We start from the raw sequence: 262,120 nt of genomic DNA, 5'->3' as shown, positions 1-262,120 counted from the left end.
GTGTGTAAATGTTTTTTGTCATATTGCAAGCCATTGGCAGCAATGGGAGGTAAATTATAGAGGACCCTGTCGGCATTGGATATATCACAGCCTGAAAATTCAGAACATGCCAACTTCAGAGATAGGATTGTCCTACGAGTTGGTCAAAGCGGATTAGCAAGATGACCAATCAAACACAGTATCACCTATCTCCTTAAACATGGAATGAGAAAAGGTGGGGTCAATATAATTAACAGATGACTTGAAAGCACATACACACAGAAGAGTTTAAATGTCTATGCTTCTGTGAAGAGCCTCAAATTATAAGTGATAACTTCCAAGAAGACAAGAGGGCTTAAACAGGACTTTTTCATTACCAATAATTAACTATTCAGTTCTCAAGACAGAAGACGTAACTCTGATCTAAAAGATAAAAACAGCAACATGACAAATGTACATGCCAAAAAATATTTTCCCATATCTATACCCGCATCACTGAAATAAAAACTGTTATACTGGTTGCTGTGCTTATTTTACCAGTTTCATGGGTTTCCAAAAGAGCCATATGGAATTTGGTTTTTCACTTCTTCACAAAAGTGTTGATCACATTGACAGTTATGGAGTCTGTCATTTTCGCATAACGTATAACCGTCGAAAATGTCATAGTTTTATCTAAGCTTTTCAAAGGAGAGAGGGCTTGAAAGCATAAAAGTCTCTATAAATTTGGCCTCTTCTAATTGTGTTTACTCTCTGTAGGGTTGAGTCCCGCTTACCTCATCTATTTTAATTAGTACAATGTGGCTGCTTAGAGCAGTTTCAACAGAACAGTGCCCTATTTTGCATGGTCATTGAGTTTCATCAAGGCTCTAGCTCTTGGATTTTAATCACATACATTGATTCCATATGATCTTCCTTTGTGATGTTCACTTTTGACTTTTTGCTTCTCTAACAAACATGCCAAGAAGCTCCATCTAATGCCAATATTTAATAGGAAGCCTCAACCTTTATTTTCTTTGCTTATTAAATTATATCCCTTCATCTGGGCTTCCCCTCAGCTCATATGGAAAGAACATAACTGTCTTCTTTATTGTTTGCTTTTCCTGAATATTGATCCTAGTAAAAACAGCAAATCATTTATTTTTCATGTTAACTGTTCATTTACTACACTGCAAAGTAATCATGACTGGAGTATCCTCTGCACTATTTTTTTAGTTGTTTCCATGGAAACAAAATTCTCTTGTTGATAGCTAAATGTGACTATACATTATCCCACTGAAGTCTATGGCTGGCATAGTTGCTGTGCAGAGATATATAGGATTGCTTTCACATCTAGGAGAGATGTGGTCTTTTCTATTACTTCTGTCAGGACTTCTGTGTAATGTTCACCTCTTCCAGTAGCCTATTTCTACATGTGTGACTAATGTTACTTAATCAGCGGGAATGAATTTAACAATTGTATCTGTTGTGTTACGCCCACTCATTCCATGGATCATTAGTTTCTTTGCTTGCTGGTTGTTACTTCTTTTCAAAAGGCAACCACAATAGGGTTTTTTCCCGTTGTAGTACTAGATAAAATGCTTGAGTACACAGTGTTCCCTCTTTGGAAACAAATTCTGGTTTTGTGTATATTGATATCACTGGAACAACCCAATGGATGTCATTATGTACGTCAGCTTGGATCCTTTCATTTCCATAAACAAATAGCAACACAACACCAGGTAGGAAATACCCGCATCCCTATAAAAAACTTCAGTTTGCCAAAAATCAGTGAAGGAGTATGTTGAATGTTTCCAATACTTGTTCTCCACAAAGTTCCTTAGCAGCGTTTTGGCTTAATACTCTACCATATATGTGTAAATCTGTTAGAACTTCATTGCACTTTATTAAGGGACCAAGCCAATACTGCAGAATAGCATTTTCATCAATGCTAGCTTTGTGGATGCAGAGGAATGGTCCAGAGATGTTTACAATTTGGTGTCCAATTTAATGATATATAATTATTGGAAAACATTTCAAGAAACTGCTAACAAATGTTTATATTATGATGAAATAAAATTTCAAGTCAACTGTTGGAGCTGAAATGCTTGAGGCATGGTCAAAAACAGGTTGCTGCATGTATGGAACATCTTTGGTTTGGTCTGTTTAGAAATAGGTTCACAGGAACTTAAAGGTACAGGTTTCCCCTGATGTTAAGTCCAGTCGTGACCGACTCTGGGGGTTGGTGCTCATCTCCGTTTCTAAGCCGAAGAGCCGGCGTTGTCCATAGACATCTCCAGGTCATGTGGCCAGCATGACTGCATGGAGCGCCGTTACCTTCCCACTGGGGTGGTACCTATTGATCTACTCACATTTGCATGTTTTCGAACTGCTAGGTTGGCAGGAGCTGGGGCTAATAGCGGGCGCTCATTTTGCTCCCGGGATTTGAACCTGGGACCTTTTGGTCCTCAAGTTTAGCAGCTCAGCGCTTTAACACACTGTGCCACCAGGGACTTAGTCAATTGAATAATTTCATGCACATGATTCTGAGAATATCATAGAAATTGACATGGGGCCTATGAGGAGTTTCTCTCTGAAGGTCTTTGCATCCAAACATCTGCCCCCAGGATGTGCCATGGAGCACATTAGGATGGAAAATCTGGAATTGAACAGTGGAGGGGGGCTTGGGGAGAGGTTTGGGAAGACCCCAGTCAGTGTAAATATTGCCTGTCCTGGAAGTGTCCCAGAACAGAAATGGGGGCGGGGGATCTGTGCGAGGGTATTGGGAGGACTTCTTGAGGACTAAAAAACTTGTTTGAATGCGATGGGATCCCATCTGCCCCAATGTCACGACCCAGGCTGCAGAGCACCAATAACCATACACAGAGGCCAGAATCTATCTAATATCTTTATTAAGGAAATAAGTAAAGGCAATAAAAATAAGTGTAGAATATAGTTCAGAAGAAGACCTTTCAGGAAAGGTCAATTATAGTCCAGGAAAACAATGTCCAATATAAAATATTAAGGTCCAAAGTTGTAATCCAGTAACCGAAACACTCACTTTGCCAAGCAAAGTGAGGGGAGATGACAAGGTTCTTAGTCCAAGGAACTTGATGTAAGGCTAGGAAGTAAACTTGATTCTTGGAACACAAGGCTTGATACAAGGCAACAAGGAACGAGGAACAGGGACAAGATCCGTGGTAAATACTTGGAAAGGTCCGGGAAGCAAGGCAAGGTCCTGGAAAGCAAGGCTGAGTCCTAGGAAGCAAGGCAAGGTCCGTGAAGCAAAACAAGGCTGGAAACGGGAACGAAGGCTTGGAAACGGGAGTAGCGCTGTCCACACACAACCTACTCCAGTAGCTGACGAATTGACTCCGCAAGATTCCTACAGGGCAAAGAACCTAAATAGGGTCTCGTTTTCCCACCAAAGAACACTTCTCTGGGGAACCAGAACCGAAAGTCAATCTCTGTGTCCAGATGCATGACTCCCTAAAGTTTCTCATGAAAGCAGTCTTAATCAGCTGAATGCCTGGCTGCGATTCTCAGGCTTCTGCGATTAGCCTGTTGAACTCCTTTTTGTTGTTGATAATAATTACGGCGAGAAAATGGGGGAGATTTTGACTCAGGGCTTGTTTGGCAGATTTCTGGAAGACAAACCTCCTGCAGGTGCAAAGGCTCCAATTCAGGCTGGGAAAGTTCCAATTCTGGCTGAAACGGTGGAAAACCCAAGTTTTCCTCTTCATCTGTCACAACAGCGCTAGGAACGGGACTACATGGCCCATGAGTCATCACACCCAAGCATTTCTGTGCAGTTTTAAGATTATACTGCCCAAAAACAACAATAGTTTGAACTTTAAACATAAATAATACAGTTTCCATATATGCAGAAGGCAATACACACTAACTTGGCTGGATCTAATTACATTTTTGCCATGGAACCTGGTTCCATTTGTATACAGTTAAAATGCCACTGGCACATCTAAATAAACCAAAACTATCTACCTGACACTCTTCTGAACAAGAACATCGGCACAAATGGAATATAAATCATGAAAAGTGACGTGCATCAGGTTCTAATCTTTTATTGTGTTTCAAAAATGGCCACCGCCTTTTAGACTTCTATAAGTTTGTTCTGTCGTAGAGGAAATGTATAATTCCTTATATTGGCTACCAATCTGATTCTAGGCAACTTTAAAGAGCATGTTATGGCACATAAAACCCCATGTGGCTTTAATCCAGCCCGTAGCTTCGTGTACTACTGAGATCCTTCCTAAATTGAAATTCAGCTCTCATTTTTAATGTTTCCCATTCCAGCCCTAAAATGTACTCTGCATCATTATTTGGGGTGAATGAATTAATGCTATCGATTGCACAACTTTGTCCCTTATTACGACAATTTGAGAGGTGTGATCATGAACCATTCCAAATGAAATGCTCCAAAGTACTGATTGCAGTCAGTGAGACACTTCAGCACATGCATACAACCTCTTCTAAATCAATGGAATACAAAGATGCAAAGCATTGGTGTGTGTGTTTTAAATGTAGATCTTGGTTACATAATTTAATGTACATTAGTCTCGCGTATCCAACCTTTGCTTATCCAACATTCTGGATTATCCAATGCAGTCTGCCTTCCACCCGGATCCATAGATATTTCTCTAGGCAGCAAGGGCCAAACTTTTTGCGGATTTAACTTCCGACCATGTTGTTACTGTAAGTTCATTTTATGCAATTTTATCTTTATTTGTAGTCAATTTTTTAGTAGTCAATGTTTTTGTAGTCAATGTTTTTAATACATTGCGATGTTTTGGTGCTAAATTCGTAAATACAGTAATTACTACATAACGTTGATGTGTATTGAACTGCTTTATATGTCGATTTGTTGTAAAACATGATGTTTTGGTACTTAATTGGTAAAATGATAACATAATTTGACATTTAATAGGCTTTTCCTTAATCCCTCCTTATTATCCAAAATTTTCACTTATCCAACATTCTGCCAGCCCATTTATGTTGGATAAGCGAGACTCTACTGTACTAGCTTATGATAATTGTACATCAGTCCTAAATACACATGCCAGTATATCTCCCCTTGTACCAGAGAATAACCTTAAAGAACAACACTCAGAAAACAGGGGAATTCCAGACAGGAAACAATCAGGGCCAGCTGACACCTCCTAACAAAAGATTCTCCCAGACAAGAAGTCGCCAGGCTTTGAAGCTGCAAGGCCATTCAATGCTAATTAAGCTGGCCAAGTGCAACATTCACACTTGCCTCAAACAGAGGAGGGTTTTTTCTCCCACCCTGGACCTTCCACAGATAAACCTCCTGAGGAGGACTGAGGTGACAGGGATGGAATCCTTTTCTATCCTACCGCTGCCACCAATTGAAGAGAGCCCAATTTGTGGTACTCAACTCAGGCAGGGGGAAATCTTTGTCTAAATCCCACTACTGCCTCCAATTGAGGAGATGTGCGCGCGTGTGAGAGGGAGGGATGGAGGATGTGTGAATGTATGACAGGGATGATTTGGTGAATAAGGAAGGATAACAGAACTGATTGGGTTTAAATGAGTAAAGATGGTAACTTATATAGGAAAGTACGGTAACTTATATAGATAGGTACGGTAACTGCCACCAACGTGAGGTAACAGGCTTACAGAGAGGCAAGGAGACTTATCTTTATGAACAATAACAAAATTCAAGTTTATTTTTGGTACATAAGCGTATGGTTTCAATCAGTAAACGTTCCGGATCTTAAGTTACAATGTAGTCTTTCTTGAATGGATATTTCTTAAATAACTTCTCTTCAACACAGTATACTAAACTCCCCCGGTCAATTTATATTCCCAGCCTTTCCCCTGAGTGACCATAAGCTGCCGTCCTTAGCTGATTTCTCCAGCTCCTAATCTTTCCAAAACCTAACCGCAACTGTCCTTTTTTAAACCCTCACAACAACTGAACTTTTAAAGGGGAATATGCTCCAACTGTCATCTTAGCCACGCCCCATTTCTCTGAAGGGAAGCTGTGTTACCATGGCAACCTACCAAATGCTGCTTCCAGCTAGTTTCCATGTTAGGCTTTTCCTTGCTAATATATAACCCTTTTTTTTCTTTTAACAAACAAATAAATAAAATCATATCAATAATCTCTGTTTAACACACAACTTCTCTACACCTCCCCCCTTAGAAAGATTATTTTTGCCTTTTCTATGCCTAGAATGGCAAAAATAATTAGTACATACATATATACATATATAACAGTATTCCTGAAATAAAACACAAAGTTAGATACAATACATAAATCATAAAATACAAACCTTCATCATTCAAGTTACCCTAGATAGTGCATCCGCTACCACGTTCTTTTTACCTGTAATATGTTTAATGTCGTAAACAAAATCCTGTAAGGTTAGACTCCATCTTAATAATTTATTGTTAGTTCCTTTGACATTATCTAACCACTTTAATGGTGCATGGTCAGTCTGCAAAATAAATTTCCTACCCCACAAATAAGGTTTAAGTTTCTTGATAGACCAAATAATAGAAAAACATTCTTTTTCAATTGTGGACATGCTGTATTCATGCGTATGCCACTTTTTACTTAAAAACAATATAGGTCTGTCTTCCCCTTCTGGATCTTTCTGACTCAAGACAGCACCTAAACCCGCATCAGACGCATCACATGTTAAAATAAAAGGAATCTCGAAGTCTGGGGCCTTTAAAACTGAATCTGAGGTGATGGCTTTCTTCAATTTATCCATAGCAGATTGGCAATTTGGAGTCCAAATTATCTGGTTGGGGTTCTTCTTTTTTGTTAAGTCCGAAAGAGGGGCCGCCAAATCACTAAAGGAGGGGATAAATTTGCGATAGTACCCAGCCAATCCAAGGAAAGATCTTACTTGTTTTTTAGTTTTAGGAATTGGCCAATTATGAATCGCTTCTACTTTAGTAGGGTCTGATCTAATACAACCACCTCCTACTAAATGTCCCAAATATTTAGTGGTGTTATTCCCTAATTTGCATTTAGAAGCCTTGATGGTTAGGCCTGCTCCTTTCAATCGCTTTAACACCAAATCCAAATGTTTCAGGTGGTCTTCCCATGAATTACTAAAGATACCTATATCGTCTGTATAGGCTACACAAAAACTTCCTAGGCCGCTTAAAACTTTATCAACCAACCTTTGAAAGGTGGCGGGGCTGTTTTTGAGTCCAAAAGGAAGGACTGTGAATTCATGGAGTCCCCCTTGGGTTCTGAAAGCCGTTTTCTGCTGGTCCTGTGGTGCCATGGGCACTTGCCAAAACCCTTTAGTAAGGTCAATACTACTAATAAATTTAGAGTTTCCAATTCTTTCTAAAAGATCATCCAATCTGGGCATTGGGTAAGTGTCTGTTTGGGTCACCTTGTTTAGCAATCTATAGTCAACACAAAACCTAATAGTCTTGTCGGGCTTTTGAACTAAGACAACTGGCGAAGCCCAGGGACTACTGGAAGGTACTATAATACCTAAATCCAGCATCTCCCTTACCTCCCTATCGATACACTCATTGAATCTCCCAGTTACCCTATAAGGAGGGGATGCTATGGGAGTTGCATCACCAGTGTTAATTTGATGCTCCACTCCTCGGACTCTTCCCGGTAAATCAGAAAACATATCTTTGTATTTATTCAAAACTCCTATTAGTTCTTTCTGTTGAGATTGGGCCAAATGAGAATTAATCTCCACCTGATCTAAATTTTTACATAAGGTGCGATCACCTTCCCAAAAAGAAAAAGGAACAGATTCTTCTGAAATCATAAAACATACATTAGCTGATCTTCCAATATAGGATTTCAACATATTTACATGGACCCTTTTCCCAATATTTAACTGTTCATCTAGGATGTCATAGTTCACTTGATTAAGTCTCTTTGTGACTTTCCAAGGTCCCGTCCAATCCATCTGGAGCTTATTAGTTTTGGTGGGTGATAAAAACAAAACTTCATCTCCAACACTGAAAAATCTTGGCTTGGCTGAAATGTCGTAGTAGCTTTTCTGTCTCTGCTGGGCTACGGCTAGATGTTCGTGCGCGATGTCTCTCGCCACTCTCATGGTTGACTGAAGATCGGTCAAATATTCGGCCACTGGAACTGCATCAGCTGCTGGTCTCGCCTCCCAGTACTCCTTAACTAGATCCAATGGACCTCGAGCTTTCCGGCCATATAAAAGTTCAAAAGGACTATAGCCCATGCTGTCTTGTGGGACAGATCTGTAAGCAAATAGCAGTTGTTGTAGCTTGATGTCCCAATCATGTGGTCTCTCTTGGCTGTATGATTTTATCATTTTTACTAGAGTCTTATTCAGATTTTCCACCAACCCATTTGTTTGCGGGTGGTAAGCCGTAGAGGTAATATGTCTAATACCACATAACTCAAGCAGTTTTTTCATGAGTCTTGAGGTAAACTGTGTCCCTAAATCCGATATTAATTCTTTAGGATATCCAGTTCTTCCCCAAATGGATAGTAACGCATTGGCAATGGTGGTAGTCTCTATATTGGTGAGAGCTACTGCCTCTGGATATCTCGTAGCATAGTCAATCATGGTTAAAATGTATCTATAACCACGTCTACTTGGTCCTTTAAAGAGGTCCTTTAATGTCTATTCCCACTCGATAGAATGGTTCCTCTATCACTGGCATTGGAATCAGAGGCGCTTTCACCTTGTCTCTACCAGAGCTCAATCTTTGGCAGGTATTGCATGATTGACAGAACTTTTTTATACTCTGGAACATGCCTGGCCAATAAAAGTTTCTTGAAATCCTCTTTGTAGTTTTTCTGGTTCCCAAATGTCCACCATGAGGGTTATCGTGTGCCACCCCCATAATCTGATTTCTAAACTTCTCTGGCACTACAATCTGGTTATGTACTCCTGACCTTTCTTCTGATTTCACACTTTTGCTTTCCCTATAAAGCACACCATCTTTTGTAACAAATTTATTGGGTAGTTCTTCTGCTTAATCTGGTAAACTTTCAGCTTGCTTAAACAAAGGCTTCAGGGATTCATCTTCCTCCTGAGCTTGTTTAATTTCTTGCGCTCCCCCTGTTTTACTAACAATTTCGATAATGGCGGAACTGGATTCTGGACCCTGTTCAGATTCTGGCTGAATAGGTAAGCACACTGCTTCCTGAATAGGGCTTCTGTTGTAATTTTCCTTCTCCTCACACAACTTTTTCCAGTTCTTAACTTGTCTAGCTAGGTCATTGCCGATTAAACATTCATGAGGGATATCTGAACTAATTGCAAAGTCCCAGATCCCTTTCCATCCATTGTATTCAATTGGGAGAGATACTACCTCAGCTGGTACAGCTGGTCCCAAACCCTTTAGATTTATCTCAGAGGTGGGCTTTTGATATTTCTGAGGTACCGATTTTGGGTGGATAACACACACCTGGGATCCTGTATCCCCCCAACCTTGTTTTTGTTGGTTCACAATAGTGATAGGCTGAAAATAATCTTCAGAAAAATCATCGGATAAAATAAATTGTCAGGACCCAGGCTGCAGAACACCAATAACCTTACACAGAGGCCAAAATCTATCTAATATCTTTATTATAGAAATATATAAAGTAAATAAAAACAAGTGAAGAATAAAGTTCAGAAGCAGACCTTCCAGATGAGGTCAAATATAGTCCAGAAATGTATTGTCCAATATAAGATATTAGAGTCCAAAGTTATAATCCACTTGACCGAAACACACACTTTGCCGAGCAATAGTGTGGGGAATGACAGAGTCTTTAAGGTCCAATGTAACTTGACAACTAGGCTAGAAAATAACTTGATTCTTGGCTAGATCAAAGGCTTGGAACGAGGCAAACACGATACATGAATAGAGTCCAAGGAAGTCCGTGAAAACAAGGCAAGGCTGGAAACTTGATCCGGGAAACAAGGAATTGGGGTTACGAAGTCCACACACGATCTCTCTCCTCAAGCTGAACAATTGACTCCGCAAAGTTCCCCTTGCGAGCAGCACCTATATTGGGTCTCGTTTTCCCGCCGACAGAACACTTTCCCTAGAGAACGAGAAGCGAAACCCAACTCTGTCCAGATGCATGACTCCTTAGAATTTCCCAAGGGAAGCAGACCTAATCAGCTAATTGTTTGGCAGCGATTCTCAGGCTCCGGCGATTTGCCTCCCTGGCTCCCCTATCTCTATTATAATTGTCCCTCCGGGAAAACGGGGGGGAATTCTGCCCAAGGCCTGTTTGGCTACATTCTTGAGGACAAACATCCTCCAGGTGGAGAGGCTCCGATTCTGGCTGAAACGGCGGAAATCCCATGTTTTCCTCTTCGTCTGCCACAATAGTACTAGGAACAGGACTACAAGGCCCATGAGTCATCACATAAATAAACATTGTTTCTCCTTAGGGACAGTCTCAGTACTGCTCAGCAACTTAGGATCACTCTTAGTAGTGTTTTCTTTAGGTTCTTTATTCATGAAGAAGGATGTTTTATCTCTTCTCAAAAGAGGACATTGATATTTCAGATGATCAACCTTCCCACATTGATAGCACCTTGCTTTTACCTCAGGTTTGGTCTGATTAATTTCCTCAGGCCTCCTGTAGGCGGTGTTTTCTACTGCAGGCGTCTTTTTGTATTGTGTGTGTGTTTGATAATTGTAAAATGGCGGTTTATTCTGCCTTCTCTCGCTTAGTCCCTCATCCTTCCTAAATCCTTCCCTCAGAGTGTTTAATTGGTCTGTCATTGAAGCCGCTTCATCGGCAGTTGATGGCTTTCTGTCTTGAACTAACCACCGATAATCTGAGGGCACTAATTGAAACAGTTGTTCCAACTTAATTAATTCCCTCAGCTGTTGAAAATTTTCCACTTCTGAGGTTCTGAGCCAACTATCAAATAATTGAGCTTGTTTTGAGGCTACTTATGCGAAGCTTTGGTGCTTTTCTTTCCTCAGAGATCTGAATTTTAAACGATAAAACTCAGGTGTGAGTTGCAATTTCTGTTGTACCTGCTTTTTAAAGAAATTATAATCTCGGTGTGACTCTTCAGGTACATCACCATATATTTCTAACAATTTCCCACAAATCTGGGGTCTTAAATAAAGCATCCATTTTCCCTCATCAATTTCAAAATCTCTGCAGCACCTCTCAAAAGAAATCAAAAACTTTTCCACATCATCATCTTTATTAAACTTTGGGAATCTCTTCAGAAGTAGATCAGACGCTTCAGTCCTACCATTCCCTTCTTGGTTAATAATGTGTGGTTGAGACAGTGCCAATTTCTCTTTTTCCAATTCCAATCGTCTCAGTTCTATTTCCATATCCTTCTCTAGCTGCATTATTTTCAATTCCTTCTCTTGTTCCCATCGTTTTTCCTCCCATTCTCTCTCTCTTTGCTTATCCTCCCTTTCTCTTTGTGTATCCTCCAATTCTAATTTTCTCAATTCAATTTTATATTTAAGGGTTTCCCTTGTCTCAGGGGTTTGCTCAGAGTCCGAACTATCTCCTTGGTATTCACTAGCCTCTCCTGCTAACTTCTTCTGTAGTCTAGTAGCCATTTTCCTTAAATTTTACCTCACGATTTCTTACTATGCGGTCTCAAGGCACTTAGCTTGAGATGTTAAACGTATCCCACCGCTTGGCACCAATTGAGGAGGACTGAGGTGACAGGGATGGAATCCTTTTCTATCCTACCGCTGCCACCAATTGAAGAGAGCCCAATTTGTGGTACTCAACTCAGGCAGGGGGAAATCTTTGTCTAAATCCCACTACTGCCTCCAATTGAGGAGATGTGCGCGCGTGTGAGAGGGAGGGATGGAGGATGTGTGAATGTATGACAGGGATGATTTAGTGGATAAGGAAGGATAACAGAACTGATTGGGTTTAAATGCTTCCTGCTTCTTAGCGGGGGGTTGGACTAGATGGCCCTTGAGGTCTCTTCCAACTCTACTATTCTATGATTCTATGATTCTATGAGTAAAGATGGTAACTTATATAGGAAAGTACGGTAACTTATATAGATAGGTACGGTAACTGCCACCAACGTGAGGTAACAGGCTTACAGAGAGGCAAGGAGACTTATCTTTATGAACAATAACAAAATTCAAGTTTATTTTTGGTACATAAGCGTATGGTTTCAATCAGTAAACGTTCCGGATCTTAAGTTACAATGTAGTCTTTCTTGAATGGATATTTCTTAAATAACTTCTCTTCAACACAGTATACTAAACTCCCCCGGTCAACTTATATTCCCAGCCTTTCCCCTGAGTGACCATAAGCTGCCGTCCTTAGCTGATTTCTCCAGCTCCTAATCTTTCCAAAACCTAACCGCAACTGTCCTTTTTTAAACCCTCACAGCAACTGAACTTTTAAAAGGGAATATGCTCCAACTGTCATCTTAGCCACACCCCTTTTCTCCCAAGGGAAGCTGCGTTACCATGGCAACCTACCAAATGCTGCTTCCAGCTAGTTTCCATGTTAGGCTTTTCCTTGCTAATATATAACCCTTTTTTTTCTTTTAACAAACAAATAAATAAAATCATATCAATAATCTCTGTTTAACACACAACTTCTCTACACCTCCCTTGCTTAGTTTTCCAATATACCTCACAACCTCTGAGGATGCCTGCCTTAGATGTGGGTGAAACATCAGCTTCAGGAACATGGACATATAACCTAGAAACCTCACAGCAACCCAAGGTTATAACCTGTTGCATCTTGCTGGAAAATCAGCTGGCCATCCCAAGCATCTATTTGTTCTAAACTTGATCATAAAGCTATGGTCCATCAGTGTTCCCACCATTCGCCTTGGAACATATACAGAGAAATGATTAAAGTGTGAATTGCTGCCATCCAGTGGCGGTATTGTTATAACAGAGGTTCCATCTTCTGGAGAATACAAAATCATGGTTTAAGTACCCTGTTTCCCCTAAAATAAGACATCCCCAGAAAATAAGACCTAGTAGAGGTTTTGCTGAATTGCTAAATATAAGGCCTCCCCCAAAAGTAAGACCTAGCAAAGTTTTTGTTTGGAAGCATGCCCATTGAACAGAACACCAGAGCATGCAGGATCGGTAAATGTATGTACCATAGAGTGTTGTACATGGAAATAATGGTACAGTAGAGTCTCGCTTATCCAACATAAACGGGCCGGCAGAAGGTTGGATAAGCGAATATGTTGGATAATAAGGAGGGATTAAGGAAAAGCCTATTAAACATCAAATTAGGTTATGATTTTACAAATTAAGCACCAAAACATCATGTTATACAACAAATTTGACAGAAAAGGTAGTTCAATACGCAGTAATGCTATGTAGTAATTACTGTATTTACGAATTTAGCACCAAAATATCACGATATATTGAAAACATTGACTACAAAAATGCATTGGATAATCCAGAATGTTGGATAAGTGAGTGTTGGATAAGTGAGACTCTACTGTAGTAACAAGAAATTCTTGATATGATTCACAGTTTGGTTATGCTGGTTTGTGATGACAACTACTGTACAGTATACAATAAATGTCTTTTTTTTTGTTCAACAATAAATGTGAATTCTTCTTCATGGAAAAATAAGACATCCCCTGAAAATAAGACCTAAAGCATCTTTGGGAGCAAAAATTAATATAAGACACTGTCTTATTTTTGGGGAAACACGGTAAGTACCACACAAGAATAAGGAAGCCCTGGGTCTCTCCATAGCCCTCTCTTAGATTTCACTAAGCCAAAATATTTCTCCATCAATAATGCATCCAATTTTGACTTTGACCGATCCAACTACAAGTGACATTGGCTCACTGACAGTTTTAGATTATATGTTTTGCTAATTATGTTGTTTTAGATTTTATTGTATGAAAGCTAATGAACCCTCATTTCATAATTAGGATGATTTCATCCTTGGATAAATTATTGTTGTCTCACAGTCTCTCCCTTCTTCTCTTTTGCTGTTATATTCAGCGGGTGGTTCTCTTTTCTTCCCACACGTCCAATTCCAAGTCACAATAGCACCCATATTTGTAGTGAGTTGATTTGTAAATTGAATCTGACATGTTCATAATTCCTGACATAGATCCAGCTAATATTTCAACATTTTTCATAATGTTGGATGTCTGCCCCTAAGGGGATGGAATAATGAATAAATGCATTGTGGCACATATTCATGCATGAATGATGGGAATTCCCGATCCTCTTTGCAATAAGTGGAACACAGTGTTTCACAAGGGGTTAACATACATTGCTTCCTTTCAAATGAGACAGCAAAGTGGTATATATAACATAAATCATAGATAATTATTTCTTTCCTGTTTCTTCAATGCCCTAAACACAGGAAAGCTTTACTTCACAGTAATTATTCATACTTATTAATAATAAGAGTGTGCTTTGTCTGGTGGGATTCACAGTTACATAAAAACAGGGATGTGGGCTATTATTAACAGATTTAGTCATAAAAACATGTATAGTTCATATACTGATACCACAGAGTTTTTTAAAACTGAAAAAGAAAAAAAAATTCTGTCTCCTGAGATCAAAGAGAGATCCATATCAGATTATTTCATAGTTTGCTATTTATTTTTCCCATGTGGCTGCCTCTGAATTTTGCTGAAGGAACAAACAACGAAGCTGACAGTAGTTAACAGTAAATCACTACCATCCTCTGTAGTCAGCCTTTTGGGCAGGACTTTGAATGTACAAGAAGATAGGTTCTAGAAAGAGCTTTGCCCTAGGCATTCTCTCTTTACATGATCAGTCTGAAGTAAAATTAGATTTATTCCATTTTCTCAGAAGTTTTAAATTATGCCAAATATTTTAAGAGTGCATTTACAGGTTCCACAATGATTTTAGGATCCCACAGATCATATGCCCCCCAGAATTATTGATTTGACCATAGACACCTGTGAAAAAGTGATGTTTCAAGACTTGGAGGACATGGAGGTACCAAATGCAGCTCTGTGACAAAACATGAACAACCAGGAACCAGTCACTCTTAAGGAATTTTTCTTCTGACCCCTCTATGGTGATAAAGAAATTAGGTGTCTTAGTTATTCAAGATACAGACTTCATCAGGGGCGTCAAACTCACTTTCATCAAAGGTTGCCTTCAAAGAATCCATGGACGAAGAATCTGTGGATACAGAGGACCAACTATAAATTTTACATAGTGGTAGGTGCTCTTTAGCTTTTACTCGATTTGGATCCCCAGATGTTATTGGACAACAACCCCTATCACTTTTGATTATCCACCATGCAAACTGGGAATGGAAATTGCAACCCAACAGCACTTGTGGCTCAGAGGTTGAGGATGTTCAAAATAACAACCTTCTTCAAGCCTCCACTAGTTATTTGTTATATATATATTTCAAATTTCTTATTGTATTGTATATGTGTGTATTGGTATACAGTTTTCCTTAACTATGTTGTGGGGGGCGGGGAGCTTTAGACTATGTGATCAGATCTGGGCTTGTTCAGGACTCAGACTCCATTTTAGAAATTATGCTTTCAGACACCAGTAGAAATAGTATGCTTAGAGACTTCAGTAGAAACAGATGTATGCTTTCAGATGCCAGTATAGATTCCCTTGGACTTTTAGACTAGACAGAGACTCTATTCCACTCTCAGACCAGAGAGATGCTTTAAACTATAGACTGATGATTATAAGAAAGATACCCTGTGTTACCTACACAGAGGAACAACTTCAAATCCTATTTGTAACTGGATTGATATACAAAGTGCCCGTATGCTAAATACACGAAGTTTGTGAGTAAATCAACTATGTTACTTTTAAAGATGTCTGCTTATTTTTCTCCCTTGAGAGCATGATTTAAAGGCAATTATATTTTAAGACAGAGTAGATGTTTTGGGACAACTGAAATAACACTTCTGAAACTCTGCTATATATATCTATATATACATGTATGTTTTTGTGCACTGGCATATATTTGTCCCTAACAGTTCAAAGAAATATATAGGTACATCAGTTTAATAGCTGAGAAACCTAATTGCCTTGTATGAATGCCATTTTCCCAAAAGGTTATGGCATCATTTCCTCAAAAAGTTATGACTTCTAACACGGTCATACCTTTCTAAAGATCATAAAATCTTTATTTCAAAACGTGTCAATAATTAGGAATCTCAAAACATTTACAGATTGGAATAGAGAACTTTCGAAATTTATATGGAAAGGGAAAAAGCCCAAAATCAAATATGTAATTATGACAGACTCTAAAAGTAGAGGAGGTTTTGGATTAAGACTTTAAGACTTTACTTTGAAGCATGTGCTTTGTTATGGTTAAAAGATTGGGCAATACTGAATACGGATATCTTGAGTTTGAAAGGTTTCCATTTAAGGTGTGGGTGGCACGCATACCTCTAGTACAGGGGTCCCCAAACTTTTTAAGCAGAGGGCCGGTCCACAATCCTTCAGACTGTTGAGGGGCCGAATTATCATTTGAAGAAAAACAAACAAACAAACAAACAAATACCTATGCATACTGCACATGTCTAATTTGTAGTGCAACAACAACAATGAAAGAACAATACAATATTTAAAAATGAAAACAATTTTAACCAGCATAAACCAATTAGAATTTCAATGGAAAGTGAGAGCCTGCTACTGGCCAATGAGATAGTCAAGTTAATTAGGATTGTTGTTGTTGTTGTTGTGTGCCTTCAAGTCATGTCAGACTTTGGCTGAGCCTAAGTCTAAAATTAATTATTTATTTACTGCATTTATTTACTACATTTATATCCCACCCTTCTCACCCCAAAGGGGACTCAGAGCAGCTGTATGTACATACAATATATTATGTTATTAGCATAACACAATATTAGCATTATACATTACTATATTGAACTATACCACTATACTATTATATAATATGTAATATATAACATAATTAATATTATTATATGGTATTACTATTAGTATTATATTGTATAACATAAGATTATTATCAATATTATATGTATATACAATATATTATATTATTCAAACTAATATAAAAATATTATATTATAAAACTGAGGGCGGGGGCCAGGTAAATGACCTTGGAGGGCCGCATCCAGCCCCTGGGCCTTAGTTTGGGGACCCCTGATATAAATGCTGTAAATAAATAAATAGTAGGTGCCTTCATGCTCCCCGCATTTCCAACATTTGTTGGAGGTTTTTTTTGTAGAGCACATTCTAAGGATTATTTCTGCATTTGATTTATTAAAATAGTCCCATCCACACCGAAGTAACGAAGGTGGAGGCATTACTTTTCATTCAACCCTCATATCTAGAGGACACCAGATTGCTAATAGTCATGCTAATAGTCATAATAGTCATACAATATATTATATTATTAAAACTAATATAAAAATATTATATTATAAAACTGAGGGCGGGGGCCAGGTAAATGACCTTGGAGGGCCGCATCCGGCCCCCGGGCCTTAGTTTGGGGACCCCTGCTCTAGTACAATAAAAAAAAGTGGAAAAGAATTTCGGGAAACGCTTCATCAGGTCTTCATTAATCAGAATTTGGGAACAATACAAAAAAATCTATATCAAAACCCCAATGTGGATATCACCACTGGAGACCAATCAGAGGAAACTCCTAGGATGGCACAGGTAGCCCAAATATAAGGAGCTATTGATTAAAAAGGATGGAAGTTTTCATTTCAGAAGTCAAGAAGAAATAAACAGAAATATCGAAACCTCTCTTGGTTTCAATATGCACAAATCAAAGAACGGTTTGCCACGGATAATCAAACAGGATTCAATTAAATTGATGATTTCTGGGATAAAATGTTAAAGACTGAGAAGACGGGGATAACAAACATTTACAACAAATTACTCGAATGGTCTACAGAAACAGAAGACATAAAGAACTGCATAGTAAAATGGGCAAAAAATATTGGTAGACCAATAAAACTGACAGAATAGGAACAAATTTGGAATAAAAAGATAAAATATACCTATGCATCAGATTTAAAGGAGACTTGGCTTAAAATGTTCCACCGCTGGTACATAACACCAAAGAAATTAGGTATAATGTATAAAAACTCCCAAAATAAATGCTGGAAATGTAAAACCCAAGAAGGTTCTTATTATCACACATGGTGGACTTGTATAAAAACAATGGAATATTGGAAACACATACATGAGGAAGCCCAAAAAATACTAAATAAAAAATTCTCAATGAAACTGGAATACCATTTATTAGGAATAACTGACACGGAAACAGAGTTCAATTTAAATAATGATATTTTATTTATATGCATAACCACGGCTGCAAGGATAGTCTTTGCAAAACATTGGAAACCAGAATAAACACCTACAATAGAGCAATGGTTGGAAAAAATGGAAGAAATATATGACATGGATAGACTAACCTTCCTTTCGAAAGAAATACAGTAGAGTCTCACTTATCCAACACTCGCTTATCCAACGTTCTGGATTATCCAACGCATTTTTGTAGTCAATGTTTTCAATATATCATGATATTTTGGTGTGAAATTCGTAAATACAGTAATTACTATGTAGCATTGCTGTGTATTGAACGACTTTTTCTGCCAGATTTGTTGTATAATATGATGTTTTGGTGCTTAATTTGTAATATCATAACTTAATTTGATGTTTAATAGGCTTCTCCTTAATCTCTCCTTATTATCCAACATATTCGCTTATCCAACGTTCTGCCGGCCCATTTATGTTGGATAAGTGAGACTCTACTGTAGAGGAAAACAGACTAGAGTTACAGATTGGAAACAATTTGAGGCGCATAGAAAAACTGGTTGAAGAACAATAAAGGAGGGAGCCTGAATTGCAGAAAGTAAGAGACCAGGAAAGAAATAAAAAGATTAGAATACGAACTTAGCCACACGGAACACTCTTGATATACCTTAATAGAAATTATTATGGAAAAAAATATCATAAAATCTCCAAAAGGTTATGGAGATTTCCATTTTCCAAAAGAGGAAAGGTTAAAAAACGTTTTGAAGTCAGACATATCCACAAGTATTGTACCTAAATTTTCAAACCCCACTATCCTGACCAAACTGAAAAAACAGCAGCCTTCCAGATGTTACTGTATCACAACTCCCATTAGCTCTAGTCATGATGTCTAATGATGACAAATACAGGAGTTGTAGTCTAGCATCTGGAAGGCTACATACAAAAACATGGCAGGCAGGATTTGGCCTATAGACCTTGAGTTTGACATATGTGGACTGCATCATCATGCATGGCATGTTCTAAAACTCACATTCTGGAAAAAAAATAGTATGATTCTGAATGAGCACTATGTTGGGATTATGTCACAAGTACTGAATATAGGTTTTTATTGAGAGCATATTCACACCAGAATTATAGAGATTTTATTCCATTTTAACTGCGAGGGTTCCATCTTATGGAGGGGTTTAAGGAGAAGTATTTAGAAGTTTCAGTTTATGTATTTATGTAATTTATATGCTGCCTTTCTCCCAGAACAGGACCCAAGACAGCTTACAAACAACAGGATGTCACAGCATGAAAACATGACAGTTAAAGTTTAATAATAGCCATGAATGCCTGCAGCCCTAAGGTTATTTGGGGTGCTAATTCAGAAAATTGCATTGGATAGACCACATCAGCTCTAGATGATCAAATATGGTTTTCTGTGGGTGAGCAGTTGGCGACTACTGGATGGCATATGTTCTGTATCAGAAACTAGAGCTGATGTGGTTATCCAGTGCAGTTTTCTGAATCAGCACCCCAAATAACCAAACCAAATCTAAAGTTGACCAAAAACTGATTTGTAACCCTTTTGGTACTAATGTTGGAGAGTGGTCCCTGGTCAAAAAAAGGTTGGGAACCACTGCACTAGACAGTTACCTGCCTCATCACACTAGAGCACAGATCCAGATTAAATCCGGCTTCTGCCTCCTGCATAACTCTGGGGTTTGTAGGGTTGCTGTAAGTCTTTCGGGCTGTATGGCCATGTTCCAGAAGCTTTCTCTCCTGATGTTTCGCCTGCATCTGTGGCAAGCATCCTCAGAGGTTGTGAGGTATGTTGGGAACTAGGCAAGGGAGGTTTATATATCTGTGTAAGGACCAGGGTGGGAGAAAGAACTCTTGTCTGTTGGAGGCAGGTGTGGATGTTGCAATTAATCACCTTAATTAGCTTTGATGGCCGTGTGGCCTCAAGGCCTGGCTTCTTCCTGTCTGGGAGAATCCTTTGTTGGGAGGTGTTAGCTGGCCCTGATAGTTTCATGTCTGGAATTTTCTGAGAGTTGTTCTTTATTTACTGTCCTGATTTTAGAGTTCCTGGGTGGGGGGAAGAACTCTTGTCTGTTGGAGGGCAGTATGAATGTTGTAATTAATCACCTTTGTTAGCCTTAAATGGCCTTCCCAGCCTCGCATCCAGGCCTGGGGGGAATCCTTTGTTCAGAGTCGTTAGCTGCCCCTGATTGATTCCTGTCTGGAATTCCTCGGTTTACAGAGTGCTGCTCCTTATTTACAGTTCTGATTTTGGAGTTTTTTAATACTGGTAGCCAGATTTTATTCATTTTCATGGTTTCCTCCTTTTCTGTTGAAATTGTCCACATGCCTGTGGATTTCAATGGCTTCTCTGTATAGTCTGACATAGTGGTTGTTAAAGTGGTCCCGCATTACTGTATTCTCAAATAATATCCTGTGTCCAGGTTGGTTCTGTTGTGGTTTGTAAAGACACCATGATGGATAAGCTAACTGGAAAAGTACATGTAATAAGCTGATTGACTGAGCATGGGAACAGCTGGGAATCTGATTGGTCAATTTCTCTGCCATGCTAATGAGGAACTGGTTTGAGCGGGTTTTACCCTCAGATTGAGAGAGTGTACGCTGACTGGAAACAGCTAGGAGAGAAGATGGGTGCTGGGTCTCAGTGGCCCTGTTATTTCTAAGGCACTGAAGCAATTTTATGGACTTTAAAAAGACTATTTATTCCTACTGTTCTCTGTAAACAATCAGAGAAACTATTGTACATATTATTGTTCTGTTTGAACATTTTGAAGTCAGTAAAGTTTCTGTTAATTGTTCTACAAAGCTAAGTGGCACATCATTACCCTGCAGGGTGACTTTGGTTCACAGGTGGATGTAAGAGCTTGTATTTAATATAATCTACAATGTATTACAGGCTCATCAAGTGCTTTGCTATGGCTGAATTCTCTGGTTGGATTAGTCTGCAGTGCCTTTCATGTTCCTTGTTTCATGTTAGTAGTTCTGGGGTTTGTAGTTTGTGAGGCCCAGGACCTGCCTAGCTGAGCAGTTTAAAGGAGTTTACCGTATATCATGCAGCTGTGGGCAAGTCTACATAGGGAACCACCAAACGCAGCATTGCCCAAACACAAATCAAGGAACATGAATGGCACTGCAGACTAACTCAACGAGATAAGTCAGCCATAGCAGATGAACCAACCTGGACACAGTATATTATTTGAGAACACTGAAATGCTGGATCATTCTAGCAACTATCATGACTACACATTGAAATCCACAAAAATGTGGACAATTTCAACAGAAAGGAGGAAACCATGAAAATGAACAAAATCTGTCCCCAAGCTACGAACAAGATAGGTTCTGTTCTTAAGTTGAATGTGTATGCACTGGAGCCACCACAAAGTAACGACGTCACTCTCATTCCTGCTTCAACGGACTACAAACCCCAGGAGGCCAAGCGCTGAAACCAGTCCAGGAATAGCGCAGAAGACGTACGTCGCGCGAGCTCCAAGGCGGCATGACGTCATGCTCGCGCTCTCTGACGGTCCCTGCAGGCGAGGCGCGTGCCGGTGGCCTTCCCCGCCGCGAGGGGGCCAACTCGGCTATCCTTGCGTGTGACGCCAGCGGAAAAGCCTCCCGGCGCCGTCTCGTTGGCGGCGAGGCCAACGCGGTGACGTCTTTCCTGCCGGAGCGCGAGGCGATTGGGCAGCAACAGCAGCAGAAGCAGCGGCGCCGCGCGGCCTTCCTTCTGTGGCAGGAGGCGGGGGAAGGGGGCGTGGCCTTGCCCTCACCGACTACCGTTGCCGCGAAGGGACATGTGACGCGAGCGGGCGGGCGCGCGCTCGGGCTCAGGAGGAGAGCGGCCTGCTGTTGCCTTTCAGGCCTTCGAAGCCTGCGGAGTCTCCCTGACGAAGGAAGGCGGTAAGGCGGCGGCGGCGCCTGTGAGGGGAACAAAGGGGGAAGCGCGGGCACCTCGAGGGAGGGGCTGTCCGGCGGCCTCCTCTCTCTCTCGGCGAGGCCCACCAGGCGGGCCCAGCCAGGAGTGGGCGCATCACGCAGCCAGGGTCAAAGTCTCAGCTCCCGCGCTGACGTTGAAAAAGGCCGTGGAAGTTTCCCTCCTCGGAGTCTGGCGCAGAAGTTACCAAACGAGAAGGCCTTCGCAACCCGGCTTGGCCTCTTGCTAACCCCGGAGAGCTTAGCTCTTCCTGTGGGCCCCTTGTTTCTACTCTCCTTTGTTTGCTGAGCTCTTACACTGAGACAGATCTGACTTGTCAAAAACCCTGTTTATCCATATCGCTGCTGGCTTGTGTGTGTGTTTTGTTTTTGTTTTACATCGCTGGCCTATGTTTGCCTTCTGGATGCAGATTCGGTTCAGAAAATAAACGCACATGGCTGAAGTCATACTTATGAGCTTGGTGTGAGAGGGACTGTGACCCCTTCCACACAGCTGAATAAAATCCCACAGTATCTACTTTGAACTGGACTCAGAGCCCTTCCACACAGCCATATAACCCAGAATTTCAAGGCAGAAAATCCCACACGATCTGCTTTGAACTGGGGGCCCTTCCACACAGCTCTATATCCCAGAAAATCAAGGCAGAAAATCCCACATTATCTGAGTGGTGACTCAGATAACCCAGTTCAAAGCAGATATTGTGGGATTTTCTGCCTTGATATTCTGGGTTATATGGTCGTGGAAGGGCCCAATGTTTGTTGTTTTATAAACTAGGGACTTGGCCTCTTTATTTGTGAAAGTGTCATTTGCTTCTTAAACTTTTCCCACTCTTGACTCTTTTTTGCCCAAGAAATCATACCTTTGCTGATACTGTATTAGCATTTGCAAGACTTGCTAAACGGGCTGATTTTTTTTTTATGGAATGCAGTCAAAGCATTTTCTACAGAGTGCGCTGTAAACACTACATGCTAACCAATTCATGTAATTGTTTAGGTGGCATTCAGAAACCTTTTCCTGTTGTCAAATTTTCTGTGACCACATCATTAAGCTAAGGGGACCCTATTTGGGGTTGGAACCCACAGTTTAAGAGCCCTTCTACACTGTCCTTTATCCCAGGATCTTATTCCAGATTATCTGCTTTAAACTGAAATATATAATAATAATAATAATAATATAATAGTAATACTTTATTTGTACCCCACCCTATCTCCCCAAGGAGACTCATATTATTCCACCATTACATATTTAGTTTAAGGTCAAAATGTATTATCTCAGTTCACCTAACCTTCCCCAAGTTACCACCCTATTTCTGTTTGCAAATGCTAGTTAGGGTTACTGTCCTCATATTCATGTGGTTTTATTTTTACTGTTGCATTCAATTTTTTGTTATTTATTGTTGAACTGTTATATATTGATGGTTTTGCTGGGGCAACAATGACGACATAACTTTTAAAGAAAATGTACGAGTCCCCACTGCCAAATAATCTGGGATAAACAGATAATTTGTGATCAGATCCTGGAATATAGGGGCAGTGTGGAAGGGGCCTATATCCCAGGATCTGATCCCAGGTTTTCTGCTTTAAATTGGATTATATGAGTCCCCACTGCCAGATAATATGGGATAAACAGAAAACCTGGGATCAGATCCTGGGATATGGGGCCTGTCTGGAAGGGCCCTTTGAAGCAGCAATCTGAATCACTGTAAGGCTGGCTTCCCCCCCCCCCCCCCCCCCCCCCATGTCAGGAGTGAATTGAGAAACTGTAAAACGCTTCTAATGTGAGAGAATTGGCTGTCTGCAAGGATGTTACCCAGGGGATGCCCAGATATTTTTATGTTTTACCATTTTGTGGAAGGTTTCTCCCATGTCCCCGCATGGGGAGCTAGAGCTGACAGATGGGAGCTCACCCCACTCTCCAGATTCGAACCACCAACCTTTCAATCAGCAGTCATGTAGGCATAAGGGTTAAACCCATTGCACCACTGGGGGCTCCAGGCTAGCTGATTTCAGGTTATATACTTGTTAGATCATCTAGAACACTGCTTCTTTAAATGTGGTTCTGGACCCCAAATGGGATCACTTTAGCTCAATGTTGGAGTCATGAAACATTGGGCAAGAAAAAGGTTTCTGAACACTACTCATTCACACAAATCTGTTAGCAACAATGTTGAGTGTTTCCAGAGTACTGTAGCCATTTCTTCAGTGTACCCCACAAAAAAGAAAACCAGCCTGTTTAGCTAGCCTTGTAAATGCTGATTTATTAACAGTAAATGCTTTTATACCTATTTTATATATCTATATACCTGTGTTCGTATAAAAATGTCTTGAGTGGAAAGGGATTGCAAGTGGAAAAGTTTAAAAAGCCTTGCTCTAGATAACTGTAAGGCTATCTGAACATCAGGCATTTTGAAAGTACAGTATATAACAGGTTGTGCATATTTTATTTGAAGTGCTTGGGACCTTTTCTCATTTTGTAATACTTGTATTTGCATATGTATGTAATGAGATATCTTGGAGATAGAGTAGAGTCTCACTTATCCAAGCTAAACGGGCCGGCAGAAGCTTGGATAAGCGAATATCTTGGATAATAAGGAGGGATTAAGGAAAAGCCTATTAAACATCAAAATAGGTTATGATTTTACAAATTAAGCACCAAAACATCATGTTATACAACAAATTTGACAGAAAAAGTAGTTCAATATGCAGTAATGTTATGTTGTAATTACTGTATTTATGACTTTAGCACCAAAATATCATGATATATTGAAAACATTGACTAGAAAAATGGCTTGGATTATCCAGAGGCTTGGATAAGTGAGACTCTACTGTAGTTCTAAACGCAAAGTTAATTTATATTTCATAGACTTCATACAAATGTAGCCTAAAGGGATTGTTATACAAAATGTTGGATGCGCAACTTTTTAGGCCAAGAGGAAGTAAAAAGACAGGAGAGATTGCTATCCTTATTTGTTCTTTCTTGTCTAACGTGGTATGTAGTAAATGTAACCGGAAATTTTCACTTTCACTTTCCAGCCATTGCAGTCTTGTGAGTGTTATTCAAATGGTTGAAATTAATTCAAAGCCATACACCAGGGTGCATTAAGATCACCAAAACCTGGACATAGATTCAGTGACATCTGATGATATCAGTTAACATTCTATGTGGGGCTTTTTTGCAGTTAACTTGATTAAGCACGCAGCAGTATTTATGTGTATGTATGCCTTCAATTCTTAGAATGCCCCCCATGAATTTATTAGGTTTTTTTAAGACAAGAAATTACTCAGAAGTGGATTTGCCTCTGAAATACAGCCTACCACACCTAGTATTTATTGGTGATCTGTCCAAGTGCTAACCAGGCCTGTGTGAGATAATTTTGTATCAATAGCTGAATAGAGTGCAGTGCAAACAGTGCTATATAGTAGGAAACAGGAGAAAAAATATGTAGGATGGTCTGGTAAGGTTAAAATGGCAGGTAATACATATCTGATAAAAGAGTAGACAGACAAGATAAATTTACCTAACTTTAATGGAGGAGTCCCAAATGTTGGTTTTTATGTCTCTGTGTAAGGCAGCTTGAGACAGAGAGAGGACTCATGGTGTGCTCTTCTCAAACAAAGGGTAATAAAACACACTAAAGACTTCAGGGAGGAAGGGGGAAATAACCGCTACATGCAGGCAAAACGCAAAACACCTTGAGCTGCATAGATCTAGGGAACAGGTGAAAACATGACAGCAGGCATGCACCCTTTGTCCGTAATTGCTTTACATGAAAGTGTTGATGCTTCTTCATTTCTAGCAGTTTGACCCTGCTTAGCTTCCAAGATCAAACAGGATCTGGTGTATTTGGACTGTTAGTTATTATATGCTGTTGTTTATGATAATTGAGGGAAGTCATGGAACTCCTACTTTTGTCAGACCTCACCTGGAAGAGTGTTTTCAATTCTGGGCACCACAATTCAAAAGAGATATTGACAAGCTGGAAGTTGTCCAGAGGAGGGAAACTAAAATGATCAAATGTCTGAAGACCATGCCGTATGAGGAGCGTCTTAAAGAGCTGGGTATGTTTAGCCTTCAGAAGAGAAGGTTGAAGAAGACATGATAGCGATGTATAATTATGTGGAAGAATTTCATGAGGAGGAGGAAACAAGTTTGTTTTCTGCTGCTCTAGAGACTAGGACTTGAAGCAGTGGGTTTAAATTACAGGAAAGGAGATCCCACCTGAACATTAGGAATAACATTTGGAAGATCTGTGGAACTCTGCTTCAGAGTATAGTGGAGGCTACTTCTTTTGAGACTGTTAAACAGAGGCTGGATGGTACTTTGAATGTGCTTTTCCTGCATGGCAGGGGATTGGACTAGATGACCTGTGCAGTCTCTTCCAACTTTGATTCTGTGATAATCGATAGCTATCAAATGAGATGGATTGTGTGTGCATACACACATAAGTTAGTAATCTGCCCTGAAAGGCATTGCAATCAATTGAGTTTTATACTAGAAGTATTTAATTATGTTCATTGTTCAGTTCAAACATTACTATTGTAGTGACAGTCATCTTCCTTGTCAGGATCCATCCTCATTTGCCATCCAACTAGTTTTTATAACATCTTCTGGAGATGTACATAACGATAAAGGCAGCTGTCTTAAGATTTTTAAATAAATAGGTTCTCAGTTATTTTAAATTCCTCTAATTCTCATAATTACACAGAGAAAACCTTCAGCATCAAAATGTGGAAATGAGTACCTGAGATTTGCACACATTTATCTGTCCAGATTTGGTTACATCATAAATACATAGAAAAGAGGAGGGAATAAATCGCTTTTCCAATAGAAATGTAGCTGATTAAACAGCTAGTGAGGAAGATTGGTTACTTGATGATTTGCAGCCCCTCCCCCCCCAAAATAATAATAATAATAATAATAATAATAATAATAATAATAATAATATTAAGTGTATCTACTTAAGGCAAGGATAGATTTCTGTATCTGCTTAAGGAAGGTATAGACAATAGGGAAAGAAAAGTATTTGAATTTAGAAAATTTATGTATTGTTAAATTAATGATTTATGATAAGGTATCAGTAATTTATTAAGCTTGATAAAGCTCGACCAATGTCCAAGGCCATGTCTGTTTTACTCTAGAGAATATTTTTTTAGGGAAGGTATTCAATTTTATGAATAAGTATTTGGTCTGTGTTTTGTAACATTCCTTAAAAGAACTTAAATGGTGCAGTCTGGTTTTCTCTTTATGACACTGTTGTGCAGACTTTGTTTGGTACTAGTGTTCTGGCTCTTTATTCACAGGAAAGATAGAACTTTTCCTTTTTGGACAGTGTTGATGTTCTCAATATTTTTCCCAGCTTGCTGACAAGGTAACTGGTTTGATAGTGGTCTGGCAGGCCTAGCTCTCAATATACTGATTAATCAGATGAATTAAGCCAAAAGTATATTTTTATATTTGGTTAACACTCTTTTAATAAAAGTGTTCCCTCACTGTGAGTGGGAGTGTTTCTTACAGTTAATGATAGCTTGCTTCATTTTATATCAAGTGGGAAACATATATCTCTCCAAATCATGTTGAACTGAAGTTCTCATTAGCCCTAGCCAGTAATACTAATGATGAGGATAGTTTGAAGTTGCACTTTAACAACATCTTGAAAGCGAGAGGTCCCCATTTGTTTTCTATGTGTAGTGTGGAACAACCTAATTTATTGAGATGTGTGACCCCTGAGCATTTATAAAGTGTTTGTTCACTTTGTAGTATTTGTATCTTGTATTGGTTTAGTATGTTGGTTGCCTTGAGTCTTATTCTAAGGAGTAAGGTAGAATACAAATCAATAAAGTAATACTAATATTAATGAAAAGTAATGGTAAAGATCTACCTAGAAGCTTGATGTGCTACTTTCTGTGTTCACCAATCATAAATTCTGACATCCAGTTGGATTTATTGATTTTTTTTAAACCCATGACCAAAGTTAATCTCCAGCTTTGCTAATACAAAAACTCCTCAGTTTCTCTTCACTTTTTGTTTCTATCAGGATGCCCTTATGTTTCAGCTAGAGATATCTGGATTAAATTTTTCAAAAACAGGAATTCTGTCCTGCTTTTGTTGCAGGAATCTTTATTGTAACCTGAAGCCAGCATGACACTTAATGGAGTCTAAGACATTTAAATCTGTATGGCCTCTTCCTCCACTCAATCTTAAAAGTCTAACCATGTGAATGTTATGACTGTTTTGTGCTCTCCTTGTACTTATTGTAAGATTACCTGCAGATCTGAAAATCTTGCTTGCAATCGTGTGCATATTTGCTTGATCCCAGAGTGTGAGCGGTTACAATATACTAAATACAAATATGTTGTAACAAATATTTGAGATAGAGAGAATCTAAAAAGCCAAGAAGAAGCTGCTGGATATATGAGTTGCTTGTGTTTTTGTATATTTATTTACATACTTATTGGAATTCGTAGAATTTATTTATGAATATTACAGTAATTTACTTTCTGCAAGTGATTTTTGAAAACTTTTTAACAGCTGCATTACCTCCCCCCCCCCCCCCCCAAAAAAAACAAAAACACTTGGGTGAGAAGTCTTTGGGTGCAGCTGACACAAGACTCCCTTTTAAAAATATAATCCAATTTATATGTTTATCTGTTGTTCTCCAATTTATAAATATATTCAGAGTGGCCTTTGGCATCACAAATTTAGACTACTGTGATAATAAATCATGGAAGCTGTTTGGTTAAGGCGTTCACAAATGGAACAGGGGAAGTACTTTTGTGCCAGTTATTCTTGAGGAACCCTCACATTACCTACAAGTTTTTTAAGGCTGCAGTTAGAAATGTAACTTTTCAGAAAATCTGGAGATGAGAAATTATAAGGAAAGTTTAAATACAGTAGGGTCTCACTTATCCAACACTCGCTTATCCGACATTCTGGATTATCCAACACATTTTTGTAGTCAATGTTTTTAATACATTGTGATATTTTGGTGCTAAATTTGTAAATACAGTAATTACTACATAGTATTACTGCGTATTGAACTACTTTTTCTGTAACATTTGTTGTATAACATGATGTTTTGGTGCTTAATTTGTGAAATCCTAATCTAATTTGATTTTTAATAGACTTTTCCTTAATCCCTCCTTATTATCCAACATATTCGCTTATCCAACGTTCTGCCAGCCCATTTATGTTGGATAAGTGAGACTCTACTGTATATGCAACTGGAAGTTCTCCTATATCTAAACTTACACTTTTTTTATCTTATTCATGAATTTTGCAGAATTCAGTGCATGTTTGCTTACTCATTTATGTGTTGACTTCATGTACAAGGCAAGGGCAGGTTTCAGGACCATAATTCCGGCTCTTGGTGTGACCCGGTGGATAAGTCAAGGATTGTTCTGTAGAGTGGGTGAAGCATCAATGCCACCTCAGGGGATCTACAGACCCTAGCCACTGTTGTCCTTTCACTACCCCAGGCATTCAAGAACATCCAGTCAAGGTGTCACAACAAAGAGTCAGTGCTTGTTTTAGTTTCTGCAGGGACAGCCTAACTTGTGCATTTCACCACTCTATTCAGAAATGTTGTGAGCAGGTATTCCCAGGCAAGGGTACATAGGATTTTAACCTTAAGAGATACATACTTGTAGTACAATTTCATGGCTGCTCTAAAATATGCCCTATTGAACGACAACCTAGATAATGTCTGTAGGATTTCAGATTCGATTCATATAAGCTGTATTAATACTACGGAGAGAGTTGCAAACTGCTTTTTCTGTGATCTAAGCTAACGTATTAATTTAACCATTAATTAGGTGAGGAAGTTGATTTTGAATAGGTAAAGTAAATCTAGAACCGTGGCTTCAAATTAAAATATATATATTATTGCTGCTTTAGGTGAATGTGGTGTTAAGGAAAATTAGTAGGGCATGTTATTTTCTCCTATGTTGATCTGGATCCAGCTCTAACTTGTCTTCTTCAAGTAGAAATATCCTTTGTTATTTTTCTCTCTTGAATTCCTTGTATGATACATATAAAATACGTGAAGTGGTATTATAACCTTGTCTGATGTGTTGTAACATTGTAGAAAAATAGAAGAAAGGATAATATTGTTTGAATATGTTTTAGGTTGTGGAGAATTGTGTGCAATTTATATTCATCAAAATAGTTCAAAACATATTACTCTTATATTTTAAATACATGGGATTGCTGTTTTAACGTGTCTTAGACATTTGCTGCCAAATATCTTTATACTCTGGTATTACACTGGCCTTTCAGAAGTTAATATTTGAGGATACTTATCTGATTTATTATATTAATGTAAGCATTGATGATAATATTTTGCAGGTTGTGTTTCTTAAGCAAAAATGAAGAATAAAAACCAGTGTCTGCAGAATGGTGAAGATGAGAAACATGAAGGCAAAGAAGGTACCTGATATGAATAATAAAGCCCGAAGTAGAGCTAATAAAAATATATGTAGATCCAAACGTGTAGAAGTATGCTTCATTTGACAAAGGAATTATCCTGTGAGACATCTGGTTTTAGCAGAATGAGCACACATATCCCTGTGTGCCCTCTTTAGGGCAATTTCCATTTCAGAGATATTGAACCATAACTTAAAAGATTTGTCCATATTACTTGTTTTATTCTTGGGGTATTGATTAATTTAGGTGCTTTTATTTCTGATTTCTGTATAACTCCTGACTAAAACTTACTTTGCTTCAATTCTTCAAGGAAGTGATTATGTAGTCATCATGTTAGCATTATTTCTGGTACACAAAATGATCTAGAATTGTAGAGTTCTTCAAATGATGGTGTGGAGGGATATTTCTGAAATGTCCAAAACAGTGTTATCAACCTGTGGGTTCCCAGGTGTTTGGCCTACAATTCCCAGAAATCCCAGCCAGTTTATCAGCTGTTAGGATTTCTGAGAGTTGAAAGCGAAAACATTTGTGGACTCACAGGTTGAGAACCACTGGTCCAGAAAGAGGTGCAATGTCATCTTATGGTAACACTAAATGAATGGAATTTACATTCCATTTATTCAGTAGATCTGCTCAAGTTGAGACTAAGAATGAGTTTGAGACTGAATTTTTTGTTTTATTGATTGGACTATTACTCAAATGGTGGTAGTGATAGTGATGATTGTGGGGGTGATAACGATGATGAGCTATTTGGAAAGGTAAAATACTATTAAATAAAATCATATCTTATAATAAATAAAACAAAGATTAACATTGATACAAGATGACATCACAATATTTGTATTTAATTGTGGCTCTCATTGAAATGTATGTGGTAGTGGTTATTGCCCTAATAGTTTTTTGAACAAGGATTCAGTAACTTCATTGTGAATATGTGTGTTTTTACCTACTATCAGTTGTAAATCAAAATAGATTTCATCTGACTGCCAAATACTGAAACCATACAGGTTGCCTAGTTTATGTATCAGGACAGAATCTTGGATGGGTGCTTTCTGTCTTTTGGTGACCTTTCTATTTTGTATGTTAACTTAGCCTTGAAATGTCATTGCCTTTAAGGCCCTCATTTTTTTTGTCTTCAGTAGCACTTAATGGACCTTAGCTAAAAAGTGGATTACAAACCATATACAGAATAGGGTATCTTAGAATCCTAGCCTATTTCACAGAATTTGGGATTTCCTTTTTAGATTTGAAATTTGGAACAAAATTGTCAACTATCATTAAATGGAGGTTTGCTGCTTCAATTATCTATGGTTTCTACAATTTACAACAGGTAAAGAGAATGAAGAGGATTGTTCCTGTTCCTCAAGCACTTTACCTGACGAAGGTGACAGATGTCCCATCTGTCTAAATTGTCTGACAGAGCAGGAAGTTGGTTTTCCTGAAAATTGCAGTCACATTTTCTGTCTGACCTGCATCCTTAAATGGGCTGAAGTAAGTCCAGCTGTTTTTCTGCAATATCTTAATAATTATTATAGTGTGTGTTTCCTATTGATGATGGCATATAAAGAGTGATATGGTTAGGGCTTACACAACTCTGCAAGCTTTGGGCTATTCTTTCTTAATATTCTATAGCAAAACCCTTTTACAAACTGAGATGAATTTTAAAAGCAGTTTGCAATATGGCAGAGTGCTAAAAGTACTTTGAAAAAAATATTTAACTATGCATCTCTCTCACTGGACATACCCCAAACAAGTCTTTTTTGTCCTGACCTCAGTGTAAATATTTCAGATTTTATCAAGGCTGTCACATTGCAATTTTAGATATGTAGTAGAATGTGCCCCATCCCCATTAAGGTAGCTTTTATCCATTATGCTGCCATTTCTGTTTCTATATTTTTTAAATAAGGTACTACATTACATTTGTTCTTGATTTCCTGCTTCTGCTTTTTGAGGAAATCTGTTACACAATGGCACTGTCTGCAACTTTGGAACATTATATTTCATTATTGCACCTGCAGTAGAGGACTTATTTTATAAAAGTACCATATGTACTCAATGATATGTTGACCTCATGTATATAAGTTGGGAGAATGTTTGGAGGCCAAAACTATGAATTTTGATGTGTCCCATAGATAAGTCGAGAGTTATTCTGCAGAAAAGGGAAAGTGCTAGCAGTGCTTCAGGGGGTCACCTTTCCTTGGCTGCTGCTATCATTTCTCTGCCAATACATTTTAAATAGGCAGAAGTAGCACATGGTAGAGAGGCTCATTGCTTCTTTTGGGTTCTCCTTAGGGTGGCCTAAGCTCTTGTCTTCCATCACTCTATTTCAAAAAAGGGGGTCATTCTTTTTATGATAAGAGTTAAGATACAGTAAGATATAGTACCCTGGCCTGTGAATAAGTCAACCCAGGTTTTCTAGACTTATGTACATGAGTATGTAGGGTAATTATTGCTTATATACTCATATATAGGTTGGGATATAAAGTAATTGTAGGTTGTGTTACAGTTCTAGAAAACCTAATGGACACGTGTAATGATAAATGATATCCTGAGAGGTGCTTATTCGGTGTCTTGTATCTCTGGTATAAATATTAGGTTGCATGGGCATGACTTAGGTTCCCTCCACTCCTGCAAGTTGATTCCATTTCTTTCTTGTCATCATCTGATCAACAATTAATAGTTGCCTCTGTTCATTGTATCAAAGTGTGGAAAGATTGTTATTCTGATTTTCTATTATCATGCTACTATCTTAGCTCCTTTTCTTTTAATGGTGCATATGAATGGGCCCTAAGGACAGAAAATGATACATTAAAACATTCCCCCGGTCTGACAGCAGTTACTTCAACCATAAATATCTGCAGGTTGCCATTGGTGTGAGCAGACTGCCTAGATGCAATGTGATTGAGCCTGGGAAGAAAGAAATGGTCTGTGCTATGGTGGAGAGATATGGTCAAAGAACTGTACATGAATATATACTGTAAGGCTATTCTGCCACCCTTAATAACTATACCTGATATATGCAGTGCTTGTGAAAATGGAAGTACCGTAAGAGAAAAGTTTTGTGGAGCTGATTAATTGGTTTGTTCTTTATTGATTTACTGAGTTAAGCAATAATCATCTGGATTCCTTATTTATCTCCCAGTTTCAGATCCCAGAGAAATGTGCAAGAGGCTTATTTTGAACTTTATGATCCATAAAATAAGTTGATGACATTCTAATTGAAAGCACAGATTATAATATTTCTTACGAGATAAAGGCTAAACATAATCTTCTTTCAGACTAGGGCCTCATGTCCTGTTGACCGCAAACAGTTCCAAGCTGTATATAAATTAAATGCTTTGAAAGACTGTATAAAGGTAAGTTTCAAGTTTTTTTTTTTCATTTTTATTGAATTTGTATTGCCTCTTATAGTATTGATGTTCAGTTATGGTAAAAGGTTTACCTTTACAAATAGTGTGAGGTAAGATCTTGCCCCTTTTGCCTTGTTCATCTAGTATCTTGTCCACATATATTTGTTGAAAAGCATATTTGTTGGGAACAGATAATCATATTGGTTCACATATTGAGTGATCATGTTCTTGAAAGCGATATATAACTAACAGAAGCAATTATAACTAAAGTGATTAAAAAACCAATGGGCTAAATCAGTGGTTTAAAATAAAGATTTTCCAATTTAGTGCATCCTAAATGTTTTGAACTTTATTTTCATCAGCCCTAGCTACCTTTGTGAGTGGTGTGACATCATGGGATCTAGAATATAAATCCACAACAGATGTCTAGCTAGTGAGCCCAAGGCTAAATTTGATGTCTCCAGTTGATGCATTATTAAAAAGCATAAAGAATATCTATGTAATTCAGGAATTTAAATGTAAAGGCTCCAAATATTGCCAAAACTGCAGTACAAGGTATATCATTTGGTTAAATATGTGGGTCAGATCCACTTATGAATTCCGTTGGGTGCATACAGCTGTCTTGCAAGTGGATGGCAGGATCGAGTGTTAGATACAAATGGGTAGCAGCTGAGCAAATTCTTCTTGTTTCTCCATTATTTATCTTTATTTATCTGAAGTGTAACATGATATACTAAGAAAGCATTAAGCGCTCAGTAGTAAACAATGTGCCATTTTCATTTGGTGAATAAATCCTTCATCATTTGTATAGTATCTTAACTGTGAAGTTGCTCAAAAGGAAAATCAAAGCTTAAATCCCTTTCAGAGAACAGCCAGCTTGCTTTCTTAAGCTTTTGTGTGGTACTTTGGCTGTTTGCTTTGGCATCAAATTCCTTTAGAATAACATGCTATGAATCTGCACTGGTATTTGTGTATCAGGTATTAGAACATGTTGTAAATTCAATTACTCTACTGATCTAGACTATCAATGCTTTGGAAACTTTAGTACTAATAAAAATATTTCTTGCAGGTTCAGATAAAGCAACAAGTAAGCAAAAAAGATGACTTACTTTGCTGTAAAGAGGGCAAGTATTGCCCAATGAATATGAAAAACTGCACAAGGTTAGCAACATGTTTATAATATACTAAAGAATTGACTTGCAATTCTGAAATATTTTTTAAAGTTTTATTTCCGTTTTTGTACCTTGGTCTGAAGGACAAAAGATTTCCTTTTGCCACTATTATACATACATTTTGTTAACATATGTTTAGTACATTGCTTAACATTTCATAGAAAGAATATGTATACAGTGTTCCCTCACTTATCGCTGGGGTTAGGTTTCAGGACCACCCGCAATAAGTGAAAATCCGCGAAGTAGGGACACTATATTTATTTTAATATTTATACATTATTTTAGTAGTTATACACTTGATCAATCATGTGTTGATAAATCACCTCCTCTTCTTGTTGCCGCTTAGGCTCCTTTTCTCTCCCTTTGGCTTCACCTTCTTTCCTTCCTTAGGCTGTAAATTTTAATTTTTTATGATTTATAATAGTCTTTTAGAGTTTATTGAAAAACCGCAAAACAGCGAATCCACGAAAAGTGAACCGCGAAGTAGTGAGGGAACACTGTAGTAGAGTCTCGCTTATCCAACATAAACTGGCCGGTAGAACATTGGATAAGCAAAAACGTTGGATAATAAGGAGGGATTCAGGAAAAGCCTATTAAACGTCAAATTATGTTATGATTTTACAAATTAAGCACCAAAACATGTTTTACAACAAGTTTGCCACTTGTTTGGTAGCTTGGCTGCACTTGTGTTGTTGTTGGGCATGTTGGCCTGCTGCAAGTTGCTGCCTAGAGAAACAGCTGTGGATCCGGGTAGAAGGCAGACTGTTGGATAATACAGAGCGAAGGTTGGATAAGCAACGTTACCAGTCTGAGGATTCAAAAGCCTTTGGGTGATGAAAACTGCTGTGGAGAACTCTGGAGAGCAAAGTAGCTTTATTTTATTTTTTAAAAGAAGGAACAATCATTGGGTAATATAGAATGAACAAAATGCATGTAGTGTATATATAAAATTATTTCATTCTAACTGGCTTCTCTTCGCAGAAAACAAGAAAATGCAGAGAAAAGAAATTTATCAGCAGTCTCCGGTAAAGCCTTGAACCAAAAACACAGTAAGTTTACAATTTATGTTATTCTCTTTGTTTTCCTTTAAAATGCTTCAAATATTCATTGTTAATGGTGTGGATGTATTCAGCCTTTGCAAAACTGACAATTTTTGAGTTGATTTCCACAAAGCAAGAAGTTTTGAAGTATCTGTTACTGGCAATTATAAATCTATATATAAATGTGATTCATGGAAACACGCAGGAGTTCTGATGCTTCCAGAGGTGTGCCATGTACATGTTTGCACTATTGACCAATATTTTAGCTTTGGGGTACATCTGCATGCATACAGATAATCCTTACTCTTGATATAAATAGGCAATTTTTTGAACAGTTTCTATTCATGGATGCACAGAGAGATAGTGAATAAAGTTTGTATTTGAACTTCATAACATTAGTTAAATTATGTTTGGATTCAAATAATCTCTTGGAGCGCAAGTATTTTTGTTCTTGAATTGCAGAGGGCCTTTTCAGAAACCTTCTGTATGCCGGAGGGTCACATGGATCCTGACAAAAACCTATCTTGGCATGTTGTCCTTAACTTTTCTGCAAGCAGCACAAACAGTCATTATTCTTTGTTGATAGCTTCCAATTGTCATTCCCTCCAATGGTTAAGATAAGATAATGCACAGATGTGCATCTTGTGACAAATAATGTACATAACTTGGTAAAAGCAGAGTTATGTAGCACCACAAAAACTAAGTATGTCACTCAAATATTAGAATTATTAATATCAGAGTCATCAAAATTGTTTTCAAATTTAGGTATTAATGAAATAATTAAAATATTTTCTGCTTCTTTCATATTTGAATATTTATCATGTACTGAAGGAGAATAGATTGAGTTTAGGGGCACATTAACATAAAAACTTTTTGTATAGAATTGAATTCACTATAGCAAGTTGTAAGGTAAATAGAGTTCTGGAAAATTGGGTTACCAGTGGGTAGTGGTCATGAATGATGATTGCATGATGTTTTCAGTATCAGCAGCAATGTGTTTGCTGAGGAATATGAGTGGATGGGTGCTATTCCGAAATATATATTCCTTTTTAGATGTTATGAGGAGATGAAAATAATTTGGAATGTACAGAACACAACTTGGTTGTAGCTGTATGAATTGCAGCCTGTGTTATCAGTTCATTAAGAGCAACAAAGAAAGAAGTGTCCTATATCTCCCTGTGGTTGAATTTCATACACAGTTAGTCCTCCATATTTGCAGGTTTGACTTTTGTAGATTTGATTTTTCACACATTTGATTAAGATGTTCTCTCTAGGAATCTCCTGATCCTCCAGTGTGACTCTTGTGTTAATCTTCTGCTGGAGTTTGACTATAGAATTGCACCGAAGAGCCTGGAGATTTCTAGAGATATGTTCTCAGGGTTTTTTTAAAAAGGCATTTTTTAAAAATTCACTGTCCACTTTTGCGGAGGTCCCTGCATCCCTAATGATAGCAGATGTGGAGAGCTCACTATATACTAATTAATTCCAGAGTAAGTGTTTTTCTTCCAAAGTGTATAGAATATTTTGAAGTAGTTTGTTTCTAATGTATTTCAAACTGGTAACTATTGCCTTAATGCTCAGAAACAATGCATAAAAGTGTTTTTGTTTTGTTTTTGTTTTTAATAAAGATTTTTCTAAGGAGGGAGAAGCTAAACATTCTGTGAAGAAAAATAAGGTTTGTTTGAATATTTCACCTTTAGAAATAGTAATTCCCAGTAAACGCCTTTTATAATTTTACAGTCTTAGTGTGTATTGATTGTTTAAACATATTTCCTTTCATTTACAGTACTTGCAATATTGTTTTACTCAATTTTAAACTTGCCTATAGAAATATAAAGCTTTTCCTGAGATTTTGTTGCCAAACTTCTATAATTAGTTGTAAATTCTGGAATATCCTAAAGAAGACCTTTGATAATTGGATCGGTCAGTTCTAATTGATACAGTACTAATCAAATCTAAAATCAATGCTGAAATTATTTTCAGCTAGGGACAGTTCATGTTTTGCTCACAGTTCTTCAAGTGTGTTAAAATTACCCTGTTTTCCTGAAAATAAGACATCCCCTGAAAATAAGACCCAGTAGAGGTTTTGCTGAATTGCTAAAGATAAGGCCTCCCCTGAAAGTAAGACCTAGCAAAGTTTTTGTTTAGAAGCATGCCTGCCAAACAGAACACCAGAGCATGCAGGATTGGTCAATGTACGTACCATAGATTGTTGTACATTGAAATAATGGTAGTAATAAGACATTCTTGATAGGATTCACAGTTTGTCTGGTTATGCTAGTTTGTGATGACAACCACTGTACAGTATATAATAAATGTTCATTTTTTTGTTCAACGATAAATGTAAATTCTTCTTCATGGAAAAATTAGACATCCCCTGAAAATAGGACCTAGTGCATCTTTGGGAGCAAAAATTATTATAAGACACTGTCTTATTTTCGGGGAAACACGGTAGTATTGCCTTGTGCTGTTGGTTTCTTTTTTTAAAATACTCTTATGCGCTAATCCTAAACATGCTTGTAAGCTTTATTGATGCCAGCGTGTCTGAAAAAACATCTGTAGGATTGTGCTGTTGATCTCTAAATGATGTAAGCATAGCATGTGCTTGGCTTAAAAATTGCCATGGCTTAAAAATTGAAAAGCTACCTAGTGCAACAATTTTCAAGTCAAAGTTTGAAAGAGTTTAAGATATGGTGTTTAAGGCACACTAAGTTCTGTATATACTCATGTATATGTGTCGAACTTACGTATAAGTCAAGAACAGGTTTGGGAGCCAAAATTATGGATGTTGATATGACCCATGAATAAATTGAAGGTTATTCTACAAAGATGAGAGCACCAGTGCCACCTCAGGGGGAAACCCTTGGCTGCTGCCATTTCCCCATCCAAGCATTCAAAAAGGCTAGAGGCAGCAGCACAGAGGAGAGTAGAGTGGTTCAATGCTTCTTTAAAGTTCTCCTGGGACAGACTAAGTTCTTTCCTTTTGAAAGGGATTATTCCTTTTTTGATATGAGTAGGTAAGTCGACCCAGGGATTTTTTTTGGCCATTTTTTTTACTAACATTTCTAGACTTATACATGAATATATAGGGTACGCTCAATTACACTTCTTTCTTTTAATAAGATATTTCAGTTCAGTTGCTTTGGGACGGAGAAAACATACATTTATACTGTACAGAAAATTAATGTGACATAGTTTTTACATTCTGTTTATTATGCATAAGCCACAGATGCTAAATCACATCCATCAGTTTAGAGCATTAGAAAAATATGATGATGCCAACATTTCTGTAAAACCCTTATAATTATAAACGTAATTGCACTAAAAGTAGGACCATTAATAATGAAGGGATTGGTGTGTCTTTTATTTTTAAGTAGTTGAGTGAACAAGAGGGATGCTCTTCCCTATTTGACTACAAAAAAATCAATCAGGAGGTCTTTAATCAATGGTCAGCATTGAGTTGCTTTCTGGTAATTATAGCTGTACGTTTCCATCATTATTTTATACAATTATTTTAATAATGCCAGCTTTTACAAATGATATTAATTCTGTACATGTCTGTTCAGAGACATCAGTCAGATTTCCTCTTAGGTGTTTGTTTTCTTGTTATGTGTCTAAAACTGGGTTTTAGTTGTTAGAAAGTCGGTAAGAATATAAAACAGTTTACATCTATTCCACTATTGTGCATACTGTATCTGCTTTGAGGACTCTTTCTCATCGTTTTAACTGGAAGATGAAGTGGGCACATTTTGTGTAGAAAACATGCACTGTATCACTGAGCAGTGGCCCTTTCCTGACAGCTTTCTTAGTTTGTAGGTCTAATGGTGAAAACAAGACCAAAGAAGTGTTGCATGAAAGTAAAGGTCACAGTACAGAGTCTTATGTGACTTCTATGACATGGATTTAAACAAGACATCTTTACATATAATGTGATTTCTATTTTGCTTTGTGAATGTTAAATGTAGAGGTGGTTGCAGAGTTGTAAATTTATTCTTTCTATTTTTATAGCCCAGAAGACAGACTTGCTTAAACAGATTAATCAGAGGTAGCTTCCATGATAGATTTTCTTCTAATAGTAGTTTCCCTGGAGAATCTCCTAACTATGAACATGAGCGGTTAGTATTAATTTATTGTCTATTGTAGTTGTAGATTGTACTATTATAAATTCTCTAGTGACTTTCTGGGAAAATGGTAATCTAGATTTGTTGTCTATTCTTTCTGGAAATGACCATGTGTCATGTAGTATTCCAGCAAAAGGGGAGCTTTGCAGTTGGACCCTAATCTTCAAGTATATTCTTCAGAAATAAGCTAGAGCAGTAGTTCTCAACCTGTGGGTCCCCAGATGTTTTGGCCTTCAACTCCAAAAATCCTAACAGCTGGTAAACTAGCTGGGGTTTCTTGGAGTTGTAGTCCCCAGGTGTAGGCTAAAGCACCTGGGGACCCACAGGTTGAGAACCACTATTCTAGAGCAAGTGTGAAATTATGCTATTTTTCTGATGTTCTGGGCTGCTGCTCTCCGTATTTCTTATTATTGGTTATGTTGCTAGGGCTGCTAGAAGTTGTAGTCCAACAATATCTGGAAAGCTGCACGAGATTCATCACTACTCTAGACTTTTATGACTTTAGAAGGCAGTGCAATATTTAGATAGCTTTATAAAAACTCATGTGAGCTGGGTGTCCCAGTCTGTTGCTTTACAATATATACTTGTAACTTATTCTTTGTGATGTAATTTAACAGCTTATTGATGCTTGGTCTGAGAGACAGGGATTGTTTTGTTCAGATTTCACCTGTGGCATAAACATTTTCAGTAGCCAGTAAATCATTGTGTAAGATAAATGTTTAGTGTTACAAAAATGAGCCTCAGGGTAATGGGTTGGAAGCTCATATGTAACTACACCTGGCCTATTCGTTTGCATGTGAACAACCTGTGATACACCACAAGAGAAAATAAATTGGACATACTAAAAATTTGAGGCTAACCTCAAATCTGGGGGCTGCACCTGCTCCCTGCTAGACCATGTACCATATATACTTGAGTATAAGCGGGCATGAATATAAGCCAAGGCATCTAATTTTACCACAAAAAAACTGGGAAAATGTATTGACTCGAGTATAAGACGAGAGTGGGAAATGCAAGCAGATGCTGGTAAATTTCAAAAATTAAAATAGATGCTAATAACATTACATTAATTGAGTCATCAGTAGGTTAATTTTTTTGAATATTTACAAAAACTGTAACTTCAGATAATAATAAGACTTTAATAAGATAAGACTGTCCAACTCTGATTACCTATGCACTCGAGTATAAGCCGACCTGAATATAAGACGGCCAGGACACTCACTCGAGTATAAGTGGGGGGGGGGGGGCTTTTTCAGTCCTAAAAAAGGGCCAAAAAACTCAAGTATATACGGTAATAGTTTTTGTTAGAACTCAAGATTTCTTCAGCCAGAAGTGTACAACCTTAAATGTTTTAAATTGATCCTATTTGTGGTGAAGAAGAAGTGGGGCCATAAGGCTTGCTTCTTGTAACACTGAATTATAATTCAACATTAGAATAGAGCCAGTACATACGCTTCAACCTGTGCATTGATTGTTTGAGGATAATACTGGCTCATTTTAGAATTCTGTTGGGTATTACTGAGAATGTAATTTAAAATTATCTTAATGCTGTTTTGTCCTGTAAGTGTGCCCTAGTGAGGTTTTTAAAAAATATGTACATTAAATTAAGGTCTTTAAATGATTTCCTAATGTACATTGTAAAATATATTAAATTTGCATTTCAGTATAGAGATCAGCAAAATTGACACAGTTATTGGGCACAAGAGAAGAGAACTGGACCTGTCATGTTCCATGCTAGCTAGAATGGCAAGGTAAAACAACTGAACAACAACCTTATAGAACCTTCTGAAATGAAGAAAAGTGTAATCTAATCACAATATGTAAAACATGAAGTGTAAGAATGTCATATTAACCTTTCCTACAATACTTTATGACTCCTAAATAACTTATAAAAATAAAACAGTAGGATGTATTTTGTTGTACAATAATATATATTTTGGTCATGTTTGCATTTCTTAGCAAACTGGAGAGATCAAACAGTCTTCCTAAGATATTGAACAATACTTTCCATCATTGTTAGCCAGTATAACCAGTGGTGAAGAATAAATGGTGTCCAATATATGGAAGCCTGCATGAATCCCACCTTTGTAGTAAACTAAACATCAGTGAGAAGGAAAGGGCTACAGCAAGTGTTAGGCTAGTATGTTTCCCCTTCTCATTTTGTCTTCCTGCTCCGCTAGGAAGAGATGTTTGGACGCTTTTGATTTTAGTTAAATGTGTGGAGTTTTGAATTTAGGATAGCAAACTTTGGTTAGACTAACTGAAGTTCAAATAAATCAACTTTGAATTCTGGTTTCTGGAGTTGATGTTTCGAAACTAATTGTAGTTACTGGTAACCACAATTCCAAGCCCAGATCACCTGGCAATAGGAGGTAAAACAAATGTTTCCTAGACTGCTCTTTTGTCAGATGGAATGAAAGGCATATGTGCATTTGACATGTGGTCATCATAAATAATATTGTTTAAAGGGTCTATTTTAGAGATAACTTTACAAAATATTGAGGGGAGTCATTATTGTAAGAAGAAAGGATGAGTAAAAAGCAAGTGATTTTTGTCCTTTGCATTAAGAAAAATACATCCTCTAATCTGTTTCAGAGGTTTTTAGAGATGCCAAAGTCCTCTGAAGCAATCCTAATTTGCCCAAAAGAATAAAACATTACATGCATTAAGCCAGTCTCTGTTGCCAGCTCAAAGCTCTTCATTATTACTTACTAAATGAATATCATGTTTTTATGTAGGGCACATATTGTATAATATTTCTTTATAGAGCTCTTTGTATAGTTCTTATTTTTATGTGGGTTGAATTTTACAGAATTCCTTCCTTATGCTGTGATGCAGAAATGGCAGCCTGTCTTCTGGTTTCCACTGTCATTATGGGAACTGGCTTTTCAATAAGTACCACGCCTCTGGAAAACTTTGGTAATTTTTTTTTGTAAGTTTTGTTTATAGATTATATAAAGCAATTTTTATGATCAAATACTCATTCTTTTTCCAATAAAAGGAAATAATTACACAGTCCAACAAACAAAATTATTGGTATCTGGGTTTTTAGACCTGTTTCTGTTGTTTTTTTTTGGGGGGGGGGCACTGATTTAGAACATTGTATTGGATAGGCCGCATCAATTCTAGTTTCTTAGATAAGGTTATCATGATGTTCTGTGGGAGAGCAGATGGCATATGTTCTGTATCTCAAAAATTAGAGTTGGTAGGGGGAAACCAGTGCTATTTTTGGAATCAGCAGGTCAGATATGCCCAAAAACAGGGCTAACATTTGAGACACCAAAGTGTGTGCTGGCTATTAAAATTTTTTATCAGGCTATAGCATATTTCCTATTGACAAATATATTATAATAATTTGTTTGGGCTTCATTGCAAAACACTTCAATCTGAAGTGTCTCTAAAGAGTATTTAGATGTGAAATATATGTTAGCTAAAATTTAAAGTGCAGGATTGGGAGTTTGAAAATGATGACTAAAATGTTGACCAGCACTGTTTTGTTCAACCACTGGGTTGCCTATTTTCTTGCAAAAATGGGCAACGTGTCTCTCTTGGAAGACACCAATAGTCGTGATTTACCTTTTAATTAAGTTGCAGTTCACCCCCAGTTTTTTGGGTTTGAGTTTTTCATTTTTTGACAGTCTTATGTGTTTACTGGAGGTTCCTGGGGATAGAAATTGGTCCACTCATTCACTGACCTTCATCTCAGGATGAGGACACAGAATAATTTTGGTACAGGATATTTAGAATATCACATATTGAGTGTAGTATCTCCATGCATATAGGCTAGGACTCAAGAAGTCCTAAACTAATATTGTGAACATGCCTATCCTATGTAAGCTTAGTATAGAAGTTGTCCAACTGTATAAGTCATTGCCTGCAGGCCAGGGAAACCTGTAAAGAAGTAGTTGTGAACCATGTGACAGGCACATCATGTTATTTTGAGTGGAATTATTTTCATTGCTATTCACTGGCTATGATGCAGGCCTCGTTCTAGATGTCTGCACATTGGCATGATTTCTCTACAGTGTACATTTGGGAACATGTTGTTCACACATAGACATCTGCGCAATCACTGCAGGCAGTCCATTGATGGGCAATGATACAGAGAGGTGATGGGCCTGTCCTCCAAGTTAATCATTCAATTCACATGTGAAGGGGGCTCAAGGTGTAGCAGTTAGTGAGACCTTTGGTCTGTACTGATTTAATTACAAAACAAATGCAAACCATATGTTAGCTAATACATACACTTGAGAGCTAGTTTTGGTATGAAAGCATCTGCACTCAGTGAATATATGAACAGTTTCTAAAATAGTATTTGTGTTCACCACAATGCAATACATTGCTTTTCTTTTTTTAAATGTTAGGGTCATCAGAAAGGGGACATGTTGTTACATATGTCCAGGAAGGAGAGGAGAAAAAACAAACTTCTGGCACAGCTGGCACAAGAGGCTCAAGGAGGAAGGTTTCAGATACTACTCCTAGAAGAAGATCTGCTCGAAATGTTAAAACGGAAACTTTGAATCAGTCTCAGAGTTCACCAAAATCAAGCAATTCTGGATGCGAGGCCAGTGGTGATGGTGACTCCTTTGTGAATGCTTCTAGTGAAGAGTCTGAGAAATTACCTCCAAAACGGAAGTCTAAAAGGGGAGTTAAACAGCAGGAACCTTTAGTTAAAAAGAATCTCAGAAGCTCTGGACGCTACCGGAAAACATCTAGTGATGAAGTAGAAGTTGAAGAATCTGATGGGACTAAGATAACTCAGCTACTAGATAAAGACAGTTTATTGGAGAGTGCAAATAGTACCTCTGACTTTGGTCAGAAAAGTGATGCAGAAACCCAGTCTGCTAATGGCTTAGAAAACTCCAAAGACTGTGTAGAATATAAAGAAGAGCCCCCAAAAGACCCTGATGAAGGACAGGATAACTTAGATATCGTAGACACTGATTCATGTTCCCAAGATCCTCCTTTGCTCACTTTAGAGGGGGAAATTTCTTCCTATTCACAAGATCCTCCTGTGCTTACCTTAGAGGGAGACAGTAAAAAATGTGAAACAAAAGATAATGTATATGGTGATACTTCATGCTATGCGAGTACTGTTGATCATGTAGACCAGCCTTTACCAAATGTTTCTAGTGATGAATTATGTGGTGACACTGTAACATTTACTCATCAGTCCAAGGAATTAGAGAGTCCTAAAAATGAATTGCCTATGCATGAACTGGAACCTGCAGTGATAACAAGTTCCAGTTCACCCACTTTGGATAGTCCAGGGGGTGATTTATTAGAAAAATCAGTTTGTGTTCTAGTAGCAGGTGATATATTCACTGCTCCTGGAAATGATGTTCCGGGGGGAGCAGAATTTATGGCAATAACAGACAGTTCATTGTCTGACACTGGAAACAAATCCCCAGAAGAACAGGGATCCATGGAGGTACCTGATGAACCACTGACTTGTTTTAGGAATGAATTGTTGAGGGAAACGGAACCATTAGCAACAGAAGAGATGTTTGAGAGACCTGGGAGTGAAATCTCAGAGAGGACATTGTCTGCCCATTCTGAAAATACATTGTCAGATGGAAAAGACTTTGAGATGGTAGTTGAGGAACCATTAGATAGCTCTACAAGCAAATTAAAGGAACTTCCAATGTCATTAGAAAATGAAGATGCTAAAGCTGGAGAAGAAGAAACAACAGCAGCAGAAAATCGAGATTTGGACCAAGAAAATCTACAGGGAACTGATATATTATTAAATATTTCTGTAGAGGAAGAACATGAGAAACCTGTAGAAAAGATTAATGAAGACTCTAGACCTGATACATCATCCAGTGTGTGTACTCAAGAAATAAAACATTTTAGTGAAGACAACACTGAGATAGTGGCTATGGAATGTGACTCATTTGGCAGTGACCAGAATGACTCCCAGATAGACCAGCCATTGATGTGTGAGAGTCTACAGGAAGAGGCAAGCTCCTTAATTCATGACACCGAACACTCGGCATCATTAGCAGTTCTTTCAGACAAAAAAGAAGAAACAGAAAGCCCCACAGAAATTAAAAAAGATAAAAAGCCTCGAATTAGAAGGTCACGATTTCATTCTCCATCAACAACCTGGTCTCCCTCCAAAGGGGAGCGGAAAAGATCTCAATCTCCATCTCCCAAAAGAGAAATAATATCTGAAAGCAGAATGTCTCGATCTCCCAGAAGAGACGGTTGCAAAGAAGGGCAGCAGTCTCTATTGCAATCTCCAGCAAGAGATACTGTTATAGAAGAGGTGAGATCGCTGCCGGGTTCTCCAAAAAGAGAATTGGCAGATAGAGGATCTCCATCCACTTCTCCAAAAAGAGATCTGCTGGAAGAGAAGAGGTCACCGCCAAGTTCTCCAAAAAGAGATGCTGTAAGAGAAGAGAGGAGGTCTCCATCTGGTTCTCCAAAAAGGGATCCACGCAGAGAAGGAAGGAGGTCTTCCTGGATACAAGGGAAGGACTCTTCTCCAAGGCACAAATGTAGATCTCAGAGTAAGGATAGAGAGAGTGATAAAGATGGGCTAAGAAGAGATCATGAAAGAGAGAGGAGTAGAAGGAGATGGTCACAGTCACGTTCCCGATCCCGGTCTCGATCCCGATCCCGGACAAGAAGCAAAGCTCCATCATTCCCTAGAAATGAGAGGGATAGCTATTCACCTCCCAGATGGAAGGAACGGTGGGGAAATGATAGCTGGAGAAGTCCCAGAGGAAATGATAGATATAAAAGAAATGAACAAGAGAAACATGCTGAGAGTATGAAAAGAGAGAGGGACAACATTAACAAAGATGGTGACAAGCAGAGTTCTTCTGAACAGTATAGAAAAGACTATCCAGATTGGATCATGGAAAAGATAAATTCAGTTCCAGAACCAAGGAACAGAGAAACATTTAAAAATGAACCATGGGAAGAAAACAGGCATAATAATTCAGGACCTCAATGGAATAGAAGCTTTGGATCAGGTTGGAATTCAAATCGTGGCAGAGGTGCCCGTAGTAGGGGTGGCCGTGGTAGGGGTGGCTTTCCGTATGGAGAACAGACTGAGAACCGCTGGCAAACTAGGAAGCCCCACTCAGGGAATGCAGATAATTCTGGAAATGAAAGCTCAAGATTCACAGAGCACCAACCATACAAACGCAAACCAGAACAAGATTTCTCCTTTGATACACCTGCCGATAGGTCTGGGTGGACATCTGCATCAAGCTGGGCTGTGAGAAAGACTTTGCCAGCTGATGTACAGAATTATTATTCCAAAAGAGGAAGAAATCCTTCAAGCCCACAGTCATCATGGACAAAACAAGAAGAAGTCGCTTCTGAACAAGGTACATCCCCCTACCCCATGCACACACAAAACACACATTTGGGTTAAAGTAAAAGCTGAAATTTTACATTTGTTTTAATTTTTTGAGTTCTCTGACTAATTGACATTCTATGCAAAACCTTCAATGTGATTTTTAAGACATTCACAGTAATTAAAATATTCTTTTATCCTGCATGATTATTGTTTCACATTCAGTGTTGACTAAATACAGTAGATTACATTGCTATTTACACCACAGTGTATAATGGGTTTGTCTCAATCCCCGACAAGACTGATTCTAACAGATTTGTAATCTGTGTGAAGCCAAGTAAGGGTCATCTATGTCCTTTTCAAACTAATTATTCCTAACAAAACTTAACAAATCCTAGTATTAAATGCCCAAACTATGAAGGATTTTCTTACAACTTCTACACTGCATGAAATATATTAAGTTTTATCCTTTTAAGAAGGGCTAGCATTGCATTGAAATACATTTAAATTCTATCAAGCTATTTCCCGAATGATATTCAATGAAGAGGCACAAAGCTTTAGATTTCTCAGTGCAAGGTTCAGCTCTGGGTCCAAATCAAATTGAGAAGGCTCTGAAGTGGTTGGAACTGAATTAGTCTGCTTTCAGGACCACTGGTGTGAGTATGAACCAGGACTTGTGGTTTCTGCATACTCCTAGATTAAAATTTAATGCAACTGACATGAATAAATAGAAATATTTTGATGGGAGAGGACACTAATGTAAAAGAAAACGACTAGTATTTTTGAGAAGATAGTGTGCTGTGCTGCTTATAACTGTTTAGCAATTTAACTCATGGATTGGAGCCTATGATCTCATGAGTAGAATTCCACTCAGAAAGGACACAACTAGTACCTGCTCACAGATTTTGACTGATCACCTTAGGCCTCCTAAAAACTGTGTGACAAGAAAATTAGCAAATTGTCTTCATTCCATTAGTGAGAATTCCCATGGATCCCTAGCCTTTCCATTCAAGGAATCCTTTCTTGCACATTAGGACAACCCATCTATCTTTCATTAATTGAATACACAACCCAAGAATATTAGATATCAGCCATCAGTTGGAGACAAACCCATGATTGAAAAAATAGAATTCATTTGTGTACTTCCTTTTGCGCAGCTGCTCTTTTGACTGATTAATAGGCTATAAGATGTGTTCTGTTGTAAATATTGAAATTTTGTATATTTAAGCAAAGCATTCTGTCAACTTTGTGACAACTTTTTAATTAGCCCAGCTGACAAACCTGTTAAGGCTTCTGTAAAATGTTATAGGACTTCCTCTTTTTTATAATTAGCTGGTGATTTAAATACTATTTTAATTTTTTTAAATTGTGTGGCTTTCTAAAATGATAACAAATTCCATGGTTGGACAAAGTAGCATCATTTGGGGGGCAAAGCTTTATAAAATCACATTTTAAGATTTTTTTATCTTGATAGATCCAAATTTCAAAGACCAAGGCAACCAACAAAACGATAATTCTCAACTACCAATAAATGTGCTGCAACCTCAGATGAATGTAATGACACCAGTGAATACACAACATCAACCAATGAATCTCTTCCCGTATCCAATGGCTGTTCCTACTCCTATTATGAACATTCAGCACAATCCGTTTAGTCTTCCTCCACCGGTTCCCCTGCATCTTCATTCAGGAGTGCCTCTCGTCCAAGTAGCAGCTTCAGCCAGTGTCTCTCAGGGACCGCCGCCACCTCCTCCACCACCACCACCATCCCAGCAGATTAACTATGTTACTTCCCAGCCAGATGGAAAGCAGTTACAGGTATATCTTTCTGGAAGAAATGTAGTGTTGAGGCCTTGTTTTAAAAGTAGGCATTAGGTAATCCTGTTTTAATTTTGAGATTATGCCTTGGACTGGAGATTGTATTAAATGCCCGGTTATATCGATGTCGAGGTCCAAGTGAACTATATTGTCTAATCCTAGTACACTAAAGTCTCACTTATCCAATATAAATGGGCCAGCAGAACGTTAGATAAGTGAAAATGTTGGATAATAAGGAGGGATTAAGGAAAAGCCTATTAAACATCAAATTATGTTATGATTTTACAAATTAAGCACCAAAAACATCATGTTTTACAACAAATTGACAGAAAAAGCAGTTCAATATATGGTAACGTTATGTAGTAATTACTGTATTTATGAATTTAGCACCAAAACATCACAATGTATTGAAAACATTGAGTAAAAACATTGGCTACTAACAAATTGACTACAAATAAAGATAGAATTGCATATAATGAACTTATAGTAACAACATTGTTGGAAGTTAAATCCGTAAAAGTTCAGTCCTTTCTGCCTAGAGAAATAACTGTGGATTCGGGTGGGAGGCAGACTGCATTAGATAATCCAGAACGTTGGATAAGCAAAGGTTGGATAAGCGAGACTCAACTATATTCCACCAGCGTCTGTATCTCGAGGAGATATGGAAGTGATAACCTTGTTCCATTCAAGAACATAGTTCTACCATTCCTGTTGGCTTAATTCTATTTTCCTTACAAAAGGAACAGTGAATTTCCATAAATACTTTTAAAAAATTTGTGATGATCAATTTGACATGTTTTTCACAGGAACCACATAATGGACCTGATCACATTAACTATGGAATTCACCACGCATCGTGGCGAATCCAGTGGGGCCTGGTCGGGGGGGACTTGGGGAACCCACTGCCGGTCAAGCCCACTCCGGATGGGCCTGGTGTTTTCGTTTCAAAGACCTCCCAGAGAAAAAGAGAGGTTTCAGGCTGGATGATTCTGTCATCGCCCTTCAGTAGCCTATTATTTATACTGCCACTGTGTTAGCTGCTTGTGAAACATGTGCTGGACCTGTTACAAGCCCCTTCTTTTTCTTCCATCTGTTTCTTCAGTAATGATGTCTGCTTTGAACCAGGGCAGGGGTTTCAGTCACTGCTACTGAAGAAACGTGGCTCAGGTGGCTTCCCTTATCTCTTGTCTTTGTTCCACATCAAAGGAGACCAGCACTGATGTCTTTTACAAGAGCTGCCTGAACATTTTTTGAAAACTAGGTTATCTTCCTTCTGTTACAAGCTGGAATGAAATGTCATTGATCACACCTTTTCAACAAAACTCACACCAAGTGGCTAACATTAAGAAAATCAAGCTAGAATGTTAACTTTAAAATAATTTGTTTTTAATTATGTGTGCTTGGGTTTTTAGTACTTTCTAAAGAAAGAGGTAGGACAGAAATGTAATACCTAGTTGTTAAATCATTTACTACGTTTATTTGTAATGAAATAAAATGACAGTCAGTTATAATCCCTTTCAGCAATAAGCCCATTTAAATGTCAAAGGTTTTCTCAATGAAAACATTGTGGCAGACAGTTCCAGAGCCTAGGATTGACCTCAAAGAGATTGTCTGGTGGCCACACCAAACATAACTTCAATCTGATAGAATGGAGAACCAGATGTATATGAAATCACCTTTTTTTAAAGGAGGACTGGAGTGGCCATAAAATTGGTTCCAGCTCACATCCCAGACAAATAGTCCAGGTTAATACCTTGATTGAAGATACTATAAACAGCCAAAACGTCCCATAGAACCTTTCATAGTGCAAATGTTTTTTATATCTTCATTACCTGTGTTAATACTGCTGAGTCTGCCATGTTCATACAAGTGAATGCCCCCTTCCCTGCAATCCTTGTGGTGGCTTTCTAGAACCTTATTTAAAAGGAGGTTTTTAAGATCAAGTCAAGGGGTAATGTGGTTTTAGCTATGAATAGGGTTTTAATTTGTTCTAAGGCGTTTAACTTTATTTTTAAACCCTGTTCACATTTAATTCCATTTTAATGTTTGTATATTTTTAGGTTTTAATTGTATTGTAGTTGGTTTGGTTGTGAGCCACTTTGAGTCTCTTTTTGGAGAGAAAAAGTAGGATATAAATCATAATATAGTGGGCTACAGAATCGAAATACAGTAGAGTCTCGCTTATCCAATCTTTGCTTATCTGATGTTCTGTATTTATCCAATGCAGTCTGCCTTTTAGAAGTCAATATTTTTGTAGTCAATATTTGCAATACATTGTGATGTTTTGGTGCTAAATTCGTAAATACAGTGATTACTACATAATGTTACTGTGTATTGAACTGCTTTTTCTGTCAATATGTTGTAAAACATGATCTTTTGGTGCTTCATTTGTAAAATCATAACATAATTTGACATTTAATAGGCTTTTCCTTAATCCCTCCTTATCCAACATTTTCGCTTATCCAATGTTCTGCTGGCCCATTTATGTTGGATAAGCGAGACTCTACTGTACAAATGAAGTCACAGAAGCGGCAGAAATATACAATGCCAGAAAACTACACAGTTATGAAATGCTATCCATTATCAGAACCTCAAGATCGAACTGCAAAGGCTCTGGCATAAACCAGTACAGGTGGTCCTAGTGGTAATCGGCACACTGGGTGCCGTGCCAAAAGATCTCAGCCAGCATTTGAAAACAATAAACATTGACAAAATTACGATCTGTCAACTGCAAAAGGCCACCTTACTGGGATCTACACGCATCCAAAAATATATTACACAGTCCTAAACACTTGGGAAGTGTTCGACTTGTGATTTTGTAATACGAAATCCAGCGTATATATCTTGTTTGCTGTGTGATACTATGTCTTTGTGTCAATAATAATAATAATAAGATTATTAAGATAAACTAAGATGACCGAAGTGAGGAAAGAGGAAAATGTGTCAAGGCCTGATATATAGGAATGATTCACCACTGTATTTAGTCCTACTGAGAAGAACTTTTCATAGAAATGCTGCTTACCAACTCCCCTCTGCTAACCAACAGGATAGCAATTATACATTGTTAAGAATTTTGACAAAGTTTGTGTCACCCTTTAGCTTAATTTTTTAGTTTATATACAGACTTCAAAGCATTTTTCAATTTTGCTCAGTTACTGAAAGCAATCTTGCATATAACTGGCCACGTACTAATTTTTGGTACCTTTTTGACACAGGCTATTCCTAGTACTTCCCACATTGCCAACAACATGAGTACGTCACTCTTGCCTGCCTCGGCAGCAACTCTGGGAAGTGTGGAAACAGTGCAGGGGCCAAGTTCTGGTAATGCCACATCGTCAAGTAACACCAAAACTTCTAATGCTGCTATAAAATTGGCTGAAAGCAAAGTAAGTGTAACAGTGGAAGCCAGCGCAGATAGCTCGAAGAAAGACCAGGCAAGTTCAAAGCCAAGAGCGACATGCATACTTCTGCATGCTAAAATGGGAGAGAAATAGTTATTTGTCCTAAGCCTAGAGGGAATGTTGGTATCCATTGTCCTCCCTACATATCCTCATTAAGTCTTCTAAGTGATTATCGAATTGGGAAGAGATTATTGTGTCAACATAAGAAAATTTCTAATCTGTTACAAACAATTGATAATTTTAGACCTAGCTTGTAAGTGAATCTGAGAGCTACTGGTCCATCTTCCCATCCATACCTGTGGTGGCAAAAGAAGGACCAAATTGTACTATAAACATTTCTGGTTTCTTGGAGATGACTGTTTGACACAGGCAACCATGTAACTTTACTTCAGGCCTGCTTTAAACAGCTTGCGCTTTTCTCTGCAAGTCAAGTCTCTTATCTAGTAATTCCTAACAAAATGTTGCATTGACATAAAATTCACCGCTCAATAGTTTTCTATTGGCTTGTTTATGCTTATGGTGTATCACCTATTCCTTAATGACATACATTTTCTGTTTGTCTAGAAGTTGCTAATTCAGGAAAAAGCTGCGCAGGAAGTGAAACTGGCTATTAAGCCTTTCTATCAAAATAAAGACATTACTAAAGAAGAATATAAAGAGATTGTAAGAAAAGCAGTAGATAAAGTAAGTAACATTCTATTAATACCTGTCTGTATTCTGTTGAAACTGCAGCCTGTTGAAAACAGAAACGAATACAGTACCAAGCGGCAGCTTTGCAATTCTGTAGAATATTTTAAATAGGATATTTTTCTGTTTAAACTGTGAAAAATGTAACTGTTGCTATTTCAGCTACTTAAAAGAATTCTTACCTAAAATAGTGTTAGGAGCGTTTGTATGGACAGATTCAAGCAGATTTCCTGTTGAAGCCTGATCCCTGTTCTGGCAGTAATTGTTTTTCACCAGCCATCATGCTGAAATGCTGGGCCTGAATGTATTGGCTGGCGAATTCTGGAAATCATCCTCAAAAGTAGCTTTTCCTATCTTTGGCACCTGCTTCCATTGTATTAAAGATTTATTTTGCTGCCTGATGAGCGTTTGTTAATGGAAATGACAGTACTGCATTACAGTGAATCTAAGGTGCCATCAAATATAGGGTTCACCATGATTTTGAAGCTTCAGTTTAAGGGGGAAAATAATTTGAATAGTTTTTAGAATGTCCTTTGCATGCACAATACCATTGTTTTTGTTTAAGTGCAGCTTTCTAGTGCAGTCTTTCCTGTGGGGTGAAGAGGGAGAGTGAAGAAACCTGGAAATCATATTGTCTTTTTTACTAAGTCTATTGGAGAGGCAGCAGAATCAGGAAGTGGGGCCTAACTAAGATAGTAAACAGCTGTCTGGCTGAGGCTAAGACAAAATGTTGGGAGCTTGACAAAGCTGTTGTTGCTGGAGCCCTTCCTTCTCCTCTTCATCCTCCTCCTCTCTTGGAGGTGAGACAATTTTAAAAACAGCCAAAAATCCAGCAAATATAAGGTGCACCTTGTTTTTGAAGCCCCTTAAACAGGAAAAATGTGTGCCTTAGATCTGATGAGAAATGGCATTTGCTGTTTTCCCTTAGAGCCTTGAAAAGTGTGGTAAAACTTATTTTTCATGATACTACTTACAGTACTCTTTCCTGAATTGGGTACAACTTATTGCATGTTGTAAACATAATAAAGTGGGCTAGCTGGTCTTGATCTACTAATATTTCAGTGGTTGCCCTTTCCATTTCATTTAGGTTTGCCATAGCAAGAGTGGGGAAGTGAATTCTGCAAAAGTGGCAAATTTGGTCAAAGCTTATGTGGACAAATACAAACACTCACGGAAGAAAAATCCAGACGAGGCTGTTTCTGTGGAAAGGAAATGAGCGTAGACTGAACAATGCCATCGAAATGTCTGCAAAGTGCAATTTTGTCATGGACTTGAACCTAAAAATAGTGGTTGAAATCTGATTTTGATAAAATTATTTTTCAATATAGTATATAATGTTTTGTTATAAATAAAATATAGATTAATGCAATGTCTTTATCCTTTTGCAAAAGGATATGTAAAGAGAAACTAAAAGGAATAAAGGAGAGTGCCCCTCTTATTAGTAATATACAGTTGTGTTGAATGCCACATGTACAGCATTTTGATTCAGACTGTAGTATGTAGACACAAATGTTTGTCAGAATACAGTGATTTGGACAGAGATAATGTACAGTATATGTAAATCAGTCAGGGAAAAAAAATCATGGCAGATTTTTCTTTGGTCGTGTTGGCTCTCCTCTCCTTCCCTTCTCCTTTTCCTGTACTAGCAAAATTAAGTGTTTTTCTTTCAGTTTCAAGGCTCAACGTGTGTCTTGGAATGCACACTGTGCCTGAACAGAAAAACAACATTCTGCAAACATAAATTTTGTTACTTGGAGTCGTGAGCATAGTTTTTCTATTGGGAAAACCAAATAAAGGCTATGCTGCTGCTGCTGCTTTTTGTGGCTGTTGAGTTCTTGTTTTGACTTCTGAAACTCAGTTTAGTTCAAAAAGGCATGGTGCAGGCAACCAAAATTAGTATGTTACTCTCAACTGACCTTTGGAGTAATCCTGTGAGTCTGAAAGCTGTCCTTGGTTTTTCTGTTGGGGCATTAATTGCCCGACCTCTGTCTGGTGTCGTTTAAATACAGTATGCTTTGTTTATTATCTTGTGACAATTCAGCAAATTTCTCCCCTCAGTATAAAGGAGAGACTGTCAGCAATAGCTATTGTAATATTTACCTGTAATGTAGCATTCTAAGTTCTGGTCCAGTGTAAGCAGCTGTCCGTATTAGGCATGTAAAAGCAGGATTTTCTGTAACACAATGAAAGCAGCATAGTAAATTGCTGAGCTCTCATTTCATTATGACTGAAATTTAGAATAATGCATGAGGCCATGTCTTATCCAAAATCTTATATTTGAGTTAATTGGAAGTATTATACAGTGGATAACAGTGGCACTAGCGTGGTTGCTTCATAGCAAAGCATTGAGTATACTGGAGTTTTACTTGCAATGTCTTGGTTGGACTTGTACTGATTTTACCAGACCATGAAGCTCCTTTTAGAGTAAAGAAACAAAGGGGCCTTGGTTTATTTTCCTTTGAAACAAAGTGCTATTACAGTGCAATTAATCTCCTCGTGTTTAATTGCGGCAACTAGGGTGTGTGTCATGCTTTGTGCGCATTTAGCTAGATGTGAAGCAGATCAGACAAATCGTTCGGCCCTGTGTTCCTGGCGGCACTTCCTGGTGGCAGGATCCACGAGGGCCCAAAGCCAAGGATAAATCAACAAATATGGAACCACATGAATGACAAAAATGGTTAATTCACTTAATTGTTTTGCAGGCAGTAAATTGATTGGCTGTGTTTTGTGTGTAACTAAAGATAATATTTATCTTACGGAGTCTTAGTGTGGATGCTGATTTTCTGTTCTTTTTTACAATCAAATGTTATGTTTTAGACTTCTCTTGAGAGAGTTTGTGTTAGGCTAGTGGATATTCGAATGATCTTTCAACCCATTTTGGCACTTCTTGAAAAGAAACTAGAAAATTACATTTGCCAATTTTGTTTAATTGCACCATATGTATTTATATTGAGTAGATTCTCTCCACTATTGAAGTCCGATTCGTAGGGGAGGAGGAAGCTCTTTGCTATATAGTTTTTTTGGTGCAGATGTACTATTTGTTGATCTTTACGGAATTTAGAATGTGTCAAATGCAAGGCCTGCAGTCTGAATCCGGCCCACAATGTCTTTTTATGTAGCCTGCAAGGCTTTCAGCGCCAGGGCAACATAGTTACATTTGTAGAGTCTTATAATTACAAATGGCCCTTTGAAAACAACCATAAGGCTGATGAGACTCTTGGCAAAAATGAATACTAACCCATCTCCTTTTCTCCACCTCTATCAGATCTCACACATGTTTTTCACTGCAAATAATGGCCATGTCTGTATCACAAGCACACATCATGGATAATGTACATCTGCACCATGTTGTAACAGTTATTGCTGAAAATGAAAAGTAGGGAACTCAGACAGGAGAGGATGCTTTCTGCACTGAACCATAGATGAGTCTTCATTGTAGTGCTTCTCTGAGGAATGTTTTTTCCCTGAGTAATCCTATGGCATGAAGGATTTACATCCTCCTTCTGTGTATTTAGGAAATGTGTTGCCATGTTCCTTAAGTCTAGAAGTGAGTTGTACAGGAAATCTTCATTGTCTTTCCAATGCTAATGAAGGCTTGGTTTTCATGACTACTTCAAACTCAACGTATAGCGCCCTTAAAACAGTGAGTTTTGAAGTGCATTGCCTCGGCATCCTGATCACACCAGGTTCACTCAGGTCCTGTTGGTAGGCACTGGATGTACGGGTTCGTGCTGTTTGGTTTTAGGGTGAAATCATTGTGGGATTAGAAACTGCGCCCTTAACTCTGATCGGAATGTTGTGAATCTTGAGGTTGGTTGCTTATTGGTGAACCTGTAGTAGAATGGCAGTCTTCCTTTGCTGAGCACACTTTTGAGAAGTATGTGCACAGCCTGCTGTCTTTCTGAAAAAAATCAAGACTTCCTTTTTAGCTGAGGGATGTTGCATTCTATATTCCTGTGGCAGTTCATTTAAAACTGGGTGATCTCGTGGTGTCGTCATTTCCCAACAGTTTCAGTAATGCAGGAGTAAACCCACCTGATCTAATTCTCTGTGAGAAAATTTTATTAATTGGGGAGTTCTATCAATTGTATTTGGGGGTGAAATGTTGGTGCACTGAGCACTCTTTCCAGTCTTTCAGTGTGCATGTGGCTTAATATGTCATAATTTTAAAAATACAAAAAAAATAATCAGGAGAACAGTGGCTAATCTAACTCCAGGCTGTAGTGTCTGTAGCGTAAGGCTGGAATAAAGTCTACTGAAACAATATTCTAAAGAGTTTTATGTAGTTCAGAATATTTTCTAATAAATCTTTTTGACTAAGCTGGAGGGAGTCTGTCTCTTTTTAACTTGTACTGGGTCAAAAAAGTACAAACACATTTCTTTTTCTTTCTTTTTTGGTCTGTTTGTCCTGTTTGACAGGTGGCGGTCTATCCACCATCATTCCCCATTCTTTGCCTCTAGAACAGTGGTTCTCAACCTGGGGTCTCCATATGTTTTTGGCCTACAACTCCCAGAAATCCCAGCCAGTATACCAGTTGTTAGGATTTCTGGGAGTTGAAGGTCCAAAGCATCTGGGGACCCCAGGTTGAGAACCACTGCTCTAGAAGAATTCGGAAGGATGGCTTTTCAGAAACATCTTGTGTGTTTTTGCAGATTGAATAGCTTGTTTTCCTCCATTGCCCTGTTTTGTAACCTACACCAGAGGTCTTCACACTCTTTGTAACATACACTTTTAATGTTATTCTTCCAGTAGCTTATAAATGTGACAGAAGGTAGAGGAAAAACCTCTTACTCAACAAACATAACATACTTTGAAAATGAAATTATTTGTGGAGGTGGTTCCAAAAGATACCAAATCCCCCCCCCCCCATTGAAATATGATGTATAGGTGGCAGCACATTGTTTGCTAGGAGTAGAATATTGTGTACAGATCAAAATATATCAAATCACTTTGGTACAGGGCTGGGGAAATTGCATTTTGTACCAAAACAATCCATATCCTCAGCAGATTTTCTCAATTTCTGTAAAAAATTATTCAGGTGAATTTGGTACTTTTGAGAAACAAACCCCACATTTGCACTTAAATACTTGAATTGGGTGGCAACTTAGGTGTTACTAACTTTTCTCAGTGAGGTTTAGATGGAGCTCTAAGGTATTGTATTTTGGCCTCTGCCATTTTCCTCACCACACTGAATGTTTACAGTTACCAGTATATCCATTGTTTGGTTGTTTAGAAGTGGGATTTTTTTTGTGGCTCATGTTAGAATGCAAGTTGAAGAACAAGGTATGGAAAAAAGGACCCAATGTTTAACACTCGTGTACTTATAGCTTTATGGGGTTGATATTTTTGGATCCTTGGTGAGATTCACACCCCAAGAGAAGGATCACAGCTGACTTCCAAATCTGTCTTGCTATGCAACTCATTCTCCTTGCATTTTGTCCATATGTACCCTTTTCTATAAATGTGAACAATGGCAAGTGAGGAGATGGAGAAGAGCCCTCACTTATCTTGGATTATTCTGGGCATTTGTTTAAATTCTTTATGAACAGGGAAGAACAAGTAGTAAGGGTGGTGAGGACCAGTTAGAGCTACTGGGAACACCTTGACCAAACCCCAAAATCTAAAGCCAGTACTGAAAGAACACATCTAGTTTGTTTTACTAATTAGACACAACTTTTGTAATTTCACTGTTGAAAATGCAATCCAAAGCTGTAGGAAAACATTTTAGTATGTATACCAAATGATATTTAAAAACAAAATGGAGTGTCACTGTAGAATTGACAGTATTGAACTAGATAAATGACAGCTTCCTGTGTCTCAATAAGTGCTTTAACTTTCCTCACTTCATCCTTATATTGCCTTAGATGTATGGTTTTCCCGGTACAAAACTTAGATTGAAGAAATGGGTCGGGGTACTACATTATGCTGGCATACATAGTGGATATCTCCCTTTACAAAGTCCAAAAAATTACTACAGTGACCAAGAGGATGCCAGCCATGGTTGGCGAAATTTAAAACTTCCTAGGAGTAATTTATAATTATGCATATATCAATAAAATGTTTCAGCTATTGCTTTGCCTAGTATTCAACAACACTTTGAATCTCTCTTAAAATTTACATCGTATTTTAAAGTACAGGGTAATTTATTGAATACAGGTAGATCCCAAGTTACAAACAAGATAGATTCTGTAAGTTTGTTCTTATGTAAGTTAGAACAAGGATGTTTTTTAAGTGTGACTCCAACCATTTTTTAAATAAAAAAAATTTATAGCATTGGGAAAGGTTAACACCCCTGTGGTGTTTCTTTTGCTGTCTGTGCCCTTTCAGAAAAGTTCATCTCACTTCTGTCACTGACAATTGGATTTTGAACATTTTGGTTTGTTTTGAAAACAAGGATTGGTAATAAAGCTTCAGTGTAGAAACCCTTTCCCCATGATAATACTTTCAGGAGTGAATTTATCTTCCTAGGGGTAGATTTCCTCTCACTTCCTTTTGTCTTACCCCCATTTGTAACCAGGAGTTATGTGCAAGTCGGATGTTTGTAACTTGGGGACTGCCTGTATCCTGCCCAAGATTCAATGTTTTAATTGTGATAACAATGACTTCAGACGAAATGATCTATAGGTTTTCCACTGCCAAATAATAAGTTTGATAAATACGATAGCATCTAAAATAAGTTATTCAGTTAGATATATGAAAACAATAATTGAAAAATACGAAAAAAAAATCTTTGCAGTCGATATTATTCCCATCCTTTTTTATATCCTACACACATCTACCTAAAACTATGAATTAAATAGAGCATCTGTAATATAAAAAAACTTGCCATACACTGTTGTTTAGAAAATACCTTAATGTATGACACGCTGTTTCCTATATTTAAAACTATATATACCCTATTCAGGTGGAAGTTTGAGACTGCCTTCAAACAGATACAAAAGGAAGTTTATTATCAGACTCATTAAAATGTGGTTGAAAAAAATGGGGAGATATCTCCAGATACTTTGCTAAAAGGGCAGTTTTCTTTCCATTTTGAAAGCATGTTGTGTAATAATTCCCATTCTTGTCCCACCTGAAATATTTGGCTGAGCAATACTGACCTGTATATTGAATTGCCTATATGAAAACTGATTGTGTGTTTGGAGTTTGTGTGCTCCAGCAATACTTAATAAACTCTGTCACACTGCTTTCTTCTAGATTTTGCTTCTTGTTTCTTCTTGGACACCAGATGAGTGCCTGTTAGATTCCTATTTGCATTTGCCCTTTCTTCATAGGGCTGTTATCTCAATATAAGCAAGCTTATCTGCCTCCGTTTATTGTACAATGTATATTGTTATCTGTCTTTGTTGTTGGGGTGGCAGCAGTTTTACTTTTTTGATCTTTCATGTTAGAAAAACAAAATGTCTTTGTCCATGTTTTGCTTTTTCATGTAATCTTGCCACCATGTGTTGGCCCAGTATAAGTACCTAATCAGAAAAAGAAGCAGCTTGGAAGATTTTCTACTTTCCTTTGACTGCCTGTTATTTATTTTCCTGCCTTTCCCACTATATTATGAAAATAACTGCTTCTGATATTGGTTATAGGCTTCTTTCAGTTCTTTGTTCAGAGTGTATGGTATCTCTTCTGCTTCCCTTTGCTATACTGTCATTCACAGGTTTAACCTGTGCTGGATATTTATTTATTTATTTACAGTATTTATATTCTGTAAATACTGCATCATCCGAAAATACATCACACAGTCCTAAACGCTTGGGAAGTGTTTGATTTGTGATTTTGTGCTACGAAATCCAGCATATACGTCTCGTTTGCTCTGTCATACTGTGTCTTTGTGTCAATAATAATAACAACAACAACAACAACAACAACAATAATAATTATTATTATTATTATTATTATTATTATTATTATTATTATTATTATTATTATTATTATTGCAGTGATTCCACTGTCAGTAATTCTACAGAAAACAAATCTGGGCTACCAAACGGCAAGAAAATCACCAAAAATTTCCTACTTGCTGTACATGGATGATCTAAAGCTTTATGGAAAATCAGAAACTGAAATCCAGTCACTGACCAACACAGTCAGAATCTTCAGCACTGACATCAGTATGGAGTTTGGCCTAGATAAATGCACCACAGTGGCATTAAAGAAAGAGGAAATTACAGCGAGGGCCTAGAGATGCCAAATGGACAAACCATAAAGTGCAATCAGCCTGAAGTCTATAAATATCCGGGCATACTACAGCTGGACAATATCAAGCATGGACATGTGAAAAATGTGGTCAGCAAAGAATATGTCCAAAGGGTCAGAAAAATTTTGAAGAGCAAATTAAATGCAGAAATACTATCAAGGCTAGCAACACATGGGCCATCACCATCATCATACACTGCTGGAATTGTGAACTGGATGCAAGCAGAGCTGATGATTTGGACAGAGAAACAAGGAAACTAATGACAATCCACTATTCATTACACCCACATAGTGATGTTGACAGACTTTACCTGCCCAGAAAATCAGGAGGCAGAGGGTTTCTGCAAGTGAAACTAACGGTAGAAGAAGAGAAACATGCCCTGGCAGATTATGTGAAAGACAGTCAGGAACCAGCATTGATGGAAGTCAATAGTAGAAAACTGCTTAACGTGCAAAAGACAAAGAGTGAGTACCATAAAAATACAATGCAGAGCAGAAGAGAAAACTGGCAAAAGAAGGCTCTCCATGAACAGTTCCTGGAGAAAATTGAGAGCAAAATTGACAAGGAAAAAACATGGATGTGGCTCATAATTTTGAAAAAGGAGACTGAGGGCCTGATTCTTGCAGCCCAAGAACAAGCAATTGGAACAAATGCCATCAAAGCCAGAATTGAAAAGTTGACTACAGAGTCCAAGTGTAGACTCTGCAAGGAAGCTGACGAAATGATGGATCACATCCTCAGCTGCTGCAAGAAGATCGCACAGACGGACTACAAGCAGAGGTATAATACTGTTGCTCAGATGATCCATTGGACCTTGTGCCACAAATACCATCTGCCTGTGACAAAGAACTGGTGGAATCGCATGCCAGAAAAGGTTACAGAAAATGAACATGTCAAACTACCCTGGGACTTCCGAATTCAGACTGAGAGTGTTTTGGAGCACAATACTCCTGACCTCACAATTGTGTTAAAAAACAAAGCATGGATTGTTGATGTTGCAATCCCAGGTGACAGCAGAATCAATGAGAAGCAACTGGAAAAGCTTAGACAATACAGGATTTAAAGATCAAACTGCAAAGACTCTGGCACAAGACAGTAAAAGTGGTCCCAGTGGTGATCGGCACACTGGGTGCAGTGCCTAAAGACTTCGGCCAGCACTTTAAAACAATCGGCGCTGGCAAAATTACCATCTGTCAGCTGCAAAAAACCACCCTATTCGGATCTGCCTCTATTATTTGTCGATACATTACATAGTCCTAAACACTTGGGAAGTGTCCAACGTGTGATCCAATACAACATAGAGATCTTGTTTGCTGTGTACTAATCTTGTTGTGTATCAAGCAACAACAACAACAACAATAATAATAATAATAATAATAATAATAATAATAATAATAATTCTTTAAATAATATTACGCCCTATCTCCCCAAGGAGATTCAGGGCAGATGCCAGCACACAAAAAAGGCAAACATTCAATGCCTCAATACCACAACAAATACAAACATAATAGTCCAAAATGACCCAACATAATAAAACAACTTATAACATGACATCTATAGATTAAATAAAATGTCGTCGTCTTCATTTGGTCAGTTTCCGACTTCGTGACCTCATGGACCAGTCCATGCCAGAGTTCCCTGTCGGCCATCGCTGCCCCCAGTCCCTTCAAGTTCATGCCAGTCACTTCAAGGATGCCATCCATCCATCTTGCCCTTGGTTGGCCTCTCTTCCTTTTTCCTTCCATTTTCCCCAGCATCATCATCTTTTCCAAGCTTTCCTGTCTTCTCATGATGTGGCCAAAATACTTCAACTTTGCCTCCAATATCCTTCCCTCCAGTGAGCAGCTGGGCATTATTTCCTGGAAGATGAACTGGTTGGATCTTCTTGCGGTCCAAGACACTCTCAGGATTTTCCTCTAGCATCAAAGTTCAAAAGCATCTATCTTCCTTTGCTCAGCCTCCCTATGGTCCAGCTCTCGCATCCATAGGTTACTGTGGGGAATACCATTGCTTTCACTATGCGGACCTTCGTTGCCAGTGTGATGTCTCTGCTCTTCACTATTTTGTCAAGGTTGGCCATTGCTCTCCTCCCAAGAAGTAAACGTCTTCTGATTTCCTGGCTACAGTCTGCATCTGCAGTGATCTTTGCGCCTAGAAATATAAAGTCTGTCACTGCCTCCACGTTTTCTCCCTCTATTTGCCAGTTATCAATCAGTCTGGTTACCATAATCTTGGTTTTCTTGATGTTTAACTGCAACCCGGCTTTTGCACTTTCTTCTTTCACGTTGGTGATAAGGCTCCTCAGCTCCTCCTCACTATCAGCCATCAGAGTGGTATCATCTGCATACCTAAGGTTGTTAATGTTTCTTCCAGCAATTTTAACTCCGGCCTTGGATTTGTCAAGCCGCGCGCTTCGCATGTGTTCTGCGTACAAGTTGAATAGGTAGGGTGAACGTATACATCCCTGTCATACTCCTTTCCCAATCATGAACCAGTTTGTTGTTCCGTGGTCTGTTCTTACTGTGGCTACTTGGTCTTTATACAGATTTGACTTGGCATCCCCATACCACCAAGAACATGCCATAGTTTATTATGATCCACACAGTCAAAGGCTTTAGAATAGTCAATAAAGCAGAAATAGATGTTTTTCTGAAACTCCCTGGCTTCCTTCATTATCCAGTGGATATTAGCAATTTGGTCTCTTGTTCCTCTGTCTTTTCTAAACCCAGCTTGTACTTCTGGCAACTCTCGCTCCATGTATTGCTGGAGTCTGCCTTGCAGGATCTTGAGCATTACCTTACTGGCATGGGAAATAAGTGCCACTGTAAGGAAGTTGGAGCATTCTTTGGCATTTCCCTTTTTGGGTATGGGGATATAAATTGATAAAATGTAACCTATCAAAAATTATACCTAACATAAAACTTAAACATAAAACTTCAGCATTAATTTACAGGAGCCAACAAAGGTTCACTGAAATATGTGTGTTGATTATGTGGGCAGTGATGTTAACTGAACTAACAAGGTCTAATAAAGCCGAAATACAATAACAGTTTTCAGTCAGAGATCTAGTAGCGGTATATCATCATGTAATCCTCCTCTCTGTATGCTAATGAGCAAAGGTAAGTTTTCAGTTGTTTTTTGAAGGAGAGAAGTAAGTGGCCATTTTTATTTCTTTAGGGAGGGAGTTCCAGAGGTGGAAGGTGATCACGGAGAAGGCCCTCTCTCTCTCATTCCCACCAGCTGTACTTGAGATGGGGGTGGGACTGAGAGCAGGGCCTTCTCCGCTGACCTCAGAGTCCAGGTTTGTTTATATGAGGAGATGTGATTAGTCAAATAGCCTGAACCTGAGCCGTTTAGGGCTCTAAAGTTAATGGCCAGCACTTTGTATATATTCCGGAAACAGACCAGCAGTCAGTGGAGCTGCCACAATATGAGAGTTAATTTCTCCTTGTAGGGAGCTCTAGTTAATAATCTGGCCGCCAATCTCTGAACCAGTTGAAGCTTCTGAACTATCTCCAAAAGCAGCCCCATGTAGAGAGTGTTGCAGTAGTCTAGGTGGGATGTGACTAAGGCGTGGACTACCATGGCCAGATCTGTTGTTGCTATCCAAATTGCAAGACTTTAATCTGTGATTTTTAAATTGTCCATCTTGTTTTCTGCTGCCCTGGAGACTAGGACGTGGAATAATGGCTTCAAACTACAGGAAAGGAGATTCCGCCTGAACATCAGGAAGAACTTCCTCACTGTGAGGGCTGTTCGACAGTGGAACTCTCTCCCCCTGGGCTGTGGTGGAGGCTCCTTCCTTGGAGGCTTTTAAGCAGAGGCTGGATGGCCATCTGTCAGGGGTGCTTTGAATGCGATTTCCTGCTTCTTGGCAGGGGGTTGGACTGGATGGCCCATGAGGTCTCTTCCAACTCTACTATTCTATGATTCTATTATTGTCTTTTGCTCGTTTTCCCCTTAGCTATAATATGTTCATTGTTATTCTTTCAATTACTTTATCGGAATGTTCTCATTCATGGATAGATGGATGAAGTGGTGCCTGTTACTTTTTTACTTTCCCATCTCAAAAATCATCTCTGGCTCAGAGATGTAATTAAAATACATAGATATGCGTATTTAAATGAATGCATGCTATTTCAAGTAGTATTAAGACCCATCCTTTTTCTTAACAATCTTTAGGGATGGAGGTTGGGAAAACGCCAAACATGGGTTGGACCCTTATTCTGTGCCACCTTCCTGTGAAAAATTCCTTTCCCGTTTGTGTCAATGTTATTTTTATTTTAACCAAATCATATTTTTATGCATATTTTAGCAGAAGCCCTACCTTGTGTAAGAGTAGCCATATTTCGCTGTCCTTAGATATCAGTGAGGAGAACCAGGAAAGGATAGGAAGCAATTGGGAAATACAATACTCTTTTATGAACCACTGAGTATCCTACCTGGAAAGAAAACCACTTCTTGTAGGGGGTGTAGCACGGATGTGTTCCTGCCCAATTGACAGACAATAGGACACCCAAGTCTCTGTTAGAAGAAATGATTGGCTATTGTCTGAATGTACAACGATCCATGGGATCATGACCTGCGGTTCCATCTATCCACATCCAAGAAACCCATTTCAGTGGCGCAATGGATTAAACGTGCTGGCAGGATTGCTGACCAACAGGTCAGTGGTTCAAATCCAGGGAGAGCAGATGAGCTCCCTCTGTCAGCTCCAGCTCCATGCGGGGACATGAGAGAAGTCACCCATAAGGGTAGTAAAACATCAAACATCCCCTAGGCAACATCCTTGCAGATGGCCATTTCTCTCACACCAGAAGTGACTTGCAGTTTCTCAAGCTGCTCCTGACACGAAAAAAAAAACCCCAAAAATATTTCTAGCAATTGTCTGAGTCCTCCATGCAATTTTATGATACTAGTATCATAAGTACTGTACTGTACATTTTTCATATCCTGTTCGATTAAAAAAATGTTTTTTAAAAGACATGGAAAGGTGGTTTTCTGTTCCCTCTGGCCAGCCCTGAATTTTTTCAAAAGGCAGATGTGCAAGTTTATGTCCCTGTGTGAAATTATTGTAGTTGTATCAAAAGTACAAAATTCATTCTAGTTGGGTTTGATACTTAATATTAGTTTATCTCTGGGATGCCTCTGCTAAAGTACAGGCATATCATAGAAGTCTATGCATTTATCCTTGCTTTTTTTAGTGTCGCCTCCATCAAGTAGTTTCCCCAGAAAAAAATGGTGTCCATAACTCCTATTTCTGTTATTGTGCTAATTTGTCTGTGTTTGGAAGAATAAACCACTTCAAAGAATATAGGCTTTTCCAGAAGGTACTTCTGTTCTTTTCTGGGCACCAAGGAGAGCATACAGAGCAATTGGGACAATGAAAAAAAGAATAAGGTATTTGATAACTGGGATTGTATTTTGCTTTCGGTAACTTTGTCTACAGGAAAGAACGGGAGCCCTGCTCCGTAGCAAAATGTAATTTGAGTCTTGTAGTTTAGCCCTAAGCTAACCTACATCCATGTAAAAAGTGAAGATGGAAAACATATTGGGCATATAAAATTTTAAATATAGTTCATAAACTGTACGATTACATTCCAAGATTAGAAAAGCAGTGAAAAAAATAGAGTCCTGTGAAATATGTCATCTGTTGTTACCATAACAGTTAGGCTTAATAGTTAAAAGTACACACCAGTGAAACACATGCAGCAGATTAAGGCTTTGCCAAGGAAAATCAAATATATCAGTATAGGAAAGTCCTGGGCATGCCTATAACAAGAACACATTACTGTTTGCAGAATGTGGAAATAATAAAGGCAATTTGGCTTGTCACATTTGCCCATAAAAGAGAGGATAAAAAAAATTCAAACTCACAATACATCAATGTCTTTCAATAGTTCTGTAGGAAATAATATGTTTTGGATGCAGAAGGTCCGTTTCCAGTATTGGGGCAAAGAGCCCTATTTCAAACTTTGGAGACCTGCGATTGATCACTATGAACAATGCTGAGCTTCTGCCAAACCTACTGACTTCTTTGCACTGTGGCTCTCCATCTAGAACAGGTCTGCACAACTTGGTAGTAGGAAAGTGCCAAAATTAAATAGGCTAAGTCTCTTGGGGCCACAAACAGATTTTTAGCACCTTACTTTCCAAGGAAAGTACAGTAGAGTCTCACTTATCCAACATTCTGGATTATCCAACGCATTTTTGTAGTCAATGTTTTCAATGCATTGTGATATTTTGGTGCTAAATTCGTAAATACAGTAATTACTACATAGCATTAATGTGTAATGAACTACTTTTTCTGTCAAATTTGTTGTATAACATGTTTTGGTGCTTAATTTGTAAAATCATAACCTATTTTGATGTTTAATAGGCTTTTTTTTAATCTCTCCTTATTATCCAACATATTCGCTTGTCCAACGTTCTGCCGGCACATTTATGTTGGATAAGTGAGACTCTACTGTAATTACTGGCAATCATCTTCGAGAGTTCTTGGAGAACAGGAGAAGTCCCAGCAGATTGGAGGAGGGCGAATGTGGTCCCTATCTTCAAGAAGGGAAAAAAGAACGACCCAAACAATTACCGTCCGGTCAGCCTCACATCAATACCAGGCAAGATTCTGGAAAAGATCATTAAGGAAGTGGTCTGCAAACACTTAGAAACAAATGCGGTCATTGCTAATAGTCAACACGGATTTACCAAAAACAAGTCATGCCAGACTAATCTGATCTCTTTTTTCGATAGAGTTACGAGTTGGGTCGATACAGGGAATGCCGTGGATGTAGCATATCTAGATTTCAGTAAGGCCTTCGACAAAGTCCCCCACGACCTTCTGGCAAACAAACTAGTAAAATGTGGGCTAGACAAAACTACGGTTAGGTGGATCTGTAATTGGCTAAGCGAACGAACCCAAAGGGTGCTCACCAATGCGTCGTCTTCATCATGGAAAGAAGTGACAAGTGGAGTGCCGCAGGGCTCCGTCCTGGGCCCGGTTCTGTTCAACATCTTTATTAACGACTTAGACGAAGGGTTAGAAGGCACGATCATCAAGTTTGCAGATGACACCAAACTCGGAGGGATAGCTAACACTCCAGAAGACAGGAGCAGAATTCAAAACGATCTTGACAGACTAGAGAGATGGGCCGAAACTAACAAAATGAAGTTCAACAGGGACAAATGCAAAATACTTCACTTCGGCAGAAAAAATGGAAATCAAAGATACAGAATGGGGGACGCCTGGCTTGACAGCAGTGTGTGCGAAAAAGATCTTGGAGTCCTCGTGGACAACAAGTTAAACATGAGCCTACAATGTGATGCGGCAGTTAAAAAAGCCAATGGGATTTTGGCCTGCATCAATAGGGGAATAACGTCTAGATCCAGGGAAGTCATGCTCCCCCTCTATTCTGCCTTGGTCAGACCACACCTGGAATACTGTGTCCAGTTTTGGGCACCGCAGATGAAGGGAGATGCTGACAAGCTGGAAAGCGTCCAGAGGAGGGCAACTAAAATGATTAAGGGTCTGGAGAACAAGCCCTATGAGGAGAGGCTTAAAGAGCTGGGCATGTTTAGCCTGCAGAAGAGAAGGCTGAGAGGAGACATGATAGCCATGTACAAATATGTGAGGGGAAGTCATAGGGAGGAGGGAGCAAGCTTATTTTCTGCTGCCCTGCAGACTAGGACACGGAACAATGGCTTCAAACTACAGGAAAGGAGATTCCACCTGAACATCAGGAAGAACTTCCTCACTGTGAGGGCTGTTCGGCAGTGGAACTCTCTCCCCCGGAATGTGGTGGAGGCACCTTCTTTGGAGGCTTTTAAGCAGAGGCTGGATGGCCATCTGTCGGGGGTGCTTTGAATGCGATTTCCTGCTTCTTGGCGGGGGGTTGGACTGGATGGCCCTTGAGGTCTCTTCCAACTCTGCTATTCTATGATTCTATGATTCTATGATTCTACTGATGAATTAGGAATGTTGCTGTTGTATGCCTTCAAGTCATTTCAGAGTTAGGCCGACCAGATCACTGAGGTTTCCTGTCAAGATCTATTCAAAGGGAATTTGACTGTTTTCCTCTGAGGCTGAGAGTGTGTTTCCTAAAGTCACCCAGTGGGTTTAAAGCCATCGTCACCATTCAAACCGCTACACCACGCTTTCAAAATTCCTTCCCTCTCTTTTTCCTCTTTTATCACTCCCCTTCCTCTTTTCTCTCCGTTTCTCCTTCCCCTTTTTCTATCTTTCCTTTTCGCCCTCCAACCTTCCCTTTCCTTCTTTCTCCCTCCCTTCTTTCCTCCCTTTCCTACTCTGTCTACCACGCTCCCCTTCTTCCTCTTTTGCCTCCTTTCTTTCCTCCCTCCCTTCTTTTATCCTTTCTTTCACCCCCTTTTCTTCTTTTCCTGCCTTCCTCCCTCCTACCTAACTCCTTTTCTGTTGGAAATAGCAACCTCCCAAGCCTTTCACTATTTATTTGTTAATGTATATACAGTAGAGTCTCACTTATCCAATATAAATGGGCCGACAGAACGTTGGATAAGAGAATATCTTGGATAATAAGGAGAGATTAAGGAGAAGCCTATTAAACATCAAATTAGGTCACAATTTTACAAATTAAGCACCTTTTTTGACTACAAAAAAGTGTTGGATAATCGAATGTTGGATAGGTGAGACTCTACTGTATTTGCTAACCTGTATTCTATGTGTGTGATTAGCCAGTTTGACTGTACCTCTTTGGTGCGGGAGGGACTACAGACATGTGATTGTACTGAGCATGTTCAGACTCAGGACTCCATTTTGTATTCACTTTTGCATCATACCTCAGTAGAGGTGGATGCATGTATCTGCTTAGACTTCAATGAATGCATGTATGCTTATGGACTTCAGTGGCTACAATTATACGAAAGACTATGGACTATTGATTAATGATATCTCGTGTACTCAACACAGAGAAGCTATAGCCTATCTATAACTCAACTTTAATTAGAAATGTGCCTGTAGAATGAATACAAGATGTTTGTGAGTAAACAAGATAAGTTATTATTCAAAGAAGACTTTATTTTTATCTCTGAGTGCATATCTTAAAACAAAAACCAGCTACTGGTTTTAAAGGGAGTGTATATATTTTGGGCATATGTAACTACAATTACAACAGCAAAGAAGGACAGGTTGCTTACCTGTAACCATGTTTCTTCGAGTGTACTCTGTGAATTCACACTAATGGAGAGGCTGCGCCTGCGCAGGTTCCAACGGAAACTCTTCCCAAGCTGAAGTTCAAATTTTGGCGGTAGCCACGCCCCTCCGTCCCCGGAGGGCATATAAGGCAGCCCTCGGCGCCTGCTCTCCAGTTCCTACGCCGCTAAGGCAACGAGGAAGGAAGAGGGTTTGCCAGAGGGGGAGGAAGGGCGGGCTTGTGTGAATTCACAGAGTACACTCGAAGAAACATGGTTACAGGTAAGCAACCTGTCCTTTTTCTTCGTGTACTCTGTGAATGCACACTAATGGAGACTAGCACGCTTAGGTCTCGGAGGCGGGCCAAAGCAAACCCTGACCACGAGATAATGTCCAAACATATGTTTATTAAACACCAATAACATAGCCCGAATGGCCCATTGAAGTATCGCATAAGCACGCACATAACACCGAGAGCAACTCGGTGAGACACGATATAAACAATTTAAGAAACCATGTGCAAGTATGGTGCATCATTCCCCAAAAGAGGAAGGCAATAGCAAATAAGGCACAATTGTCCAAGAGAACAGTGCAAACGTGAACTGAGCAGGAGACCACAAGATGGTCGCATGAAAAACATCCATAGAGGGGGAGTACATGAAGAAGAGACTTTCAGGACAAACAGGATGATAAAACTGACCTAGCAAAGGCGGAGTCCTTTAAGGTCTTCTGGTCTACCCTGTAGTGAGACACAAACGTAAGGGGGTTGGACCAGATCGCTGCCCTACAAATAGAGTCTAGGGGGATGCCCCTTAGAAAGGCAGTCGACGTGGAGAGGCCTCTCGTCGAACGCGGGCGAACTGACGGAGGGGGTGGACGCTTGGCCAGTTCGTAGGCCAGTTCAATAGCCTGAGCAATCCAATGAGACAGTCTTTGTGAAGAAACAGGATTGCCCAGTTTATCTGGAGCGTGGGCCACAAAAAGTTTTGGAGTCTTTCGAATGTCTTTAGTACGGTCCCGATAGAAGAGGAGTGCCCTACGCACGTCGAGGAGGTGCAGTCTCCGTTCGAGGGGAGACGAGGGGTTTGGAAAAAAGGCGGGCAGGACAATGTCCTGGTTAAGGTGAAAGGCTGAGACCACCTTGGGGAGGAAGGTGATGTCCGGGCGGAGAACGGCACGGTCATGATGAAAGCGGAGGTAAGGTTCATCAACCCTAAGGGCCGCCAGTTCGGAAGGTCTGCGCGCCGAAGTTATGGCCACCAGGAAGGCAACTTTCCACGAAAGTAGACGTAGGTCGGTCGAAGCCAAAGGTTCGAAAGGGGAGGCAGTGAGCTGGGAAAGCACGAGTTCGAGGTTCCATCCCGGCGTAGGAGGCTGAGACGGTGGGCAGATATTATTGTAACCCTTTAAGAAGGTTTTGACAAGGTGATCAGAGAATAGAGATGGTCTACCATGTTGCTGGAAACAGCAGGATAGAGCGGCCAAGTAAGATTTCATAGAAGCAAGAGAAAGCTTTTGGTCTGCAAGAGACATAAGAAAGTCCAGCACTATCGGTATCGAGGTTGGGAAGGCAGCAATTCCACGGGAACGAAGAAAAGAGCGGAAGCGAGAGACTTTATAAGTGTATGATCTGGTTGTAGCCGGCTTGTGAGCTGCGCGGAGGACCTCCTGCAGGTTCTGCGGGAGGGAGGTCAGGCGAGAATCCTCCAAGCAGTGAGATGTAGAGAGGGGAGATCCGGGTGCAGGATCTGGCCGTTCTCTCTGGACAAGAGGTGTGGCAGGAGAGGCAGAGTGAAGAAGGTCGCTCTGGAGAGATGAAGAAGAGCCGGGAACCAAGGTTGGCGAGGCCAGGCTGGGGCTATCAGGATCGCCGACATCGGTATCGACCGGAGTTTCTGCAGAACCTTTGGAATGAGAGGAAAGGGCGGAAAGAGGTAGATCGGTTCCGATGACCAGTCCAGAAGGAAGGCGTCTCCCAGGCAGCCTGGAAAGGAGGACGGGGGAAGTCTTGCCCCGTACCGAGGCAACTGTGCGTTCTGGGGAGAAGCGAAGAGGTCCAGAGTGGGAAAACCCCATTTGTGAAAGAGAGAAAGAAGAGTCTCGGGATCGAGCATCCACTCGTGGGAGGAGGTCGTCATCCTGCTGAGGGCATCTGCTAAATTGTTTTGGATCCCGGGAAGGTGAATCGCCGAGACTTGGATGTTGCGGGCTATGCACCAGTACCACAGCTGGGAGGAGAGAAGCATCAGCTTCCTTGAACCCGTGCCGCCCTGCTTGTTGATGTAGAAGACTGCTACTGTGTTGTCTGATTGGACGAGAACAGACTTTTGGGAGATCAGGCGGGAGAAGGCTTTCAGAGCCTTGAAGATGGCAAGGAGTTCCAGAAAGTTTATGTGATTGGCCTTCTCGGAAGGAGACCAGAGGCCTTGAACAGTGAGACCGCTCATGTGGGCTCCCCAGCCGAAATTGGATGAGTCCGTGGTTATGGTGGTCGAGGGAGGAATCGGGTGGAACGGAAGACCCTTGCAGACGTTGGAGAGGGACTTCCACCAATGAAGCGACCGACGAACGTGGAGCGGGACGGAGAGAAACCTCGAGTTGAGGTGGCGAAATGGCTTGAAAACGTCTATAAACCATCTCTGCAGAGTCCGGAGATGGAGCCTGGCAAACGGGGTCGTGAGGACTGTGGAGGCCATGTGGCCCAGTAATACTTGGATGGACCGAGCCCGAACCCTCCGATGGGTCTCGCAAAAAGAAATTTGTTGGCGAAGGGCTAGAAACCTGTCGAGCGGGAGAGAGACAGTCTGAGAGATTGAGTCGAACAGGGCGCCGATGAAGCGGATTTTGTTCGACGGAGTGAGGTGAGATTTGTCGGGGTTTAGCTGGAGACCAAGAGATTCTAGAAGAGAGAGGGTGTAGTCGACGTGACGTCGGAGGAGGGCAGGGTCGGATTCGACCAGAAGCCAGTCGTCTAGATAAGGGAAGACTGTGATCCCCTGGAGCCGGAGGTGGGCAGCCACGACAGCGACGACCTTGGTAAAGACCCTTGGGGCCGTAACGAGGCCAAAGGGTAAAACGGTGAACTGGTAGGTTTGGTTGAGAACTTTGAAACAGAGGAAGCGCCTGTGGGTTTCTCGAATCGCTACGTGGAAATAAGCGTCTCGTAGGTCTATAGACACGAAGTAGTCCCCGCGTTGAAGCATCGGGAGGATGGAGGCGATGGACACCATCCTGAACTTGGTCGGACGTATGAAGGTATTGAGCAAACGTAAGTCCAGAATGGGGCGGAGGCCCCCGCCCCTCTTCGGGACCGTGAAGTATCTGGAGAAGCAGCTTTGAGGGTCCTGTACCGATGGAGAAGGCCGAATAGCCCCTTTGGCGAGGAGGGTGTCGATTTCGGCAAGAATTTCCCGAGAAGGGTTGGAGAGAAGAACCTGTCCCGTGGGCGGGAGCTCCTCGAACTCTAAGGCATAGCCTTCTTGGACAATTTTGAGAACCCAGGCATCTGAAGTGATAGATTTCCACCGGTGAAAGAAGGGAGCCAGGCGGTCTAAAAAGAGACCGTGAGGTTGATTTGGTAGAGGAGAGGGGTGCAGAGGAGTGAGAACTGCATCGATACCGTAGAAAGAGTCCCGGGAGAGAGAGATGGCGTCAGGTACGCCGATGAGGCTGACCAGTGGTGGGGGTGGTTCGGCCGCGTTGTCTTTGCGGCTGAGCAGAGCGGCGAGGTTGTTGGCGGTTCTGGTTGTTCGATACCGAGGGACGCCTGAAGGATTGATGGCGGTAAGAAGGAGGCGGGAAACGGCGAAAACGCTGAGGAAACCACTTGGTGCGGTGTGTTTGGGGCTGGTCACCACACTTAGTGGCCAGAACTTTAAAATCATGGTTGGTTTTAAGCTTGTCGTCAGTGCCGGAATTAAAGAGACCCACGGCGTCGAAGGGGAGGTCCTCGATGACTTGTCTGGAGGAGGAAGACAAACCGGACGACCTCAGCCAGGCGTGGCGACGAATAGCAATGGCGTGGGCGATCATCTTGCCGGCCGTGTCGCCTGTATGCTTAGCCATCTGAATTTGATGATGTGCTAATGAGTCAGCTTCTTGCTGGAGGGTGGACATAACTGACCGGTCCTCGTCAGACAACTTAGAGAAGAAGGGCTGTGCTTTTTCCCAAAGGATCTGCTGGTATGCACCCATACAGGCCCCATAGTTCGCCATTCTACAAAGTAGAAGGGCCCCGGAATAGAGCTTCCGACCGACCGCATCAAATCTCTTGCCCTCTCTATCTGCAGGGGTAGTGGATTCACGACCGGAAGTTTGAGAAGCTTTAACGACCATGGAATTTGGGTCGGGATGGTGTTTAAGCCATTCTAAGGTGTCGTCATCCGTACGATACCATGATTCGATTCTCTTTGAGGTAGGAGGAATCGAGGAAGGAGTCTTCCAGGATGATTGGATAACATCCAGAAGGTAAGGCAAAAACGGTAACAGCGTGGCTGGAGGGGCTTGGGCTTGGACCCGTTTGAAAACCGGGTCAGACACCGCCTTGGAAGTTTGCTTGATTTCTAGTCCCAGGGCATCAGCCATTCTAATCATCTTTTCGGAAAAAGCCCGAATGTTGTCGGTAGGCGAGGGAGGGTCCACCTCATATGCATCATGAGGAGGAGAGAGATCAAGGCCTAGAGATACCACCGAGGCCGAGAGAGCGGAATCGGGGCGATCGATATCAATCTCATCGTCCTCAGCCCCTTGGGGGGACTGAGGGGGAGATGACAACACAGTCTCTGGTGGTGGCAAAGCCTCAAGAGCAGGAGCAATCTGTGGCCGAGTTTCTTTGGAGGCCGAGGCCTGGGCCGCTCGAGCCAGGCGGGTGGTTTGTCTACCCCGCTCCGGTGTCGAGGTCGGGGGAAAAAGCTGTTGTCGAGACGGACGATGTGAGGCAGCAGGTCGAGGAGATGGCACCCTGACCACTGTCTGGGTGGAGTGGTGGGGTGAGTCCTGCAACTCGCCATCAGAAAGTTGCCGAGGAGAAGGTTGACGAGGCCGCTGAGCGGGAGCGATCGGAGAGGATTTTCTAGAAGAAGTCGCCGAAGAAGGGGCGTCTATCTTGGAGGAAGCAGAGGAGGAAGAACGTTGGGTCGCCCTCTTCTTTGCAAGCGGTTGTTTAGATGGAACCCTCAGGGATTTTCCCGGCGTCGGAGGGACCATTGCTGAGTCGGATTGGGTCCGACGAGCTTCTTCATGAGCCCTCTTAAAGGCGATCTTCATCGCAGAGGTCGACGGAGGGGACCCGAGATGAGATCGAACCGAGGACACGGAGGCCACCGAGCTCGACGTCGAGGAGGGACCGACCCGACCGGAACGTGTCGACATGGTGGCCGTGGTGAGTGTGCACGGCGGTTTGGCGGGCTTAGCTGTTTTGGAAGCCCTGGACGCCCTGGACGAGACCGAGGGAGCTTTAGCTGCCGGAGCCAACATCGATCTCGGGTTGAGCGACGGCTTCGCGCCCGATGTCGACGGAGCGGACTCAGGGGCAAGCGATTTTTCGTAGAGCGCCGCTCTAAGCCTCGCGGCTCTATTCTTCCTAGCCTGAGCCGTCAGGGCTAGGCAGAAACGGCAGGTACCGACGACATGTGCCTCCCCGAGGCAGAAGAGGCACTTGGTGTGGCCGTCGGAATCAGGAATCTTAGCGGCACACTGAGTGCAGCGTTTGAAGCGAGTCGTAGACATGAGAATCCGAGGTGAACCTTGCGGCGGAAAAAAAGGAACTGGAGAGCAGGCGCCGAGGGCTGCCTTATATGCCCTCCGGGGACGGAGGGGCGTGGCTACCGCCAAAATTTGAACTTCAGCTTGGGAAGAGTTTCCGTTGGAACCTGCGCAGGCGCAGCCTCTCCATTAGTGTGCATTCACAGAGTACACGAAGAAAAAACAACCATTCTCTGCTAGCCAAATGTATTTTTGCAGTGGCATGTCTTTGTCCTATTATTATTATTATTATTATTATTATTATTATTTATATCCCACTTTATCTCTCCTGAAGGAGACTTAAAGCGGCTTACAATTAAAAGTATGACCACATAATTCAAAATATACAAATATGCAAACGTTAAAACAATTGAATATAGCAGTATTCAAATTCACAGTTAAAATCCACTAAAACATATTCAAAGCTAAAAATCATAGCACCCCTTGACTTGCTCTTAAAACCTTCCCCTTTAAAAGGTTGTCGGAATAAAGATTTAGCCTGCTGCTGGAAGGAAAGCAGGGAGGGAGCTATTTTGGTTTCCCTGAGCAGGGAGTTCTAGGGATAAGGGGCAGCCATTGAGAAGGAAGGCCCACTCTCGCATTTTCCCACCAACTGAACTTGAGATGGAGGAGGGACAGAGAGAAGGGCCTCTCTTGAAGATCTCAGGGCACGGGCAGGTTTCTACAAGGGGATTTAGTCAGCCAAATAGGCAGTTCAAAGACATGGTTCTTCAGTTTAACAGCTGAGTTACCTGTGTGCCATTATGAGAATGCTTGTGAATATCACTTGTTCAGAGTTGACTTCTAACAAGGTCATGCTTTCTTGACTAGTGGCTTTCAAAAGGCCAAGAGTGCTTGGATTACAATTCAGAGAAGTATCAAATGAAGACGCCAGAAAATGTTCGGTCTTTTATTTAAAAACTATAAACAGTCACCAAAGTAAATAAAGCCATTCTATAACATAAACTGTTAGGTCTATATTTTTTTTTACTGCACATCCTACGGACACAGCAGAAATGGTGGTCAGGAGGTCTTCCACATTTTTGGATGCTAATAGAACAGGCAATAGGCAGTTATAAATGGATACACTTCACGCTGGGAAAGAAAGACAAGGAAGTGAGCAGTTTCTGAGCAGGAATGTGGTACAGTATTAAGAATGGAAGAATAATACAATAAAATTCCACACTATATTAAGATAGAAAAAGTAGTGAAGAAAATATCATACCTGCACATAATGCAAATATAACACAGGAGAAAACCTGTATAAAATTCCATGTATTTAAACCAATTTACAAATACAAAAAATTCTGTACAAGCTCTGAGCCTGCACCATGACAAACGTTTACAGTGGATATATGTTAGGGCAAAACAAAAATACCTTCAAATAGTTTTTCTTCTACAAAAATGACATGAGATATATTATTCCATACTCTTTCAGCCAGCAAAACGAGTTCTACAAGGTGTATAATACAAAAAGGAAAAAAAAATCACAGTTCCACAAAACTGTTTTTTTTTACTTTACAGCATCGGTACCTTTGCAGAATTATTTACACAGATTTAAAGAACATTCATCCACTGCTTAGAATATATCACAAGTACTTACAATTGGACAGGAAAGTCTAGAAAACTTTAGCGCCTACCGATAATGCTTCTAGGACACCACAGAATGTATTTCCAGTGGCTGCAGTGGCATGAAAGATGTCCTATTCACAAGTATGTACAAGATTTATTCAGACTGGTAAATTTTTTTATGATAATAAATAAGTGAAAATATATTGGCTCAAGTAAGAAAACCAAGCTACTGATTTCTAAACAAAACACGCAAAATCCATCGCTAGATACGGGTGGCACCCTCCAAGACCAGGGGGTTACAGGTGTGCTGAAACGTTTTTATTATTATTATTATTATTCTTCAAACCAGCTTAAACGGTTCTGTAAATATAAAAATGTGCTCCTTTTTTGGATATAGATAAAAATATTTAATGCTTCTATTTTATCTGCTCGTGTAGGTTTTACAATATTCCATGTATATTTCCAATGTGGATGGTACTGAACTCTGATCACACCAGTTTTCCATCAGGGACGTCCTGCAGAGAGCTGGCTGAAAATCCCGTGGCAGTTTGCTTTCCTTCTTTTCTAATTCGAGGACAAAGGGATTCATTCGGTGATCAGGATGCAAAAGCGTCCTCTCCGCATCTTGGGAGGAGATCAAATCATTCAAATCTATAGTCTCTGTCCCATTAAGACTTGGTGCTTTCTTCCGCAACAGTATTTGAAATGTATTTGACTATCTCTGTCCCTATGTACAAGGGGGGCATTGCTTACTGCAGAATGTCCAAGTCTTTGCCTTGTTCTTTACTCTGGACTGTGAAATTGAGTTCGTAAAGGCATTTGGCAAGAGTGGAGGACGCTTCCATGTTACTGATGGCGAGCACCGATAGATGGTTTTCATGTCTCTTTAGTAACCTAGAAGCACAACCAAAACTTTGGTCAGATTCTGACAGCACTCTTTGACAAGAATAGCCTATACCAAGGGTCCCCAAACTAAGGCCCGGGGGCCGGATGCGGCCCTCCAAGGTCATTTACTTGCCCCCCGCCCTCATTTATAATATAATATTTTAATATCAGTTTTAATGATATAATATATTGTATAGACATATGATATTGATAATAATATTATCATTTTATACAGTATAATACTAATAATAATACCATATCATAATATTAATTATATGTTATATATTACATATACCCTGTTTCCCCTAAAATAAGACATCCCCAGAAAATAAGACCTAGTAGAGGTTTTGCTGAATTGCTAAATATAAGGCCTCCCCCAAAAGTAAGACCTAGCAAAGTTTTTGTTTGGAAGCATGCCCACCGAACAGAACACCAGAGCACGCAGGATTGGTAAATTTATGTACCATAAAGTGTTGTACATGGAAATATTGGTAGTAACAAGAAATTCTTGATAGGTTTCGCAGTTTGTCTGGTTATGCTGGTTTATGATGACAACTACTGTACAGTATACAATAAATGTTCTTTTTTTGTTCAACAATAAATGTGAATTCTTCTTCATGGAAAAATAAGACATCCCCTGAAAATAAGACCTAGAGCATCTTTGGGAGCAAAAAATAATATAAGACACTGTCTTATTTTCAGGGAAACACGGTAATATTACAGTATACTGGTATAGTTCAATATAGTAATATATAATGCTAATATTGTGCTATGCTAATAATATAATATATTGTATGTACATACAGCTGCTCTGAGTTCCCTTCGGGGTGAGAAGGGTGAGATATAAATATAGTAAATAAATGTAGTAAATGAATAAATAAATAATTTTGGACTTAGGCTCGCCCAAAGTCTGAAATGACTTGAAGACACACAACAACAACAACAACAATCCTAATTAACCTGACTATCTCATTGGCCAGAAGCAGGCCGACAATTCCCATTGAAATCCTGATACGTTTGTGTTGGTTAAAATTATTTTCATTTTTAAATATTGTATTGGTCTTTCATTGTTATTGTTGTTGTTTTGAGCTACAAATAAGATATGTGCAGTGTGCATAGGAATTTGTTCGGGGTTTTTTTTCAAATGATAATTCGGCCCCTCAACAGTCTGAAGGATTGTGGACTGGCCCTCTGCTTTAAAAGTTTGAGGACCCCTGGCCTATACGAAAGACAACATTTCATTCCAAGAAGAACATTATCTAAAAATACTGCAATTTAAATACTACAAAAAGATACGTACTACTCAGAATTGCACAAAGGAAATAGGTTTAAACTAGATAAACCACCAGATGCTAGAAAGAGAGGAAAATGCAAGATCAGAAAAAAGAAGGGAGGAAGGCAAAGGGGCAGACATTTCTGGTGAAGGAAAAAGAAACAATACCTATTATTTCCTTTCCCAATAGTTTCATCTCTGCAAATCTTATGAGATTCTGATTTCATTCATGAAACCGAACCAAAAAAAAAATAAAAACACCCAAAAAACCAATGAGTAATACAGTAGGCCCTTGGTATCCCCTGGGATTTGATTCCAGGACTCCTTGTGGATACCAAAATCTGTGGATGCTCAGGTCTCATTATATATAAAAGTGTAGTAAAAATTGTGTCCCTTATATAAAATGGCAAAAATCAAGTTTTTCTTTTTGGATTTTTTTAAAAAATTCAGGCTATAGATGGTTGAATGGTGGCTATGGAAGGCCGACTGTAATTAGAATTTTTTTGTAGAAAATCTTTGGACTTCCTTGACTAAAATGCAGTTGTGGGATATTTTAAGAAATATTCCATTTATTTTTACTTAAAGTAAAAGGAGATTGTGGTGAAGTAACACATTCAAAATATAAGTCAGTCTATAGGAAGGTGTCTTTGCTTGGAAGTCAATAGCTGTATTTCTTCAGTTCTAAAGATGCACTTTTACCCCATATAGATATCTCTAAAAATGGGGTGCATCTTAAAATTGAGGGTGCTTTATTCTCTCTCTCTCTGTAGGGAGAGAGAGAGACAGAGAGAGAGAGACAGACAGAGAGAGAGAGAGAACATTTTTTTTCTGTTGGTGGTACTGAAATCAGTGTGCCGTTACAATCGATATCATCTTAGAATCAAAGAAATATGGAGGAAAGGCAAGGTATAAATAAAGCTAATAGACAGATAGATAGACAGAAAAACATACCTAGGAAGGTCAAATGCTAACATCTGCCTGAAAGAAGCATTTAAAACAAAGCCTCCTCTCTAAAAACTATTGTGAATTAACTGAACTACCTGGCACAATAATCTTAAATAGCTGCATTCAGTTTATTTATTTCAAACATTTTTTACTTTGAGCATAAGAACTCAGGCATGATTAGAAGCAGTGACAAAAAAGGTATTTCTATATTTAAAAAAACAATTTTTAAGAAACAGTTTGCTTACCTGCGACCACATTCTGAATATTTACCAATATTTTTTAATATTAAGGCAGCTGTTAATCGGATGTGTTTAGTAATTGGTCCCTCTTTTTCATCCTTAAACAGAGGAGAAAATAACATTAGGGCAAGGGTGACAAGTTTGCCTCCTTTCTATGCAATGCAGGGTTGCCTTCACTTACTGTGAAATCTCTGAAAACAAGGTTCCTTGATCCCCTCCTCAATGCCATAAGAGCGGCACTGGGATGATTGACAATGGCCTTCTGTGCTCTGGGAGTGGAAGAAGCACCCCCGACATTTGGTGGTCTAAAAGAGTAAAAAGGCAAGGAAAAGGGTTACACGAGTGTGTCACAACACAACAAGTCTTTCCTCCTGGTAGATGAGACAAGTGCTCAACACTGAGAAGGAACCATTATCCTATATACTCATGTTTAGGTCTAGAAATGTTATTTAAAAAGCCAACCAACCCCCAAAAACTTAAGTTATAAATGAATTATTATATTAAAAAAGGAAATGGTGACGGTGGTGTCCAAAGGCACCACCTCAATGCAGAGTGGCCCTCAACTTCTCCACTGGTCACATCCAAGCCCATTACTTTGGCCCCAAAACCTGTCACTCAAGTTATACCTGAGGTTTTTTGTTTCTTTTTTTTCGTGTCAGGAGTGACTTGAGAAACTGCAGGTCACTTCTGGTGTGAGAGAATTGGCCGTCTGCAAAGACGTTGCCCAGGGGGTGCCTGGATGTTTGCTGTTTTACCATCCAGTGGGAGGCTTTTCTCATGTCAATTGGGAAGTTTATGCATGCGCCCATCTTCACTTGGTCACTAGAGAACTTGTACTATAAACCGTTTTCACAATAACATTAAAAGGTATAAAGGGAGGCCATGGTAATACATGTCACCAAACAAAATTGATACAACATAAAGGGACAGTACCACACAACTTTTATGGTTCATACACCAGCTTCTCGTAGTGTGCAAACACATTTGTGGATCTGTGCTAAGGGTGATAGGGGATTAACAATGCTCTGCCATAGGGATTACTCTATAAGATCATTTAAAATGAAACAATGCTACTCCAAATGTCCAGTGGTGCTTGTCAGCTGCTAGATCACCAATCCTGTACTGAACAAGAGTGACTTCAGTTGGCACTGGAACTGTATGGGGAATTAGATTTCTGTTGTCTGCATAATTTGATAAATATAAAACATGTCAGGGAAAAATGATGAGATCAGTAGATTTCGCTGTAGTCTAAGGCATTTGGCATTCTATAAAAATAGGGAAAAATAGTGCTTCACATCTGTACAAGGGCACAGATCTTGTACATAAGGCATGCTTGATTAAAATATACAGAATGGAAAGCAAGAGGTTACCAAAAAGGAGGAGCTCAGTTGGCTCTGGCAATTCAGATCATGGCTTCAATAGCCTGCTGACTCTGACTTTTACCTTGCCTGGACTGCAAAATTTCACTGATTTCATCTGATAAGCTTCACCCTGTAATCCTATACATAATTACTTCTCAGTAAGTATGCAGTGGATTCTGATTGTAGACAACTAGTGAGGGTCATGCCCCTTACTTTGTGGAAGATTTTGAACTTCCCGCTTGTCCGTGTTCTTCTTGCTTTAGTCCTGCTAGGAGAGCATCCTTTGAACAGTGTTTATCCTGTTTGAGGGGGTAAAAATATTATTACTACACAAGATAGGACCGGCAGAGAAAAAAAGAATACAGAGATGCAGTGCACAGCTATCATAGCCCTGGGTGGAATATAAATTGGTGCTCATTCTTGCAAATTCACAGGTGATGGTCCACACCTACAGGACATTTGTCCCTAAAAAGTTGCTGGATGCCAAGTCCCAGCCAGCATGGCCAATGGTGAAGAATGCTGGGAACTGCAGTCCAGTTGCAGGAGAGCTGCATGATTTCCCTCCCTGCTATGGACATTTCTTAAGGACAGGTTGCTTATAAGTATTTTGTTATGCAGCTCTACTACCTGAGGACTTATGCATAGTCAGCTTTAGCAAACTCCAATGCTATAGGCAGGGAATTGGAGTTTGCACTTTCCTCCTAAAGGTGAAGTCATCTCTACGTCTAGATTCTATAGGCTCATCCCAACCAAAGAAACCACACTGATGCAATGGTTCTACACAGAGGTAAATAATGGGATCCTCTAGGATGCGTATACTATTATTTAAAGGAGCAAATACTTCCTTAATTGTTCTATTCTTTCTTTTTACTGACAGCATTTTTAAGAAAGCTGCAGGGTGCCAGCAGTGGGAAGTGAAAGGTGGACTGATTATATAGAAAGCTACTAGATGGATTTCCATTGTATCCAAGTCACCTGCCCTTCTGTGCAGTCACACTAATGGAAAGCTATAGCAAGCAACAGTTTCATGGAAGGATGCATGAGTCCTGCTATAAAGAGGCACTGAGATTCTAAAGATGAAAGCACCCAGTTTGGAAGAAGCATCCGATAACAACAACATCAAAAACAACAACTTCTTTATTCTTATACCCCACCACCATCTCCCCGAAGGGACTCAGGGCAGCTTACATATAGGGCAAAATGCCCACAAAACACTAAAAAAAATACAAGCAATCCATTAAAGCAAAAACAGTATTAAAATAATGACAATCTAGATAAAACACAATTAGATAAAACAGCAGAATATAAAACAGCAGCAAAAGCTCATTCAAAACAATACTCAACAAACCTATTGCCAGCAGTACAACAGGCGTGATCAGACTATAAAAAGATGCTCTATAAAGAGAGGCACCATGATGTTGCTCTAGAGCTTCCTGATAGAAAAATCCCAAGCGTGCTCTATGTAGGTCTGCCTTGAACAACTATTTGGAAAACAGTTATACTAGATGCAACCAGTGCATTGCTTGGCCTAATTTGGTATTGGTACTGGAGCTTTTAATCCTAAATAGTTCAGATTCAAGCTTAATGGACTACTTTACTCTATATTGGCCTGTTTATATTAAACTCTACTTGCTTGCCTGTCTGTGGAACAAATTAGGAGGTCACACATACAGTAAATCCTTTTTGTTACTGGTTTGATATTCTCCAATCACAAAAACCCATCAGATGGAAACTAAAGATCACTTTTTATCTTGATTTTATCAGATGATATTACATATATGGAATTAAACGTTAATATTGTTTTGATATCTGCTATTTTTGTTGTATTGGCTTTATCACTGCTTTCTTATTTTTGTAACCAATTTTGGTTGCATTTACTGTTTGCTACGCAGATATATTTTGTTGAAAGACACTCTGCAAATATCAAAATAAATGATTGAATTTCTGTTGACCTGGCATGGCTTTGAAGTATTAAGGGGGGTGGGGGATTCCTTTTTCTATTGCTGCTTTGTTTTGTGATCAATGTCATCTGGCATCACGCAGGGTAAAAAGACCCTCCATGTGCTGATGGTTTGGTTTTAACTGCCTTCAATATTATTGTTAAATTTTAAAAGATGTAAAAGTTAGTTGGTTCTGCTTCAACTATTATAAGCTCACTTGAGTCCCAGATTGGTAAAAGAGGTGGGATATAAATAGCAGTAATAAGAATAATTAACAACAGTGGTACCTGTAAGTGGGTGATGAAGGAAAACCTTTGCCGTTGGAAAGGTTCACAGCCCTCCCATAAACACTGCCCAGGATAAACATCTTTTCCTCCATGCTCAGTTGCTGCATGATAGAAAACCTGGGCTGGCGTTTGAAACCACCTAGTAAATAAATGTAAGATGTTTTAGCATCAGTGAAAAGTAATATTTTGCTAACACTTCAGTCCTGAAAAATAAAAAGGAATCATTCAATAAGTCATAAAAATAAATTGATAATAAATTCTACATAACACTGTCAGAAGCTTTGCACACAGTCTGTCTCTGTGAAAGATGAAGGTACAATACACTAACAATGAATTCATATATTTTGGAAGCTTTTAAAGACTTCCCAAAGATGCTGTTATAAGTTCACAAAACTGCCCCTTGTGCAAGCAAAGATCTGAATGAAGAGTCTATTCAACCTGTGACATCAAAGTGAAGGTGCATATTAGTCATAGGGAAGTATCTCCCTCTTCAGAGGACTCTGAGAAAGACCACTGAGGAAACAAGATATAAGAGTTATCACATGGTATCTAGTATAGAAAATGCGGATAGAAATCTATTTTTGTCAAAACAGAGGACAATGTGTTGCTCAGTGAAATTGATTAGCTGTAGATTTGGGGCAGGTGGAAGGAAGTGCTTTCAATTTATAAAAGTGTGAGATGCCCATTGCCTCAGGTAGCTTTAATAAGATATTTAAGTTGCTACCCTCACGTCAATAAGGGATTGATGTCATTTTTTCCTTTCCCTTTTTTTGAATTTCTTAGGGACATTGGGATGCTGAACTGTATGTGGGCCCTTGATATGATTCAAACTTGAGCAAGACTCTGCATGTATATACTGAAAGGAACAGCACAAACAACAATCCCTTACAGAGGAGACAATGAGTGTTGAGTGTTGACTCAGAAAACAAGTTCCATTCTCCTCTAAAATAAAAATTATGAATATACTGTAATGAATAAAGCATGACTTTCTTCAGATGAAGTTCTGTGAACCATCACAAGCAAACCCTTTTCTTAACCCAACTGATGGTAATCTACTTTATCTTCCACCTTCGTCTAGAGACTGTCAGGATTTCTTAAGTTAGAAAAAGAGTTATGGATGGAAGACTTTAGGCTTTATAGCAGTGGTTCTCAACCTGAGGTCCCTAGATGTTTTTGGCCTACAACTCCTAGAAATCCCAGCCAGTTTGTCAGCTGTTAGGATTTCTGGGAGTTGAAGGCCAAAAACACCTGGGGACCCACAGGTTGAGAACAACTGCTTTATAGTGTAAAGCAGGCCTGCACAATCTGTAGCCCTCCAGGTGTTTTGGTCTTCAGCTCCTAGGATTCCTGACCACTGGACAAGCTGGTTAGGGCTTTTGGTAGTTGGGAGTTCCAAACACCTTGTTGTGCAGGCCTGGTGTAAAGACTTACTGCATAACAGGCAGATAGATAGACAGCTCTTGACAGAGCTTTGACCTTCCTGCCACCTGGTCAACTTGTCAAACCTCTTAGATAATGAATAACCTATCAACCCATCTACACCTAGGTGTGATTTACAGAGTGTCAATACAATAAACTATTTTACAATTCTCTGATGATATGATTATCAAGGTTTTTTTTGGAGGGTAGGATGTCCATAATCTAGAAAAGTGTGAAAAAACCCCATCATGTAAATAATACATTGTCAGCCCTATAAAGGACTTTCAAAGTGATCCAAACAACAATTATGTATATCATATTAAAATAACACTTAGACAGAGCTTATGGAAACACAGGGCTTATGGAAAAATGCTTACTTTTTACATGATTGCCAAAGACACATGAAATTCTGTCCAGGTTTTTTCGCGTGTTCCACATGAGGACTTGGTACAGCATACACAGAAGGAGGCAAACTGACAGGTGGGCCTTGGACTTGCATTGTTGGTACCGGTGTGACAGGTGTGCTCTGTGGAAAAAAGTTTAAAACAATAGGAGTGAAATTTCACTTTGGTTTGCTTTGCTATTTAGTGAACAGAGCAGCATTAGGAGCAACCTTCCAGGGGTAACAAGTATAAGTAAGTATGTATTTTGTTACTGATACCCCTGAACCCATTTAACTTGAAATAGTGAAAGAAAACAAGGGCTGGGGAAATGTTGAGCTACACAGTATACAGATTTTTCCAGCATTCTATAACTTCCCTATTTTTATTTTCTAGGTTCAACACAGAATAAGATACAGCTTTTAGAGAACTTTACAGACAGAAATCTTTATTTATCAAAATACAGCAAAAGTCCTGTTTAAAAAAAACACACGGTGACTTCGGCAACAATTTTTTTAGAGTGAATACTTAAAAACTTCTATAACACCACCATATATTTTTAGCTTTTTTTTTCAATACTTAAACAGAATGATAAACAAAGCTAAAATTAATAGTTAAACGACTGTATCTACATTTTCACTGTGGATATGCCACACATATGCGTAACATGAGAGGCAAATGAGGCTGTATAAAACTTTAACCTCAAATCTCATCCTGAGCAGTGAGACAGACTGGATATCTGCTTCAGATTTCCCATACCACTTCAAAATGAAGAAAAGAAGCCACATTTGAGAGCTGTCTTGCAGATATAACTTCAGCAAGTAAAATACTAGCATGTCAAAGGATTACTAAGGCAGAATCCATTTCTTTGATATCTGTGTTGGTTTCCACTGTGTATTTTGCTGTTGTTGTCACAGTTCCTTTTCTTCTTAATGCGATACATTTCAAACATGGTCGGAAAAGACACCATACACTACTTGGTGAAAGTATCATCTGTATCTTTTTCAAGGTGACAACTGAGACTTACAGCCTTTCTAAAATATTGACAATGAGGTCATGTTGCCCATACATTAGATTGTGTTAGCTTTGGGACTTGTAACGGAGCTGACAAAAATGGATTTTCAACTTCCATCTCATGGCAGCCTCTCTATCCTTCCCCAAAGATGATATATAGAAAGCCCAGGGAAATAGGGTAGGGCATGAATATCTCAATAGAGCAAAGGTACCATCCTAGAGGAGACTGCCATTCATGAACAGTTAGGAATGTTAATTTTTGACAGTTCTGTCCTTACAAGTGGGGACAATTTCTAGTTTTTTCCCTTGCTGCAAAAAACAAAGCAAAACATATACTTCTGCGCGTATTTACACATCCTAAAGTGGTTTGTGAAACTATTCTACACAGTAATACACAGGAGACTAGTGAAGTTATGCAAAAAACACTCTTTAGGGCAGACATGTGTTTGTGTGTAAGATTGCTGATCTGCTTGCTTTTTAAAATACAAAATCCACCATCTTGCACAACAAAAAAACCCTTTAAATTTAAAACAGCAGTCTTACATAACAAAACTCATTGGCTTTCATTATGGACCACTGCTATTTTCAATATGTAAAACAGCCATCTTGCACAAGAAACAAATATGGCTTTTTGCAAATAGTGGGCTTTAAAAAAAAAATAATCTTCATTAATTTTCTACAGATTAAAACATTGACAGTATTCAGAATAGATAAAAAAAGGTTCAGAGATCTCGGAAAGAAAGTAGAGAGTGTGATGTAAGATGACGGGGTATAGCGAGAAGTAATGAAGAGAAAGAAGGAAAAGAAAAAAAGAGATAAAAAAGATAAAAAGAGTAAAATAAAATAAAGTCACGCATAAAAAAGAGGTGACTTTCTGGCATCTTCTTCAAAGTGTTCACCTTTTCTTTCTTCTCTCAGTCTAATCTTTTCTTTCTTGTTTATCTCTTCTTTTCATATTTTCCTTCTGGTGGGTGGTATTTTTCTTGCCTCATGTCCTATCTTAATTTTTTTTCCCCTTCCTTCCCCCCCTTTTTTTCTCCCTCTTCAATTTGTTTTAAATATTCTACAGTGGGTTTTGACACCAAATTCTATTATTATCACAAACAAACATGTGTACTGCTGTGCCTAATAATTTTACAAAATATTACAGGATAAGGCAGTATTAGGTAAAAACTGCACAACATTCTCAGCATTATTCTCAATATTATACGCCTACTGTGTTCATTTATGAGGGTTGCCTTCATCTTCTGTGCAGCACACTGTATGGAAGCTGCTATGAAGAGGGCGACTCATTTCAACCAGAGCCCAACATTCAAACTCTCCATTTGTGAGCATGAGGACTATCTGTTTAGAAATATCCCAGGGACAGCTTCAGATGATATCATTCAGATGATATGAATCCCAGGGACAGCTTCAGATGATATCATTAAGCATGATTCATTTACCATATATCTGATGCTCAAATAAAACTCTTTAAGAAATAAAAAAACCCCTTCTGGTTGGAAAGTTTTTCTTCTCCACTCTGGACTGAAGAATCTAATCCATGTATCTGTATGCATCCAGTTGCTTCTGGTGTGAGAGAATTGGCCATCTGCAAGGATATTGCCCAGGGAATGCCCAGATGTTTTGATGTTTTTACCATCTTTATGGGAGGCTTCTCTTATGTCCCCGCATGGAGAGCTGGAGTTGATCCCTAGGTTGGATTCGAACCGGCAACCTTAAGATCAGCAACCCAACCTTCAAATAATAAATTCTGCCGGCACAAGGGTTTAACCCACTGCGCCTTTTAATATACTAATAATCTAACACATCCTCAGGCATGGTTTCAATGTTTTCTTGGCAAAGAAGACACAGAAACTAAAAAAGAAGCAGGATTGTGAATGTAGTAAGGAGTAGAAGTTGAAGGAACAAGAGGAAGACAAAGAGAGAAATGGAAAGAAGTCAGATGAAGATGCAAGAGGGATAACAGGATTTTGCAAAAAGGATGATTAATACAAGTAGGACATTTTAATGGGAGAAAGGAACAAGGGTAATGAAAGGATAGAAATTTTATTCCACCTTGATGATCAGAAACAACTGAATGGCAGGGATGTGGGACAACACATTGTTTTGCATCCATAGAACAGCAGAACTAGTTGTATGAAGACCTTTCCTTGGCTCTGATCAGTCTTTGTCATATAGCAATTCATGCATTTATAGCAATTTGTACATCTCCTAACAAATAAACATAACATATAGAATCCAGGCATGTCAACCCTCAGAAATAAAAAGAACACATAAATTAAAAGTGACAGAAATGAATTTTAAGCAGATATTTTTTTTAAAAACATGTTAGATTCTTTTAAAACAACTTTCTTATATCAGTGTAACCATAACATTTTGATTATTCCATATCACAGAACACTAGTTTGACACCAAAACTACCAAATCAATTATAAAGTGCAGTACATTCCTCTTAGAAAGAGGGAAGCCAAACATATATAAAACATTATTCAGAAACTAATGTAAACACATGGAGAAAAAATGAAATACATGCACATAGTGCAGAGATGATTAGGACTCTGAAAATTGGACTGGCTGCTTAACATCACATTTTTTTGTTGAACTGACAATAGTATATTAAAGTTCTGATTCTCAATATGGCTTTGCTCTTCAAAAGCTATCAGCGACTAAATAGCAAGCTTCATCATGTAATCTGTGGACTTTAATAGCTCCATACACAACAATGCATAATACCCACAGAAGCTATGCACCTATTTTCTAGCAAATAACTGAGCCAAATCAAGATGAGGCAGCAGCCTGAAACCTTTATTCATTTACTTTTCTACAGAAATCTAGTTAAACAAAATTGTGTTTAAGAAGAGAGAAACAGAAATGAAGTTATATTGTTAGATTCAAATCTTGAATCCTCAGTTCTGGAAAAATTTACTCAATATCTGATCACGTTTATAGGGAGAATGGAAACATAGCAAGACGCTACAGATACATTGTGGGAATGTTGGCCAAAATCCAATTGTCAATCCCAAACACAATACACAAACTGAATCAATGGTAACTTGTTAAATCAACATGTATGCATGTTGCATTGATTCAATGAACCCATTCTAGCATGGATGGACAATGAGATTTAGATCTAGGTTATGTTTTAAAGAGGCTTAGTAGAGTAATACAGTACTGAGTTCTTCCTTTTCTCCCCAAAGAACTACATAAAAGGAGTACCTTTAAGAAAATACATATAAGGAATAATGTAAGGTCTTTTGAATAAAGGAGTTGTTCAGATGAAGTGTTTAAGGATCCTTCCAGACAGGCCCTATATCCCAGGTTTTCTGTTTATCCCAGATTATCTTGCAGTGCGGACTGATATAATCCAGTTTAAAGAAGAAAAACTGAGATCAGATCCTGGGATACAGGACCTGTCTGGAAAGGGCCTAAGACAAAGTTTCACAATGTGTTTGTACCACATAATCTTGTTTCAAACATCAAACAATGTGTTCTTTTACTTTCCCAAATTCCTACTGGATTTAAACTAGTCACTTATTGTATTAATGAAACTGTGTAACGTTTATTTAATACTCTTCCAGAGTCAAGTTAAGAAGAGAAAATAAACTTATAGAAAACCTACTGTGAGGTTTTCTTGGCAAAATGTATTCACAGTGGACTTGAAACCTGGTCTCCAAAGTCCAACACTCAAACTACTACACCCCACTGGCTGCACAATAGAATTACTGTCAATGGAAAAAGAAAAATACAGCAACGGTTCATTGGATAGTCATTATCACAGTCTGCTTAGCTTCTTTTACTTTAGTATCAATAATCCATATCTATAAATCAAATCGACTTAAATGACTTGAATGTTATCAAATAATTCACAAATACTTTTCCTGCATGGCAGGAGGTTGGACTAGATGGCTCATGTGGTCTCTTCCAACTCTGTTATTCTATGATTCTATGAAATATGTTAATGAGTGGAAGAAAGTTTTACTAATCTCATAATATTTAATAGACATTTTAATTAAATACAGCTAAGTTTAATCCATTTCACAGAAAGACATACAGATTTGTCGGTATTTTGAACTAAATCTGTGACTGGTCTCAAAACAAAATTGTAGCATTTGGGTCTTTGGTTAATCTGAGAAATGGCCCACAGCCCCACATGAGTTGCCCATCCACAACTCACAATCTAAGGACTGGGTGAGTATGCTATTTTTATCACTGAGCAGAAAAAAACTGAACAGGGAAAAAAACTCAACAAAACTTTCGTGGTAAGGAAAGAAGCTGCCACCCAAGTAAAATTTACATTAGGTTATGATAATACATACTTTATTCTGAGTATAAAAAAAAACCCACAGAGATTCTATTTAAAAGAAATCACTATTTGGTCATTTCTGTTGGAGAACTATCCAATGTTCCACAGCTTTCCATTGCACCCCATCAATGAGAATACTCGTATCATGCTGAGAACTACATCTAGGTTTTCTAACGTAACCTTTTGTGAAAACCAGATGTTTTTTGGTGGTGAACGGACTCAATAAAATGATGAGAAGGACACAACAAATGCAGTTCATGCTTGTAAAACTGGCTAATCAAGAGACCATTACTGTTCTTTGACAGTTTTGAGTTGGAGCACTAAGGTCATACACAGGCCAACCACACTGCTCCAACCTCTTTCAGTTCTAAAATCAAGATGGAGTAATAATATAAAAATAATATATTATTATGATGACCTATGGAAAATGGCAGGGCATATTCCCATCTCTGTTAGGAGATTAATAACTTTAGTATTTAATAGCTGCAGTTTATACTTGCCATCGTTTGCATACTACTATGAAAAGGCATGTTCATCTGAGTAGTAAATTTAAAGCAGTTGTGAGTAACTGTGTCAATTCTGGGAATCAACTTTCTGCCTCTGGGATCTTTGGGAAGCTGTGCAAACTGGCCAAAAAACGACAAGGGAGAAGAAAGAAACCATAGCTGCCTCTGTAGTGAGATTCCAGAGGGCATAGGGCTGTGAGTTACCATATCAAAATAAGAGTAAACTGTCTGTTTTAACAGCTTCTATGCACAAAAGGATATGGGATGTCATCCTGTTATTTGCCTCAGGCAATAAAATGCCATGGACCAACTTTGCATAAGGATGCAATATATATACAGTAGAGTCTCACTTATCCAACATAAATGGGCCAGCAGAACGTTGGATAAGTGAAAATGTTGGATAATAAGGAGGGATTAAGAAAAAGCCTATTAAATGTCAAAATACGCTATGATTTTACAAATTAAGCACCAAAACATCATGTTTTACAACAAATGGACAGAAAAAGCAGGTCAATACATGATAACATTATGTAGTAATTACTGTATTTATGAATTTAGCACCAAAACTTCGCAATGTATTGAAAAATTGACTACAAAAACATTGACCACTAAAAGGCAAACTGCGTTGGATAATACAGAACGCTAGATGTGAAGGTTGGATAAGCGAGACTCTACTGTGTGTGTGTGTATGATCAAAATTTCTGAATAAGAACATGTTCCTAAATCCCTATGAAAGTAAATATACAACAAACTAGGCATTTTGTAAATATGGAATGTTAAAATATAGGTTTAAAATGCTCTATTTACCATATATTGTAATAGTATGACAGGCTTTTCTTTTGAAGTTAGGGTTGAAATCAATGCATTTCTACCAAATTTCCAATCCCCTAAAATTGCTGCCAACTCTGACCATGACTCCATAGCCTAAGTCAACACAGTAGATACAGTTTCAACCTTCCACTTTGCTATGAAGCTCACTAGTCATACTGAATGAGTCACTCTCTCATAATGTCAGGAGAGAATGCTTCTGGAACATGGCACAACAACCCTGTGATTCTGGCCATGAAAGCCTTCGACAATATATGTAATCAAAATTAGATTGAGTATGCCTAATTATCTTTTTAAAAGGAAGGTGTCATTTTCTCCAGCTCTTTCTTTTTACTATCTAGTGCTGAGCTGAGGACCTAGCAAAAAAAGGCTAGGATAGGTCCAGAAGTGGTGCCTTGCTAGGACCTAGCAATGTAGATATCTAGAAATGAGTTGGCAATTAAATTATAGCTATGATGCAATTTGCATGGGAGTATGGAAGCACTAAATCAAGAAAGCTCTTCACCTTTTTAGGTACTGATACATGCATGTTAATTGTAGCATGAGATTACCCTGCCTTTTCAGTAAACTGATTTTGTTTGGTTTAGTAAGACATGTTACACAGAAATGTAGCCTTTTAAAAACATTACTGAGTACAATTCAAAGATATATACATTATTCAAAAAGAAATAATTGTGTAATAATCGTAAATGTACACACACACACACACACACACACACACACACACATATATATATATATTAAAACAGATTTTGTGACCTATTTTATAGTAGCATTAATTATGTTCCTGGTTAAATTTGAGTTGGGAGGGAATAGATACTATTTCCAACACACGATTTGTATGGTTAACAATATTAACACTAGCAATAAATAAGAATGCTCTTTCTTCCCACCTTAAAGGAGTAAAACATTTTTTTCTGTTTTCCATTTATTAATTTGTAAACGTTTCAAATATAGTGAAGTTAATTGGAATTATTACCGGAACCTTTTAGAAAAGCTAGAAACAGAACCAAGGAACAAATCTTTTTTTTAAAAAAAAATTAGATTCTACATTTTAAGAAATTCTGTATTTTAATCTTTGGATTTAGAAGATATGCAAATATAGCAAAAACAAAGAGTCCAATATGGAGTTTTAAAAATTTAAAGAGTACATTGTGAATCTAATGGATCATTACTCCTAGTTGTAACTAATATCAAATGCTACCTGAAACCTTTTGTTTTCCATTGATCAAGACTGGGTTTTGTACATCAAAATAAATCATCCTTAGAATCAGAAAACAAACAAAACGAGTGATAATATATCTCCTGTAAATATATACATATATGTGGCTGCTCAGAAGAAAATACTGATTACTAGATGTGTATAATAAAATTTTAGGTATTGTTTCCACTAGGTTAGTGTTGAACAAGTGAACAAACCCTCTGAAAGACATTGACTCTCTTCTGGATATCATTGCTGTGATGCTTGATGACACTATATGCCCAACAATACTCCCAGGCTGACATCTAATTGTAAATTTGAATGGGACACAGGGATCACATATTGGTACTGGGATTCCATTCTTGAAGTCCAATAAACAATAGAAGTATTCCCCTTGAGATTCAGCAGCATTAATGGTGCATGCAGCATCACGTTTCAAGCAGTATATGCCATACAGAAATGAAAGCCCAAAGAGAGCTATTGGTGTCAAGGTCACAGTAAAAATTTACAAAAATATTACAAGTTGATATTCTGTTAGTTAGTTCCAACTAGAGTAGACCTATTTAATTGATGGTTGAGTGGTGAGTCAGCGCACAGGTAAATTCCATTGAATTTATGGGCATACCGTGGTCAAGACTAACAAGAGAATTTAGGTCACAGGATAAAAGGTGTAATTGACATTATTTTCTTCAACTTTAACAGTAAAATTATAAACCAAAGTCAAAATGAATACTTTTCCTGTATTCATTATTGCCAAAGGTCTTATACGTCATAATGATCACATAATAACTTTAAGTGAAAACAGGGCTTAAGCAAACTAACAGCAAAAATATCATGTCCCAGTTTCTTAAACATAAACCAAATGCAAATGTATAATCCTCTTGGCTATGGGAGCCTTAGGTTGCACAGGTATGAATGTTCAACTGTAGTCTGGTCAAAGTTTATTTTAATATCATCATGCTTGGCCTGATCGCACGTTTAGTTCTATCCTTTACTCCTGAAGTAAAGTAATGAAGTCAATCTGTTGCAGAAATTTGCTATACATTAAAAACAAAGGGGCTTTCATGAGAGCACTTTGGATTACAAGTTCTCAGAGACATAATAACAATCTATATTTTTCTGAATGTCAGAGAATCCTGTTGGTGCTCTCTGCTAGTGGTTGTATTTTTCACAGGATTATGATGTTTGGCAAAAGTAGATCCGCCAAAAAACCCCTACCAGCTCTCATCAGAACTTCTTCAACACCTCACTTCTATTAGAGTTGCTACATCCATTATCTTTTTCCTCTTGCCACAACCTCTACTGGGATATGAATGCCACTGTAGTGCACCCATAGGATTCTGTCTTGAATTTATCATTTTCTAAATAGATGTTATAAAGTGTATGAAAGGAAGATCATTGTTTGTCCTTAATGAAACAGTAAACTACTTTCCGCCAATCACTTATTTTAGATGTCAAGATTTTGGGACAATTTGGGTGGCACAATAAGCCAAAAACTGTAGCTTACAAGTTATGAGCCACACGGCAGTGCATAGTGATCAATCACTCCTATTAATAATGAGGATGGCCATAGTTTCTATGTCTAACTTGTTTAGTGTGTTATGTGTATGTCATTTCCGCTCTGGCTTATTTCTCTCTCAGCAAATTGTTTTAGAAATTCATTTTCTCTCTGGTTAGTTGGAAAATAAACAAATTGTTGCACATTTGAACAGCACAGTAAGAACCTAGAGAGATTTAGTTTGTTTAGCTGCTTTGTACTGGACATCATGCCCCAGAATGCTGTCATTCACAAACCAGATCCCTGGTTTCCTATGTTGCTTGACTGAATCTAAAATATCCCTAGAATCCAGTTGTGAAGGTTAAGAAAGATTTTTCAAACATCATCATCTTTGTTGTCCCAGTTTAAGTCAAGATTAAGCCCTTAACCTCTCACTTTAAAAAATTAGGGTGAAGGGGAAAAGAGAATAACAAAAACTTCACTCAGAGACCTTGAAGACAGCTAGAGTTATATCTGCATTGTCTTAAGTAATGAAGTACAAAGGCATACACTAACAGACCTCAAGGAAAGGACCCATGTTATCATTTAGATAAAAAACCAAGAGTGTCAATAATATATTCTGAGCAATGGGAGAACAATAAAATTATTATAACTCAGTGTAGTGGGAACTGTCATTGTTATCAGAGAACTTAGATGACAAAACTATATGTCCATTTTTTTTTTTACAAAAGCAATCCTAATATTCTATACTCAAGATGGAAAAACAATTATTCGGCTTGCTTAATATTCTGGAAGTAGTGCAGCAAACCAAACCAACCAATATTCTCAGGAGGGAAATAGTTAGCGTAATCAACAGGGACTTCAAATAGAACAGTAAAAAACACAGATCAATACTTGATGGGTGTTTCTGACACTACAGGTAAACAAGACAGTTTATAATGTGAAGAAAAAGGAATAGGTTAGGAATGGAAATGTATATTTCTTATATACTATTACTGTTTCTGTGCTTCATTGACCTAGTTTGTTTGTATGTCTCAACAGTTATGCTTCTGGAAAAGAGAACAACTTGAAAGAGCCCAGCATTAAATCATTATAGAAATAATAATGAAAAATTATCTATATCTTTCTCATACTAAAACATTGAGTCCATTTTACTACACATACAAAGAATTGAACATTTTCCTCCTTCATAACAACATAAGAACATAGAACACAATGCACAGAGTTATAACTATTAGTTATTTCCACAAAAATAATAATTTCAATGAAAGCAACTGCTGTTAAAGTAATAAAAGGTATTCTCTATTGATCTGCTAACCTTGGAACTCATTTTGAATCAAACAAGCAAAATTAAACTATTTAATTTGATAGCAAATTTTAAAAAAAAACTTAACCAGGAACATAATTAGAGGAACAAGGATTGTTACCATATGCGATCTGTCAATAGATTAGAGGAACAATAATTGTTATTGTAGTTTTTACAGTTAGGAAAATGCATCATACAGTTGTCTAGAAATATCAGTTCTGGGACATACTGACATTTGTTCACTATTGGTTGATGCAATTATGACATCACAACTCTTATTCACCTGCTGAGCTCCCTGCTATTGTGATGGACTACTGCCGGCTTCCATGATTACTCTGCTGGCTGCAAAATCTTGTCCTGACAGTCTGTTTTTAGGGATAAGTTGGCAATTCTTGTATAGAAGATGAGGAACACAAAGATAAACCTGTCAGTTGAAGATTCTTTTAAATTCTTCTAAGAACATTTCACTCTCTGCAACTGCATGAGAGCTAAGGAAAGAGAAGCGCAGCTGTTTATAGTTTAGTTTTATCACTAGACTAGTTCTATGCATGGTATTGAACGTTTTAATATTTTTAAGCACATTGCCTCAAGTCACTGATTGGTGAAGTGCTTTACACACACACCCCAGATCCCCGTAACTTGTCTTAGTGGAGGAAAGTATAAAATGTGGCTGGGTTCAGCCCAAGAGTCACAGAACATGTCCAGTATCAATTAAGAATAATAATATAATAATAAAACTTCATTTGTAACCCGCCCTATCTCCCCAAAGGGACTGAACTATATATAGATCACTGAACTATTACAGCCTGTTGAATACACTTGATTATCCACTCACCCTCACAGTTACACAAAGCTATGATTCCACAGCACTGCTTCTTTTCATTCAGTGCCTTTGTAGATATACTCCCCTACCATTTGTTTCTCTATTGCTAAGGGATTGTGACTCTAGAAAAGTAGGAATGTTCCTCCAGATACACCATTTCTCATGCGCTTGATGACTGGAATTTTCTAACCTTTAAAACTTGAGATTTATAAAATAACAAGAGACAAATTCAATGGTGTAAGCCTAGCTTGTGGAAGGGCATGGGGAAAGGTCTTTTCCATTGCAGGACCTCAGTTATGGAATAACCTGCCTTTAGAGGCTTGACTGGTGTCATTCCAGCGATAAGTAAAAACATGTTTGAAGCTTCAGGAGCCTAAGCAATTTTGGTAAAAATCTCTGGTTATATGATTTTGAATTATTCTAAACTATTTTAAACTGTCTTCTTTTAACTTTAAATTCACTTTTAAGATAAATTTTATTGTTTAAAATTGGTGACAGTTATTTTATTGTATGCTGCCATGAGAACTTTGGATACAGGGCAGTGTTTAAATATTTTAATAATATAATCATAACTAAGGAAACCATGTGGTGATGTCATAATATCATCCAACAGAACAATGTTTACAGTCTCTCTCCAGGATTACAGTATGATTATCTATAATTTTCACAAAAACTACCATTATACTGGCAACTCTTATTCATGTTTCTCTATTTACTACTGATCACATGATTGAGATTTAAATCAAAGATGCATGAAAATTCTTATATACCATATAAACTCATGTATAAATCTAGGCATTTTTTTAAAAAGCAAAACAAAAAACCTGGGATGACTTATCCACAGGTCAATGTGATTTTTTTTAAAAAAATAAATCATTTCCTTCTCTGAATAGCAAAAGATAAGGCAACAGTATGTCTGGGGAGAATAAAAAAAAAGTACTAACCCCCTCTACGCTCTCCACCATGGTGCTGCTTCTGGTATTTGTTTTTTTTTTTTTAAATGTTCGGGAGAGGAAATAGCAGAGGCTGCTGGAGTATCTGGCTATCTGAGGCAGCACTGATTTCTCCTCTTTGAACCTCAACTTATCCACAGGCCACAACAAAATCCATAATGTTGACCTCAAAACCTTCCCTCAAATTATATATGAAGCTTGACTTATACATGAGTGTATACAGTAAATAGAAACTTTATTTCAAGATTTTCCACACCTCCGTCTTTATCCCACAAATACAGAAATGAAAATGCAAGCATTCTTGGGACAGGGACTTCAGCAAGATAAACCACTACAGTCATGTATATGGCGCTTGACTCCAATTCTTCCATCCAATGGTGCTTTTATTTTCAACAGGTGATCAGAGTTGTTAGGAGCAACAGCACTTCTTAGATATTCAGCAGGTGAATTCTGTCCGTTGCGGCGCCTTCATCTTTTACTGATGTCCTGTTTAAGTAATTTTGAAACCTTCTACATTCAGAGGCATTCAACACTGAGTTGCCTCCATGTCTGCCAAATGCCTCCTCACATAGACCGTGTGCACCCATCATTTTATGTGATCCAAAAAAGCACAAATATACCACATTATTATCCTGAGGCACACATCGTAGCAGGGGCAACCTTTCATTCAGGACAATTAGATTAACTGAAAACAACGCAATTTAAATAACTGGTTATGACCTCAGTCATTAAATAATTATTTACATCAAGGCAGAGAACGAGACTGTGTGTATATTTCCGTTCTGCAATTGACAGCTTTCCAGAATAAACAGGCATACTAACTGCACACTATCAATTAAAACTCAATGATTTTTAACTATATGGTCAGTTCATAGGAGAATATACTCCTATGAACCTAGAAGTATATTCTAAAATCTCCAGTCATGTCTCCCCCCATGCACTGCATAAGTATATCTGCTTAAAGACAGAAGGTATTTGGATTTTTCATTAGTTACTTTACACAAAAAGTAACTACTTTACACAAAAAGTAACTAAGGCAAAAACTGAAATTCTGTGCATGCTGATTGAGGTGTTTCTTAATATGAATGAAAATTGCTCACAGGGAAATATGTATAGGCTTTAGCTGTAAATTTCAGAATAACTTTCCATAAGCAAGATTGCAAGTATCTATCTGTTTGTACATTACAAATCTCAACTTTGTGAAGGTGAAATATTTTTCTTACAACCTGTAAACACGGGAATGTAAATAATATAATTTTAAATAGTACATAGTACACAATTTTGCATACAGAAACCGAGAAAGTACACATTATGTATGATTGTATAATAAAATACAAATACACTACCAAAATAAGGTTATAATTTGCCAAAGGTTACCGCATTTTCACTGAAATAAATTGCATTCAAAATTAAGAATGTTCTTAAATATCTAACTGAAAATAATGGAATATTTAAACTAAACTTTGGCTAGTTTAAGTCCTTCAAGAGTATCAATTTCATTTACATATGTTTGTAAAAAAAAATCCTCTACACAGGAATGTGTACACTATAAACCAATGAACAGACAGGCCATCTGTTGAGAAAAAAGAGCTGGTTTTATCCACTTTAGGGACAAATGTCTAGCTTTTTTCAATAAAGAGCTGGTTTCGAAAGAACAGTCATGCATAAAGTTGTATTAAATTTGGTTACATGTTTCCATTTTTCTTTTACACTATTGCACAAGGCATATGCAAAGTATACATGCTGCATAAATAAGACATCAACTGCAAACTGAGGTATTAAGATGCAAAACACAGCCTTCAATGCTACATATGTGGGGATCCAAATCATTTATGAACTACAAAATACAAGTAAGCTGCAAATTTTTAGAATAAGCAAGCACTTAAAAGAAAATGAACACAATGGTCACACCTCTACATAACCAAATTATATCTGGATTTACCAATATTCAATTCAATAGATTGAAGCAACAATCCTATTGCTCAATAAGACAGACACCACCATCAGTATATGAATGTACAAAACAGTTTTTGTAACATTTTGGACCCAATTTGTAAAATAATGACATGACTGAACTGTTACATTTGTATACACATACATACACATACTTAAAATCACGTTTTTGTTCTTGTGTTTAGTAGCTAAAATAAAGTAAGTCAGCACTGAACCTACCTGTGTGACCATACTTTGCATGTATGGTGCTGGATGTTGCTGCTGCTGCTGCTGTTTTTGCTGAACAGCACTTTCTATTGCTACTTTTGCTACAGTACTTGGATCTGTTCCAGCTGGCACAGCAACCATAGTTGCGCTGCAGCCAGCCTTGTTAGGGTCACTGATTGTAACAATTCTAACTCCTACTTTATTTGGGATTCCTGGAACAGTTTCCCTATCATTATCCTCTGCGGGCCTCTTTACAGTTTTGCATTCTGTTGTGCCATTAGTTGACCGAACGTCAGATGACAAGGGAGCCGGGGTCCCGCGAGGGGCTGAGTGTGGAACGGCTATGATTTGATGCCCCTGTATAACAGAGGCTGTTGACTGTGGCGAGACAACTACACTTGGGCGTTGCTGAGGCACATCTGAATTCAAACTTGAAGCTAGAGGTCCATTGGGTACCTCAACATTGGTACCACTAAGTTGATGGGTCAACAGTTTTGAAGCCTCTTGCGTACTGCTTACAACAGACATATTACTCACACCTAATACAGGCCCATTGGAAAATCGTTCCCCTTGATCACCTTTGGCAGCATCTTGTTGTGTGGCATCCAAATTCCCTTGTTCTACTGGAGAAATCTCACCATTTCCTACATGATTGGAAGTTTTGTGATTTGGAATGTTTTTGCTTAAATGGGAACCATCGCCTTTCTCAAAGTCACAGATTCCATTAACAAGGGGCTTCCTCAAATCACTTTTTATTTCCTGAACATCTGGTTGTTCAAAGTTCTGTTTTCCAAGAGCTCCATTCTCACCCAAGTCTAATGAGGGTCCATTAGGGACCTGCGAGAACTGATTGGCCTCATTTTGAGTTTTCCCTGAGTTAGCTGGAGGTAGACTGGAGTCATGTTTTCTTCCGTTTAGAAGACTTCCCACCTGTGTTTCAGTTTCCTTTGTATCTCCATTGCTGGTGTTTGCAGTTCCTCGTCGGCAAGAAGGGTTCTCCATGACCTCAATTTTACGCTCGTGAACATGTAAACCTGTTGCCTCCTTTGCTTCTTCTTCCTTTTGGCAAATGATTTTGTCTCCTTTGAATGGGGGCGCAGTAGCAGAACCTGTGGATTGTCCAGCTAGAGGTGCCTGGGTTGGTGGAAGTGCTTGCACCTGAAGCCCAACTCCGGCCTGTGTTCCACTCATTGTAATTCCAGCTGGAGCAATGATCTGAGGTGCATTTCCCTGACTTACAGTTGCTGTAGCAAAACTAGTATTTGGCACAACTGTTATGGTAACCTGATTGCCAGAAGTCCCTTGGAAAATGGTTGCTGGGCTATTGGAGATCAATTGGCCTGGCAATATTTGCAAATTAGAAATGGGAACAGTTTGAACTGTTCCTGGGGGTTGGATTGCACTCTGGACCAATTGCACATTTTGCTGTCCAACCAGCATGGGCTGAGCTGAAGACTGCCCTTGGACTCCAAAATTTGTTCCTTGGTTGTTAGACATCTGATAAACCACCTGAGGGCTAGGAGCTCTTGCATTGTTTGGAGGTGGGATCTGTGGAGCCGGGAGAATAAGTTTACCACCAGGGGTGGAAGGGCCTCGTTTAGGAAGCAATAACTGTTTTATCAGACTGGATTCACTAGGTGGTGGCTGGCCCACCCCAGGGTTACTGGGCTGTTGCTGAACTTGCAACGGCACCGGCTGCTGCTGTTGCTGGACTTGCATCTGGGGCTGGGATGGTGCTGGTGAATGTTGCTGCTGTTGCTGCCTCTTCACAGAAAGCATCTGACTGACAGTGGGAGGGGGGCCTTGTGTCTGAGGAGTGAGAGGTGAAGATGATATTACTGTAGGAACTTGGTTGTTTGCAATTGGTCCAGGAGATGGCGAGGATGTTGGAGTTAGGTTTGGCTGTCCACCCAACTGGACAGTTTGGCCAGCTGGGATTGGTGCTGGATTTGTAAGAACAATTTGGTGAATGGCTGGTGCATATGTTGGACCTTGCTGAGTGGGTTGGCTTACGATCACTACACTTTGCTGAGGTGCTGGAGATGCAGACGGCTGTGACTGCTGCAAGGGCTGCTGTACCACTGTCCCAGGGACTTGCTGAGAAGGCAAAGGCTTTGGTGCAATGTTCTGAAACCCCACCCTAGATGTTGGTGGGTTTTGGACACCAGCAATTGTAACCACCTGCCCAGTTGCAACTTGGAAATTCTGGACCGTAGTAGCAGAAACCATGTTGGAGGCTGAGGTTGTGACATACTGTTGGGGTGCGATGATGACTGTGTCTTGCTGCTGGTTACCAGCTGTGGACTGTGGAGATGATGTTTGTACTGGCTGTGACGATGTGGTAATAAGCTGCTGACCCTGGGAAACTGCTGAAGTGCATGCTGGTATGTTCTGTACTCTGCCAAATATATGGCTTTGAGGTACAGTTTGTTGAATGACTGTAACAGGAGTGCCTGAGGGTATCTGTCCAGGTACTACTGCATGTAAAGGGGACTGCTGAATTACAGGTTGGTGAAGCAAACTCTGAGAGCTGACAACAGTAACGGATGATTGTGGTCCGGCACTGCTGAGATTTTGATTTGAAGTCTGTACCCCACCTCCTACAGCAATAGTAACCGGAACTGCTGACTGGGGGACAGTGTTTTGTATTACTGTGGCCTTCACTACTTCACAAGTCACTGGAGTTTTATTCTGTATCACAGTCACAGGAGCATATTGTTGTTGGTGACCGTGAAGCAAAGGGTTTTGTGATATCCTGGAAACAGTTTGTACAACTGTATGTGCACCCTGAATGGGGAAAGACATCTGTGTTGCAGTTAGAGTTGAAGACTGATTGTTGGCAGGAATCCTCTGAAAATGGTTTCCTGTACTTGGTGGTCCGAGTGGGAGTCCTGCTGGCCAAAACAAAGAAAGAAGTGAGTCTGACCTGAGGACCCTAAAATTAATGGTAAATAACATTTTAAAATAACAATTATTATTGTCTAATTAAACTTTTAATTGTTGAATTAACTACGGAGCCAGCATTGATTCCAGATTTTCTTCATGGCAGATAGAGATTCTGGGCAAAATATTTACTCACCCTGAAACTGCACTCCATTCCCACTTCCCGTAACTATTGCTATGGACCATCACAGTTGTACAGACATTCAGCTGATTGAGTTACTCACCATCAAAGTTTTCCTATCATAATTGGTATACTAGGCATTTAAATTGTTCAATGCTAAGATGCATTAACAACCAGATCCATCAAAACTAATTGCAATGCTTGTGAATACTTTTTATAGCCATCTGGCTAGGACTAGCAACCAGAGGTCAAGTCACACCTTAACCCACTATGTTAGAAGGAAAGTGCGTAACTGTCACCGTCACTGTCCAATAGGGTTACCTGGAGGCTGGACTCTGCATTTCAGGAAGAATATTATGACAAGGGAAAGACTACCCAAGCTTTATCTACCAGCCAATGAAAGGCAAAACTACAGGGAACGTGCCTCTCTTTCTACCCGCCTTGAAAGAACTCCAAGGCTTGTTTTTTCCCCCTCTTCCTTCTGTAAAATATCTATTGGTCTGTAAGGAGGCAGGAATTACTGTCTTGTCTTAGTATCTATGCAACACCTAGAATATATAGGGTGTGGTATAAAGATCTTCCACACTTTGAAGGGGTATAAAAATGAATGAAGCTATCTAGAAAAAAAGGAATATATTTCTGAAAAGTACATAAAACAGTTTTGTTTTAATGGGTTTTAAAAAATCATATCAGACAAATAATTTGCTAAGGATACAGTTTTAGATCAGCATGCAGAAGGCATGCAGAATCCTTCTCAAACTCTGACTTGATATCCCCAGAACCATGGCATGGCCTTGGTGATAGCTGAGTAGATGCTCTTACTGCATCCACATTTTCTGGCCTTCTAACAGTACTAGGCCTACCAAGTGATTTTCTTTTCAGTGTGGATCCAGCTGTCCGAAGATTTGAAATCCATTGTAAAATGATTTTCGACTCTGGTACAGATGCATTTCAACTGAGTGCGAAGCATGCATGGAACACACCCTGCGTCATTATCACAGAACAGTTATTCTCATAATTGCTTGAACAACAAAAAGCCACAATGCTCACTGGTCCAACTCATGATGGATACTGAAAACAGCAGAGCCTAACCTACCTAATTAGACCTACCCCACCTCTCTACCCCATGATAGTCATGTGCTCCCTCAAAATGTGCAAGATATTTATGCACTAATCTGTAGTAACAGAAAGAACAGTACACTCTATGCACTGCAAAATTTATAAGTTGTCTCTTCCCTGCCGTTTGTGATACAAACTCCCTCCTTGCAACACACATTTCAAATTTATTGCTTACAATATTTGCTGTTTATCCTATATCAGTATATGCTCACATGATCAGCCTGCCTTGAAAGTTTAGCTACATTTCGCTCTTCAGAACAATATGGAAGGCAATGAATATGAATTTGAGACTTGCTATCATGCCACAAAGTATGTTGGGCTGTATTCTATAAGACATTATTTCAACAAGCTCAAACAAGTTTGAATAAATGTTAAGATGTCACCATACAGCGTTCACAATATATGAATACCTGCTGGTGAAGTAGATGGCAATACATCAGGAACAGAATCAACCCGGACAACTGGGGCTGAAGAAGGTTGCTGCTGATAGTACATCTGTATAGGGAGTGGGATAGCTCTCCTTTTCACTCCTACCACATGAATATGTGCCTGCCCATTGTTATTGGGATCCTCTACTCTCTTCACTGAGTGATTTGGAAAGACAGTTCTGTCAAACACAAGCAAACACAGATATATTACTGCCAGTTATAATACAACACTTCATTTTTCTTCCATTGATTTCTTAACATATAAAAGTTTCCTTGTATAGAAGTGCATTTCCTAAACATTGCAGTAACCTACATCAGCCAGCAGCTCCTGCCAAAAGTGGGCATTATGAAAGCCAACCTTACTGTCAACACAGCTCCCTTCATTTTGTGGTTCATGTTTCTGCACCAAGAAAGTAACCACTGGCAAAAGTGGTACAAGGATAAGGGAGCACAGGGAAAAGAGAAAACAGAGCAATGGAGAAAAGTGACAAAAACAAAATTATTATTAATTCTTTTAAATTATCTCTGAAATAAAGCAAGGAAGTAATTGTCTCCTAAGCTTCAGAAGTCTCCAAAAGGCAATACAGTATATATGGATTAGACTATAATTGTTGCCATTTAACGGTGAAGATATTGAAGGTAGGGCACTTCAAGCTGCTGCAACCTGTTCTAGATTTTTCTCAGAAGACATGATGCTTACATCCTAGAGCTTTCTCAAAAGAAATATTCCCAGCTTTTGCTAGAAGTGAAGAGTTTTAGTTTTCAAAAAGTAAAGAAAAATAAAATGGAAGTTCAAACTCTCCTTTTCTATCAACTTTCTTATTTTCAAACAACATATGATTTTTAACAGGTCATATCCAAAGTACACTTTACCATCATAGTTGGCAATCAACATTTCTAAGAAAGTGTAAACTTACCGGAGACATTTATAAAATCCAGTTGATGTTAGGATTCCACCTCGTGCTAGTTTACTGCAGGTGGAGAGATATTCGGAGTACATTTCAGCTCTGGAGACTGAGCCATCTGAATTCACCTCAAAATGGGCATTCAACCTAAAAACAGAAATGGGGACAGAAATGGAATAAACACATGGAAAATGTCAATGTCTTCCCTGTTAAAGTTACTCTAATTTTAAAATGATTAAACTCAAGAGGCATACTCTAAACTCTAACTGACATAAAACCTCTCTGTCTACATTACTCCTTGTACTATCTCATGACTTGATTGCAGAGTTTATTAACAAGGTGATGAGGGAAGAGCGTGCTCTGTACCACAGGTTGTAATATTCAGGATTTCTTCAAAAGGTAGCTACGAACAAATACATGAATTTATTTAAAGAACTAGATAAGTATAATGTCAAATTGTTGTTTGGAAAAGTTTAAAATGATAACTACTTTTTAAAAAAGTATTATTTTTGTTATTATTTTTGTTTTATTTATTCCCTACTTTTCTTCGAGAATTGGGACCCAAAGCAGCTAACTTTAAAAGCAATACAACACAACTTTCCAGGCTCTCATTTTATTATGATTATGGTCTATCTTCAAAATTAACTATAAAATAGCTCAGAGCAGTTTTGTATTGGACTAACACAAAACAACAAAGTTATGATATTATGTATAAATTTACAAAAGTTTTTAAAACCCTGCCACCAAAAAGTTGGTTGAATATTTTACTGTCTTGGGACTTGTCAAAATAAGCATGTTAACCCATCTTCTCTTAATAGAAGTTAAACATCAACATTAAGGTAAAGGTAAAGGTTTCCCCTGATGTTAAGTCCAGTCACGTCTGACTCTGGGGATTGGTACTCATCTCCATTTCTAAGCCGAAGAGCCGGCGTTGTCCATGGACACCTCCAAGGTCATGTGGCCGGCATGACTGCATGGAGCGCCGTTACCTTCCCGCCGGAGCGGTACCTATTGATCTACTCACATTGGCATGTTTTCGAACTGCTAGGTTGGCAGAAGCTGGAGCTAATAGCGGGCTCTCACTCCGCTCCCGGGATTTGAACCGCAGACCGTTCGGTCTGCAAGTTCAGCAGCTCAGTGCTTTAACACACTTCGCCACCGAGGCACCTCCAACATTAAATTGTGTAAAAATACATTTCACACCAAATGGTAGAAAAGGCATTAATAACAATATTCAAACATGGAACACGTCATACCAGGAAAATGGAACAAAATATTTAGCAATCACCTTAACACACAATCAAAATCAAACACTGCAAATTATTCCCACTGATTACAGAGGTTGCTAACTGGTAAGTAGAATTTGGGGAAACCTTCATGGTCCCTATGTATACACTATGCTACGGAATACATAGGGAATGGTCATGTGTTTATAACTGCCTAACAGGATTCCAGCCAAAAAATCTAATATTCTCAACTTTGCATACACTGCTTACTAACTCTAAACTTCTGAAGAATGATTATAGAGAAGCAAAAACATTGTATAAGAAATCTTCTATTATACAGCTCACATTCAAACAAATCAATAATTTCTTTTAAATCTAAGATTGCAAAAAAATTGCTTTATGTTTTTAGTAATAACAATAACAACATAAACCTCTAAAATGAATAAAACAAACTAGAACATTTAATAGGGTTGACCTTAAAAGTTTTTACAGATTTATATACTCACCACTGGCATGCAAATTTTTCACTGTCTATTTCTACTATTCCTGGCGGTGGGGCGATATGCTGTGGCGTTCTTGATGCTATGGAAAAGACACGAGAGTCAATAATTTAAATAATTGTCCTTCAACAAATTATTTCTGTTTCATTTTCATCCTCCCATATCTGCAGTATCAGTATGTATGGTTTCACTAACATATATCCCCAAAAATGTTTTCTCCAGGCATTTTCTAGCGCAATTTTATTTCCCACAAATGTGGGGGATCATACTTTATATGAAACCTCATAACTTCATTCCTAAAGATCATGGAAATCAACTAATTGTTAATTCTGTTAATCAGTATCCACTTGGAACTAGTTGGAAGTGGCCTGCATACATTAAATCTGCTTCAGTTGTTATTAAAATTAGCTCTATATAAGACACTAGCTGTGCCCGGCCACGCGTTGCTGTGGCGAAGTATGGTGGTATGGGAAATAAAGTATTGAGGAATTGGTGGTAGTTAAGGTCAAGGGTAAAGGTTTTCCCCAGACATTAAGTCCAGTCGTGTCTTACTCTGGAGGTTGGTGCTCATCTCCATTTCTAAGCCGAAGAGCCGGCGTTGTCCGTAGACTCCTCCAAGGTCATGTGGGATGACTACATGGAGCGGCGTTACCTTCCCGCCGGAGCAGTACCTATTGATGCACTCACATTTGCATGTTTTTGAACTTCTGGGTTGGCAGAAGCTGGAGCTAACAGTGGGGGCTCTCTCCGCTCCCCCAATTCAAACCTGCGGCCTTTCAGTCCAGAAGTTCAGCAGCTCAGCGCTTTTAACACGCTGCGCCTTCAGGGGATATTATTTCCTAAAGGTTGTGAATATACAATATTTCTGATTGGTTTTTTTTGTTTGTTGGAGGCAAGTATGAATGCTGCAATTAGGAAAAATGATTAGGATGTAATGGCCTTGCAGCTTTAAAGCCTGGCTGTTTCCTCCCTGAGTGAATTTTTTGTTGGGGGGTGTTAGCTGGCCCTGATTGTTTCCTGTCTGGAATTCCCTTGTTTTCAGAGTGGTGTTGTTTGCGATATTTTATGTGCTTCTACTGTCTGTGGCCCTGAGAAAACAGAGGATTTTCCAGACTTTGATGATGGGAATACTTTGTTGGGAGGTGTTAGCTGGCCCTGATTGTTTCCTGTTTGGAATTCCCCTGTTTATTTACTGTCCTGGTTTTAGAGATTATATTGTTCTGCATTATTCTATCCCAGTAATTATTTCATATTAAAGAAGAATCTCACTTATCCAACATTTGCTTATACAATGTTCTGGATTATCCAACGCAGTCTGCCTTTTCATAATCAATGTTTTTGTAGTCAGTGTTTTAAATTCATTATGATATTTTAGTGGTAAATTTGTAAATACAGTACAGTAGAGTCTCACTTATCCAACATAAACGGGCCGGCAGAACGTTGGATAAGCGAATATGTTGGATAATGAGGAATTAAGGATAACCCTATTAAACATCAAATTAAGTTATGATTTTACAAATTAAGCACCAAAACATCATGTTAGACAACAAATTTGTCAGAAAAAGTAGTTCAGTACACAGTAATGCTATATAGTAATTACTGTATTTATGAATTTAGCACCAAAATATCACGATATATTGAAAGCATTGACTACAAAAATGCGTTGGATAATCCAGAACATTGGATAAGCGAGTGTTGGATAAGTGAGACTCTACTGTAAATACTACATAGCATTACTGTGCATGGAACTACTTTTTCTGTCAAATTTGTTGTATAATATGATGTTTTGGTGCTTAATTTGTATAACGATTACCTAATTTGATGTTTAATAGGCTTTTCCTGAATCCCTTCTTATTATCCAACATATTCACTTATCCTGCCGGCCTGTTTACGTTGGATAAGTGAGACTCTACTGTATATTTCTAATCTTATATTATCTGCTCAGAACTGGATTATATGAGGCTCCTTCTTCACAGCTGTATAAAATGCACACTGAAGTGGATTATATGGCAGTGTGGAGTCAAGATAATCCAGTGCAAAGCAGATAATATAAGATTATAAATGGGTTATATAGCTGTGTGGAAGGGCCTTGAGTCTACACTGCCATATAATCCAGTGCAAATTAGATAATCTGTGGAAGAAGACTCAGTGAGGCCTAAATCTGCCTGTCCCCTAACTGAAACCTGGCTGTCCCTTGGTTGCTAGGCAACCAAGTGGGCAGAGATTAGCCCTCTAAACTGGCAGCAATTGGATAAAAAAATTATTGCTCTCCCTCTAATTAGGACTTTATTTTTCTTTTCTTTTTGTTGTATCAACCTTGAGGCGTGGATGATGGGTTGTGTTGTCAAATTTTGAGGTTGGGGGGCCTGTACTTTTGTTGTTTTGTGAATCGCCGTGATGCCATCACTCTTTTATATATATAGATGGAAATACCAGAGACAGTAAATTGTCATTGTCCTTTTTAAAATAAAAATGATAATTCATCTTCTCACCAAGAGGTCAGCACAAGCTTTCAAATCACAGGCCATAACTAAGATAGGTAATATATGCCTTTCCTCTCCCACACATCCAGCCCTCTCTTGTTCAAGCCAAACTTTAATTCTCATGACCAACAAAGAGGGAATAGGCACATAATTTTCTATACTTTATTTACTACATGGAGACACTATACTTTATTTACTACATGAAGACACTATCTTAAGTTCTATCAGTGTGTGTGTGTGTGTGTATGCAGTGTTTTCTAGTTGCCTGTTGACTTATGTGACACCCTTAATTTAGTAAGGATTTCATAATCAAGGAATATGCAGAGATGGTTTTGCCAGTGACACCCTCTGAAATATGGCTTAAAATAGCTGACATTTGTTGTTGGTCTCCCATCCAAGTACTAACTAGGGCTGACCTCGCTTATCTTCCAAGATCAGACAGGATCTGATAAAACACAGTAATAACATTAACATTAAAGGCAGCAAAACACCATAAAATATACTCTATATAAATATTTTGTGCAAGAGAAATACTAACCTGAGACAGGAGGTGCATGTGCTTGTGATGAACCTTGCTCCACTGTCTGTGGCCTAATTTCAGATAAAATCTGGTGGTTGGTACTTTGATGTTCAACAAGTTTTACTGCACTCAGTGCATCAGGTCCAAGCATCTGAATGTCCATTGAGACTAGGCATACTAATGTATCTGAAATGTAAATAATAATAACAATAAACAACCTTATTTATACTCTGCCACCATCTCCCCAAAGGGATTTGGGGTGGCTCACAAAAGCACTCCAGAGTGCTAAACATAAAATAAACAATACATAAGCATAAAACAATACCAACATAAAATTATAACAGCAAAGACAACAAACACACATAACATCACAGAATATTTTTTTTAGGTTGTTGTATTTTTCCCGGGCTGTATGGCCACATTCCAGAAGTATTCTCTCCTGACGTTTCGCACACATCTATGGCAGGCATCCTCAGAGGTTGAGAGGTATGGAGAATTTATAAAACTAGACAACAAACGCACAGAACATCACAGAATATTTTTTTAATTTATAAAACATAGTAGTGTCTGCAAATAAAACTGCTGTCTTCAATTAATGAGCTAAAATGCTGAATGAACTATCAGTCCTCACAGAATGAACTATCAGTCCACTGAAATCTACTCAAGATCAAGATCAAAGGCCCGTTTAAAAAGCCATGTTTTTAGGGTAGACCGAAAGGTTTGAAGAGTGGAGGCTAATGTAATTTCTCTGGGGAGGACATTCCAGAGCCAGGGGGCCACCACCGAGAAGGCCCTCTCTCTCGTCCCTATCAACCATACTTGGGACGGTGGTGGGACCGAGAGAAGGACCTCCCTGGCAGATCTCAGAGCCCGTGCTGGTTCATAGAAGGAGATGCGGTCTTGAAGATATGTAAATATCAATCAGTACAATTATGTTCCCAACACTCAAGGACAAAAAATGAAGTTTCTATGTATAGTTGATAGAAATTTTGAGGAAACACAAATAGAGGGCGAATGGGAGAGATGTGCCAAGAGGAAGGTGTGTCAAGCAAACCCTTGTCGTGACCGCCTTCCATTTGAAAACCTATGTCCTCACTGTGACAGATCATGTGGATCCAGAATAGGTGTTTACAGTCACTTCTGGACTGACCGTCAAGACTAGAATCATAGAATCATAGCATTGGAAGAAACCACATGGGCCATCTAGTCCAACTCCCTGCTATGCAGAAAAAGCATAAAGTACCCCTGATAGATGGCCATCCAGCCTCTGTTTAAAAGACTCCAAGGAAGGGGCTTCCTCCACACTATCCTGGCAAGACAATCATACTCTGCTATGAGTGCCTGCCTATAATACAGATAATAATAAAATTGCTTTATGCTTTTTCTCTGACTATTTATATTGCCTTGGGGAAAGGAAACTCGGTTTAGGTTTACAACTGAAGAATACTGATTTTGGATTACTCCCCCCAAAAGAGGAAATTTGTTTAGGTAAAGAGACTCTACCAAGAGAAAGAAATGTGTCTCATGAATATTCCAAAATACTACTGCAAACAGAATAGCATGCATAAAGATTTATATATAAAACATGGCTAGCATATTTAGTTTGAACAAAGTCACTCAATGGGTTTCCATGGTTGAGCAGGGATTTCAACCCTGGTTTCCAGAGTCATAGCCATTGTTCTCAATTATGTCACAAAACATTTATTAAGTGGGTTATACTTAATAGTACTTTAAAAAAAGATTTACTCACCTATACTTTTGTCAACTTTAGCTATCTTTGTGCAAGCTACTTCACCCATTTCAGTGAGCATATAGAGCACCTCCAGAGCGGATATAACAAGTAATACATCAGGCAACGTGAGATGACAGATTATTTCTTTATAGGACTCTTGATCTACATATTCACAAATTAAGACCCCATTGTCCTCAGCTTTACAAAGGTTAGCAAGTATTTCCATGCCTAAAACAGACAGACAGACATATTTTAGAGGCAAAAATTGTTTTCTACTCATCTAGATTACATGGTGTAACTGTTTAAGAGCTTACCCCTCATTTTTAAGAATCTATCTCTTGACATTAAGCATTTTGTAACAGTATGAAACATTAGATGAGTTGTTTTGAAATCAACAGGGTCCAACAGAAGCTGAAGAAAAAAGAAACATAATTTAGCATTAATTATCACAGCAGGAATTATTCAGATATTATTTATAATAAACAAAAAAACAAAAAAAATCAATACAAATTTTTTCCACAGGTCACTAATTGAGTGCAATACAGTTTGACTACTATTAATGTATATGTATTTGTAATTTAATTTCCACCATTATATAAGTGCTGGATTCACCTTGACCCGTAAATCTTCTTTAAATGGAATTAAAAGTCCAAACTTAAGTTATCTGTTTCTCCAAATAAATTCCACTAAAATAAGAGGGATTTATTTTGACGGAGACAGATAAACAAATCTGTAAATAATCCAGTATTAATTTAACTGGTATAACTGATTTTGGTGGGATTCATCAACAACTAATATGTGATAGGACTACAGCCTGAAAAACTGCATGTACTTTTCCAAGGCTAAGTCCTACTCAACACAGTAGAACTTGGTTCTGATTCTCAATCAAAGCTGGGATTCTGATGATGCTCTTATTAATTTCCAGTTCCCTTCAGCTTGGCCAATGAGAGAAGCAGTAGTTTGTCAACATCTGGAAAATTCAAGTATCTTTTATCTTGCTCTATTTGGCCAGTGGCAGGGAAGGTATGGGCCATAGGATCTATGCTGCTCCAAACTCTTTTTTCTGGACCCTGAAATTTGTAAGATAGTGGTGACAAGACCACAGAACCTTGAGTTCTGTTTTGTAAACTCTGACCGTCTTTTGGATCAAAAAATTAGATCTGTTGTTAAAACGCTACATGATTTCTGGTTTAGGTTTTGAATATGATGAACCTACAGAAATAGTTCTTTTCCCCCAGACTTCATTCCTGGTAAACTCTTAATTTTCTTCTGAACAATGAAATCTGTCTATTAAATACAGTATACAGTACTGGGGGTAATAAATATTTTTTATTTAGAGGTAATTCCTCCTAAGAACAACAGAAATTAATCCCAGGAAACTATGTAGATGTATAAGGCCTTCCCAGAATAAAAACTTATTACTTTATCTTCTTGAGGGAACATTAGCTAACTGTAATACTTTATTTTTCAAATTAGGATCTCCTTGTGACAAAGTATTTGAGCACTTTAATTCCATGTCAGATTTTTTTTTTGTTTTTATTGTAATTTCTGACATTTTAACAACTGTGGTTATTATATTTGTAAATTGCCCTGAAGATATTGTCAATTGAGCAGCATAGACAGATACATACATACATACATAAAACAAATGAAACACCGTGTTTTTCAAATGAACTACAAAGCATGAAGCAAACTCAATTTCCACTGTGATCAAGTACACATCAAATATATTACTTCTTTGAGGCATTAATTCTCAAAGGTGTTTAAAAACTCCTGTTACCAACAATCTGTGGCTTTTATTTTAATAGCAGAGATAGGTTTTTAATATTGGAAAATATTGTCTAAGAATTATTTTTTTCCACTGGAAGATTTGCTGATAACTATAATCACATGCTGATGTGGCAGGGGAAAATCTAATGTTTTAATCTCACCCATGCAAACAACACAATACTTTTTTATTTGAAAACTTCATTCCCATCATAAAATGCATTAATTTCCTCATATACAGAAAAAATATCCTGAAAAAATAACAGATTGTACAGAGAAAGTAAAATCTCTAAAAATGCTTTTTTAAGATCAAGTCTTCAGTCATAACCATGGAATCCCACTGGCTTCGTCAGATCTACTTTAGGTATGACAGTCTAATTTGATAGAAAACATTTGAAAATCTTATATGAAAGAGATTGAAAAACTTTTAAAAGCATCAATACCCCTTTTTTAATATAGCAATCCTAAATACTTTTACTCTATCAACTTTTTGATTTAATCCATTTCATTTATAAGTATCACCGTCTTTATATGTTTCTTACCTCTGCGGCAATGTTTCCTAATGTGTCAAGCCCCAACTGTCTTAAAGAAATAAAATGACTGTGAGCAGAGAGTAACAAGAAACGAAGACAGGTACGATTAGCTGCCAAGAGCTTAACATTTCCCTCCTCAAAGGAAAGATTTCGTAAAATCACTGCAATTTGGAGAACCCGCTGTCCTTCAATATCATTAATGCCCAACTTGCGTGGTGGATGAAGTAAAGACTCCCATATCCAATCTTCTGATGTTGAATCTATAAGAGATAAGATATTCATTTTAATGGCTTCTGCTCTAGATAACAGCAGATATGGTCTAATGTTTACTTTATGTTACTCACCTTGAGATTTGTTTCTGTCAGAAATGAGGTCACGTACTTCATTATCTTCAACAATATCCTTCCAAAACTGAACAAAAAAAACCCCCACAAATGTTTTAGTATTAAGTTTCTTTTAATACAATAATTGCTCTGAAAAGAATGGAACAAAAAGACACCAATGCATACGGTGAATACATAATATATACTGTATATATATTTTAAATAAGGAGGCAATTACATTGCATTTTGATATAGGTTCATAGGCTTCTAATCCCAAAATGCTACTTTGCCTTCAACAGCTAAATGACTATCAAGATGACCAATATGTATGCAGTGACATAATTGTGTGCTTTAAAGATTGCATCCTCCTATGCTTTTCTTTAATATATATTCTTTAATATATTTTCAAGGTCAGATGATGGCATCCTTAGTTTAATGTGCCCAATCTATCTTCTTTAAAACCTCATGGCCAATGCTGTAATATTATTTTAGTCTCGTTATACGTTATATGCTGAAATCATCTGTCATTTTCCATTGTTCCAAGATGCTTTTGTTTAACACAATCTATCTTTTTTTCTTCTGTTGTAAAAACTGCTTGGTCAAGAAACCTTTATTTGTTTTCACTGTAGGAATGATGGCAAGAAAAAAAATATGCTGATTTACTTTGGGTTGAGGGGGAGGAAGAGAAAGGTGGGAAAAGAACAAAAATCCTAATATGAATGTTGAGGAAGAAAACAAAATGAAAGATATACAACCAAACAATTGTAAAACTATCAGTTTTCCAAGAAAAACCTATTTTATATAAAATGTAAACTAAAAATAATACTTCAAAATTGTATATATAGACAGTCCCCAAGTTACAAAAAATATAGGTACTGTAGGTCTGTTCTTAAGTTAAATTTATTTGTAAATTGGAACAGGTACATTTTTAAGTATAACTCCAGCTCCCTCTCTCCCCCTCTCTCCCTCCCTCTCTCTATCTATATATATAGAGAGAGGGGGGGGGGGAGAGAGAGAGGGAGAGATCTAACTCTGGATAGCTTAGGGAAGGGTGAACTCCATGTGGTGTTTGTTTTGCTATCTGTGTCCCTGTTCAGAAGATTTCACCTCACTTTCTGTCCCTGTGATAATGGATTTTGAAAAATTTGGCTTGTTGTGGAAACAAGGATTGGTAATAAAGCTTCAGTTGAGACACCTTTTCCCCATGATAACTTTTTCAGGAGTAAATTTCCCTTCCTAGGGACAGATTTCTCTCACTTCCTGTTGTCTCATCCCCACTCTTAACTAGGAGTCATTTGTAAGTTGGATGTTTGTAACTCGGGGACTGTATGCACTGTACTCTTGTTTAAAGGGAGAGCTATTTATATCACTAAGTGAGCTGCACCATTTAAAGTTAAAGACAAGGAAAATCAGGATTTCCAACAGAGATATTTTTAGAAGCAGAGTTAGTAAATGGCATCCTTGAAGTAGCTTAATTTTGTAAATGTGCTGTGGTACTATATACAGTGTTTCTTATAAATAGATTCTGGAATACAGCCAAGCGGTTTACTTTCAAAAAAGGAAAGGAAAACGAAAACACCCACAACATACTGTAGCCATACTGCTTCTGCTAACACCGAATGGTGAGATATTCTTGGAAGCATCTTTTCTTAGACACAATTATTTCAACTGATGGGAGCTGGTCAGAATCATTATACAGTTTATTGTGGTTCCATACACACCCAGTGATATATAACAAATTGTGACCTTCTTTAATAGAGTATAACTACCAACAATTATGTTGGACACAATATATATTGTAGGGGCATGTTTTTTTTCTCTACCAACATGATATACTCGATCATGCATACAGGACTCAGAAGTCCAACTCCATTGTGGGAGAACCATGCACATGTCCTACACTTCTGCCAAATCCATTGCCGCCAAATTCGCATTTAAATGAACATATGGGGGACAAACAAAGGAAGAGGACAAGCCATACTGCCTCCTTAGTGCTTGCTATTATCTATGTTGTGCATACCCTCAGTTTTAAGTGATAATAATAATAATAATTTTACATCTTACCTGCCTCTCTTCATGGCTCAAGGTGGATTACAAAACAATTAAAAAACATAAACACAGCAAGTACACTACTGTCCTAGCAATGGTCAGGACAGACCAATAGAATACAATGAGCCCAGGTGGGCTCACCACCTGGTGATACTCCATATTGGCCCTGTCAGAAATCTGCTTCCTTGTCTAGGATGTATTGTTTCCCCAGTAAATAGTGGCTGAAGGACTTTTGAGTGGAAGCCTGGGAGGCAGTGGATCTGCACATCCATTTTTCATTGGGAGATGAGCTGATACTCTTAACTCTGGTCTTTGGTAGTTGCTGATCATGCCAGAATATGCAAGATGTCTGCTCACTGGAAATCATACATGAGCACATAATAGGCACCTATTCAGAAGTTTCTCTCCTCTAAAACATCATCATTGGATGGAAAGGGAGGTGAGTGACCGGCAGAAGAAGGAAACCCAGTGTGCCCTGTGTGATCTGACCAGGAAATACAAAAGAACATATGGTGGCAGATGATATCAAGGGTAGTGATGAATTCATGGGCATTTGGCTGGCTGTGGCCCATGTGGCCCACTCTACTATACCTAATTAGAAAAATAACACACACTATTCAAAATAATGCTTATTTAGAAGTTAATTGATGGCCCACAAAATCTAGTAGATTATTGCAAATGCTCAACACAAATAAAAAAACAAAAAACAAAGAATGACTTTCATTTCATAGATACTGTGGTCCATTTTGTGGTAGTTGATTTCTGCAATGACATTAAATTTCATGAATGTATGCAAGCAGCCTACATTTTATTTTATTTTTTTCAGGCTGTTTTAGTTGTAATTACTAAAGCTTATTTACAAACGATTTGTTTAATTCTGCATTATTTCCACAAAAATATCACAATGTTTTATTCAATCAAGCAGTGCTATTAGTCCGCCCTGATCTATTTATTGTAAAACATTAACTAATGAATAGTTATTGCAGTCACACAAAATAAATTTTATACTGTAAGTTTTCTTGCTGGTCTATTAAAAGAATAGGCCATGTCCTCTAGTGGGCAAACCACTGGGGGCTCTAAATAAAGCTGAGTTAATACATCCACGTTGTGCATAAAATGCCAGTGTTTAAGTTTGGGTATAATATTGCTCAGGGCACCAGAATGACCTAAACTATTTATTGCTCCACTGATTAAAATGTTGCATACAGTTCAGTGATTCACCTAAATGTAAAGTATGTTCTCAAGAAAAAAGTGCATACAAATGACATATTGTGAACAACAACAACAACAACAACAACAACAACAACAATCATGACAAAATAGCCATGTGGCATTCAATTCAAAAATGTGTATGTGTATATACATTCACATATATGGGTGTATATCTATCCATTTCTAAATGATATCTAGATCTGACTGAATAGTGCTTCTCATACTCTTATTCTCATGCTATAATTCCCTCCACCACCTATTTTACTTTAAAAAAATCATATTCCTTAATACATGATGGTTGTGTAAGCTATATGATGAAGTTTTAGTATGGCTTTCTCATAAAAATATTTTAGATGAGTTGCTTTTAAGTTTTAAATATTTAAAAAATTACCTTAACAAAATCTCTATCCGTTTTCTCCTTCCATTCTTCACCAAACACAGTAGAAAATGAACCTAAAGCTACAAATTAATAAAGCATTAAGGTTACAATCAATTTCCCCCCACAAACAGCCTTTGTAATATTGTAGGTAATTTGAAAATGTTAAGAGTTATCATGTGGCATTGTAGCAAGTCAATCTAATTCAATTGAAATATATACCACTAATGTAGTATTAATTGAAAATGGCATGCAATTTGTACATTGTCTTGAACAATGCTTTATTCTAACTGAATTGAGGAGATCACAGATTACAGCAAGGATAGAAGACAGCTTTCTTTTCGGAAGACAAGAATTCATAATTTCAGAAAAAATCAAAGACCATACATATTGAGTTGATGTTAACTGGAACAATACAATTTTCCTTTTCAATGCTGAAAAATAAAACTATACATACGCCATATTTATACCAGAGGTCAAGGTAATAAGTAAAAACAAAACAAACACCTAAGCCAAAATCTATGCTGAAGAAACTAATTTTAGAGTTATGAAAATGTGTTTTGTTCAAAACACATAATGCAAACAACATTCAAAGTAGATGTTTATTCTATTTGTTTTAATTTGAGTCATAAAAAAGGTAAAGGTTTCCCCTGACGTTAAGTCCAGTCATGTCTGACTCTGGGGGTTGGTGCTCACCTCCATTTCTAAGGTAAAGAGCCGGCGTTGTCCGTAGACACCTCCAAGGTCATGTGGCTGGCATGACTGCATGGAGCGCCATTACCTTCCCGCCGGAGCGGTACCTATTGATCTACTCACATTGGCATGTTTTCGAACTGCTAGGTTGGCAGAAGCTGGGGCTAACAGCAGGAGCTCACACCGCTCCCGGGATTTGAACCTGGGACCTTTCGGTCTGCAAGTTCAGCAGCTCAGTGCTGTAATACACTTTGCCACTGGGGCTGAGTCATATATTTGAATTTTTCAAGAAAGTGAAACTTTTTTGGAAAGAACTATTGTGAAAAATGGAAATACATGTGGAAGTCACAGTCAGCAAAATGATATAATTTTAAAGTTCTAAGTGAAAATATAGCACAAATGCATCATTTATATAAATTGACACAGACACATAGTAGTAGCTTTCATCACACTCCGATGCACCTGAAAACTTTCAACTTTACTTGTCAAGTTTAAATATGTGATTTTTAGGAATAAGACAGTAAGATTTTTTAAAATACAATTATTATCAAAATTATTTTTGATACCTATTCTAATCAAAGTATGGAGCTGCATAGAATTCTTTTCCAAAAATTTGGTCTCTAGAATATTTGTCTGAATGATTAAGCTGTAATATGAAGTTGAATTTTTATGTAAGTTGGAACAGGTACATTTTCTAAATGTAACTCCAGCCATATCTTTGGAAAGCATAGGGCAGGGTGAACACTCCTGTCGTGTTTGTTTTGCTGCTTGTGCCCCAGTTCAGAAGATTCCACCTTACGTTTTGTCCCTATGATAATTGGAGTTTGAAAAATTTGGCTTGTGTGGAAACAAGGATTGATGATAAAGCTTCAGTTGAGATAACTCTTTCAGAAGTGAACTTCTCTTTCTAGGGGCAGATTTCTCTCACTGCCTGTTGTCTCACCCCTGTTCTTAACTATGAATCATTAGTAAGTCAGATGTTTGTAACTTGGGGATTGCCTGTGCATTTTTAGGCATGTATGAAAACTGTATCTTCTGGAATATAATTTAGACATGTATGATAAAACTTATCTATTTTCTGGATAAAAAGGTAATGCTGAACAACTATTCTCAAGCAGAAACTTCATATTATACCAACATTAGGCAGAAGGTGTTTGGTTTTGACTTCACCTAGAAACTTGATAACTGAACAAACTGAGATTTCATCTTAACAAGCCTTCACGGAAAGAATCAAACCAAAAATGTACAGCAGTTACTGTATTCGGACATAATGGACTAATGGAGCACATCTCTTCAGCAATGGTTTCCAAGCACTCTGGCTATAAAGTTAATTCCACTAGTTTGTTAAAACAGAAACATCTCAAGGCTGGCCAATATCTTGGCAAATATTTGTCTATACTGCCTGCTGTGAAAGCCACACATGCTTTATTTCTAGGAAGTACAACAGATGCTAAAATATTCAAATTAGTATGAAATTTAAAGGAGCATTAAAATAAAATAAAAAAGCAAATGTCTGTTTAAAATGGCATTCTGAAGATGCAATATAATTTTACATTTCCTAGCTAGACAGTGACAAACAAAAGATCAAACATGGGTGAGGATACTGAGATCACAGAATACTGTTAATTTCATCTTTTAACTTTACATATTAAAGAAAGGATATGCTCCCATCTCCACACAAGATGAAGTTTGCAGATGAAGTTCTTACATTTGAAATACTGGTATCAGAAACATCAGACTATATGTAACCATCTTCTGTTGTGTGCCTTCTTTCTCATAAATATAGTAAATATAGTAATTATTTGAAGAAGTTATTTCACAAGGGAAAGATAATTCCATGCTTTAGATCAGTGGTTCCCAACCTGTGGGTCCCCAGATGTTTTGGCCTTCAACTCTCAGAACCCATAACATCTGGTAAACTGGCTGAGATTTCTGGGAGTTGTAGGCCAAAACACCTGGGAACCCACAAGTTGAGAACCATTGCTTTAGATGATTAGGAAGGAGATTGAAAACAAAACCCACTCTACAATAACATTCTTATTTAAAATCAATCATACACTTACATCTATGGTTTTCATAACTGCATCGCAAAAAGAACTTTGTACAGGTGGGAAAGTACATGAAAGGCCAAAAAAAGTTATCCATTTGCTCTATAACTAACAGTTTGAAAGTTTGGTGCCATTTAGTTTGGAAAGTGCTAAAAAGGAGTATGACAGAACTGATAAAATTATACCAGGACAGAAAATGCTTCTCACTTGTGCTAAAACCAATTGTCAGTGGATTAACATCAGATAATAGATACATATTAATATATAAAATTTACTGTCACAATATGTGGTGATGGCAATACCACAACAGTGTAATGCTATGCACATTTGCTCAAAAAATAAAACTGATAAGAGTTCAATATGGATTAGAGCCAGAATTTGACATAGCCTGCAGCCTAAATGGCTTTAAAATAAGACGGCTACATTTATGGAGGATTGGTCTGTTAATGCAATAAATCGTAACAGCTTATTGCCCAAATTAAGACAAAGCATTCTTCTGAACACTAGTAGCCAAGACGACATATATCAATGGACGACTGCTGTTTTCATGCTATACCAGTGGTTCTCAACCTGGAGCCCTCAGATGTTTTTGGCCTTCAACTCCCAGAAATCCTAACAGCTGGTAAACTGGCTGGGATTTCTGGGAGTTGTGGGCCAAAAACATCTGGGACCCCAAGCTGAGAACCACTGTGCTATACTGTAACCTTTCCAGAAGCATCTGGATGGCCAATGGCTGCAAACATGGTGCTGGACTAGATAAATGTCTGCTCTGATGACGCATAATATGGCGAATAATCAGAGCATGCAGGAAATAAGAGGAAAAAAACAAGAGAGTTCTACTAAATATAGCAGTATAATGACACTTTAAAGAGTTATTCAAATTATTAACTTACTGTCATCGAATACACCGGCATTAGCAAGTAATAAAGTGATGATTTTGGGGTCCTTTTCAAGCTGCATAACATGTTTGCTTTCATTTGACAGAAGAGTGCAGACATTAATTGCAAAGTCCACTTCATTTGGGAGTCCCGATAACAAAGAGAGCACCAATTTATTATAATCATTTGGCGAATTAAAGTCCATAGATAGCCCATAACTTTGTCGAAGGAAATCTATGTAAAAAGGCAGAAATACACAGTTAGGTTAGCAATGCACCTGTCAACTCTTGGGAAATTCTTCCCATAGGCATCAACAACAAATAAAACTGTTATTAATACATTTTTTAAAAAAAAAAAAATTACCTGATATGTTGTGTTGCTGGTAATTATAGGAAGATGGAATTGCACCTATAGGAAGTTGTGGCTTTGGATTGCCTGGTTGTACCTCATCATCATCCTCACCAAAGTGATGCACTTTCTCATACTTTTCTAGATAACTGAAATAAAGAGCAAGGACTTTTCACTATGAGTAACATCATAATATATAGTTACAATGCTAAAGTAATTATAAAATTGTAATTTTAAAGCGTATTGAGACATATTTTAATTCAAAACTTTTAGTCAATTACACTCAATTAACATAATCTTCTAGACTAGAAGATTTGGATTTTAAAACAATGGAAGATGAAGAAAAATAAAATCTTCAACAGCACTATCCATAATTATATTAAACATTACATTCGATTTCCACAGTCCTGCAGATCATTCTAATTGTAAAGCTCCTTCCATTTCACACCTCCAGGTCCTTAGAAACATTTTAACATTTAGACCCTTTCACAAAATACACTTAGTCAGTACAAAATGAAGGTTGAGTTTTTAAGATCATCCAAGCCATTTATTAGTGGCTCAAATACATAAAACACTGTTTTGCCCACTAATCAGAGTCGTCATTATATTTAAAATGGGCAACTACAGAAATGTCTGTAAACCCAATTGAAATCATGGATTCAGATCAGAAGCTGCTGTTTATTAGTTGTTATAATCTTATCCTGTTTAGACAGAACAGCAGTTAGGGGTTAAATAAAAGACAAAAATAAGTTATCCTTCGAAGTGCAATAGTATAGATAGTGATGCCCAAAGTGGTGACCCATGGGACCAGCACCAGTTCATGAGCCATCAGCTGCCTAAAGTGTTTCCAGCAAAGAAACAAACCGTTGTACTCAATAGTTCAAATACAGTACAGTCACACTGGAGGCGGCGGCGGCCGGGGGGGGGGAGGGGGGCTAGGAGAGTTAGGTATTGGTTCTGAGAATCAGGAATAAAATGACTAATCAGGCTTCCTGTGATTAAGGAAGAAACAAAAGCCTTTTCTGTATCAATAATAAAAATAAAATGTTAGACTGAAATTGCATGTTCTTCACAGAAGAGTAAGTCCTATAGGATCTTTAAGTAAAACATTTGGCATGTGTAACTGAAGCTAGGTCTGCTTTCTCCAGATAGGTTGATTCTTCATATGCAACACTATGCTGGTAAAAAACATTCCTCATCACAACTTTACAGATATAATCATGACCAATTAATAGCTTAAAATGTCAGCACAAGGAAGTCCTCTTCCAACCTGACTGTAGGCTGCCATCTATTAAGCTTTAGATTTCTCTCATCAATCCCTTAACTGCATCCAGTTTAAGATTTTTACAGCCCCCCTGGGATAAGCCTGAGAAAAAGAAGTACAGTAGAGTCTCACTAATCCAAGCCTCACTTATCCAAGCCTCTGGATAATCCAAGCCATTTTTGTAGTCAATGTTTCCAATATATCGTGATATTTTGGTGCTAAATTCATAAATACAGTAATTACAACATAACATTACTGCGTATTGAACTACTTTTTCTGTCAAATTTGTTGTATAACATGAAGTTTTGGTGCTTAATTTGTAAAATCATAACCTGATTTGATGTTTAATAGGCTTTTCCTTGATCAGTCCTTATAATCCAAGATACTCGCTTATCCAAGCTTCTGCCGGCCCATTTAGCTTGGATTAGTGAGACTCTACTGTATGTGTTTATGTACCATCCACATGCTGAAAACTCTTTATCCCACACTTTTGGATGATAATTTTAAAGTATTCCTTTATGTACTATGTAATTAAAAATATAGAATTCTTTGCCACGAAATTGTTTGACTTTATAAGGGAGTTAGACGGGATGATGGAGAATGAAGCTATGAATGGTTGTTAGTCATAATAGCTATTGTTGTCACCAATGCCCAGGCAGTCCAAGGAAACCAAGAGAGTTCCCCTTATCCTATTCCCAGTACATGTCATCTTGATCAACCAGGGTTCTGTCCATAAATCTGACAAAAGACACTAGAACTGAAGCAGGTAATAAGCATTATTCAAGAAATGAAGATTCCACCTTTTTCACTACCTTGCACAAAAATATAAATTAAATAAGTGAAATTGTCAAAAGTAGTGCAACTATGATCTTCTTTCAGTCAATACAGGCATAATCTCCTTCGTAATCCAGTTCCAGCTGATTTCAGTAACAAGTGAGTAACAGTAGCAAGGCTAGGCTTCAACCTTTCTTCTTCATAGTCTCCTGCTGTTCATAACAACAAAACCAGATGGCATCCTGGCCATAACAATCTCGGACACTGTAACAACTACGACATTCAAATTAGAATGGACACAAGGAATTGTATTTTTAAAATACAATCTAAATTGTTCACAGTAGAATTTAACGGATTTTACCACTTGATCATCTATCTATCTGCTCGTGAAGGAGAGTTCATGTGGCTAGCAGAAATACTGGTGATAAATCAAGCTTTACACACACAAAAAACCTGTGGTGGAAAATGTGAGGCTTAAATGCAAGCGCTTGTCCCAAGAAATAGGCCCACTGAATCAGCTGCTGAATCAACTCTAGTGTAAATTCAATTCACTCTATAGGCCTAATTAAGTTGGGACTACCAGCTGAATTTAGGTTTAAATATTATGCACGCTTGCAAGATATTTTTTAGCAGAATATCTGTTCTGTATACACACACCCCAGTCAAATTGAAAAGGAAAATATATGAGCTTATAGTGTGGCTTGGGCTCTTGGACTCTTGTATTAAATTGCCAATAACAATATTAAAGGAATCTAGTAAAAAAAAACCAACACTTTGATATATTTTAAATTAAATTGAGTGGGACAAATATGAATTAAAGAACACTTTCAACTAGCAATAATTCAAAGATCATAGCTGGCTTTCAAAAACATTATCTTTACAATACTATAGTATCCTGAGTCTCCCCACTAACCTTCAACACTAGGCGACTAGGGCAATAGACACAATTGCTCCGGAACGTCCCCTCTCGAGTACCCGAGCTAAACCATCTCCTTGGTTCACTGAGGAGCTGGCAGCGATGAAGCGAAAGAAGAGGGAACTAGAGGGCGTGTGGCGCTCTGAGCCGAGCAAGTCAAACCAAACACAGCTATGTTCCTATCTTAGGACATATGCCGCGGCAATAGATGCTGCAAAGAATTCTTTCTTTGCAGCTAATATTGCGTCCGCAAAGAACCGTCCGGCGGAGCTGTTCCGAGTTGTCAGAGGTTTGTTATATCCCGTCTCCCAAGATGGGATCCCTGACAACTCGGCAGCCTGCTGTGAAGCATTTGCTCGGTTCTTTACGGACAAAGTTGCTTTGATCCACTCTGGCTTTGACACCATATTAACGGCAGCTTCCGAGGATGTAACACGAGCACCTGCTTGTCCCATTTTGATGGATTCTTTTCAATTGGTTGAGCTCGAGGATGTGGACAAGGTGCTTGGAGAGGTGAGGGCTACCACATGCATCCTAGACCCCTGCCCATCCTGGCTAGTGAGAGAAGCCAGAGGGGGATTGGCCGAGTGGGTGAAGGTGGTGGTGAATGCCTCCCTTCGGGAAGGCATTTTTCCAGCGAGCCTCAAATTGGCTGTGATCAAACCGCTGTTGAAGAAGCCATCACTGGACCCCACTCAATTGGAGAACTTTCGGCCTATTTCCAATCTCCCCTTTTTGGGCAAGGTCGTGGAACGTGTGGTGGCCGCACAACTCCAGGCATTCTTGGTTGAAACTGATTTTCTAGATCCGGCGCAGTCTGGTTTCAGGCCGGGGCATGGTACCGAGACAGCCTTGGTCGCCTTAGTCGATGATCTACGCCGGGAACTGGACAGGGGGAGTGTGTCCCTGCTGGTTCTGCTGGACCTCTCAGCGGCCTTCGATACCGTCGATCACGGTATCCTTCTGGGGCGCCTTGCCGGGATGGGTCTCAGAGGTACTGTTTTGCAGTGGCTCCGGTCCTTCCTGGAGGGTCGTTCCCAGATGGTGTCATTGGGGGACACCTGCTCGACCCCACAACCATTGTCTTGTGGGGTCCCACAGGGGTCAGTACTGTCCCCCATGTTGTTCAACATATACATGAAGCCGCTGGGAGAGATCATCTGGAGTTTCGGGGTGAGGTGTCATCTGTACGCAGATGATGTCCAGCTCTGTCACTCCTTCCCACCTGTCACTAAGGAGGCTGTTCAGGTCCTGAACCGGTGTCTGGCCGCTGTGTCGGACTGGATGAGGGCCAACAAATTGAAATTGAATCCAGACAAGACAGAGGTCCTCCTGGTCAGTCGTAAGGCTGAACAGGGAATAGGGTTACAGCCTGTGCTGGATGGGGTCGCACTCCTCCTGAAGACACAGGTTCGCAGTCTGGGGGTCCTCCTGGGCTCATCGCTGAGCCTGGAGCCCCAGGTCTCGGCGGTGGCCAGGGGAGCCTTCGCACAACTAAGACTTGTGCGCCAGCTGCGCCCGTTCCTTGGGAGGTCTGACTTGGCCACGGTGGTCCATGCTCTGGTTAGAGCTCGTTTGGATTACTGCAACGCTCTCTACGTGGGGTTGCCTTTGAAGACGGCCCGGAAGCTCCAACTAGTACAACGGGTGGCAGCCAGATTAATAACTGGGGCGGCATACAGGGAGCGTACCACCCCCCTGCTAAGCCAGCTCCACTGGCTGCCGATATGCTACCGAGCCCAATTCAAAGTGCTGGTCTTGAACTATAAAGCCCTAAACGGTTCTGGCCCAATTTACTTATCTGAACGTATCTCCTCATATGAGCCAGCTAGATCCCTAAGATCATCTGAAGAGGCCCTGCTCTCGGTCCCACCTGCCTCGCAGGCGCGGCTGGTGGGAACGAGGGACAGGGCCTTCTCGGTGGTGGCTCCCCGGTTGTGGAACACCCTCCCCACAAATATCCGACAAGCCCCAACTCTTCTGGGTTTCAGAAAGGCTGTGAAAACATGGCTGTGTGCACAAGCTTTTAACGAGTAATATGATAACGTCGACATGGTCTGATTGAAGGCTGAAGCATGAGGTTTTTAGACAAATGGAGCTAATTTACATATGTTTTAATTTTTATAATGTATTTTAATGATGTATTTTTATAGTTTTAATTCATTGTGTGTACTGTTTTTGTTTTATTGTTGTGTTCTTGGCATTGAATGTTGCCAACTGTGTAAGCCGCCCTGAGTCCCCCCGGGTGAGAAGGGCGGGGTATAAATTCTGGAAATAAATAAATAAATAAATAAATAAACATGATTACATTGAACATAATGATGATGATGATAACAATAACAACTTCATTTGTACCCTGCCCTATCTCCCCTTCAGCAACAACTTCAATAGAGCTTTAATCTACACACACAAAATGAATGTGATGACTCACAAATACTAAAATTCTATAAAATCAACACCATAACCAAGAACCATAATCCAGATTGGGGAATATACAGTTTACCAGGGGCTTGGGAACCATGATGGTTCAGCAAAGGCTGTAACTACTGCTATGATGAAAAAAAATAAAAAAAATTGTAGATTGCACCTGAGAATATTTGAAGAACCTTATTTTCTTGTATACATATATCTACTTTAAAATGCTGTGAGATTTGTTGGAGCCAATCAGAAGCAGTGTTAGAACAATTTCAAGCAACATTCTCTCTACCCTAGGCCTTTTGGGCCCAGCCTAGTGAAAATGCATTCTTTAAAACAAGTGAGCAAATGAGAGTGTGCACAAGACTAAGACATACTTATTTTCCCCAGTTTAACTTGCATTATCTTATCAGGAACTGTAAGTCCCACAGTTCATTGGACATAGGTAAGGAGAAAATGAAGCATCATAAGACAATTGGAATAAATGCTCTTGCTTCATCTGGTAGGATTTCCAGGCTCCAAAGTAAATATCTAACTGTCACAATTTTAAAGCAATTTTGGATAATGTAATCTGTGCATGAGATCACACATCTTCAAAGCAATCAATAAAATATGTGTTATATTTCATTCACTTCTAAAGCATATGAAATCAGAGCCAGGGAAATCAGAAACTTCTCAATGCTTTTAATGAATATCCCACAGATCTTTCTGAGAATCTTCATAGTAAAAAGTTATACAGGATAAAAATATTTGAATCTACTTTTTAAGATATATGAATTAAACCCATTTATGCTATAAAATGAAATTTACAAGAAGCAGTTATAGTTGTTGTAATAACTACTATTCAGTGAGCTGTCATAGTATTATGGAGTTTCTGCACCTTGCCAATGATAATGGCAAAAATAAAATAGGAATCATCAACCCTACAATGGGGCAAGAAAGGAAAAATTATGTAGTCTCCCTGCTTGTTGAGTTTAAACTTATAAAATAAGTTGATTTGAGGAGCTAATTTGAGAATTAATTGATTGCTTGCAGGCCAAGAAAGGTCAGGAAAAAAGCTGATTGCCTAACATTTATAGCATAAAATAAGATCAGGACACGGAAAGGAATACCCTTTGGTGAAATACAAAAACTTAAAAACCTATTATCAAACTTTTAAATAGTAGACTCTTGAACTGAGTATTATTAACCCCAGGGACCAAAACTGATCATTTCTCAAAAAATGTAGATTATGTACCAATAATTTCAGCATTAAAACAAACACTTTGATGTTTTATGGAATGAGGCATTATCAGTGTGAGAAGTGGCTAAGCATTACAAGTCTGTATCATTCCATCCCACCCTATTGTTTTTGGTCTGCTACAATGGCAGCACCCAGTCCTAAGTTCAGTTTCACCACCAGCCATTTTACATCCATCAAATAAAGTTTCATTAGTCTAAGCTGCAATCTAGGCTGACAACTTGCCTTCACAAACTGGGTGCTACTAACAGAAAAGATCTTGTTAGATGGTAATTCTCCTAATCTCAAGAGAGTGGAAATACTCTCTCCCTTCTCCCACTTCTTAAAGCACAAATAAAAGCTCACAGGGAAAAGATAGTTACCGTAGGCCAAAATTGTCAAGGATATTAAAGGTTGTAACCAACTTTTTAAATTAGGAGCAAACTATGACGAAGTTGAGTACCACTGTTATTTGCTTTTTCCAAAGATTTTCAAGCACTCTTCCTACTGCAGTGTAAAAGCAATGAAGTGTTAACTGAAGTGTCTAAACAATATGGAAAAGTCTGCTACAGTAGCCTAATTTTTTTATCATGGTTACTACTGGTTACTGCTGACAAATTTCTATTAATTATCCTGAAATCAGCTCTTACAACCTGTAAAATGGGGAACGGTATAATTCTCACATCTGTTCTGCAGATGACACAGACATATATCACTTTCTTTCCTGAGTTAGAGAGGTGGCATAAGACTGCCCCATGCCTCCACAGTGTCTGAAGGGCATTGCAGAATGACAGCAGAGATGATCTGGAATTTTTTCCCAGCTCCGACGTCAAAAAAAGGTGGAATTAATTTTTTTCAAAACACTTTGTGTTTAGACATAACACGTTACCAATATCAGTGTCATCTGGAAACCAAATGATACCAATTTACACCAGAGAAGAGAATACACGGGTTGTTCCAGTCCAATTTTAATACTATGAATGTGGTTAAGAGTGTTTTGTTTTTATATCTGGACATTATGACATACGCAAATAGAGCAATTTAGCTCAAACATATTCAATGATTTAGCTATAGTGGTAAATGATGTCATAGAATAAAGAAAGTCTTATAAAATAATAATAAAGAATTTGCTATAACTCTTTCATTTTTCTCCTTCCAAAAACAATATAAAGGATGTGTGTTTAATACTCAGATATAAGGCTCCGAAATGCTCCTTGCTTATAAAACAAAACTAGATTAGATTACAGTGGAAGTAGTTACCTATTTATGATGTGTCATTAAAGACACTATTTTACTATCTCTGGGTTCACTTCACTAACTTATATCTCTGCATATTTATTTTCTTGTGGAACTAGAAGTATAATATTGTTGAACAGCTGATTGCAGCAACTGTGGATTTCACATTTACCACTAATACTATAATACAAGTACAGTGTTCCCCCGCTACTTCGTGGTTCACTTATCGCGGACTCGCAGTTTCACAGGATTTTATTTATTTATTTTATTTGCCCACCCCATTGCTGCTTTTAACAGTTAAGTGGCCTTTCTCCCACTTGCAAGCCCCCGGGGGAAAAGGCCACTTAACTATTAAAATAATGTTTAGATATTAAAATAAAAAGAATGCCGCTACTTCACAGATTTTCACTTATTGCGGGGTGGTCCTAGAACGTAACCACCGCGATAAGTGAGGGAACACTGTATAACAAAATTTTCTTACATTAAGAGCTGTCAACTAATTATAAAACACTAGTTTATTATTGGATTCTTAACTAATTAAAGTTAAATACATTTTCATATTGCAAAAAATTCAAGTAGAGGCCTTTTGAAATAATAAAAATAAATAAATAGATTCCTTGTTTATAAAATTGCAAGTTGATATTTTGCTATGAGAAGAAAATACCATTTTAATACTTTATTTTGATTTCTTATTACAGTGGAACAGAATGAAAACATTCTCTTAAACAAATAAATTGTGACTTCCCCACTAATAGCCCCACTAATCGTGACTGGGTTGCACCAAACACTATTTAGTTTATTAACTTATATATTAAATGTCTAGACTTATCTTGTATTATAAACAAGACTAGCAGGTAAGGAAGAAACACTGTCTAATGTTTAGATGTCACAACGCAGTATCAATATTTTTGAGACTTTTGTATTTTTTCTTGGGCTAGTAGTGATTGGGCTTTATTAGTTTTCTATTGGTCCTGGGGGCAAATGAGAAACAAATACAAAAAGGAGTAGCTAAAGTAGACAATTTAAAAGAAGAGTATTTATTGACAAGAAAAGAGAGAATATTAGATACGACCAATATATAAGGAGAGGGAATGGGAAAATATGAGGAATTAAAGAGTATTAACTATTATAAAAAGATTTGACTACAATGAATCCACAGAAGTGATATTAAATTTACAACAGATAAAGATTATCTATCATTTATATAGACTTTCAATAAAGTTTATTCTAAAATTCTGAACAGCTTTGCTTTTGAACCTAAAGGAAAATAATAAAACTGAACAATTATACTATTGGCTTCTGGGAAAACACAGACTTTACCACACACGGAAATGTAAAGGACATTTCAGTTATCTCTTATGTTTAGAGAAATATCTTTTGGACAATTCTGTGTAATACAAAAATTTACCTTTGAGACTGCACAAAAATAAATTGTAATATTTTGGCACAATTTTTTTTTAATGACCTTTTCTTGCAGGAGAAATAACTCACAGGCAATATAGTTTATTATATGGAAGGATGGTCTGCATGCAACTATAAGCAATGCAGATACTCTACAGCTGGAAAAATTTGACAGAAAAAACAGTTCAATACGCAGTAATATTATTTTGTAATTACTGTATTTATGAATTTAGCACTAAAATATCATGATATATTGAAAACATTTACTACAAAAATGGCTTGGATAATCCAGAAACTTGGATAAGCGAGGCTTGGATAAGTGAGACTCTACTGTATTTATTTTGAAGTGGAACATACGCAACCATATGGGACAAAGCAATGTGTGACCTCTGCTCACTCTGCAGTACCTATAAAATGGCAGCAGTACTTTAAAATACTTTATAGTTTAACACTAAAGAAGGAAAGATTCTTTGAGAAACACAAAACAGCACAATGCAGAATTCTAGAATATTAAGATTATAGAAATGTTTCTCATTTAACAAAAGTACCATTACTAATTTTCCTAAATTGTAGAATGAAGTTTTTCTACACCTCTAACATGTTAATTTAGCACTGCAATAAAGACTAAATATTTATTTATTTATTTATTTATTTACAATATTTTTACCCGCCTTTCTCACCCGTAGGGACTCAAGGCGGCTTACAGGGCTCAATAAAATCAAACAGCACAATTACGTCAATTAAATACTTAATAAAAACATTATACAAAATTTAAAACACATAGATAATTCAGTCCATTCATACAAATACCTCTTACCTAAACCTTAATTCGGGCCATGTCAGATCATAATACTTATTCGTTAAATGTTTGCACACAGAGCCATGTCTTTACATTTTTCCTAAAGCTCAAATATACGCACAAAGGGTTTTTTAAAAGAGTGAATGTACACTAGCAATACTATTTTCTGTCCAATGCAAACATAACAAATCAAAATAATACTGCACCTACTTAATGTAATGTTTTAAAGTATGACAGCCAAAAGAAATATACAGAAATACTACTAGATCGAGTGCTGAGATGGAGAAATATCTTGGCTCAAACCAAGACTGTTGGGAGAAATGTTGCAATTAGCATATGGAAGAGCAGAAGTGACTACTCTACAATTAATCACAGAGCTGTCTTCACTATGCTCTCAACATTGTTTTGCTTGAAATACTATGAATCAGAACTACTACCAAACATCTTGAGGAACCAGAGTCTGGCTGCTATTTGAAAGTAAATTTTGATATACCTTCTATCAAAGTTTCTGCAGTCAATTTGTTAGTATCAGTACAAATACAACTTGGACTCAAGATAACATTAGAATTGTTTACTTATAACATGAACTAAAAGACTGAAACTACATAGGTTCTACATAGGTTCTAGAAATCAGCAATGTGCAGCACTCAACCCCAACCTGAAAAGCACAATATAAATGCTGAAATATGTTTTCTGTGTCTAGTAAAATTAGGTTTCAGATCAGACTGTGAGGTAATAAATTACAAATAGGTTATTTATCCACATGGAGATGTTGGCTCTATCACAATTGGGCTTCATCCACTATGATGGAGTTGGGCTTAGGATGATGTGACAGCTAGGGGAGGTGAAAATCATCAACACAGTACCAAGTATCTATCTGGAAGGCAGACCAGGGAATAGGGATTCAACCTGTGCTGGATGGGGTTACACTCCCTCTGAAGACACAGGTTCACAGTCGGGTGTTCTCTTGGACTCGGCATTGAACCTGGAGGCCTAGATATCGGCAGTGGTCGGGAGGACCTTTGCATGATTAAAACTTGTGTGTCAACGACACCCGTTCTTTGAGAAGCTACTTCCAAAACTTTGCTGCTTAGTGATTTTAGAATGGTCCTAACAGTGCTCTGAATCAATTCTGTGATTCACAGAGAGCACAAAGAAGAAAAAGCAGGTTATTTGTAATTCTCTTTCTAAATAATAAAGGTATAACTAACTTGCACTGTATCTATAATGTGACATGGGAAAATACTGCTTCTTTTTGAGGCAAAACTGTAATTTCAGATAAGATAAGGGTGCATTCTTTAAGTCCCGCAATTACTAGTGGGGAAAAGAATTTGCTGTTTCTATTGTTTATTCACTATTGCTGAAAGGTTTGTTTTTAAAGAAACAAACACATTTTAAAACTGATGATCCTTCTTTAGAAAGAGAACTTCTGATATAAGAGCAACTCACTGGTTCTGTGGCAGAAGCATTTCTAAAGCCCATTTTAATATTAGTAGAAGTGGTTCCTCTTCCTCTTCCACTTTTTTTTTTTAAATCTACACTGCTTTTGGGTAATATTACCAGAGGGGTAATTTGTCTGGACACATTATTATTCTACATTCTCAGTAATCTCTTTATTAATCCCACAGTTTTTCTTAACTAGTATGTATGCAAGTTTATTCTTACTGTTGCCTTAGGTTATGTAGGTGTGTTTTGTAACACAGGTCAACACATTGTAACATTCACATGATTTTAAATATGAAACCATTTTAGTTACATTTTAAAAAGTGTAAACTAATTAGCTACTGAGAATTGCCTGTTATTAGACTGGCGGGTTTTAAAGTAACTATGCTTTGAGAGCTAATTTTCCAAGTTATTTAATGACTTACACATACAACAAAGTGAAAATAAAACAAAAAAACACACAGTGTGACACAAACACTGTCTGACAAAATGAAATAGGGTACAGCTGGTCTTTCATACTCACAGATTCAAGCATTCATAGCTGGAAAATACTTTTAAATGATTTTGCCATTACATATAAGGATCATTTTACTACATAATTGTATACAATAGGACTTGAACATCTACAGATTTTGTTATCCTCAAGGGTCCTGGGATCAAAGCTTAGAGCAGGGGTCCTCAAACTTTTAAAGCAGAGTTTTAAAAACAATCCTTCAGACTGTTGAGGGGCCGAATTATCATTTGGGGAAAAAAACCAAACAAATTCCTATGCACACTGCACATATCTTATTTGTAGTGCAAAACAACAACAATAACAATGAAAGAACAATACAATATTTAAAAATGAAAATAATTTTAACCAACATAAACCTATCAGGATTTCAACAGGAAGTGTGGGCCTGCTTCTGGCCAATGAGATAGTCAGGTTAATTAGGATTGTTGTTGTTCTTGTTGTGTGTCTTCAAGTCATTTCAGACTTTGGGCGAGCCTAAGTCCAAAATTATTTATTTATTCATTTACTACATTTATATCCCACCCTTCTCACCCCGAAGGGAACTCAGAGCAGCTGTATGTACATACAATGTATTATATTATTAGCATAGCACAATATTAGCATTATACTATATTGAACTATACTGTACTGTAATATTATACTGTAATATTATATGTAATATATAACATATAATTAATATTATTATATGATATTATTGTTAGTACTGTATTGTATAAAATGATATTATTATCATATTATATGTATATACAATATATTATATTATTAAAATGGATATAAAAATATTATATTATAAATGAGAGCGAGGGCCAGGTAAATTACCTTGGAGGGCCGCATCCGGCCCCCGGGCCTTAGTTTGGGGACCCCTGGCTTAGAGGATACCAAGGAGCCATTGTATTATTGGTTGATTGACAATAATGATTATGGAAAGTAGTGATAGGAAACAAGAAAACTTAAGCATCCCATCATGACAAGGAAATGGGACAGAGCTTGAAATTGTTAAGCAGTCATCAACATTCATTTGAAGTTAATATCCCGAAGGAAGGAAGGAAGAAAATATCTGTTGTTGCATTTTTAAAGTCAATTTAAGATAGGACAGAAAAGAATAAAATAAATGTGTGCATCAATTATTTCCCCAGTTTGAGGAAATATGTTTGGTTTTGCACAAACCAGTGCAATCCCTCCAAACCACTTTAATTTTAAAAAAATGAATGCAAGAAAAACTTAAGATACTTTATTTGTTTTTTGCTCCTTTATATCATTAAAAATCCTCAGCACTTGTCACTTCCTCATTCCCCTTCAGTGTGAAAAAGTAAAACATATCAGTATATTGACTGCTTAGAAAAGGCTGCTCTCTACTGGAAAAACTGCAAACTGCTACATCATCTACTTTGCAAGAGTACCATTTTTTTAAAGTAGGCAAAACGAAGAGAAAATGATAAAATAAAAAAGCACATCTAATCCCCCCCCCCCCACCCAATTAATATGATTCTCTCAACACGGATGTAGAACAGAAATGTGTTTCTTTGGATTACACTTAAATGAATTAGCCAGATGTGGTAACAGAGAGGTGAATATTTCACCGTAAGAGCTGCAACCACTCATGCTCCCTAACCACTATTTATTCTTATTTTCTGTATATGAAAGTCAAAAAAGGTAAAGATTTCGCCCATACTTCCAAGCTGTGCTACTGCGAGGGTATTCCTGCATGTAACTTATTACCATATTGTAAGATGGCTTTTAAATGGTTTTGAAAGTTGGAGATTATGAATTTTCCCCATCTAAATATTTTGAATGTTTGGAAAAAGACCATATAAAACGATTCTCAGGATTTAGTTCCCAGATGAAGCTGGATTTCAACTTTCCAAATCTCCAGCTCCCATTAACAGCAGTTACATTTATGTAGTACAGCAACCTTTAGGAATTAGACCATGGAATTTTAACAATTTCTGGTTTTCATTAGACTGTGTTTGACTAATTGGTAGGTATGGATACCACTTTGTTCTAGATCAGTGGTCCTCAACCTGGGATCCCCAGATGTTTTGGCCTTCAACTCCCAGAAATCCTAACAGCTGGGAAACTGGTTGGGATTTCTGGGAGTTGTAGGCCAAAAACATCTGGTGACCCCAGGTTGAGAACCCCTGTTCTAGATAATTCCTTACAGCAGCATTCTCCAACTGGAATCGTTTGTGTATTCTACAGTCCCGCAAAGTCTGACTCCTGGCCATACTGGCTATTGTTTTTTGGTGTTTTTTTTGTGGTACCCAAATGGAGGTACCCAATTGGGGAAGAATGTTTTAGAAACAGATTTCTTGTGTTCTACACCACTGTTTTAAAGCTGCAATTGTTTTTATGTTAATTGTTTTAACAATTAACTGTTTAAATTAATTGCTTTAATTCTGTTTAAATTGTGTACTATGAGTATTTTTTATCTTTACTTCCTGTTTCGTTAGGAATATCTCCCTAGTCAATGCACACTGACATAAATTAAATCCTTGTAAATACACCTTTGGAACATTGATTTTTGAAATATTGTCAATTACTAAAATAAAGTATATTTATGTGTACTAGAACCTCATCTTGCATTAGTTTCCTGTATGTGTGTGTGTACATTTCAACCAAAACTCTGGCAAAAGAAATGAATGTGAAGGGAGTTTGCTGAATAGTAGTTCAAACCACACACAATCCCTCCTGTTTTCATATGGTTTTTTCAACTAGCCTTGACAGACTTCCTTGCAGTCTTCACTGTAGAACGTTTCGTGCATTTTTTTTACAGTATTTGTATTTTGCCCTTCTCACCCCGAAGGGAACTCAGGGCGGTTTTTATAAACTGACAAGACAGACAACTGTACATAGAAAGAGGTGTGTGTGTGTGTGTGTGTGTGTGTGTGTGTGTGTGTGTGTGTATATATATATATATATATATATATATATATATATATGCATATATAGGCTTTTCCAATCTTTGGCATCTTGGAGTCTTGTGCTCAGTTCTGGCCAACAGGGGGAGGGGAGTGCTGTTGCTCCATCTCCCTGCCGAAGAGGGAAGTTCTTTGTTTGTAAACTTCCTCCATTGTTCTGGCATTTCCTTATGGGTACCCTAAAATACCTCCCTGCTTTTAAGCGGTATGAATGTATCTACTCACATTTTACTTTCAAACCGCTAGGTAGGCAGAAGCTGGGCTAAAGGCCAGGAGCTCACCCTGACCTGGGCTTCGAACTGTCAACCTTTTGACTGACAAGATTTACTGCAACAAGTGGTTTAACCTGCTGTGCTAAAGCCCGGCCCTCAGTTTTCACTTTTCCAAAATAATAATTTTGGTCACAAACACATGTTCTATAATTGTATTTTATTATCGTGCTGATTTCCCACTATCTCCCTACAGCAATCTAAAGTATCCCCAGACAGTACAGATTACACACTTTTTCTGCAGTTTTGCCTACTGAGATCAGGATTGGTATCTAGCAAGTTCCCATTCCAATTCTGAAATTATTCCCTTTGCAAACACTTTAATTACACCTAAAACTATCAACTACACCAGGTCATATTATAACTCTTCATGTGGAATCATTTATCATAGGGAGAAATATTTCACACATTGCAACAGCTTTTGGGAAGGATATAATATGTACGTGCATTAGATAAATAATAATACATCAACAAGTTATATGGGCTACCCCAAATTATTTGAATAGATTACTATGTTGGTTAACTGTTTATTTCAAAGTTTTTCTTAGAGGCATTTCAGATTTCTTCAGCTTTAATAATTACAATAAAGCCTGAGAAAAAATAAAAATGTGTGTACCGCAGGATTTAATAGAACATATTTCTGGGCCTGCTTAGAAAAAATTGCTACTACAAGAATATATACAACATATATCCCTGCATTAACAATATTTTCATTATATTTGTTAATATACTTACGTATATATATATGTACCTATCATACCAAGGGAGAGTTGTTTTTATTTTAATTTTTATTGTAATTCAGCCAGGCTTTTGACAACTGGCTATCTGCTGAGTGTGGGGATTATTAGAAGTTGGGAGATGTACCTTTCCTAGGAACAGGTTTTTAGACTGATTTTATTTATGGTGCATTTCATTCTACTCTAACACTGTTATATCTAATAATATTCTTTTATTAATCGAAAGTATAATATAGGTGCCTAGCAAATAAAAAAAGCTTCTAATAATTAGTCCATATTTTAAATTACTGCAGGTATGCAATAACAGTAAATGGTTGTTTTTATTTTAAGCATACTATATATGGGTGTGTATATGCACGTATGTACATGAGTCTCTCTGTGGGTATTATACACGGACACATATATATCGGATTCAACCCTGTTTTGTTGGTATTCCAAAATCCAAAAAATCTGAAATCTGTTTCCTATTCATATCATCTTTGGTTTTCTATCTGCCCAGTGTTCTCTTTTGCCCACTTTTCCTCTTCAAATTCACAGAGCTTGGTGAGTTTTTCCTTACTGAAGTTCTCAAGGGTAAATATATATTTTATAGGTGTCAAATAAAAGCTAAATAGAAAGCAACTAAAATATCACATATTGATACAGAAAAAAATTCATTCATATATGGTTCCTCAACATTGCAATTACAATATTGTTCTATACAAATCAAAGATATGAAGTAAAATCTCGGCATATTTATTCAGAAGAAAATTCCACTGTGATCAAAAGGGGCTGAGTCACAAATAAGTGTGCATGGCACTGTAGCCTAAAATATATACTTTAATGTCAACAAACGCTTTTTAAAATATTGGTGTTTTTACAACTGTCCTTTCTCTGTTACTATATCCAGATCAGTAAGGTTACGGATTATGGTAAACTTCAGGAGATACTTCACTTGGACTGTTCATGTAGCATAGTTAATATTGAAGCAGTAGTTTTTAAACATATGCTTTACTGAAATTAGTGATATTGCAACTAAAACATAAGCTTATGATTGTTATATAAATTGTTACAAAAATTACAGATAGGATCTCAAAGTGCTTCAGGATTATTCCCTGTATTCTCATCTAAATGTATATTACATTATTTGATAATGTGAAGTCATAACATATACATTTCATGCTTAGAAAAGGGCAAAAACATGCTTCTAAAAATAATACAGATGATTAATAATGGTCAACCCTATGTAATGTATAAAACTCATTTTCTTGCATCTGCTTTCTCTATAGAACCATTTGGTATCTCTATCCGCATATTCCTGACTCAGAGTAAGAAATAATTTACTTCTAAAATACCCAGACTGTGATGACTCATGGGCCATGTAGTCCCGTTCCTAGTGCTGTTGTGAATGATGAAGAGGAAAACTTGGGTTTTCCACCATTTCAGCCAGAAAAGGAACTATCCCAGCCAGAAATTGAGCCTTTGCACCTGCAGGAGGCTTGTCTTCCAGAAATCTGCCAAACAAGCCCTGAGTCGAGTTCTCCCCCTTTTTCGCGCCGTAATTATTATCTCCAGCAAAAAGGAGTGCAACAAGCTAATCGCAGGAGTTTGAGAATTGCAGCAAAGCATTCAGATGATTAAGCCTGCTGCCATGAGAAATTTTAGGGAGTCATACATCTGGACACAGAGATTGACTTTCGTTTCTGATTCCCCAGAGAAGTGTTCTCTGGTGGGAAAACGAGGCCTATTTAGGTTCCTTGCTCCCGAAGGAATCTTGCGGAGTCAATTCGTCAGCTACCGGAGCAGCGTGTGTGGACAGCTACTCCCGTTTTCAAGCCTTTGTTCCTGTTCCAAGCCTTCGTTCTCAGCCTTGTTTTCTCCCCGGATCTTGCCTTGTTTTCTGGACCTCGCCAAGTAATTACCACGGATCTTGTTCTTGCTCCTCGTTTCCTTGTTGCCTTGAATCAAGCTTTGTGTGCCAAGAATCAAGTTATTTCCTAGCCTTGCTCAAGTTCATGGACTAAAGGACCTTGTCATCTCCCCTCACTTGCTTGGCAAGTGAGTGTTTCGGTTATTGGATTACAACTTTGGACCTTAATATTTCATATTGGACATTGCTTTTTTGGACTAATTTTGACCTTTCCTGAAAGGTCTACTTCTGGACTATTTCCTATACTTGTTTTTATTAACTTTATATATTTCCTTAATAAAGATATTAGATAGATTCTGGCCTCTGTGTATGGTTATTGGTGCTCTGCAGCCTGGGTCGTGACAGTTTGACTCCGCCACCCTAAGCACCAATTAACCTAGGCCAGAATATCTACCGGAGCCGGACCGGGGGCCCAACCACTCAGTTACACCATCGACAAGGATGAAGTGGACCGCATCCGTGATAAGCTCAATGCGCAGGAGGGAGAAATAAGGGGATTGAAGGAACGCGGAATCCGTCTCCCGGCCCTGGCGCTGCCAACCAAGTTTACTGGAGAAGCTTCTAAGGTTCATGTTTTCCGTCGCCAATGCCAGGCTTATCTAGAGGCCCGTAATGCCGAGTTTCCCCAAGAAGACATCAAGGTGGCGTGGATCTACAGTCTCCTAGACGGGCCAGCGGCCAACTGGGCGACGGCACTGTTCGACCAAGACTCCCCACATCTAAGATCAGCGCAACAATTCTTGGATCACATTAAGGCGACTTGGGGGATTGAGGACAATTTGGAGGCAGCCGGCCACAAACTCCGGCGCCTCTCCCAAGGGGACAGACCCATGTCCCAGTACATAGCCAAGTTCCGAGTGCTGGCCCATAACACCGGATGGAACGATATAGCCCTCAGAGGACAATTTCGGGAGGGTCTCAACATCGAGATGCTGGAGGAAATCTCCAAGGTGGATCCTCCACACTCTCTTGAAGCACTCATTGATCAATGTTTACGAGCTGAAGTCATGATTGCCAACAGAAGACAATGGATCCGAGGCCAGAGCGGTAGGACCGGAGCGAGACCTCCCGCTCCCACCGGCGTCCAGCCGCGCCCAGTGTGGAGACCCCCGCCACCAGCCCCATACCCCAGAGGAAGCGAGGAGGTGCCGATGCAGTTGGGCAATGTGCGTCCCAGATTAGATGCCGCCGAGAAGGCCCGTCGCCAACGCCTAAATCTCTGTTGGTACTGCGGAAACGGGGGCCACTTTGCCAGAGAGTGTCCAGCCAAAGGGAAGCCCGCCGCTCGTCTGGCGGCGGCGTCCTCCACGGAGACGAAGACGTCTGAGGCGGCTGGCGCACAGCCGGCGGGGGAAGCCAGCGACCGGGCGTAGAGAGGCTCGCCAACCCGGTCAAAAAACCCACTCAAGAGCCGCCAACCGGGGTCCTATTTCTTCTAGTGGTCACCTTGTGGTCAGTAAAAAAAGGACCCGTCATGGTCCATGCCATGATAGACTCAGGAGCCACAAACAACTTCATTGACAGAGAGTATGGCGACTCTCTGGGATTACAATATCACGACTTCAAGAACGCCCGTGTGGTGCAAGCCATCGATGGCCCCCCCCCCCCTCAAGACAGGTCCAGTAAGCCAGTGGTCGGAACCCACCAGAATGTGGATAAGGGAACACATGGAAGAGATTTCCTTCTTTGTTACCGAGGTTCCCCACTTCCCTGTGATTTTGGGAATTCCATGGCTGACACTCCACGACCCAAGCATCTCCTGGTCCAACAGAGAACTGCAGTTTGCTTCAAAATATTGCCAAAACCATTGCCTTGTAGCCAAGGTATGCCATGCCACAGACGCTGAACCCATCATCACCTTGCCCAAGAAGTACTCAGAATATTGGGATGTATTCAATGAAAAAGAAGCCGAGAGACTACCCCCACATAGACCTTATGACTGTGCCATTGACTTGGTGGAGGGGGCCCCGATTCCGCGAGGACACCTCTACTCCCTGACTGAACCAGAGCAAGAAGCTCTCAGGGAGTTCTTAGAGACAAACCTCCGCAAGGGGTTTATCAGACCCTCTCAATCCCCAGCCGCTTCCCCAGTGATGTTTGTGAAAAAGAAGTCAGGGGACCTACGCTTGGTGGTGGACTATAGAGCATTGAACAATATCACTAAACGAAACCGGTATCCCCTGCCTTTGATCTCAGACCTCTTAGACCGGCTTCGAGGGGCTAAAGTTTACACCAAACTGGATCTTCGAGGAGCTTATAATCTAGTTCGCATCAGGGAAGGGGACGAGTGGAAGACTGCCTTCCAGACAAAATTCGGTTTATTCGAAACCCTGGTTATGAATTTCGGTTTATGTGGAGCTTCCGCAACGTTCCAGCATTTTGTCAACGATATCTTTCAGGATTATCTAGATCGGTTCCTGATTATCTACCTGGACGATTTTTTGGTGTTTTCTAGATCACAATCAGAACATGAGAATCACGTCAGAATGGTGTTACAACGATTGCGGGACCACGGACTTTATGCCAAGTTGGAAAAATGCGCTTTTGATCTACAAGAGGTAGATTTCCTGGGATATCGTGTCTCGCCACTAGGGCTCACCATGGACCCGGCAAAGGTCACAGCAGTATTGGAATGGCGGGCGCCAACCAACAAGAAAGAGGTGCAACGATTCTTGGGGTTCGCGAACTACTACCGCAAGTTCATTCCAGACTTTGCCCGCTGGTCTGACCCAATCACCAGCTGCATCCGTGGGAAACAGCCTTTCCGCTGGACAGATCAAGCAGAGAAAGGTTTCCAGCAACTAAAGAAATTATTCACGTCCCAGCCAATCCTTCAGCATCCAGATCCTGAAACCCCTTTTGTCGTGCAGGCGGACGCCTCCGATGTGGCGATTGGGGCTGTACTCCTACAACCAGTGGGAGATCATCTCCATCCTTGTGCCTTTTATTCCCGTCAATTGACTGCACCAGAGAGAAATTACACTATTTGGGAAAAAGAACTTTTGGCCATAAAGGCAGCCTTTGAAACTTGGAGACATTGGTTAGAAGGGGCCAAATATCCCATTGAAGTCCATACTGATCATCGGAATCTAGAGCATCTAAGAACTGCCCGCAAGCTAAATCAGAGGCAACAACGCTGGGCTTTATTCTTTGAACGTTTTAACTTCCAAATTCATTATGTAACCCCAGCCCAGACCAAGCAAGCAGATGCCCTGTCACGGAAACCGGAATACGCTGCAGGGCGCAAGGAGACCTTTGAGTCCCAGCTGCTACAACCCGAGAACTTTGCCACGCTCACAGTGGGAAACACCAAATCCACTCCCATTGAATCAACTCCCTCTACTCCAGGCCCCCTTTGTGCTCAGGAAATCAGGGCTAGTCAGCAAGCAGATGCTTGGGCACAAGACCAACTTCGCCAAGGGCTACGTTTTCCCTTTTCGCTCAAGGATGGGCTACTTTGCTATAGAAATCATGTTTACATCCCCCCAGGACCGGGCAGGGAAAAAGCACTTCGTCTGTGTCATGACTGCAAGCCAGCAGGGCATTTCGGACTATTCAAAACCATGCATTTGATCCTAAGAGACTTCTGGTGGCCCAAGATCCGCAAGGATGTGGAGAAATATGTCAACACCTGCCCAGTATGCCAGCGCTCCAAGACAAGAAGGGAAAGACCCTCAGGGCTTCTGCATCCCCTCCCTACCCCATCCCACCCATGGGAAATAATCTCTGCGGATTTTATCACTGATCTACCACCTTCCTGCGGATTCACCACGATCCTAGTGGTGGTGGACCTTTTTACCAAGTTAGCCCATTTCATTCCCTGTGATGGCCTTCCCACGGCCAAAGAGACTGCAGATCTATTCCTTCAACATGTTTTCAGATTACATGGATTGCCCAAGAGTTTGGTCACAGACCGTGGGTCCCAATTCACCTCTCGGTTCTGGAAAGCACTACAAAAACTATTGGGCATAGACTCTCGTTTATCTTCGGCTCACCATCCCCAAACGGATGGGCAAACTGAGCGCACCAATGCCACTTTGGAACAATACCTTCGCTGTTATGTGAACTACCAGCAGGACAATTGGGTTTCCCTGTTACCGCTGTCAGAGTTTGCCTACAACAATGGGGTCCAGGCTTCAACTAAAGAAACCCCGTTCTTTGCAAACTACGGCTTCCATCCACGTTTCTTTCCTCCTGTCATTGAAACCTCAGAAGTTCCCGCAGCAGAGGACTGGCTGCAGGAACTCACAGCGGTGCAACAACTTTTGCTCCAGCAACTGGACCAAGCCAAGGAGGACTATAAACGCCACGCTGACAAACATCGCCAGCCGGGCCCCGAAATCAAGGTAGGAGACCGGGTTCTTCTGTCCACTCGCTTTTTGCCCTCCCATCGCCCTTGCCGGAAATTAGATGCCCGTTTCATTGGGCCCTACCCAGTGGTGGCGCAACTTAACCCCGTGACTTTCAAACTCCAACTTCCGCGCTCTATGCGCATTCATCCAGTGTTTCATTGCTCTCTGCTCCTTCCGGCGGAAGGTGTGCGCCCTGATGCAGACCGGCCGGCCCCCACTCCTGTTTTGGTGGATGGGGAGGAGGAATTCGAGGTTCAGGACATTTTGGATTCTCGCTTTCACCGCCGCCGCCTACAATATCTCATTGACTGGGTGGGTTTTGGCCCCGAGGAACGTTCTTGGGAAGACGCTTCCACAGTCCATGCCCCCGATTTAACCCGCCGCTTCCATCTGACCTATCCCGCCAAGCCGCGGCCTCGCGCCTCGGGGAGAGAGTCCCAGTTTGAGAGGGGGCTTGAGGAGGGGGATAGTGTGATGACTCATGGGCCATGTAGTCCCGTTCCTAGTGCTGTTGTGAATGATGAAGAGGAAAACTTGGGTTTTCCACCATTTCAGCCAGAAAAGGAACTATCCCAGCCAGAAATTGAGCCTTTGCACCTGCAGGAGGCTTGTCTTCCAGAAATCTGCCAAACAAGCCCTGAGTCGAGTTCTCCCCCTTTTTCGCGCCGTAATTATTATCTCCAGCAAAAAGGAGTGCAACAAGCTAATCGCAGGAGTTTGAGAATTGCAGCAAAGCATTCAGATGATTAAGCCTGCTGCCATGAGAAATTTTAGGGAGTCATACATCTGGACACAGAGATTGACTTTCGTTTCTGATTCCCCAGAGAAGTGTTCTCTGGTGGGAAAACGAGGCCTATTTAGGTTCCTTGCTCCCGAAGGAATCTTGCGGAGTCAATTCGTCAGCTACCGGAGCAGCGTGTGTGGACAGCTACTCCCGTTTTCAAGCCTTTGTTCCTGTTCCAAGCCTTCGTTCTCAGCCTTGTTTTCTCCCCGGATCTTGCCTTGTTTTCTGGACCTCGCCAAGTAATTACCACGGATCTTGTTCTTGCTCCTCGTTTCCTTGTTGCCTTGAATCAAGCTTTGTGTGCCAAGAATCAAGTTATTTCCTAGCCTTGCTCAAGTTCATGGACTAAAGGACCTTGTCATCTCCCCTCACTTGCTTGGCAAGTGAGTGTTTCGGTTATTGGATTACAACTTTGGACCTTAATATTTCATATTGGACATTGCTTTTTTGGACTAATTTTGACCTTTCCTGAAAGGTCTACTTCTGGACTATTTCCTATACTTGTTTTTATTAACTTTATATATTTCCTTAATAAAGATATTAGATAGATTCTGGCCTCTGTGTATGGTTATTGGTGCTCTGCAGCCTGGGTCGTGACACAGACTCCAGATTTCAATAGATTCCTGAAAAGATTTTTTTCAAATCAATTGTAGAATGAAATTTAAAATATATTAACAAAGCACCAGACATACTCATATATACACAAAATTGTCAATTGTAAAGAAAGACCCTTAAATCTCAGCTTAGCTTTCAATGTACTAATTTCGAACAGTAGGTACAACCTTTCCAATATAAAAAGGAGAACATTTATAAAAATTGTAACTTAAATCTGAACTTCAAAGAGAACCACAAGTTCCGCTGGTTCATTAATAAGACATTACTAAGCTTAATACTTTTCCTACTCTCTTAGAGGGTTTTTGCTATCATTTTCTAGCTAATAAAAGGAAAAAGTTCTGAGAGAAATCTTTTTTATTCCAAAACACCCTTCAATCTCAAATTTTAAGTAAACAAAACTAAATTACTCTTGATAACACAAACATAAAGATAAAGGCATTTAACTTCATTTAAAAAACACTGGTATCAAAAAGAAATAAAAATAAAAGATGAAGTGCATGAAAGTTAAAAGGGTGGTGTTTTCTATGCCGTTCTGCATAGGGAAATTTGACAATTTACCTCAAAATGTTGCATTTTTGCATGGATTTTAAATTGAGCATGTAAACACTCGTTGCTTTTTGGAAACCCTATTGTTTTATATGTACCTCTATAGCTACTTTTTCTCAGGAATGTATAAATAATAGAATTTGGTGCAAACAATAATTTCTAATTAAGGAAACAAAACATTCCAATACGAAATACTTGAAGACACAAGAAACTAAACTTTACTGAACACATGAACAATCTCAAGACTGAACCCATTTTATTTAAAGTTATTTTGCAATGCTTTTCCAGACCTTGTGCTCTAAAAAAGCAATTATGTTATCACAAAAAGTAAATCAAAAGAATAATATTAACAGGACAATCCTACCAATGGTAACTCAGAAAGAAGTGCGATGAGACTTATTATTTTGTTGCCTCTCTGCTTACTAGGGACTCTACGGCAATGTCCAACAGTATTAAAAATAAACAGTTATTTGAAAAAGTTTTTTAAAACACATATACAACTTTAACCAACTTTGGCCAAAGGGCCAAAAACCATACAAAATATTGTAGCCCTTGGCCACATCTACATTGACCATTTAATGCAATTTCAAACTGGTATTGAAGAAAGTGATTTCGCTGTGCAGACACAGTGTTCCCTCACTTATCGCGGGGGTTAGATTCCAGGACCACCCGCAATAAGTGAAAATCCGCGAAGAAGATAATGTATAATATTTATACATTATTGTGTGTTGACAAATCGTCTCCTCCTCCTCCCATTGCCGCTTGGGCTCCTTTTCTCTCCCTGAGACTTCTCCTTCCTCCCTTCCTTAGGCTGTAAATTGATTTTTTTTATTATTTATAATATTCTTTTAGAGTTTATTGAAAAACCAGAAAATCGCAAATCCGCAAAAAGCGAACCATGAAGTAGTGAGGGAACACTGTAATTACAGAAGAAATCCTGGAACCAGTTTGAGGCCTGGATGATGATTACACAAACCACAGAGCATTGATGCACATTGAAGGTTTTCTTTCGCACACTTCTGTGGGAGTTTATTGTCTGGCTGCCACCGTTTGAATATAGCTTCAAAATGCATTGAATGATCAGTGTAGATGGGGCCCTTGTTTTCTGCCAAAAGGTTAAAAGAGCTGAAGCCAGTCAACCCTCTCTTGGGAGGATGTTCCGTAACTGGGGTGACAGTACAGTGAAAGCTGTATCTTGCAAAGTTTCCAATCAGGGATCCAAGAGTGATGAAGAAAGCAAGACTACTTTTGTTGAAGACAAAATTCTGAGTAGAAAACCAGCATTTTAGGGAACCTGTTGCGTGCCTCCAAGTCATTCCTGACTTTATGGTGACCCTATCAGAGAGTCTTCTTGGCAAGGTTTGATCAGAGAGATTTATCATTGCCATCCCCTGAAGCTGAAAGAATGTTTCATGGAGATTCCAGAAGTTTTCATGACTAAGCAAGGATTCAAACGCTGGTCATCCAGACACAAATTACTATATCACACTAGACCTCAACAAGAAACTACATACAAATGAAACAAAATATTAGAGCCACATTGCCATTGCTCAGTGGTTCTTAAACTGTGCTCCTCCAGATGTTTTGGACTTCAGCTCCTGCAATTCTTAACAGATGGTAAGCTGGCTAGGATTTCTGAAAGTGATTCTAAAACTAGAATTCTGTTTTAAAAATATGTATCTTAGCAGATGGGCAGCATGACTAATATAACAAAAAAAATCTATATTACAGAATCATACAACAGTAAATATTTTTTGTTTGGCTATTACTAAAAGATATGAAAGTGGAGGAATTTTGCCTTTTGTAATATGTAGAATTTCCTGATTCTACCCTTCCAGCAATCAATTTAACAATGACAGAAATTAAAATTTCATGGACAGAGAAAACAGCCAGTACAGACTAATCATTTGGCCAAAATTGAATTTTGCCACTGTACAATGTTTGCATTCTCAAGCGGGCTCAGAAAACATGAGAATAGAGCATGATCTTGGTGCAATGGTCTTGAAGCATAGCATGTCCTAATGAACAATGGGAACCTCTGTTCCTCAGTACCCTATTGTACAACTGTGGTTGTATATTATGCCAATAATATACCTGTCATCATAAAAGCTATGTGTTATAGGGTGAAATACAGAATGTTGACCTTATTATTTGCATGTTAATATGCATGGATAATGAATTCTTGCATTTATTTTTCAAAATTGATAACTGTGGCCCTGAATTGATAACTGTGGCCCTTGACTTATACATGAGCATATATGATACCAGAGAGTAGGAAAGTTAACAAACAGCTCCAAAAAAACAATGTTGTGATGCAAAAGAAGCATAAGAAAATATCAGGCTCAAATACAAGTTTAAAAAACATCAAAATCCAATCCAAATGAAGGAGAGAAAAGAAACACAAAATACAGGCAGTCCCCAGATTATGACCAAGATAGGTTCTGTAGGTTTATTATTAAGTTGAATTTGTATGTAAATCAAAACCAGTATATATATTTTTGGGATAGCACTCCTATAGTGCTTGTTTTCCTGTCTGTGCCCCTGTCTAGAAGAGTTCACCTCACTTTTTGTCCCTATGACAATTGGATTTTGAAAATTTTGGGTTGTTGTGGAAACAAGAATTGGTGATAAAGCTTCAGTGGAGACACCTTTTCCCAATGACAACTCTTCCAGAAGTGAATTTCCCTTCCTTGGGGAAGATTTCCTCTCACTTCCTGTTGTCTCACCTGTGTTCTTCACTGTGAGTCAGATGTAAGTTACATGACTGTAACTTGGGGACTGCCTGTATTGAAAGTATTGAAAATATTGTTAAACATAATGCAGAATAAGTTATGCTGAGAGGGAATCACCATGCCTTCTGCAAAGGAAAATGCTTGCATGAACACATGCAAGAACAAATTGATAGACATATATTTGGAATTCCTAACTTTTCTTTTGTTTGCTTTTTAAACAAACAATGTTTAAGTCCTATGGCATAACTGGATGGGACATCATATCAATTGTTGACTGGATGAAAGGACATGAATCAGAGATAAGGAATATAACAACAACAACAACAACAACAACAACAACAACTTTATTTTTGTATGCCGCCTCCATCTCCCCAACGGGGACTCAGAGCGGCTCACACGGGGACAGGTCCAATACAAATCAAACAGTTAAAACAACAAGCATCACATTTAAAAACAAATTAAACAGGTCATAGTTTAAAAAACATAATTAAGAGCAGGAAATATAAACAATCATCCACAGCAATGTCCAATATAGACATAAATGGGCAAACAATCAAACTGATAAAAAGAGTGTCTATATCAAAATAGAACATACATCAATAGACAAAGCAGGTAGGGAAGATAAATATGGGATGGAAATCAAACTATAACATGACAGGGCAAATGAGGAATGAATTAGTGTTTACAATAAAAGTTCGTAAGAAGTGCGATTTTCCCAATGATCCTACAGTGCATTTTTGTTAATAAATTAAGGCTAGCGCAGAAGTATAGCCAACTTTTGTTTCCTAAACATCCTAGATGTATAGCTAGCTATTGACTTAGACATGGTAGTGATTTTTACATATAATAGGAAGCATGTAAAGTCAACTGAAATGATGCAACACATAGTAAAAACATGACATGATCATAGTTCACAAAACTAAAACATCAGTTTATCCGATTTCATTTTTCAGAAATCTGACATAATATGCATGCAAAATAATCTGTCTAAAGTAGCCACATAAAATGCTATACTGATTAAGAGAAAGCATGTAGAAATTTGGATACATGTTCTTAAAGAGTGATATTTGCTTTTAATTTAAGAAAGATGTAAGAGACAAACATGTTTTTGGTTATCCACATCAATAATTATCGGAGCACTCTTTCTCAAAAGTGAAAGATTATTGTGTGGTATGTTGTCCTTGCATTTGTACTGCTTTTAACATTTTTTATCCAACCACACTTCTTGAAATAACTGTAGTCACATGATCTTATTTGATACGAGTTTGATAAAGTCTCACTATGTTGTGTCACGCTCTAATACAATATTACAACGCATGTGCAATACCAGATGCTTCAAAACCTAAATGATCACTGCAGATCATTCTATACCTGCTGTGAATGTATTACTCTTACAAGAAAGCCCACAACAGATGTGGAAAACAAGTTATGCTACAGTAGTGTAGGAAGTGAAAGAGCAAGCAACCAATTTATTATTCCTACTCAGTGTGTGAATAATGTCACAGTAATATTATCACATTACTGAAAATTATAAAAACACAACCAGAGGATCAAAAGAACAATCCAAAGCAGCTGAATGGATAACTTAATGACAAATTAGATTCAGATTCTAAGGTGATGCACACTGAGGTTTTTTTCAAACCACTCACCAGGAAAAGTATCTAGTATAGCGTACAAATTTCAAAATACAATTCAGTATTTATTTTATTAGATTTCTTTGATATTACAATAATGATAATAACTGGGTGAGTTATCTCCAAGGGGGTAAAGAGAAGACTGTACAAATTCAAAGAGCACGGATTTATCAATGGTTCTCTGCCACGACAGAGGCAATATTCCCTTGAATGCTGAGACTGGAGAGGAGACACAACAGAAGAGTTGATTGTTTTCATATTCTGAGCTATTCCTGTCCCTTCACAATTTCTTCTACGATGAACACTCACTTGCCACAGCAAGGAATACAGCAGCTTTCTATCATGTGAGTCTGTCTCTTAACTGTACAGGAGCATTCTGTCCACAATCCAGGGCCGACTGATGGTTAAAGGTATGATAAAGTTAAACAGATTCAGCCTCATTTATTTGAGGTGAAGGTAAGCCATGTGTATGTGACTGATTAAGGTGTTATCAACTCTTTCTCCTGACTTCATGTTTCTCCAACTGATGAGCAACTCCAAGGCAACCTTGAGAAGGGCAACCTTATTTAGGAGAAGGGCAACAGACTAATTTGATCTCAGAATATATAGCTCAGCACTTCAGCATCTTTTTTTTCCCTCAGAGAATCAGTTTGCTCTTCCCTTCAAACTGCTGTTGCCTTAGTGGTATCCAGAACGGGGGGAGGATCTAGAAATTCCCCACTCTTTGCTTCAGGAGAAAGGCTGCTAAAAAGGTTAAAGAGAGAACTCTGTTGCTGCCAATAAGCTCTGCAAGGTGATTTCTTTCATACATTTCCCCACTACTGAGGCTCCTGATTTTTCCTTGGGCTTCTTGCAATGCCCCCAAACCTTCTGCACCTCTTGTCTTCTCTCCTTTTTGCCAGACTTCCTGGTCCTCTTCCTGCTTTGTGTCTGAGGGCTCTCCTTAAGCTTCTCTTTCCTTGCCTCCCTCCTCCTCTTCCCCAATACTGTCTTCACTTCTTCAGCCACATCTCCTGTCTTTCTCCCCCTTTAAAGCAGCTTGCTGTTTATTTAACACCCCGATCATGTCCCTTCTACAGCTGCTATGACTGCTGCACTTTAGACAGATATCTGAGATATGAAACTCCTATCTGTGACATGACATAAAGATTATTCTATCTGCTGTTTTCTACGGCTGATCTCTTCTTTGTCTTAGTTAGCCATAGCACACCAAGAACTCTGATGCTCTTGACCCCTGTACCATCTCAGTTGTGGGCTTTTAAAATAAATCTGGCTGATCACAGTAAGAAACAATCATCTAAAAAGGAAGACACCAGACCCTTGTCTAATCTAGTACTCATCTTCTTATATGCACATGTGCTGGAAAGTCTACTTAGATAAACAGTCTAAAATATTTGAAAATTAGTTTGTGCATAAACATATGTTAACACGTTGTATACTTAAGAACATTGAAGCACTTTGATTTGTCCATCATGGACAATAACTGAAAGTGTACCACTAAACCAAGCTGGATTTTTCAGCTTGATGTATAGTTTAAAGATTCACACATCAGTTCCTTAAACTCTTAGTAATGAACAGGTTGAGCCATCAATAAAAATAAATCATTCTTAAAACAAAAGCACAGACTATGTTAATATCTGGAGGCAGATCTGGAACTTACAAACATAATGTATTGTGGGAAATGTCAGTCAAAACATTTCACTTCAACTAGCTATGTTTTGCTTTCCTAAAAACGCAACAGGTATTACAATCCTAGGTTTTTCTGACAGAAGACTTTGGAAAACCTCAAGCAGTTATAGTACTGTACATGTTATTTGTCCAACTTAATTCCACAAAAATAAAAAGCAGTGTTCTGTAATGATACTGCGTTTTTCCTCACATAACTGCCCACATTTGAAATAATTAAAAAGGTATAGAAGATTATGCTAGCTCAAGAAAGACAGAAAAGACAACCAGAGGGATAGTGGGAGAGAAAAGGTTCCCAACAATTGTCTTTCTCCTTTTGAGAAGCTTCTTCCACAATAACTTGTCTCAATATTAAAAGTGAGCTGGTATCCAAGGCATCCAGATTGAAAGAAACAGAAAGTGGAGGGTGGGTTTGGAAACTTCCCTGTACTTCTGTTCTTTCAAGACTTTTCCCACTGCTGCCTGGAAAAACAAAGAGTTGGAGGAAAGTATACAAAAACAACTCTATCGAGGGTGTCATATTTGAACGCACTATTTTACAGCAAGAATATAATGTCCCTGCATTGTGCAATTTTCCAACTTGCCAAATGGTGTAGCTACACAAGACAGAAATTTCATGCAGAACAGATAAAATGATGTTAGGGTTAAAAGAAGAAAACACGTGATAGCCTGCTTTTTCATGTATGTGTTTATTTCTATATATGTATGCGTGGCTACAGACACATGTTCGTGAACACATGCACCATACACACACACACACACACAAACACTGTACTGTATTTACTTGAATCTGATGCTGACCTTTTTAAAGCAAAATGACCATGTCAAAACTGGGTGTGCATCAGATTTGTGTCATAAAGTAATCTTAGTGCTAAGAGAAAGCAAAAGGGGAAGGTGCTTCAGGCACTGGCCCTGGAGCTCCTCTTTGAAGGATGTCATCTCTAATTAAATGGCATGGGCCCAATGCTATGCAATCCTGTGATTTGTAGTTTGTGAAATCACCTGTACTCTTTGGCAGAGAAGGCTTAAAACTATCGCCCCCATGACTCCATAGCGTTGAACCAAGGCAATTAAAGTGGAATAATTCTACAGCATAGATGCACTCCAAGGTTTTCTTTTCCATTGGTGGAAGCTTTGGTGTTTGAATGCAATTGTTTATAATGAAGGAATTCTAAGCAGGCTGCAAAAGTACCGTGCACCTTTTTTTGGCCAAATTACAAGGAGCACACTTTTTGCTGCTGCACATTACATTCACCAACAAATACTTTTTTTGGTTTCAGGGATTTGAAAATTGAGGTGTGCATTAGATTCAATGGCGCATTAGACTCAAGTGAATACATGTGAATATTTGTGTGTGTGTGTGTGTGTGTGTGCATATTTCTAACTGGAGCGGGATACAGGGAGCATACAACTCCCTGTTGCACCAGTTCAACTGGCTGCCAGTCTGCTACTGAGCACAATTCAAAGTGCTGGCTTTAACTTATAAAACCCTAAACGGTTCCGGCCCAGCTTACCTGTCCAAACATATCTCCTTCTATTAACCATCTCAGAGATTAAGATCATCCGGGGAGGCCCTGTTCCTGATCCCACCCCCTTCGCAGGCACGACTGGTGGTGACGAGAGACAGGGCCTTTTCGGTGGTGGCTCCTTGGCTATGGAACTCCCTCCACAGGGAAATTAGATCAGCCCCCTCCTTCCTGATCTTCAAGAAGAAAATTAAATCCTGGTTGTGGGACCAAGAGTTTGCAAAACAACGTTTGCATTGTTAAATTGATATCTCAGTGCAATAATGAATAAACAATTTCAAATGACAATTGGAATGGCTCCTGACATACGTTTTCGGATTGTGTGATTTTAAGCAATTGCTTTAACTGACATGTTTTAATGATGTGTTTTAAGGTATATCTTGTTTATGTTGATATGTTCAGAGCATCAAATTGTACCCCTGTTGTAAGACACCCTGTGTTCCCTTCTGGGTGAGAAGGGCAGAATATAAATAAATAATTAAATAAATATAAGTGAGCATTTAGCAAACCTGAACCCCAGCCCAATTACTAGATCACATTTTATTCATCTGCTATATACTGATTAGAGAGGCTGGCAGAGCATGGAGAGAATACTAGTTCCCTCTATTGTTAGCTCCTCTCTTGAGCAAAAAACAGGCTAATAAATAAATTTGCAGGTTAGAAATTTAGCGCACAAATAGTGAAGTTTTTCCTCTCTCCTTTGACAGACTGATGGGTTTATATGGTGGATATGGAAAAAGAAGCTTTGCCTTCTTGCACATTGCAGGAGGAATAGACTACTCTGTTCCAGCTTTGCTAGTGAATTTTTGTGTAATTGTGCTTTATTTCCTGGAATGAAAGTTTAGTAAGCTCATGATGGAGGGACAGATCCTTCCTTACTATTGCTGTGCTGACCAAAGATAGAATTTTCCTCATGACCAGCATGGAAAAGGAGAAACAAAATGATTTACCCCTTGTTTCCACATCCCTTCATTCATGCAGATTGAATCTTATGAACCACAGTTTCTCATTGCTAGCATGGCCGTATAATATACTCAAGTAAAAGCTGAGTTTTTCAGCAAAATTTTTAGGCTGAGCCCCCCCCCCCCCCCCCCAGGCTTATACTCGAGTGAGGGTTTGCTACTTCCTCCTCCTTCCCTTCCCCTCTGTCAGCCGCTCATTTCTGCTGCACAAGAATACCCGTTCTCTCCCAAATATGTGTGCGGAGAGACCAGTAGACATCCCTTTTGGCTTCTCTTCTTCCACTTTCATCGGATTGAAGCGCTGGCCGAACACAAAGAGCAGCACACACTTGCGATCTCTCTCTCTCTCTTTTCCTTTTCGGGGAAAAAGGAACTTTGCCCGTTGGCTGTCCATATGCCATCCCGAATATTTCCAGGATGACATGTGGCCATCCAACCGCTCTAAAAAAACCTTAAAAATAAAGAGGAAACTTATCGGGAGACATTTGGCTTCTCCTCCGGTCTGAAGGAACATACAAATGACATTCAAAAAGACAGGGAGAGCCAGGAGCAATCCCCCCCCCCCCCATTCTTTTCAGGTGTCACTGGTATGTTCCTTCAGACAGGAAGAGAAGCCAAATGGCTTCCAGTGAGTTTCCTTTTTATTTTTGAGGGTTTGGAGGGGGGTTTGGGAGGGCGTCTCGCATCTCTGGGCTCCAGAAGCCCAAAAGGTGTAAGATGGGTGTATGGACAGGCCCCAGGGTAGTCCTATAGGTCCACGCAGGACCCATAGTCCATTAGACCCAGGCCTTTCACAAAGGCCCAGGTCTAATGGGCTATCAAATTAATTTGGGATAAAGCAGGTTTTCTCTTCTTTAGTCTCAAATTAATCCTCCTTTACTGGAGGCATCGTTTGGATGCATCCAGTAAAAATGAAAGAGGGCCCAGGATATGGGCTCTGTCTGCATGGACTCTGACACACATTATAATAAGAATAATCCACTATTGTACTGTCACAGATTTTGCCATTATTTTGTGTGGAAAGAATAAATCTTAACAATTTGAAAAGGAAACTTTTTGCTAGTTCAGACTGTCACCTATCATGTTTGAAATTTCCTCACAGACAACATAATATTTAAAAAGCCATCAGCAACACATTAAACATCAGTGCTATATAATGCTAGGACAACAATGGATCCCACCCTGTCCTTTAAAACAATGATTCTCAATTTCTTTTACTTTTATATAGCATTTCAATATTTATGTCCCATCAAACCTGCTGTCAAAGAATTTGGATTTCACCATGGTAAAAATAGAAAACTCATTTTTTTCATGAAATGCAATATAAAGTCATATTCTTATTACATTTACAACATATAATTAAGTTTTAAAGACCAACAATATTGTTGCTTTGAACCACCACAGATTAACATTTTTTCAACCATTAATACAAATTATAACTATGCTGTCAAATATAAATTTTACTATAACAGTTAAAATAAAACTCAAGGATAATGTCATTTTGTCCAGTGGTTTTTTTTGTTTACTGCATTGGAAAAGCGTACATTACATTTTTAAATATATAGATTATAAATTATATAACTGTATATACATCAGGCATGGACAAACTTTTGGACACACCGCATTTTAAAATTTTACAGACGGACCAGGCCTTTGGCAGATGCATGGAGAGTATTTGTGTGAATTAACTGAAAAAAACATGAACAAATTCCTATGCTCACTGCACTTATCTCATTTGTAGTACAAAAGAAAGAACAATACAATATTTAAAATAAAGAACAATTTTAACCAAAATAAACTTAACAGTATTTAAGACCCCCGGAGCCATCCAGTCTAACCCTCTTCTGCCTTCATCCAGCAAAATCACAATCAAAGCACTCCCAACAGATGACCATCCAACCTTTGTAATAATAATAATAATAATAATAATAATAATAATAATAATAGGAGCAACCCCAGGGCCATCAGGTCCAACCTCATTCTGCCATGCAGGAAAAGCACAATCAAATCATTCCCACAGATGGCGACCGAGCCTTTGCAATAATAATAACAGGAGCCATCTCAGGAGCCATCAGGTCCAACCCCCTTCTGCCATGCAGGAAAAACAGAATCAAAGCACCCCCACAGGTGGCCACCCAGACTTTGGAATAATAATAATAATAATAATAATAATAATAATAATAATAATAATAATAATAATAATAAGGGAGAAGGGGGGAGGACAGGGAAGCGCAGAGCCCCTCAGGATGCTTCACGGAATCCTAAGGGCTCCCTGGAGCACACTTTGAGAACTGCTTCCCTAGAGGACAGCATCACAATTCAAAATTATCTTTAGAAATTAGAGAGGAGGACCAAAATTAAACAAAATTAATTCCAAGAAGGAGAAATGTAAGTTATTGCACTTAGGTATAAAAAATGATATACAGATAAAGGATGGATGACACATGGCTTGAAAACAGCATATGTAAAAGGAATTTAAAGAATCTTAGTATACCACAAGCTGAACATGAGACAACAGGGTGATGCAGCAACTTTACAAAGCCAATGTAAATCTAGGCTGCAGCAATAGGAATACAGTGTCTAGACTGAGCAAAGGAATTGCACTACTCTATTCTGCTCTGGAGCACTGTTTCCAGTTCTGGGCATCGCAATTTCTGAAGGATATTGACAAGTTAGAATGTGTCCAGAGGAGACAACTAAAATGGTTAAAAGATCTGGAAGCTATGCCTAATAAGAAATGAGAGCTGCTTATGTTCAGCCTGAAGAAGAGAAGGTTAAGAGATGATATGAATGTGATATTTAAATATTTGAAAAGTTGCCATACTTAAGACAGAGCAAGCCAGTTTTCTGATGCTCCAGAGACAAGGACTTGGAACAATGGATTCAAACCACAGGAAAAGAGATTCCACCTAAACATTAGAATGAACATCCTGACATTAAGATTTGTTCAGCAGTGGAATATACAATCTCAGAGTATAGTGGAGTCTCCTTCTCTGGAGATTTTTAAAAGGATGGATAGCCATGTGTCTTGAGAGCTTTGACTGTGTTCCATCACAGCAGCAGTTTGGCTGCTTTATGATTTTATGATTCTAGAATGAAGGGGTGCAGAAGAATTAAAAGGAATGGAACAGTATCATTAGAACTCAGTGATTTTTATTTTTGCATGGGCTTTTGTGAATATTAATTGTTTTCCACAAAGGTTAAGCATTTTTTTAAAAGCATTAAAGCTGTTATTACATTCCTTTTCCCCTCTCCCTGCCTACCTCCTTTTTATCCTGCAAGAAGCTAAACTAGCTACTTTTTTGAAAACTGCTTTAAGAGACAACCAAAGTAATATTGTAAGACATGTCACCCATCTTCAAAATTAATGGGGCTGGGGGACACAACATTTCAACAAGAGACACAAGGTAAATTTCAATTATTTGCAACACTTCTAGACTCCTTCTCAGGGATAGCTAGCAACAGTGTCATACAGCAAAACACAAAATCCACAAAAGAGCAATATGATCTCTGGATTCACCAAGGATCCATTCCAAAACACACACTTCCCTCAGTGGATACCTGAAACCATGTTGAATTGCGAACCCTATATTTTCATTATACTAGGGCCAGAAGCATACCACAGAATAGCACTGGAGGACCTAGAGGGGCCCACAAAACTTCCAGGAGCGAATTTTTTGGAGCATGGGTGGGTGAAATTGTGGATATTAAGTACGTGCATAGGGGGATCATGCTGTACCTTTTATCGACCAAGCATAACGCAAAAATATATCACACAAGTTTCCAAAGTTTCACTAATTTTCTCATCAGAAAAAAATGTTTAAAATCATACAGAAGAAGAAAAGTGATGTTAGACTTTGAGAGCATGTTGTTCCAGATGTTACTTCTGAGTTAAGATAATTTAGGGCAGGCAAACCCAGGCCTGTGGGATGGACGCATCCCCTTGGGCTCTTCTCTCCGGCTGTTTTCTGCCTCTCAGCATGCGGACACAGTAGCCTGCTGTAGAATGCTCTTGGCAGTGACATGTCTCCTCCTCCTCACAGCTTGGGAATGCAGCAGGCCCGCCACATCCCAGGGTGAGAGAACCCCCCACCTTCAGCTGCCAACCACCTCCCTTGTGCCAACCGACCCTCCTCGCACCAACCACCACCACCCCACCCCAACTACCTTTGGCCTTCCCCCTAATCCCCTCCCTCCTAGCCTGTCTGGTCCCGCAATTCAACAAAAAAAAGTTTGCCATGCCTGGTTTAGGGGATATCAATGCAAAAAGAGTATCAGTTCTGCCAACAACTGTGAAGGGCATAGCACTTTCTCTTAAAAGGCTGGAAAGAGAGTATATACATTTACAAAACAGCGCTTTCCACTCCTGTTATTAGAAATAGTGGCAACATGTAGCAGTGAGAGATGAAAAGTAGGAAATACTAAAAACAACATGGAAAGGGTGCTGAAAGTAGTTAGAAAAAAGGAATAGTGAAGCAGTTTGCTACTTTGATTTTTCTCCTGATGTTGTAACATTTTGCCCTGAAAAAGTAAAGACCAGTGTACCTGGTAATTAACTTTCTCCGCTCTAAAGTACTGACTGAAGATTCTTCACATGTAAGAATAAACATAACAGAATATCACTATATAGAACAGGCAAATGTCAGTGTCAACTGTTGCTTACCATAAGTTACACATATGAATATGAGAATGGTAACTGTATGTTACATAATAACAAGCAAGTTAATCAGCAATATAATAATGATAAATACACAAACTGGTTGCAGTTCTACAGTTTATTATGTTTTTAATATTGATACAGAATTATTTATCCCAAAACATACGTGAGATTATTTCTAACAAAAGTTTCCAGACATTTAAAGCCAAAAAGAGGAATCAACAAACACAGATTTAACTTTCCTTCATTCCCTTTGGTCTAGATAGCCATAACCTTGATGTTGTCCTTGCTTTCCAATGCTAATTTTGCCTCCCATATCTTCTGTGAAAGTTTTTTCTGCCTGTTACTGCCTCCCAGACATAAACTATGGATATAACTATCCACTCCATTTTCAACACAATATACTAAAGGATTAATGCTCCAAGACCATTTCCTGAAAAAAGGCAAACCTCATGGAATATACAGCTCATAGAATACCCAGGAAACACTTTCGAGTCACCGTATACAAATAAGTATTTCCATAAATTCATCTGAAACACTGTGAAAACCTGGACAGAATTTTTCTTCATTTGGAAATATCTTATTATTAGATTATGGCCATATTTTCTAAATCAAAGATCTTAAAAAATTGAAAATTGTGGGGTGACAAATGTAAAACTGTACAGCATAAAACTAAAAAACAGATTCAAGTCACTTTATTCACTTCACTGTTTCATTCAATACATAGATAATACATGAGATGCCATGATTTCCCCATCATCTTTAAAAAATGTTACTATACACAAAGAAGAAATGACAAAATTAATTTGGGAAACAGTGACAGTACTTATTCACTTTTTTGGTGGTGAAGTGAGATAGTCAGCTTCATCATTATTATGTGCATCCCAAAAGATTTAGGCTTCTTTCTAGTTCAACAGCTTTGAATGCTATGACAGCAGATCCCAGTACCCAATAAAGAGAACAGGATTCTGCACATTTGTGTAGATCTCAAAATGATGTCAAATCGCAGAAGTTGTACAGGGATCATTTGGAAGAAGTACCACTATAGGAATTGCAGCAAATTTCAGCAATTTCAAAAAAAAAAAAAAAAGCCAAATCAGATGTAGTAGAACCAGGGGAGGAGGCGAGAATAATCTCTGTACCCTTCCAACTCTCTTTCTTGCCAAGTGAGGGAGTTGCAACAGAGCAAGGTGAGGAAGCAACCAGACACTGTTTTCATTTTCTTGAACAATCAGAGCTGTTCTAAAAGTAAATGAAAGCAAGGATAAGAATGAATTCAGCTGGACAAGCTGATGGGAGGCTTTCACTAACTTATTCAAAACCACTAAAAAGTCTTGTAACTAACATTTCCTAGATTCAACCACGCACTATGAACTGATTGTAGAATTAACCTAATCCAACAATTATAAATATGCAAAAAGGGAATAGTTAAGGGCAGAAGGAAGTATCACTTATAGTGAAATAATCCGTTACTGCTGCCACAGAATGAAGTCCCATTGTACCTGGAAGTACATTAGGCCCTAATAATAAACCACATGCAAGGAATGTGGAAAGATTGGAAATGCTGAGATCACATCAGATGTCACCAACAGCTACAATTGTATATAAAGTCACCTGGTAGAAAACTCAACCAAGGAAAAAAGACTTTTAAGACATGCATATTATTGCATAGCAAGACTTGCGCAAACGTGCACATTATTTTTGAACAGGATAACAAAAAACCTACAAATCAAAACAAAAAGGAGATGGGAAATGAAAATTCTACTGGAGAAATATTTCACTCTCTAGGGTGTTTAAGATTCCACCGGTTTCACAGTAATTGCAAAAAGTGTGCATACAATGGCCTCATTGACACAAAATGCTAAGCCAGAACTGCTGAGGCTTGTTCCCACATGGCTTCTTCTAAAAACAGAAGCAGTTAAAAAAATAACAAAATATGAAGTTAGTATTGTATCCAAACATCTATTTTGTCTATCCTCTAACACAGTGTTTCTCAAACTGTGCTCCTCCAGGTGTTTTGGACTTAAGCTCCCAAAAAATCCCAGCCAGTTTACCAGCTGTTAGGACTTGTGGGCGCTGAGGTCTAAAACATCTGAAGGAGTACAGTCTGGGAACCACTGCTCTAACCAGTCTCTTAGATTCAGTTTTTCCATCATGATAAATGAATGGTTGCTTCGCTTATTCCTACATGCAAGAGAAACCGAATGGGAGCAATTGAACAGCAAGCGTCCTCATACAACCAAATTATGAATAAAAGAAAAAATGTGGCATAAAATGTTGTGTGAATTGGGAAGATGGACAGTACTAAATACTATAACATGAAATCACTATGAGGTAGCCTAATACCAGTTATGTAAGTACTCCACTGAAGAAATGACAATTTACCATTACTAAGTATAATTGTGTCTGTTAAGTCCAGCAAAACAACTCAGACATGGCATGTCTCAAAGTCAAGGCAAATTTATACCGCCCAAAACAACATGATACGAGTAGGTCAATAGGTATTAGGCAGAATTTGAAAGCATGCAGCACTGTAAAAGTTCACTACTTGATATTGAATCTGGGCCTATGTTTGTTTTTAATACAAGCTTATGCATATAGTATGCACCAAAAGCAAGTGCCAGAACTTTGCTCAAGCAATATGAACTATAGCTACTGAAAGAAGGAAATTTAAAGTATGTAGAACTGAGATAACTACATTGGAATATTTAAATGTTCACTATATGCCATAGAGAGCAAAGCACGGCTTTGTAGGCCACATCCAGGGCGATTTTTGGAGCCCCTATAGCTCTCTAGAAGAAGAAAAAATCACTCAAAACAGCTCATATATTTTGGTTTGCTGATGTTTAAACATTTTTTTTGCTAGATGTTTCATAGAAGGCCTTTGCCCCAACATGCTCTCCAGGAAATGTGGTAAGTATTGTCACTGTGTCTTTGGGCCCAACGTGGGCCAATTTAGGTCCAGGACCTTTTTGAAACAGGAGTTAAGCAGGAAGTGACTTCTAGTCAGCATAGAGGTACAGTCCTGTAATGTCTCTGGGGCATTTATGCAGCCCCTACCCTTCTGCAGTTGCCCATCCTTACTGCATACCGCGGAGAGAACAACATAGTTTGAAAAGCGTGTACACTGTTTTATCAATCTGCAACTAGTCTAATGACTAGTCTAGTCAACTTAATGTATCCAGAGTTGCCCTACTAGAACGAGTATTTGTAATTGGCCTGTCTGAAATACACAATGTTTTGGATAAGATCACTGGCCTTTTCCGATTTGCATAATTAACATCCTCAACAGAAGTTTATTTATTCAGTACTAACCATCAAAAACTGAGCTTTATGATTGTCAAATGACGAAATGAGCCTGGCCTTAATAGATCCAATATATTAGTAACCCTTTCCAATGTAGGAATACAATATACAAACAGAGCAACATTTCATAGATTTGAGAATTTAAACTAAGTTAAGATAACTTTGCACTGACAACAGAAAATTCTTTACCCTTTTCCCAGTCGTACCTAGATAAATGTAAGCATGCTGGTCATAGGACATGGTACTAGATAGATTTTAACATAGGCATCTCCCTGAGAGCTATTTCATCTTCAAGTAAACAATTATTGCTCGACCTTAATAAGCATCTCAATTAAGAGATCACAATCTCTAAAGAAACTTTAAGAGCAGGCACTTGTATTCTACCAAAGGAAATTGCACAATTTACATCTGAGATGACAAACAACCATGCTCTCCATTATTTCTAGCACAATAAGGAAATTTCTGCAATGTATACAATACTTCTAACAATCTGGATCAATTGTGAAATCACTATGTAAACAAGTACTACATCAGCTACCCCTGCCATGAAAGCCTATTTAAATGAATATTAAGATAAAGAAATATTCTACTCACTCCAAGTTGTATGGTTATGATATGCTGTAAATCTAAACATAAATTAAAATGTGAATGAAATGAATATTGTTTCATTTTACATTCTCAATACAGTGCAGTACCAAATAGAAATTGTATAGAATTGCTTTCTAGGAACCCTTTCCCAACATACTGTTGATTTTGTAAAACTGAGCTAGTATGGCAAGGATACGATAAGAGGCTTTACAAAAATTTGAAATTATTTTGAATTTGGAATTATTACTCTTACCATATCTCAGCCATACCAGCTGTGATGCCCCATGGGCCTTGTAGTCCTGTTCCTAGTACTATCGTGGCAGATGAAGATGAAAACATGGGGTTTTCGCCGGTTCAACAAGAGCCGGAGTCCTTTCACCTGCCGGATGTTGATGTTTGTCCTCAAGAATTCAGTAAAACAGACCCTGGGCATTCCTCCCCTCCGTTTCCCAGGAGGGAATCTTACTCTAGAGACAGAGGAGTCAGAGAAGCAAATCGGAGGAGTTTACGGATCGCTGCCAAACAACAGGCTGATTAGGCCTGCTTCCCTTGGGAAATTCTAAGGAGTCTTGCATCTGGACAGAGTTGGGTTTCGCTTCTCGCTCCCTAGGGAAAGAGATTGTTGGCGGGAAAACGAGACCCAATATAGGTGTTTGGCACGGGAGATTCTTTGCGGAGTCAACAGATCAGCTTCAGGAGTGTATGGACTTCGTAACCCCAGTTCCTTGCCTCCCGGATCAAGTATTCAAGATTTTGCATCGCCTTGCTTTTTAACCACGGATCTAGTTCCAGGATTCACTGGTTACCTTGTACCTAGTCACGGACCTTGTTAAGAACCAAGTTATATCCAGCCTTGTTCCAGCCTTGTTGTCAAGCTACCTTGGACTCTAAGACTCTGACATTTCCCCATGCTATTGCTTGGCAATAGTGTGTGTTTCGGTATTGGATAAAGAACTTTGAACTCTAATATCATTTATTGGACTATACATTTTTGGACTATATTTGACCTCATTTGAAAGGTCTGCTTCTGAACTATATTCTACACTTGTTTTTATTGCTTTTATACATTTCCTTAATAAAGATATTAGATAGAGACTGGCCTCCGTGTATGGTTCTTGGTGCCCAGCTGCCAGGGGTCTGACACCAGCTCAGGCTTACAAAATCAACATTTTAAAACATCTGAAGGGTACTATCCCGGGGAAGTACCTTTACTGGATTAGTATTTTCTGGGTACATCTAACAACCCAATCTCAATCCAGCTACCTGAAAAAAGTTATCTTAACTGATTTCAAATATATAGTGAAAGAATCCAGCATTATGATCCTGTGCACAGCTATTCTTATATACTGTATCTCTTCCATTTTAAGACATCATCAATTGTAAGATGCACTTTGTGATGACTCATGGGCATTGTAGTCCCATTCCTAGTGCTGTTGTGACTGACGAAGAGGAGAACTTGGGTTTTCCTCCATTTCAGCCAGAAAGGGAACCATTTCAGCCAGAAATTGAGCCTTTGCACCTGCAGGAGGTTTGTCTTCCAGAAATCTCCCAAACAAGCCCGGAGTCGAGTTCTCCCCCTTTTTCGCGCCGTAATTACATTCTCCAGCAGAAAGGAGTGCAACAGGCTAATCGCAGGAGTTTGAGAATAGCAGCAAAGCATTCAGATGATTAAGCCTGTTCCCATGAGAAATTTTAGGGAGTCATACATCTGGACACAGAGATTGACTTTCGGTTCTGGTTCCCCAGAGAAGTGTTCTCTGGTGGGGAAAACAAGGCCTATTTAGGTTCCTTGCTCCCGGAGGGATCTTGCGGAGTCAATTCGTCAGCAACTGGAGTAGTGTGTGTGGACAGCTACTCCGCTTCCAAGCCTTTGTTCCTGATTCAAGCCTTCGTTTTCCAGCCTTGTTCTTCCACGGATTTTGCCTTGCTTTCCAAGACCCAGCCTTGCCTTGTTTCCCGGATTTTGCCAAGTAAACACCACGGATCTTGTTCTTGTTTCTCGTTCCTTGCTGTCTTGTATTCAAGCCTTGTTTTTCCGAGAGTCAAGTTATTTCCTAGCCTCGTTCAAGTTCTTGGACTAAAGGACCTTGTCATCTCCCCTCACTTTGCCTGGCAAAGTGAGTGTTTCGGTTATTGGATTACAACTTTGGACCTTAATATTTCATATTGGACATTGTTTCTTTGGACTAATTTTGACCTTTCCTGAAAGGTCTAATTTGTGATGACCCATGGGCCTTGTAGTCCTGCTCATGACATTGTGATGTCTGATGAAGAAGAAAACTTGGGTTTTTTACCTTCCCAGTCAGAACTGGATTCTTCCCAGACAGATTCTTCCCAGCCAGATCTGGGAACCTTGCACCTGCAAGAGGGTTATGTTCCAGAAGTATGTCAAACAAACACTGAGGCTACATCTCCTGTGTTTTCTCGCCATGAGTTTTGTAAACAACAGAGAGGTTTGGAAGCGGCCTCGCGCAGGAGTGCTAGAATAATTGCTAAGAATTTAGCCAATTAAGCCTGCTTTCCATGAGAATCTTTAAGGAGTCAAACATCTGGTCTCAGAGATTAGCTTTCGTTTCTGGTTCCCAGAGAACTGCTCTCGGCGGGAAAGTTAGACTCTATATGGACAGGTTGCTCACCTGTAACCATGTTTCTTCGAGTGTACTCTGTGAATTCACACTAATGGAGAAGCTGCGCCTGCGCAGGTTCCGACGGAAACTCTTCCAAGCTGAAGTTCAAATTTTGGCGGTAACCACGCCCCCCTTCCCAAGGGGCATATAAGGCAGCCCCAGGCGCCCGCTCTCCAGTTCCTACGCCGCCAAGGCAACGAGAAAGGGAGAGGTTTGCCAGAGGGGAAGGAAGGGCGGGTTTGTGTGAATTCACAGAGTACACTCGAAGAAACATGGTTACAGGTGAGCAACCTGTCCTTTTTCTTCGTGTACTCTGTGAATGCACACTAATGGAGACTAACACGCTAAGGTCCCGGATGGTGGGACAAGGCAAACTCGACAATCAGTGAACGTCCAAACACATGTTTATTAGGACATAGAAAAAACAACCGTCCCAAGGGACCAGTGCAATAAATTGTCCGAAAGGACCAGTGCAATGCAACATGAGCATCATAGAAGAAGAACATAACATGGAAGGAATTTTTCAATAAACATGATAGAGAAAAATACACAATTGCGTAGTGCATATAAACGCTCTCCCAGGGGGAGAGGGACAAACACATCTTGGTCTTTGGCATATCCGCCAGGGCCAACGAGGCGGTACAAAGCAACAGAGCAACTGCTCAATACAATCATGGGAAAAAACACATATCCCTAGAGGCAGGTATGGGGAAAAAACCCCGTCCAACTTGAAGGAGAGGTATAGAGAGTCACCTGTGGGTGAATATGAAGAGAAAAAACGTCTGAGAGTCAGGAGAGGCAAGATGAGAGTACTGATCTTGCAAAGGCCGAGTCTTTAAGGGCTTTACTGTCCAGCCTGTAGTGAGAGACAAACGTGAGAGGGTTTGACCAGATAGCCGCTTTACATATGGAGTCAAGCGGAATACCCCTAAGGAAGGCGGTCGACGCCGAGAGGCCCCTAGTCGACCTCGGGCGGATGGAAGGAGGGGGAGGTCGCTTGGCTAGTTCATAGGCCAACTCAATGGCCTGAGCGATCCAGTGGGACAGTCTTTGGGAAGAAATGGGATTACCCAACTTGTCCTGGGCATAGGCGACAAAGAGTCTTTGTGACTTACGAATGTCCTTAGTACGATCCCTGTAGAAAAGAAGTGCTCTCCGAACGTCGAGAAGGTGCAGTTTTTGCTCGAGAGGAGAGGAGGGGTTAGAGAAGAAAGCTGGTAAGACAATGTCCTGGTTGAGGTGGAAGGCTGACACCACCTTAGGAAGAAAGGTAATGTCCGGGCGAAGAACAGCGCGGTCATGGTGGAAACGAAGATAAGGCTCGTCGACTCTGAGGGCAGCGAGCTCGGATGGCCGTCGTGCCGACGTGATCGCCACCAGAAAGGCCAACTTCCAGGAGAGCAGGCGTAGATCGGTCGAGGCAAGCGGTTCGAAGGGAGCAGAAGACAGCTGAGAAAGTACAAGTTCGAGGCTCCAGCCCGGCGTAGGTGGTAGCGACGGCGGGCAGATGTTATTGTAGCCCCGGAGAAAGGTTTTGATCAGGTGGTGAGAAAAAAGAGATGGCTGGCCGTGGCGCTGAAAGGACCAGGAAAGAGCTGCGAGATAAGCTTTTATAGAGGCAAGAGAAAGTTTCTTCTCGACGAGAGTCATGAGGAAGTCGAGGACCACCGATACCGAGGTCGGGAAGGTGTCGACGTTACGGGATCGAAGGAAGGCATGAAAGCGAGAGAGTTTGTAGGAATAAGCCTTGGTAGTAGACGGCTTATGGGCTGCCCGCAGGACGTCTCGCAGATTCTGCGGAAGAGAGGCTAGGTAAGAATCTTCCATGCAGTGAGATGAAGGGAAGAAAGGTCCGGGTGAAGAATTTTGCCGTCCTCCCGTGAGAGAAGGTGCGGCGAGAGAGGCAGAGGGTGAAACGAACCTCTGGAGAGGCGAAGAAGGGCTGGATACCACGGTTGGCGGGGCCAGGCCGGAGCTATGAGAATCGCCGTGACCGAGATCGAGAGAAGTTTTTCGAGAACTTTCGGTATGAGGGGAATCGGTGGAAAAAGATAAAGCATCTCCGCCGACCAGTCCAGAAGAAAGGCATCCCCTAGGCAGCCGGGGAAAGAGTTCGGGGGGAGCCTCGCTCCGTAGCGGGGTAGTTGGGCGTTGTGGGGAGACGCGAAGAGATCCAGAGTAGGGCGCCCCCAGAGGCGGAACAGACCGTCGAGGACCTCGGGATCGAGCTTCCATTCGTGAGAGGAAGAAGTCATCCTGCTGAGGGCATCCGCTAAGCCGTTTTGGGCGCCCGGTAGGTGGATTGCAGAGATCTGTACGCCGTGGGCTATGCACCAAATCCAGAGACGAGAGGAGAGGAGCATTAGTTTCCTCGAACCCGTACCACCCTGTTTGTTGATGTAGAATACTGCTACTAGATTGTCCGATTGAATGAGGATGGACTTGTGGCGGATGAGGGGGGAGAATGCTTTTAGGGCTTTGAGAATGGCAAGAAGTTCGAGGAAGTTTATGTGGTTGGCCCTCTCTGACGGGGACCAAAGATTTTGAACCGTTAGACCGTTCATGTGGGCTCCCCAAGCGTAGGTGGAGGAGTCTGTGGTTATGGTTAGCGATGGCGGGGCTGGATGGAAAGGAAGGCCCTTGCACACGTTTTGGTGAGACATCCACCATGAGAGAGACTGGCGGACGGACGACGGTACCGACAGGTATCTGGAGTTGTGGTGGTGGAACGGTTTGAAAGTGTCTATAAACCACCTTTGCAGGGTCCGAAGGCGCAGCCTGGCAAACGGGGTCGTGAGAACCGTGGAGGCCATGTGGCCTAGAAGGACCTGAATGACACGGGCTCTGACCCTCCGGGCAGATCGACAAAGGGCGATATGGTGGCGGAGAGCCAGGAATCTGTCGAACGGAAGTGACACAGTCTCTGCGACGGAGTCGAAGAGGGCCCCGATGAACCGGATTCGGGTTGACGGGGAGAGATTTGACTTCTCGGAATTGAGTTGGAGGCCGAGAGATTTTAGAAGACGCAGCGTGAAAGAGACGTGATTTTGATAGCAGAGGAGGACGGAGGGGAACCGATACGAGAGCGGATCGAGGTCACCGAAGCCAGAGAGCTCGACGTCGAGGAAGGTCCCACCTTTCCGGAGCGGGTCGACACGGTCGCCGTCGTCACAGTACACGGTGGTTTGACCGGTTTAGCGACCCTGGAGGTCTTGGACGCTCTGGACGAGACCGAGGAAGCCTTGGCTGCCGGAGGCTTAGTTGGTGGTGCCGACATAGCTCTCAAAGCTGAGGACGCCGACGTACCCGACGTCGACGGAGTCGGTTCTGGCGCGAGAGATTTTTCGTAGAGCGCCGCTCTAAGCCTAGCGGCTCTGTTCTTTCTGGCCTGAGCCGTGAGAGCTAGGCAAAAACGGCAGGTACTGACCACATGAGCCTCGCCAAGACAGAAGAGGCACTTGGCGTGGCCGTCCGAGTCAGGAATTTTAGCAGCACACTGCGTGCAACGCTTGAAACGAGTAGTAGACATGCGAAGAGTCCGAAGTGAACCTTGCGGCGGAAAAAAAGGAACTGGAGAGCGGGCGCCTGGGGCTGCCTTATATGCCCCTTGGGAAGGGGGGCGTGGTTACCGCCAAAATTTGAACTTCAGCTTGGAAGAGTTTCCGTCGGAACCTGCGCAGGCGCAGCTTCTCCATTAGTGTGCATTCACAGAGTACACGAAGAAAAAAGGTGTTTTACCCGCGGAGTAACTTTGCGGAGTCAATTCGTCAGCCTCCGGAGCGAGTTGTGTCTGGACAGCGCGCTCCGATCCAAGCCTCGTTCCTGTTCAAGCCTTGTTCTTGTTTTCAAGCCTTCGCTCCTGTTTCCCAGCCTTGTTTACCTACGGACCTTGCCTCGCCTTTCAGGACTAAACCTTGCCTTGTTTCACGGATTTTACCAAGTAATTCCACGGATCTTGTTCTTGTTCCTTGTTACCTTGTGCCACGATTCAAGCCTTGTTTTCAAGTATCAAGTTAATTCCTAGCCTTGCTCAAGTTCATGGACTAAAGGACCTTGTCATCTCCCCTCACTTTGCCTGGCAAAGTGAGTGTTTCGGTTATTGGATTACAACTTTGGACCTTAATATTTCATATTGGACATTGTTTCTTTGGACTAATTTTGACCTTTCCTGAAAGGTCTGCTTTTGGACTAACTTTTACATTTGCTTTTATTAACTTTATATATTTCCTTAATAAAGATATTAGATAGAATCTGGCCTCTGCGTATGGTTATTGGTGCTCTGTAGCCTGGGTCGTGACAGTTTGACTCCGCCACCCTAAGCACCAATTAACCTCGGCCAGAATGTCTACCGGAGCCGGACCTGGACCGGGCGGCCAGCCGATTACCTACACCATCGACAAGGATGAGGTGGACCGAATCCGTGATAAGCTCAATGCACAGGATGGGGAAATAAAGGGTTTGAAGGAACGCGGAATTCGTCTTCCGGCCATGGCGTTGCCAACCAAGTTTACTGGAGAAGCTTCTAAGGTTCATGTTTTCCGTCGCCAATGCCAAGCTTATCTAGAGGCCCGTGCTGCCGAGTTTCCCCAAGAAGACATCAAGGTGGCGTGGGTTTACAGTCTTCTAGACGGGCCAGCGGCCAACTGGGCGACGGCACTGTTCGACCAAGCCTCTCCACACCTAAGATCAGCGCAACGCTTCTTGGACCACCTTAAGGAGACTTGGGGAATCGAGGACAATTTGGAGGCAGCCGGTCACAAACTCCGCCGCCTCTTCCAAGGAGACAGACCCATGTCTCAGTACATAGCCGAGTTCCGAGTGCTGGCCCACAACACCGGCTGGAACGATGTTGCCCTCAGAGGACAATTTCGGGAAGGTCTCAACATTGAAATGCTGGAGGAAATCTCCAAGGTGGATCCTCCCCAAACGCTTGAAGCACTCATCGATCAATGTTTACGGGCTGAAGTCATGATTGCCAACAGGAAACAGTGGGTACGAGGCCAGAGCGGTAGAGCTGGGGTAAAACCCCCCGCTCCCGCCAGCGTTCAGCCGCGTCCAGTGTGGAGACCCCCACCACCATCCCCATACCCCAGAGGGAGCGAGGAGGTGCCGATGCAGTTGGGCAATGTGCGTCCCAGATTAGATGCCGCCGAGAAGGCCCGCCGCCAACGCCTAAATCTCTGTTGGTATTGCGGAAATGGGGGCCACTTCGCCAGAGAGTGCCCAGCCAAAGGGAAGCCCGCCGCCCGTCTTGCGGCGGCGTCCTCCACGGAGACGAAGGCGTCTGAGGCGGCTGGCACACAGCCGGCGGGGGAAGCCAACGACCGGGCGTAGAGAGGCTCGTCAACCCGGTCAAGAAACCCATTCAAGAGCCGCCAACCGGGGTCCTGTTCCTTCTAGTGGTCACCTTATGGTCAGCAAAAAAGGGACCCGTCATGATCCACGCCATGATAGACTCAGGAGCTACCAACAATTTCATTGATAGAGAGTATGCCGACTCTCTGGGATTACAATATCATGACTTCAAGAATGCCCGTGTGGTGCAAGCCATCGATGGCCGCCCTCTCAAGACGGGCCCCGTAAGCCAGTGGTCGGAACCCACCAGGATGTGGATAAGGGAACATATGGAAGAGATTTCCTTCTTTGTTACCGAGGTTCCCCATTTCCCTGTGATTTTGGGGATTCCATGGCTGACACTTCACGACCCAAGCATCTCCTGGTCCAACAGAGAACTGCAGTTTGCTTCAAGGTACTGCCAAAACCATTGCCTCGTAGCCAAGGTCTGCCATGCCACAGACACCGAGCCCATTATCACCTTGCCAAAGAAGTACTCCGAGTATTGGGATGTATTCAATGAAAAAGAAGCCGAAAAATTACCCCCACATAGACCTTATGACTGTGCCATTGACTTGGTGGAGGGGGCCCCGATCCCGCGAGGGCATCTCTACTCCCTGACTGAACCAGAGCAAGAAGCTCTCAGGGAATTCATAGAGACAAACCTTCGCAAGGGATTCATCAGACCCTCTCAATCCCCAGCCGCCTCCCCAGTGATGTTTGTGAAGAAGAAGTCAGGGGAATTACGCTTGGTGGTGGACTACAGAGCATTGAACAATATCACTAAGCGGAACAGCTATCCCCTGCCCTTAATCTCGGATCTACTAGACCGACTTCGAGGAGCCAAGGTCTACACCAAGCTGGACCTACGGGGGGCTTATAATCTAGTTCGCATCAGAGAAGGGGACGAGTGGAAGACCGCCTTCCAGACTAAATTCGGATTATTCGAGTCCCGAGTTATGAATTATGGTTTATGCGGAGCTCCCGCAACGTTCCAGCATTTTGTCAATGACATTTTTCAGGACTATCTAGATCGGTTCTTGATCATCTACCTGGACGATTTTTTGGTGTTTTCTAGATCACAATCAGAACATGAGAACCACGTTAAAATGGTGTTACAACGATTGCGGGATCATGGACTTTATGCCAAGCTGGAAAAATGCGCTTTTGATCTACAAGAGGTAGATTTCCTGGGGTACCGCATCTCGCCTCTAGGGCTCTCCATGGACCCGACAAAAGTTTCAGCAGTATTGGAATGGCGGGCGCCAACCAACAAGAAAGAGGTGCAACGATTCTTGGGGTTCGCGAACTATTACCGCAAGTTCATTCCAGATTTTGCCCGCTGGTCTGACCCAATCACCAGCTGCATCCGTGGGAAACAGCCCTTCCGCTGGACTGATCAAGCAGAGAAAGGGTTCCAGCAACTAAAGAAATTATTCACATCCCAGCCAATCCTTCAGCATCCAGATCCTGAAACCCTTTTTGTGGTGCAAGCGGACGCCTCTGATGTGGCAATTGGGGCTGTGCTCCTACAACCGGTGGGAGATCACCTCCATCCTTGTGCCTATTATTCTCGTCAACTAACCGCACCAGAGAGGAACTATACCATTTGGGAAAAGGAACTATTGGCCATAAAGGCAGCTTTTGAAACTTGGAGACATTGGCTAGAAGGGGCCAAATTTCCCATTGAAGTCCATACTGATCATCGGAATCTAGAGCATCTAAGAACTGCCCGCAAGCTAAATCAGAGGCAACAACGCTGGGCTTTATTCTTTGAACGTTTTAACTTCCAAATTCATTATGTAACCCCAGCCCAGACCAAGCAAGCAGATGCTCTGTCACGGAAACCGGAATACGCTGCAGGACGCAAGGAGACCGTTGAGTCCCAGCTGCTACAACCCGGGAACTTTGCCACGCTCACAGTGGGGAACACCAAATCCACTCCCATTGAATCAACTCCCTCTACTCCAGGGCCCCTTTGTGCTCAAGAAATCAGGGCTAGTCAGCAAGCAGATGCCTGGGCGCAGGATCAACTTCGCCAAGGACTACATTTCCCCTTTTCGCTTAAGGATGGGCTGCTTTGCTATAGAAATCATGTTTACATCCCCCCAGGACCGGGCAGGGAAAAGGCACTTCGTTTGTGTCATGACTGCAAGCCAGCAGGGCATTTCGGGCTATTCAAAACTATGCATTTGATCCTAAGAGATTTCTGGTGGCCCAAGATCCGCAAGGATGTAGAAAAATATGTCAACACCTGCCCAGTATGCCAGCGCTCCAAGACAAGAAGGGAAAAGCCCTCAGGGCTTCTGCATCCCCTTCCTACCCCATCTCGCCCATGGGAAATAATCTCTGCGGATTTTATAACTGATCTACCACCTTCCTGTGGATTCACCACGATCCTAGTGGTGGTGGACCTTTTCACCAAGTTAGCCCATTTTATTCCCTGTGAAGGCCTTCCCACGGCCAAAGAGACTGCAGATCTATTTCTCCAACATGTTTTCAGATTGCATGGATTGCCCAAGAGTTTGGTCACTGACCGTGGGTCCCAATTCACCTCTCGCTTCTGGAAGGCACTACAAAAACTATTGGGCATAGACTCTCGTTTATCTTCGGCTCATCATCCTCAAACAGATGGGCAAACTGAGCGCACCAATGCCACTTTGGAACAGTACCTTCGCTGTTATGTAAACTACCAACAGGACAATTGGGCTTCCCTGTTACCACTGTCGGAGTTTGCCTACAATAATGGGGTCCAGGCTTCAATTAAGGAAACCCCGTTCTTTGCAAACTATGGCTTCCATCCACGTTTCTTTCCTCCTGTCATTGAAACCTCAGAAGTTCCCGCAGCAGAGGACTGGCTGCAGGAACTCACAGCAGTGCAGCAACTTTTGCTCCAGCAACTGGACCAAGCCAAGGAGGACTATAAACGCCACGCTGACAAGCATCGCCAGCCGGGCCCCGAAATCAAGGTAGGAGACCGGGTTCTTCTGTCCACTCGCTTTTTGCCCTCCCACCGTCCCTGCCGGAAGCTAGATGCCCGTTTCATTGGTCCCTATCCAGTGGTGGCGCAACTTAACCCCGTGACTTTCAAACTCCAACTTCCGCGCTCTATGCGCATTCATCCAGTGTTCCATCGCTCCCTGCTCCTTCCGGCGGATGGTGTGCGCCCTGATGCAGACCGGCCGGCCCCCGCCCCTGTTTTGGTGGACGGAGAAGAAGAGTTCGAGGTTCAGGACATTTTGGATTCTCGCTTTCACCGCCGCCGCCTACAATATCTCATTGACTGGGTGGGTTTTGGCCCCGAAGAGCGCTCTTGGGAAGACGCTTCCACGGTTCATGCTCCTGATCTAACCCGCCGCTTCCATCAGACCTATCCCGCCAAGCCGCGGCCTCGCGCCTCGGGGAGAGAGTCCCAGTTTGAGAGGGGGCTTGAGGAGGGGGATAGTGTGATGACTCATGGGCATTGTAGTCCCATTCCTAGTGCTGTTGTGACTGACGAAGAGGAGAACTTGGGTTTTCCTCCATTTCAGCCAGAAAGGGAACCATTTCAGCCAGAAATTGAGCCTTTGCACCTGCAGGAGGTTTGTCTTCCAGAAATCTCCCAAACAAGCCCGGAGTCGAGTTCTCCCCCTTTTTCGCGCCGTACATTCTCCAGCAGAAAGGAGTGCAACAGGCTAATCGCAGGAGTTTGAGAATAGCAGCAAAGCATTCAGATGATTAAGCCTGTTCCCATGAGAAATTTTAGGGAGTCATACATCTGGACACAGAGATTGACTTTCGGTTCTGGTTCCCCAGAGAAGTGTTCTCTGGTGGGGAAAACAAGGCCTATTTAGGTTCCTTGCTCCCGGAGGGATCTTGCGGAGTCAATTCGTCAGCAACTGGAGTAGTGTGTGTGGACAGCTACTCCGCTTCCAAGCCTTTGTTCCTGATTCAAGCCTTCGTTTTCCAGCCTTGTTCTTCCACGGATTTTGCCTTGCTTTCCAAGACCCAGCCTTGCCTTGTTTCCCGGATTTTGCCAAGTAAACACCACGGATCTTGTTCTTGTTTCTCGTTCCTTGCTGTCTTGTATTCAAGCCTTGTTTTTCCGAGAGTCAAGTTATTTCCTAGCCTCGTTCAAGTTCTTGGACTAAAGGACCTTGTCATCTCCCCTCACTTTGCCTGGCAAAGTGAGTGTTTCGGTTATTGGATTACAACTTTGGACCTTAATATTTCATATTGGACATTGTTTCTTTGGACTAATTTTGACCTTTCCTGAAAGGTCTAATTCTGGACTATTTTCTACACTTGTTTTTATTAACTTTATATACTCCTTCAATAAAGATATTAGATAGATTCTGGCCTCTGTGTATGGTTATTGGTGCCCTGCAGCCGGGTCGTGACACACTTTAATTTCAGCAACACCACCATCAACAAAAATATATATGATACACCTGTGATTCTAAGATGCACCCTATTTTTAGAGATGTTTATATTGGGGGTAGGGGAAGAGTACATCTTAGAATTGGAGAAATACAGTATTTTGCACTGAGGCCAATGAGTAAGCTTGCTCAGTAATTTCCCCCGATCCATGAATTGTACAATCTCTGTGTATGCCTCCTCAGAAGGCATCCTGACTTCAACTATACTCCCAGGTAAGTAAGCATGCAAGGGCAATCTCATGTTGCTTCAGTTTCTTCATCATCAACTGTTCTAAATAATTGCTTATTATACAGTACAATGCATAACTTGGAAGTCTATTAAGGATCGGATCAACCAATACAGACTACAGTGGGAAAGATGTTTAGCATTCAGGAAAAAAATCATGACACAGCTAATTTGTATCTGTGGGTGTCTACAAATAACATAATGCACATAGTATTTTAACAGCAGATGTTAAGCCACAGTTGCAGGCCAACTTTGTTTATTCTAAAATGTTCTATTTTCTGAGCTATTGCCCTGATTTACAGGCAAAACTGAATGAACCACTTAAGGATATGGATATAAAACTCAGCAAGCTCTTGTTTCACATGCTTTTGCCCCCTCTGGTTGTGAGGGGGTTGAAAGATTTCTTTTAGATGTTTAAACTGTCCAAACAGAGTTTTAAACTATTTATATTCACATTGGGGATATTCTGGTTACTGCTAACAAACCACTCAAATTTGGGATTTTCTGAACAAACCAGAGTATAACTTGAGTTACTCAACCTACTTGCAGCCCTGCTATCTCAATCTGGAGGTGATAAAGATTCTAGATAGTTTTTCGAGGATACTTCAAAGTCTCTGAAGTTTTCAGAACACGCACGGAATGAAATGAGATGTTCAAGCCCAAAGTCACAACTAAGCATGTCCCTGAGCACCACATCACAACTTAAGAGTGGTTTGTTTTGTAGAAAGCTTTTGCAACTCTCACAAGTGAAAGTTTCAGTCAACCCACCTAGCCCCCCCCCCCTTTTTTTTTAAATCACTGCCCAAAGTAATGGAAAGATTTTCTATGCCTTCAAAGCTTTAATTATGAAAGATTGCAATTCACTTTTTAAAAAGATAAAAATGAACTACAATGGAACTACAAATCTACTGCAAAGTATCTTAAGGGGCTAGATTTTAGTCTTTTGCTGAGAGAGTATTATCCTCATCCTGATTTCTAAGTATTTTCATTAATATCAAGGATACATGACACCAGCATTAAGATGAATGCCTTTCAGTGTTATTATCTCCTTAAAACCTACACACAATTAGAAACTATACTGTTTTTATATGATCTCCACTACCCTTTTCTATAAGTTCATAACGAGAAAAACTGCTTTGAGTCAAGTCTTTAACAAGGATCATATATACATTCGTTTTGATTAACAGGCTATATAAAAAGGACATCTATTTTTAGTCCATGTAGAAACATCACAGATTTTGAAAATATATAACAAAATAAATTACAATGTTTTGAATCAGACCTAAAATATGCAAAACAAGAAATAACATCAATCCTATAAGCTGTGTATCATACAAATAATGTCTTATGGTTTTATATCTCAAACAGTGTGCAATAAAATTTTACTGATAAATTTATTTTCAGATTCAGGAGAACTTGTTAGTTTTTTAATATAACATTTTCTTCATTAAACTTCATAGTAATGATAGTAACTAACCTGCATTACTATAGACTTTTTTCAATACACTTTCTTTGTCACATCTGTGTAAAATGTTATCATGCTATTAATTACATATGCTTGGCTACACATATTGATGTGTAGCTTAACTAAACTTCTAATAATTTTGATGCTCTGCTGTGACTTTGTCAACTCTTATATTCCCCCCCTCACCCAAAAAAAAACCTAAAAGTAAACTACTGTATATTCTAGCTACTGACTCTGCAGTACTTTTGTAAAGGTGAAACTAAATGAGAAGAGATCAGTCAGAATTATTATTCTTTTTTTGTCTTATTCAGAGCAATTCGTTTTATCTCTGTATGCCTAGATGGCAGACTCCCTTATCATGCCATATTGCAACACTGGTAAAGAAATGAAGAGGAATGAAAGTATGTCATGTATTTAAAGCGAGGTAAGAACCATGAGCGTTGGTATGCTCCTTTGCCCACACAAACATTTTATTGTAAAAAAAAATTAAGCTACATCTTCGTATCTGAACAGAGTAGTCATGAACAAAAAACATAAGCCGCTTTTACTATGTTCTGCTCAAGCCTTAACTCACAAAGCAGAAGTTCAACTTAGACTTTATTGCCTTTGTCAATTTGAAAACAAGCTTATTTAGCCTGAACATATTCAGGACTTAGGCTCCATGAACCAAGGTTTTGATTTTATGGTAAATGCTATGTAAATACAGGGACTGTTCAAATAGCACAAAAAATCACATAAAATGGTTTTAGAACACCACAAATCAGCACAATTGTAAACCAAAGTATATTTATTTATAATTAGGGTTGAATTATGGCTCTCTGATTTAATCATGATCACTACCTCAATGCGAATTATAATCTATCTTATTCATTTATTTAATATATTTATATACCACTTTTCCAACCCCTGGGGGACTCAAGATGGTTTACAACACATTAACGGCAAGAATTCAATGTCAATGTACATATAATAAAAATCATAATAACTAGGCACTGATATGTAACTATAAATTAAAATCAGTAATACCATAGGCATATATTTACAACATATATACACATATATACAACATATATATTCATTTCAAGGGATCTGGATTTAGCAACTGATTTGTCCACCATAAAATTAGTAATGTTTAATCAGTAAATACAGACATGTTAAGAGCTATTAGAAAAATGTTGTTCTCACTGATTCACAGCACAATGCATCTTAGTGCATTATTTCAAACTATATTTACTTTTGCTAATGTTACAGTGCATGTGTCTATGTAACACCTGCACAAGCACTGCATGAGAACACTGATAAGATATGCTAAGTGGGAAAAATTAGAAACGTGAGAAGTTTCAGCAAAAGGCTCCTATAAGTATGGGTGCTATGCAGAATTGTTTCAAGACTTTGATGCACGCCCTGCTGTCTCATGCTGCCTACTCCCCATGTTATCAGAGAAAAAAATCCAAAGCCCTGTGCCACCTCTGTCTCCCTGAAAGTGATCAATTTGTTCCTTTACATTTATCACAAAAGGAACCAAGAACCCTACTTCATGCTTCACTCCAAGAAAGAACAAATATAGAAACTGTATAACTTAAGAACTATACTTGTGTTTGATTTTTGCTTCTCCCTACTTTTTTTCTTTAGGATCATGTATTTCTATTATAATCCTGGAGACAAAGACTACCTCATTAATAAATATTTAAGATCGTCTTGGAAATTTTATCAGTTGAAGCAAAGGCTTTAAATAAAGTAATGTAGACTTTCATCACATTTTCCTTTCTGACACTCCATATTTGGAAGAAAAATAATGACAGCTTACTTATTAGCATTATTTCTATTATTTTGAAATGTTAAAAAATGCTAATTGTAATGCAAGAATCTAAAATCAAGGCAAGATCCTCTCTGCAAGATTACAGTCTAATAGGAAAGGGCAACTGTGGTCCTCATCAGCTATAAGCAACAGAGTATGTGACTTACTCAAGTCACTCAAGTGGGCTTCCACAGCTGAACAGGGAATTTGAACTCTGGTCTCCAGATCATAGTCCAATGCTAAAACCACTGTACCACATTAGTTGTCCAATCCATAGGCCTTTCCACTGGGTACAATTCATGTTATGTGGGTACTTCTATGACAGGGGATTCACTGTAACATCAGGACTTAGCTTTATATCTTTGGAGGTTTTTTGATAAGACGTTTTTCAGTTTCTAACTGTCCAAATATATCTTTCTAACTCAAGAAATTTATCACAACTTTCTCAATTTAGCTCTCTCTTTTTTAATGTTATCTCCCCCTCACCACCTTCTTACTATGATCTCATTTGTCCTTGCTTTCACACAGAAACCTACTACTAGAAATAAAACAATGTTAACCATAATAATTCAAATAGTTATATTTGAGGCTATTTACCTAAAAGCCTAAAATACACATTTGTACTTACAATTCAATTATTTTGGGCTGAAGCAGTATAGCTTATTTCATATCTTAACCCTAAAACTCTTCACTTTCAATTAAATTTGAACTATCGTTTCACTTCTTCTGCAGTACACAGGATTAGACTACAGAATGTAGCATAAAGAGATTCACATCTGCTTCCTCTGGCACTGGAAACCAGTTCCACCCTTATACAGCAAAGGTGCCACTAATGCTGTTGCTTTGAGATAGGCATTGGGAGATGAGCACTTTTTTGGTACAGAAAGTCTATGCAAACTGCTGTGGGAAAGGAACAAAGCCGGCCATTTTTACCCATAAAATGCCTTATAGAAACCTAAAACCAGAAGCAGAGAAGCTGGGACTGTGCTTTGGTGTGTTTTTGTTTGTTTGAATCAAGCAGGGTAGAACTGTTTAATTCAACTCCAATGATATCCCTTGGGATCTTGTACAAATTATTGTAGTGCATAACTTCTGAATATGTCACAAGCACTATGACCGACAAATTCAGGTTAATGGTCCAATCCTAGATTAACAGTGTCAGGGATTAAGGACCTTATCTATCAATGTGTTGTTGTGTACCTTCAAATAATTTCTGACTTATGGTAGAAAACAAGGGGGTTCTTTTTGACAAAATTTGTTCAGAAGGGGGTTATCTTTGCTATTCTCTAAAGCTAAGAGAGTGTGATGTGTCAAAGGTCACCAAGAGCGTTTCCATGGCTAAGCGGAGAATCAAACCAGGTCTCCCAGTGTGTCAGCCCAACACTCAGACCACTACGCAGGCTGGCTCTCTGTCAATGTACTATTTAGATATCTACTGAGTGGAGCAAATATTTATGACAGCAAACTAGGATAAGTTATGGCAGTAGAAAAGAACCCGTGTAAGTGAATAGGATACCATCTTGCTTAGGTAACTAAGAACCTTATTCACATCAAGACAGACCCTCCACTGCAACTGCAATATAATTCTCAACATAGTAAAGGACCAAGCACTGTAGAACAACAACTTGTATACTTGACTTGTGTTAGTAAACATTTCCAAGATCACTCAGTAAGCCCTTTTAAACTAATTTAAAACGTATGAACTGAGTGTCAAAGTTAGATAAACATACTTCTAAGTATTCTTGTTCCCGCCTGAAGTTTTAAAAAGAAAAGCCATGCATTAATAAATTACAAATCTTTGTAAGTAGACCAAATCAGATTAAGCACATGTATGTTAACTCTGCAAACTCTTCCACACCAATAAAATTGGACCAAATAAGAGCTAACACATGAAACCAAAGAAGTTTTGTGTGCTTCTCCTCTATATACAAACTCATCAAACTCTTTCATTAACACAGCAAAATATCCACAGGGAGGTATTTGGAATTCACTTTATTAATACACCTCAGTAAAGATTAAACATGTAACCTGCAGCACAGACTAAAGGAGTTGTATTAACAGTTGCTCTGAGCAGTCACATCACTGCAGTGACAAGTAAAGTCTATGAATGGTTATTGGCATTTTGGCTTTTGACTGCTCACTACAAATCCACAAATAAAATTATCTGTCAAGCAATTCAAAACAATAGGTTCAAAATTATGATTTGTTTTGTTTAACTTTGGAGGAGGTGGGGAACAAGACTGAGTAAAGAAATCCACAAAATGTTGGGACTGTTCAGTTTTCTGCATATGACTTAGCTTTAAATAAAATTGAAACTCAAACTCTCATTGTAATAGCACAAATGTGAGTGTAAAAAGCTTATTTATAGTAACACACATCTACTATCCTATATACCAGTCTACTCAAAACAATGGTCTGTGAATCACTGCTAGTCCACAAACTATTGGCTGACATCTGTGGCATGTTTCCAGGAAAGGAAGAAACACTTGTAGTCAAAGGGTTACACTGGAATGAAAACTCTGCCAGACTTCAACAGTAGATATCTTAAGAAGCACTGATGTACACTACATGAGACATAGTTTGTGTAGAAACTTCAGAGGATTTTGCTTCAATAGTGTTAAATTTCCAACATGCTAAAAACTTGATAGTATCACACACACATGAAAGTACCCAAGAACTTATGTCTTAAAAATAGTTTAACACTGAGAATTGTGATAATTATGTTAGCACCTTGATCAGATTCTCTGATTTTTACTTACTAATGGGGGAATTTCAAAAACAATTATCTGAGACAAAGATGACACCAATAAAAGCATTAAATTCAGAGCCATGAATATTTAAAGGTCTTGTAATACCTACACAATTATAGCACAATCATTCCACTTTAAATATAATGGCTACATCCTATGGCATCCTGGGATTTGGTAAAGTATTAGCGTTTTCTCGCTGAGAATTCCAAATACCAATCCCTAATCTGAAAATCTCAGGATTTCTTGAATGGAACTATAGCAGTCAAAGTGGAATTATATTTCTTTAACTGTATAATATGAAAAGTTATAGATCTTTTTGGTAGAACTTAAAGGTTAATTCACTTTAAGCCCATTATGTTTAGTAAACCAATAGTACAAACCTATGCCCAAAGTATACAATTATATCTAATCTGCCATGAATGAGGTTCTGATACAGACACATCAGAGATACATTAGAAAAAGTCAGTGCAATTCTACCAGTGAAGGGAACAAAATTGTCCCTGTGTTTCTATACAAGTGGTTCTCAACCTGGGGTCCCCAGATGTTTTTGGCCTTTAACTCACAGAAATCCTAACAGCTGGTAAACTGACTGGGATTTCTGGGATTGTAGGCCAAAAATATCTGGGGACCCCAGGTTGAGAACCACTGTTTTATACAGTTAGGTCAATGAAAAGACATGATCTCACTTTTTCAGACGTTAGTTAGAACAACCCCACTGACCTAAATGAACAGTCAAAACACACTGCCTCTCCAGTTTAACTGAGACACCACCAGTACAAAGCACAGGATTCCAAATAGCTCTGTCCTCAATCATGGTACAAACCCTGCCAGAGAATTATTTATTTATTTGCCAATTAAAGCTGATTTGTACTATTCATCAACTAGAAATGAAGGAATCGATTTCCAATACCTATAATGTATTAAAGGTAAAAACACAGAAACCCAGCTAAGACACTCTGAAAATGCATAGCTTAATATCATATACAGCATGATACTTTCAGAATGGTTTCATTTCACACAAAGTGGAATTCTATTGAAAGGGAACACTGTGCATAAACAGCTGGGACCCAAAACCAATATAGGAAAACCAGATTGCTTATAGTTCCACTAATCTTTAAATGTACTCTGCATTAGGACTCTGCATGTGAAAAAGATCATGGGCTTCATTCTTCCAAAACAGGGACACAAGGACAGTCATTCTCTACAAGAATGAAAGTACTGGTAAAATCCACAATTTAAATAGTAACTTCTACAAAAGTGTCAAAATTTTTGTCTAATCTCTTTGCAAATATTGATTGGCTAAATATACTAGCTAATAACAAGCAGCAGTATCTCTAACTGAAGAGACACAAGTAAACACACAAACCTACATGGAAAGACAACCTTTTTTCTAGAATCTCTCCTTCAACCATTTCATATACAGTACAGACCAAATACGCATAATCACTTTTGTCTTGGAACTTTATCTCACAAAGGTGGCAAATCGACAATGAAACAGGACGCCTTTGGTGATGGTTTCTATTACATGACACCATGCACAACCCGTTCCTGGTCTGCCACCTCCTCACAAAAAAACTAGCCCCTGCTACTGATGGTAAATTTTTGTCAATTGCCAGCACAGAAGTAAAATCAGGAGGTGGGACTGCGCTCCTCTCCTACTCTCCCTACACAGGAATTAAAGATCTAAAGTTTGCTTTATTTGGCTTTCCTAAACTTTGCTGGAATTGCAAAGCTTCATTTACATTATTATTTAAAAAACAAAACAAAGCAGCAGCACTGCAGGAGGGAGAAATTCCATTCCTAATACAAGTATGCCCACTCGTTGCTATTGCATGACAAAGGAGAACTGCAATATCAAGGGTAAGTTGCCAGTATGTGATTCTGTAAATGTTGTGGGATGGCAGCTTCATGTGATAAAGTCCTTGAAAGATCAAAGTTAATACAGTGTTTCCTCGCTACTTCGTGGTTCATTTTTTGCTCTCTCGCTGTTTTGCGGGTTTTCAATATTAATGCACACATTTATCACAGTATTTTTGCTGTTTTGCGGGATTTTGCAGTGTGTAAAGGGGGGGAGGGAGAAAGGGAGAGGGGGGAGGGTAGGTAAGGGTTGGAAATTTTAAAAAGGGTTAGTTAGCTTCCATTCTTCTTCTCTGCCAGTGTACTGTATATTGTAACTGCTAAAGTACAGACTGCATTGTAGTAAGTGGTATGTGGTTTGCTCTCCTCCATACATAGAATAGTGTCCCTACTTCGCGGATTTTCACTTATTGTGAGTGGTCCTGGAATGTAACCCCCACTATAAGTGAGGGAACACTGTACACAAATGAGGAATGCACGAACACACATTCAAGTCCCCCCAAAACTACCCACATGAGAGAGGGCAGCATTTTAAACTACTTTTATTAATTTTATATCCCTTTGTGCCCTCAGTATATGACTCAAGGCATTCACTCAGTCATTACTTTCTCTCTTATAGGCAGAGATTGAAGCAAAAGAACTGGAGAAACTCATGTAGCAAGTCTCTCTAAAGCACTGTTCACAACCACATATTCTAAAATCTAAGGCCAGAGACCATGTGTTATAGCTGCTGGCCATCACTCTTTCCTATCTTTGTTACAATTTCTAGAAAAGCAATGGTGCAGCGAAGTCAATGTTATCTTAAACACTAAAAAAAACCCAACAAAAAACACATAAGCTTATGTCATAATAAATATCTTAATCTCAAAAGTACCACAACACTCTCTTCTTGGTTTTCCTTTCTTTGGGTCTCTCACATCTTTCAACAAACAACCCTACTACAAGCACAAAGACAAAAATGTTATTAGTGCTATGAAGACAAGAACAGCAATAGAAACCAGAGCAATTTTGGCTGTTCCTCTGTGGAGCTGCCAACCTTCATATTCTAAATGGGTTCCTTTAGCTTTTCATGGCATCTGGCAGACACATATCTAACAGACAAGAACAAGCCCTGCAAACCATGAAGAATGAGGTAAATGACATGTGCTACTCTGCTGGATGCAATGTGATGACAATAACTAATACATAGCAGCCCTCATGGCAACTCTATTAATTTGATCTACAACTCACTGGATCCCAATTCTGGGAGAAAAGCAGGGTACAAATAAATATAACAATAACAACTTGTTGCAATACTAGAACTGTTAAATGATGGCAATCACACTATCATAGCTGCTACTTGTTGGAAGACAGAGTACTGGCCCCTGCATCCTACCTCTGCCAGGCTTCAATTAGCCTCAGGTGTACTCTGAATGGGAAGGGAGACCAAGGTTTTTCTGCTAATAGTGTCTGATATGTTTCTCCTCTTCTGGTCACCTCTTACAGTGTTGTCTTGGGTGGAAGGCTAGGATAAGCCTTGAATTCCAATGAGTGTAACAAGGTCAATGTCCAACATCTCAGATGCCTCATAATTACTGCTAGCATGTGGAACAATATCCACCAGTAAGCATAGGGTACAAGGTAAGGACAAGGTCTGTCATGGTATAATTATCAAACCCAGAAAACCAATTAAACTGTTACAGAAAGATGGTTTGTAGTAGCTTGGTGAAAAAATACAATATAGCCAATAGGACAGCCAATAGGACTGGCCATGCAATAGTCCATATGACAGCGGTATGTGTGTGGTAAGGGGAAGATCATCACCCTCCTCATCTAGTGAATGATCAGACAGAGTTCAGGTCTGGAAATTTCATTAAGCAAAACAGAGTTTAGGACTCATGATGCAACACTCTTCTTCCTGAGGGAGCATATGGCAGGGTCTGCGAGCTGATGGTAAAACCTACTGCTTTTCCTACCTACTACTGACTGCAAGAAAGCTACTCTGGGGTTTCTCTGTAAAGGCTACTTTACAGAGGAAGGATTGGTATATGGAAAGGATTGAATATGGATGTTAATCTAGCCACCTTTTGTGTCTGACACAGCTGTTGCTTGCCAGACAGAAGATGAGAGTTTGGCCTATATTCCATCATTCCCCATGACAGAGTTCACACCTGACCCATTCCCCATCCCCATTTTGTAACTAATGATGTTAACAGGCATGTTTGTATGTTGTGTGTAGGGGTGGGTGAGTATGGCTCCTGTTAAATTGCAGTTCTTGAATTTCTTGGCTTTTTTCCTCTGTACTTGCTACTTCTCAGACGATTTTGCTTCTCCAGTGGGCCAAAAACCCTTATCCTAGCCTTCCACCCAAGACAACACTGTAAGAGGTTCTGATATACCACCCATTGCTCTTTCTTCTCATTGAACTCTGAAGACAAAATTGATTATCAGATCCTCTGTGTGTGCAAGTGGCATAAGGGAATACATATCTTTATATGGTGGAATTTATGGGGCACTCCACCCGTAGACTCCTGTCAGAGTTTGGATTCAGTTATTAAGTACTTTGTTTATTGAAATTCTACAGCAATTTCTGTTGTAGAAATTAAGGGAGTGCTGCCTGGCAGAATTGTTATGTTCACTTAATTGTCCTGCTGTGGTTTTCTTATTAAATCTACATAGGATAATGATTACAATACGTATACAGATGTTGTTCCTCTGTAAACTACTGTATATACCCATGTATAAGTCGAAGGCAGGTTTGGGGGGCAACATTATAGATTTGTTATGATTCATGGATAAGTCGAGAATTATTCCTCAGGGAACAGCTGCCCCTGGCTGCCACCACCATTTTCCTACCCAGGCATCCACAAAGGCCAGAAGTAGTGCTGTGGTGAAGAGAGAAGGGGTTGGTGCTTCTTTTAAGGCCCCTTCTACACTGCCATATAAAATCCAGATTGTCTGCTTTGAACAGAATTATATAGCAGTGTATACTCAAATAATCCAGTTCAAAGCAGATAATGTGAATTATTTGCTTTGATAATCTGGATTATGTGGAAGTGTAAAAGGGGCCTAGGTTTTCTCGAAATGGATTTAACTTTCACTTTTCACAGTTGTACTCAGGAAAGGAAATTATTCCTTTTGATATGAGTTAAGGTACAGTACTCACGTCGACCTATGGATAAATTGATTAAGGTTAATGCTGAACAGAAGATTGTATAAAAAGAAAGATACCCACAAACCCTGTTGAAACACTGTCCCTCATAACTGTTGCCAAAACAAGACTTTTAAAAGACACCATGGACTTCCTCAACAAACTTAACTCTATTAATGAACTTCCACAAGAAACTATCTCAGCAACTGTGGAAGTGGGATCATTATTTACAAATATGCCAGTGATGATGGGTTATAGGCCATCATGAGCCTTATCCCTAACAGAAAGAGATGAAATAGTCACTGCCTTTTCAGTATATTTAGATTACATAGTATTTCAACGTAGGGCCTTTCCACACAGCCATATAAGGCAGATAATCCACAATATCTGATTTGAACTAGATTATCTGAATCTACAATGCCACATAATCCAGTTCAATGTGGATTTTATATAGCTGTGTGGAAGGGGCTGTAGAATCACAGAGCTGAAAGAGACCACATGGGCCATCAATTCCAACTCCCTGCCATGCAGGGAAAACTTGAGAATATCCCACATGTATAAATTAGGATACCACAATGAGTGCACATAAGGTACACATACCAATATTCTGCGAGCTAAATTTCCTGTAAGCTTCCATCCATTTTTGCTATACCATATTACATACAAACGCCTTCTACAGATGCTATTGGACTACAACCTCTACCAGTATTAACCAGCACAGGCATTGGTGAGAGGTAATTGTAGTTGTAATCCAACAAGATCCGAAAGACTATGCATTCTCCATTCATGATCTACTTAATTATATGTATCGATCCAAACAACCTTGGTATATTTGGAAGATCCTGGGCAATATTTTCCCCTCAGCTACCAAAGTAAAATCATCATCAAAAATTCCAAAGGACAGTGTTATCACATGTGAACTTCTACAAAAATGATTCAGTCAACTACATTAGTTATTGGATGAAATCACAAATTACCAATCCTTCAATATAATCAAAATATGAAACATCCATTATAGCCTAATTCTTACATTCACCAATCGACATACATATAAAACTACCTTGCTGCAAAACTCAGAACAGGAAAAAAATACTTCTTCACATAATGCATAGTTGAACTTGCAATTCACTGTCGCAGGATGTAATGACGACTGCCATGTTGGACCGTTTTTAAAAAGGGGTTAAATAACTGTATAGTCATTGGAGGCATCAGTATCTGCTAGTCAAGATGGCAGTATCACCTGCAGAATCAAAGGCAGGATGCTTCTGTGAATTAGTTGCTGAGAAAGACATGTCAGAGAATGCAGGTGCACTACTGTTGAATTTTCCATATGCAACCAGTTGATTATTCTGTGAACATACAAGTCAACATTTGTAGACCTGCTGCATACACATAGTAGTTTACTTATTCACTTTAAAGCATACCTAAGCAGAAAATTTTACCATGTATAAATCCAACACTCTTCTTTACTGAGTTCACTATATTATGCAATATATTTTAAAAATATTTTGTAAAGTTTACTAAAGGTAACTGATCAGAAATCATTTTGATCGGCATTTCATAGGGCACTAGACACAATTTTCAGTTGATAATTGTGTGCCTATGAATTGAAGTATCTTCGTCCCTGTATTTTTCTCATGACTTTCTCTTTTCCTTTTGTGACCTTCATCTCTTCTTCTATCACATTCCCTGAGAAACTGCCTGTGCCTCCTTAGGGAAACCAGTAACACATGTAAGCCACAGTCCTCCATTCCCATTTCATTCCAAATTGCTGACATTGCCAGCCTTTGCTTATATCATCACAGTGTACTTAAATATCTTTTTGAAGGCCACCTTATGAGTCAAGAAGAATGGCCACAACTAATATCGGTTTGTAAACACATCTGAAGGCTCAAGAACCATCATACTTACAAGCATCAAATTTTGTTTCAGTAACCACATTCTTCAATGTCTATAGTACAGTGAGATGTGAAAAAGTACCTCAACAAAATACATACTTGTGAGCAGTGTGGCAAGATGCAGTCACTTATTTCAACCCTGTTGATCCTACTAGTCTGGCTGGATTAGCAACAATCACCATGGGGATAGGTACAGTCCCCTTGTGGCTTGTAGGTGTTAAGCATACTGATTCAGTACACCTGGAAATTGCAAAATCCTCTATCTGGAAAGTTCCTTCAAAGATGCTCAGATTAACAAGAGGAAAAATGGGTTTTTCTCTTCAAACCATTTCCAACTTCTCCTGAATAATTTCTGAAAATTAAAGTTCTGTTGCTATGAACCAATGCATACCCATTCAACATAATTTTAAATCACACAGGTATACAACCATTCAAGATATAGCCATAATCAAGATCAATACTGTATATATATTATGTGAGGAAGATAACAAAATAGGCCCTGAAGTCTACATTTTGCTTGATCGCACTATAGATAAATGATGATTAAGTATAAGTAATATTGCTAAAATAACATAATTTTAAGAACAGCAATTGCCCTTGCTCCTGATTACTTTCCATACACAGTGTTGAGCAAGAAAGTTTATTTTTATACATTATAGAATATTAAAAGGTATTACAATCTTGATGGGGGAATATTCCTAAGTACACATGTGAAGAATATACAACACAGGCACAGCAATCAAACTGAATATATACAATCAATTTTCTATAGCCACAAATTCTACATCTACAAATACACACCCACAGACTGGTTGTTTTTTAAAAAAAACTTCATTTTGCCATTGTGTATAAGGGACATCATTTTATTATACATAATGAGATTTGAACTTTCATAGATTTGGGGGGAGCCTGGAACCAAACTCCAGCAGATATCAAGAACTTACTGTAATCTATTTTCGGTCCTTAACTTCCTAGATGTTCTCTTGAAATCACTAAGAAATGCTGATACAGAAGATTTAAGCAACAATAATAGAAAACTAGAATTTTAAGGGGGGGGGCATAGGATCATAGAGTTGGAAGAGACCTCATGGGCATTGTCCAACCCCCTTGACATAGTGTAACAGACTATGTGTCTCATAGTCTGTAACAGAATCATATGCCAGTGTATGTGTGCATGCGCTTTCAAATCACCTGTCGATTTATGGCGACCCCATGAATATTATAGCATTTCCTGTCTACTCAAGAATAAATCCTACTGAATTAAATGGGAATTACTCCCAAGAAATGAGGTATAGGATTGCAGCCCCAATGGAACTTAACTCTGGGGTGGACTCTTGACTGCAGTATCATTTTAACATCAAGTAACAAGAGAGCAAACTTTAATATAAGATTTCATGGCAAGCATGTGGTATGTTTCAAGTTTAGCCAGTATCATTATTAGCAAATTGACAAAATGCCCCAAAACTTTCTCAAAAATCTCATTTATTCTGCTCATCCAAAACCTCTAGAATTAAATACATGAATTACAGATGCACATGCATACTTAATAATATTTTTGTTTTGGCTAAATTTTAATAAACATACAAGAAATTACAACTTTATATGGTAACTGATTTTGCCTAAGGATTTCCAGACTTCCCTGTAACTCAATAGCTACTTCTTCACTCTGGCAGTGAACTCAACAGCTTCAAATTGGAAGTCAGTCTAGGACAACCAACAGCAAGTGCACCTGTGCAATCACATATGCTAATATAGGGAGCTGAATCTCTACAGATAGGCTTTAAAATTATTACAACCTGCAAGGTTTCTTTATCTGCAATGACAAAAATTGAGAATATTCATATCTTAAATCCAAGTTATCAACCAAAGAAGGTAAAGATTTGTCTGTTTTATAATATCTAAAATTCACAAACACAGATTCTTTGATATAAGCACCAAAACACACCTACAAATATACCTTACTATTTTAGAGACACCTCTTCATTATAAGCAAAAAAAAGCACAACCAAAAGTCATTTCTATAATACAACCACAAAGGCCCTCAAAAATAGGGAATGCAAAATGCCAATTATGAATTCCGATTGCTATGGACTGACAAAACACAACAATATATTCCAAGAAGCAATCATCGAGGCCTACATTTTAGAAATGCAGCCCCTCCCATATTTATATACAACCAAAACATACCTAGAGCCCTGTCATTCTTTTGAAAGTGGGTGATTTATACATCTCTGGTTCATGTAAATATATATATAGTTCTCTAAATCAATATTCTATCACAAAAGGAGACAAGCAACACCACTTCGATATGATGAAACAATACAAAGTTCTAAAGCTGTATTAATTGCCTTACTATAACAACTATTGCAAATAACTAATATGAAGCTTGTTACAACTACTGATTATACACACCGGACATTTGAGAGTTCAATAAGGGGAGAAAAATATAAAGCAATCCAAAAATATCACAGATCAAAACACCAAAGAAAAAAAACAATTTCAAGACTGAATATAATTTTTGGGAAAGCCAAATTATTATTATTGTTATTTTGCATTTTAAAAAACCATCCAAATGCCAGCCCATGCTCAACATTGTTGCTGCCAGAGCCTTTATCACCACTTACCGCAAGTAATACTGTTTTAAAGCGAAGGCAGCGTTTGAACAACTTCTGGGAAAGTTAAACTCTTCTATAATCTCTCCCCATTGATTCTTCTCTGATACCTGCCAAAAAAAACAACACACGGAGATGCACAAAAAGCCCCACACGTAGGCATACACACAGCATACACACAACGTCGACGAGCAGCCAGGCTGCCATGAAAGAAACAAAAAAATACGACCAAGATGCCCATATTCTTTGACTTGGGATCTGGAATCCCCAGTCCCTTTTCTGACTGACAGTGGCGGTGGTGTCGCTCCTCCCCTCGCCTTTTACAAACATTTATTTTATTGGGGAGAGCAGAGCGAGCGAGGAGGCAAAAGGGTTTGGGGATCCTGGGCGGCTGAGGTTTGTTTTTGTCTCCCTTCGCCCGGGCCATCGCAGCCAATCGGGAATTCCTCTGCCGCCTGCTTGGCTTTTTTAAACCCGTAGAAAACCCCCCCACGAAGTTGAAAAGGGGCCCAGAAAGTGCGGGTGGCGAGGGGGGCTCCTTTCGCCCCTGTCCCGCCGAGCCTCCCCCGTCCGCCCGCTCCCCAGCCCCGGAGAGGCCTGTCTTTTGAGGCCTACATTTCTGTCCCCAGCCTTGAAGCCTAAAGATGGCTATTCGATTACACTGCCGCCTCGGCTGCCCCTTTTGTTATTCCTCCCCGGGAAGGGCTTCGAGGGCAGCGCCTGGGCCCGGATCCTTCCCCAGCCCCGTGCCCATTATCGATGGGAAAACATGCCCGCTAATTTTGAGTTGCACGAAAACTGCACTCAGACTCAGTGCGCGAAGAGAGAGAGAGCCAGCGAGAGCGGCAGCCACAAGCGGAAGAAAACTGCCCCTCATCTACACACACACACACAGCGCCTTTCGCCCTCTCCCCCACCCGGGAAATGGAGGCCAAGGGCCCCCCAAGGCTCACACAATTCCCCGGGAACCTGAGCCCCCCCTCGCCCCCCCTCCCCCGATTTCACCGACAAGGCCAAGGCACCAACCTGCCTTGCCTGCTTCCTTCTCCCAGCCGCCCCCCCATGCCAATCCGGCTCGAAAAAAGGGTCTTCCCGGGCCCCCCGCCGCCGGCCTGGGCCCCCGAGGGTCAGGGCCGAGTTTGGGGAAGAGGCCGGCGGGAGCGGGAGGCGAATTAAAACTTCCACTCACCTTCCCAAAGCCGCCCAAAGTGGTGACTCGGGTGTAGAGAGCGTGGAGATCCAGCTCTCTCCCACCCACCACGGGGATCTTCTTGAAAGGCGACCTGGCAGAAAGAGAGACACGCAAACAACTTGTCAACTCGGGGGGCCCCCGTTCCCCCCCTCCTCGCCCTTTAAAGTTAAAATCGGTCGGTTTCATCCGCCTCCCCCCCTCTTCCTCCTCCTCCTGCTGCTGCTGCTGCCTTCCCGGCCGCCGCCACCATCTCCCCATTTTGCTCACCCTCTGCTGTGGTGAAACTGCCGCAGCTCGTCCAGGAAAGCGAGTCCTTTCCTCCGATGGTCTGGTGGGTTTTTGCCAGTCGAATTGGCCATATCTTTGTTCGGGTTTGGTAGAGGGAAAAAAAGGTCGGGGTTTTGTCTCCTTAAAAAAAATCCAATAGAAAAACAACAACAGTCCGCGGCTCCTCCTTGCCTTTAAGAGACCCAGGTTCCTGTGCTCGGCCGGGGATCAGCCATGGAGAGAGAGGGGCTGGTTGTTTAAAAAAAAAGAGAAAAGTTTAAAAGGAATAAGGCAAGCCGGAGAGAGTGACAACACACACCAGGCGAGAGAGGGGCGCCTCTCGGTGATTCTCGCCGCCGCCGCTGCCGCCTGCCTCCCTCTCAGCACCACCAACCCAACCGATCCAGGCTGCACATGAGACTCAACATGGTGCTGCTGGATCACACAATGAATTGGGTTAGTGTTGTGGTAGGGTGGGGGTGGGGGAGGCTGGGGTGAGGGACTGACAGTGTGTGTGTGTGTGTATTACAGACGCGGATCCATGAAATCTCCCCTCTCTCTCGCTCGCTCGCGCTCCCTCTCGCTCTTACACACACACACATACACTGTACGGCGGCGGCGGCAGCGGGATTCACTTCTCCTCTCTCAGACAAAAAGATCTGAGGCCGCCGTGCTGCTGCCTGGGCGAAGGCGCAACACAGCGAACCCCAGAGGCCGGCCGTGGCACTGCAGAAGGCAGCTCCGAAATGGCAAAAGCCAGCATTGCCAGCGAGCAGTTCCTGGCGGGGAACAATAGGCTTCTCTCGCGGCTAAGGGCTCATCTGCAATGTGCCGCAAACTTCACACAAAGCCGGGCGGAAAGAGAAAAGGCAGGAGGAGAAGGGGGGGAAGGCAGCTACTACCGGTTGTTCCAGGGTTAGGGGTAGAGGAAATGTTCCTGTCTTTTCAAAAGTTTCGAAAGCCAGGAAGTACTTTCTAGGTTTAAAAGAATCGTGAAGCAGACCAGTGTGTGTGTCTGTCTGTGGGGGTTAAGTGTTTTGTATCAATACACCGTCTGTGTCTGTTTAAAGAAATGGGGAAATCTTTAATTGAATTTTAATTCAAAATATGCGAGGATCCAGCTTGGCAAGTCCTGGTTTGTTGTGAACTTAGCTATAGATTTAAAATATACACATTTTTTCATCTCACATGATACATGACGTAATTTTATGACAGTTCCTGACCCCTTCAATTCAGGGTGATTTAGAAAGAGATTTTCAAAAGTTATATGAAGCAGATGACCTCTGGATACTAATACAAAGTTAGAGATTTTAAAAGAGCGAGAAAATCAACCAAGAAAATATTTGTTACGGTATGTGTAGGTTACATCTGATTGTGGCAAAGCTTGGAAGTCTTATAATTTCAAATCCGATCTCTGTCATGGACATAATTGATTTTAGGCCTCCAACAGCTTCAATAATAATAATAATAATAATAATAATAATAATAATAATAACAATTATCCAAATCTTTGGAGATTAATATGACCCATAAGTATGACGGAACCTGTATAAGAACAGTGAAAGCAATTTGTTTAATGTTTATAAAGCTCAGTTAGTGCTAGACCTTTGATATGTTTTAATCATCTGAAATATTATTTATAATTGATATGTATATGTTTGTACAGTTTTATAATATTGTGTTTTATAGTAATTGTTATTGTCTGAATCTGGCATTGAATTATTGCCATAGTTTGTAAGCTTCCCTGAGTCCCCCTTCGGGGGTGAGAAGGGCGAGGTATAAGTATAGTAAATACATAAATAAAAGAATAATAAAACTTTATTTATATCCAGCCCCATCTCCCAATATTGGACTCAGAGTGGATAACAACATAAAATGCAAATATTCAATGCCAACAAGTACATACATACAGACATTACTTAATAAAATTGCATTTGAACCCAACCACTATGGGAAGGAGAGGTATACCAACCTACATTACAGGGATTTAGCCTCAATAATAAAGTGTATTATGCACAAAACACTTGAAATACACAATACTGTTATGGAACAATAATGGAACCTTAATTATCAAGACAACCAGTGTGGTGTAGCAATTTGTTGTTGACTAGGCTTCTGGAAGACCCAGGTTGAAATCCCCACTCAGCCATGGAAATCCACTGGGTGACCTAGAGCAAGTTACACTTTTTCAGCCTAAGAGGAGTGCAATGGCAAACCTCTTCTGAATAAATCAGCCTAGAGATGCCTACAGAAAATTCAATTTGTGCATATAACAATAAAGTTATCAAGGAGCACCACCTATGTAGGAAAAGGTATTGGAAAAAACAATGGTGCTGGTCACACACACTGTGGGTCCAGCCAGATTTAATAATGTAGACACAAATCCTGCATGTTGGTCATGATTAATTTATGTTCGATTGATTTCAATGGAGCTGATTCATCAAGAATAAATCGAGTCCTATGTTTTATATACAGAGATTATTTTCATAAGCTTCAGATATTTGATACCTTATTGGTGTGTATATACATATCCACTCAACCCAGCCAGAGTACAGAATAGCAGAAGGGGAGGATTCCAGAAATTCTCAAAATATTTCTGTTAATAATCCAGAACTGTCAAAATGCAGGATATTCTAATCTAAAATCTGAGGAGAGCGCCTCTAGGATTTCTAAAATGAGGCAATTGTTTGTGCCATAAAGGCCCTGGAAATTATGTAATGGAAGAAGGGGTGTTTAGATATGTGCTATCAAAGATTATAGCTACTAGGAAAGGGGATGAAGACACAGGCATGTGTGGAGGCCCAAAGAGTGGAACATCTAAACTTGGCAGGTAGAAAAGGACAGATGCAACTAAGTGGGAAGCATGCAGATGTCACTGTTACTTAGTAAGACTTGTTCACTGCTTATTTTTGCGTATTTACTATTTTGTATGTCTTTTTTCTGTATTTTATTTATGTTCCTGGCAAAGGTAATATACTTGTTATAATTTCAGGTGTCGTATTTCAGCATACCAATGAAGTACAGTTCACAGAATTGGGCAAGCAAGTTTTATTAATGGACTGTCTTGCATGACACTCACTCCGGAAACACAGTTTCAACCCTACGCAGTCTTGTCTAGAAGTAAGATGTAGTATTCCCTTGAATCAGCACAGATATTAACCACTGATTTTAGTGAAATTGTGATAGCCCAAGAGAAGGAAAGGGCAAAGAGACGCAAAAAGAAAAATTAGTCACAATAACTAACACCTAAATCAGATATTTAAACCTGTGTGTATGCATTTCAAAAGGTATGTCTTTTGTTCCTACAAGGTAACAGACAATAAGGGTTATCTACATAATAAAGAGGTTCTAGTCACTGAGTAAATGGGACTTCAAATACATGCTTTGCTCTCCTTGGAAACTTAAATTCATGTATGTCTCAATCATTGCCCTTTTCCTATTGGAAATGGAGGATGAGCAGTGGTTCTCAACCTGGTGTTTTGGCCTACAACTCCCAGAAATCCCAGCCAGTTTACCAGCTGTTAGGATTTCTGGGAGCTGAAGGCCAAAATATCTGGGGACCCACAGGTTGAGAACTACTGACATAAAGCAAATTACATTTCTAGATAACTGTCTACTTTTTTTTCGTGTCAGGAGCAACCTGAGTCACCAACTGTCTACTAAAAATTTGTCACAGGCATTATATTTGTACAGTAATGATAGATACTTGTCCTTTAGAATAATCAGGAGTCTGGCTGAATATTTTTTGAATAGGGAACAAAGGGCACCCTTCTTTCTCATGCAATAATTGTAACCCCAGTCCTGTATCAACACATTATCAATTTGGAGACCTCATAACCAAAGCTGGTAGAGATCTGTTTAAAAATCGATGGTACATTATGGTCTCCAGCAGACATGTCAGGGAAATCTATATTCCCTTTATGCCATGCACTGTATTACTCCAGGAAATTAAAGTCTAAGATTATTCTTGTCTTTCATCTGGATTGCCGCTCGGATACCGGGAGATAAAAGGTCCATTGAAATGCCAGGGCTGCCCTTCAGGTCACAGCCATGATTGGGATGATTTCCCAGTTTGGGATGATTTATTTGAAAATCTTCCCTCAGAACGCCTCCATAATTGGAGCGAATGTGACTATATCCTTACATGAAGATGGGTGTTTTGGGGAGGAAATACTTCTGAGATGATCTGCAGAAATACCCCACAACCGTGGAGCCAGTTCTCAGCGCCCGGCGGGGACACCGTCCTCCACGCAGGAAGAGGAGGAGGGAAGAGTTGTAAACACAGTCCTGGAATGACTCAAAAACTAGGGGTCTCCCTCTGGCAAGGCAGGCTTTGGCAGAGGTGAGTGAGTCACTTTCCTCGCCGCAGAGCGAGTGGCGGGAGCAGCCCAGGAGGCTGACTCTCCTCGCGTAGGGCGGCCAAGCTTTGCGCACCGTCCCTTACGTAACAACCGTCAGCTGGGGATTCCCCGGAGGGGGGTCACGGCAGTCTACCACTATAGGCCCCAGGAGCCGCTTCCTGCCTGCCTAGACCCAGCACCGAAGGCCGCTCCGCCAGCTCGTCACAAAATGGCGGCGCCCATAGAAAAGCGCAGCCCCATTTTGTGCCCGTGGAGCTGCGCTGTCAGCGGAGACAAGCTGGGCTGGAGGGGGCAGGGAAGCCCAAGGGCTCATGTTACGAAGAGGAGGAGGAGGAGGAAGGGCGGGGTGGCTTGGCTGGTGGCTTGGTTAGTCGGGTGGATAAGAAGGCCTCTCTCTCCTCGCCGCGCCCGGTCCTTGGAGGAGACTGTAGGACGTGACAGAGAGGGAGGGGCGGAGCCAAAAGGCGGAGGGCGGGGCGAGGAGCAAGCGCCGGGCTTATTGCACCCCGCGCCGACGTGACTTGGTGTTCCTCCTCGGCCCTCCTGGATTGGCTGCTGCTCTTTGGTCTGTTGTTGTTTTTGTGTGTGCTGTTTTGGCTCTGCCCTCCTCTCGGACTCGGGGCCATTTTCTTTTTGCCGTGCGGGTTGCCTTTTCGCTTCAGCTTCCCGGCAGAAGCTCGCCAGCCTCGCGATCGTTGGCCTCCTTCCTCCTCCCCTTCCGCCGCCGAGATTTGGGTCTCCTCCCCGCTGCTGCCGGCGAGACTTGGAGCCCGCCCGCTCGCCCGGCACAACACAACACAACCCTGGAGCCGCAGCGCCTTCCCAGCGAGGTCCTCCTCCTTCTCCTCCCGCCGCCGCCTCTTCCCCGCTGGGGCTCCTGCTGCCTCTGGGCTGCTCGCTGCTAATTCTGCCCAACTGCAGCCCTTTTTGTAACTTTTCCGCTTCCCTTCTTCTTTTGTTGTTGTTGGTTTTTCTTTCTTTTTTTCATCCGCGCCATCGCTTTGTCAATAACGGGTCGTGTTTGGGAGTTGATCACTCTTTCCTCTTCTTGTTTTTGGTTCTCTTTCTGAATGCATCGCCTTGTTTAAACTGATGATGCTCTCTCCAAGTTGCACTGGCAAGCTTGCAAGGTACAACTCCATCTATGTCTGAATCTCGTTCTTGGTCTTCGTCGGTGACATAGCTTCTTTTTTGTCTTTTAAAGAAAGGATTTTCTCTCGCTTTTTAAAAATAGCTCTTAAAAATCTGACATTTGTACGGTTTGTTTGAACAATAAGCTGATATGGAACGCTTGTGAGAATCGTTTTGCAAAAAGTAACCAAAATGTATTGTGCTGGATTGCTGTCTGGCATGATGTCTGTTCTGTCAAAATGGTCTGAGATGCATTGTGCTTAATTTCGGGGGTGGGGGAACGTGTATTTACGAAGCTTTTTCACTTCACACAAAACTAATTTTCTGTGTGAGAGGGAAAGAGAACCAAGTGGAAGCTTTTTAAACATGCCATCTTGAATATGTGAAAATCATAAACTAATTTATTGGGCATTAATTTCGAAAAATAAAAGATGAAATGGAACATTATCTAGTGCTATACTCTTGATTTTGAACTAATTTTGATATCTCAAAAAGCAGATAGCATAATACTGTCATAGGCTTCGTAGTATAATTTAAAAGGCAGTTATGAAACAAAGCCACTGTAGCCATTTCCTTAATCCTGAACCATTCCTTCCTCCCTTTCTGCTTGCTTTTTATGCAGTGATGGTGGGTCTTTGTGGCACCTCTGTTTTTCCTGAGGAATGATTTGCTAAGAGCTGGCTTTGTATCATTTTCTTGCCTCATTGCTGTTCAATATAGATTGCAGTGTTTATTGATAATAAAGAATCTCAAGCCTACTTTTGTGTAGCTTCAGTCTGTGTTTTCTTACTCAGAAGTAAATTTCACTGTTTTCAATGGGACTTGTCCCTAAAAAAGTGTGTAGGACCTATTGTTCTTTAAGGAGCTCTTAAGATTTCTGTAACCATAATGTGCTAGTTCAGTATCTTAAAAAATAAATGCTTGTGCTGGTTTATGGCAGTTGTATATTTGTTCATAAATACGGTGAGATTTGAATGATATTATGCGTGCCTCATTTTATGGGGGATCTTCCTTTGTTAAACCCCATTTTGCAACTCCACAATGCTTATCAATGAACTGCTTTTAGCTTAATAATTTAGTATTTCTTTATCTTAAACAATAAGATTCTGGTTGTTATCCAATAGTGTGCATTTTTCCAGCAAAATAATAAAATGAGACCAAATGTTCTTACTCTAGAGAAGTATTTAATGTGGCCCTTCTTTTATTAAAATCCTATTTCAGGTAGCTAAACTGCAGTCTCATGCATCTATTGGAGTGAATTCACACTGGCAACATTCTTATTTACAGAAAGATAAATCCTCCTGAACTTAAAGTTACCATAAATCTGTATGGTGGCTATTTTGCTTGCAAGTAATTCTGATAAATATTAGGAACAAGGCAAATGTTTATAGTCCTCATATAACTATATGAAAAGTGTTTAGAATGGAGCAGAATGGTCATACACAGTTAGGATGCTAATCTTCATTTTTTAAATGTTGTGATGCTTAGACTGTGACAACGGGTAATACATAAAAGCTTCTTTTTGATCACTACACAAAAAAATGCAAGGCCTGTTATTCAAAGCATGCATACAAATGATCAAGGACTCAGTAGCAGTTCATTAATTTTGTCCACAACGTAATAGCACTGGGTGCAGTTCAAAGACTGCTTATGATAATTCTTCTGCACCTTCTGACTTTATACTCAGGCTCTATAAATTGGTTAAAACAGCTTCTTAAAAGATAAAATTGCTTTACTCCACAGGATTCCTGGCTGTTTTCCATTACAATTTTAAATGGACATGTGCTATATGATGATATAAGGTAATAACTCTACTGCAAATTGTATTTCTGTTCAAGATAATTTAAAATTCTCAGTTTCCGGTGATTGGTGTGTTTATTTAAATGATAAATCTTCAATGAATGTAAGAATTTGTGCTAGGAAAGCCAATTACGTCTTTTTTGCTTACTGTTTAGAATTTGTTAGATTTGTTTTCTATATGATTCTAAACATGCTTGCTCAAGAGTGAAACTTAGTAAACTCTGGAATTTATTCCCAAGGAATTGATTATAAATGTGTTGCCTTAATACCCAGTTGGTCTGTCCGATAATCTACCAATTACATGCACATCATCAAATAAGTTATTTGAAACTGACTTTATAACAGCCTATCATAGGATGCACAACTTACAGTCAGTAAATCCTTAGGTGTCTGATATTATGGAAAGTATTCTCTATGATTCGATGTTTGAGATTACTGTATTTTACAGTATTATAGATGCATATAGAGAGGCAGGTGTTGTAATTGTTTTGTGTGTCAGATTACAATGCTGGAGACCAGGGTTTGAATCCCAGTTAGGAAAACTTGCTGGGTGACCACACTCTCTCAGCCTCAAAGGAAGGCAAAGGAAAAGCCTCTCTAATGAAATCTTGCCAAGAAACCCCCCTGATATGTTTGTTTAGGATTGCCATAGGTCATAAACAACTCAAAGAAAACAAGATACTGTTTCCAGACTCTGGCAGCAGAGAATTAATCTTGAAGCAGTTATTTGCTACTTACAATTAAATGAAGTTTGTCTTTTATAAATTGAGTTGTGTTTCAGACTAAATTTTGTTGGACTTGAAACAAAGGTTGGAGTTGATTGAAAAGATCTGGCAGATTTAAAACAATTGGTGTTAGTTTACATTAAATAATATACAATTATTCAAAGGCGTTTGTGCTGGCCTGTTTGCTTTTATTCCTGTCGAATGGTCCTTTGGGCAGTTAGCTATTGTGAATTAGCATTTTTTAATGACAAGTTCTGGTTTTGGTGGTGATGGTAAAGGTGAGGGTGCCAATAAAGGGAATGCAGATATCCATTCTGATGTTGCTTAAAAAATTGAAAGAAAAGAGAATATGTAGGTGAAATAACAGAAACTAGTTGAACTCACAAAATGGCCATTTCCTCCCTTCCTGCTACAGGACTGGCTGTCACAATGGAAAAATAAGGGGAAATTCAATAATTGTGCGTGCCTCCTCAACCCTACTAGTCAATCACCACATTTTAACCATTTTTCAATCCATACTTATCTCTGTAGGTACCCTTGCGTCTTTGCAAATGACAGATCTGGTGGTAGCCTTTGTAGCGGTAGTTCAAATTCCAACTATAAATTGTTATTGATTTAAGTACTCACTTGACTGGTTTGTGGATGAGAATCCTTGCTAAGTACCATTGGCAATGAAATAGCTGTTAAACAAAGAAATAGGTTTCAGTCATATACAAGAGTATATGTTCCATTCAACTTGATTACCGGTAGATGTCTGAATTAAAATGGTAAGCATGGTTTTTTATATTAGGTTACAAATTAAGACATCTGGACAAAAATAGCTTTAGAAGTATTTTAAGGAAAGAATTAGTGTGATAATTCAGAATTTTCACATCATGAAAACAGATTTCTTTTGTCTCCCTAATAGTTATAGGATCTTGATCTGATGGTGATGAGTATTTAATTTTTTTATTTTTGTGAGTGCTGGTCTGCAAAACAGAGTGAAACACTAAAAAGAAGAAAACGTTATAAAACTGCAAAACAAGTCCATATATCCCCATAGTTAATTTCATATGCTTATTAAAAAACAGAGAAAATATATATGTAATGTTATAAAGAGAGTGAAGGTCGGTTTAGCATGATATAGAGGTTAGGCTTGCACTACTATTTAGGGCAAGAAATACAAGTGGGATTCTTTCTTTAAATTTTTAGCTTAAATAGGCTGTTTTCAACCTTGCTCATCGACCTTGCTCTAATAAGTGTTGTAAAGACATAGGTATATGTCTCCTACCATAGCAGCTTTCTATCTAAAATACACAACGTAAACAGCGGCAGGAAAAGCGTGGAAATTCAGATCTATTTAATTCTTATAAAAGAGCCAATACAAAAGACACTTCTGGGAGAGGAACAGCCAGATTAGCATTGGGGTTTCAGGTTCAATAAATAAGTAAGGGTGTGGAGTTATTTTTAGCCTTTCCTGTGTTGCAGCCAAGTGGAATGGGAAGTCTAGACGTAAAAAAGGATATGCCACAGTACTGTTTCACACTTTAAGAGTTATAAACTACATGAAGAATGTTTTTAATCTAGTGGAAGGAAGTAAAGGCAGACATTCAGTGGGATTGGCTAATATAACTTGATTGCAATCTGTGAGCAAGGTCTTCTGGAGTCAGGGAGACTTGCATCTGAGTAGACATGTATAGGATCACACTAAATTATGTTTTTATTCATGAAAAAGAGAAATGGTTGCTATGTATCCTTATTGCCTGCAGTTATATCAGCTGACCCTTTGATAAGGAGCAAAGGTTTGCTTTAGCAACTTCTTGTAGTTGGGTGTTGTAACAGTGGTTGTAGCAGCAGCTCCTTCAAAACTTGTTTTCTATAACAACAAAGAAGTGAGGAGACGTTCGTTTGATAAATGTATTTTGAATGGAAATAACTAGAGATTTTTACAGTCTGAATATAGGAGAAACCTGTGCTATCTAGACATAGGACTTTGAGTACTCAATTCCTAAAAATCTACCTTTATTTCAATATATATTATCAATATCACATGTAGGTTATATTTTGAAAGAAGAAACTGGCAAAATTCTGTTTATGAAATTCATAAGTCAATAGTTGACTTGAAGGCATACAAAGACAGTATTTAATAAGATTTGCCACCCTTTTTTTCTGAAAGTCTCTTCATTTTTAATAACAGACCTTTGTGGCAGGCATGTAAACATGACCCTACCCATGTTTGATATAGCTGTTATCTGTCAAAATTAGTTTGTAATGAAGGGAGAGTTTCATTTAATTAGTTTAGAGGACTTTCCAGAAGCTCTAATGTTTTCCATTTAAGATGGGAGAACTTGCAGTTCACAAACATTTGTATGCAGAAGAAGCTGAAACTGGCAGATTTCCCCATCCTTAATTTTCACGGTGCTCAGAATTTATCTATTAAAGGACCCTTCTGGCTAGTTCTCTTTTGTGGTGGTGAAATGAAATTGTGAATTACATGCTTCTGCACCTTGAGCTTATACAGTAGAGTCTCACTTATCCAACACTCGCTTATCCAACGTTCTGGATTATCCAACGCATTTTTGTAGTCAATGTTTTCAATATATCATGATATTTTGGTGCTAAATTCATAAATACAGTAATTACTACATAGCATTACTGCATATTGAACTACTTTTTCTGCCAAATTTGTTGTCTAACATGATGTTTTGGTGCTTCATTTGTAAAATCATAACCTAATTTGATGTTTAATAGGCTTTTCCTTAATGCCTCCTTATTATCCAACATATTCGCTTATCCAACATTCTGCTGGCCCGTTTATGTTGGATAAGTGAGACTCTACTGTACTTAGAGATGAAAGAATTGGTCTTTGCCCCTAATGAGCTGTTTAACTCAATAAAATCAGAAGTTGACCAGAACATTTAATTGTAAAAACACATTAAACGTAAGTATTCTAAGGTTTGTATAGTAGGCATTATTGTTCTCGTCTGTTGTTCATGGCAAGAAAGAGACCCTCTAGTCCAGTGGTTCTCAACCTGGGTTTCCAAGATGTTTTTGGCCTTCAATTCTCAGAAATCCTAACAGCTGGTAAACTGACTGGGATTTCTGGGAGTTGTAGGCCAAAAACATCTGGGGACCCCAGGTTGAGAACCACTGCTCTAGTCTAACCATTAGGGCCAAATCCAGTGTGCCATGTCATTTTATGCGGCCCTCCAGATGCTGGACTACAACTCCTGTATGCATCACCATTAGACAACATGACCAGAGCTGATGGGAGTTGTGGTACAGCAACATCTGGAAGGCTGCAATTCTGTTTAGTCAGGATAATGGGGTTTGAGTTTAGATACAAGGCTTGTGGATGTGATGCCTGACTATAAAAATGTCCACTAGCTTTTTCCAAGCCTCAGAGAAACAAATGAAATTCCCATTATCCCCAATCTGCATGGCAGATAATTAAAAGTGACGGGAGTTTTCATTCAATAACATCTGGGACTCAAAAGGAATAAAAACTAAAGAGCACCGACTGCTATGTGTTATATATATGTGTGTGTGTGTGTGTGTGTTGTATACGTGTGCCTTGTATATATACACACACACACATGTATGTGGCCCTCCAGATGCTGGGATATAACTCCTGTATTCCTCACCATTAGACATCATGACGAGAGCTGATGGGAGTTGTGATACAGTAACATCTGGAAGGCTGCAAAGAGCACCGACCACTATGTAATAAATATATGTATGTATGTATGTGTATACATGTATGTATTCACACACACACACACACACACACATATTTATAGAGAGAGGGGGAGGGAGGGAGGGAGTTGGCCTTCTGCATTCACAGATTCTCTGTCCATGGCCCTTTGAAGGCGGCAACCATAATGCTGATGTGGCCCTTGATGAAAATGAGTTTGATATTCTGCATCACCAAATCGTGAAACTAAACCTTTCCCCCTTTATATTTGTCACCCTGGTTCTTTGTTTTTAAATAACTAGTTAGGTTAAATGCATTCATTTCCAGAACAGACATTCTCTCATTCACTATATCAGGCATGGGCAAACTTCGGCCCTCCAGGTGTTTTGGACTTCAACTCCCACAATTCCTAACAGCCGGTAGGCTGTTAGGAATTGTGGGAGTTAAAATCCAAAACACCTGGAGGGCTGAAGTTTGCCCATGCCTGATATATACTTTTGGAAAATAGCAAAAATAAATAGTCCAACAGGTACTGGGCTTACAGCATTTGCTGTAGAGAGATATTACTGCAGTAGATGGCATTGCATTTAACACTTGAGACCTTGAGGCAGCTAAAGGGCATAATACTCACATTGTTTTAAGCTTAGCTGTGGACTTTCCCTGTAGTTTTTTATTTCCTTTAATTATTTTACCACAAAATTCTTCTCCGCTTGCCACCCTCTAGGTGTTTTGCCCCAAATGCCCATCGGGTGGCATTTTCCCTCCCTCCCCAACAGTCATTCCCCAACTGCCATGGAACACTTTCTGTCAAAATTCTATTTTCCTTCTCCATTCCCCTCTCTCTTTAAAAGGCCCATCTCGCAGATATAATTCTTGCTTTTCTAATAGCATTCAAGTTTAATTTCTTTATATTTTCCCCCCACATTGGTTGACCATGACATCTAGTACTGAAAGGGTGGCATTATTTATCATGTCAGAAGCGGAGTTATAATGGATTTTAAAAAAGTTAAAAACTTGCCATTATACTAGATTTCATTTGACCAGAAGCTGGCCATTTGGAAGTGCCTCTGGTTTCACTGTGAGAAGGCATGTGGCAAGGCTCAGGCTGCATTGTAGTCGGTGGTCTGTGGTGGAAAGGATTGTTTAATATGTTGTCGAGGCTTTCATGGCCGGAATCACAGGGTTGCTGTGTGTTTTCCGGGCTGTATGGCCATGTTCCAGAAGTATTCTCTCCTGACGTTTCGCCCACATCTATGGCAGGCATCCTGAGAGGTTTTGAGGTATATACCTCACAACCTCTGAGGATGCCTGCCATAGATGTGGGCGAAACGTCAGGAGAGAATACTTTTGGAACATGGCCATACAGCCCGGAAAACACACAACAACCCCTGTTGTTTAATAGATAGTTGCTGAGAGGAATTATAATTTCAATAACAGATTCCCCCCCCCCCCGCTATTTCTATAGGAAAAAAAATAGTATCATGAGCCTTTTTTTTCCTATTCCGCAGCATTTAGCGCTTCAGAAAAAAAGCGCGTGAGGGAAACTGTCAATCTTAAAAGTGGAAAGGGATGTGTAACTGCCAGTTTGCATTAAGAATTATTTGAAGGAATAAGGGTAATGAGTAAATGCCTCTTCACAGGAGGAGAATTATAGTCTAACTTGTCCTTTTGGGGGGGAGTATTATTTGAAAGCATTTCCTCAGAAATAAGCTTTATTTGAAACATTAGGAGCTGAGGGGAAATTGGAGTTGTGTGTCCCTGTGTTGCGACAGCCCTGTGATCTGCAATCAGTCGTCCTTGAAGAAATGGAGATGATATAAAAGCTTGGCTTGTTTGACAGCTATTTTCACAGAGTCTTGTCTTATATGGAGAAATAGTCTCCGTCCCTGACTTTGTAATATTAAAATTCAAAACTACCCAGCAGACTTTTTGTATCACTGTAAATGTCTTCTGGAGTCAAATGTTCCTGAGCCGAGTCTACAGTTTATTATGAATTCGAAAACGGCTATAGGCCCGTTTTTAAAAAGCAGTCCTTGGTTTTTTTTATAGGATTTAGATATGTTTAGAATTGGGTTATCTGCATGTGGCATTTTAAAAAGTGCACACTGGGTAAAAAAATCTGCAGCGGGATGAAATTTAATTCTGTTTTATTATTGTATCTTGCTAATAAGCGAAGGAAACCCCTGCTATGAAGTGAGAGAGTGTGACAATGGAGGATCAGAGAAATCTGACTCGCAGGCCTATGCTTGGTAAGAATCACCAAGGAAGTGTGTCGGGGGAGAGAAGTTTTTGCTCTTGACCTGCTAGTAGTTATATGGAAAGAAACGAGAGTGACCTAGAAACTGAACTGCATGGAGCCTGCAAGATAGTTCGCAACGCGTTATTTCAAATCGGATCAAAGATACTTCTGCATAATAGGGCCTGAACTGACAGAAGAATGCAGGTTCTTTGTCAACATCTGGGATTGCCTCAAGTCATGTGTCTTATTACAAACCTATTCCTGTCAACTGTTGAAAAATTTACTTTTTCTTCCTATCATCTTTATATTTCAACTACATATCCAAGTAATTCTCCATTTTTTTACAGTTAATGCAAAACATATGTGAGGTTTGTTTTAGAAGGCTTTCCAGGCCGGAATCATTGGGTTGTTGTGAGTTTCCGGGCTGTATGGCCATGTTGCATAAACATTCTCTCCTGACGTTTAGCACATATTCATGGTAGGCATCCTCACAACCTCTGAGGATGCCTGGCCTAGATGTGGGTGAAACATCATGAGAGAACGCTTCTGGAGCATGGCCATACAGCCCGGAAAACTCACAGCACCCCATATGTGAGGTCATTGATCTTCAAGTGCCTTTCAAATTGCAGTTGTTTAATTATTTATGCATTAAAGCTGAAATCACACCTGAAAATAAATGTGGAACACATAGGACATTTATTTGGAATATTATTAGTTTGGGATGGGGCATTAAAATTTTATGCTTCCTTCACTAACCAGTATACCCAAGTTCAGCTGTAGACCACATGTTTCCTTAATATGACAGGAAGGTGGTCTTTTGATTATAAAGGGAGGATAGGCAAGTTCTTAAAATCTAATTTATGATTCTCTGAATAGTGCTACTGTTTCTCAGAAGAAAACATTACTGGCTTTTCACTATATTTAAATTTTCACAGCACAGTCCTATAATATATGCCCAGTTTAATTCAATGGAACAATAATATTCTGTGGTAAACATGTAGGTTTGCAAACTCAAGAAAATGGAATAAAAATAGCCACAAAATTTCAGCATTGCGTGTGAATGCTTCTCAGGCTTGGCCCAAATTTGATATCTTTCTCTTTAAAAAGCATTGTTGAAGTTGTTATTGTTGCTGCTAGTCAGAATATTGATCCCACTATATCTATGATCTACTGTATGGATGAGCTGGAAAAAATATTTTTAATAGGCGGTGATGGTCTTCTGTAGATTTTCATCTATAGCTTCCTTTAGTCATAGCTAGTATTCTTGGCATTGAAGGATTGTAATAGCTTCATTCCAAAAACATCCTACTGTTTCCTATCTGTGCTTTATGCACAGTGGTGGCAAATGAGGAGCTAAGAGCAGAGCACTGAGCAGTTTACCTCTCACAAAACCAGCTTTTTGCTTTGAAATCACAATCTGTTTCTAGTGGCTCTTGTGAAAATATGGGAAGGAAATGCTGTATGTGAGGGATTGGGATATGTTTGGCTAGTCTGATAGTTCTAGCATTGGATTAATTATGCAGTGGGACAGCAGTTGAGGTAAATGGTTCCTTTTATGTAATGTACGTCTTGGAAAAACATAGTGCATATTTTAAATGGGTCTAAATTTTTATTTATTTATGACAGAGCTTTATGTTGGTCCCAATTTCATTCTGGTATGGAAGAAAGCAAATAAATCTTGCTATACTGCATAGTATAATCCATCTCTCATTAAGTAAAGGGTTAACAATGGATTCATGACCTTGAAAGCAGCAATATACCTGATGCCTCCTTTGAATTTAGGTGTTTGAATGAATAATACACCATATATATACAGTGGGGTGGGATGGTCATGTTTGCAGTTACCTATTTGGCTTTATTAATCCCATAAAATTAGACATTTATAAAACTGATGTAGAAACTGTGAAATACTCTTGTCTGAAAAAATCAGTGCCTACTTTTGCCTCAGTAAACTATTTTATTTCAGGTACAGCAACACTTCTCTTTCTCTCGCTCTCTGCTTAATATTTAATCTGTCCATAAATTGCAGCTAGGGTAATATGAATAGCAATATGAAAATTATTCAAGTGTTGTGATCCATTTCCCTGACCTTGTTCAGGCCTTTGCTAGGTCAAGCCAAGCAAGCTGCTAAGCAAACCTGGAGAGGCAACAATTAAAAAAAAATCACAGAAAATTATTAGAGGAAGGTGAGAATTATTAAAGATAAATGGCATGTACAATACAAAAAGGTTTGCAGAAAGAATGTGAGGAAAGAAAAGTAGAAATTGTTTTCAGATGTGTTTTCCACAAGCTTATTGGGGCTGAACTGTTCATGCAATCTTGCTACATGGGCACTATAATGCTATAGGGATATAGAAAGACCCTTACAGAAGTAATCGTTATGATTATCTGTGAGTTCCTCTAGTTGGGTTTGATTTCCTTGTTGTTCCATTCATTTGGTTTCCCCAATTGTAGTTGTCGCCGCCATTTTACTCAGATGTGACAGTCTCTTTGGTATTAGAAACTATAACACAGGATTCTTACCGCTACTTCCCTTCTAGAGTGAAAGCTCAAGGGAAGTGTTCATCATTTGAGACAAATGGGAAGTTTCATTATACTGAATTAGACTATTGGTTTAATTCAGGATTCTCAGCTCTGAAAAGCATCTGTGCTCCAGGGTCACATGCAGAAGTCATTCCTATGAAAATCCCTAGTAGTAACAAAAGTTCAGACTTGCTTAGCTTCCAAAATCAAATGAAATCAGATGGTATGTTCAGACAGTTTTTTTTTTTATCATGACAGAAGTGGCTTGAAAACATACTGCAAGTTGCTTCTGGTGTGAAAGAATTGGCCATCTACAGAGATGTTGCCCAGATATGCTCAGATGTGTTTGGTGGGAGGTTTCTTTCATGGCCCCGCAAACTAGAGCTGACAGATGGGAGCTCACTCTGTATCGGATTCGAACCGGCAAACTTCAGGTCAGCAACCCAACCTTAGGTCAGCAGTTCAGCCGTTATAAAGTTATATGTCCCTATGGGGACACCAGTTTCTGTAGTTAATTTTCCACGCACAATGGGCACAACTTTAATTGCTATAGCCACATCCTGTGGAATTCTGGAGTTTGTAGTTTGATGAGACATTAGATCTCCCTGCCCCAAAATTCTATATACTATATAATCTCATGTATAAATCAAAAATTTATGCCAAAAAATTACTCCCCCAAAACTAGGTCACTTTGTATCATAATGGTATCTCTGTCTGCCACAACACAATTCCTGTACTTTTGTAATGTGTGCTTGAAAAAATGACTCTTTGGTGGTTCCCTGCTGTGGCATAGATAGCACAGGATATCAGTGCTGTTTTTAGGCTCTTCCAGGACACACTAACCTCTCCCATGTTGAGCCCCAGAGGTTTACCCTATATTTATCCATAGGTCATACCAAAATTCACAATTATTTCCCTCCAAACATGCCCTTGACTTTTTTGTGTGTGTCAGGAGCGACTTGAGAAACTGCAAGTCGCTTCTAGTGGGAGAGAATTGACTTTCTGCAAGGACACTGCCCAGGGGATGCCCTGTCAAGACCCAGGCTACAGAACACCAATAACCATGCGCAGAGGCCAGATTCTATCTAATATCTTTATTAAAGTCAATAAAAACAAGTGAAGAATATAGTTCAGAAGCAGACCTTTCAGGAAAGGTCAAATATAGTCCAGGAAAATAATGTCCAATATGTGATATTAGAGTCCAAAGTTATAATCCATTAACCGAAACACACACCTTGCCAAGCAATAGTGTGGGGAGATGACAAGGTCTTTTAGTCCATTGAAGCTTGACAACAAGGCTGGAAAACAAACTAGATTCTTGGCTAAACAAGACTTGATACGAGGCAAACAAGAAGCAAGAACAAGGTCCGTGGCGAGGTCCGCGGTCAAACGTGAAACAAGGCAGGCTTGGAACTTGGTCCGGGAAACAAGGAACTGGGATTACTAAGTCCACACACGATCTCACTCCTCAAGCTGACGAGTTGACTCCGCAAGGTTTCCTTTGCGGCAAAACACCTAAATAGGGTCTCGTTTCCCGCCAGAAGAACCCTTTCCCTGGAGAACGAGAAGTGAAACCCAACTCCGTCCAGATGCATGACTCCTTAGAATTTCCCAAGGGAAGCAGACCTAATCAGCTAATTGTTTGGCTGCGATTCTGAGAGTCCGGCGATTAGCCTCCCTAGCTCCTCTATCTCTATTATAATTGTCTTTTCGGGAAAACGGGGGAGAATTCTGCCCAAGGCTTGTTTGGCTGACTTCTTGAGGGCAAACATCCTCCAGGTGCAGGGGCTCCGATTCTGGCTGAACCGGTGGAAATCCCATGTTTTCCTCTTCGTCTGCCACAATAGTACTAGGAACGGGACTACAAGGCCCATGAGACATCACATGCCCAGATGTTTGATGTTTTTACCATCCTTGTAGAAGGTGTCTCATGTCCCCGCATGGGGAGCTGGAGCTGACAGAAGGAGCTCATCCATGCTCTCTCCGGATTCGAACCCGCAACCTTTAGGTCAGCAATTCAACCTTCAAGTCATCAGTCCTGCCGGCACAAGGATTGAGCCCATTGCACCACCGGAGGCTCCTTGATTTATACATGACATTGGCTTATATATTAGTGCATATGGTAATTTTCCCTAAATTGCAAATCCCAGGATTTTATCCAATGCAATCATGGCAGTTAAAGTTTACTTGTAGTGCGATATGCCACGTATATCGTGTGAAATAACTTCAACAAAGTGAATAAAGCAGGGCTAACTTTATTTGCCTATGATGAGTTGAAAATCATATGTTGCGATTATTAGGGTTTTATATATGCCTTTTTTGCAGTAACAATATCTAGAAAAGCCAGTAGGGTAATATGTGTCTATCATCTGTCTCAATGTGCAGTATAAAACAGTAGACCCTAGTGACAAATTACAAGAATACAATTTGCAGTTACCTTACAGTTTCTTAAAACATTGGGGTAGAAAATCATTTATAATAATGCCATCATTGCAGATTACTTCTTTCTCTATAGGAAGTCCCAAGTAAAAGATCAATTATTTTATCTGGGATTTAGGATTTAAACAAATAGGCACTTTTTCAGTTTCCTTCATATCATACATGTGGATGCCATTTAATAACTATCAGTGTTAAAAACAACATAGTATTTTGCTGAACTCTTTAAAAATATATACTGTTGGCTTGCACCTTTTCTGATGGATGTATTAACACAGTTGGAAATGTTTCTACAGCTTTGAAGAATAGGAAGAGCCTGCATGTGATCAAGGCCAAAGCACATTCTGTTAAAATGTGTTCAGCATTTGTTATCCTTGTGCAAAGTCACATTAGCTGCAGATTGTACAATGGGAGGAAGATTAAAATTTGAGTAAATTGCTGCATTTAACCATAATCTTTCATTGACAGAATATGATGACTTCATGAAATTGAACTATAATTTTGGAGTATACTAAAATAGAATTTATGTAGTAATTTTTAATACATTTGCATAAGTGGCAAGACAGAATGCTGATGTAACTTTAATTAAATGTAATAACAAAAAGAGTTCTGCAGTGCACATCTGTGAAGTAGATGGAACTTGTATGATCTTCTCAGCATTGCTTTAAAGGAATAAAGCAGGATTGTATTCATTAGCCAATGAATACTTAAAATGAAACATGTTTTTTAGTACCACATTGAGTGTTTGGAACAAGCCATTCAACATAGTTATGCAAGTGCAAGGTGCAAACTGGAAGGTGATGTCATTGCATTCCTTGCATGATATCATTCTTTAAAGTAGTGTTCTCTGGAAATTCCCTTATTATGTTTTCTCCAACATGATTTATTTTTATGGAGTTCTTTTGTGTACAAAGTCAAAGGTATTTTTCTTGTTATTAAAGATAGATTGCACAGAATTGTCTCATATTTTCTGGTCAATTTTAAAATTGGCTTTTATGTCTTTTTCCCTACAAAACATGACATTGTTACTGAAATGGAATAACTGATATGGGTTTGCCTATAGAGGTATTGCAGCATGTAGGAATCTGCATTAGAGTATTGAAACACAGCAAGAAATTGAGCTAAATTTGCTTATATAGTAGAGTCTCACTAATCCAAGCCTCGCTTATCCAAACCTCTGGATAATCCAAGCCATTTTTGTAGTCAATGTTTTCAATATATCATGATATTTTGGTTCTAAATTCGTAAATACAGTAATTACAACATAACATTACTGCGTATTGAACTACTTTTTCTGTCAAATTTGTTGTATAACATGAAGTTTTGGTGCTTAATTTGTAAAATCATAACCTAATTTGATGTTTAATAGGCTTTTCCTTAATCCCTCCTTATTATCCAAGTTATTCGCTTATCCAAGTTTCTGCTGGCCCGTTTAGCTTGGATAAGTGAGACTCTACTGTATTTCAGTGATGTATGCTCCTTGTGTTGCGATCCCTTGACAAAATAACTGTTACCACCTTCTTTCAACCTCAGCATCCCATCTCTCTTGTTCATAAATTCTTCTCAAACAGACCATTGTAGATTTTATATAGCCGATTGCACAAGGCCTTGGATCCAATGTTAGGACAAAGGCATAATAATAAATGAATAAATAAATTGCATAACTGCTGTCACTAATTTATCTTTTGGTTTCCTTATTGTACTTAGCCAGGCTGGTTTTCAGAGAACAGACAAATGGCCCTCTTCCAGAGCCTGATAGAATTTGCCAAAAATTGCATTGTTTTGGCATAGCCCTCAGGACCCCAGTGTCATCTCTTGGTATGACAAGGCAGTGAAAGAGGGTTTGATAGAGTTTAATTGTATACATCCCCTGCCCCTATAGTCTGATTTGTAAACTGGGGGGGGGGGGGGATGAGTATTACAACAGATTAGTAGTTCAGTAAAGAATTTGAACCATCTTTCCTAATACACTAGCTGTGCCCGGCCACGCGTTGCTGTGGCAAAATATGGTGGTATAGGAAATAAAGTATTGAGGAACTGGTGGTAGTTAAGGTAAAGGGTAAACGTTTTCCCCTGACATTAAGTCCAGTTATGTCTGACTCAGAGTGTTGGTGCTCATCTCCATTTCTAAGCCGAAGAGCCAGCATTGTCCATAGACTCCTCCAAGGTCATGTGGGATGACTGCATAGAGCGGCGTTACCTTCCCGCCAGAGCAGTACCTATTGATGCACTCACATTTGCATGTTTTTGAACTTCTGGGTTGGCAGAAGCTGGGGCTAACAGTGGGGGCTCTCTCCGCTCCCCCAATTCAAACCTGCAGCCTTTCGGTCCAGAAGTTCAGCAGCTCAGCGCTTTAACACGCTGCGGCATCAGGGGATATTATTTCCTAAAGGTTGTGAATATACAATATTTCTGATTGGTTTTTTTTGTCTGTTGGAGGCAAGTATGAATGCTGCAATTAGGAAAAATGATTAGGATGTAATGGCCTTGCAGCTTTAAAGCCTGGCTGCTTCCTCCCTGAGTGAATTTTTTGTTGGGAGGTGTTAGCTGGCCCTGATTGTTTCCTGTCTGGAATTCCCTTGTTTTCAGAGTGGTGTTGTTTGTAATATTTTATGTGCGTCTACTGTCTGTGGCCCTGAGAAAACAGAGGATTTGCCAGACTTTGATGATGGGAATACTTTGTTGGGAGGTGTTAGCTGGCCCTGATTGTTTCCTGTGTGGAATTCCCCTGTTTATTTACTGTCCTGGTTTTAGAGATTATATTGTTCTGCATTATTCTATCCCAGTAATTATTTCATATTAAAGTAGAATCTCACTTATCCAACATTCACTTATATAATGTTCTGGATTATCCAACGCAGTCTGCCTTTTCATAATCAATGTTTTTGTAGTCAGTGTTTTAAATTCATTGTGATATTGTAGTGGTAAATTTGTAAATACAGTACAGTAGAGTCTCACTTATCCAACATAAACAGGCTGGCAGAATATTGGATAAGCGAATATGTTGGATAATAAGGAGGCATTAAGGATAAGCCTATTAAACATCAAATTAGGTTATGATTTTACAAATGAAGCACCAAAATATCATCTTAGACAACAGATTTGGCAGAAAAAGTAGTTCAATACACAGTAATGCTATGTAGTAATTACTGTATTTATGAATTTAGCACCAAAATATCACAATATATTGAAAACATTGACTACAAAAATGCATTGGATAATCCAGAACATTGGATAAGCGAGTGTTGGATAAGTGAGACTCTACTGTAATTACTACATAGCATTACTGCGCATGGAACTACTTTTTCTGTCAAATTTGTTGTATAACATGATGTTTTGGTGCTTAATTTGTATAACGATTACCTAATTTGATGTTTAATCGGCTTTTCCTGAATCCCTTCTTATTATCCAACATATTCACTTATCCTGCCGGCCTGTTTATGTTGGATAAGTGAGACTCTACTGTATATTGATAATCTTCTATTATCTGCTTAGAACTGGATTATATGAGGCCCCTTCTTCACAGCTGGATAAAATGCACACTGAAGTGGATTATATGGCAGTGTGGAGTCAAGATAATCCAGTGCAAAGCAGATAATGTAAGATTATAAATGGGTTATAAAGCTGTGTAGAAGGGCCTTGAGTCTACACTGCCATATAATCCAGTTAAAATCAGATAATCTGTGGAAGAAGCCTAAGTGAGGCCTAAATCAGCCTGTCCCCTAACTGAAGCCTGGCTGTCCCTTGGCTGGTTGCTAGGCAACCAAGTGGGCAGAGATTAGCCCTCTAAACTGGCAGCAATTGGATAAAAAAATTATTGCTCTCCCTCTAATTAGGACTTTATTTTTCTTTTCTTTTTGTTGTATCAACCTGGAGGCATGGATGATGGGTTGTGTTGTCAAATTTCGAGGTTACGGGGCCTGTACTTTTGTTGTTTTGTCCACTGCCCTGATGCCATCACTCTTTTATATATATAGATGGACAAGGAGACTGCGTCTGCTTACTCGGAGTCATTGTAGTTTTCTATTCATACAAGCACTTGAAATGTAACAGACTGGACTCTCCAATATTTGATTTTCATAGCGATTAGTTCACTGCTGGTATGCTATTAAGTTAGAAGTTTTGTCTTCATAAATGTTTTATATTACTAAAAATAACATAAGTTATTGATAATACTAAGGGACAAGCTATTGCTTAATATTTTAACATAGCTCTTTTAGTACTGGGGCTGTAGTTAATGATAGTTGTGGGAGACTGATGAAAATAAAAAGGAAGCTTTCTATTGAATAAAACTATAGTCTACTCGTTTCCAGCCCAGTTTGTAGAAACTGTCCTGGTCCTCAACCAGTGTCTGTCACCAGTAATGGATTGGATGAGGATAAAGAAATGAAACTTCATCCAGGCAAGATGAGGTATCTTGGTCAGTCAGAAGGCAGAGGACAAACAAACTGAAACTTCATCCAGATAAGCCAGGGTGATCATACTCAGTCAAAAGACAGATCAGGAAATAGGGATTCAGCCTGTGTTAGATGGGGTTACACTTCCTCTGAGGTTAATAGTTTGGGCATACTCCTGCATTGCACCTAAAGGATCAGGTTTCTGTGGTGGCCAGGAGTGCTTTAGCACATTCAAAGCTTGTATTCTAACTACCCATTCATCAAAATACTGGATGTGGCCATGAAGTTACATTCCTTAGTTATATCTTGTTTGAACTACTGTAAAATGCTTGGGGCTGCCGTTGAGTAATGTTAGGAAGCTTCCAGTTATTCCAAAGAGCTGCAACTAGACTTTTAACTGGGACAGGTTATAGAGACCATACTACACCCCTGTTGAAACAGTTCCAGTGGCTGCCTGTGCTGATTATATCCTACAAAGCCTTCTATGGCTCAGGTCCAGGTTATTTAGCACACCATATTTCCCTATATGAGCTGGTTTGGGCTCTGAGGCTCTTTCGGTTCCACCTCTGTCACAAACACATTCGGTGAGGATAAAAGAGGACTGGCGGCTTCCCATCAACTCTGAATTACCTTCCCAGGAAACTAGAATAATTCCCTCCTTATAGTCCTTTATTCAGCAGGCTAAAACCTTTGTGTTCAGACAGGCCTTTAAAACAAAGTTTTCAAAGAACAGGGATGTTGTAATATTTTAACTGAAACTGTTTTAAGTGCTTTTATCTTTTCTAACTGAATTGTATTCTTTTAACAGATGTGAATAGTTTTAATATTATAAAATAATTCATGTTTTGTATATTTTAATTGTATTGTTTGTTTAAATCAGTGGTTCTAAACCTGTGGGTCTCCAGATGTTTTGGCCTACAACTCCCAGAAATCCCAGCCAGTTTATCAGTTGGGATTTCTGGGAGTTGAAGGCCAAAACATCTGGGGACCCACAGGGTGAGAATCACTAGTTTAAATTATGAACCACTTTGAGTCCTTGAAAATTTTGAGAAATAAACACGATATTAATAAAAAGATCTATCCCTTATATCAACCTGATATAGAGGCCATTTGAAAATTGACATTTTGGGGACAAAAACAAGTGTAAATGAGTAATAGATGTCTTGTAATATTGATTGATGACTCAGTTTTATTTTTAAAAGTCAAAAGAAATTGCAATTTTATGGAATTAGAAAATAACCTTGCTGAGTAGTAGAGCAAAATCCAAAAGTGTACTTGTTACTGACTGGTGTTTGTGGAAGATATGGACAAAACATCTGGAGGTTCACAGTTACTGACCTCTGTTCTAAGGGGAACTGAAACCCGCTATTTCCAGTAGCTGAGGACAGAAATATGCAGGAAAACCATTCTCCCAGAAAATTTAAAACGGTTATAAAATTAAAATATAAAAATTGTTATAATCCTGTCAGACTTATGGCTGTGTTAGACATCTCTTTAGAGTCTTCCCACAGTAAAATTGGGATGCCTTTTATGGATATATATTTAGTCATCAGGAATGCCAAATTTGCTCTCACATCAAGCACAGGCCTTAAGCGGATTGATGCAGCTGTCTCTGGCTTTTCCTATTACCGTGTTTCCCCGAAAATAAGACATCCCCATAAAGTAAGACCTAGTAGAGATTTTGGTGACTGGCCAAATATAAGACCTCCCCCGAAAGTAAGACCTAGCAGGACGAAGCCACCGCCGAGGAAGGAGCCCTCCTCCCCTCCCCTTTCCTCTTGCTCTAGCCTGGGCCGGCCATCAAGGGGCTCAAAGAAGAAAAAGACTCTGCCACCCAGCCCCTTTTCTCCCTCCCCAGCTCCCCGGGAGGCCCAGCCTCCACACTCAACTCGTCCTTGCTGGATTTATCCCCGCTGCCATCTTCCCCCTCTGGTGCAGGAAGTGCCTGGATGTACAAATGGCAGGCAGGCAAGCAAGCAAGAAGGGGTCCTCCATGCCTTACTCGACAGCATGGTGGGCTCCGTGCTTGCTTGCTTGCCTTCCTGCCGTTTGTACATCCAGGCACTTCCAGGACCTGATGGGGAAGATGGCAGCGGGGACATGCTCCCTGCCGAGTGGCTGCTGCTGCTGCTTTTTCTTCCACGGGGCTGCTTCTGCAGGCTGTTTGCAAATGCTGTCTCTTGCAAATTTGGAAGAGAAGAGGAAAAACAGCAGAACGGGGAGCGGGCTCCTACGGCTCCGCCCACTTCTTTGATAGAAGAGGAAGGAAGGAGACGAAAAGGACAAGCTGGGTCCTAAAGTCCCTCCCTCACCTTCTGCTTCAGTAATAAATCACTGGGTTGCTGTGGGTTTTCTAGGCTATGTTCCAGAAGCATTCTTTCCTGACATTTCACACACATCTATAGCAGACATCCTCAGAGGCTGTGAGGTCTGTTGGAAACTAGGCAAGTGGGGTTTATATATCTGTGGAATAATGTCCAGGTGGGTGAAAGAACTCTTGTCTGCTTGAGGCAAGTGTGAATGTTGCAATTAATCACCTTGATTAGTATTGAAAAGCCTTGCAGTTTCAAGGCCTGGCTGCTTCCTGCCTGGGGGAAGAGACATTGAGCATCTCATTAGCCAAAAGCAGGCTCATAAGATATGTGCAGCGTGCCTAGGAATTTGTTCATAGTTTTTTTTAACTATAGTCGGCCCTCCAATGGTCAGAGGGACACTGAACTGGCCCCCAGTTTAAAAAGTTTGAGGACCTCTGGTTTAGACTCATATTATCCACTTCAAAGCAGATAATCTGGATTCAGAAACCTGGATTTTGTGAGTTTTGACTCATATCACCCACTTCAAAACAAATAATCTGAATTCAGAAACCTGTTTCCTAGGATGGTTTAGACTCATATCATCCATTTCAAAGCAGATATATGGTTATGTTGTTTTTTGATGACAACTCTGTACAGTATATAATAAATGTTCTCTTTTCTTTGTCCAACAATAAATGTGAATTTTTCTTCATGAAAAAATAAGACATCCCCTGAAAATAAGACCTAGCACATGTTTGGGAGCAAAAATTAATATAAGACACTGTCTTATTTTCGGGGAAACGGTATATTTCCATTTGAATTTTGCCTTACTCTTAAAAAAAGTTTGGAAAACATCTTTTTTTGGGTTACATGGCCCAGAATTCTGCAGTTGGCAAGACCAGTGACTGGAAAAATATTAGAATGACGGTATAAAATAATTACTGTCCCGAGCTCTGCTGTAACAGTTCCTGTATATATATTAGTATTGCATTGGTCTCTTAACATGTACACTCTTCTGTATCTTGCCCTGCATTAAGAAGTTTCACAAGTGACATAAATAACATGAGATGAATTTCACCCTTTCTTTTCATTTCAAAAAGTACTATATCTGAAAAGTCTCTTTGTTGGCTTACCTATAGGATTAGGACAGGGTTGTTCTAAATATAGAAACATCCGATAAGCACAGCCACATAGTATTTACTCCATTGACAGCTCTTATCTGTTGCCCTTTTTCATTGCTGTCGCTTACCATTACAGTGTAAGCCTGCTTGACTCTCCTTCTTATTATCTACTATTTTAGATCACATCTGTTTTTCTTCTCTTAGCCTATTGGGCATCTCTGGAAAAAGCCCAAGGACAGGTCTAATTTCAATACATGATTGGAGACTACACTGCAGTACCATTTTACAGTGTAGGTGATAGACTAGTCTTAAATATTCATCAATTTAATTTTTAAAAAACCTTATTTCATGCATATTTAAAAGTTAACATCCTGGAGAAAGTTCCACTTCAGAAACTCAAGCACTTTTGATAAAGGTTTATGCTGTGAAATCTGGAAGCTGATCCAAGTAATAATCAAAAGTAAATGCTATGTGCCTTCCATACAATAGCATATATGCATTCTCCCTCCCTCTCCTCTCCTCTCTCTCCCTCCCTCCTTCTATATATGCATATCAATTGAAAAATTGATCAAACAAAGCATGCACTATGCCTCTTGGGATAACATTATGAAAAATAACCTAAGAAAAACATCTCAAAGCAGTTCTTACAAAAGATATTTTAATGTTGCTACAAAAAACAGGAAAGAGTAAAAGTGTGTAGGGGAATATTTCACATGATACAGTGGGAATAATTTATTTGTATGTACAATCAGGTGAACTGCTGGTGTATAAACAGGTGTTCATTCTCTCTTCTTTCTTTTTAACTGACGGTATATTTACACTGAATACATGTATAAGAAAAAGTAGAGTGCTTGTACACAAACCTGTTTTACCACACGAGGCTGAGAAAAATTTGAAAAGTAAATCAGTCTCTTTGAAATTCTCATCTGCACGCACAATTATTGTGTGACTTTAGATACCACCGTAAATCAGGTAAAAGCCGGTTGCAAACTTGTGAGACCTGAATCTTGATGGTTGTAAAGTAGTTGCAGAATATAATACTAACTAAACCCTTTTTCTTCCTGTGGCACATGGTGGAATCTATAATCCCTCAATTATGCTAGATCTGCTCCCAAGTTTCCTGGCCACTGGTCATGATGAAAGGGCTAAAAATAGCTGGATCTCAACAGTATTTTTGAAGTCCATAAGTTTACCAATGCTTGACCTACCCAAAATTGTAAGAGGTGGGTGTTCCAAAGCAGTAAACTAGTATACATGTGAAGCAGTGTGTTGGAATCTGCACAATCCACAGTTATCTGAGGGCTCCAAAGCCAGCTGGACTGGGTATAAATATGGTTCAGTCTAAAGTTACACTGTATTGTTGACATCAGGGCAGATGCTACCTGACCTTCTCTTAGGTTTCAAGTACAGCAGCTAGGGATTAGCCTGGAGCAGGCAAGTTACAAGATGATCTCAGGTTGTCCATACTGTCACTTAAAACAGTAGCTGAGGCATCCTGCCTGATTGTGAAAATACACTTTTATAGTCTCTTTCCTTGCATTTGGTGTTTACACACACACAGGCCTTAAAAGAAGCAATGCAGATGACGAGGTGATCTCTTTTCTACTTTGTATGTGTTGAATAGGGTGGTGATTTTTCAGACACCGTGGCTGAGGTTCCTCTCCACCTGAAAATATTACTTGTAGCATTCTAAGGAATTTTAAATTGCTATGGATCCCCAATCAAAATGATCATTTCCACTGGATGCCACTTGGAAAAGGCAGTTCAGAAATTTCTGCATGGAAAAGTAGTAAAGATAATTAGATGCGGTAATATGTCTCTGAGGGATAGGCAAAGTACAGACTTCCACATAGTCATGGATTGCAGCTTCCAGCATTCCTCATCATTGGTTACACATGGCAAGGCCTACTATAGCTGTAGCTCAACAGCATTTGGAAGATGGCACTTCCAATTAATTAATTAATAACTTGTTAATTAATTAATAACTTGTGGATGTTCCTTCTTAATTACAAACATGAAATTTAAGAAATGTGTGTCCTCATGCATCATTCTCATTGGGTACATTGATTTATGAAAACAAGCATGCTACTTAATAAAATCATAATGACTTCACAATACCAGAACTCAATGCTACATATTAGTCCTATGTGTCAAAGAATGTATTTTCTGAAAGATATTACTCTATTCCCTAGTGAATATTGTTTATATTTCTATAGAAGAGCTTTTCTTTTACAATATAACTGCTTTTTCTTGTAACTAAGTACTACAGCATCTTTTGATGTTGGATAAATTCAGATGTTTAGTTGTCTTTTTTTGTTTTGTTTTGTTTTGGTTTTTTTTGGAAAAGTATCATTATCTCAGTACAAATCCCTATTTAGAAAGCAGTTTTAAAATCTGAAGGTAACAAAGTTGAGCCTTGATTGTAGATTCATTCTTGTTTAAGTTTTGTGGCAGGAATATTAGATTCTTAGGCCATTTCAGGTTCTTAACCTGTTGCAGTCATCCTGGGGATTGTCAAGAAAATTGTTTTGAATTATCGGTAGATAATAGGGAAATGATCGCTCAAAGGATTTGGCTTTGAAGTTTACACACTGTGCCTACATAACCTGAGAGTTACGAGAGCAGCAATGAACTCAATAACTGTTATTACAGAATGGATCCACGTACAGACATGGGTGTTTGGACAAACATTTGTGAGCAACAGAAGTTCTTCCTCTGAGTAGAGTTTATAATAATAATAATAATAATAATTTTATTTTTATACCCCACCCCATCTCCCCAAGAGGACTTGGGGCGGCTTACATGGGGCCAAGCCCAGGCAAAACAGGTAATATAAAACACAACAATAAAACAAATCAATCAACAATAAAGCAAGTCATAAAACATAAGATCATATAAAACAAACATGCTTGATAAAATCCTGGGTTGTCTCCTAAAAAGAACTGGGCCATAAAAGTGCTAGTAGAATCAGATACAGTCGGGAAGAGGACGATACAAAACCATTATCCCGTTAAAGTGCTGGGGAAGGCATAATCAAAGGAGACTATGGCCGGCTAAAGGAATAAAGTGCAGTAAAAATAAAAATGGGCAACAGGTCAATCCATTGCTATCCTATGGATTCTCAAAACACTGGTAGAATTAGCAACTTGCTTATTTTGTTAAGCAGGAGGCAAATGCAGTGTTAAATGTATATATCTTATTTTTTTTCCTTCCATTGGTTTTCAACAATTATTTTGGTCTATGCTACTATCTATATATATAAATGAGTAAAGGTGTCTGTCCCTCCCACTAAACAACAAAAGTACAAGCCCCAGAACCTAGAAATTTGGCAGCACAATCCGCCATCCTTGCCCCTAGGTTCCGACAACAAAAAGAAAAGAAAAATAAAGTCCTAATTAGAGGGAGAGAAATAATTGTTTTTATCCGATTGCTGCCAGTTAGAAGGCTAAGCTCCGCCCACTTGGTCTCCTAGCAACCCACTCAGCCCAGGGAACAGGCAGAGTTAGGCCTCACTTAGGCCTCTTCCACAGATTATCTAATTTTAACTGGATTATATGTCAGTGTAGATTCAAGGCCCTTCCACACAGCTATATAAACCATTTATAATCTTATATTATCTGCTTTGAACTGGATTATCTTGAGTCCACACTGCCATATAATCCACTTCCGTGTGCATTTTATTCAGCTGTGTAGAAGGAGCCTCATATAATCCAGTTCTAAGCAGATAATATAAGATTATAAATATACAGTAGAGTCTCACTTATCCAACATAAACACCCTGGCAGAACATTGGATAACTGAATATGTTGGATAATAAGAAGGGATTCAGGAAAAGCCTATTAAACATCACATTCCCTCATGGCCCCTTCTGCTGCCAAACTGCCATACATGTTTATGCCAGGCATCCTCAGAGATTAGGAGATCTGTTTGAAAACAGACAAGTGGGATGTTTATTTCTATCTCAGCAATGATATCCAGGATGGGACAACTCTTATCTGTCTGAGGCGACTGAATGTTCCACTTCCCCACCTTGATTACCATTGAATGCCCTTGCACCTTCAAAGTCTGCCTACTTCCTGCTTCTGAGAGGAATCCTTTGTTGGGAGATGTTAGCTGGCCCTCAGTACATCATGTCTGGAATTCCCTGATTGCTCAGTGCTGTTCTTTAGTTAACTGTCCTGATTTCACAGATTTTTTTAACACTGGGAGCCACATTTTGTTCATTCCAGGCAGGCAGGAACCATCCAGGCTTTGAAGCTACAAGGCTATTCAGTGCCAATTCCAACATTCACACTTGCCTAAAGCAGACAACAGTTCTTTCTTCCACCCTGGTCATTCCACAGATATATAAACCCCACTTGCTTTCGTTACAACACATTTCACAACCTCTGAGGATGCCTGCCATACACACAGGCGAAACATCAGGAGATAATACATTTGGAACATGACCAGGCAGACCACAGAACTCAGAGCAAACCCAATACAAACACAAACAAAAATAATAAAATAAATACAAAAAAACCCCATAAAAATAAAATACAATAATACAACTTAAAAAACATAAATAAAAATAATATAATCAAATAATAAAATATAATACATACAAATAATAAAATAAAATAATAAAAACACAAATAATAATAATAAAAATACGAATAATACAATAAAAATAATAAAAAACACAAAAATAATTAAAAACACTAAAAAATTAATACAATAAAATACCATAATAACAGAAAACAACTAAAAATAATACAAAAAAATAATAAAATATAATAAATAAAAAGATAAGTTACAATAAAATTAATTGAAAAATACAAATAACGTCAAATAAAAATTCCATAACAATTTTTAACCAATACCACCACCACTTTGCCACAGCAACGCGTGGCCGGGCACAGCTAGTGATATTATATGATCATACAATAAAAAAACAGAAAAAGGCATAATCGTATCCCAGTGGCACCTTCTGTCAACCCTGGGTCTATGAGAATACCTTAGAGGGCATGAACAAGCAGCAAGAGCTACATGCTCTAATAAATGGCTTATAGGGAAATGACTTTGATCAGTCTTTCGGTTAAAATAATGTTTCCACAAGTGACAACTACTTGGACCTCAGAAACTGGTGTCAGTATAACAGGAATTCCTATAATAGGAAGGTTGAAAGGTCTTTCTTGCAACGTTACAGGCACACACACACATAACGGTAAAAGTTCTAATCAGACATGCTTTGGTTGCTATTCGAGAAAACAGGTTTTTTAAAAAAGGTTTCTAATGTGATGTGTATTTTGATGCATGGTGATTTGTTCATCTGTTTAATTTAATGAAAGTGATACCTTACAAAACTCTTCTAAAAATCCAAATTGAAATATGTCTGGTCTATATTATTACTACATATATATTTTACCCAGAATATAATTATTTAGAATTCCATAGCTACCTGCTAACAGCTTTCCTGGCACCACTTTGTGTAGGTATTCCATGGTGAGAAGGTATTGCTCGTGCCAAGATTGCTTGTGTCTCATCATTTCTGTAACATCTAAGGATTACCTCACCCATTACTCAGAGGCAAACTCGGGTCTGCAATCAACAAGAATTTGCTGCCAACTAGGATCGCTTATAAGTGTGTCTGCACGACACATGTGTTTGCAAACATAAAGCCAGTCTAGTATAGTAGTGGGATGTTCTACTGCAGAAGGCATACATAATTGTTAATTAATTAAACATAATTCAGTCACATCCTGCTGCCTGGTTTCTTAGTGTCTATGTTCCAAATCTTTTTGTTCTGAAGTTCTCAATTGGATTTTTGTGTGATCTGGGTTTCTCTTATGTTAATTTCTCTGATGTGGAAAGGAACCATCTTTTGAAATTCAACAACTGGGATTTCGACTAGAACAAAATCCACAGGAAATATATTCTTGGATTTCACATGGACATGTGAAACTGCAGATAATAGCAAACACTTTTGATATGAAGCCCCAAGAATAAAGTCATGCTAAAGAACCTAGTAAATGCTTTGCGATGACATATTTTGTTAGATGTGAATCAGTGACACCATGGATATTTGTCCCATTGATACAGAGGTTGATTTACTCTCAAATTTCATTTCAATGTACCAACTGCTTGCTTGTTCTACCTTTTGCTGTTGCCAAAATCCTTCACTATTGCCTCTCATACAAATTAGAGAGCTCATATTTAAAGACATTCTGCAAGTACATTTCTCTTGAGTATGTTCTTTTGAGAGGCAGTTCCCTCATGACTTTTCCCCAAAGTGCAAATGTAAATTTTTTGGGTGTCAGCATTATTGTCTTTTAGATACTTTATAAAAATGCATCTAGATTTTTCCAGTTTGCTGTAGCTGGAAGCTTTTCATCTTCTGTTTTTCAAGTCCATGAGTTTTACAATCATATTGGGGTTGAGCTTTTTTAAAAAAAATTGTATATAAAGAATGCAAAGATCAGTTTTTAAATAAGAAAGATTTTTAAATAGTTTATATATATAATTCAACATTTACTGTACAAATTATTGTTGACAAGTCTGAACTTTTTAATAACAAATATTGTTATATGGAAAAAAGGCCATATTGAAAGTGTATCTTATTCTTCAGATTACCATCAATTGGAATTATTTTGTTTACTATATCGCCATCCTGCTTTTCACACATTCAGAGCAAATAGTGATTGGACTTTTCTCCTGCTTTATTTTGAGGGATATTTCTGTGTGACTCAGCACCAACCTTCCTGACAAGAAAGTTCTTAAAATATCTCTAGATACTTGTTTTCAGCCTGCATTTGCATTTTATTACACAGGACAGAATGGAAGATGGGTCTATTTCATCATAAGCCTGAAAGTATTCATTCTACCAGTATCTACCAGTTTTTCATATTTTTGTATTTTTATTTATGTAATTTATTGTATGGAGCCCATGGTGGTGCAGTGGATTAAATCGCTGAGCTGTTGAATTCCCGCTGTTACCCCAGCTTCTACCAACCTAGCAGTTCGAAAATATGCAAATGTAAGTAGATCAATAGGTACCGCTCCGGCGGGAAGGTAACAGTGCTCCATGCAGTCATGTCGGCCACATGACCTTGGAGGTGTCTATGGACAACACTGGCTCTTCAGTTTAGAAATAGAGATGAGCACCAACCCCCAGAGTCAAACACGACTAGACTTAATGTCAGGGGAAAGCCTTTACCTTTACCAAATGTATTGTATATATTTTATGTTCATATTTTTTGAATTTGTTGTACCTAACCTCAAGCCATCAGGAAAGGTGAGTAATTAATAATGATAATCATCATCATCATCTCAAAATGCTTGTATTCCTATAATGCTTTTTCAGAGCTTGGAAAAGTTACTTTTGCAGGGCCACTACAGAATCCTCCAGCCGGCATGATCTGTGGAAATTCTGATTAGGAGAGTCTGGATTGTTTAGTATATCAAAAAGTAGCTTCTATCTAGCTCTGTGCTTTTTTTTTTTTGCCAGATACTCTTTTCTAGTTAAAAACTTAAGCCTTTCTTTCCGTTGGCATATTTAATGTCTCCTGACAGTGTTTTCATTTTTAAAAACTCATTGTGCATTCTTGCTTTTAAAAACGTGTTTCTTGTTCTTGGCCCTCTGACTGTGGCACCCTTTGATCTCTATGTTATTGGAATAATATTCTGCTCCTGATGTAAACCCATCAAGTGACTCACTCGGCAAGCGAAGCATGTCGCCACAAGCTGGTGGCAGTCTTTCAGCTTGGCTGGCTGGACCTCGGCACCGCCCTCTGCTGTTGCGGAGATGCCATTGAGCTGAACTGAATACCACGCTACATGAATTCATGGGCGAAGTATCTGGAGTAATTGTTAAGTGGCTCCTAGCAAACCATCAGAATGCAGGTGATGTGCCAAGCAACAATAATTTTCTTTGAGTGGCTAGCAGACGCAGGAAGAAACAGGTTTTGTCTTGACATACAAATACCGTAATTGGCACTGTCAAAATTGTTGCTTTGCTAAATTACTGGTGTGTGTTCACAATCTTTCTGTTCTCCAGCAAGCGAAAAGGGAAAACCCAGTAGTGTCATGTACATTCTAGGACAAGGGCAGGTGATTACAACTCCCGGCATTCTTCACAATTAGCTACTTTGGCTAGGGCTGATGGGAACTGTGATCTAGAAGCACACGCAACTACAAGTCCTCCCCCTTGTTTCTAAAACAACACTTTAAAAGGAGGAGAGCATGCAGTCGATGTGAGGGTTAAATTGACTTGGCTGAAATTATAGCTGATATTCATGAACCATCGTAATGAGCAGGTGCTGTACAAAGAACAATGAAGGTGACACAGCCTGTGCAGTCTTGTGATCTAAAAGCGACGCCACACCTGAAGAAAGCGAGGGATACTGAAAATAGGAGCTGAGCCATAAAAGATGAAAGTGCTTGGTAGAAAAGAAAGAACACTAAACACATGGAACACTTGAAACATACTGAAGCAGATACAGAGTGGCCTAGAATGACCCAGACCTTGACAAACTATTAACCATCTGAAAGCCCTTAATCTTGATGTAGGCAACTAGTGAGGTGCTTTTTGCTCAGAAAAGCTGCTGGGGCCAAATCAAATAGCCTCTGTAAATTCTAGGTGTCAGAAATCCAGTCTAAATAGGTGGTAAAAAAGGTTAAGGTAAAGGTTTCCCCTGATGTTAAGTCCAGTTGTGACCGACTCTGGGGGTTGGTGCTCATCTCCATTTCTAAGCCGAAGAGCCGGCGTTGTCCATAGACATCTCCAGGTCATGTGGCCAGCCTGACTGCATGGAGCTCGATTACCTTCCCGCCGGAGCGGTACCTATTGATCTACTCACATTTGCATGTTTTCGAACTGCTAGGTTGGCAGGAGCTGGGGCTAACAGCGGGCACTCATTCCACTCCCGGGATTGGAGCCTGGGACTTTTTGGTCCGCAAGTTCAGCAGCTCAGCGCTTTAACACACTGTGCCACCAGGGGCCCCTCCCTAAATAGGTGACTTGTATATTTTTAGACATGCGATATCAAATATGGACAGTATTTTCTGATAACAAAAACAAAGACACAAAATCCTAACAGGGAACCTTTTCCCACTCAGTCTTGTTTAAGGTAATATTTTTCATATTCTACCCCTACCTGAGGTATGATACATAGGAGGTAGAGGCGTGCAAGTTTTTGTTAGCCGTTATAAGCTGTATCAAATTTGTTAAATTTGTACTTCCAATGTGATATTCGACACGTAGCCATGGCCTGCACCAAAAACTTGAGAATCTAAACTTGCCCAATACTTTTGCATTTGAATTTTGTAAATCCCAGAAGCCTCCCAAAGTCAATTTCATTTTCAGTGCAAGGAAGCAAAGCAAAGCCGAAAAGGCAGCCTTCCCTCTTCAGATTAATGGCCTCTCATGAGTAGGGGAGAGAAGCAGCAAGGACAAAACAGAGTGCTGGGAAAGAGACTGAGAAAGCACAGAATTCTGGGAATTGTAGCTTGGGAAAGCGAGGAACCCTATGGCAGAGAATTCAAAAGGCTCTGCCCTAAACTACATTTCCCAGAATTCTGCTCAGTATCAGAAAGCCCCAATCAGGATAGGGGAGAGATTTGTCCTTCTGTAGCAGCACCCAGCCAGAGTTCTAATAAATTGCTGAATCTGTAAAGAGAAGGACTTACTGATACTTCTAGTAGGTAAATCTTTGTGCTGGGCTGAGAAGAAAGCCCTAAATAGAAGTTCTATTGGTTAATATGAGAGACATTCAATGCAATAGCTGTTGTAGCTTTAAAAAAAATGTTTTTTGTCAAAACCTTTTAAAAAATTCCCTAAAATCAGTAGATGTATATATATTTCTGAAAGTTTGGGGGAATGATCCCCTGATAACTTGTATTATTGTATAGAAAATTAAAGGATGTAGCTCTTGTAGTTTTTTAAAATGTTGTTTATAAAAACTTTGAAAGTTCTCAAAAATCCAAGGATACGTGAAACATTCTGAAACTTGATGGGCTAACAGTCGATGGGCTAACATTGTTAGCAAGTTTCACCTCATTAGCTGTAAAAATGAGTGAGAAAGACGCCCCTGAAGTTTCCCCACTTGCACAATTAGTAAAGGTAAAGGTTTTCCCCTGACATTAAGCCTAGTCATGTCCGACTCTGGGGGTTGGTGCTCATCTCCATTTCTAAGAGCCAGTGTTGTCCGTAGACACCTCCAAGATCATGTGGCCAGCATGACTATAATGAAAAAGTAATGAAATTTCATTACTCTTGTTATAAATTGTTGTAAATTTGCACTAACGACTCCTTAGAAACACTTTAGAAATGAAACGTCAGCGCTCCCTAATTATTTCTGTTTTTATTTGTTCTATTATCTGCTTTTCATGATATAGTTTTTGGGTCAAAAATATGATAGGAGTGATATGCTTGTATTAAATAACATATGTTGTGCATATTTCACATAGACTGTAGAAATGTTAAACCTTTCATTGATAATTTGTGGCAACTGTTTCTTCAAGAGAAGATCATATATAACAGAGAGCTTAATCTTCAACATGGAGTGTAACCTCTTCCAGATCAAGTTAAACCATGTCTTCTTGTTTAAAAGAGTTACCTAAAGGTTATCTGGATTAAAGTCCAGTTTATTAAAAATTATCAAGCATTTTGATCAATTCATGGTATCTGCTGGATTTGGATTAAAGTAATTATTTCTACCATGCAGTCATGCCGGCCACATGACCTTGGAGGTGTCTACGGACAATGCCGGCTCTTCGGCTTAGAAATGGAGGTGAGCACCAACCCCCAGAGTCGGACATGACTGGACTTAATGTCAGGGAAAACAGTTACCTTTACCTTTAATTATTTCCATAACTTCCCTTTGTTTTGTTAAAAAGACCTGGAAGAGCTGCAGACCAATTATGCCTGTCTCTCTAGGTGTTATTGAACTACAATTCCCATAATTTCTAGCCATAGTAGCCAATGGTAGGGGGTGATAAGAGTTGTGTTGCAAAACCATCTGCACAGCTGCACATTTCTTGTCTCTGTTGTAGTTCAAACGGTGTTCTTCATTCATCAAAAACATAAGAGGATCTGATAGTTGGAAATAGGACTTCACCACTCAGCGCAACATATGTAAAATGAATAACATCAGTGTATATAATGAAATGTTATATTATCACCAATTTTTTACAGTAGGTCACAGTACTGGCCAGGATTTTAAATGTTTCCTACAACTCCTCCAAAAATAATATTCATGGTTCTATTAATCTGTTTCAGCATTAAAAGATACAATTTTGGGAATAATTGGACTGGAGGCAGCAAAAGACTATATTAGTATTTTCTTTTTCTCAATCTCAAGGGTATGACAAGATTCCTTCATATTTTCCAAAAGGATACTGAGTACTTGTTAGTTACAATTGCCAAACCAACTGTCTCCTGGGTGATAATTGTGATTGGTGTCTTCTAACATCAAATCTTTTGCAAGGTTCCACAAAACTGGTTCCAGCAGGAAAAAATCATTACTGCTTCTCTAGCTGAGTTGCGAAGATTGTTGAATTGCCTCAGTGTTTCAGAACAAGAGGTGAAAATTGTGTTCAATTTATGGTGCCACCCATCAAAGACTTGGTGGTCTCCGATTTAACCTTGAGAAACTGTAAATCTTTCTGGAAGATGCATAAAATTGTCCAGTGACCAAAATCCACTTGGTGATTTATAGTAAATTAAAGAGGGATATTCCAACATGAGTATTTGGAGGAATGTTGAACAAAGAAATATATCTACTACCTCCTTACACAGTAGTTTTTGATTACCTCTCTGTGTGCCCAGATTTAACCCCACTGAAATTAATAAATTGATGACATTAATGAAAAGAAAATTCAGTAGGTTAATTCTGGCTGTTCCTTTCTATCATCTTGTACAGTAGGTGTCCCTACTGAACCCTATTTCCCATTTTTAAATAAAGGCTTCATTCGAGAGGTGCTTCATTTTCCCTTCAGTTCTGAACTATTAACGATTTTGTAGAACATAAAAATGTAATCAGGTCTTTATGACTTAATTCTGCACAATTGTCACAAAATCTGGAGATAAGCCTTTTCCAGTCATCTAGAACTGCTTGGTTTGTAATATCATTTATTGTTGGAAATATTTTTTCCAAAATTGAGAAATTCCCATCACATGTGCCTGCAGTTCCTCCTGCATTTGTTAGATCAGTGTTGGTCTATGTATTTTATGGGGCTAGATACCAATAGTATATTATGTATGTCCTTTCATATAGGTAGATATAAATTTTATTGGAAAGTTTTATCATAAGTGTTCTGTATTCAACATTTTTCACATTTCTATTCCACATTTTCTTGAAGCAGTCAAGATCTGAGTATGTTGTTTAAAAGGATTTTCTATGAGCTTGCTGGGCAGTGGTGAGCAATGAAAAGGGAAAACAGAAAGTCATATCATCACATTCTTCACAGAGATTTTTCCCCATAAACGTGAAATGATATTTCGTTCATCGGATTACCTTGTGAGGTCCAGGTTCATGTGCAGTTCAGTGATTGACTCTACAGAATGTGGGTGCTGCTTGGTTTGTGATTGGCCAATTCTTAGTGATACATGCGCATTGGGTGCCTAGCCTTGTTTCTTTCAAATGGCAACAATTTTTCTTCGATACCAGCAAATTCTGTGAAGTATAAGAAATTGTATATCTACATGAATCAAATGATTCCACTTCCAAAAATCTGACAGACAGCACATTGTGTTATTTTCCTTCTTTGGCCAGCCAAACAGCCAGCAAGAGGAAACGGCCATGAGCAGAGCAGCGGTGTAAAGTCCAAATACCATAGTCATCACTGTAGCAGCGCCAACAGACCTAATTTTTAATATATCAGTGTCGCGGGTCAATTTGTCTCTATAAAATGGGGTTGCTACTCAAAAAAGATTGGGAACCGCTGCTTTAAAGCCTGTTTGAGAATCATATTATTATTTCACATTTACTTGAAGAATGTTGCAAATGTGTTTTTTGTATCTGCTCTTGAGATAAAGTGAAACACCTAATGTGTTTGGATCCACATCAGTTTAATAGCATCAAATGAATCAGATTTTTTGCTGGATTTGTGTTTAGCTTTTGTATAAATACTAGCTGTGCCCGGCCACGCATTGCTGTGGCATTGTCTGGTGGTGTTGGTGAGAACTTGTTGAGGTAGTGGTGGTATTGAATGTCTGTTGTATGGTTGTCTTTATGTTTAGTATGCATTTGGTTGTTTGTGTACTGTGAAAGTGGTGAGGGTAGAGGCGGCCTATGTCCCTGTGTAGTATTGTATAGTATTTATACGTTGTCCATGTGTTGGGAATGCTTATGATCCAACACATTCACTTATCCAACGTTCTGCCGGCCTGTTTATGTTGGATAAGTGAGACTCCACTGTACATTTATAATCTTATATTATCTGCTTAGAACTGGATTATATGAGGCCCCTTCTACACAGCTGTATAAAATGCACACTGAAGTGAATTATCTGGCAGTGTGGACTCAAGAAAATCCAGTTCAAAGCAGATAATATAAGATTCTAAATGGGTAATATAGCTGTGTGGGCCTTGAGTCTACACTGCCATATAATCCAGTTAAAATCAGATAATCTGTATCTTATAGGCAGTGTGGAAGAGGCCTGAGGCCTAACTGTGCCTGTCCCCTGGGCCGAGTAGGTTGCTAGGAGCCCAAGTGGGCAGAGATTAGCCCTCTAAACTGGCAGTAATTGGATAAAAACAATTATTCCTTTCCCTCTAATTAGGACTTTATTTTTCTTTTCATTTTGTTGTATCAACCTAGAGGCATGGATGATGGGTTGTGTTGTCAAATTTCGAGGTTGGGGGGCCTGTAGTTTTGTTGTTTTGTGGGTCGCCGTGATGCCATCACTCTTTTATATATATAGATCTAGTAGCCTATATAGTCCTTTTTTTTGTTCCAGCCTTTAAATAAGTTACAATACCTTGTTGATAATGCTCTACTAATGTTAAATTGGAACATGGCCACCTTTTCTCAAAATGATGAGTTTGTTTAATCAAGATGAAAATAAAAAAGCCTTGGTTATGATGGTGGGTTTTGTTTAATTCTGACATTATGTAACTCTGTTTTCAACTCTGATTTATGCTTGCTGTCTCTGCTATATGTGACTGCTGTCTATATTTAGAATATATAGGCATGTGACAGATTGCCTACATAACTGTGCTATTGGCACAAGGAAACCATCCATCTGAAGAAATAGTCATTTAGGTGCTGCTTTTGTGCTCTTGACAGCCAAACTTGCTAGAAGTCAGTGTTTTATAAGAAGAACTTGGGAGTTATTTAATATTGTAAGCATCAATATCTGTTTTAAGGTAAGTGTGGTAATTTATTTCCAGTCATTTTTTGAATTTCTGGAAGTTAGATGAGTCCTTCAGCAAAATATATGTGAGAAACACTTTTAAAAAATCCGTCATACTAAAAGCAAAGACAAATTTTCAAACAATATTTTCAAACTACAAGGGGAAATGCTGTTTTCTTGATATAAAAAAATTCTAGCATATGATATCCCTGTTTTCCACAGGATATCGTACATTAATGACTGGCTGACAAACAAGTTAGTCAAAGAAACTCTGGCTACCATTATATTGGAACTGAAGCACAACCAAATTTTGAGAAAACGTTACTCGTTGCATTGCGTATCATATGCTATTAACAGTTCAACATCAGTTCAACTTTTTTTTAATAAAATCAGTTTTAGTTATGAACTCTACTTTTTCTGTTTAAACATGAATGGGGAGATCCGCTATGTTATGGAGGTATTTTACTGTTAACTTACACACATTAATAAACTGAAACAAAATTCCCATTCTGCTCTATACTTCATAAGAAAATATATCAAGTTAATTGGGTTAACCTCTTAATAAACTAACTCTGGCTTATGAGAGACCTTGTTATCAGGGCTTGGGATACTTGCTTTATTGAAATAAGTTTGTAGAGCTCCCAGAATCCCATGGTCAGCATGGGCACCAGTTATTATGGCTGAGGAAGTTCTCCATATTCTGCTCATAGACCCAACTAATTGGTTTCCATTTCTGTTGTCAATGTTTTTCTCACATCATATCTGTTTTGTCTGGACTGAGCTTCAGTTTATTCACTCCCATCTGAATTGAAGATTATTCAGTCTCATCACCATGTCATGTAGGGAAAGTGAAAAATAAATACAGCTGCTTTGGAGTATTGGTGCTACTCCATACCGTAGCATATTGGTAGTACTGCATTCTGTTACCAAAAATGATACTCTGGTGGTATCATGTAAATGTACCAGGCAAAGCCCTACATGGTTTGGGCCCAAATTACCTACAGGATTGCCTTCTCCCATACAATCCACCCCGGACACTGAGGTCCTCTGGAGGATGTTTACTTCAAACAACCAGAACCTGACTGGCAACTGTCATCCAGAGGACCTTTTTATTGGCCACCCTAGACTGTAGAATGACCTGCCATAAGAACTTTGACAGCTAAATGAGCTGTCAGAATTTAAGACAGAATTAAAGACTTGTCTCTTCTGGCAGACTTACCCAGTCAATTTTCAACTATGAATTTTAAGTTGGTATTATATTAATATGAATTGTTTTAATTTGTTTTAATCTTGTGTCTATGTCTTTTAGAATATGTGTAAATGATTATCTTTGCTGCTGTTACTAACTGGCAGATCAGAAAGGTGGGGTATTCAAAGTTGCAGAGATAACCAAGTGATATATAGGGAAGTGGTAGTTATATTTCTTTTAAATATTAATTCAAAGTAAAGAAAAAGTTCTTAAATTTCAGAAACTGGTGGTAGTGACATTGGGTTCAGCTATCTTGCTTTTGTGTTGTCAAAGGCTTGTTTTTTATGTTAAAAATGTTACAAGGAAGCCAATTGCATGACATTAAAATCTGACCACTCTTCCAATAAATAATTTATCATTGGGTGCCATAAAAGGTCATAGAGGTCCTGACTTCATTGTCCTAGTGCATGAAATAGAAATGTCAGTTGCTTAAAATTAACCATCTGCTAAAGGAGAGTGAGCAAGCAGGTTAGTTCAGAATAAGACTCAAAAACAAGACAGTTATGTCAAGAATGATGAATGACAGCTAGGAATGAGACATTTGAATACGTGCCATCTCTGTCAGCTGGGCGAGATTTCCATGTTGGTCTGAAATCTGTTAGAGCCTTGCCATTTGGAGTGAAACCAGCATTTGCTGAGAAAAACAGACCTTTGAGAGCAGTCTCTAAGGTGATGAGTACGTTTTGTCTCCTGGGGCATTCCAGCTTATCTCTGCTATTTTTGTAGTGTATCCAAGCAGAGCTCTCAGCAGGTGTGGGATTCAAAAAGGTAAGGCCAATAAAAGACAGGCTATCTCTGTCTTGCAGTGAACTATGCTGCCTGCTGATAGCAGTTTTTAGTATTTGTTCCCTTATATATTATTTGATGGTGGTTGTCTTTAGTTAGGAACAAAGCCATATGAATCAGTGTAAGTTCTCTGGCTGAAAAAATAACTGATCTTCATTTTGCTTATTTAATGACTGTTCCCTGCAAGAATCAGATCCTTAATTCAACAACTTTTCTGGGAATTTCTTTTTCCACAGAACATTTGTGCCATTCTAACTTCCCCTTATTTCTCTTTTATATCATAAATGATAATTGCTCCCCTTGGGTACCCCTAGCCTGCCACTTCCTCAAACACATTTCCAATTGTTTTCCAGAAGCAGATATCTAAAATGAGGATGTACGTGACTTTAAAAACTGTGCCTGACAAATTCAACATGGACATAGAAAATCCCAAAAGTCTTTAATATAATGACTCCTTAACCTGAGAGTAGATTGCACTTTTCTGAATTCCCATTTGCCTATTAGCTGAACAGACAACCATCCTAACATAAGCAAACTAGTATTTGGGCAAAATGATTGTAGGTTGTAGATGACAAAGATCAGTGGAGAGAAACTGGCATTTTCCCTGCTGTTTTTTCCAGCTAAATCTGCAGCTGCTCTGTCAGAAAAGCATCTCTTGGCTCCCTAAACTAGACTGCTCTCTGAGGTGTGATGGATGACACTGTTCCATCATCAGCTATCCTGGCTGTGGCCTGCTAGCTGTGGGATCCTGGGTGTTGTAGTCCAAATGAAAAGAAAGATCTCCCAAACTCCACAGTTGCACATTTTTTTTAAGATTGAAAATATTTCAGTATTCCTTAAAAAGGAACTAACCAGTAATCATTTTGAAATAAAAGGATAAAGTGCACCAACATATAGTGTCTATGAGTCAAAATATTACATCGTATAATATGCTGCCGACATTCCACAATATACTATGTGTACCTGAAGAATGTATGTCATTTTTTGTATGATTTTCACAGTTAATTGAAATAATCCTTCAGCAGCTCCAGTCAATTGACTCTTTGTTGGCTTGTTCATTTGTCACTTGGATATCTTGAGCTACATCACTGATTGCATTTCTGTTCTTTATGTCACTATGTTTTGATAGTTTGCTATCAGGATAGGTCCAAAGATATTTTTCCTGAATGCACTCATTCTCTGCACAGTAGGGTCTAGATCAGTAGCACCAGGGCTTAGAGGACCATGCCACAACATGTATGGCTCTTCTGGAGCTCCAGAGGGCTACACTAAATTGCCTCACGTGCTATTTAGACTATCAGAAGTGCCATTGTTTCACTTGAAATCACTTTTCAGAGTTAAATAAATTATTTGGCTAAATCTGCCCTAGATTACATTCAGTGCATGGGGCACATACTTTACATCCTGATCTGGAAGACTGATTTTCCACAGTTAACCCTACATATGTTTGAAACTTTAGCTCTCCAAGCCCTAGTTAGTTTGACAAGTGGAAATTGGAAGTCCAATCTTTGGAATGCCAAAAGTTGAGAGATTCTAGATTCATCCAGATTATTTTCAAGTGTTCTGTGTGTCCTAGATGCTGATACTCCCTAGCAATTAGTAGTAAAGGTAAAGTTTTTCCCCTGACATTAAGTCCAGTCATGTCTGACTCTGGGAGGTTGGTGCTCATCTCCATTTCAAAGCCGAAGAGCCGGCATTGTCCACAGACACCTCCAAGGTCATGTGGCCAGCATGACTGCATGGAGCACCGTTACCTTCCTGCTGGAGCAGTACCTATTGATCTACTCACATTTGCATGTTTTCGGACTGCTAGGTCGGCAGAAGCTGGGGCTAACAGCAGGTGCTCACTCTGCTCACTCTGGATTCAAACCTGCGACCTTTCGGTCTGCAAATTCAGCAGCTCAGTGCTTTAACATGCTGTGCCACTGGGAGCTCCATAGCGATTAGTTGCAGTAGTAATGTTTTAAGAAAGAGGTGTCTCCTTTTCCATCCTGGAAAATAATCCTGCAGGAGTCAGTCCTACTATATCTTGTCGATTTTACTGAGTAAAGGGATGAAATATTTAAACTCATCCACAACCTGCAGTCAAAAATGACAAGTGTGTGTGTGCATACCATAAGTGCTTTCATGAAGGTCTAGTCAAAGGCATTGTGATATCTGGGTACACAGAAGATGGCAGGGCTGGCATTTGGATCACATGTAAATTTAGATAATGCAATCCTGCTCTTCTCCGTCAAATGGCACACCTGAGGGCAGCAGGTTAATTTAGGAAATATCAGACAGGACATGTGTTTTTTCAAAATAGAAGGGCAAGAAAGCTCAGGAAATAACATTTATGGGGTTGCTGCTGCACTGCAACAACTGCTGCCTGAAGCACATGACTCAACCAGTCTAATGGAACTGTTGACCTTGCTTCCAATCATGCACAGATGAACTCATTGTTTTCATTCTGGTTAGAGTCATGTATGTTCATTTGCTAGGGTAGATACTGATTCACAGGATTACCTAGGAAATCATTGCACAAGGCACGTAAAGTGGAAGTGGAGCATGATAATACCTCCATTTGCAGCTTACTGCATAATGTCGCTTTTCAGCTGTTGCCCCGTGAGATACAGTTTTTTTAAAAAACATATTCTTTTTACTAAATGAAAAAATCCTGATTTTTCTCCCCCACTTATGTTGCACTGTGATATAGCATGTGAAAGTTCAGTTGCACTTTTATTCCAGTTTTGGGTGATTGGGGGCAGACTAGTGATGGAATTAGAAAGAAAGTAATCCTGCTTGAATATCATTTTTACAGACATCACAATTGTAGCCGGGGAGGAGGTGCATGTTATAAGGCTTCTAATCTTCACAAATGTGTTCGGAGAGGCGTGAGACCCACAGTATCCCCTCCCCATCTCTAAAACTTCTGACTGCCAGCCAAATCCATATATTGGTTTTTAGTCATTCATTTGAACTGATGAATTCTCAATTGCTTTTCCTTGTACTTGTTCAACAGAGCTCTTTTTGAAATTTATATTTTTGGACATTTGCAATTCATGTAGTTTTCAGTTATGTGAACAAACTATATGGAACTGGAAGGGGGGCAGAATTGCTGTGCACCACATGATTAGTTTGCACACTTCATCTTTACAAATTGCCAAAACCTTTATGTGCTGTAGAAGCCAAACACAATTCACTTGACAGAGTTGCTTGTAAATTATTAGCCATACATACATCCGATATTAAGGCATGCCTGATTTGCAAAAGGCCATTATTGTCTACATTCAGTTGGTTCACTTTGCAATTGCATTATTGTCACTTCAAGTATATCACTGGTGCTGCTTTACTATGGCTGATCTGTGGTCTCAATTCACTATTTCTACATTGCTTCATTGATTTGAGTGGGCTTTGCTTTCATAGTAAATAATGTCTGAGTCACCTTGTAATGTCCATAATGAGAAAACATTTATGGGAAGCTTGTGTCATTAGTGGCAAGCAGAACAGGTGACTTGCAGACTACTACCGGTATATGACAATGTCCATACTTTGTCTGTTTTTGGATTACTGTTAAATAATTCCTTAACATTCCCTTCAACCCAATATGTATGCATGTATATGTGTATGTGTATATACACACACATACACAGTACACACACACCACAAAGGATTGTGTGGCACCTTTAAGACTACAAATTAATCCATCCTTACCTTGATTTGAAATGCCATTGGAACACATGATGTTGCTCTGTCTTCAAAGTAAAATGCTTCTTTTAAGCTTTAATTTGTATTTAAAAGAAAAACCTTTTCCTAGTAACTACGACATTTCTAGGAAAAAAATATTTTAGTTTTTTCTGCAACTTGTGTCCTGCAACCAAATCTGGATATGAGGTGGTTGGAAGGCAAGATAGGTTGGTTGTGGTGATTAGATCTGGCAAACTTTGTCACGGTGTTGTCGAAGGCTTTCATGGCCGGGATCACAGGGTTGTTGTATGATTTCCAGGCTGTATGGCCATGTTCTAGAAGTATTCTCTCCTGACGTTTTGCCCACATCTATGGCAGGCATCGTCAGAGGTTGTGAGCACATCTATGGCAGGCATCCTCACAACCTCTGAGGATGCCTGCCATAGATGTGGGCGAAACGTCAGGAGAGAATACTTCTTCTAGAACATGGCCATACAGCCTGGAAAACATACAACAACTTTGTGTCACAATTTTTTTTGTTTTTGTTTACTGAAGGGCTGAAATTTTATGCTTGCTGGGGAGGATGTCTCATTTTCTTGAATATTTATTATTCTATTACCTTTTTATGAAGTATAGCTATCCTCCCACATTTGCAGGGGTGAGAGAAAATGACAGAGAGAGGGAATGTGAAGGCTGCCAAAGTCACTTCCCACTGCCCTTGTACTGTTTGTTGCACACCACCCAACCTCCATCCTGTGCGCATATGTATGTGTGTGTGTAGGTGTGTGTCAGGAGAATTACATGCCTCCTCATTCTTCAATTTAGGTTATGACATTTAAAGTTCCTGCTCTCACTCACTGTTGGAAGGGGGAATGTTAATTTTTTAAAAAAGTGCAGGTGAGTGGAAAGATTGACAGAAAAACCAGGAGGGCTCTTTGTTGATGGCCTTATGCATGATGAGAAGAAATAAAAACTACATCCACTATGGTTGAATGATCAAAAATAATCTCATACATGGACTTGAGAACATGCTATAAATGCCCTTTGTACTAAGGTACTCTAGGAAGGGAAGACTGCGATTTTCAAGGCCAGCATGAGTTCAGATTTAAACAGGTGAGTGTGATGCTATTTGGGTCAAACCAAGGCTAGATAATGTTCACTGGAACTGGGATTGTCCCCATGTGGATTGACCTTTACACTAACATTTAGCAGAGCATAATATTTCATGAACACCTAGTCCATTTCCACAAATGCATTGAATGCATTACTGAAGCTTCAACTCATACATGGAAAGCATATATGGTTGGGGTTGAGTGCTGGATGGCAGAATAAGATAATTTTGAGTCTTCAAGAGATTTATTTGCTTTTTGCTGTTCCCAGCAAGCCTACGGACCATTTAGAAGAATACCTACCTGAACAGCTCAATTTGACAAACTACAATTACTCTGCCCCCCATACTATCTCAATACAGCATGCAATATAGCAATACACAGATTTTAGTACTTCTTTCATTGGCCTACTAAAAGTTTTCTATAATACAGATTTTGAAACTAAATGGCAAATTACATTTAAATACATAATTTTAATGCATTGACATTATATGAATACAAACATCTTGGTATGATTTAGGACACTTCCAGACAGGACTTAAACCTGTGATAAAGGAGACACACAAGGAGATCCGGGGGGTGGGGGTGGGGTGGGGGAGGGGGGGGATTTTCTTCCCCCGTTCCCTGTCTCCTAGCATGTCATTGCTTTCAGATAAGTTTTAACTTAATTTTAGGGGTTTATTTATTTATTTACCCTATTTATACCCCGCCTTTCTCTATCCCGAAGGGGACTCAAGGCGGCTTGCATATGGCCACCTTGAGGTTTGGGAGGAGGGGGTGGGTGCCTTCTCGGAGGTGGGTGCCCTCTCAGTTTTTTGGGTTCTTGGAACCTGAAAAACCAAAATGGCTGTGTGGATTGTGCCTGGGGATCTCGTGACATGGTCCCCAGCCCAATCCACACAGGGGCCACACCTGGTAAAACCTGGATCTGACCAGGTGTTCAATTAATTCTGTTTTACTGGAGGCGTTGTTTGGATGCCTTTGCTAAAACTGCAATAGATCCCAGATTATGGGTCTGGATGGGCCCATTGTGTGTATTTGAAGCAAACCTTTGTTGCTCTAAGGAACAACTGTGCTCTTGAAGTTTCATCAAATAGGAAGTACTGTACTAATAAAAAGACCTACTTACCAAGGAAGATGAAACACTGAGATTTCTCCTTTATCCTGAACACAGTTTAATATTGGTCATATGCCAAACAGTTATAATATCCAGACTATTAATACATGTAATGTGCTAAGAAACCATTATCCCAGTTCACACTTTTGGTGACAAACTGGAACTTGTAAATGCATCTTTCTTCAGCCACTTCTCACTCTAATGTTTTTTTAAATACATTTTCTAAGTTTATTGATGGAATTGTTTGGAAGACTGAAGTGTGGAAAAGGACCTAATATTAATACAGTAGAGTCTCACTTATCCAACATAAACGGGCCGGCAGAACGTTGGATAAGAGAATATGTTGGATAATAAGGAGAGATTAAGGAAAAGCCTATTAAACATCAAATTAGGTTATGATTTTATAAATTAAGCACCAAAACATCATGTTATACAACCAATTTGACAGAAAAAGTAGTTCAATACGCAGTAATGCTATGTAGTAATTACTGTATTTACGAATTTAGCACCAAAATATCACAATATATCGAAAACATTGACTACAAAAATGTGTTGGATAATCCAGAATGTTGGATAAGCGAGTGTTGGATAAGTGAGACTCTACTGTACTAATATTAAGACAAGTGTTAGTACCAATCTAAGGCAAATGAAACAAATGTACCAAAATAGTATTGCTTTGTAGGAGAGCAATGTAGGAGAGAAGCTGTAGTCTGACAAGCTATTTTGTTGCCTAAGGTAGCATAACAAACAGCCTTTCATTAAACTGAGTTAAATTCCTTGAACCACCAAAATTATTTCACACCAGGAGGCAGTAGGTCTTCCAGCCTGTATTAGTGAAAACACATCAGCGTTGAATGAAGGTGTAGAACAAAATATGCTCTAGGGTGGACTTTCACCATTCCCCAGATTTCCTTTCCTGCATTATATTGCTCTAGGCACATCTTCTCCCAGAAAGCTCTACTATGAAGAAGAAAAACTTTCAGCACAAAAAAGTTAAATGTTGAGAGAGGACTCAACTCCTCCCTCTACCTGCATGTAGGATTTAAATAAAGCTGTAACCAATGCCAGATGTAGATGTAGATGGATCAGGTATGTGCATAGATGAACAACTCCTATGAGAACTGTTTTGATCGTGAAAATGCTCCAAGTGTATATTGACATTTCACAAATATAACAGATTGTTGCCACATTTAAGTACTATGGGTCCATTCTAAAGTATCTTAGGCCATTTGGTGAAGTATAATAGAGTCTCACTTATAAACGTCTCCAACATAAATGGGCCTGCAGAATGTTGGATAAGTGAAAATGTTGGATAATAAGGAGGATTAAGTAAAAGCCTATTCAATGTCAAATTATGTTATGATTTTACAAATTATGCACCAAAACATTATGTTTTACAACAAATTGACAGAAAAAGCAGTTCAATACAGGGTAATGTTATGTAGTAATTGCTGTATCTACGAATTTAGCATCAAAACATCACAATGTATTGAAATCATTGACTACTAAAAGGCAGACTGCATTGGATAATACAGAATGTTGGATAAGTGAAGATTGGATAAGTGAGACTCTACTATATTTAGATTTGAGCAGTGGGCTTCCTTTAATTATACCATTAGAGCTCTCTGATTGAAAATTCAAAATAGTTTACCAAATTACAAATGGCATGATTACATAGGATGGAACCATAGCAGCCCCAGCAGTATCAAAATGCTATACTTGTGTAGTGTGTGGGAATACCCCATGTCTAAACAGTACATATAAATATTAATCTGAGAGAGTGGTTTAGGTATTGATTTAAGGTAAAGATAAAGGTTTCCCCCTGACATTAAGTCTAGTCGTGTCTGACTCTGGGGGTTGGTGCTCATTTCCATTTCTAAGCCAAAGCCGGCATTGTCCACAGACACCTCCAACGTCATGTGGCCGGCATGACTGCATGGAGCACTGTTACTTTCTTGCTGGGGTGGTACTTATTGATCTACTCACATTTGCATGTTTTCAAACTGCTAGCTTGGCCTGACTTTCTTCAAAGTTGAGAAACTGCAAATCGCTTCTGATGTGAGAGAATTGGCTGTCTGCAAGGACACTGCCCAAGGGATGCCTGGATGTTTGATGTTTTACCATCCTCGTGGGAGGCTTCTCTCATGTCCCCGCATGGGGAGCTGAAGCTGATAGAGGGAGCTCACCCATTCTCCCTGGATTTGAACTGCTGATTTGTCGGCCAGCAGTCCTGCCAGCACAAGGGTTTAATCCATTGCACCACCGGGGGCTCCATATAACAAATAAACGTTATAATAGCACTTTCCAAACACACCAAGAAAGGACTGGCCCAGAATCACACATGCATTCCCAAGGCCACATCTCTTCTTAGGTTTTAAATGCTTCCAAGTCGTTATCATTCCTTCTTGCCCTTTTTTGGAATGGGCTCCAAGGAAAGTCCTCAGAGGTTAGTCAACACAGAACAAATGAGGTTTACAGAAGTGTAGACACAGAGGGGTTGTGCTTTGCAGATGTAAAGATGGAATTCTTTAGCAAACCTCTAGAGGACACAGATAAAGATTTTCAAGAGTGTGCTCAACTCCTTTTTCTTTGTTCCAGCACTCCAATGTTTGCAGGATACAGTTGCTGCAATTGTCAACTCAGAAAGCCTGACTTCTTTTCTTCTCTTCTAAATCCCTTTTTATAAAAGCCTCCAGCCGCTCCTACCCCACAAACAAATGCCAAGGCTGTTTTGCTTCAATAGGACATTTGTAAAAAGAAGTGTGTGTGTGTGTGTGTGTACATGCTTTCAAGTAGCCTCTTGCCTTATAGAAATCCCAAAGGTACAGCTAGACAATTGCTGCATTAGGCTGGAGCATGACCCTACTGACCCTGCATTAGACAGTTACTGCATTAGGCTGGGACTTGACCTGGATCCCTTGGAAACTATTTCACCCCTTGGCCTCAACTTGTCTGCCAGAATCTAGGTCTTTTTTTTTTAGTTGGCAACCCTAAAATGTCTATTTTACTAGGGTTAACCTATGATTTTGAAATTGCAAGGTGGAGTGGGCAATAGTGCTGTTCAATGGAATTTAGAATCATATGCTTTTCTTTTACACCAAACTAGAAATCCCAGGGCGCTGTAGCACTGAGCCTAGGATTTTAAACTGCATTACTTCTACAGCATAGATGCACCCTTGGAAATATAACAATAAAAAGTGTGCTTTGCCATATTTTATTGCTGATTTTTGTTTAGCAGTTTCAAACTGCCAAAGACTACTTTAAAAACAATATTATTTGCCATTCAATAATTGCCATTATAGGTGTAGTTTAGAATAATTAACTCTACTTTTTCACAATGCACATCTAGCTAAAATGTATTTATTAAGTTACTTTTTAAAAAAGCATAAGGATGCTAACGTTTAGGGCTGTAGCCAAGGGGAGGGGGGTTAGGGGTTCAACCCCCCCCCCCAAAAATTGTTCAGAGTTTTTTTTTTAATGGTTTTCATGAATTTTAACTGGTTAACCAAATCCCCATGAGTGTCCACTGAAGTTTATTGATGGAGTCTGATTTTCAAAATTATTTTGCGTTATGGAACTATTCTTCATGGTTCGCTAAAAAAAGTTTCACCCCCCCCCACACTGAATTTTTTTTTCTGGCTTTAACCGTGCTAATATCTGTGTCCTGCGCAATATATATAAGGAATTAAATCATATAAATCTGTCACCTTAAAGGAATGAAACCAGATATACCACAAAAGGTATCACTTGGTTGTTAGAGAAATAAATTGGTTACCAGTAAGATATTATTTCTAACTATGTGCTTCCTGGTTCTAGCAACAGTAATTAGAGAATGCTATCATTGGTTTTAAACTAGGTTTTAGTTGAAATTTCTTCTGTTTTTAAGTCATTAGACTTCCTGACTTTTGGCAGAATGGAAGATAAAGAACAGGGATGATAAAAAAAAACCTTCATGTATGGAAGTTTCACAGGCACTCATGGTTATTAATAACACAATTAAACATAATTCTTTATAACATGCCTAAAGATGTGGAGCAAGAATGGGCAGTTATCATTCTTACTGTTAATCATGCTCCCTTTTTTCCCTTTTCCTCTTTCATTCCAATATATTTGTAAGCGAGTTGCTAACTTTGGATTCTCCACACAGCATTCCCAAATGAAGAGGTACAAGTTCACAAATTGCACTTGTAATTGAATTCCTTTTATAATTACATTGATGGATGCAACCAACCACTGTTCCTTACACGAGGAAGCTATTGGCAACTTCTTAAAGCAATGGTGGCACAGATGTTTCTATGGGCACACCTTCAATAGAACAATATGTAATTTTGAACTCACAGGGTGGAGCACCTTTTCATAAAACGATATCATGGGGCAGATGACTATACTTTTCATGCCCTGCCATCTTTCATTATCCCTATGAATAACAAGTTATCTCTCCTCCCTGTCCTCCTCTGCATTCCTTTCCTTCCTTTTCTGTTTCCTTCTGTGTTTAACTGTGGGAAATAATTTCTGTAAGTATTTTATAAGGGATGAAGATGGAGGCAATAACAAGTATCACTTCTGCAAATATGAATATGAATTTGTTAAATACAATTGTCCTTTCAAATCCATGGTTCAAAAATATTTGAAAAAGAAAAATCCCCAAAAGCCATGTACGCATACTATGCTTTTTTCCCCCCCGTGTCAGGAGCAATTTGAGAAACTGCAAGTCACTTCTGGCGTGAGGGAATTGGCCGTCTGCAAGGACGTTGCTCAGGGGATGCCCAGATGTTTTGATGTTCTACCATCCTTGTGGGGGGCTTCTCTCATGACCCCGCATGGGGAGCTGGAGCTGATAGAGGGAGCTCATCCACACTCTCTCAGGGTTCGAACTGCCAACCTTCAGGTCAGCAACCCAACCTTCTAGTCAGCAGTCCTGCCAGCACAAGTGTGTAGCCTCCTTCTATTTCACAGATCCTGTTATTGCTAGTGAGTAGGTGTTTATGATTCGAGACTTGATCTGGGAAATATCAAAAATATTTTGATGGTATGTTTATATAACTTTGGGGAGACGTGTAGGTGATATAAAGTGTTTTGCCACTTTTGTCCATATACCATAACTTCTTGATCTTCTTGATCTGTCCAGTGGTACCAGTCTAGCCTTGTAAAACATTTGTCAAATGAACTGCCAAAGGAGATATTCTTTTTCCCACCCCAAGAACATTAGTACTAATAAATAAATTTATTACTAAAGGAAATGATAATATTAACTTGTGTGGTATATTTGCTTATATTACTGTTAATGGCAGATATAGCTATTCAATGGCGGATATAGCTATTCAAAAGACACTTTCTGTTTTCTCCCTTGGTTTTTTTCTCCTGATTGTATCAAGCCATAGTTTGTTATAAATGCAACATGAGCTAGGAAGTGTTTCCATCTTCCCTTAATGTTAGCTGAAAACACATCTTAAGACTTGCATTCACTATTATCTCTTTTGTTGTACACTTAATGAATTCAAGGCACTGTCAGGTAGAATATTTTAGTGGTCTTTGTTCAATATTAAAAGCGTGGGAAGCAAGAACCGCTAATATGGTCAGCTCGAGACACGTGTTTGCCTCAGGTGTTGGAAAAAGTGCTGCTCCTTCAATGTACTGGAGTGACAGCTTAATCTATCTGCATCAGCCTGGGGCCTTCTCACACTGCAGACTTAAAGTCATCCCTCCACATATACAGTTTTGACTTTTACAGATTCAATTATTAACAGTTTTTACTAAAATGTTTTTACCAAGAATCCTGAGATCCTCCAGTGTGATTCTATAGTCAATTTCCTCTAGTCATGCTGGAGGACCTAGAGATTTGTAGAGATCACTTCTCTAAGAACACTCTCTAGGTCCACTACTGTGATTCCATGGCCAGCTTCCAGTTTTTCACTTTCATGGGGGTCTTGTGCCTCTAACTGCAGAGAAAGTGGGTGGCTGATAGTATAATGCTGTAATTACATTGTGTAATGCAACATGCCATGAAGTCTTAGGATTTGTACTTTAGAAAGAAATATTTAGATTTTTCAATTAGAGAGATTTTGGACCTTACAAATCACATAATTTCATAGGATTGAACTACAAACTGCAGGATTCCATTGGATGGAGACACTGCAATTAAAGTGGAATAATAGAGCTCTAATTGTGAAGTGTGAAAAGGCCCTATGGCAAGAAATTGTGCATCTCATTCAGCGGCAGGTGATGACATGTAAACACAAGGCTAGCTAGGACTGGCATCCAGTTGTTTCAATTCAACAGACTGGCATTTCTTGTCTTCTTAGCCCTCTTGGGGGATCTGGAGACCTGAAGCAATTCTCGGTTTTCTGTGTATTTTTTCTGAGGGACACTGGAGGTAAGACCTAGTGGTGAGTTTAAAATGCCAACTCTTTTTCTATTCTCCTCTGTCCTCTTCTGAAATTGTTAATGTGTTCCATATCATTTACTGTGTAAATATCACTCAGGAAAATCAATATTTTGCTTTGCCCCGTTGCTTTATTTGTCTTATTATACCTAGGTCACTCAAAACAGTTCTAGTAAAAAACAATAACATGCCGCAATTCCCTCAGCACTGCTCAAATCTTATCCCCCTCACCCCTCTTCACCTGCTGCAAAAATGAGACTGGCTACCTTTGATGCACTTGAGAACAAAAATATTGCTATTTCTGGAGTGGATCTATGAGAGTGGCAGTCAGGCACAGCTCCAGGTGTTGTTAGACTACAACTTCCTGCATTTCTTCCTATTGGCGATGATGGGTAAGAATGTTGCAATATGCAATTCTATATCATATAGAACAGGGGTCCCCAAACTTTTAAAGCAGAGGGCCGGTCCACAATCCTTCAGACTGTGGAGGGGCCAAATTATCATTTGGAAAAGAAATACGAACAAATTCCTATGCACATTGCACATGTCTTATTTGTAGTGCAAAACAACAACAACAATGAAAGTACAATACAATATTTAAAAATGAAAACAATTGTAACCAACATAAACCTATCAGGATTTCAATGGGAAGTGTGGGCCTGCTTCTGGCCAATGAGATAGTCAAGTTAATTAGGATTGTTGTTGTTGTGCGCCTTCAAGTTACAGTAGAGTCTCGCTTATCCAACGTAAACGGGCCAGCAGAACGTTGGATAAGCGAATATGTTGGATAATAAGGAGAGATTAAGGAAAAGCCTATTAAACATCAAATTAGGTTATGATTTTACAAATTAAGCACCAAAACATCATGTTATACAACAAATTTGACAGAAAAAGTAGTTCAATACATGGTAATGCCATGTAGTAATTACTGTATTTACGAATTTAGTACCAAAATGTCATGATGTATTGAAAACATTGTCTACAAAAATGCGTTGGATAATCCAGAATGTTGGATAAGCGAGTGTTGGATAAGTGAGACTCTACTGTATTTCAGACTTTGGGCAAGCCTAAGTCTAAAATTATTTATTTATTCATTTACTACATTTATTTATTACATTTATATCCTGCCCTTCTCACCATGAAGGGGACTCAGAGCAGCTGTATGTACATACAATATATTATATTATTAGCATAGCACAATATTAGCATTATATATTACTATATTGAACTATACCACTATACTGTAATATTATATGTAATATATATCATCTAATTAATCTCATTATATGGTATTATTAGTATTATATTGTATAACATTATATGATTATTAATATTATATGTATATACAATATATTATATTATTTAAAATGATATAAAATATTATATAATGAAACTGAGGGCGGGGGCCAGGTAAATGACCTTGGAGGGCCGCATTCGGCCCCCGGGCCTTAGTTTGGGGACCCCTGATATAGAACAAGGTGGGCAATTATGTGGAGCCAGGGGCTAGATTTTTCCATCCAGAACCATCCACAGGCCTCTTCATCACACACAGCAAGTCCAAGTACCTCAATTTTCCTTAGCCCTCCTCTCATAAAGGTGATTTAGACATATTCCCACTGAGATTTTTGGGATGCTTGTAGTTGTGGGGATTTTTTTTAAACCACGTGGGTCCGGGTTGTTGTGAGTTTTCTGGGCTGTGTGGCCATGTTCCAGAAGCATTCTCTCCTGACATTTTGCCCACATCTATGGCAGGCATCTTGTCCTTTGCTGAATGTAGCATTTGTTGAATTTTCTCAGTGGGTCTGTAGATAGTTTGTAGGTTGTGTTTCTTCATCGGCTTACCTATGTGGTTAGTGATTCCCTTGATGTATGGTAAGAACATTTTTCCTCTGGGTGGATCTTTGTTTTTACTATCGTGGCTTGTTATTGGCTTTGCAGCTCTTCTGATGTCTGTGGTGGAGTATCCATTGGTCTGTAGAGCCCAGTTTAGGTGGGTCAGTTCACCTTGTAGGAGGTGGGGTTCATAAATTCTTTTTGGATGGTCTACTAAGGCTTTAATTGTGCTTCTTTTTTTGACTTGGGTGATGTTTGGAGTTTTTATGTAGGTCTTTTTTGCATGTTTTGGGAGCAGAAATTTCCCCACAAGCATGCAAAGAAAATGGTGGGCTTTGGAACACTGGTAGGAATTTAAAGGGCCACAACAGCAAGGCCCAAGGACCCCACCTTTCCCACTCCTCTCTAGAAAAACTCTTAATTCCCACCCTTGCCTTAACATTTGAGAGTGAGGGGTGGAGATGGGGTTGGTGAGAACAAAATAAGGAAACAGACTGTTTATAAGAGTGTGTTTTAAAAATAATCGTAGGGTTTGTGTGTGTGTGTGTGTGTATGTATGTATGTGATTTATTTCTTTTTATATTATATTCTACTTTTCTTCCATCATAGTTCACGAATGTAAAGGTAAAGGTAAAGGTTTCCCCTGACGTTAAGTCCAGTCATGTCTGACTCTGGGGGTTGGTGCTCATCTCCATTTCTAAGCCGAAGAGCCGGCGTTGTCCGTAGACACCTCCAAGGTCATGTGGCTGACATGACTGTATGGAGCGCTGTTACCTTCCCGCTGGAACATTACCTATTGATCTACTCACATTGGCATGTTTTCGAACTACTAGGTTGGCAGGAGCTGGAGCTAACAGTGGGCGCTCAAGCCGCTCCCAGGATTTGAACCTGGGACCTTTTGGTAAGTAGCCATTGAACCACATTCTACTGCTCTATAGTACTAGAGGAGCTCTCAAATGGATATTTCCAAGGATCTCACCAAACTAGGACCTGGCAGTTAAAATGAGATCAAGCCATGATAATTGTAATGTAGGAATAACCCCACCATTAGGTATAATTGCATTCTGCATTTACTAGTCTTGGATGTGCTGTGTGTATTTTTAATATTATCCTGCTTTTTATACATAGGTTTTAAATTTTTGTATGCCATGTCACTAGATTGACTGGGGGCCCATCCAGACAACCCCTTTAATACGGGACTTTGCAAAACAAAAAGGGGGCTGTCTAGATGACGTAAGTGAAAAACATGAATTAATTCACCACAAACCAGGAAAGATAGAGGGTTTATTCCACGCCTTCCAGGAAGGTGCAGGATAAACCCAATACTTCCACTGTCTGGACTGCAGTCCAGACAGAAGTCCCATGATTTTCCAAGCTAAATTTAAAAAGTAAAATAACTTGCCTTGCCTCCATTACAGTGGCCCTGCAGCTCTCCTGGCGCATAGGAATGATGTGCCAGGAGAGCGGGGGGGGGGGGGGGGGGAGGGGAGGAAAGAGAGCTGCAAGACCACTGTAATAGAGGCACGGTAAGTTATTTTCCTTTTTAAGGATTTGGGGGGCTTTTGGAAAGGGGGTTACAATGTCCAGGTGTTCTCCCAGAAAGTTCCGGGAGAACATCTAGACATCCACTCCAGAAAGCACAGGCCTTCTGGGGTGTGTGTGGACAGGCACCTAATAACATTTGCTTTTTTGAACGCAAATGTTTCCGGGATAAATGCCTGTCTGGCAGCACCCTGGATATACTGGAAATCAGGGATGGTGGCAGCTGCTCTTTCATTTTGGCTTTAGCTTTACCAGGACACTGCCTGCCCAGCCATTAAATGCCTGTGCCCCTGTGCACTCCTGACCATCAAATGGTAATGGGAATGTGCATATTTCTGTCGAAGAAGACTTGTGCACAGTTGGAGATGGTGATGTTACACACAGAGGTCCTGGATACCGCCTTGTTCAATGTCCTTAAAAAGATAGGTTACATGTGTCTATTTCTAACCATGCAATTCTTGCAACTGTTTCAGATCTCTCTTAGGTAGCATCTAAACTGATTTAAAAATAAAACATCTATTATTTTACAATGAAGTAAGATAGTTCTTCTGTGTCTTTTTTACCCAGTGAGTCCTGACCTTGGGACTGAAGGATTTGAAATAATTGTATTCCTCACCACAGAATTCAGAGCAGCTAAGTTTCTGTGATGTGTAAAAAAAAAACCTAAACAAGCCTGCACCTGCAAAGCTTCAGTAAGATAATTTTTGTCATGTGCCCTCAAAACATACTTTGGAACAGTTTTCTAAATATTCATAAAAAGTCAGAAATTAAACCTCAGGCTTTGGAGCTTTGATCTCTTGCCTTTAAACACGTGTTTGAGGCTGCTTACAGATTCCTACTTGTTGCTACACTGGTTTACTTTTAGTTTTCTTCACAAAACAGTGCTCCACCACGTTAATTAGGGGCCTAAATACCATAAAGGCACTGGATCCTGTGTGATCTTGGGTACTAAGCAGGGTCAGTCTTCTTTAGATGTTGGATGGGCGACTGCTAATGAATACCAGGTGTTGTAAGCTATATTTCAGAGAAAGAAACCGGTAAAACCACCTCCGAGGATTGCTTGCCTAAGAAAAACGTACACACATATACACCCAACCCAAATTGCCAAGAGGATAATGGCTTTTTTTTCAAAAGAATAAAGAGGAGATGTGCAATTTCATTGCCTGTTCACCCCAGAATGTGTTTTGATGTTGAACGTCTCTGGTACGTTGTAACCTCTCCTTTATGCATGAGTTAAAATGTGGTTTAGGAAACCAGACAAAAAGACGTTTTCTGTTCTCTCTTCTTGTTGTTGAACCATGTTCTGCCTCAGCACAGCTGCACCTGTTGCTGACACCTGTTGTCAGCAACAGGTAATTTTGGTGGTGTCAACAACGCAAGAGGAACTGTGTTCTGGCTGAGGATCTGAAGTACAGAGGAGGAAAATTACCTAGAGCTAATGCTTCAAATTTCCATGCACCTCCTCTAGCAAGCTACACAGCTATTTACTGTGTAGATACGGAAATTGTGGGTAGTTCACCTATGATTGCTCTTATGGTTTTTGTTCTCATATGCAGGATTCATTTAAAGCATGACAGAAATTGTATTTATATCATTAAAAAGACACCCTAAATTACCTTTGTGTCTGTGTGTACTCATATAGTAACTGCAAAAGAAATCATAATCTTTGAGGAGGGGGCGGGGAGAAGGGGATAAAAATAAAAGGGACCACTACAGAACAAACTTTTAAAAAACACATTTGTGATGTATGTCTGTAGCATGCACCATTCATTAATTCAATTTAGATCCTGCTTTTCTCCTTTTACAGGATCCAAGGTGGCTTACAGTTAAAAATACTGTATTTATACAGAGCTTTTTTTTAAAAAAAAATCCACAATGTACAGTAGAGTCTAACTTATCCAACACTCGCTTATCGAATGTTCTGGATTATCCAACGCATTTTTGTAGTCAATAATTTCAATATATCGTGATATTTTGGTGCTAAATTCGTAAATACAGTAATTACTACATAGCATTACTGCGTATTGAACTACTTTTTCTGTCAAATTTGTTGTATAACATGATGTGTTGGTGCTTAATTTGTAAAATCATAACCTAATTTGATGTTTAATAGGCTTTTCCTTAATCTCTCCTTATTATCCAACATATTTGCTTATCCAACGTTCTGCCCGTTTACGTTGGATAAGCGAGACTCTACTGTAACTTGAAAAACCTGGCAAGATTAAAGCAATATATTGTAATACAGATTGAGTATTCCTTATATAGGTAAAAGGTAAAGGTTTTCCCCTGACGTTAAGTCCAGTCATGTCTGACTCTGGGGGCTGGTGCTCATCTCCATTTCTAAGCCGAAGAGCCGGCATTGTCCGTAGACACCTCCAAGGTCATGTGGCTGGCATGGCTGCATGGAGTGCCGTTACCTTCCCGCCGGAGCGGTACCTATTGATCTACTCACATTGGCATGTTTTCGAACTGCTAGGTTGGCAGGAGCTGGAGCTAACAGCGGCTGCTCATGCCGCTCCCAGGGTTTGAACATGGGACCTTTCAGTCTCCAGTTCAGTGCTTTAATGCACTTCGCCACCGGGGCTCATTATATATAGTCCTTATATAGAATTCCAAAATACTCAAAAACTTTAAAATGGCCAAATGCTTAATGTCCACGCATGTGACCTAGATACTGACACTTTTGATTTCTGATGGTTCAGCCTCCACCAATATGTGCATATATATGTGTGTGTGTATAGTATATAAAGTATACATCAGGGGTCCCCAAACTTTTGAAGCAGAGGGCCGGTCCACAATCCTTCAGACTATTGAGGGGCCGAATTATCATTTGAAAAAAAAATCCTATGCATGCTGCACATGTCTTATTTGTAGTGCAACAAAAACAACGAGAAAACAATACAATATTTAAAAATGAAAACAATTTTAACCAACATAAACCTATCAGGATTTCAATGGGAAGTGTGAGCCTGCTACTAGCCAATGAGATAGTCAAGTTAATTAGGATGTTGTTGTTGTGCCTTCAAGTGATTTCAGACTTTGGCCGAGCCTAAGTCTAAAATTAATTATTTATTTACTGCATTTATTTACCACATTTATACCCCACCCTTCTCACCCCGAAGGGGACTCAGAGCAGCTGTATGTACATATAATATATTATATTATTAGCATAACATAATATTAGCATTATATTGAACTATACCACTATACTATTATGTAATATGTGATATATAACATATAATTAATATTATTATATGGTATTACTATTAGTATTATATTGTATAACATAATATTATTATCAATATTATATGTATATACAATATATTATATTATTAAAACTGATATAAAATATTATATTACAAAACTGAGGGCGGGGGCCAGGTAAATGACCTTGGAGGGCCGCATCTGGCCCTCGGGTCTTAGTTTGGGGACCCCTGGTATACATAAAACATGAATGACTTGTTTAGACTTGGGTCCCATGTACAAGATATGTTATTATGCATATGCAAACATTCTAAAATCTAAAAAAAAAAAAGGAAAATACAAAACATTTCTGATCCTGGGATATTCAATGTTTTTGAATAATTAAAATGCAGTAAAAACATTAAAAATGTAAAAACATTAAAAACACTACTATACTCATTTTCCATTCAAACATGAACTCACACACAATTCTAAGCAGGTTCCTTACTCTTAGCATTTGTACTGGGCCACTTTATTTTCTAAAACTCTGTCTCAGTTTTCATTCCCAAGTCAATGCTATTTAATTAAATGAAACAAAGCATGGAAAATGTTTACAAACAATTTCGGACTCTGGGACAACTATCAGTTTATCCACTACAGAATGTATTATATGCTCTTTTCCCTGTTCAAAATTATGTCCAAAACCAGATTGTTCAGTACTTCTAATAGGTTCCCAGAAGTAGTAATAAAATCCATTGTCCCCTTTTCCTTTTTGTTAAGGTAAAGGTAAAGGTTTTCCCGAAGAGCCGGCGTTGTCCATAGACACCTCCACGGTCATGTGGCCGGCATGACTGCATGGAGCGCCGTTACCTTCCTGTCAGAGCGGTACCTATTGATCTACTCACATTTGCATGCTTTTGAACTGCGAGGTTGGCAGAAGCTGGAGCTAGCAGCGGGCACCCACTCTGTTCCCTGGATTCAAACCTGCAACCTTTCGATCTGCAAGTTCAGCAGCTCAGCGCATTAACACATTGTGCCATCGGGGGCTCCTCTTTTTTGTTAGTATCTACAATAATAATAATAATAATAATAATAATAATAATAATAATAATAATAACAACTTTATTTTTGTATCCCGCCACCATCTCCCTGGAGGGACTCATGGCGGCTTACAAGGGGACAAGCCCAGACAACACAGGTTAAAATATAGCACAGTAAAGTTTACAAATAACAAACATCATCAAAACATAACCATCAGCAAACAATAGCCTAACATAGTGGCCATTTAGTCAAGTATAGGGCGAGGCAGGAGCTTGTGCAAAATAGTTGTAAGGACAAGCCTGATGGGAAAGTGCAAAAGCCAGATGATAAGTTTGGGCAAGAAGAGCCATGGCATTTTGAGGAAAACAGCTATAGGGCAGTGGCAATGGCAAAGTGCAAGAGCAAGATGTTGGCTTATGGTTGGAGGGACCACAATTTTCTCGCAAACTGCTTAATCAAAAGCACAGTGGAACATCCACGTTTTTAACTCTTTACAGAAAATGGACAGGGTGGGCGCTATTCTAATCTAATCTAAGATATTTCTGCATCTCCCAGAAAATGTAGTTTCATGCAAGTACCGTAATCCAAGTCATGATTGGCAGTGCTTGCTCTATTGTTGTTACTCTTCCGCTGCACTTTTGGAGAGTAACTGTTATTTATTCTTTTTCTTGCTCCTCTCCAACATCTTTCCTCTAGACAGTTCCACTTTCGTATGTCCCTGCTCCCCGTGATCTCCATTCCCTTTATCTTTCTCACCCGAGTTTTTATCTTTGTATTCATGCGGCCGGCCCTGTTTTTACTGTTTCTTTGATTTGCGTTGTAGTGTATATTGTATATTATTACTTATTGTATTGTTTAATTGCTCTATGTTATGTTGTATTTACACTTGTTATATTGTTTGCTCTGGGCATGGCCCCATGTAAGCCGCCCCGAGTCCCCGTTGGGGAGATGGTGGCAGGGTATAAATAAAGTTGTTATTATTATTATTATTATTATTATTATTATTATTATTATTATTATTATTATTATTATTATTATTATGGCTATTTGTGACTACTTTCTATCTTGACATTTCCTTCTCGAAGCAGAGATTCAATGAAGTAAGGGTTCAAATGGATTGCAGGACCTGGATCTGTGAAGTTTGATTTAGTGACACCTCCAACTGACTTGAAGGCACACAACAACAACAACAACAACAACAACAACAACAACAACAACAACAACAACAACTGACTTTAAGTGTTTCTCTATGGAGGTTTTCCATTTTATTTTTTATAGATTACATACCCTTTAACTATCCCAATTAAGCAGGGAATGTCATTATTAATACTCTACTATCTTCTTTTTCATTTCATTTGGAAATGTACCAATTTCTCTTTCCTCCTGAGCCCAAACTACAAACCTAATTTGCACTCAGTTGAGCAGTGAAAGGAATGATGGGAATGGGACCTTCCCTGGAGATTCAGGCAAAAAGTAAAGTATTGCAGCCTCTCCTACCTGAGTATTCTTCCTCATTTATAATTATGCCATCTTGATTACACTCCAGTTTTGCAATTTCTAAAATTTTGTAGGTTATGCCCATTGCTGCTGAGATAAATTCAAGAAAACAACTAATTAATTCATCTTTAAGTAATTATTTTGGAATGACTGCAGAGTAGCAGGGCCATACTTACATTGACTGGATGTCATGGGAAGAAGAAAATATCCTTCCTATGTCATCACTGTTTTAATTGAATACTCATGGAAGTGTTCTCCTGGTGGAAACTGTTAATAGTGTCAAATACTCTTCATGGATTGTTATTAAAAATGAAACTATACAACTGATGTTCCATTTGTGTACAACCACCACATTTCTGATCTAATACATGATGTAAGATGCCTCTGGTCCTATACTTAGAAGAGATGGACCTCCTTGCTGCCATTGCAACCTCTTAGCCCAAAGAGGTACAACACAACCTTCCAAATATTATTAGAGTAAAACTCCCATCAGTTCTACCCAGCAGAGATTGTGCCAGAAAACTGTGCATGGTAGAAACACACCAAAATAAACGTATCCTGAATATGATGTAATTCCTTATGGTCCATCAGGATTTTTTTTATTGGGTCAAAAGTGACATGAGAACATACTGCAAATTGCTTCTGGTGTGAGAGAATTGACTGTCTACAGAGATGTTGCCCAGGGGATGCCCGGATGTATTACCATCTTGCTGGGAAGCTTCTCTTATGTCCCTGCAAGCTAAAGCTGACTAATGGGAGCTCACCCCATTTCACGGATTCGAGCCGGCAACCTTCAGGTCAGCAACCCAACCTTCAGGTCAGCAGTCCAGCTGGCACAACGGTTTAACCCTGTGGTTCTCAACCTGTGGGTCCCCAGGTGTTTTGGCCTACAACTCCCAGAAATCCCAGCCAGTTTACCAGCTGTTAGGATTTCTGGGAGTTGAAGGCCAAAACATCTGGGGACCCACAGGTTGAGAACCACTGGTTTAACCCATTGCGCCACCACGGCTCCTTTATAGGAAATAATTCCTTGTATAATGATGGTATGATCAACTTGTCTGGATTTATCTCGCATAATGCCTCCAAGTCAGTCATTCAGGAGTAGGCTTGAAGCTGACCTCTGGAGAGCAGATTGCAGTCTCCTTTCACACACTTTTTCTTTTTTCTTCACTTTTGCCATCATGTATCAGAAGATTATCCTCCTCGAGCACATTTCTCTATTAGCTGAAAGCTAAAACTTTATGTCCCCTCATACTCAATGGCACATTCTTCTGACTATATCTATATCTATATCTCTATATATCTCTATATCTATACATCTATACATCTATATATCTATATATCTTTACACACACACACACACACACACACACACACTACAATGTCAATCTTCTTTTGATCTGGACTTTCCCCCTCATTCATCTTCACACTTCTCTGAAACATCCTTGGGATTTCTTGATGTTTTATTTTCACCTCTGCACACAAGGAGAGGCAGAGGGAACTTTTGTGACCAGCTGCTAATGGGAATTTCGTGTTTAAATCTCCTGGGTATTGAAGTGAGAACAGACAGTTTCTCTCTGAAAGCAGCTCTCAGTTATGAACTTTGACAAGAAGCACAAGTACAAAATTAATCAACCTTCTGTCAGTAGTTTGGAAGCATTCTTTGACCAGCTTAAACGTTTTCTTTAGGTTCCAATTTCTCAGATACTCTGTGTTCATTAAATGTAAATTGCTAGATCAGATAGCAAAGCCTGTTGGATGGGCTGCTTGGGAATTGTAGCCCAAGAAATAAATTAAAATTAATTTTTCCAAGCTGTTCTTCAAGTTCCAAGTTCACCCTACTGAATGAAGAGGCCTTACACACTGACAAACTTCCAACACATAACTATTCACATTTCCATTTGGCCCTTAAATTTCCCAGCTTATTATTTTTTTTTTACTGTTGCATTGCTTGCATTTGAACTTTTGTGCTGCTAAATGAAAGAAATGCTCCCTCTGCAGGACATTTCTGGGAATAACACACTTTTTGGTTACTATTCTTGTTCCTCCTGGCACAATTCTTGTTCAGCCACACACCAGCTCTTGTAATAAGTGTATTCAATTATATTCCTTTAAATGTTCCATAATGGCCATATATTTATACCAATAAAGACATACATACCCTGTTTCCCCTAAAATAAGACATCCTCAGAAAATAAGACCTAGTAGAGGTTTTGCTGAATTGCTAAATATAAGGCCTCCCCCCAAAAGTAAGACCTAGCAAAGTTTTTGTTTGGAAGCATTTCCATGTTGTACATGGAAATAATGGTAGTAACAAGAAATTCTTGATAGGATTCACAGTTTATCTGGTTATGCTAGTTTGTGATGACAACTACTGTACAGTATATAATAAATGTTCATTTTTTGTGAATTCTTCTTCATGGAAAAATAAGACGTCCTCTGAAAATAAGACCTAGAGCATCTTTAGGAGCAAAAATTAATATAAAACACTGTCTTATTTTTGGGGAAACACGGTATGCAGTTCCATCAAAACAGAAAGGTGTGTCCCATCAAGGGCACCAAACACACAAGACTCTCAGTAAACCAGAATCCATCGAGATTGGAAGGTGCAGAATAAATGGATCTTCTGGTTGCCTGGGAGTTCCTGTTAAAGGAGGCCTAGCTAATCCTATCCCCAATACCATCCCATCCTATATCATTCCATGTATTGATTATCCTCATCATCTGGATTGTATTAATTACTGTAATATTGCAATCAATACAGTAATTAAAAGACAAACAGAGGCTTGCTCCTTCTGCCCTGCCACGCAATCTGGATTACTGAAGCAGAGAATCCACATTATCTGATTTAAACTGGATTATAAGAGTCCATGCTGCCATATTATCTGGTTCAAAGCAAACAATCTGGATTATATACGTCAGTGCAGAAGGAGCCTGGGTGCCTCCTGTACACACTTCATAGGACAACAATGAAGGAGAAGAAGAAAAAGAGACAAAGGCAGTTTCCAGATTCATGGTGTTTATTCCAATTAGCTTGCATTTGTTGGTTAGGTCAAGATGGGCCTGCTGTGGTCTGAGAGTGCGTCTGAGCCTGACTTGGTGAGGCCTTTGCCGGATGCCCCGAGGAAGGCGAAAAACCTCCAGGACCGGGGCCCAATCTGCCCTGGAGGAAAATTCCTTCCCGACCCCAAACGTGGCGGTCAGTGCTACCCAGGGCATGGCGGAAAAGACCTTTCCTTCCCTTTCTCCTTTCCTTTCCTTTCCTTTCC

The 262,120-nt window shown here is 39.3% G+C and overlaps 2 protein-coding genes across 5 annotated transcripts; one reads left to right on the top strand and one right to left on the bottom strand.

Moving 5' to 3' along the window:
* The first annotated feature begins 21,857 nt into the window (after positions 1–21,857).
* scaf11 (SR-related CTD associated factor 11) lies at positions 21,858–57,757 on the top strand. Of its 2 annotated transcripts, none has more exons than XM_008111094.3 (15): positions 21,858–22,080; positions 30,458–30,538; positions 31,866–32,026; positions 33,814–33,891; positions 34,955–35,046; positions 36,039–36,106; positions 37,726–37,772; positions 40,106–40,212; positions 41,883–41,969; positions 43,031–43,137; positions 44,583–47,561; positions 49,005–49,348; positions 52,564–52,734; positions 53,314–53,433; positions 54,524–57,757. In XM_008111094.3, the coding sequence occupies exons 2-15, from the start codon at positions 30,478–30,480 to the stop codon at positions 54,650–54,652; spliced, it is 4,551 nt and encodes a 1,516-aa protein (XP_008109301.1). In that variant the 5' UTR covers positions 21,858–22,080; positions 30,458–30,477; the 3' UTR covers positions 54,653–57,757. The 2 variants fall into 2 exon arrangements, with proteins under 2 accessions (XP_008109301.1, XP_008109300.1); XM_008111093.3 differs by having other exon boundaries at positions 52,564–52,782.
* A 19,675-nt stretch (positions 57,758–77,432) lies between these two features.
* On the bottom strand, positions 77,433–203,405 carry arid2 (AT-rich interaction domain 2). 3 transcript variants are annotated; one of them, XM_062982517.1, is made up of 22 exons: positions 203,057–203,405; positions 194,413–194,661; positions 194,143–194,236; positions 192,966–193,063; positions 123,652–123,785; positions 123,304–123,522; positions 119,685–119,752; positions 116,054–116,120; positions 115,719–115,969; positions 113,724–113,820; positions 113,428–113,637; positions 111,696–111,863; positions 108,681–108,756; positions 106,961–107,095; positions 106,026–106,222; positions 101,445–104,326; positions 86,835–86,983; positions 85,039–85,177; positions 83,025–83,110; positions 81,632–81,755; positions 81,457–81,548; positions 77,433–79,002 (listed from the first exon to the last, which is right to left on the bottom strand). In XM_062982517.1, exons 2-22 carry the CDS (start codon positions 194,502–194,504, stop codon positions 78,858–78,860), a joined length of 5,523 nt encoding a protein of 1,840 aa, XP_062838587.1. In that variant the 5' UTR covers positions 194,505–194,661; positions 203,057–203,405; the 3' UTR covers positions 77,433–78,857. The 3 variants fall into 3 exon arrangements, with proteins under 3 accessions (XP_062838587.1, XP_016849310.2, XP_003221239.2); XM_016993821.2 differs by lacking the exon at positions 203,057–203,405 and having other exon boundaries at positions 194,413–195,086; XM_003221191.4 differs by lacking the exon at positions 203,057–203,405 and having other exon boundaries at positions 101,445–104,323; positions 194,413–195,086.
* Positions 203,406–262,120: the final 58,715 nt, after the last annotated feature.

This window comes from Anolis carolinensis, chromosome 5 (assembly GCF_035594765.1).
Source record: "Anolis carolinensis isolate JA03-04 chromosome 5, rAnoCar3.1.pri, whole genome shotgun sequence".
Lineage (NCBI taxonomy): Eukaryota > Metazoa > Chordata > Lepidosauria > Squamata > Dactyloidae > Anolis > Anolis carolinensis.
The sequence above is the reverse complement of the archived record's forward strand: the minus strand, read 5'-3'. Positions and strand labels throughout refer to the sequence as shown.

Coding starts and splice junctions, on each gene's coding strand:
- arid2 (XM_062982517.1), bottom strand. CDS start 194,504: ATGGCCAATTCGACTGGCAAAAACCCACCAGACCATCGGAGGAAAGGA. Junction 194,237..194,412: donor CAGTTTCACCACAGCAGAGG/GTGAGCAAAATG, acceptor TCTTTCTGCCAG/GTCGCCTTTCAAGAAGATCC. Junction 79,003..81,456: donor TATTCAGAATGTGGTCGCAG/GTAAGCAAACTG, acceptor TTGTGCTTCTAG/GTTACTAAAGAGACATGAAA.
- scaf11 (XM_008111093.3), top strand. CDS start 30,478: ATGAAGAATAAAAACCAGTGTCTGCAGAATGGTGAAGATGAGAAACAT. Junction 37,773..40,105: donor ATTCTGTGAAGAAAAATAAG/GTTTGTTTGAAT, acceptor CTATTTTTATAG/CCCAGAAGACAGACTTGCTT. Junction 43,138..44,582: donor CACGCCTCTGGAAAACTTTG/GTAATTTTTTTT, acceptor TTTAAATGTTAG/GGTCATCAGAAAGGGGACAT.